The following is a 288,358-nucleotide window of genomic DNA, read 5'->3' on the forward strand; positions in this document are numbered from 1 at the left end:
TGATACTAAAATCTCAACAGTGCACCTGGCAAGCACAGAGGGCGCACAATGTTTTGCTCTCCGGTTTTAGGCCCACAAATGTGCTCTGTATATGGAGGCATGAAGAGGGCACGTGCTTTTTCTTCTTTGGAATCCACCAATGGGCTTCGGTCCTTCACAGTTCTACCGTATCCAACAATGGTCAGCTTACCAGTGGAATGGATGCAGAACATTAGAGCATTGACCAGACTGGACCGTGTTTAGTCGATACCTGAATAAAGCAAGCATACAGGAAAAAAAGATGATTGACCAGCATGCAGGTGCCTCTCGTGAAGCAGTAGGAAATGGGATGGAGTCATGATACAAGCGAAACAATGTCGCAGGCACTAACTAGCCAGTTAGCAAACCAGCAGCATTACAATTGGATAATAGAGTGTTAGGTGCGCGCAGGTGGTGTCTCCTATAGGAATGAGGGATGAGTCAGATATGAGTCAAAGAAAAAGACACCAGAAACACCACGTAGATTACCACTTTCCAAGTCACAATGAACACATCACAGCTGCAAAGTTTACCTGTCTTAATTTTTCAAACTGCAAGTCGTACATTTTATTTGGGTAAAAAAATGCTTCTTGTTTTTTTTACAATTTGGTATGAAAAGTAAAAATTGTTCATGATAACAACTCAATCGACTGTTCTCGTCCTTGGTCCCGCTCTCCACCTGTATATATTGCACTAATGCATTCTGGCCCCTTTTTCCAACAGGGCTGTAATGTTTCTGAATAGCACGGCTGAGCAGACATTTCCTACATACAGTAAAGTGATGGGATAAACTTTAAAGTCTTTCAGAGTTCCGTTTTCAAGTAAACAAATAAAAACAATTCAAATACATTGGACAAGGTATGCACTCCCTTAGACATGTTGATTTTAGTAATACTGCTGCTTTTAAGGGCGGTGAACTCCAGACCCTAAAAGTCAGTTCCTTTTGAAAGAAAATACTTCTGCGAGCTATCGCGAATTTAAGACACTTCCTGTGCACGCACTCACACCCATTAAGATGGCTGCCCACTTGCTTGGCTGCATGTTGAGGAGTTCCTGGGTGTACTGTCTGCACTATGTGTGGTGACCTTGGATTGAGTTTGGAGGAATGAAGAAATTGTAGCGCACTAGTATCATATTTCACAACACACACACCTGTCCAGACTGAAGGGTCTGCCTGTACTTCACGGAACAGCCCCAAGACAGAGCTGTAGAATAGCTGTCGCAACAGACAAGACCCATAATACCACTGGGAGCTAACTCAAGAAGGTGTGCAGCAGTTTACTTCCTGGTTTCTAAAAAAAGCCTGTTAAACGAAACATAGCTTTTATATGGTCTTTAGTCTGGAATATCTATCCAGGTGTACCATGCATGCTAGCAATAGTAGCATCCCTTTCTCATTACAAGTGCAATGCTCTAAGCAGTAAAACCAAGATTGGCTGAAGGTTTCACATTTAATATGGGGCAACTGCGAAGCTATGAAGGAAGACAGATGAATCCTCTATTTTAAGTATAATGAAATGGGTCTGGGTTGCGCCAGAGGGTGAAGCCAGAACACTTCCTTAAAGGCCAGCAGGGATTGACATCGTCTGTCACAGACTGTGCCTTTTAAAGGTCAGTGGGGTTGGAGTAGAGTTGGCCTCATGTGAGATTACATAAAATCAGCTCTGCTCTAACTCGGTTTTAGACACGCACAGAATATTTACAAATTTCCCATCAGTTGACCTGACCTCTTGATAAGGTTAAGCCAGTTACTCCCAACCGGCATAAATAATTTTCCTTTACCCTTCGGCAGGAGAGGGTAATGCGCTTCACACACTGATACGTATAAATCTGCATGGGTTAGGCTTGGCACACTAGGGTTGTTGGGCCTGAAGGGAGTATTGAGCATAGCTGTACATTCCTAACTAGCCATGTTTCTCTATCGCTCTCACTGAAAGTTACCCTTGGAGGGACTTTTCAGGCTTGTCCCTGCCTGACTCTTCATGGCTCCGCCGTGGACTGCGTGGGGAGGTGGCAGCCAGGATCCGACCGGTCACCAGTAGTGCCAAAGCTAGCAGGTGGACTGAAAAGTAGATGGAGTGCCAATAACGCATGGTGTCAGAATAAGTGAGCAGCACAAAACCCATGCACATGTAGTCGTACGACCGCATCTTCAGGAACCAATGGACCCAATCGAATGCAAGCTTTCCAGAGTCTGACAGACGGTGCCGCAGCCCAGCCTCCATGGCGCCTTCAGCAGCTAGGCAGAGAGGGATGGTCAGGAAGCTCAGGTAGTAGCCGGGATGGATGCCGTGCCAGTAAGCACTGATCAGCATGGTCCAGGCACTCCTGCAATGGAAGGAAGGACGCACAAAGTCAGAGACTGTAAATTAAAATACTGGGAAAGCCTCAAGAAATGGAGTATACCCCTAGCCTGCTTGGAGAGTCTTAGTAAATGTAGCATGTCCAAGCCAGAGAAGCTGGTCTTAACATTTATTGAAAAGTGAAGTCGGGATCACATACAAACAATAATTAAAATGTAAGAAAAGCAAACAGGAATTCCAATTCCCGCAATTATTCATAAACACAGTAATTTGAATCAAAATTAAAGCATGCGTCCAAACAAAAATAGAAGCATCAAGAAGCAAACAAGCAAAAAACAGATAACACATGTGAGAAACTGAAATCAGCGGATAGGCAGAGGTGGCTCCTCAACTAAGGTGGAAGAGGATCGCCCACTGCTCTGTGAGCAGTTTAAAAAGGGAAACTAAAATGATAATAACCAATGTAATTATCATTTTAGTTTTCTTTTCCTGCTTAGGTGCGGGGCTGGGCAGGTCAGAGCAGGGGCCAGGGGTAGAAGAGGTGAGCACACTCTAAAGTGCGCATGACGGTTTGGCCAGCCTTCTTGGCTCAGCCAAACAGTCATGCGCACTTTTCATGTTCTCCACTGCCTGTAATGCACAGCCTGGGTGGAGAGCATGCAGTCTCTCAGTCCCTCTCCAAGTACCGAATGACGGTGCTCAGACCAATCACAATACCGCTGTAAGGCAGCATTGTGATTGGTTAGGCGTCTGGGAGCCTGTGTGCTTACTAGTTCCTGCTTCCTGCTGTCGATGGAGTAGCCAAAGTAGATCAAGAGAAGGGGGCCGGCCGGCCAGCAGGTAAGTGTTTTTGTTTTTTTCCTTCATTTCTTTAGTGCCCACTCAAGCATAAGCCACTGTTTCTCTAATCAAGAAGTGCCTCGGGAGCACTAAAAGCAGGCTTGAATGGTCCACTGTACAACCTAGTAACTTTGTTAACGGGGCCCATGTTCTAAAGTGAGTGGTGCACACCATGTCCCCAAGATGTTTCTGTCAATCAATTTTGTCTGTATAGTGCGAGAATGCTGGCTTTTGGCTACTTCAGAGCACATTTAAGGTACGGTCAGTATGGAGAACTCTTGGGGCGTCTCCAATAGTATGTAACATTTCAGTGGCACATCATTCTAATGTGAGAGTTTTGAGACAGCTGAAATGCCTAAAATAAGTGCCTGCAAAAGCTGTTCAGAGGACACTGAAGTAGTACAGCTGTGCCTAACACAGAGGTTTGGTATCTGTATTAGAAACAAGGATTGCTTTTCATTTAGTATAAAAAAGCATTCCTCAACCATGCTTGATGACTGAGCAACATTTTGCCATTCGTTAGTGCGCTACAGTGCTTAGCTTTTTTAGCTCTGGCTAAAATAGCTTTAGGTGTTGAATGCCTTTATAATTTCTTTAAAATATACAGATTTAGCCAGAGGAGTAGTTCGCACCTGCCACATGCCAGAAGCTGTTTCTGATGGATTATTTTAATTCCAGATTCCTCAATTGTTGTATATCCCTTGGTGACAAACTGGATCCTGTTATTTTTCGTATCTCTTTAGTGCCAGTAGGGGAAGACATGCTCTGTCTGAGCACCAGAGACAATGCCTTGGTGATGTCACTGGAGCTATCAAGCTCCCACCCCAGCACACTAATGTCTGTTACTTTTTTTTTGCACCCTTCGACGTCAATCTCCTTCATTTTTCAGTACCTTCATCTTTTCTTAAAGTACTACAAAAAGTGAAGTGCTTGAGGATGGCTCCCTCTAATGAGTCAAGGTAAAGGCCCATTTAGAACTGTAACAAACAAATCTCCATTTCAGACACACATGCAGCGGGTTTGGGGTGTTTGGGGTCAACCCACGACTCAAACCTGTACGATATGTGCGGCTTCATGTACCCCAGAGCCATTAAGGAGCACATAGCCAAGCTTTTCATGGTCTTGCCCCGCAATGAGCCTTTGACTCCTCGCCATTCATGTTCTGGGTCTAGATATCAATCCAAGCCATCTCCTTCACTGACACCATCAAAGGTCTCAATTGTTATCAAAAGGCAAGTAACCCTGATGTTTTCTACCCACTGTGGAGTCCCCTTCTTAGTCCGAACTGGTGGAGATTTTTCCCCTTAGGACCCGAAGCGTGCCCCTTAGTCCTATCCTGCTCTTCATTCACCGGCACCAGTCATGGCTCCACCTCTGGCCAATCCAGAATTCCCAGAACAGGGGGCTTCTCCAGTTTTCTTTTTACATGCCATGATGGAAATATTTGCATAAGAGTCAATCCTCTCTGGCACACTTGCGGGCCCCACTGGAATTGTTGGACTCCATTCAAATCCTACTGACTTGTCCTTCGCCGGTGGCTTATGTCTCAGATAGAACCCCTGCGCGTTCTGGAAACATCCTGGCCTTGAGGCCTTTGACAGATGACCTCACCCCAGTGCGGTCTCATGAGCCACCAATGCCAATTCTGGCACCACCAGTCCAGCAGTGGTTTTACCCAAAATACTGGGGGCCCCTCCCCTGCAGAATGTGATGAGCCCCCCTTGCCCCCGCAGAATGTGATAAACCACCCCCACCCCCCGAAGTTGCACATATCTCAGATATTCATTGGCCATGGGCTGAATGAGGGTCCCTGAATGGTTGTTGCTCTTTGAAGAGTTGAGAGGGGGCGGGGGGCGACATACACCACAAGATCTGCAGGGGCCTGTGTTTCTCCCCCTGGTGCCAGCATCACCAGCACCTCCTTTGGGGCCGCTGGTGTTAAAATCTTAAACTATCCTGCAAAGATCGAGTAGGAAAGCCCAGAGGATAGTGGACTAAGAAAGATAAAGGGAGGGGTAGCAGGGATATTCCTGCTAGTGTTACTGGCACACAATATTTGAGCTATTTGGCTTGAATGATATTATATTGACCATATTCAGAAGCCTGATGCCATTAAACATGACTCAGAAGATAGCAGTGAAGCAGACAACTGGCTCCCATCATCTGACATAGCAGATAATTTAGCTCTATAGCTTGCTAGTGGTTTAGCCATTTCTCACAATGTAGATATGAACTGTCCCTTAGAGCGGGAACCCAATGAGATAGTTTCATCTTGAGCAGTCCTGAGTAAGGCTGCAAACATGGCCGGCTTTAGGGTGGTGCGACTGCACGGGCGCCAAGCTTGGGGAGGCACCAATTGTGCTCCTAAATCAGCACTGTTCACAGCAGCCAAAAGCTGGCAGTGGGCACCGTTGTCCTTCTTTTATTTCCATGATGTGAGTGAGCAGCGTTAGGAAGTGCATTAAAGGCCAGTTTGGTCACAACTGGAAGCCAGCTCTTAAATAGCAATATAGAAATTAAAATTTTACTTGGAGCAGTGTTTAAAAGCAATATAAAAAGTAACATTTAACTTAGTAAAGTGTTTTAGAATTGCTGCATGCTGTAAAAGGTTTAACGTGTGAATTAAAGCCAAATTGAACAGGAAGATTGCAATTGCATACGTGAAGGAAAATGTTACTTAGCCAGTATGCACCTGTTTGAGGCATGTGAGCTGTAGATCACATGCTGTGCATAGACTATAAAGCAGTTATCTCCCAAAGTGGTGGCTAACCTGTAGCTGTTGCAGTTGTCTGAAATAGTGTACGTAAAACTGCTTGGCCCACACTAGCTTGCAGTCTTGCTAACACATCTACACAATAGTGTTTTGTGAATGTGTGAGGTATAGACCATGATGCAGCTTTGCAAATATCAGCTATGGGTACATTTCCTGAGAAAGCCATAAAAGCCCCTAGTTTGCGTGTGGAGTGCGCTTTAGGGGGGCCTTGTTAGTGTTCTTTTCGTTTTTGCATAGCATATTTAAATGCACTCGACTATCCACCTTGCAATGTCTGATTTTGATATAGGATTGCCTTTATGTGGTGGAGCATAAGCGACAAACAGTTGTTTTGTCTTGCAGAAAGGTTTCGTCCTTTCTATATAGTAAAGAATTGCTCTTTTCACATCTAAAGTGTGTAACACATGTTCTACCACAGAATCCAGTTGAGGGAAAAACACAGGCACCTAAACAGATTGGTTGATATGAAAGGCAGAAATGACCTTTGGTAGAAATATAGGGGTTGTCTGAAGAACCACTTTGTTTTGGTGTATTTGTAAGAATGGTTCTCCTATGGTTAGTGCCTGAAGCTCTCCCACTCTTCTTAGAGATGTGATAGCTATGAGGAAAGCTACCTTCCAAGTGAGAAATTGTATTTCACATCCATGCAATGGCTCAAAGGGTGGACCCATTAGCCTGGTGAGGACAATGTGGAGATTCCACACAGGATCAGGTGGAAGTTCTTGGAGGAATGATTCTTTTAAGCCCCTCCATAAATGATTTAATGACAGGTACTCTAAAAAGAGACAGATGTCTGTTCTGGAGATATGCAGCTATTGCAGCAAGATGTTAATGTAGGGAAGAGTACGCTAAATTGGAACACTGCAGATATAGTAAATAGCAAATTATGTTTTGACCTGAAGCGTCCAGTGGATCTATTTGATTGCTATTGCGGTATATCACAAATGGCTTTCACTTTGCTGCATAGCATGCCCCTGTGGTAGGATGTCTAGCCTCTTTGATAATATTTATGCTGTCTGGAGAAAGATTAAGGTAGCCAAACTCGAAGATTTGAGGTGTCAGATCGCAAGATTGAGATGGCTGGGATCGGAATGTCTTATCTCTCCATGGCTCTGAGGGAGACGATTGGGAGTGAGGTGTAGTTTTTGGTGAGCAACTACTGAAAGCTCCAACAGGGTTGTGAACCAGGGTTGTCGGGGTCATGTGGGAGCAACTAGGATGAATGTCAGGTACACCTGTCTGAGCGTAGGGAAATATCCCTGACCAATTCCTCCATTGTGCATTGCCCTTGGACAATGGGTGTGGATGTCTGGATGCAAAGCTTGGGTATTTTGTGTTTAGGTTTGTGGCGAACAGATCTATGTCCGGAACACCCCCCATTTGAAAGAATGGGAGGAGAACTTGAGGGTGGAGTTCCCATTCATGGATCTGTTTTCTTTAACGACTGAGCAGATCTGCAATCCAATTGTTTACTCCTGGTAGGTGTTCTGCAAGAAGAAACGTGTTGTGACGTATTGCCCATCTCCAGATGGTCTGTGCTAGTTGTGACATCTGGAGAGTGTGTGCCCTCCTGTTTTTATATGTAGTACATTGCTTTCATGTGGTCTGCACGGATCAGGACAGCTTTGTCTACTAGATGAACTTGAAATGCTTTGAGCGCTAGAAAAATCGTTAGCAGCTCTAGATGATGTATGTAAAGCTGCTTTTGCTGCATGCTCCACATGCCCTGAATTGTATGCGTCTGTAGATGAGCTCCCCAACCAGTGAGCAATGCGCCTGCTGTTAGCACTATCTGAGGAACCGGGTCTATGAAGGGCCTCCCTCTTGAAAGGTTTTATGTATTCCACCACTGCAGAGAGCAATGGGTGCGGCCGTCCAACAACACTAGATCTGATAAAAGACCCTGAGCCTGGTTCCACTGACGTGCTAAGCACTCCTGAAGGGGGCGCATGGGAAGCATTGCAGACACCATCATCCCTAGTAACTGCATGAACACTCGAGCTGGCAAGGAGTGTTGTGGCCGAAACTGGCAGAGTAGAGTCTGCATGTTGCGGATTCTGGTCGGATTGGGGGTAGGCCAAAGCTTTTTGTGTGTCTATTGTGACTCCCAGATATGCCTGTGTGTTAAGTTGGCTGTAGATGGGACTTGGACAGGTTCACTGTGAATCCAAGATCATGGAGCAACTGCACTGTTTTGTGAGTGTGACGGAGACAGCTTTGTTGCGAACTGGCTTTCATGAGCCAGTCATCCAGATATGTGAAGACGTGAATGTGTGGTCTTCGGAGATGACCTGACACTACTGCCAAGCACTTGGTGAAAACTCTGGGTGCAGTAGTTACTCTGAATGGGAGCACCTTGAACTGATCGTGCTGGCCCGCTACTATGGGAAACACCCATTACAGCGAATGTATCGCATCGCGCTGCCATCGCAACGCGACTATTACATCGCGGCCGTCATCACAACGCTTGTTATACAGACGCATGGCACTACATCGCAATAACATTTACATCGCTAGCGATGCCAAGGGGTGTTAGAGAAGGGGTGTAAACACTGGATTAGCTGCGCAGAGGTTAATATTTAAGCGAAACAAGAGCTTAAATAAACATAAGCGTTCATAGCTTTCATATACAGTGACTAGCAAGAGGCGCACGTGATAATATTTCATAATCCCTGTATGAGAATCACTAATCTTTCATAAACAGTGGCAACAGCTTCAGCGCAGATGGTAATATTCAATACACAGTGTATTAACACCCCTCAATGCCAGGAAGAGCATGTGGTCTGACGGATAGCTCTGCCGACTTTGGTGCTATCAAACAAGGTTCGAGCCTCCTATGAACCCCTCATATCAAGTCATTACAGCGCACAATTTCATATTTAATAAACAGTGACTATGTCCTTTTATGTATTTATAATTTCATTACAGCGCAGAAGTTAATATTTAATCAGCAGTGGCTACATTTTTCTTAATATTTTGTAATCTTTCATAAACAGTGGCTAGCAACAGCGCGCACATGATAATATTTAATAATCACTGTATTAGTAATCACTAATCTTTCATAACCAGTGGCTATTAACAGTGGCTAGTGTATTAACAGCGACTGTATTAACAGCGACAACAACAGCGCGCACATGTTAATATTTTATAATTACTGTATGAGGAATATTTCATAAACAGTGGCTATACAGCGCACATGATAATATTTGGATATACAGCGCACATTATAATATTTGGCTATTCAGCGCACATGATAATATTTGTCTATATGCGCACATGATGATATTTAATAAACACTGGATTAACATCGACAACAAGAGCGCGCACATGATATTTAATAAAATAAACATGCACATGATAATATTTAATAAACAGTGTATTAACAGCGCAGAGGTTAATACTTAATCAGCATAGGGGTTACAGCGCAGATGATAATATTTAATAAATAGTGTATTAACACCGCCTCAATGACAGGAAGAGGATGTGGTGTGACTGATAGCTCTGTCGACTTTGGTGCTATCAAACAAGGTTCGAGCCTCATATCAAGTCATTTACAGTGCACAATTTCATATTTAATAAACAGTGGCTATGTTCTTTTATGTATTTATTATTTCATTACAGCGCAGATGTTAATATTTACTAACCACTGTATTAACAGCGCACATGATCATATTTAATAAACACTGGATTAGCTGCACAGAGGTTAATATTTAATCAGCAGTGGCTATATATTTTTTAATTCATAAACAGTGGCTATTGATGCCAAGGTGTGTACCAATGTTTTTTGGGGGGTTACAGCGCAGATGATAAGATTTAATAAACAGTGTATTAACACCACCTCGATGACAGGAAGAGGATGTGGTCTGATGGATGGATCCATGATGGGTGGATGGATGGGAGGCTGGATGGGAGGCTGGATGGCGTGCTGGATGGATAGGTGGATGGGTGGATGGATAGGTGGATGGGTGGCCGGATGGTGCATGGGTGGGTGGGTGGGTGGATGGGTGGATAGATGCATGAATGAATGATGGGTGGATAGATGCATGAATGAATGATGGGTGGATGGATGAATGATGGGTGGATGGATGAATGATGGGTGGATGCATGAATGAATGAATGAATGATGGATGGATGGATGCATGATGGGTGGGTGGGTAGATGGATAGATGCATGATGGGTTGGCAGATGGATGGGTGGCTGGATGGTGGACTGTGTAAGTGGTGGGTGAGCAGTATCAGACTGCCTGTACAATGTCAGGGTGACTGTGCACAGTAAATGGTGGGTGAGTGTGCAGGGTGAGCGGTGTTTCAGAATAGGTGAAAGGTATGCAAGTGTTATGCAGCAGAATAAAATTTCATAATACGGAAAGATGACCTCTTTCAAGAAAATCTAATCAAAACAATGCACCATTTTTCCCTCCAACTCACCCTATCGAATTTCCAAGCTTATAAAATTGTGAAACGTGCACTTTATTAAAAGCAAAAAACTGGGAGGATTCTTTGCTTCTGTTTGGTGAATATTGAACCAGGTGCGAGACGTTCTCCTTTGTTGTTGTAGAACATCAATTATTTTCATTAATTTTGATATTTCAGGAAATCTTTTCTTTTGGGAAACAATATACAGTCTATCATATCTCTAACCAAGCTGAAACATCTGAGAAGATGTTCTCGATCATTCTACGGGTAGCGCGAAGGCAATAATTGTGAAGTGCACAATTATTTCTCAACACCAAAGATATGTAACAGGCCCCTTTACGGTAACTCGTACCCTGAGACTTAAGGCATAATCATCATATAACAGGCAAAGTGCCAGCTGCGGGGATGAGGAACGAACATACCGCTGAACTAGGTTAATAGAATCATTTATGCCGCCACACTCACGTTAGAATAGTAGCCTGACTTCTGCTTACGTGCAGTATTTAGTGTAAAAAAATGAAAATGTGAGGAAATAGAAATACAAGATTTAGCGTCGTGGGGAGGAAGGGAGGGGGCAATGGGGGCCAAGGGTTAGGGGCGGGTACATGTATTAGATTCTAATACATGTACATGCGTTGTGGTGACATGCGATGTAGGCGTCTACGATATTGCAGCCTTGCCAATAGGAATGCACGCATTCGCGTTGTAAAGGCGTGCGATATAACAGAGGGCAGAGTGTTGCCCTGTGCGATGTCTTAGCCGCGGTGTTAAATCCCGCGATGTGTTGGTGCGCGATGTAGCATCATACATCCGCTACTATAAACCTGAGTTATTTGTGGTGAGCAGGATGTATTGGGACATGGAAATAGGCATCCTTGAAGTCCATAGTGGACAGAAAGTCCCCTTGTTGAACGAGCGGGAGAACTTGGTGGAGAGTGACCATGTGGAAGTGGTCCGACTGAATGTATAGATTTAGTTCTCTGAGGTCTAGTATAGGCCTGAGAGAGCTGTCCTTTTTGGGAATTAAGAAGTACAGGGAGTATACCCCGGTCCTTTGATGTCTTAGTGGGACTGATTTTATCCCTTCTTTCTCCAACAAAGAGAACCTTTTTTGTTATTTTTTAGAAGGGTAAGAGGTTCCTGTGATAATGTGTGTGATCTTGGAAGAATGTTTGGGGGAGTGTCTGTAAGTTCCAGGCATTAACCATATTGGATACTTTGTAAAACTCATCTGTCTGAAGGGATGGTGCTCCAGACAGGGAAAAAATTGAGAGAGACGTCCCCCTACAGGAGTGGAATGATAGGGGGTAGCGGAAGGAAGTCACTGTTCGTTATTTACGGTGGAAGTGCCTGTGGAGTTGCCTCTGCCTCTTCCCTTACCTTTGTTTCCTTTTAAAACCTCCTCTAAAATAGCCTCTTGATAAGGGCGATTGGTTGTTGCCCTTGTAAGAGGAGGAGGGATTTTCTGCGGTAATATTTTTTGGAGCCACCTTGTAAAAGGAGTGCCAAAAGGAACCCCTACTCGTAGGTAACTGTAAAGCCCCCATGGACTTTGCGACCTCAGTGTCCTTTTCCATTTTTTCCAGCGAGGTGTCAACTGCTGGACCAAGGAGGTGTTCCTTATCAAAAGGCTGATTGAGAATGGAGGTCTACACCTCAGGTTTGAAACCTGAAATGCTCAACCATGCGTGTCTACGTAGCAGTACGCTGGTGTTTATTGTGCACTCTGATGAGTCTGCTGCATCGAATGCGCACTTGATGGAGGTATTGGTGACAAGTTTGGCCTCCTGGATGAGATCATTTACCTTAGATTTGTGCACATCAGGCAGAAATTACATAACATTTTCTAGCTCATCGTAATGAGCCCCATCATATCTGGCTAGCAAAGCCTGAGCATTAACAATGCGCCAGTGATTAGCTGCTTGTGAGGCTACCCTTTTGCCGGAGACATCAATTAACTTGGACTCTTTATCAGGAGGAGGGGCCTCACCTGTGGTCTGTGAGTTAGCTCTCTTGCGAGCATTAGAAACCACAAGAGAGTCTAGGGGCAGCTGACCCTCGATGTAGACTGGGTCAGAAGGTGCTGGCTTACATTTCTTTTCAATCCTGGGCATGATGATTCTTGCCCTTACAGGATCTTTAAAAACCTAATTTGCATGCTTAAGCATCCCTCATCCCTTTAAGCATTGGTAGGGTATGTGTACGTTAAGATCTCAAACAAGAAGTCCTTCTCTAAAGTCTCCTTATGTAGTTCCACGCCATGGTAATGGGCAGCCCTATTAAGAAACTCAATGTAGCCTACATTGTCGTCAGGTGGTAATGGCCTAGACGGATATAAGTCAGGGTCAGTATCTGTGTGTGGATCAGTATCATAATCCTCACATGTGCAAACATCTTGTGGCTTATCCTCATCTCCATCCCCATCCCCTTCATCCTGTGGGTCAGGTGATCGTGGTGGGGGTGAATTTGTGGGTGTGATGAGTAATTGAGGATTAGTAAGCGAAGGAGGTGGCACATAAGGTGGTAAAGGGTTTGTACCCACATTCCTTTTCTTCAGGGGCATGTGGTGCTCATCCTGTTGGACCAATTTCCTTTTTTCAGGCAATTTGGCATGAAAATGTCCAGTATCTGGGTGAATAACCAGTTCATTTTTTTTTCGGATCGGAAGGTGGAACATTGGACCGAGGTTCTTTTGTCGGAGTCTTTTTATCTTTACTTGCAGTTTTCGGCATCAAAATGTTCAGCTCCGAACTCTTCCGTACCGAAGATTTAGGCTTTGACAAAGATGGAACATGGACGAGGACGTGCTTGGATTTCGGCTCAGCGCCTGCATAGGGCTGACTCGAGCCAGAGCCGGAAGGCTTTTCTTGGTCTTTCAGTGAGGGCAGACAGAGGAAGGACCGGAGCCTTTTTTGTTTTTGGTTGTTGGGGCAAGGGGGTTTCTGTACTCACTGTACGCTAACCCGTTGTAACTTGCTCCTTTTCTGCCATGTCGGAGTTGGCCTCAGACACGGAGATATGTTCCTCTTCTACAGCTCGTTGAGGGTGTGTTTTTTCTCGGTTGGAATCATGGCCGAAGATGTCACATACGGAGCCGCCTTGGTGTTGCATCTTGTGTCGTCAAGCCCAACGGTCACAAAGCGTCTTCTTTGATCTAAACAAATACCATGTGTCGCAGTCTTTCTCGCCGTGTTATGGAGACAGAGATTGCACACTTCGTGCAGGTTCGTGCGCGGAAACTTGGAACGACACCCGGGACAGAGCTTGAATTGATCCGTTCCATGGACTGCTAGTGAGCCCAGAGCGGGTAGGCCCAACGGCCCACCACGAGTTTTCTGATCGAAGATATTTGATTGTAAACAATAGGCGGAGAATGAGAATTGCGATCAAAACGATACCGTCGAGCGTAGTGGATTGCATGTCAAAGGGAACCCGAGAAACGGTGCCGAACCGGAGCGCAGCAATTCACATCCGAACCAGATGGTGGAAATAAAACAATCTAACAATGGAGTCGATGCCCATGCGCACTATCACAGAAAGGTGGAATCACCTACCTCGTGACTGGAAAAGACTTCTTCGAACAAAAACAAAGTGCAATCATCCAGACCCAACACTGATAGCAGGCTATGCACAGCATGTGATCTACAGCTTACATGCCTCGAACATAACTTTTCTGTCTTGATGAATGACGTGTAAATGTGACATCATGCTTTGCCTCCCTTCCTTTCAAAAGCATTTCAATAAATGTGACCTTCCAAACGCCAATAAAAATGCGCTTCCTAAAGCTTATTTTTGCTAGCCTAAAGACAGGAAAATAAGCCTGCTGCAAAGAACTGTAGCATGCAGATTACTGAACTGTATTTAAGGTGGATAGTTCAGGAGGTCATTGCATCTGTCACAGAGATCCTATTGTTACTTGCAGTTCATAAATTACAAGCCTAATATAACATAGTGACCAATGAACTATCATTTAAGAGCTGCATGTTATAGGTCAGAATATGGTTTTACCCCAGTGCTTCATTATTCTAAGGTTGCTAAAAAGGGTTATTTTGGGTAGAAATATATTCTTATTAGTAAAGCCAACCATCAACCACTGTAGTACCTTTAAATCCGGACTCTGTGCTTCTTTAGACCAAACTATCTTAAAATATACTGCCTACTGGTATGGACGACATGCGATTCCTACGCAGTGTAATCCTCATTGCATTGTGCTATGTAACGTTTCCCATAGACTGATTTACAAGCACATGATTCATTGTCTCTATATAATGTGTGTGTGATGTAAAGTGCTCTGAAACACTGTACACTGGTATGAGTAATGCTAGCAAACAAATCAAATGTATCTGAGAGAGGGGCTATGGAAAGATGAAGGGCACTGTTGAAGGGAGGTGGTGAAGAAAATCATGAAGCAGGAGATCATTGAGTTGGGAGGTGGGGGCAAAAAAGACTGTTGTACCGGGCAACACCAGTGCTAAAGCCGGCCCTGCCCGCAGAGTGTTCTAGAGCTTCCCTTACCCACTGTCAAGGCAAAGTCAAATACCCTAACCATTGGTACACCAACCCTTGAGTTCCTAATGCCTTTAAATGAGGCCTTCACGGACACAGTAATAATTAATAATAATGATAATAACGGTAAGATTTGTAGAGCGCATAGCTACTTCATATGAAGTGTCCCAGCGCTAAGATCCTGACTCCCGTGAGAGAAGAATGCACTAAAAGCTGTAGAAATTGTCAACCAGACCTAAAAAAAACTGCTTTTAACTTCTTACTGAGAAGAGCTTCACAAGGAGCCTGACGGACTATAAGGGGCAAGAGAATTCCATATTTTGGGTGCCAGGTAGCTGAAGGAGCTGCCACCAATTCAGACTCTTTTGTCTTTAGGAACAGTGGCGAACTTGGTATCAGCAAATCTAGGATTCCTACATGGAACGAGAGGCTTGATCAAAGATCCGCAGATAGTGTTGTCCATTGTTGAATAAGGCCTTGTAGCAGTAGGCTTTAAATGCAATTCTCTGCCTCATCGGGAGCCAGTGCAACTTGCTAAGTGCAGCCCCGATAGAAGCACATTTTGGAAGATTCTGCAGCAATCGTGCCGCAGCATTCTGTATACCATGAAGTCTGCTCATTCGTGATTGAGACACAACTAGGTAGAGTGCATTACAGTAGTCCAGCCTGGTAATAATCACATCTTGGACTACTTTTTTTGAGCAGACCCTGGTGGAGCGTAATATATTTTCTTAACGGTTTTTAGTAGCCCAAAAGATTTCCCTTCAAGTGCAGTGATTTGGCTATCAAAAGAAAATTTATCATCGAACCAGATGCCCATATTTATGAAGTTAGGAATGGAAAATTACATGGGAAAAGCACACATCAGCCACTGCAGTAAATAATTTGATCCCAGGCATTCTAGACCAGATGCTGGGAATCCAGCTTTTTCGTACATTCATCTTTCTCCAGAAAACCTGATTCTACAGGACTCCACTGCAAGACAAAACCCTGGTTCTTTCTTGGTGGTCCCTACTGGACAGAGTCAAGGAAGCTCGAGGTAGTAAGAAAGAAGATCTTTCCTGCAGCCAGTTTGGCACTCCACTCTAAAATGCAGTATGTTTGTTGGGGAGGTGTAGCCCAGCTTGACGTAATATGTCACAATTATTGGTACCGAATTTACCAGATCACCAGGCGGACTACTTTGTGGAGGTTGTTTGTGATGGGAAGGATGCTTTCAGACAGGTTACTAGAGCTGGTCTGGATACTGGAGACTCAGTGATCAGAGCTGGGGGCTCTGATGTGGCCATTAGAAGGAATGCCTGGCTCATATCAACTGGCTTCTCCAGGGACGTACAAGCAGCGGATATGGACAAGCTGCTCGATGGAGCAAGACATTTTGGTGCCAAAGTGGATTCTGCTATTTAAGCAGTGGCCATTTCCTTTGACTATCAGTCTCTAACAAAAGACTACTGCCAATTCCAAACATTTTGAGGCTTCTTGAAGGGCTTCAATTTTCCTCAACGCCATCCCTTCAGCAACAGAACCAGCTTCTTAAGCAATACACAGGCAGTAGCAAAGGTAGGAGCAGTCAGACAACAATTCTTCTCCTCTTCCCCTTCACCACTTGTAAAGCTGCTTTAGCTTCCCCTGCCTGAAGAAGCATATGCAGCCTTTGGGAGCATGGGTGTTCTCCTTTCTACAGGCCTGGAGGGCCATAGCACTGGACCAATAGGTCATCCAGATTGTAGAATAAGGTATGCTGTTCTCGTGCAACACACTCCTAACCAGACTCATTCACTGCGGTTCTTTCAGACAGAAGCCAATCTTTGAATATTGCAAACTCTAGCTTCTGGTAGCATTGGTGTTAAATCAGCAGCCTAGGGTTGGTGTCTGGCTGTTTAACAATTAATTGCGCCTTTGTGATGTTTTAGTGCAACAGAGCCGTGAAGCAGTTTGGGGTTCCAGATCGGTATTGGAATCAAATCTCAGAATGGCGCCACTACAGAAGGTATCAGCACTGGCATGTAAAGAAATGGTGTACACCGTGGTGCTAGTGTACAAGTTAAACAGGCATTGGTACAAGCCCGGAAACACGTTTTGAGTAGTCAGTTAGGGGCTAACTCACCGGTGAAGTCTGAGTGTATGCCCTAAGGCAATCTAGAGGGGACTGAAATAGCCTGAAATATTTATGGTATGGCTTCTTTGCAAATGAAGTAACAACTTTGCCATGTGCCTACACTGCACAGCAAATGCAGGAACAAGGGCAAAGATGTCCTTGAGGAATTTGCTAATTGTGCACAGTTCGCTAATCACCCTTCCCCACAAGGACATTTTAGGAAAGAGCAATAGCAGTACTAAGATTCCTGCCCTCAAGAAGGGCCAATTGCAAAGACAATGACAGAGTAGCATGACTGCATTGTCACTATCGCTATATGCGTACCTGCCACTATGGCTACTAAAGGAGGCCCTGGAAGACCTGGAAGAGTGAGAACAGTCTATGACTAGACTCACCCTCATCGATAATAAGAACATAAACAGTGTTTTTTGGAAGGAGCAATAATAGACTGAGGCCAGTGGTTGACTTGGAGACAATCCTAAATAATTTCTTAGAACTGTTTGGTGACATGTGATTTGACATAGGTTAAACACATTTTAGAAGTACCGGAGGTGTTGTAATATGTTAGTTTAGTAGTAATTGTATAAAAGTGGAACAGTAGCCATTTCTTCAGAATCTTTTAAGTTGGTGGACGTCCACGTTTGCACTTCTTCATGTAAGAAGAACACCATTTGTTATTAGTAGATATCTCATATACACTCACTGTCTGGTTTAAGGGAAGAATTAGTTTGAGGTTATTAATAATGTCCTGATGATTGAAACGGACCGTTTGAGCAGTTTGGCCACAAAACATACTGTTTACATGTGGTGCGAGGAGCGGAACTGGATTATTAATATTACCAGTTACAGTGGTCTACAGTTTCCATCTTGTTTTAGGAATGTGTCGCTATTAGAGAGAGGTTGCATTGATACTTTAAGATTAAAAGGCACCACACTATAATCTATTCACTCTAAAGATGCAGGATCCTCTACCTGAACAGAATCTCAAGATGAACAAAATAGGATCTGGTAGGTTGTGTGTCAATATTCAGTAATTTAAGTTTGAAGATTGCTATATATCTCGAAAATTGAGTCCAGTTCCTCTAGGGAATTCATTTGGTACAAAAATATTGTTTTTCAAGAATATTAAAAGCTTGATTTGTTCAAAAGTTCTGATCATTTGATCATTTACAACAGGCAGAGAGGTCTGTCACAACATACACTGAGTTGAGTTTTGCAGGTAAACGTGCATTTTGAGTTGTCCAAGTAACTGTTGTATTGTAAATTATTTTAGAAGTGCAATTGTAATCTAGATCGTGGTTCGGTGCTGTTCAAGGTAGATACTCTGTTATTCTGTAGGTACTCTGTTATTCTGTAGAGTGCCTTCCAACTTTAGGCGCAACTACAGGTAAACTACAAACACTGCCGGATGGTGCAATCTTTTATTAAGTGTTAATGCATGCTGAGGCAGAGTACATATATAGGAGAGTTTTCGGCCTTTTGAGAGAAGTAAAATAAAACCCATTTGCTGGGACTGTCTGTATTAAGTAGACCACACCTTATTTAGAGAAACAAAATCCAGTTTGTAGAGCACCCAGTGACGGCTGGTATTTGAAGGCGGTGCGGCGGTGGAGGAGGGAAAGGAATTAAACTCAAAATACACACTTACTTGTCTTCTGCTGCCGCTGCCACCTGCCACTGCCTCCTCCTGTTCCTCCTTTCTACCCCCACTTCCAGGGCAGGTAGCAGAATGCACCCAGCTCCATGTCTCCAGATAGCCAATCACAACACTGCAGTCTTGTGATTGGTCTGAGTGCTGTGTATCCGCGCTCAGCCAGGAAACGGGAGGCTGGGCATGTTCTCCATGAAGGCTGTAATATAGCCTGCATGGAGAACATGCAAAGTGCACATGAATGTTTGGCCGGCCCCAGAGGTCCGGCCAAATATTCATGCGCACTTTAGGGAATGCAAACCACTCCTCCCCTCCCAGCAGCAGAGAAGACCAGCCCTGCCCTGTTTCACCAGCAAAGCTGCCACAACAATAGGAAAAAATTAAATGATAATAACTTAAAGCTATTATCATTTTATTTTTTCTTTAGTCACACTGCTTAAAAGCCTTAACTGAGGAGCCGCCACTTAGAGCACACCCTGCCTGCGGGGATAGTCTGATACCTAGAGTATCCGCTTCTCACCCAAATATGAAGGACTTGACGGGCGAGTTCTTGTAGATGTACTGCGAGAGCCACCATTGGACGCTCATGTTCCAGTACCGCATGCCATCCTTCACCTTCACACAAAAGTCAGCACCATAGCAGTCGATATTCTTCACAGTCTCGTAGTCATATAGCACAGTCATGCGTTCGCCATCAGGGGACCTGTGGGAAGCATGCATTGGAAATTGATTAGAGCTGAAACAATACGTGCTATTTTACAGCAGCACACACAAGCAGAGAAACAGAGTTGGACTGGTGAGGCTGAAGATCCAGTCTTATTTTGCCTCTAAACTAGGCTTCCAAGTGGGTATGTTGCTCCTATTTCCCCCTATGATCTGTCACAACAACAATTTGCACTGATTGCCTCTTTAGGATGACACAGCAATAGGTCACAATTCAGCATCATCTCTTTCTTTTTTGCTGCGTACTAAGATCCACCCATGACCACTGCATCCAATCAATAACAGGACCCCAGATCTAAACTGACAAGAAAACTGAAAACTACAAGTCTCCAAAGCCTCTGTATGGACCAGTCCCAACTGAATAGAGACCACTGTCATGGCAGGGCTGAATATTGACCAGTCCATGCTTAAGTTATTTGCCACTGTATGCTATAGGGGGCACTTCTTCTACATGTACTATTTTTCTATGACTGTCAGTTTAAGATTCTATGTCAGGACCCGAGGCCAGGATTATTCTTTATAATCTTTACTTCACTGATTATAAAATCCACAGCAACCATATTAACATTAGCTTAGTGTGAAGAAAATGAACATTCCCAAATGTTCATGGGAGACTACAACACCCAATCACGTAATAGCAGTCATAACATAGTCCATAGTCTCTGTCCATGCGGTCTCTTTACTTCGCTGCTCAGCAGATGCAGATGAGTGCTGCTTTCTTTACTCTTCCTCTTACTTGAGATTTGCCAATATTTTTATTACATGCATTTGATTTTGTGACTCTTTTTGGTCTTAATTGCGGTTTCTTTGTTATTCTGGCCGCAGGAGTTTCCCTGCGTTTCTTACACGGCAGTGTTGTATTCTATTTGCCCTGGGACCGGCTGACGAACTGTTGGACTGCAATAAATCAGTTTCTGCAGATGTTGGGGACGTGGACTATTCACACAGGGACTCAAATGAGGAGCCAGGCCCCTCGCGGCCTTGGTGCTCTACTGCTTCCAATGACACATCCGACCAACCCCATACTAACAAGATGTCGGACATGTTGGACCCTGAAGATATAGTACACCCGCACTCTCTGGAATTGACTCCAGTGACTAAGTGGCGTTACAGGCCAGCTATGTAAGCCTCTGGAAAAGGAGACATGCAGTCACCTCCGTGTGGAATGTAACAGACCATCATTGGAGGGGAAGGTAGCCCTTACCCCCGAAATTAATACGAGGATGGCCACTATCTTTGCCAAATTTGTCAAAGAACCCAAGAAAGGGCTCATGCCAGGGAAAACTCCTGGACATGGTAGGGCCATTAACCAAAATCTTGGACATAGTGGAGGATGCCAAGGTTTCCGGTTCTCCGATTTCCCCCAAGGTCCTCTCGGCTGGCCCAAAGATCCATAATCTTTTCAAGGAACTCCCACTGTGCCATATCCACAGAGCGTTGTCGCTCCCTGCTCATCAAGGTGGACCTCAAGTTTGGGGACCTGGCTTTCTCGGAGGGGGGGGTCTCTTTGAAAAAGGAGCTTGGGGGGGGGTTGGGGGGGGGGTAGATGCTGGCCACCTTTTCATCCACTGTCAAGGCCCAAACATCTATTAAGCGTATCTTTCACCCTTGGTTTTCCAGGGGGTGGCCGTGGCAGGGGCTTCTTGGCTGGCCGCTTTTCCTCTCAACCCCTCTCCCAGGGGAAAGGCTCTGGACGCAGACAGAACCAGGATAAAGCCTGGTTTGCAAACTTTTATCCTACCAGAGTCCAGCAGCTCCAGGGCAGAGGTGGTTACAGAGGACAGGCCTCCAGCTCTTTCAATAACCTCAAGTGTGCACCCTTCTTCCTATCTAAGGGTAGGGGCTGTCTTGCACAATTTTCTCACAGGTTGGTGTCTCTCACAATGGATGCATAGGTCTTTCAGATCGTTCATGGTTTACAGATAGAGTTCTGTGGGTTCTCAAGACAGGAGACCACTCCTCATCTGCTATGGTTTTCCATGACGGAGAGCACTCTCAGACGCACAGGTCCAGGCCCTTCTCGACAAAGGGGCCACATACCATACCCTTCTGGTTTCACTCTCAGACGCACAGGTCCAGGACCTTCTCAACAAAGGGGCCACATACCATACCCCTCTGGTTTCATAAGCAAACTCTTCTTGGTCGACAAGCGTGGCGGGGGCCAAAGGCCAGTGATCAACCTCAGAGTTCAATAAAGAATCGTGTACTGCCACTTCAAGATGGAGGAGTCCAACTTCTGCAGGATGTACTCCAACCATTCGATGGATGGTGCGTCCAGACCCGAAGAAAACCTACCTGACCATCCCAATCTTTCAGCCCCATTGCAGATTCCTCCACTGTGTCTGAAAGGACCAAACGTATGAATTCATCACACTTCCATTCGGCCGGTCGTCACCACCTTGGTGTGTGTTGGAAAATGGCCCTCTCTGAAGGGTCACCCCAAACATTTTGCCTTCTTCCTCTTCTTTGTGCTGAACTCTTTGTTGGCTTTAGGACTCTGAGCCCTTTAACACTGCTAACCAGTGCTAAAGTGCATGTGCTTCTCCCCTGAACATGATGACATTGGTGTACACCGGATTGGCATATTTGATTTACTAGTAAGTCCCATGTAAAGGGGCATACCATATACCCAGGGAATATAATCTAATTGCTACTAGTGGCTGCGGCACTGGTTGTGCCACCCAGAGAAGTAGCCTTTCAAACCGGTCTCAGGCCTGCCATTGCAATGCCTCGGTGTGCAGCTTACGGCCTCTTCGACTTGGCATTTAAACTACTTGCCAAGCCTTATGCTCCCCTTTATTACATATAGGTCACTCCAAAGGTAGGACCCAAGTCACCCTAAGTTCAGGGTGCTGTGTAAGTAAAAGGTACGACATGTACTTTTATATTTTGCATGACCTGGTTGTGACAAACTGCTTATTTCGTTTTTCACTACTGTACGGCCTACCCCTCTCATACAGCATTGGGAATTCCTTAATAAACGTTTAAGCTGTAATTCCTAATCAGAGAGGAGAAGCTTTTTCCCATTTTTCATATCTTTGGAATGGTAATGATAAATCCTCCCGACTGGTCAAGTTGAACTTAACATTACTGTTTTACGAAAGCCAATTTTAGAAAGTGGATATTTCTCTGCACTTACTGCTGTATGTTCCTGACAGCCTGTCTCCAAAACACGTCTGGGTGGGTGGCGGCTACACTTTGTACATTTGACAGCCACAAACCCAGGCAAGTGAGGCACATCTACATTCAGAGAACCCATCTGCATTCATCTGCATTCTGATGGATCTTCCTAGGCAGGGAGCAATGGGAGGGGCTGGCACACTTCAATAGGTAGTGTCCTGTCCACACACAAAGCACCAACGTTCCTACAACAGATAGCCTAACAGACAGGACTGGTTTGAAAAGGATCCTTGAGCACTTCAGAGAGCTGCTTTGAAATCAAACCCTACATCAAAGGCAATTTTGGGTAGATGTACTGGGTCTCTGACCCCCCTAAAATCAGGCACTTCTGGATCTTTGAACTGAACCTCTGTTAGAAGGACTGTTGTGCTGCTTAAAGGACTGCTTTTCTGCTTGTTGCCCTGCTGCTCCTTGACTCTGCTGAAGGACAGCTGGCCTCTGCCTTCCCCTCCAAGTGATCGCCAAGGGCTTGCCTCCTGTTTTCAGAAATCTCAGGGATACAAAAGACTTCCGGCAATTCTACTGGTGCTGCTGGACTCTGCCATCTGGGAGTCCTACCCTTGCCTGAGGTGCCCTCTCCACGTTCTGGGCCTCAGAAGTGGGTTCTGCAGCCGTTGTCTACAAAACTGGCGCATCATCACCCCTGCACTGATCAGAACAAATGCACTGCCGTTTGACATGGACACAAAGGTTGTTTGACGACAGTGGTTCTACAGCATGTGCAGCCAGGGGTGATGCTATGCGCGGCTCAACAAAGTATTGCCTTCACTTCAGCAAAGCTACCCGACTGCATGGAAAAGATCGACACATCAAGCCCTCAGTGTCGACGCTTTGCTACATCCAAGGTACTTCTCGGCGGGCTTGCATGGGTCCTGTAGCCGGCCTTCCCTACATTGCTGTTGGCCGAAACTTGGCTTTGGTCCCCGAGGACCTCAAGTTACCTTCTTTTGACCGCTAGTGACTTCTAAGCACTATTTTTGCATTTCATCTTTAAAGAAATCAAATCTCAACTTCTACGGATTGGACTTTTGTTGTTTTGGTCTGATTTTGCTCAGATACATATTCTCTATTTTTCTAAATCTGTGTGGAATCTTTCTGTGGTGCATTCATTGTGTTACTCTAGATATGCCTGAAGGCTATGTGCAAAACTACCAGAGGGTGAGCACAGGTTCTCTTTTAGTGTGTATCTAACTTACACTTACTAGAGTGGTGGTTCATGTGTGGTCTAGGTGCATACCTCAGCCAACGAGGAGTCCCACTTTTAACGGTGCTTTACGAAGGTCCTCAACCGGTGGTAGAGCACCTGCATGCGCAAGGGACGAGACTCTTATTTGGACGAGATGCTCATTATGAATCAATGCGCCAAAACATTCTTGCAACTGAAGACAGCAGTCAATCTCTTGGAGGGACTGGGGTTCGTGGTCTACGAGAACAAGTCACTTTTGCACCCTCACAGATGACGAAGGTTCAGCGGTGTCTTTACGCCTCCCTTCTCAGAAGATAGCATTGTTTCATCACAAATTCAGACAGATCCTTTCCAGGCCATACACTTCTTTAAGCCAGATAGCATAGCAAGGTTAGTGGACCTCCCGTCAAAATCAATTCAGGTGATCTTTTTGGGCCCCTATACTATTAAGCACTAAAATACCTCAAGGCTCATCATCTCCAGAGGGGACTCACGTATTCCCAGTTGGTGCCTTTGTCAGAGGGGGGACGTGAAGATATCCAACTGTGGTTATCCCACATTGAGGCCCGGAACAGACGAGCCAGCTTCGGTTCCAGCCCAACTTGATTATAGAATCAGACGCTAGCGGGTTCCTTCGCAGTTTGTTGCTGGATCAAGGGCAGCATTAAGTCTGGTGTCCTTCTCAAAATTCGCATTTTATTGCTGTGCTACATCAACCACCTGGGAGTGATCAAGTCGAAAGCACTGTTGGATCTGGTGAAGGCCTTTTGGTAATATTGCATGGACCATCATAGATCGGTCACAGCAGAGTATCTTTCCGACCAGGCAAACAAAGTGGCAGATAGGCACTCTCGCCATTGCCACAATTCCAGTCTCTAGAAACTGGATGCGGAAGTCTAAAGCATGATTTTGGACAGGTCGGGCAGTTTTCGATGGACCTTTTACACTCTCACCTAGATCATCAGCTTCCAAGATTCTTCAGTTGGTGGCCAGACCCCCCTTGTGGTGGTGATGGATGCATTCCTCCGAGATTGGAGGCAGCAGAAGAGGTTTGCTTTTCCCCCCGTTCTCAATGATAACAAGAGAGGCAGCCAAGGTTCACAGGCAGTTATCAGAGGTGGTCTTGGTGACTCCCTTTTGGAGGTCGCAAGCTTTGTTCCCAGTTCTGATGGAACTTTCTTGGGATTCTCCGATCCTACACCCCCTTTCCGAATCTTTTCCTCGATCCGAACCTTCTGCCGCACCAGATGGTGATGAACGGTTCGTTTCGCTTCATTGTGTGGCTGGTTACGGGCATAGATGGAAAATCCAGGGACTTTCAAGGCAGGCTGACATCCTCTTGTCCAAGGCCTGGGCAGATAGCATGGTCAAGCGATACAGATCAGCCTGGACAAGATGGATGAGTTGGTGTATACAACAAGTCCTGGATCCTGTGGAAGCAGATATAGTCCAAATACTCATTTTTGGATAGAGCTCTCCTCAGAGGGTTTAGCATATCAGACTATTAACGCCTTTCAATCTGCCATATCGGCGGGTCATGTGTCGACAGATGGATCCCCTGAGGGACAACATCTTTTTGTACAAACAGTGCTGAGGGGTATGCCGTTATCCATGCAGCCTGAGCCGCTGTATTCTCTTTGGAACGTCAACTAAGTTCTTAAACTCTTTCTTTCATGGCAGCCCAATCGTTTTCTTGTCCCATAAGGAGCTTCCTGCCAAGTTGGCTATGTTACTATGCCTGGTGTCATGTCGTAAGGTCTTGGCTATAAGAGCCCTGGTTATTACAGCTACATTATTTTTCTCGCAAAGACTATCCTTTACAGTTAGGAAAAGGACTAAATCTTACACTGAATTATCTCTTACCCTACTTTTGGAGGATTCTCCTAAATTAAAATGTGTTGTCAGGTGCTTTAAAGCATATGAAGAGATGATGGAGGAGTTACATCCACCAGGTGAGCGGCAACCTTTGCTTGCCCTGAGAAATTCACATAGAGCTATCTCTTCCTCACGATTGCTGGATGGGTACGTTGGGTCATGACTGAAGCCGGCATCAATATGGGGATGTTTGCGGTGCATTCTGGCAGAGAGGCAATGGCATCTAAAGCATTTCAGCTTGCTGCCCGCTTGGAAGAGATCATGAATGAGGCGGATTAGACCATTGGTTCCACTTCTAAGATGTTCTACTACATGCTGGTGATCAATATAGCCCAGTTGGTAGTAGACAAGCTTTAAATTAGCATAATCCTCACCTCTATTCCAGACGTAGAATGACAAATTCCCTAGCTATTGTAAAGGAAAGTTTCAATTCTATTAAGGACTCAGAAGTGAAGATTATCCAACCCATAGAGATATGTCTCGGATGTTTTTTCCTTACAGTGATCAGTAAGTTGAGGGTTATTCGGCTTGTATCTGGATAGCTTTGATTCTTAATTGTATCGGGATTGTCTCGATTGATTGTTTACACCTGTTATTGATATGGAAAATGTGTCAATTTTGAGGAAATAGTTACAATGGTTTGTTCCTTTTCATGGTTCTTCCTAGGACTTTATGGCTCCAAATAGGATTCGTGAGCATATGAGGAATGGGTGATTTGTGTGCAGAAAAGAGACAGCATGGGCAGTGACAATGGACTATGTTGTGACTGCCATTACGTGATTGGTTGTTTTTATTTTGTCATCTCCCATGGGCTTTAGAGTATGTTCGTTTTTTAATACTAAGCTAATGTTGATATGGTTGTTGTGAATTTTATAATCAGCAAAGTAAAGATTATAAAGCATGATCCTCACCTCAGAGTTCTTAATAGAACTGAAACATTCCGTTATGATAGGTAGGAAATTTTTCATTGTTTAGTCTTATCAAAAGGGGCAGTCAAACCTTCCTAGTGAAAGCCGACCTTAGTAATTTTTATACTGTTTTGATTAAGGTTTCCAGCTTTTATTTTTCAGTGCCTGTCTTACCCATGGATTTCATTACCTTACATTCGGTAAGCCTTTTTAAGGACCACACATCATCTTATGATGGTAAGCAAGGCCATATGAGTGCATCAACCTTCTCTGTACACTGTACTGCTACATTTATGTCATGAGATTGTTCTTTTACATCCAGTTTACAACCTCCTCCACTACTAGATCTACTCTATTTCCTGCTTCCTGCTAGTCTCTAGGAGGCGTTTGGGAGGATCATGCAACAGATCTAGGAGAACAAGGTCCTTACCTCTCAACAGGAGCATACTCCACAGTCGGTCCACCTCCTGAGCGAGACTTGGCTGCTACTGGATAGGCACCAAACGCAGCAGACATGCATCCGCACTCTGCAAAAATCCATGCCACATAGAAGCGCATGCGGAAGACGAAGAACACAGTTGTCATGTAGAAGAGACGGTACAAGAAGGCCCGGTCGAGGAACTCCTCAGATCGCACATATTCCAGTGGAAACTGCTGAGAGACTAGGAGGAAGAGGGCACCAAATACAGGAACTGGCTTCAGACGCAACAGCAGGGGCCACAAACTTGGTATGGACTGAGAGTCCAGCTGGTACAGCCAGTCATGATATGTTTTGTAGCGGTAGAAGGGGCCTAGAAGAGAGTCATAAAAGTGAGTGAGGCTACCAAAAATGACCCCAAGTGGATATATTGCAACTCTCGTTTTCCATCAAGGATCATCATACATTGAAAGGGCTACTCAGTCTACCATTTGAAACCAGAAGCCTGAAAGAGATTTGTTTTTAGAAATATGCTTTAAAAAAACTACTTCTTTAGGAGGATAGTCCATCCCAAATTTACAAATGTAGGAGTAGAGCATCCACTTAAGCAAAAAGGAGCACCAGCCCATTATCCATACCAATTGACTTTACATTTACAGGTTTTAGAGGGAAATTTGAGAAACATCACTCTTGCAGGAACAGACTGAACAATTCACATTTAATCCAACAGACAACTAGATGTTTTACCCCAATCGACATGTGAAAATAAATGGGTCAAACTACTTTTCCCAATTTCTGGCTTTACAACTAATGAGGTTTTCTCTTTTAATGACCAATAATGCAACTTTTTTAAAGAAGAGATTACCTGCTCAGTATCCCTGTTTCCCTGATGAAACGGCTACTTTATTTTATTAAATTTGAAGATTGAAAGGCCAATGTGGAAACGAGGACACTGTAAGACGGCTGATCCCGAGAAACATTGAAGCAAATTCAGTCATATCTAAGGCATGCATTGCAGATGCTATACAAGGGTGCCATCCAACTGTAAATTATTATTATTTAGAACTAAAATTGTGCCACATGCCATACAAGACTGCTTTGGGGGGAAGAAAAAAATAAAATTACCTGTAATGAGATTCACATGCTTGAATCAGAGTGGTCAGGCTGGGAATCCTATGGTAACATTGTAACAGCAGGTCTATGTTAAATAAAGCCCAAAGGATAAAAGCAATGGCTCTTTAGTAGCCTTGTCAAATCAATTAAAATGAACCAAACTTCAACCAATAAGGGACAATCAACCTGAAGCCCACACCCAAAAAAGCCATCCTCCTTCAGATTACATGTAGCACTTGGGTGAAGGAATAAGAGAAGCCAACGAGCCTCCTGCCGGAAGGAGGGTCAGTCGCACTTGAATCTATAAAAGAATACCAATACTGAAGAGTAACCTTTATAAGCAAGAATGTTTTTCTCCTCCGATATAAGACCTTTCAAAGTTTAACATGTTTAAATCAGAAGAACAAGTAGTTCATCTGTTTTTTTCAGAAATCCCAAAATATCAGTCAGTGTCGCAGGCTTGAATTAAGCTACACTGGCTTCCAGGGGCAAAGAGAACAACATTTAAAGCTCTTTAGATAGCTTTTAAGGCACTGCACAGTATTGGTCCATATTGTCTTCAGGAGAGATTAGTCTGGTACAACCCACCCGGAAACTCAGATCCTGAGAAGCCAAGCACTTAGTACTACCTAAGGTCAAGCAAGCATCGTGGCGAAGCAGGATTTCTCGACAGCAAAACTATGGTACCCTTGATTTAAAAAAAACTTCCCAGAGCTCCTGTCCTTCCGAAAGTCTCAGAAGACCGGTCTATTTAGTCATTAGTGCAGCAGTAATCTTTAACTGTCTTTTCTCTCTCATGAAAGCAGCAGCGCCAAGATCCCTCAGGGCTTTAGAGTGCTATATAAAATTATAAATCAAATCATATTAATAGAAGTTAGAAGATGTAGGGAAAAATCATTGAGTGGCTCGCCTTATCAAAACAGATGACATAACACTGCTTGGCCCATTGCTACATCTTTCTGTATGGTCTCTCCTAGACAGTAATGTCTTAAGAGTGTACACACATTTTCATGTTGCTGCTCAGCATATTTCTGTCAACGATACTGTAGTTAACAGCACCAGCGTAGATACACCTCTAGTCGAATGAGCTGTTCCTCTGATGTGTTACTGCTTTTATGTGGCATGATACAATTGTGGCTGCAGCCCATCAAGTAATGCTGTGTGGAAATGTGTTTTCTCTTACTTGGGTTTACAAAAGGAGGTGCCAAAAGCTGATGAGACTTCCTAAAACTCTTTGTTCTATCCACAAAGACTTATAGAAATCTCATATCTAGAGAAAGCAAAGATCTCTCTGGAGCATACGCTGGATTTGGAAACTCCTTCAATACCATGGTTTTATTCAGGTCTGAAGTCTGAATGTACTTTAGGTATACATGTTGGGTTAGTTCTCAAACTTACTTTTGTCAGAGTGAAACTGAAGAAATGGTTCTTAAACTGTGAGGTCTAGCATCTCACTGGTTCTCCGAGCTGATGGTAATGCCAAGAGTAGTACTACCTTATAAGAGAGGAACTTCATTCATGCCTTATGAATTGGTTCAAATGGTGTGTGTGTATAAGCTGTGAGAAGACTATACTGAGTTGCCAAACTGGGGCAGGGTGGAGATTGCAGCTATATAAACTTTGCTCGAGGGATGTGCTTACCCTGATCGAGAGTATCTGATGCAGCACCGAAGATCACACTAAAACTACAAAACCTTTGCCATTTAGTACAGTAAGACTTATTTGTTGATATATATATAAATCGTGCCTGTGCCAGGATTTCTCTGTAGTCTTGTGGGAAGAGTGAAGCTTCAGGGAAGTTGGATCTGGTCACTGGCTCTCATCAGGAGGTCTTGCCATGGCATCCATGCAATTTTCAGAGCTTCAGAGTAGAAGTTATATCTTGGGCTCACTGGTGTGATTAGTATTAACCGGCATGGTTACAGTTGCATTTTCGCTTGCACCTGTGAAATCCTGGGAAGAGGGAAAACCTTTTGGGCTTTATTTATTTGCCATTCATGGCACTTGAGTTTATTGCGACGGAGCACCTCAGCCAACTTGCTGTCCTGCCCTGGAAGGTGCTCTGCTGTTAAAGACGCATTGTGCTCAACGTCCCAGTTCCACAGGGTCTTTGCTTCCTTTGATATCTCTTTTGATCTGGCGTCTTTATGTTCAGTTATATAAAACATGCCTATAAACACCGATGATGCTTTCGGTCTTAGTAGGAAGAACTGAAGTCCTAAACACACTGCTCCGAACTTCAGCAGGTTTACTTCTTGAATCCATTTGCCAATGATAGCCAATTCCGGGAAATTCGCTCTTTTCATCCTTCCTTGCATGTGCCTGTTGTCCTAATAGATTCTGCAGGCTTCATCAGGAAACAGATTTGATAGACCCTACCTCAACCACACAAATCAACTTATATCTTTGCAGTTTTATCTATTTTTCCATCAACACGTCCTTCTATTGTATCGGACGATCCAATACTTTCTGAAGTGGCCTCCTGTGCAACCAACAGAATGGAATCAATAGATTACAGGAGATCATGACCAAAAAGGCATTTGGAATGTTGAACCATAAACGGTTTCTTGGATCAGATTCAGATCGCTAGGTCCTGCAATTTTACCAACATTTACGCTGAAGGGGAATGCTTTTCCTTTTCTTGCATTCAAAACTGCATGTGGAATTATTACATAAATCAAAAAGTGAGAGAGCTAGAGGGCGGTTCATTTAACCTCCCATCATCATGACTTCTGGATGACCAAAAGACTACGGAGGGGAGAGACGGAAAAGCGGCGCATTTGGTGGGGGTTTACATCCTCTACTTAGCCCTCTCCCCTGGGCTGCTTACTCAGTTTTTAGGAACTTCTCCATATCTCAATATTGTGAATGTGACCATTTTGCCTTGGATAACTTCATTTAGCCCTGAACCCCGATTCAGCTGAAGACTACTTAGGTGGTTAGTAATTTAAATTCATCCACTTGAAAATGGCCACCGCGTTGGAACACCCAATTGAAGCTCCGGGGGCTAGCATCACTATTGGGTGAAAAGCCCAGATTAAAAATTGACTTCACCACTCCCGAAACGGTAGTCTACATGGCAGCTGTATAGTACTATACAAATGGTACACCCTGCGCTGAAGAATCTTTTTCACTGAGCAACTCTTAAACGGCGGGTCTACCAATTGTGAGGCTCATCCTTCGTTAATTCTTCAGTGTACCCAACACCGAAACATCTGGCTCTCATGCTTCGAAAACATTGCACACTGTTGTAATAGCAAATCAAGAATAATAATGAGGCTTTAGCGCCATCTACTGGCCCTTTTTCATACATCTGACAGTAAAACAATCTTAAACCAAGTTAACCATGATTTAACCACCTTCCTGCTCTACGCCCATAATTCTGTCTAGATACTACTCCCAGTTAAGCTACATGAAGGCATTTGTAACAGAGAGATTAAGCCCTCCGAGCCAGACCTGTGGTAACTCCCCTGGACATCAAAAAAGCCCCACATTGACCAGCAGTCATCCCCTTGACGATCGCGGGGCCGGCGGAGGCCCGCTCCAAGGAGGCCCTCCCACGTCGGTCCCGTCTTCTCCACTACTCGGAGGTCCCGGTGAGGCGCGTCCCGCCATTTTGACTGCACCGAGCTGCCGTCTTCCCGGGCAGAGTCCCGACCCCTGCAATCCACGCAGCGGCACCATAATCTGAGGGGGCACCTGATCGTGATGACCAAGACCTGGAAGGCCGCCACCGCTCATTGTTTCATCGCCATCCTCCTGGGGGACTCGGCAAACTCGGCCCGCCTGACCCCAAGATGGCACCCGTGGAGCGCCGCGAGTGAGGAGGCAGACACAGCAGCCCCCCTGGAAGCGCTCACAACACCATGGATATCAGGTGAGCCGAGGCCCCCCATATATCTCCTGCAGCGGCGCTTCCCTGGCTGAGGGGTCCGGTGAGGCCTCATTGTTGAACTGAATACCTCCTGAACATACTCTCAGGGCATACTGCTTTGGAGGACCTGGGTGCTGCGGCGAACATACACTGAGCAGTGCACTGACGACCCGAGCCGCAAGATAGACTGGTGTGCACCGGTCAACCCCTCACTCCTCTTCCCCTGGGCAGGACACCCGCTGAGCAACACACTCCTCACTGACTCGGACGCCGCGCAGTGTCCCGGGTGATTGCAGCAACTGTTGTAAAGCCCCAGCGAAGGGGCCGCCTGACCCCAAAATGGCCACCAATAAAGACACAAACTTAGAAACAAAGGTCTCGCTTACGCCAGCTTTTTCACCCATCGGAGATGAACAGAGTCTCACTGCCCGCATTCTCCAACAAGACAATACAGCCCCCAGGCAGGAGATACGTGCCTCTGTCTGTTCAAACCTTATGCAACCTTCCCCCCTCTCCGCTCCGACTCTTTCCAGCTTCTGTCCTCTGCCCTCCCATGCCCTTGCCCTTTGTCCCCACCCTGTTTTTCTGTGAACCTTAGACAGACTCCCTTTCGTCTCTATGGTTGTCTCTTCCCTTATCCACACTCCCTCTCCTCCCCACCCCCCACTACTTTCCCTCACCTTTCACTCCTCCCCTAATTGTATTGCTGATTGTTTGATTTAATGTTTACTTGTTGATCTTCTTCTAGTATATTGTTGAACCACATTGTTGCACTTCCCGTCGTCTCTCCTTTCGTCTCCTACCACATCCTCACTCTATTTAGGTCTCTCCCTCCCTCCTCTCTCAATGTTTTGAGACTGAACTATTTTGTCTGATGCCCGATGGAGCTACTTGGTTTAGCTATAGGGGAGATGGGCCTTGGATTCCCTCCTTGGTCGTCACCTACCCAGTCGGTCTTTAGGCAGACTTCTTTTCGTCTCTCCTTATTTGTCTCTTCCCTAGCTCCTATCCTCTCTCCCCTGAATCTCTCCCCTTGCCTCCTACTCTGCCTACCCCCTGTCCGTTGTGCCCTTTGACTAAGCACTCCTTCTCCCCTTGTTGGGGAAAGATCCAATATTTAGTGGAGTCTCAGCGAACCCGCTGAGTGAGTCCACTGTGCAAAGGGAGCCACTCACACTTGAGGTATGGTATGGCACCCCTTGCCAAAGCACTCCCTCTCCCCTTGTTGGGGAAGGATCCAGTTTATAGGCCTTAAAGTCTCAGAGACCTCTCTGAGAGAGTCCACTGCGTAAAGGGAGCCTCTCGCAATAGAGATAGGGAAGGGATACCACTTCCCTTGGGATCACAGCTTACTGGACTTTGGACGTTGCCTTGACTCGTCTACCGGTTTGTGTCCCCGTCACCCTTCCCCTCTTCTCCCCAGGCTATGTCTCTCACCCTCCCCTCCCCTCCTCTCCTCTTTCCCACCTTCTTTATCGGTCTACTTTCCCCACTCCAACCCCCCCTGAATCTCTCACCTTGCCTTCTTTTCCCCTTACGTATTTTGTGCTTATTGTTTTTCTCGACCTTACAAGTAACTATGTTGCCATGCTCTTAGAACTGTGTAACCTTTGTAACGATGTAACCTGTAACTATGATCTGATGCTCATGTAAAGCGCTCTGATACCTCCGGGTCTAGCCAGCGCTATATAAAACTTTTAAATAAATAAATAAAATAAAATAAATCAGTACCATTTATCAAATAATAAAATAGAAGATGATCAGTCCAATATCCCCAAGCTACCCTAATGACATTTCTGCTCTCATTTTGTTTCGTAGGGTAACTACCACCTGGACACGGCATTCGTAACTGCACTTATAGGGGTTACCTCAAAATTTAAGGTAAACTAATCACTTGATCCTGACAAAAGACTTAGACCTTGAGGGACCCTACGTGGCTGAAACACGTAGACCTCATCACCAGAGGTGTAGGACCAGTAATTCTTCCTTACAATATCGCCTCTTCTTTTAGCCTTATCCCTATCCCCTTTTTTAAAATAATTTTTACTGATAAATACTCCCTCTGAGATTGGAGATAATTTTAATACACTCACTTACCAACACTGTCTTCACTTGAGAAGTTCTCCTCCAGGAAGAAGGATGGTTTTTCACTTGGAGAAAGAGACACAAGTGAATGAGACCCTATGATGATGCCATCCATGACATCATCCCAGCGGAGATAACATGCCATGTTGGGACTAAATACGTGAAAGAGGGTCTTCAAGAGAATCCTCTATGACTCTATGGAGTACTGACATTGCTTTTCACTCTTTTTGATAAATGTGGAATTATTAAACACTTTTGTATGTGGACTGTCAGTCAAAAGATGCAGAATAAGCTCAGAAATTCTTTTTGCTGACTTTCTGAGGTGAACAATGGGACTTTTTATCAGCCCGTCGTACAAAAATGGAAACACTGAATGGCCGTTTTTCCTTATGTGCACTGTGGCTGATCACATGCACTTCATAAATATCATTGCCACGAATTTCAGCATAAAAGGTAGCACTTTAAACTGTTAGCTGCAACCAGCCACTTGGAATTTCGAACATTTCAGGAAGCCAATGGAAATGGCGATACAACCTGTGCAATTGATTCAGTCATTTGAGGGCTAGCAGTCGCCCTTTACAGAGTCGGACTTGGGACACCTTCCCGTAGGTTCTTTTTCCGGAAACCATATGTAATAGTCTGCTCTCATTAATCTTGCATATCTTACATCTGTCACCAGTGCAATTGGCATTTATCTGGTCTGGTTTCTTGACTAGTGTAGTTAGGTCATCATAGTAGGGTGCATACTCTTGACATGATTGCCTATCATTTGGTTGCGTCTCTTCACCGAAGGATTCATAAAGCTTGGTCTGGTATGGCTCCTCACGAGATCCCTTGAGGCTCCACAATAGAATACTCATAATCTCAGTCATATTCTTGGCACTTAGCCTTTAATTGGCCAGGACTTTATGCAGGACCAAATGGCACTTCTTTAGTCTCATTAGAATCTAGTATCCTGGACAGTGGAAGCTTTATTCGCTTTTTTGGAGATGTGTGACATGACACGACTTCCTTTTGCACCCCAGTTTCAGAAATAAAAGTTTTAGCTGGAAAGCATTCTTTAGCCACAGACTTTGGAGTTTTTACTGGCATTGACGGGGTTGTGGTCAACAGAGAGGTCATTGACATGTGACTCATAGGCAAAGTGGGGAGCCGACACAAGGATTGCCACAGATGTGTTATCGATTAGTGTCTCATTGACGGTGAAAGCATTTGCGTTGTAAGTGATGGTGTTGTCGATGACAGTCCCGGCATAAATGTGGTCGCTTACAAAGATTTTTCTGTGCTCTAGTCTTCAAGATGCTTCATCGACACCACTACAGTAAACAGAGATTTCAAGGAGGCTGACAAAGGGGGAGCTTTTTGGTGGTCAATAGCACAGTCACTGGTAACAGAACATTTGTCAGCGTTATCCTTCTCAATGAATGTGAGAGAAAAGATGAACGTCTGAGGGCCTGGGGATACCGTCTTTGAGTGAGGAGTTTCTTTAGGAGATTCAATGAATTATTTGGATTGCTTCACAGTTTTTTTTTTAGCTAGAAGGCTTTTTCGCTATTGGAGTAGTTTAGGAGGCCTTTTTTTCTTCTTTAGCGGGAGACCTCTTATAGGTCTTTTCTGATGTCTTTTAAGATTAGATTTATTTATCATCATCCTTCTTTGACATTTTAAGCCACAAAAAGAGCCATTCCTACCTACCCATTAAGTTTTGTAGAAGTACAGTTCTTACGAGGATAATATAATTTTAGCCTTTTCCCGCTACAGGAGCCAGTGTCTAAAAATACTCTTTTTAATAGTATCGGACATGTTAAAATAAAAGGTGAAAACCTTATTCAGTCACTATAGCAAACAAGTCAAAACACAAAGGGTGTGGGTGGTGTGTTAAACAGCAAGGTTATGGCCGACCACGAACCAAAGCAGCTCCTAAACAGCTTGCTTCTGCTACAAAATCCGAGGAACATTGAAGAAAAAGGACTTATCTGTGAAAAGTTAGCAGACCGCAAGGGGACTCCCTTCACGCACAGCATGAAGGATGGTGGTGGTGCAAAGTGAGGGCTTCAGGTTGATGGTCTCTAATTGATTGAGGTTTGGTTCATTTTAAATGATGTGAATAGGCCACTAAAAAGACACTTTATTTTAGCCTTTGTGTAACATAGAACTGATGTTACTCCAGAATAATTCATGCATGTGAATCTATAAAAGGTCCAAAACTAGAGAAGCTTTGCCTCCACCCTGAGCATAAAATCAAACAATATTGGTTTGATTTGCTGCACCTCTTCACTTATAAATCATTGCAGCCCATACCACATGTAAAAGACCCTCCCAGAAGTATAAATGACAGCCCCCTATTAATATCTGTTGTGAGAGCAGTCACTATGCACTGGTAATACCAGTACAACCACTACGTATCTGTTCACAGATAACCTGTCCTCAATTAAATCTTACAGCAAATTATACGGATTCCTTGTCAGCTTACCCATGCCTATTAACTTATGCTGTAGTGTGATGTATTTCCTATGGGAACTGTATCAATATTCCTGCTTCTGACCCTTGTCCGGTTAATAAATCAATAGTGGCCATACAACGGCACAGAAACCCGCTTTCTGATTAGGTCATAGCGCATGCTACCACATTAAGCAAGCACTATTCCTCCAGCCCCCATAGAAAGCATACAGAGTTCTCAAAACAAATCAAACCTCCAGCAACCTGGGAAATCCCCCGCAGCTATTGTTTTGATTTAGCCAAGAACTCCAGTAAAGAATGTAAGAACGACCAGTTCTTATGACATCCTTATTGACGTATTTATGTCCATCCTTACGTCAATCTCGGCACCTTTCAGGTATAAATATTACCGACATTGCCCTAAGCAACACACGGTGGTGGTGACGAGATTGGAGCAGCGCGACTTGCCGAGGAGCCCAGCTGATGCAGAAAAAGCCCACGGACGCTGCCCCTCCCTTTTGACGCGCTGAGAGAGAGACGCTGCCTTTTCTCCTGCCGAGAAATAGAGCTCCGGCGTTTCCAGCCGCCCTCGCAGGCAGCTGGGATATCAAGTCCTGAGATTGAGATACCAGCCCTCCAGCCTTCTAAATCCCAGGTACTGAACTGAATAACCCCTTACAGAGAATTCTTGAGTCAGACCCTTGGCAAAGCAAACTTAACTTAAACTGCTACTTATCTACTCCCGCCCACGTATTAGGCTTAGGTCAGGTACACCGGGGTAGGCGTACTTAGAAGCACCAGTTGAGTACGATTAGTCAATGTATATATGTATGTATCTATTTTATCCATTTTAAAGTATCATATGGCTAAGAAACCATATCAATGCTTTTACAGTATTATTTTATAATTCTGCTTTTACTGTATGCACTGTACTTAACTATAAGTATTGCAATAATAGCGATTCATTTCTCTTGTATGAGAAAAGAGACTGATCAATAAATAACACCTTTTTATTGAACACGCCCGTCTCTTCCTTTTCTCTACAATCTGGTGAAACTAAGAATGCACGTACTGACTGAGTAAAATAAGTTGTCTTTTGTTTTCACACGACTCTAGAGATATACTCTTGATTAGGGGAGAGCAAAGTTGTCATGTTCTATGGTTGTCAGAAACTAAATCCCTTCTTGTCTATCCAGGGAGGTTAAACTCCTCCTTGCCTATTCGAGAAAGTTTCTAGTGAACTCTGAGCTAGCTGGCACACATAAACTTTAAGTCTAATATCGTCAGTAGAAGACCTAGTTAACCCCAGTCCTACGTCTATACTATTGAAGATATTATTCCAATGCGCAGAGCCTATTGGGATAATAGGAACTACACTACAGTAGGATATGTTGTAATGTAATGGTTATGGATTCCAGCCACACTGCACCGGTTTACTGATATCCTGTGGTTAAAGATCTCTCCTTAAGTATAAGACAGGTTCCCTGCACCGATCTATGCATTCAGAGTCTAGAATAGTTATAAATGATTGTCTCATCTTTTGCCCTGTAATGCACAAGACAAATCTGTGTTTTCTCCTTCACCTGGTAAAAGTACACAAGGGGCAGGGGTGAAACAGGTCTGCACTGCTCACTATATCTAGCACATTTCAGCTTTCATAAGGTTGTAGATATTAGCCACAATGTACCTTCAATGTTTATAATTTCTTCTTTTATAACAGAAGTTATTTTCAGATATAAGAAAAATAAATCCTTTTAACACATGCACACCTACATACTACTAGCGCTCCCTCTTCACGAATAGCACTCATGGTAGAAAGTGACAGGTTCCCTACCACTACTGACTCGTAATCAGCACACAATGCCATCTCTTACAATATAAGGATAGCTTTATATTTTATATTATGAGTTTGTAACTAATGCAAAATAAATCGATTGCTGTCAATATTTTAGAGTGGAGAGGAGTATCTCACAGTGAGGCGCTAGGAGGTGCAGAACAAATTATCAACGTGGAGGGGTACACTACATTATTCATACACAATAGGATATAGTGAGGGGTGCAATTAGAAAGCAGCCTAATATAAAAGTGTTATTCTTATTTCTTGTTCACATGCAACTCAGCTAGCTGTATCTTTCGGAGTCAATATGCTCCCCAATCAAAGAGGAGCTTTGTATTGGGATCCGACTTTCAGCTTCCTAAAGTAGCTGAGCAAGTCTGTGGGTTCTAACAGAGCCCAGCTACAAGAATAGTGCTTTGAGTGAGCAATACCTGCCAGTTTTTTTTACGTTTCACCTGCACCGCGCTTGCGCTGTGCAAGTGAAATCTATTGTATTCAATATAAATCTAAAAAGGAGCTTACATCCTGCCCCCTTGCATCCTTGCCTTTTATCGGTTCGTATGCATTGCCACATGGCTTCTCCTACCTATGATTTTTCTAACACTCGACTATGACCGTGCTACAAACATCACCTAAATCCACGACTCAACCCGTAACTAGTGTACAAGAGGCAGCTCAAACATCACACATCCAACACACTTTCAGTATGTCATAATCAGCCACTAATAAGTACATTCCACCCAACAATATTTACTACACACCACCTTTCAAAATGTACTTATAATTTGCCTTGCTCAAACAGAACACAGCAGACAAAATCACTAACACAGTTGCATAGATCCCCTACACCCACCCCTAATCGTCTCCGTATTCAAACCTGCTTTTCACAATTTTATTTTGGGGTCAGTTTTATATAGCGCCAACATTACCCAATAGTACACGAGCGCTTTATATTACCACCAGTTACTTCATACAAGCACACAGGTATCTAATCTCCTACCCATTTAAACCAGATTATCCCAATTTTATTTCAGGGTCAGTTTTATGTAGCGCCAACATCACCCAAAGGTACAGGACCACTTTATAAGATGAGCCCATACTGTACAATATATTATATTTTTAAACAAACAAAGTCATAACACTTTTACAGAGTTTATTTAACTTATATTGCACAACCGCTCACCAAATTAAAATGTATCCCCCCCCAAAAAAATACTATAAATCACATAGGTGAAACCAAATGCATTTGCCAATGCTCGTTTGTTTTTGGCTCCAATGTTACTCCTAGTTTACTAAATCAAGAAAGGTGGGTGAGCTCCCATTGTGAGCCAGGCACTGTGTAGAACCACATTCCCTCACATGACCACATCCCAATTATCAACTTGAGCTTATAGAAAGAGGTGGCTAACCAGATACTGAACCTCTTGCTCTGTGCTTTCTTACCAGTCATTAGCCCGACGTAGCAGTAACTATAACAGAACATCTCCCACAGTCTTGGGATGTTAGGAATCACACCAATCAAGGAAGACTTGGTGAACGTGGTCATTTCCTGTTTCTTCGACCGGCAGAATTCTTGCACCTCATTGGCCAAGCTCACCAGCTGGAAGGACAAGAAAGAATTCTTTGTATCACAGAGGAAGATGGCAGGGATTAGGTGCAACTAAGTACGGTTGAATTTCTAATGTGTGTTTAATCACACACGTCCTTGGGATGGAGATCAATCATCGCCAAGTCCCAATCAATCATAGCCCTCTCAATCAGTTCACACTGCGGCACTCTGCATATCAAATGGGAGCTACAGATTCAAGAATCTATTCCAGCACTTAATGGTCTAAAACGCCCACAAATCCCATAGTCCCATGCATCATTCATCTTTTATTTCGCAGTAGGTCTACAGATAGTACTCGCACCTGTGCTGGAAAATGTGTCTTGGGGTAAGCTGAGCATTACTACTAAGAGGCAGAAGGAGATGCAAAGTGAACAGTAATAAGGAACTGGGGACAACGTACCTTCAGTGTCAAAAGTAGCTGAACAGCATTTGTGAATGGAGTTGGGGTAGGAAGCCCAAAATAGGTCACAGTCCGAAAAAACAACAGGTAGCCAAAGGTCCAGCCCAGAGTCAGGAAGTGACAGGACCTGAGAAAGAGGAGAAAAAGAAGACTCACATGGTTTCATCTCAGTGGATCAGAAAAACACAGATCTCACAAAAGAAGTACAGTCTATCAACCACTATCCAAAAAAACCCAGGTCAAGCCTCTGGCCTCCATGGTCGTGCAGCTATAAAAGTTATGTAATTTCATTTTCAGTATGTTGTAAGACACAAGTACGATCACTTTTATCACAAACTCTACAATTCTGACAAATGACTGCCAGATTGTTCACCTGATTGATTTCCATAACTCAGGACAAATAAGATCAGTATGTTTTGTTTTTACCTTACCAGTGTTTGCTTGTACTGTGTTCTATGGAGTAGACCAGGATTAATACTATTAAATTACTGTACAAATGTGGTGAAAAAAAACATAGGCTCAATATACAAAACATACAAACAAAAAAGAAAACACAAGAGGGTGTACGAGAAAGGGGCAAAAACAGTTAATATTATTGGGTACTGCAGGCTTTAGAGGAACGAATAACTGTCTGGTGGAGCTCCTGCTACACAAGGCGACTCTTAATTATGCTTCATTATGTCTTGCAATCTACGCTTCTCTTTACATTGCGCTTTCTTCATGTGGTGCGTGCCTTTCTGTTGCGAGACAACAATCAGTAGTCCTGTCGCACCATCTTCCCTCTGGTAGTGACCAGCTCATAGAGGGCTAGTGACCAGAGACTGGCTGGTGACAACAGATGGGTACAATAATGGTGTTTAGGGAATGTTTTCTGATAAGGTCTACAGGTGAAAGCTTGCTGGTGCACTCGGTGATGATGCAAGATGCTGCTCTTGTGGCCACACAATGTAGACACAAATCAGTGGTAAGGCAAGAGGGAGACTGTTTGCTTCAGCAAACAAAGCTATGCAATAAGGCCAGCATGCCACCAGGTAAAACGTGAGTATCAGAAGAGACATTGAGTAACTGAAATTTGCTGAATAGCTAGAAAAACACTTGTGGAGGGGAGGAAGGATTTCAAGCATAATAAATTGTGCCAAAATAAGTTGTACCGCCGGGGAGACAAGTCGTTTGATATAATGAGGGAACCCCACAGTGAAAAGCCTATGATTTCCAGTGGCTAGATGGCATTGCCTGGATGCTGGATGCCTGCTGATGGTTAGCCCAACATGGAGGATACTGCAGGGGGGTAAGTGGGTCTTGTTTCTCTATCCATCAACTGGTCTCTGTGCTTTGCACCAATATTTGAATAGTGCAGTCTGATTTATATAGTGTGTTGTCTGCATTAGACTTGTGTATATTTCTTGCTCCTATTATTTAAGGCTTTAGACAGAGGTGGGCTCTCATTTACCATTTGCTCATCTGGTTTTCCTTCTCTTAGGTGCGAGTTAGCATCATGAAAAAGTCTTTGTGGAAAAACTGGTCTAGTAGTAGTAACGTACGGCCAACTCTTGAGAGTGTGAGATACATATGAGGTCTTGCTTGTTGTTGAAATTTGGTGGGAGTGTCACTTTTCTTACTCTCTGGATGGCACTGTGTAACCTAGCCTCACGGCAGGATATCTGAGAGCTTCAAGCTCAGGTTCACTAGTTCCCAAGTATAAGGACTGAATCGTGTAGAACCAGTGTCAGTCTATGCCCGGGAGGCAACAGGGGCAAGTAGACAGTGTATTGCTTCTTCTCCCCAATTGAAAGGTTGAAAGCAGGATGAGCTATTGGGCATCTTGATTTGAAGGTCCTCTGCTTTCCTCGAGAACTAAAGAATGAATTTGCTGTAAAATAACTTTGTGTTAATAGGCTGCACGACTCTTAACAGTGCAGTACATAAGAAAGATGGCACAATGACAGCTCTGTCTCTTGGATAAACACACCAATAACAGTCCACCCGAAAAGAATCATTCTTTTTAGGTCTCGCCTCTCAATGCGCATGCACATTGAGCGGAGCGAGACTATAGGGGTTTAAACAGACTTTACCTAGACTGGCGATTTGGTGCTGTGCCCGTGCGCTTTTAGGTCAATGCGCAAGCGCATTGACCTAAAATGCGCGTGCACAGCATCAAATCGCCAGCCATCTGTTCCCCAGCAGCTCTTCCCGCTCCGCCCAACAAGCTTCCCCCAGCGTGCGCTCAGCCGCACTCCTCCCACACCTTTGAAGTGAAGCTTAGCTTCACTGCAAAGGCCCCTGCTGCTTCACACTATTCACGGCCGCAGACTTCTTTTGAAACCCGATCCCTGGCTCTCGTGGTCTTCCCTTCCACTCTTCCTTTAGTTCACTTGCCTCCTCGTTTCATCTGTCTCTACCGTCTTTTTCTGAACTTTTTCCACTGCTGTTTTCTTTCCTCTGTGTGGTCTTTCTCTGTTCCCTGCTCTCAGTTTATGGCCATCGATGTAGAGAAAAGTCTACAGCAGCTCGAAAAGTTGTACTTCTCTTTGTTTCTTCCTGTTTTTCATTTTTACATTTTGCTCACGTTTTCAATTCTTTTTATGGAACAAATTATCAAAGGTGCATGTGTGTGGTTTCGATTTTAGATTGGTCCTTAGCAAAATTCGTAGTCTGATTCCAACCCCATGGTGAGGTTTTCTTTTTCAACCTTTGGCAACATTGCTTTCCACTAAAAATCATTCTGAGGTTTGCTTTCACCTATTTGATTTTCACCAAATCGATCTTTCTCCATAATGCTAGATTGAGACGAGAGCTACGAATAGACGAATAAACCTCTACAGCCACTTGGAAATATTTAGTTGACTTGTTTTGTCTTTTTTTTCTTCCATTTTTACGCCCCTCTCCTGCCCTCTCGTACATCCCTCCTTGTATTGTTGCTGGCAGAGGAACGGGCCGGCTGAATGGGCGCAGCCCTCTGTGCCTGTCGCCGGACTGATAAACCCCGGCGCATTGGGACAATATCATGAGAATGGAAACATTACTCGTGCTAAAACCAAAGCAGGCTGAAGTTAGCAAGCCCACAAGGTGAAAGGGTTGAGCCGTCTTTTTCTATAAAAATGTTATCAAACCGTCCTATATTTAGTGCTCCTCCTTCCCACTGATTGAAAAGCGCCTTGTTGCTCTAAAGTGCCTTGCTGATCTAAAGCGCCTTGCTGCTCTGTGTTGTTCGTAACAAATGGGTCAATCCGTTCTTGTCTTTAACATTCTGTTAGCATGGGTGCCACCATTCTGTTTACTCTTACTAAGGGAATAGGATGCTGCCTTCCTAAGGACTGAATCTCAAAGGGGCAATTCTACCTTCACAGCCAAGCGCGGCTCCGCTTATGCAGATAGGTGTCCACAGAAAGATGGTTGGCAGGTGGATATTTTTTTTTGGTAGGCGCGGTCAGATTAAGTTTTTTGCCCAGAATCACATGAAAGCCACACACACTTCAAAGGCTCCGCTCCCCGCCCCCGCCCCCGCTTGCACTTCACACTCTCCGACTTCCCCTCCCACCTCCCACGGCCGCTCTTCTCATTCACGCGCTCGTTACCATTTGCTCCCGAGCCGCATTTTTCCTCCCCCCCCTAATCACAGCAATGCCAAGAGCTTGTTTATATGGCAAGGAAAACACTTGCAGGTATAGGGAGTTCTTACGTGACATGGAGAATAGTGTATCTATGGGGAATTGTTAAATGGCAAGAAGAATGCCAGTATGTATAGGGAGTTCTTATACTGCACAATGAGCGCGTGTATGGTATGGAGAATTCTTCTATGAGAGCGCACTTGTGAGGCTCAGGCTCTTCCGATGAGCGGAGACGATGTCTACATCGCATGGATGCTTCTTATGTGGTAAAGAGAGTTTTTATATGGTGTAAACAGTGCTGGGGAAGGCGTTGCTATATGGCGGGGCCAGCTCATATACGTCGAGGGCAGTTCTTATAAGAGACGAGTTCTGAAATAGCTGGCACAGTTCGGATACGGCATGGCACCTTCGTGTATTCCAATGACGTTTCGTTTTTGGCAAAGCCGTTCTTAAATTATACCGCCCGTTCTTGTAGGACTATAAGGCGTTCTTCAATGGTATGGGCAGTTCATGTATGGTATGTCCAGTTCTTATATGATGTGAACATTTCGTATGTGGCATGGTCAGGTCTTATAGGATGTGAACAGTTTATATGCGGCACCGTCTGTTCCATATGCTGCGGGCAGTTCTATCACATATTCGGTTCATATATGATACATGAATGAGAGTAAGAGGGCTCCGAGAGTTGAACCCTTGGCCTTGCAATGATCTCAGTTTCACCGGTTAAAATACCGACACAGTAGACTCAGCCGCCCATCCTTCTAGAGTCGGTAATTCCATTGAGCAATAGTTCTAGCCCTTCTCACCCATTTCCCTCTCCCATATCGTCCTCATGTGAAAAGGGTTTCGTTTTCGGAGCGGTTGTCAAGTCTCTCCTCCTTGTCTGTCACGTCTGAGTGTAACTCGTGCCTTGCCTGGCTCACTCCGGAAGTCTCCCTGTCACCGGGCCACTCCGTGACTTATAGCTTTCGGTCGCCTCATAGATACTAGCACTGGCGACCCTCACACACCCCACGTCCCTTCTTCAATGGCAATCACTGATGGAGGAAAATAAGTCCCAGCGCCCCAGAAAAGAGTGCCGGTGGGCCCCACCTGCAAGTAAGCACTGCCTCTTCCACCAGTTATGCAATAAAATGTTCCCTGTTTTCGTTGTAAGTACATTTTGGGTTTTGTGTGAGATGTAATGTGTCAGTTTTGGACTGGTCACTCGGCCATGCTGGCTTTTGCCCAGTGAAATGCAGGTTCAGGAGCTTCTGAGAGCAGGACTGGCTACCATGACCCATCCATGCCACTGGAGCCCCCTTTAGTGGCTGCCTCCTAGAGTGTGGGGCTGGTTTTAACATTTTGCCTGGGCTGTTTCTAGAATCTATTCTAGCCCTCTGTTCTTTGTGTGCAAAGTGGGGCGGACGTAAGGGAAGCCAGAAGAGAAATAAACTTCTTCCAGTGACATTATGCACATTATTTTCATATTTTTGGTGCAATGACAAGTTTTACCCTTTCACCTCCCCTTTCTACCTTCTTTTACCAAATGCTAAGGAATGGAATCACTGCATTACAAGGGAGACAGGTGACTGAGCATTCCCCCCACCCCTATTGCGGCACAAACACCTTTCATTTAAAAAATCAGTGTAATGGTGGTTGATTATTAGAGGGGGATTAATACCCAGACATGCTAAGCACACCCAAGGGGCCAGGCTGAGATCACCAAACTCACTTTACATCCTATCAGAGAAAAATCGAGGGTTGCGTTTGAACCTGCATCCAAAGAGATGACAATTTATCAAGAGCTGCTTAGGTTAATAGGGTCCCTACCTGTGTACAAACCCGGATTTAAGAGTGTGCACGCTAAAAGTTACATCACAGGTAGAGTCCATCACATGTACAATACCCCGTTACACTCTCTTAGGGAGTGAATAGCCGTTAAACACAATATTGTCCTAAGGAGGGAATACACCCTCACCCTCACACACTCCCTCACACCCCCTCAACCTCACACCCCTTCACCCTTACACCCCCTCACCCTCACACCCCTCACCCCCCCACACCCTCACCCCGACACACCCTCACCCTCCTCACCCTCACACCCCCTCACCCTCATACTCCCTCACCCTCACACCCCCTCACCCTCACACCCCCTCACCCTCACACCCCCTCACCCCCTCTCACACTCACAGACCCTCACCAGCATAGCATAACAAAGCACAGCATAGCATAACAAAACACAGAATAGCATAACAAAAAAAGCATAGGATAGCAAAACATAGCATAACAAAACAAAGCATAGGATAGCAACACAAAAAGTAGAATAACAAAACAAAACATAGCAAAACACAACAAAGCATAGCATAGCATAACAAATCACAACAAAACATAGCATAGCATAACAAAACATAGCATAACATAACAAAACATAGCATAACAAAGCATAGCAAAACAAACCATAGCATAGTATAACACATAGCACAGAATAACAAAACACAACAAAACATAGCAGAACAAAACATAGCATAAGATAACAAAACATAGCATAACGAAACACAACAAAACATAGCATAGCAAAACAAAACATATAATAGCATAGCAAAACATAGCACTGCATACCAAACACAACAAAACATAGCATAGCATAAAAAACATAGCATAGCAAAACAAAGCATAGCATAATAAAACACAACAAAACATAGCATATCATAACAAAACATAGCATAGCATAAAGCATTTCATAGCAAAGCATAGCATAACAAAACACAGCATAGCATAACAAATCAAAGCGTAGGATAGCAAAACATAGCATAGCATAACAAAGCAAAACATAGGATAGCAGAACAAAACATAGCATACAGCATCACTTAGCACCACTCAGGGGCACCACAACATCACTATGTGCTACCACAGCATCTCTGGACGCCACAGCATCACTCGTTCGACATCACGACATCACTCAGCGCCACCACAGCATCAATCTGTGCAACCATTCAACAACAACTGGTTCAAATATGTTCTCTCATTGTTTCAAGCTTTATTACAAATGTAACAAAAACATGTTAATATTTCACTCCTGTTCTTGGATTTTCGTCACAATAAAATACACTGAACATAATCGTCACATAATTTATTTACAAAAGTTTAGGCTATTGCCATTATAAATTACAATAACTTTTATTTAAGTATTCATTATTAAAAAAAAATAAAAGCCATTGTTATTTGTAATATCAATACATGTAAGTGACGTAAATACAACACATATTGCATTACAAATGCTATAGGTGTCACATTTGCGAAAGTTATAACTATTGGCATTGTAAATGACAAAGCTATTAATTTCGCTATTTTCAACAAAAAAAACATAAATAAAAAAAATGTCATTTACAATACCAATAGCTCAAACTTTCCTAATGCGAGACCTATTGCATTGCAAATGCTTGTTGTTCTTCAGGGATTGATGATCAATCTCCAGGTAAGGTGTTTTATAAATGGGGCTCTCTGCCCAGTAAACTCCAAACTAGTGATAATAAAGGGCATAAATAACCTCACAGTTTTTCTCTGAACACCTGCTGTGTGCAGATGGGTGACAACTTGGTGAGAAGGCATAGTAGTTGCAGACCAGTTGGGTAGGCAAAATAGCATCTCAGTTCCCAGCTAAAAAGGTGTGCGGGGGAGAGCTGGTCCCTTCCGAAGCACCTTTCAGCAAAGTGGAACTACACAGAGAAACCTACAGCTGAAAGATCTTCAATGTAACATAACAGAACGTAACATACAGGACACCAGCAATAGCTCCCTCTGTATCGTTTAACTCCTCAGAAGGAGTCTGTTCCAAACAGCTAGAAGACAACAGAGCAAACTCACAATAGTGGATGAAAGGATTTTTCCAAGGACCACCCTACCTTTCCGGAAAGGTTCTGCCTCTGTGTGAGGAACTTACAGAAGACTGTGTGCATTTAATGATGAAAGAAATGTTCCTCAACCTGCCAGTCAGTGTTCCTGAACGCTGCGCTCAGAGCATAGCAAAGCATCCGCACAGCTTGGGTCTCTCTAATGCCCCTATGCTCACAGTTACAGGAGGGCAGTTTCGACAGTTGCCTGGAGCACCGGACCTAAAGGCCAGTGGTGGCATTCTCAAAACTCAGTGCAGAACGAAGGAAGTTAAACCTTTTTGTTTCAACAAACTAAGGCCATTATTTTCTGGAAAGGGGTATAGACAGGACTAATAACCAACCCTTGCCAAGATGGTCACCGTCCATAGGACGGTATGTGCAGCTCTCATTTTAAGATGAGGTATAATCTTTCCCTGAGGTGTCAGTTCCGGTTTGAATCATATATGACAAGTATTTGCAATGCAATAGGTCTCGCATTAGGAAAGTTTGAGCTATTGGCATTGTAAATGACAAATTTTGTATTTATGTGTTGGTTTTAAAAATAGTCAAATTAATAGCTTTGTGATTTACAATCCCAATAGTTTTAACTTTCGTAAATGTGACACCTATAGCATTTGTAATGCAAGATGTGTTGTATTTACGTGACTTAGATGTATTGATATTACAAATAACAATGGCTTTTTATTTTTTGAAATAATTAATACTTAAATAAAAGTTATTGTAATTTATAATGGCAATAGCTTAAACTTTTGTAAATAACTTTTGTGAAGATTATGTTCAGTGTATTTTATTGTGATGAAAATCCAAGAACAGAAGTGAAATATTAAAATCTTTTTGTGACATTTGTAATAAAGCTTGAAACATTTTGAGAACATATTTGAACCAGTTGTTATTGAATGGTTGCACAGATTGATGCTGTGGTGGCGTTCAGTGATGCTGTGGTGGCGTTCAGTGATGCTGTGGTGGCGTTCAGTGATGCTGTGGTGGCGTTCAGTGATGCTGTGGTGGCGTTCAGTGATGCTGTGGCGTTCAGTGATGCTGTGGCGTTCAGTGATGCTGTGGCGTTCAGTGATGCTGTGGCGTTCAGTGATGTTGTGGTAGCGCTGAGTGATGTTGTGGTGATGCGATAGATAGAGTGAGTGCGACAGATAGATAGAGAGGGCGACCGAGAGAGAGAGGGCGACAGAGAGAGAGAGGGCGACCGAGAGAGAGAGGGCGACCGAGAGAGAGAGGGCGACCGAGAGAGAGAGGGCGACCGAGAGAGAGAGGGCGACCGAGAGAGAGAGGGCGACCGAGAGAGAGAGGGCGACCGAGAGAGAGAGGGCGACAGAGAGAGAGAGGGCGACAGAGAGAGAGAGGGCGACAGAGAGAGAGAGGGCGACAGAGAGAGAGAGGGCGACAGAGAGAGTGAGGGCGACAGAGAGAGTGAGGGCGACAGAGAGAGTGAGGGCGACAGAGAGAGTGAGGGCGACAGAGAGAGTGAGGGCGACAGAGAGAGTGAGGGCGACAGAGAGAGTGAGGGCGACAGAGAGAGTGAGGGCGACAGAGAGAGTGAGGGCGACAGAGAGAGTGAGGGCGACAGAGAGAGTGAGGGCGACAGAGAGAGTGAGGGCGACAGAGAGAGTGAGGGCGACAGAGAGAGTGAGGGCGACAGAGAGAGTGAGGGCGACAGAGAGAGTGAGGGCGACAGAGAGAGTGAGGGCGACAGAGAGAGTGAGGGCGACAGAGAGAGTGAGGGCGACAGAGAGAGTGAGGGCGACAGAGAGAGTGAGGGCGACAGAGAGAGTGAGGGCGACAGAGAGAGTGAGGGCGACAGAGAGAGTGAGGGCGACAGAGAGAGTGAGGGAGACAGAGAGAGTGAGGGCGACAGAGAGAGTGAGGGCGACAGAGAGAGTGAGGGCGACAGAGAGAGTGAGGGCGACAGAGAGAGTGAGGGCGACAGAGAGAGTGAGGGCGACAGAGAGAGTGAGGGCGACAGAGAGAGTGAGGGCGACAGAGAGAGTGTGGGCGACAGAGAGAGTGTGGGCGACAGAGAGAGTGTGGGCGACAGAGAGAGTGTGGGCGACAGAGAGAGTGTGGGCGACAGAGAGAGTGTGGGCGACAGAGAGAGTGTGGGCGACAGAGAGAGTGTGGGCGACAGAGAGAGTGTGGGCGACAGAGAGAGTGTGGGCGACAGAGAGAGTGTGGGCGACAGAGAGAGTGTGGGCGACAGAGAGAGTGTGGGCGACAGAGAGAGTGTGGGCGACAGAGAGAGTGTGGGCGACAGAGAGAGTGTGGGCGACAGAGAGAGTGTGGGCGACAGAGAGAGTGTGGGCGACAGAGAGAGTGTGGGCGACAGAGAGAGTGTGGGCGACAGAGAGAGTGTGGGCGACAGAGAGAGTGAAGGCGACAGAGAGAGTGAAGGCGACAGAGAGAGTGAAGGCGACAGAGAGAGTGAAGGCGACAGAGAGAGTGAGGGCAACAGAGAGAGTGAGGGCAACAGAGAGAGTGAGGGCAACAGGTGAGTGAGGCGGTAGAGGGGTAGGGTGAGGGCGGTAGAGGGGTAGAGTGAGGGCGGTAGAGGGGTAGAGTGAGGGCGGTAGAGGGGTAGGGTGAGGGCGGTAGAGGGGTAGGGTGAGGGCGGTAGAGGGGTAGGGTGAGGGCGGTAGAGGGGTAGAGTGAGGGCGGTAGAGGGGTAGAGTGAGGGCGGTAGAGGGGTAGAGTGAGGGCGGTAGAGGGGTAGAGTGAGGGCGGTAGAGGGGTAGAGTGAGGGTGGTAGAGTGAGGGCGGTAGAGGGGTAGAGTGAGGGCGGTAGAGTGAGGGCATGAGGGCGGTAGAGTGGTAGAGTGAGTGCGGTAGAGTGAGGCTGTGAGGGCGGTAGAGTGGGTGCGGTAGAGTGAGGGCATGAGGGCAGTAGAGTGGTAGAGTGAGTGCGGTAGAGTGAGGCTGTGAGGGCGGTAGAGTGGTAGAGTGGGTGCGGTAGAGTGAGGGCATGAGGGCAGTAGAGTGGTAGAGTGAGGGCGGTAGAGTGAGGGTGGTAGAGTGAGGTCGGGAGGGCGGTAGAGTGGGGGCGCGAGGGTGGTAGAGAGAGGGCGGTGGAGTGGTAGAGTGAGGGCGGTAGAGTGGTAGATTGAGGGCGGTAGAGTGAGGGCGGTAGAGTGGTAGATTGAGGGCGGTAGAGTGAGGGCGGTAGAGTGAGGGCGGTAGAGTATTAGAGTGAGGGCGGTAGAGTGAGGGTGGTAGAGTGAGGGCAGTAGAGTGAGGGCGGTAGAGTGAGGGTGGTAGAGTGAGGTCGGGAGGGCGGTAGAGTGGGGGCGCGAGGGTGGTAGAGAGAGGTCGGTGGAGTGGTAGAGTGAGGGCGGTAGAGTGGTAGATTGAGGGCGGTAGAGTGAGGGCGGTAGAGTGGTAGATTGAGGGCGGTAGAGTGAGGGCGGTAGAGTGGTAGATTGAGGGCGGTAGAGTGAGGGCGGTAGAGTATTAGAGTGAGGGCGGTAGAGTGGTAGAGTGAGGGTGGTAGAGTGAGGGCGGTAGAGTGCTACTGTTAAACTGTTAAATGTTGTAAGAAACCATGGAGAAGAAATCTAGAGTCGAAGCCTAACCACCTCCCTTCTCACAGAAATTAATTAACAAAGAGAAATGCCAATACTGATACCTCATTCAAAATCCCAATCTAACAAAAAATGCATAGACAACTGTACAATGCACTTGGTGCTATTTAATAGCCGTTTTATTCGCAAAATTAGTTTTACAAATTCTTTAGAATTTCAAAAACATTTAGGAAAATATATACAAACAATGTAAGTGGACACAAGAAAAAATGCACAGAAATCACACTTATACTGTCATTCAAACTGATTCAGTCGTTTCACAAACACACCTCAAACATTCATCCTGCACAGTCCTAAAACAAAAGGGGATTGAATACACCAGTTGGAAAAACACTGGGTCTGCCTACAAATATTATTTAAACCATTGATTGTTTTGAATGTTTTAAATACACCTTATCCACAAACATATGCAAATTTGGATTGATTAAATGGTATGGTGTAATGTTGCCTTCAAAATTGCAAGACAAATAATTGGCAATAAAAGCAACCTGGCAGACCCGATGGTCTACGCGTTTCGAATCCCTTAAATTAGAGGGATTCTCCTCAGGACCAACCACACTGTGGAAAGAAAAGAAAGAAACTATGTCTCAAACCAGTCTTATGTACATTAACCAAAAAACCTGAACACCTAAAACACCAGAGTATGGCTTCAGCTTACCAAAGAACGGAATATTTGACTTTTTAATGCTTTAGTCACATTAAGGAATGACCCAACCGTGGTAATCAAACAGGCAGACAAAGGGGGTTTGATAGTGGTATGGGGTACCACTGACTATACTATGGAGATTATGAAACAACTTAATGATGTCACCTGTTATAGAAAAATCTCAAAAGATCCTACACTGGACCTACAGAATGAGTTTTTTGCTATTTTGAAGGAAGGTTTCGACCAAGGATTTCTAGGCCCCAAGGAATTTGACTTTTTACAAAATAAGCATCCAAGGTTCCCGGTGTTTTATATTCTGCCAAAGATTCATAAAAATGCCACAAATCCTCCAGGGAGACCTATAGTATCCGGGTGCGAATCTTTGACAGAACCCATTGCTAAGTACGAGGACTGCTTTCTAAAGGAATTCATGAGTCATGTGGTGTCTTATCTCCAGGACACCACAGATTTCATAAACAAATTAGAGTATGTGAGTTTTAATAGAGAGAAAGATCTGATGGTCACATTGGACGTCACTTCCCTCTAAACTCAAATTCCCCAGGATGAAGCAGTGGCAGTGCTCTCCTATTACCTAGAGAAAAGAGTAAGACCAGTACAAGTACCAACTAAATTTATTGTGGACCTGGCCTCCTTTGCCTTTAAGAAAAACTATTTTACATTTGGAAAGGACTTCTTCCAAATTAAAGGAGTCGCAATGGGGTGTCCATTTGCGCCAGAGCTGGCAGTACTTTTTATGTCATTATACGAAGACACCTTTATCCACAACAATAATCCATTTTTTCAGTACATCAGAACGTGGCTACGTTTTATAGATCACATCTTTATGGTTTGGACAGGAGGAGAGGAACAACGGACTCTTTTTTACAATAGGTTAAATGCAAAAACATCAGATATACAGTTTAGCATCTCAAGATCATCAGACAAAATCCCTTTTTTAGATGTTGAAGTATATCCGGCTGAGGGAAGGTTGGTGACAACGTTATACACCACGTTATACACCAAGCCAACGGCTAGGAATAAGGCTTTGCTGTTCTCTAGCAACCATCCAAGAAGCTTGCGTGAGAATCTACCTTACAGACAGTTTTTAAGAATCCGGAGAAATTGCTTTTTCAATGAGGATTACAACTTACAAGCTGGCAATTCGGCAACAAAATTGCGCGAGCGCGGCTACCCAAAAAAATTGGTAAAGAACGCAATGAAACGCGCAAGATGGACACCTCCTGGAAAGAAAGACCAAATCGCAGGTACAAAGACAAGTATGTGTAACCACATTTTGCCCTAACTCTAATAAATTGAAGAAAGTGATTTCACAAAACTGGCATCTAGTGAAGAACTCGGAAGCCAGTCTAAAATCACCACCGCTGTTCGCATTAAAAAAAGAGAAGAGTATTTCCAACTATATCGTGAGAGCTTCCATCCAAAAAGATCCGCAACCCTCACTGAGACAAATGATGGGTCTCGCCCAAATTGTGGGACATTACAAATGCAGCACGTGTGTCTGTTGTGATCTCACAATGGAAGGCTCAGTTTTTACACACAGAGGAATCTCTTGGAAACATGACTCCTACAGTAACTGTAAAACCAAATATGTGATCTACGGAATAACATGCCCATGTGGACAACTCTATATTGGCAAAACCAATCAAAAAGTACACAAGAGAATTATCCAACACAGATCGCGTCTCAAAAATAGGTAGAGACAGCGCCATTGGTGAACCATTGGACAAGAAAAGGACATGCGATAAAAGATTTAAAATGGACAGTAATATCAAAGCTGGAATGAGATCCCGGGGGGGGGGGGGGGGGGGGGGTTTAGGGACTTGGAGGCGAAATTATCCCAGAGAGAGGCTTTTCTGATCGTTAAATTCGACACGGCTGTGTCAGGCTATAACGAAATTTCTGAAATATACAAATTATAAATACTGAAGTTGCTTTATGTTCACTTGTTGGTTCTGGGTATGGTTTTTCCATCAGCAATGCTTATTATTCTGATTCAGTGAAACCCTCCGAGCCACTGCTCTTACATAACTGTGGCTTTTCATTCATATATTTTTATTCACATCATCAAACTATGGCTTACACATCATGCTATGGGCAACCATCATATAAATAAATAATTTCCATCATATTCTATCCCTGTTACCATCCTTTGGCCTTTTTTACCATCAATAAATAAAAAAACTTTTTCTAGCAGGATATACCATCTACCTAAATACGCCAGTTGGAAGGAGGGACTACAATTCCCAGTTTCCTTTGTGTAATGCACAGTCCTATTGCGACCGCTCTGGACGGCACGAAACATTATCCAAGCCATAATCAATGTTGCATATATTATTTGAAATATCAGGGCCCTTTTTGGATGCCTAGGACAATGCACGGTCATTTTTTATGCACAAATTGGAGCATTCTCCGTGACCGACAGAGCGTAATGCTACCGCGCATGCATGCACAGGTCGCATGCTACATTCGTATTTACTACGTACCACGGTTGAACCAGACAGCGGCTGCCGATACATTTCGAGGCTTTTTCCAAAATCGGTAAGTCACTACTGGATATGCACCGGAGGGTGGTTTTGCCAATCAGCGAAGAGAGACATAGATTTTAACAACATCCTCTCCTCCCTGTTCTCTTCCAGACTGGTAATTGTATCTCCGTTAACGCTAAAGAGGAAAGATCCAGGCTTCCCTGCGCCCTTTGGCGCCTGGAGGTAAGCCAGCGCGTCGAGCCTTTTGCTATACTCTGGCCACACGTCTTTACGTGAATGAAGGACTTTGCTTTTTCTCATGACATAGGGACTGGTATATTTATAATAATGGTTTCTTCTCATGCCCATAGGGTACATTACTCCGCGCAGAGGGAAGCGCGCTGTTTAAAGTTAGAATCTCAGCCTGCACAGAACACTGCGGGTTCATAATAGGTAAGCCGTTTGTTTGCCCACATGATTCATAACGCTAGTGACAAAGATATAATACGGTCACGCTCATTGGGTTTCCCTACTCTGTTTGTCTTTCCTCTTTAAGAATCCTTTGGACAAAGTTAATGAGACTACTTGTATGGATTGTAAAAAGTCAAATATTCCGTTCTTCGGTAAGCTGAAGCCATACTCTGGTGTTTTAGGTGTTCAGGTTTTTTGGTTAATGTACATAAGACTGGTTTGAGACATAGTGTCTTTCTTTTCTTTCCACAGTGTGGTTGGTCCTGAGGAGAATCCCACTTATTTTAGGGATTCGAAACGCGTAGACCATCGGATCTGCCAAGTTGCTCTTATTGCCAATTATTTGTCTTGCAATTTTTGTGACAACATTACACCATACCATTTAATCAATCCAAATTTGCAAATGTTTGTGGATAAGGTGTATTTAAAACATTCAAAACAATCAATGGTTTAAATATTATTTGTTGGCAGACCCAGTGTTTTTCCAACTGGTGTATTCAATCCCCTTTTGTTTTAGCACTGTGCAGGATGAATGTTTGACGTGTGAAATGACTGAATCAGTTTGAATGACAGTATAAGTGTGATTTCTGTGCATTTTTGCTTCTGTCTACTTACATTATTTGTATATATTGTCTTAAATGTTTTTGAAATTCTAAAGAATTTGTAAAAATAATTTTGCGAATAAAACAGCTATTAAATAGCACCAAATGCATTGTACAGTTGTCTATGCATTTTTTGTTAGATTGGGATTTTGAATGAGGTATCAGTATTGGCATTTCTCTTTGTTACTTAATTTGAGTAGGCTCAGCCTTACTGATTAGAGATTAGAGCCAAACCCTGTTTTGCTTCTCACAGAAATAGCATGTTTTACGTAATTTCCAACTCACGTGGATAGCAGGAACACATATTTGAAAGGTTGCTTCTGCAATAAAAGAGATTTGTTTCCCACTCAGCCACGTTAAAACATGCAAACAAGTCCCCTAAAAAAAAAAAACCTTCAGCATAGATAACTAGGTTTTAATAAGACGATTCCGGAGTTGGGAGCACACCGCTGACCTCTTCCGCCGTATCGCCCCACTGCATCATGGTCTGTGCAGTTCAAGTATTTATAAGAACAGTTCAAAGTTCAATTTTCAAAGTATTTCACCTCAATCGGTGCAAGTAAATACTTGTATTATGATCATCTCTAGACACGAGCCTAGCTCGTGTTTCGGGATTGATTCCCTCATCAGTAGAGATAGTATTCGGGGTTGCAGGACAGGTCGCCAAACATCCATCACGGGCCTCGTTGCCCCTCTGGCGCGCAGGTGCATCTCCAACAAGCTCGTCAGCTTACATGGCTACCGGGAGCCAAGAAAAAGGGGATTCCGGAGTTGGGAGCACACCGCTGACCTCTTCCGCCGTATCGCCCCACTGCATCATGGTCTGTGCAGTTCAAGTATTTATAAGAACAGTTCAAAGTTCAATTTTCAAAGTATTTCACCTCAATCGGTGCAAGTAAATACTTGTATTATGATCAACTCCGGAATCCCCTTTTTCTTGGCTCCCGGTAGCCCGGTAGCTGACGAGCTTGTTGGAGATGCACCTGCGCGCCAGAGGGGCAACGAGGCCCGTGACGGATGTTTGGCGACCTGTCCTGCAACCCCGAATACTATCTCTACTGATGAGGGAATCAATCCCGAAACACGAGCTAGGCTCGTGTCTAGAGATGATCATAATACAAGTATTTACTTGCACCGATTGAGGTGAAATACTTTGAAAATTTAACTTTGAACTGTTCTTATAAATACTTGAACTGCACAGACCATGATGCAGTGGGGCGATACGGCGGAAGAGGTCAGCGGTGTCCTCCCAACTCCGGAATCCCCTTTTTCTTGGCTCCCGGTAGCCATGTAAGCTGACGAGCTTGTTGGAGATGCACCTGCGCGCCAGAGGGGCAACGAGGCCCGTGACGGATGTTTGGCGACCTGTCCTGCAACCACGAATACTATCTCTACTGATGAGGGAATCAATCCCGAAACACGAGCTAGGCTCGTGTCTAGAGATGATCATAATACAATTATTTACTTGCACCGATTGAGGTGAAATACTTTGAAAATTGAACTTTGAACTGTTCTTATAAATACTTGAACTGCACAGAACAGGATGCAGTGGGGCAATACGGCGGAAGAGGTCAGCGGTGTGCTCCCAACTCCGGAATCCCCAGGTTTTAATAAGACGTATTGGAAACCATAGAATGGAGGAAAGGCAGCGCTGGGAGGGGGGCTGGGCAACCATGCTAGCATTCAGATTCACGAGCAGATGGTCCTGTTTATGACCTGCGGAGCGCGTGAAGTGGCTGGTGGCAAATGGAATCAGAGCGGCCGCGGTCCCTTTGATATTCTTGTCTAGTCTTGCTTTGTGGGAGGGGGAGGGGGAGCGAATTCCTGTGTACGGGCCTGGCTCATATGAACTGTACGCGATGCGCAGTTGGGAAAACCTTTCGGAAGCCTTACTATAAATCTTGCCCACCATCCCTACGGGGTGCAATAGACGAGACCTAAAAAGGAAGCCATCCGAGACAAAGAAACACTGCAATGCATTTGTGCCCTTATTTCTCATCGAATACTGCACCTCCTTACTACTATTTTCCCCCAGTTTTTTTAGATTCAGCACCTAGAACGTTTAATTATTTTCTCCTTTCTAGTATCAAAGGGAATTTGGTGCCTCTTGGATTTCTTCAGTATTAATGTTCATCTTAAATCGAGAGCTATAAGATTGCCAAGGAGGAATTTTTCCACTTTGTGGAACCCGTTAAAGAGACACTCCTTTCTTGTACTCTGTTGTGCAGGTTGACATCTTGGCTACTGGGAACAATCTCTATTTCTTCAAACAATCAAGCAGGGGCTAAAAGGCCTTTGGAGCCTTCTTTGCCTCCAGTCCTCAACAATACCATTACGATGATGGGTACCACCTGTTCTAGGAAAGCAATAATGACTCAACTTTCAGTGCCTTGCTAAAATCCTCACCTCACATTTTCTTATTCTAGTTTTCTAGGGGTCATCTCGCTTCCTCATGTATTTTATCAATTAGCACCACCCATCCCAGGACCTCGAGTTTTTTTTAGGGGAAAAATCAGTTTTGTGGACTGAGGGTCGAATGGGACAAAGCCATGACCCAGAAATGAAGAGCTGATCCTCTTCCCCAGCCGTTCTCTGTTTTGTGGGTTGGTTTCTTGTTAGTTTTCTTCTTTACCCCAGTATCCATGCTTTCATTTTTTTCCTTTTATTACAAATCCTTGCATACCCCGCATCAAACCTCTACTTTTTTGTTTCCCTGTCTTCAATGTGTAATCTTGCGATGTGGTGCTGGTTGACCTTTTTGCTGTCACAGTGTTCATTCAATTTAATCTAAATGCACATTGCTGTAATGCAAACAAGTCTATCCAGATTTCAGTAACCATTGGGAAATGGACTAAATTAAAGAGGCAATCCGCCCAGGAGTCCACCCTCTTGGGCTACAGGACTCCCTGGTTTCAAAGAAGGCACTAAAGCCGAGAATATACCTTTGCAACCTAAGGAATAGGCTCTACCATTACAAATGTGAAGTAAACCATCTTCTGTGAGTTCTCTTGACCTAAAAGGGAGCAAGAGGGAGAGAAGGCCCTTGCCTTTCAGTCGGTTAGTGGTGGTCTGGAGGCTCCGTGACTAAGTTGGGGGGAGGGGTCTTTGCAGATGGCGTGCACACATTCACGCCGCTATTAGCAACAAGCATTTGCAGTGCAATAGGTCTCACATTTATGTGAGTTTAAGCTATTGCCATTGTAAATGACAACATCTTTTATTTATGTTTTATAAACCAAAACCAAAATAAAAGGCATAGCCATTTACAATGACAATAGCTCAAATTCGCATACCTGAAAGACCTATTGCATTGCAAATGCCTGTTGTTTTTTGGGAGGGGTGGGGAGTTTAGCCAGGGTCAGAGTGCCCTCTTGGGTAGCTCTCGGCACCAGGCATCGCCACCTCCTCACGGTGAAGGTATTTTGTACATTCGAACATATGCAACCGAATATTGCCAAGCCATAAAATGTGACGTGACCTAGAGCACCCAAACCCCTACCCGCCCAGCGTCTTGATTTCTGTGCACATTTTATCACACTGATAAAACCCAGGCCGCGCATCTTGCCTCCAGCCGCGAGGACATCCCCGGAGATTCCTTATCAGACAGTGCCCGTGGCTCTGGAGACACCACTTACAGGGCCATCCAAGACCTGAAATCGATGCATAATATCTAGAGAAATCTCAGATCGTCTCTATCTTGCAAGTATCTATTTGGCTCACAATCGCGAGGAAGGGAAAAGGCAAGTTACCACTTGCCTAGTTATACCCCTGGGACGCTCAACGTGATGGTTATGAGAGATCGCTGGTTTCCCGGGGAAGGAGCCGCTGTTTAATCTGCGTCTCTGCCAGGAGCCCGCACTGCAGCACAACACGACAAAACCGAATGAAATTTGTCAGCGGGACACTTCCCTGGAGAGAGCTGATAAGATTTAATGACATTTCTCGAAGGGTGGTCCTCTGGTTATTTAAATGATAAAAAAAGATGGTAACCTCACAGGCTGCTACTTTATTAAAAGGAATGTTCGTAGCTGCAGTTTAAAAGTGCGCCTGGTGAAGTAAAATTACTTCTGGGCTCCGTATACGTCGCACAGTTTTTATTTCCATCTCTTATTAAGCAGGGTTATGAGGTTGTTACTGCTCGCCCAGCTTCGGCAGCAGGGGCGAAAAATCTAGGGGAATAATCTATACTAATATTATAAAGAGAGAGCCCTAACCTTTGAGGTGGGTAATCTCAGTAACCACAGCACCAATCACAACACCCAATACAGCATTGGAAAGGGCAGTTGCAGCTGAAGGGCATAGGCTATACAGATAGCCAGCATATACATTTGAAAGGTAAAAGAACCTTGCCAGCAAAGTAGTCCCTTGTGGGCGTGTGCGTTGGCGGGGCGCGGCATGACGATAAAAAAAAAGTGTTCCTTAAACGTGTGCGTTGTGCTGGGGGCGTGTGCTGGGGGGCGTCACAAAGGCTGGGGGCGTGTGCTGGGGGCGTGACAAACGACAATGCTGGCGGAAATTGCGCAATTGCGCGGGAGCAAGGGGCAAGACAAACGACAATAGGCGCGGCAATTGCGGAATTGCACGGGAGCAAGGGGCGTGACCAATGGGCGCGGAAATGCACGGGAGCAAGAGCGTTCAATGGGCGTCTGAGTTCAGCTGGAGGCGCGCCAATTGCGCAATTGTGCGGGAGCAAGGGCCGTGGCCAATTGGCGTGGCAATTGGCCACCAACAATCGCGCCACATTCCTAAATTATGATGCCAATAACGCACCTGAGCGTATGCGTTCAATGGGCGTCTGCGTTCAGCTGGAGGCGTGGTAAGTAACCGTTCGCTCTACTCACTTGTGGGCCTGCACGTTGTGCTGGGGGCGTGTCACACATACTGGGGCCGAATGCAGTGTGTGCCTTGTGCTGGGTGCGTGTCAAACAGACTGGGGACCAATGCCGTCGGTGCTTTACTAAATTGCCGTTACGTTTCTGCCTTCACGCCATGTGGGTCCTAAAAAAATAATAATACCGGGAAATAACTTTCAAGGGTCACATAATTCGCATTGTAATACGGTCGCCACTGGAGACGGACCTCAAGCGGGGGCACACGTCACTGAGCGTGTCTGCGGGGACAATGACTGCAGCGTCTCCTGCACGCTGTCACTCAACTCTCTGCATAAACGAATTTACACACGGCGCCCAACATCAACCAGGGCTGAAGCCGGCCTCAAACGGCGGCTGACGCGACTAAGCGGCCCTGCTGGCACACTAACCTTGAAACTGACTGCACCTTCCCACACGCGCAGCGTCTCTAGCGCGACCTGTCACCCACTCAACTCTTCATACCCGGACAACGTCGGGACGGGCTGCTAGTTATCAATAAAACGCAAGCCTGTTTCTTGAAACATGCAAGTGCGATAGCCAGTATGGACTAAACTGGAAAATAAAAAGTGCAACGACGAACCCGAGGGAAGTCACGCTGAAAAGGAGTTGCACAGTTCATTGTGGATTCCGCGATACCTCACTCAAAGATTCCTGGATGAAAAGGGCTATTTACTGCCTGTGGTTATAATTGCTAAGAAATTCAACTCACAATATTGGAAACAGTCCACGAAGCTCCCTTTGCGAAGTGAAGTAGGTGTTTTTATTTAGTATATGGTTTACCTCACCGTGCAGGGGTTCGTCAACATTCTTGTCAGCGAACTTGCAGCTTTTTCATTTACGTTGGGTTCGGGTTTAGTGTTTATGCCTGCCTAAAACCTCTTCTAAGCGCTGAACGCCTGGCGGGGACATGCCATGTACAGGAGCCTTCCTCTCTGGGGGTTGCAGGCCCACGGTATCAGACCTCAATTTAGCTACTATGTGGTATAGGGAGGCCTCTAAGGACTTTAAACTGAGATTCTCCTATACAAGGGTGATGGTACCTCATCTATGTGTCCACACCTCCTGAAACAAGCTGGACGAGAGCGCAGGATCGCTCCAACATTGAAAGGTTTGGTGATACAATGGCAGCGAGCGAAAAACAAGCATTGGAAATGCAATAGGTCTCGCATTAGAAAAGTTGGAGCTATTGGTCTTGTAAATGATTTTTTTTTATTTATGTGTTGTTTTTGAAAATAGCTAAATTAATAGCTTTGTCATTTACAATGCCAATAGTTATAACTTTTGCAAATGTGACACCTATAGCATTTGTAATGCAACATGTTTTGTATTTACGTGACTTAGATGTATTGATATTACAAATAACAATGGCTTTTAATTTTTGTAAATAATTAATACTTAAATAATTTATTTAATTTATAATGGCAATAGCTTAAACGTTTGTAAATAACTTTTGTGAAGATTATGTTCAGTGTATTTTATTGTGACAAAAATCCAAGAACATTGCATTTGCACCTACACACACACACACACAGAGCCACACACATATAGATGTGGTGGTGGTGGATCTGGGGGATATGGTGGTGGTGGATGTGGTGGTGGTGGTGATGGTGGATGTGGTGGTGGATGTGGTGGTGGATGTGGTGGTGGATGTGGTGGTGGATGTGGTGGTGGATGTGGTGGTTGTGGATGTGGTGAAAGTGGTGGTGGATGTGGTGGTGGAAGTGCTGGTGGTGGGTGTGGTGGATGTGGTGGTGGTGGATGTGGTGGTGGTGGATGCGGTGGTGGATGAGGTGGCGGATGTGCTGGTGGATGTGGTGGTGGTGGATGCGGTGGTGGATGTGGTGGTGGTGGTGGATGCGGTGGTGGATGCGGTGGTGGATGCGGTGGTGGATGTGGTGGTGGATGTGGTGGTGGATGTGGATGCGGTGGTGGATGCGGTGGTGGATGTGATGGTGGATGTGGATGCGGTGGATGTGGTGGTGGTGGATGCGGTGGTGGATGAGGTGGCGGATGTGCTGGTGGATGTGGTGGTGGTGGATGCGGTGGTGGTGGTGGATGCGGTGGTGGATGCGGATGCGGTGGATGTGGTGGTGGTGGTGGATGTGGTGGTGGTGGATGTGGTGGTGGATGTGGCGGTGGTGGATGTGGTGGTGGATGTGGTGGATGTGGCGGTGGTGGATGTGGTGGTGGTGGATGTGGTGGTGGTGGATGTGGCGGTGGATATCATGGTGGATGTGGATGTGATGGTGGATGTGGTGGTGGTGGATGCGGTGGTGAAGTGGTGTTGGATGTGGTGGTGATGGTGGATGTGGTGGTGGTGGTGGATGTGGTGGTGGTGGTGGATGTGGTGGTGGTGGATGTGGCGGTGGTGGATGTGGTGGTGGTGGATGTGGTGGATGTGGCGGTGGTGGATGTGGTGGTGGATGCGGTGGTGGTGGATGTGGTGGTGGTGGTGGTGGTGGTGGATGTGGTGGATGTGGTGGTGGGGAGAGAGTGGGCAGGGCTTCAAGTCCATACTCCAATACAGCACACCTTGCATAGCAGTGCATGGGCTGACCAGGCTCGACCTATTAAATGAAATTAGAAGAGAGAAGTACGTTGGGAGTAGATAACAAAGGAGTAAAGGGAAGAAAAGTCGGGAGAAAGAATGAGTTACGGAGAAGGAGGGCAACATAATGATTCAAAATTAAAAGTACGGAGGATATGGAATGTGGAGGTGACAGCTGGCAGGAACGAGAGGAAAGTGAGAGATGTCTCTTTCTTTATAAATAACTTTTCGAGCTGTGGATAGAAGCATCACAGAATTTGAGTGAACGCGAACGTTGTCTATTTTTTCAGCTCTTAGAGCGTGCACTCTTTCTCGACATTAAAGCCTTGCGGACCCTAGTGAGAGTGACTTGTTTTGAGTTTCGTTCAAAGCCACTTTGCCACTTTGCCGCTGTCTGCATTGGCTTCACAGTACATATAGCTCAACTTTAACAACTCTGGCTAGTCCCCCAAAAATATGGCTGGTGTGCTGAAGAGTGAAGAAGGTGACGTTGTTCGTGTGCCAGCAAGAGAGGTCCGCAGTTGTGCGTCTCCTCCCTCATCATCTAGCTCCTGGAGGAGGGTTAGCGGCTCTCGTGATGTCCTCGGGCAAAGGGAGGAGGGTGGGAAGAAGCCGGGGGGAGGGAAGGAAGGGGGAGGAGAGGCGGGATGTATTTTCAAGCTTTAAACAAGGGGCAGAGCGAGGGGGAGGTGTGCTGGGAGAGAGAGTGGGGAGGGGGAAGAGCTGCTGGCGGAGCATCGTTGTTATGGGCGATGTGTTGCTGTAAAGTGGATTATAGGCTGATCGACTAAGAGTCGGCAGGCTGGGGAACAGATGCTGCTGGGGAACGGATATGGGGAGGTGCTGGCGGCTGGGGAGGCAGGGGGCGGAGAGCAAGGGGCGGAGCGTGAAGAGCTGCAGAACAAAATAGTGTGTAACTTTCTTTCTTTACCGAGCAGTTTATGCAATCTCTACAAGTTGCGCTATAAGAATCAGGGAAATTTTCCGCATGTCCAGCTGATGCCTGAATTCCGTGCTGTATGCTAGAGTGCTGGGGGGGAGGTGGCGGAGCGGGAAGAGCGTCGTGAGGGGAGAGAGAGTGGGGAGAGGGCGGAGCAGGAAGAGCTGCTCTCGGCAGGCTGTGTCAGTGTGGAATGCTGGCGGCTGGGGAGGCAGGGGGCGGAGCGAGGGGGAGGTGTGCTGGGAGAGAGAGTGGGGAGGAGAAGAGCTTCTGGCGGAGCATCCTTGTTTTGGGCGCCCTCGGAAACATGCCCCGTTCTGTGAGAGGAATCGGTGTGGAGAGCAGAGGCTTCCGCCAACAGATGGGTAGGAGAGACTGAAAGCTATCGGGCAGGGGCTGTGCTGGAGGCGACTTGCAACCAAAGAAGCCGCACTGTAAGCGGTGATGCATAGGTGTATGACACAAGAGGCAAGCTGCGTCTTGAGCCTCCTTCCGCTCGAGGCAGAACAGACAGTTTCACGGAAGACAAGCAGTAAAGTGGATTATAGGCTGATCGACTAAGAGTCGGCAGGCTGGGGAACAGATGCTGCTGGGGAACGGATGAGGGGAGGTGCTGGCGGCTGGGGAGGCAGGAGGCGGAGAGCAAGGGGCGGAGCGGGAAGAGCTGCAGAACAAAATAGTGTGTAACTTTCTTTCTTTAGCGAGCAGTTTATGCAATCTCTACAAGTTGCGCTATAAGAATCTGGGGAATTTTCCGCATGTCCAGCTGATGCCTGACTTCCGTGCTGTATGCTGGAGGGGGAGGTGTGCTGGGAGAGAGAGTGGGGAGAGGGCGGAGCAGGAAGAGCTGCTCTCGGCAGGCTGGGGAACAGATGCTGCTGGGGAACTGATGAGGGGAGGTGCCCTGAAGAAATGCGACACGGCAGGCAGGGGAGGGGGCGGAGCGGGGGTGTGGGAGGAGTGCGGCTGAGGGAAAAGACATGCAAGGCAGGCGGCTGGGGGCATGTGCACGCGCTTTTAATGTCAATGCGCATGCGCATTGAGCTTGAATTTCACGGGCACTGCAAGGAATCGCCATCGATTCCTTGCAAGTTGGTTAAAGTCTGTTTAAGCCCCCATAGTCTCGCAAGCTCAATGCGCATGCGTATTGACAGGCGAGACCTAACCAGTGGTGCCGGGAATCGAAAGTAGTGGTGCGCGCGCACCATAGAGGAGCGGGGGCGAGGGAGCGGGCAGCGAGGCAAACGTGCGCTGCTGCGCGTGCTGGCCACCAACGGGAATGGGAGGAGCAAAGGCGGGACATGCGCCCTCCATTTCCCAATTGCGTGCTGGCTAAAGAACGCGAAAGCCAATGGCAGCCGCAGAAAGCTGCTCACACGCGTGTGAGCAGCTTTCAAAAGCCCATACAAAAGGGCTCTTGCTGCGCACTGCAACGCAGGTGCAAGCCCTAAAAATCTTTCTCCAGCCATGAGCACACCCACACAAACGGAAGCTGCACTGGTAAAAGGTCCTGACTGGTCTCAGGGATGAAGGTACGGTGAATAGCGAAGAATGCAATTAACACATACATCCCTTTAAAAGGCACACAAATCACCACAGTCCCAGTTTCAGGAGGTGCCCCTACCGTAAAACGGTCGGCAGGGAAAGAACAGTATAGAATGATCAGCAGTTAGCTTTTGAGTGAGGGTATATTTATAGATCTGAATGCAGTTGACTGCAAAATACATTCTAACGTCTGTTCAGGAGTGGGAATAAGGAAGACATGGTTTTGTAACAATCTGCAAACTTTTTAGTGTTAACATTTTATACTGTGCAAACAATAAACTGTTCAAGCACAATGATTCATTAATGTAGTCTTTACTATTAGGGAGAGTGCTCTAAGGAAATACAGTGAGCTCACCTTCCATTACCGACTGTGTTTCCAGTAAACAAAAAAAAAACGTGAGCAAGCATGCTAAATTTTATAAGTTGATGCGTCTTGCCATGCTCCTAGATCACTCCAAGACTACATATAAATATAAACAGAAGCCTAAAAAGCAAGACTTGTAGCTATATAAAAAGAAATGTACACAAAAAAATATCAACTTGAAATAAATGTCTTGCAAAACTATTGTACAGCTTGATGCTGTTTCTCTGAGCCATAGTTTACTATGAAGTGAAGAATCAATGCAAAAACACAATTGGGAACATGAAAATAAATTAGGGGTTAACTCTTAAGGAACGTGACAAAAGTGTACACATAGGTATAGGCGCTTGCCTTGGTGCAGATGTAGGACTTCAAGGTATTCCCCACAGGTTACAGACGTAGCCCTGAAAGTCCTATGCCTAGCAAACGTTTGTGAAATTCCCTACTCTGCTCATCTCACTCTTGACATTTTCTTACATAAATAAGGCGGTGCTTACTATTTTATCTGCAACTCGGAGAGGATTCTCTGAACTTGAACTACTGCTTGGCCGGAAGTGATCAGATGACTTCTTTAAATGCATAGAGATCTGATCTACCATAGGCAGACTAATCTGTTGGAGCACCACATGTGTGATGAAACAGCTTAATACTCTAAATATTGGGCCATAAGCACATCAGTAAAATGCTGATGTGCCTAGATGTTTCAGTCTATTGTTGTTCTACAAAAACTATTTAAAGCTTTGAATCAAAAGCCCCAATATTACATTATAAAATGTATAACTTATAATTTTTCAGTCCAGATCAGGTATGTAACAACGTTGTTGTAATGAACTGAAGATAGCATGAAGGAAATAAACTCCTTACTAAACAAGGATAACAAAATAAAAAAATGTAAGAAAAAAAAACCCACATATATCCAACTCCACATAGGAAACTGTCAAAACGTGGCTGAGACAAGACTGTGCGATACAAAAGTTTTGAAAGGCTCATCGTTTAATGTAAAGTCCATATCGTCTCCAACTAAATGACGGCTCTTGAAATTCTACACATACATGGTTAACAAGTAGGGTAAGAAGCAGACATGGTTAATGTAAGATCAACAAAAGGCAGTAAAGATGATGTAGGGTAGTTTTATTAAGTTCTACATTCCACTTAAAGTGACAGAACAAGAAATAGGTTAATAATAATAGAATAGGACATTACATTATCTTCCCCCTAACAAACAATCTAAAGGGTGAAAAAGAGTTGGCAAGTAAATTTACACGAACAGAAATGGCAGGTACAATTACACAAAGTCTTGTAACTTTTGAGGGCGTTTGGCGTTTGCTAAGGAAAAGGCAGGTAAAATTACACAAAGTCTTGTACCTTTTGAGGGCCTTTGGTTGCCCTATGTGGTCTCACATGTACATCCACCAAAGGCATTGCTGAATAAATGGAAGGAGTTAATGTTTCCAAGGGATGATATTTAGAAACCCTATTAAGATTCCAAATCCTGTGGTCATTGGTCTTTATAGCATTCTTAAAAACCTTAATTACTCTAAACGGTTTGCTGAACTTTGAACAGCCTGAATCAAGACGGGGTGATTTTATCTTTACCCAGTCTCCCACCGACACCACTGTTTCCTTCACCGCATTACGACTATCAAACCAAACTTTATGTTTATCCATCACTTATCTCTCTTTCTCTCTTCACCCTTCAATACAGCCAGCCTTATCATCAATCAAAGTTCTTTTCGCTAAAACCCACGAAGGACAAACTTCCACATTGGGCATTCTTCCTTTGAAAAGTCTAAATGGGGAAACACCTGTTGAAGAATGTGGTGTAAATCTATATTCCCTTACTTTCTTCCTCATGGCTTGTTCCCAATTGTTTCCAGAAACAACAGCTTGCTGCAAACAGCCCTTTAGAACTTTCATAAACCTCTCAACCAAACCATTACTTTCGGGATGGTAAAGTGCTGCCTTTTTAGGTTTCGCCTGTCGAAAGCTGCGCAAGCAGCATTTCGCGCCGGCGAAAACTTTTGTTTAGAGTATGCTGTGTGTAGTCCCGCCCTTCTGTTCCATTGGCTAGCTCCATAAATGGAGGCTAGCCATTGGAACAGAGATCTTTCCGTCAATGCCGGAGCAGATTCGTGGGCGTTCCCGCGATTTTTACTCATCCCGCCCCTTTGCAATCGTCATGCGGCGGTGCTTTATTATTTTTTTTTAAAGCTTTGTTTTCGCCACACTTCCAAAAATGTCGTTTTCAGGGGTGGGTTGCGCGATATCCCGCTGTCCGTTCCCGCCCCCCCTCCCGCTGTCCGTGTGCCCGTTCCTGCCCCCCTCCCGCTGTCCGTGTGCCCGTTCCCGCCCCCCTCCCGCTGTCCGTTCCCACCCCCCCCTCCCGCTGTCCGTGTGCCCGTAGGTGCTTGTTTACTTCTGGCATCCTTCCAGATGCGCGGATGTGCTCGCTGCTGACAGCCTCAGATGGGTGGGATCCACTACACCACTGATAGTGGTAGCTTGGGAGGATAAGTAGCTCTTAGTACTGAAGAGGTTGGAGCCCCCTGTATTAGAGGGTCCTGAAAGGACCGACCCCCTGGGTGATGGATGTCCGAGAAGCCCAAAAGGGTGCCGTGGGAGCAGCAGTCGTGTAGGGGCAGTACGTTAGGTGGTCCCAGATGGAAGGATGGGCAGCACAGATGCCCCAGTCTGTCTGAAGGAGTCACAGCCTGGTGTTGCACGTGCGCTTCCGGTGCCCTCGGTTTGTAAACAGACTCAGTGTCACTTTCCCTAGCTCGGACATCACAGGGACTCCCCCGCTGCGGGCTCTGCTAATAGACTCCTTCCTGCTCTGTATCCACTTCTGCAAAGCCCCGGGAGGGGGGAGGAAGGGGCCTCTCTCCACTCTGGTGCAACAGGCCACCTTACCTCTGGTCTACACTGAGCCCCCATCGGCTGCTTTGTCAGCTTTGTTTGCAGTTGCTGTTTTGCGCATGTTTTTAGTACACAGCCCACGGCCTCCATTGTGCGCGGCCTGTGGCTGCGTTTTGTTTTCCTCCATGGGGGCTGAGTGGGTGTACAAAGCGGCAGCAGCACGAGGAGTTTATGGTCTAAAACGGGCCTGTTCCTAAAGTAAGGGCAGTGTTTGGAATGCGTCGAGCCCCGTGCCTCTGCTGCTCGCAGAAGCGGTACCTGCAATGTACAACGTTGAAAGGCCGCCCTGCGAAAGTATACATGTTATTTTCCCTGTAAAGAGTTAAATGACCCTCTCACCACCCGTGTTTGCCAGTGCAGTTGCATAAGACTTTGGGGAAGGGTATCTCATTCAAAAATCCCTCTGTTCCCATACACAGGGGTCTACTGGAAGTGTCAAAACAAATATAATGTTGCAAACAATCAAGGGTCTTCGGGGAGCTGGCCAGTTTGGTATACATTTTAGTCATTTTCTTCCCTCTGTGTCTTTAGTTCTAGACATATCTACTAACGAGTAATAAACGTCGCAGCCTTGTAAAGCGCCGTGTAAGGCACCCGATGGCTCCTCTTGGCCCTGAAACGGTTAACTGTGAAATGCATCACGAGTATGTGGACTGGTGAAGAAACAGGCGGGGCTCAGGGGTCTTCCGAAAGGTCAGATCTAATTCAAGAGCTTTCAGACCCGGACCTGGCGCTTAAATAGCGCCAAGAGGAGGCGTACCGCTTAAACCATGCCAGGCTGGCTTGCATTGGACTCAATCTTGCAGACTTCGCCTGCACCCGGGCCCGTGTCTAGAGATGGCCCCGAGGCCTTAGACTTGGCAGACAAGTGCAGAACCCTGCCCTGGCCCGGGGTGGCTTGTTTCGCAGGGCCCAGGACACTGCACGAGCAGGAAGACCCCTCATCCGAGCTCCGCAGAGTGGGCAGGACCTGGGGCCCTAGTGCATTTCAGAGTCCGTGGGGTGTAGGCCTGGCCGCAGAGGACGGGAGACCACTATGTTGTCTTAGCTGAGACAGCTTGGTTCAAAGGCGGCACTGCCTGCCACGTGCATCACTATCTCCATTCATCTGTCATCGCTGCCCCTTCTCTGCCCTCTGTCTCTACAACCGCGATCTGCCCGCTTTTCCTCTCTCACCCGCTTTAGTTATTTTACTTCGTCCTTGCCTTCTCTTTATTGCCTTTTTCTCTCCCACTCCTTCTTTTCCCTCTTTGTTTGCCTGCAATCATTCTGTTCTCTTCTCTCTCCTGCCTCCCCTCTCGCGCTTTTCTTTGCCTCCTACTTTATTCCTCTCTTTCTCCCTCTCTCACTGCCACACGGGCCTGTGCCTCCTTGTAAGGCCCTGCTTGACACACGGCTCTTCCGGTTGCAACACACAAAACCTCCCCCTTTCAGTGGAAAAGACTACGGTTTTGTTCCTGAAGCAGAAGGGGGGTCTCAAATCTATGATTTTGCTTTTATTTTTTGCAAGCTTAAGATAGTCAGCGGGGTGGGATGACAACGGCCTCCTAAAAACGGGCCCTGAAATTATAGCTCTGTTCTGTGGCCGAGGCCTCCTGATTTGCATGAAAACGCCTTGTGGGTTTTAATGAGTGTCTGGGCTCGCGGGCCTCAGCCCTGGAAACCCCACAGTGCACATACATCTTGTAAGGGGGGGGTCTGTTCTCTTCTCCGTGGAGCTGCCATAAACCAGAACGTGTGTCAGCGACGCCTTATCTTCCTTTATAGCGCCATGTCATCGTCACATGATGCGTTCAATGACATAATGTTTGTATCTTGCGATGGGGCTTCAAGCGCTATATCCCGTTTCAGAGCAGGGCTTCCGGAGTGGGAAGTACCGGACATGCACTGTGTGGTCACCCAGCAGTGATGGCGTGTACTTCCGGTTAAGGACGTCACAGCCCGAGCCAGCCTTTACTGTAGCATTTATATAGTGTTTAATGTAAAGCTGACAAGGGCGGCGAAGCGCTTAAATTCCCATCATCTGCAGTGAACAAGTACCTGCGTGGAATCATGAGGTTCTACAGAACAATGTGAGTAGGGGCAGGGGCGTATCTACCTGGAGCTGACCATACGACTTGCATCAGCCCTGCCAAGTACCACGCATCAGCCGTTAGAATAACACATTTCAGTGTGGTGGTCTGCATCATTGCACTGAAATACAAAGTCACGCGTTCTAGCGTCGCCTCAGCTGTCCAGCCGAGTGCTGCTATAATGCACCCTATTGAGTAAAAGCTGTGGCAGCGCGCTACTCCCAGCTGGCCAAGGGGGCTCGCCCCCCCCTCCTCCTGTCCGTGTGCCGTTAACCCGCCCCCCTCCCACTGTCCGTGAGCCCGTCCCTCCTCCCGCTGTCTGTGTGCACGTGCTTCTTGTTTTAAAGTGCAATTGCATAACAGAGATTAAGCGGCCATTACTTGAACGCACATGCCTCTAGGGAGACAGATGTGCACCAAGAAGTTGAGATGATGTGTCAGATTACCATTCTGAGAAATATCGTCTGTAATAAATATAGTTTCCCAATTATCGTTTGTAGCTGTTCTCTTGTTACCTCCAGTACAGTGATATTTTAGTAAACGGTTTCAGGAGACGATATTCATGTCAGTTTGTCAGTTGATATTCTGACAATGTATTCTAGTGCTACCATGCCTGTGTGTCTAAGCACTAACTTTTAGGCGCATGCTTGGTTGTGCTCTGTTTATGCCGGAATCTTGCTGTTGTGCAGTTGCGCCCTGAACCTCAAACTTGTATGCCATTTCCAGGGGCCGATGTCTGGAGCAGCCAAGGATACCAGCTGCTGTGGTATAAATTGAGGGCAGGGGCCTGGATATTTATACCCAGAGGCAGTCCCAGTTTTTGCTTCTCAAAATCTGGCCACCATACTTAGCTGTGTTCCAAGTTTATACCACTGTGTTCACCCTCATTCTTTCTCTATTCACGTCTCCTCTTTTTATTCTTCCCTGACCCTTTCTTCCTTCCCTCGCTTCAATCTTCATCCTGCCATTTCCTCTCTTCCTTTCCTCTTCCATTACTTCCCAGGAAACTTTGCGCCTGTCTACCCTTCAGAGGACATTTATGAGTGCCTGTGAGCCATAAAGCACATTTCTTGTGCTTCATGCAAAACGGTCAACCACCAACCAGCCCTTTGATAAAGCTCTTGTTGAGCGTAGGTGCTTGTATTGCCCACATTTGGATAATTACTTTATATATATATATATATATATATATATATATATATATATATATATATATATATATATATATATATATATATATATATATATATATAGCTCTGGGTGTGTGTGTGTATGAGGCTCTGGGTGTGTGTGTGCGGCTCTGGGTGTGCGTGTGCGGCTCTGGGTGTGTGTGTGTGTGTGTGTGTGTGGCTCTGGGTGTGTGTGGCTCTGGGTGTGTGTGGCTCTGGGTGTGTGTGTGTGTGTGTGTGTGTGTGTGTGTGTGTGTGGCTCTGGGTGTGTGTGTGTGTGTGTGGCTCTGGGTGTGTGTGTGTGGTAGTAATTGCTGTCTGCTGAGCTCGTCCGTAGGGTACAATAGGTCTCACATTTGCGAGAGATTAAGCTAATGGCAATGTAAATGACAATGCCATTTATTTATCTGTTTTCAAAACCAACACTTAAATACAAATTTTGTCATTTACAATGCCAATAGCTCTAACTTTTCCAAAGGCGAAACCATTGCATTGTAAATGCTTGTTATGTTTGATTCCTCTTGTGGAAAGAAAATCTTCAAATAACTTTGAGGTAAATTGGACTCCATTGTCCGACAATAATGAAGAAGGGAAGCCTTCCCTTTCAAATAATTCATCAAGGAAATCTATCACAACTTTTGACTCAATTGAGTTAACTATCTTAATCTCAGGCCAACGTGAGTGCATGTCCATGCAAACTAACACATACCGATCAGAGGCATTTCTTCTAACCGGACCTAAAATGTCAATATAGATATCACACCATGGCCCTTGAGAGTGTTCCCTCTTTACCATGGGATGAGTTCTACATTTCAAAACGTTATCACTGCCAGCACAATCTAAACAATTTCTAACAACCCTTTCAACATGTGGCGAGACCACCAATACGCTTCCCTCACTCTTTCCTTAGTTTTCACAATACCCAAATGACTTGAATGAGCTCGTTCAAGCAGACTTTCCTTAAGTTCCTGAGGAGGAACTAACTTACTGCCTCTCAAGAGAATGCCATCCACAACAGCCAATTCCTCCTTAACATCACAGAAACCTTTAATTTCATCGCTACCATTTTTTTTATCACACCAAAGACCCAAAACCATTGAAATGACTTTCTGTAAAAATCCTTGACAACTGAATCTTTCTCAGAAATTGTGCCTTCACTAATGAGACAGACATCAACTTCTTCCTTAAGTTCATCGCCATCAAACCAATCACCTTCATCCCCAACCGAAGTGTTGTCTACACTTTCAGACACACAAGCTAATCTGGACAAACCATCTGCTAATTTATTGCTGGCACCAGGAAGATAATTGACAGAAAAGTTAAACTCCTGTAAAGCCACCACCCATTTTCTAATGCGGTGGGACACTAAGTCAATACCTTTCTTTGAAAAACTTTCCTTCAAAGGCTTGTGATCAGTTAAGACCGAAAACTGACAACCCCATAAGAACTTGAGTAACTTGCATATAGCCCAAAATATCGCCAGCGCTTCTCTCTCAATTACAGAATAATTGAATTTTGTATCCCTCAATGGCCTTGACAAAAACAAAATTGTCTTATCTTCCGCTTCTCCTTTCAGTAAAAGTACTGCCCCAAGGCCATTTGAGCTGGCATCAGTCATCAGATATGATGCTTTCTTGGGATCAAAGCTCCTCAAGTCCGGTGCTTTATTCAAAAAGCTTTTGAGATTCACAAACTCTTTATCACACTCCTTGCACCAGACAAACTCCCACCCTTTCTTTAAAAGATTTCTCAAGTGTTCTGTAATACTTGCAAAATTAGGGATACATTTGTGATATAATTCAGTCATTCCTAGAAACTTTACCAGTTCATCCTTATCGTGAGGGGTTTTTAGAGTCAACTAGGGCACGTTTTGGTTGAATTCCATCGGGAGACAGGAGATGACCCAGATACTCTATCTCAGCCACATCAAAACGACATTTGTCTGCTCTCAAAGTGAGACCAGCATCACGCACTCTCCTCAAAACTGCTCTCAACCTATTGTCATGCTCATTTATGTCTGTTCCAAACACCAGCACATCGTCCTGGTAAATCCTTACACCCTCTATGCCCTTCAAAATACGTTCCATCACGCTCTGAAAAACAGGCGGCGGAAATAAGGCCTAACGGCATCCTCAAAAATGTGAAAGTACCAAAAGGTGTTACAAATGCCGTAAGGTCTTGGGACAAAGGATGTAATGTAATTTGACCTGATGGTAAGCAGAGGTCAAATCGAGGGATTCCCTTTCAGGCGGCGCCGACGGGAATGCGGTCTGGGAATTTGAGGCCTGTATCACCAGGCTCTCAGGGGTGGGGTGGGTGGACAGGAAACAAGGGTCGCCCGGTGCCGGGCGGTGGCGTCTGGCCACGTTCCTATCTACAGGCGAACCTGTAGCGGGCCTGGACCAAGTGCCCAAAAGAACGTCGGTTAAGGCCTCGTTAAACGGCAGCAGAGGCTCGGCTGAGCATGACTGCGGCTTAAGGACCTCAGTGAGGAGGTTAGTCCTCACGGCCGCGACGGGGAGCTCAAGGCCCAAGGCCTTGGCCGCCCTCATCAACACCACACTATACGTTGCCCCCTCCTCCGTAGCCACGGTAGGAGGTGAGACAAAGCCAGTGTCCGGCAAAGTGTCTATACCACTGGCCTCCCCAAGTTCACCTGCCCAGTTCTCCTGAGACTGGCATTCACGTGCCAGAGGGTCCTCAGACCCCTCCCAATCCTCCTCAGCACCCATCTCCTGGTACTCAGGGTTAGCAAATGATGGGGCCGGTTCATGGAAAGTGAACTCTCCGAACGGCGTCTGAAGCGGCGCCCAGCGGCGCCGCTCCGGCGCCGGAACCGGGTCGTGGGAGGCATCGGGGACGGCGCCGCCCGAGGACAGCGCCGGGGGTGACACCTGAAGGGCCGGCGTTGGGGAGGTCGTTAAGTCCACCGGCGACGACCCGGATCTGGAACCGGATCCAGCGGGGCCCTGCGGCGCCGGGCCCGAAGGCGCCGGCGGCGTGGGAGCCGAAGCACTCGACGGCGTCAGGGCCGAAGCCCCCGACCCGCCAGGACCCCCAGCCGGGTCCGCTGGGCCCGAAGGCGCCGCAGAGCCCGTCGGAGGAGAGAGGGACCTCATGGCCATGAGGAACCGCTTGATCTCCTCCGGCGCCGCGTTAGGCCCAGGGACCGTAGGGTATGGGGCCGGACGCGGCACCAGCGACTCAGACGGAGCCGCGTGGGCGGTGGCACCTGAACCCCCGGCCGCGTCGCGCGAGCGTCGGGGGGAGTCGGAAGAGCGATGACGTCTCTTCGACTTCTTGTGCTTACATGACGACTTCGACCCTGAGGAGTGATGTCGACTCCCGGAGCTCCGATGGCTCCTCTCCCGCGACCGGTCCCTCGACCTCCGTCCAGACCAGGACCTTTCTCGGCGCAGGGCCGACTGCCGGAGTTCGAGCCGCTTACGGGACCACTCTCGTCTAGCCTTCGAAGTCAGGGCCCGGCAGTCGGAACAGGTCTTGTCGTCGTGGTCGACGCCAAGACAGTGGAGACACCGACGGTGAGGGTCGGTGACGGACATCAGCCGGTCGCAATCCTCACAGGGCTTAAAACCTGGCATCCCTACCGGCACCGTTCGGAGTCGAAGACTTCGAAAAAGGATGATCAAAAGATCAAAAAAGTTTAGTCAAAAAGTGACTAAGGTACCACTTTTTCCGGATCTGCGCTGCTGGCGCGGAAAAAAGAAGAACTGACGTCAGCACGCGGAGGCGGCGTCTAAGTACTCCGACGACGTCATCACGGCGCCAACGACGGACGCGGAGCCGCAGACGACGCCTATCGACGCGTAAGGGTACTGCTACACAAAGAATTTCTGGATCCAGTGTGACGCCTGGGGATATTCTAAGGTAAGGAATCTATCACTAACGTGTCTCTTTCAGATGTGGCAATTTGCAAGTAGGAGTGGGCTTACTCTTGTGGGTATGTGCGAGTCCCTCACTATATTCTTCTCTAGACTTTCATTAACCCATCCTTAGCCCTCAATAAACCCCCTACCTTTAGTCATAAAAAATTTCCATTCTCCAGCCACTCACACTGAACCCTCCCACATTTACTATTAAAATATACGTGTGCAAGGACTCCGCAGAGGGGAGTATATCTCTGCACAGAAAAGATAGAACAGATGGTGGTGAACAAAGTTGCAAGTTGGCATCCAAAACACGTTGATATTTCTTTGAATTAAACCACTGAGAGATCTTTGACATTGGAGTGCTGCTTTTTTCTTCATAAGAGAAACAAGTTACATTGGATTTTCTTTTAGCTGCAAAAAAGAGATTAAGCACGCTGATTGAAATTGAGCCCAGATGTCATCAGTGATGTCATCAGTGATGTCACTGACCATGTCATGAATGATGTAATATGTGACATCATCAGCAGTGGATTGCGGGTGCGCGATATATAGTTAGCGCAACTAACTATATATGCGAATTTCAATGGTTTTGTGCGAGTAAAATAAGGTTTTGTAAATGCTAATCCCTAACTATATATGGTCTATAACCTATGGTTTTTTCAGTGAATTTCAATGTTTTTTTAATAGCAAATATCATAAGCTGTTGAATGTCAAGTACGTGGTAAGTAAAAACATTTTCGTGTTTATGCACACTGATCTGCTTTGAATGCTGCCCCCCCCCCTCATTTCTATTAGGAGTACTCTCTCTTTGCAGATAGTGAAGGGTAGTTAACGCAGGCCTTTGCCCCCGTTGTAATCCGTCGTGCCTGCTTCTCTCTCCATTTGATTGATTGTTATCCAAGCATTTACTGTTTTAGAATTGGTTCTCTTTGGTTCATTCTCTATTTACAAACAAGCACAGAGTCGCAATACTCTGTTTAGTCTTTGCAGATAGTGAAAAATCGTGTAAAAAAACAAAAGGAATCGAGCAAAATCAGGCCACTAATGGGATCTCTTTTTGACCTCGCTAAAATAGAAACATTAGGAACAACCCCTCATGAGAAATACGAAACTAGTGAGATGAACTGAGCTCCACACCATGATGGCTGCAAGACAGCTCGGCTCCGCCACCCACCCCGCCCAAAATAACGATAAACTCTATGCAAATATTACAAATATATACAACACACCAGCAAAGTAACAGGGTAAAACATTTTATTAAATAACTATTTACATAACTATTTTATACTTTTTGTTGCCCGTTCCAGCTAGCTCAATCGATCGAGCATGAAACTCATGCACTCTGATAGTTCAAAGTTTTGAGGAGTGCTTGTTAGACTGTCTGAAGCTTATTTGCACCTGCTACAGCTTCACTATTCTCAATGTAAGTGGGGGCTGTTTGAGGACGTGACTGCATTTGAAAACAATGTGATGCGGTGCCTCCCTGAACCGCTTGACGGAGGCCCCCGAGGGACGGTGTGATGGCGCGGACTCGGAGGGGGCGCTTGGCTCCGGCCCCCTCCCCAAGTCGTGTTGCCCTGGTGTGGCCTGAGATCGCCCCCGACATAGGTGGCCGGCTCCCGGGGTCAAGCGGAACTTTTTGCCTTTTGGTGACTCTTCCATTCTTGACCTTGTCCCACAATCCGTTTGACCTAAAGACACGCTGTAGTGGGGGCCCCTTTACCGTTTCAGTTGCCATTCCGCCCGCTTTTGCTACACTGTGCCTCTTCCGCTATTCAGCTGTTTACCGCCCGCTCTTGCGACTACAGCGTCTCGCTCACCATGTAGTTGGGTTGCTCCCGCTCTTGCGGTGCAGCGATAGGCGGCTGCCACAGGACTCTCAAAATGGCGGCCGGCTCTTCAGATTTGGGCGTGGTCCACTAAAATGGCCCTGCGACACCTTGGAACTCGGACGCTTGTCTGCTAGGGATTGGGCTCCATTCTCGAAGGCGTCCCCTCAGCCTTGAAGATTCTACAAAAGTCTTGGGGGCCCCCGACTCCCGCCGGCTTCTGGTGGGGAGCGGCTGCCATGATTGCTCATGGAATGGCCACGACGGAGCTACGAGATGGTGGTGCTCTCATGCTGACGCCAGCTTCAGTCTGAAACATCCAGAAACACTGTAGACTACCAATTCGATCAGTTCCGGTAGCGCCCCAACGTGACCCGGTAGAGAAGAACTTGCCCTCCCCTCTTTGACTGATGGTTCTTGTTGCCTGTCCCTTCTGTTGTCATTTAACAGAACTATTTAGCCTGCTGAAAGGGGTTGTGTTCCGACCGCTGGTTGGTGGAGACATTTTGACTATATTCTGGACCTGCGTTGTCGCGTAATGCGTCATATGACGCGCCGCGTTAGCGCATCCGGAAGTGCTCCGGTGCGCGAAGCGCAGATTCCCGGAAGCGATCCGGGGCGCGGCGCGCAGCGCGTAACGTAAGCATAACAGGTCATGTGACTTGTTAATAAAACTTTTCATTGGTTCATTTTACTTTTCTTATTCTAATGATGAAAGGCTTGGTCATATGACCTAAAAATTACACTTTTTATTACTTTCGAACATTATTTTTTCTTAAACATATATGTTATAATGTTCCAGGCTAATGTACTTTCCCGGAAAATTTACAACTGTCCTGCAAGTAAAATATATTCCTTTTTCGAGAAAAAGGGCGTTTCTTCGTCCCATGACGGAGCCGTTGAGCAAAAGAGGCTCGGCCTGCTGTCTTAGTCGCCGATACGCCTGAATATCAGATTCTTATCGATCACTTTATGTTGGAGGAGTAGAAAACACAACAGCCCTTGACCATTTATCTTTACTGCGTTCCTGCGTATTATACCTTTTACCCTTCATGTAATTGGACTGCTTTATTTCACTTGCCTTTTACTGATTCGAAAACAGTGACTATTATTAAAAACTTTGCCAATGTAAATACTACTACCATGTTTTCTTTTAAAAACCTTTATTGTGAAAATGTCAGTATACAAATACGGGCCTATAACCACGTGGGCCGGCCACGGAGCAAACTGTAATCGTATATGATGAGGAGACATTTACACTGTAGAGGAACGTAACGGGCGGGCCATTAGGTTGCAAGAACTAAGGTGTCTAACAGTTGCGGAATCGGTGGACGTACATTTTATAATTAAAATACGACAGGGCCAGTTACAATAAAATTATCTAGATATACATTTGTGGGCAAGTACCATGGGTGACGTTAATTCGAACTTTCAATAGTACAGTAATCAATAACACATCAGAACTTAATATCAATAGGGATGTCGAAATATTCAATCAATTCTCGTCCCCGCCCGCCATGTGCTTCAAAACTGCATACGTATCTCGTGATATCAAGGTTGTGCAACCAGTACACAACAAGGAGTTACGAGTCCCATTTATTCCGGCGCCATTTTGGGCGAGGACGGGCAGGTCCAGGATATAGTCAAAATGTCTCCACCAACCATCGACTATGATGATGTTCATATGCTGTATTTATTAGAGTAACACTCATCTGTCCACATGAAATTAATTTGCCACAATCTAAACATGTCATTTTAATCTTTCCAAAGTTCTTCTGAATATTTGGGACCGTTTCCCTTGCCTCTGATGCTGTCAGTGCCACTTCTTTGGTGAATGTACTGGCAGGTCGGGGGTTGTCCTCCAAATCTCTCTTTTGTGCAGCACTATAATTAATCGGTGCCACCTCTCCATATGACGATGCATGGTATAATTACCATAACTATATTTTTTTCGGTTCCTCTGGAGAGTACATCGTGGCAGATGAGGCAGGTAACGTACCGGGCATTTACCTTTTTTGCATGTAGAGGAAAGGAAAAAAAATTCGAGCGTCCGAGTTCTAAGGTGTCCCAGGGCCATTTTAGTGGACCAGGCCCAAATCCAAAGAACAGGCCGCCATTTTGAGAGTCCTGTTGCAGCCGCCTGTCGCTGTAGCAGCAAGAGCGGGCGAAACTCAGCTAGACGGCGCTCCACTGCAGATAAAGTGCCTCAACCTGGAGAGGCGGGAGAGGCTCGTTTGCGCCGCCTCACCCCCCCCCCCCTTCGGGCACCCCACGCCGTCTTTCGGCGCAGCATTGTAGGATGGCCACACCAGTGCGGCAACTTGCTAGACACCACCTCAGTGCCATCCGGATCTCGGCGCCCCACTGCAGATGAAGTGCCTCCACATGGAGAAGCGGGAGAGGCTCGTTTGCGCCGCCTCCCCCCCCCCCCTTCGGGCACACCACGCCGACTTTCGGCGCAGCATTGTAGGATGGCCACAACAGTGCGGCAACTTGCTGGACACCACCTCGATGCCAACCGAATCTCAGCGCCTTGTGGTGTCTTCCATTCCGAAAATATTGTTGGCAGCATTTTGAAAGGAAAGATAAACAGCCGTTTGTGGCCCTCACTACACCGTTCTCCTAGTGAGTCTCACATTGTTACATTTAGGAAGAATGTTGAAGAGTAGTATGTTGAAAATCCGAAGCCATTGTTCTACAAACTCTTAACCAGCCTTGGATGGAAAAATCCTGAAGAATGTACAAACTGAAAACCAGTTTTTGTCTGTATAGCATCAGCAGCAACGCTTGAGTCAGCTTTTTGTGAAGCCGCCATTTTGATTCAATCAATAGCGTCCCCCTGCACACATTCAGGGACCTGGTCGTGTCTTCAGGTCAAACGGATTGTGGGACAAGATGCACAAAGGAAAAGGAAAAAAGTTCCGCCGGACCCCGGGAGGCGGCCGCCTATGTCATGGGCGATCTTAGGCCACACCAGGGCAATAGTGAAGCTGCAGCAGGTGCAAATAAGCTTCAGACAGTGTTACAAGCGCTGCTCAGAACTCTCAACTATGACACCACCCCGGTGCCATCCGGATCTTGGCGTCTTGTGCTGGTTCCGGCCTATTCACACTTCGGTCCGCTACTGACGCCACCTCACAGGCCAACGGGGCACCCCACGCCGACTTTCGGCGCAGCATTGTAGGATGGCCACACCAGTGCGGCAACTTGCTGGACACCACCTCGGTGCCATCCAGATCTCGGCACGTTGTGCTGCCTTCGGCCTATTCGCCGCAAGTGCGCACGCAACTCAGCTGCATAGCGAGTGAAACACCAAGGGGCGCCCCACTGCAGCCGAGGAACCTCCATCTTGGGGGCGACACACAGCATCACATTGCTTTCCAATGCAGTCAGATCCTCAAACAGCCCCCACTGACTGACGCGAACTCACAGGCCAACGGGGCGCCCCACGCCGACTTTCGGCGCAGCATTGTAGGATGGCCACACCAGTGCGGCAACTTGCTGGACACCACCTCGGTGCCATCCGGATCTTGGCGCGTTGTGCTGCCTTCGGCCTATTCACACATCGGTCCGCTACTGACGCCGCCTCACGTGCCAACGGATTTTCTACGCTTTTTATAGCCCTATGCCGCATAACAGGTCATGTGACTTGTTTATAAAACTTTTCATTGGTTCATTTTACTTTTGGTTTCCTAATGATGGAAGGCTTGATCATATGACCTAAAAATAACACTTTTCATTGGATTAAAACATTTTTTTTCCCCAAACGATGAAAGCCCCACCTTGTTTCTGGATGTTTCAGACTGAAGCTGGCGTCAGCTTGAAAGCACCACCATCTCGTGGCTCCGTCGTGGTCATTCCGCGAGCAATCATGGCAGCCGCTCCCCACCGGAAGCCTGCAGGAGTCGGGGACCCCAAGACTTTTGTAGAATCTTCAAGGCTGAGGGGACGCTTTCGAGAATGGGGTCCAAGACCTAGCAGACAAGCGTCCGAGTTCCAAGGTGTCCCAGGGCCATTTCAGTGGACCAGGCCCAAAAAGGAAAGAGCCTGCCGCCATTTTGAGAGTCCTGTGGCAGCCGCCTATCGCTGCACCGCAAGAGTGGGCGCAACTCAGCTGAATGGCGGATTTTGGCACAGTGTACCAAAAGCGGGCGGAATGGCAACTGAAACGGTAAAGGGGCGCCCCACTACAGCAGACGAGCCTCCACCTGGGGAGGCCCGTTCATGCCGCCTCACCCCCCCCTCCCCCCGGGGCGCCCCACGCCGTTATTCGGAGCAGCATTGTAGGATACCAAAACCAGTGCGGCAACTTACTGGACATCACCTGGGTGCCATCCACATCTCAGCGCGTTCTGCTGCCTTGGGACTATTCGCCCAACAGACCGCTACTGACGAGGCCTCCCCCCGCACCCCCCGGGACGCCCCACGCCGTTTTTCGGAGCTGCATTGTAGGATACCAAAAACCAGTGCGGCACCCAGGTAACATCACCTGGGTGCCGTCCAGAACTCAGCACGTTGTGCTGCCTTGGGACTATTCGCACAAAACACAGCTACTGACCATTGTTGCTTCTTTTTTCAAAAATTTTTTTAAATGTATTTACTGTTTTTGTTGTGTTGTATATATTTATAAGTTATTAAAGTTTTATAATCCTACTACTTTGTTGGAGTGCTATATATTTTTAATGTGACACATAATTGTAAAAACTTTGATGTACAAAGAGGCATCCCTGGAATCTTCCGCTTCAGGCTCGGTCCCCTCCCCAATCACAATACAGGATGGTTTTCAGATAGTAGGAACGCGTGTGGTGTGACGGATCTCATCGGGTGGGGGCCTTGATCTACTGTAACTCCTTTGAAGAGGGGTGATTCTTTACAGCTGGGGCCATAAACTACATCTGCAGGGCTAGGTGATAGCCTGGGACCAGCCTGGACAATCGGACACAGAGGAAGAGGAGTGTCAGAGGGTGCGGTAGTGAATAGGGCGAAAGGGAGGTGTCGGGCGGGCACAGGGTGTGATTCTCAAGGAAGAGCAGCGCAGATGGGGGGAGGTTTATTGCCCATGCATAAGACAGAGAGCGGGGGTGACCAGTGCCTGGGGGAGATGCTTGCGAGGGTGGGAAGCCATGCTAAGGATCGACAGCGTGCAGAGAGTGGGTCTGGTCAAGGCATCTAAAATGGCTGCCGTGCACGACAAAAGTGTGACATTTGAAAAAAGGCAAGATGGCGCAGACAATGTTTATCAACACTTCCTGATTTCCTTCGAATCGAACGTTAACAGACGTTATCTCTCCCACACTACCGGTCCCCCTGGGCTTAAACGCCGAGATGGTAGGGACTGCATCCCGTGGAGATAGGCCGAGACGTCACTCAGCAGAAAAAAAAAAAAAAGTCTATAAACATACAATAAGTTAAAAGTCAATCATTCTTGTTTCCTTGTAGTACGCTCCCCAGTCCGCTTTCCGTTACGCGTACCGGGCGCACCCCACGAAAAAAAACGTTTTTGGTTTTTTTGTTTTTTTGCCCCGCGGGGCCCTTTTAAAGCCTACACATCAAACCTAGGGGGTCAGGGAGGATCTACTATGCCCCCTTATGGTCATTTCCCCCTTTGTTTTGGCCTCCTCTTGTCTCTCGATCCTACCGAGAGACAAGATGGCAGCCGCTCCGGACTGTTTAGAATGTTGACAGACACCGGAGAGCCAATCAGCTTCGCTTCGCGAAGTTCCGTTACGCGTCAAGTACGCGAACCGGAGCGCTAACCGGAGCGCTGTTACAGATATATATCTTTTTTTGAACGTTAATTTCTCAAAATCAACTGGAGCACATATATTGAGACCTAGCAAAGGCACATCGGGCTAACAGTCCCTACAATTTTGCCAAGTTTCGTGCAAATCCATTCAGCCGTTCAGGCTAAAAGTGAGGCCAACCGCCCTATGGAAATTAACATTGGAAAAACGCGTTTTGGGACCCCCCTTTTTTCTCGGCCCCCCCTTGACGAACCCCCCCCAAATTTTCAGGGGCTGCTCAGAAACAAAATTTTCCATTTTCCTGAAAATTTCAGCCAATTCCGTCCACAAACGCCAAAGTTATTAGACATAGAATTTTCAAAAATCCCATAGAGAAAAAATCCTAACTATATATACCTACTGGCGACCGCCAGTAGGTAATATATATATATATATATATATATATATATATATATATATATATATATATATATATATATATATACATGCACACACACACACCCGCCTTCGGTCAACCCTCTGCATTCGTTTGCCTCTTTGATTGAATCCATGAGATCTCTATGACCATCAATTCTGCTGCATACAGGATGTGGCAATGGCTCAGTCCAGTTCATCCACTAGCTGTCTTGCATTGAGAGTTCCCTCATTTTCCTTATCACATATTCACAGTTGTCTGAAAAGGAGTCCACTTCAGTATCGGGGATGGTGTGTCTGAGCTGCTAGACCACTCCTTAATTTGAAGGCTGTTAGTACAGGTGGCGATGGAAGGTGGCAGCATCCCATGGTTTTCTTTATATTGGGTGAAGGGATGGTGTTGCTCTAATGGACTGGGAGGCTTTTGGAAATGAGCAAGGATATGGAAGGCCATGCTATGCATAGTAGCCCAAATACTTCTGAACGCAGAACTTTAGATAAAGCTACCAGAACTGGACAAAGTACTAAAGTTCAAGCATTCAGAACAGAGCGCAGTATTCAACATGGGAACCTAATGATTCGTCAACCGTTAATTAACCGTTAAGATTACATCTCCTAAATTGAGTTAAAAGTATAATCAGTGTTATATGATCAACCAGAAGAGAACAATAAATATATATTGAATTGGTCAGTTCAGAAAGGTAAGGAGACAAAAAAAGAATATAAAATCGATGTTGCAAAAAAAAAAAAAAAAAATCCGAACAAACGAGCAACAGTGTGAATGTATGAGAGGATGTAGCATAAAGGCAAGAGCTGCAGACAGTGGAACTGGGGAATCAGGTTCGAGTTTCTTAGTCAGATCAACATCCTGTGATTCTGGACAAATCACGTGATCTCCCTGTGCCTAAAAACAAACAAACAAAATAAAGTGTCCATGTGTAATGTAACTGGCGTTCACGTAATGCGTTACGATACCTTCAGCCAGGTCTGTGCTAATTAAAACTGCAAAAAAGGAACATTTACACAGAAAGCTCGAGCTAAAGGTGACATTCTTTCTCAACTCTGGAATGCGAGTGAGCAGTAGGATCGATAGCCAGAGAGATCTCATCCAGCCACCAGCAGCAGTGTGTACACAGTGTGAGATAAGCCATTCCCATACTATATACGTAATACTCTAGAAAGTGCATTCACTCCTATATACTGCCTGTATATGTGAGGGGGTGAGAGGCCATTCGGACGCATATACGGAGCACATTATGATGATTTTCAACACTCCAGATAAAATAAAATTCTGCCAGCTGTTTGGCTTCCCATACGATGGAATCAAACCATTTTCAAACCTTTTTTAACTCGAGCAGTCACAAAAAATGGAGATACACAGGAATATAGTGAGAAGGGCTTTGGCTCTGTGCCTCTGCATACCTGTCAATTCAGTCACATTTGGCAGGCGTCACACCCTCTGTTTACTTCTGTTCACAACTAAAATACCTCAATAGACTTTGATGGAGTCACCTGCTTTCCAATTCTATATCAACCTCCAAACAAGCATTTGAAATGCAATAGGTCTCGTATTAGGAAAGTTTGAGCTATTGGTATTGTAAATGACAAATTTTTTATTTCGGTTTTGTTTTTGAAAATAGCGAAATTAATAGCTTTGTCATTTACCATGCCAATAGTTATAACTTTCGCAAATGTGACACCTATAGCATTTGTAATGCAATAGGTGTTGTATTTACGTGACTTACATGTATTGATATTAGAAATAACAATGGTTTTTAATTTTTTTTAATAATTAATACTTAAATAAAAGTTATTGTAATTTATAATGGCAATAGCTTAAACTTTTGTAAATAACATTTGTGAAGATTATGTTCAGTGTATTTTATTGTGACGAAAATCCAAGAACATATGTCAAATATTAACATCTTTTTGTTACATTTGTAATAAAGCTTGAAACATTGAGATAACATATTTGAACCAGTTGTTGTTAAATGGTTGCACAGAGTGATGCTGTGGTGGTGCTGAGTGATGCTGTATGCTATGCTATGTTTTGTTTTGCTATCCTATGTTTTGTTTGGTTATGCTATGCTATGCCGTTTTGTTATGCTATGCTATGTTTTGTTATGCTATGATATGCTATGTTTTGCTATACTATGCTATGCTATGCCATGCTTTGTTATGCTATGCTATGCTTTGTTTTGCTATGCTATGTTTTGTTATGCTATGCTATGATGTGTTTTGCTATGCTATTATATGTTTTGTTATGTTTTGTTAAGCCATGCTATGTTTTGTTATGTTTTGTTAAGCCATGCTATGTTTTGTTATGTTTTGTTATGTTTTGTTAAGCCATGCTATGTTTTGTTGTGTTTTGTTATGCTATGCTTTGTTATGCTATGCTTTGTTTTGGTATGCTTTGTTTTGGTATGCTTTGTTTTGGTATGCTATGCATTGTTATGCTATGTTTTGTTATGCTATGTTTTGTTATGCTATATTTTGTTATGCTATATTTTGTTATGCTATGTTTTGTTATGCTATGCTAAGCTTTGTTTTGTTATGCTATGCTATGTTGTGTTATGCTATGCTTTGTTGTGTTATGCTATGCTATGTTTTGTTATGTATGCTATGTTTTGTTATGTATGCTATGGTTTGTTGTGTTTTGCTATGTTTTGTTTTGCTATGTTTTGTTATGCTATGCTTTGTTATGTTTTGCAATGCTATGCTTTGTTATACTATTCTATGTTTTGTTTTGCTATGCTTTGTTTTGTTATGCTATGTTTTGTTTTGTTGTGTTTTGTTATGCTATGCTTTATTATGCTATGCTATGTTTTCCTATCCTATGCTTTGTTTTGTTATGCTATGCTATGTTTTGTTATGCTATGCTGGTGAGGGTGAGTGAGGGTGAGTGAGGGTGGGCGAGTGAGTGAGGGTGAGTGAGTGAGTGAGTGAGGGTGGGTGGGTGAGGCTGGGTGAGGCTGGGTGGGTGAGTGAGGGTGAGTGTGTTAGAGCGAGGGTGAGGGTGAGAGGGTGAGAGGGTGAGAGGGTTGTGAGGTTGTGTATCCTATGCTTTTTTTGTTATGCCATGCTGTTTTGTTATGCTATGCTGATGAGGGTGTATGAGGGTGAGTGAGAGGGTGTGTGAGGGGGTGAGAGGGTGAGGGGGTGTGAGGGTGTGAGGGTGTGTGAGGGTGGGTGAGGGTGTGTGCGGGTGAGGGGGGGTGAGGGTGAGGGTGAGTGAGGGTGTGTGAGGGTGAGGGTGTGTGCAGGTGAGGGGGTGTGAGGGTGAGGGGGTGTGAGGGTGAGGGTGTGAGGGTAAGGGTGTGTGAGGGTGTGAGAGGGGGTGTGGGGGTGTGAGGGTGAGGGTGTGAGGTTGAGTGAGGGTGCGTGAGGGTGTGAGTGAGGGTGTGAGGATGTGAGGGTGTGTGATGGTGAGGAGGTGTGAGGGTGAGTGAGGGGGTGAGGGTGTGTTAGGGTGGGTGGGGGTGTGTGAGGGTGTGAGGATGTGTGAGGGTGAGAGGGTGAGTGAGAGTGAGTGAGGGTGGGTGAGAGTGAGTGAGGGTGGGTGAGAGTGAGTGAGAGTGGGTGAGGGTGAGGGAGAGTGAGGGTGTGTGAGGGGTGAAGGAGAGTGAGGGTGTGTGAGGGGTGAAGGTGAGTGAGAGTGTGAGGGTGAGTGAGGGTGTGTGAGGGTGAGTGAGGGTGTGTGAGGGTGAAAGGGTGTGTGAGGTGAGAGGGTGTGTGAGGTGAGAGGGTGTGTGAGGTGAGAGGGTGTGTGAGGTGAGAGGGTGTGTGAGGTGAGAGGGTGTGTGAGGTGAGAGGGTGTGTGATGGTGAGTGAGGGTGTGTGAGGGGGTGTGATGGTGTGTGAGGTGTGAGGGGTGAGGGTTGTGAGGGTTGTGAGGGTGGTGCGGGTGGGAGGGTGTGTGAGGATGAGGGTGTGAGGGTGTGAGGGTGAGGGGGTGTGAAGGTGGGTGAGGGGCTGTGAAGGTGAGTGAGGGTGTGAGGGTGGGTGAGGGTGAGGGTGTGAGTGAGGGTGTGAGGATGTGTGATGGTGAGGGTGGGTGAGGGTGGGTGAGGGTGGGTGAGGGTGTAAGAGGGTGAGAGGGTGTAAGAGGGTGAGAGGGTGTGAGGATGTGTGAGGGTGAGTGAGGGTGGGTGAGGGGGTGAGGGTGGGTGAAGGTGTGTGGGGGTGAGGGTGGGTGAGGGTGTGAGGGTGTGTGAGGGGTGAAGATGAGTGAGGGTGTGAGGGTGAGTGATGGTGTGTGAGGGGGTGAGAGGGTTTGAGGGTGTGTGAGGGTGAGGAGGTGTGAGGGTACCAAGTAAATAGTGGCAGGGCAGACATCGTAAGAGAGAGAAACACAAATGTTAAGATAACAGTGCTCGAAGGGGTTGTGAGAAGGTGCATGCTGAAGTCAGACAATGAATCCTATACATGGAACCCATTTCTAGAAACCACAGATGCGGCCTTTGCTGTGTTAGAGGGGGCACGGGTTCCTGCTAAGCCTGACGTCCTTGTGAAGACTTAACCCAGCATGAAACAAGGATGGGGTAAAACAGGTCTATCTATGGTCGTCTTTCTAGACAGGCAAAAATACTTGGCGTGAAGCTGCTGCATGTCCAAAGCCACAGCACATTTCCGTCTCAAAATAAACAAAGATCTCGCAATGCTACATATAAACTGGTGGGTTGTGGCGCTCAGCAGCAGCAGACAGTTGCCCTCTGATAATAGCCCTCGCACAGGTTTCCTTTCAAATTACGCAGTAGAAAAAACACTGCAATTAATATAGTATTTATTTATTTATTTATTTATTCAAAGTTTTATATAGCGCGAACAAGATCCTTACAGATATCAGAGCGCTTCAACAATGACAGGGTAGGGGCAGTAGGAATGAACAGAGGTAATGGGAGCAATGTAGTAGTCACTAACATGAAAGGATAATAATAACATACATAAAACATATCAATATACAGTCAGGTAAACAAGTAATATAAGACGGCATAAGTCATTGATCCCACTACAGAGGTGTTCAGGTACACTTTGGGTGTGTGGAAGGCTTATAACAGTGTTTTAGTATAGAGAGAGCACAGAGTGGGGGCAGCGGGAGGGTGAATCAGTGACCCAACGTGTATCATATATTGGTCGGTAGTAAGAAAGTAGCGTAATAGTGTCTCCCTCAAGTAGAGGTATAGTGCCAAAGGACAAGGTGAGCATTGACACAAGGCAATGCAGAGTCTCTGATCCAACACCTATAGCGTTCAGGAGATCTTGGCCAGAAGGATGGTTTTCACCTCTTTCTTGAAGAGTGCAGTGGAGGAGATAAGCCTGGTTTCAGGAGGGAGCGCATTCCAGATCCTGGGTGCCATTCCTGAGAAGGAGCGCTTGTAAGTTTTCTCTTTCCGGAATCTACGGGGTTTCAGGAGTAGATTTTTTGAGCTTCTATTGGATCTCGAACCTCCTGATATAGACAACTTTTGAGCGAGGTAGTTGGGTGCATTCTGGTGCACTGCCGCGTGTGTCATAACTGCAATTTTTAGTTGTATTCTGGCTTCAAAAGGCAGCCATTTTAGGGACTTTAAGTCTGGGGAAATATGCGAATGTTTTCTTGAGCCAGTAATGAGTCTTGCGGCAGCGTTCAGGGAGGCTCTTAAGGGTGCTGTTGTGGATAGCGGGAGTCCGCTGAGGGCCACAATTCCGTAGTCTATTCGAGGGATGACTAACGCTTGTACAGCAGTTCGGAAGTCTTCGGCAGGGAGGAAGGGTTTAATTTTCCTCAGTGTGTTGATTTGGAAATTAGCTGCTTTTGTGGCTTTGCTGACGTGCTGCTGCATGTTGAGCTTGGCGTCCAGTGTGATGCCTAGGGATTTCGCTGAGTCCACGATGGTGGGTTGGACATTGAGTGCTGTTAGGTTGTTGAGCCATGTTTGGGTGGTTGAAATGTTCGCCGGGGGTGAGATGAGAAGGAACTCAGTTTTCAGAGCATTTAGTTTGAGGTGATTATCGGCTAGCCAAGATTGAGTGTTAATAAGCGTGGAATTCAGATGTTTGATATCTTCCGGGGATTGAAGCTTTAGGTACAGTTGTGTGTCGTCGGCGTACATATGGAATTGGACATTAGAAGCTTGGAGCAAGGTGGCGAGCGGTTCCATGACGAGGTTGAACAATGTGGGGGAGAGGGAGGATCCTTGTGGAACACCTAGATCTGCAGGCACAGGTGAAGATAGCACATTGTCGATCTTGAACTTCTGAGTCCGGTTGTGAAGGAAGGACGAAAACCATTTGAGAACCGTTCCCGATAGTCCCATTCTAGTGCTTAGCAGCTCCAGCAAGTTCTCATGTTTGACCGTGTCAAATGCTGACGAGAGGTCCAGAAGGATGAGGAGGCAGGACTCATTGCGATCAAGAATTTGGAGGGCGTCATCAATTATGTGTGTCATAGCTGTTTCCGTGCTATGTTTCGCTCGGAAGCCTGATTGATGAGAGTTGAGGAGGTCAAATTGGTCAATGTGCCTTGTTAGTTGGAGTTGGACACATTTCTCCAGCAGTTTGGCCAGGGTTGGGATATTGGTGATGGGCCGGTAATTGTTTAGGTCAGACGGATCAGCTGTAGGTTTCTTGAGTATAGGCGTCACTTGCCCCACCTTGAGGGAGTCCGGAATGAGGCCTTGTTGCAGGGAGCTGTTGAGGATTTTGGTCCAGAGAGGGAGGAGCAAGGGGATGAAGTCTTTTACCGCATTAGCAGGTAGAGGGTCTGTGAGGTGATTAGAGGGCTTCAAGGTGCAGAGCAGTTTGCGGATTGCTTCTTCCGAGTAGGTATCGAAGTACAGCCAAGATGCCTTGTTTTTAGGTTGAGTGTAAGACATTCTGGTGTTGTTGGGGAATCGACTTACATCCAAGATGAGGTCATTTCTTATGTTGTCAGTCTTTAGCTTAAAGAAAGCAGAGAAGGCTTCACAGTGTGGGGTGTCGCTTGTTGTGCTGTTTGATTGTAGGGGTTGAGTCTTTGTTTGGGTCTTGATTAGTTCGAACAGCTTTCTTGGCCTGTTTTTTGCTTGATCCAACTGACAGCTGAAAAAGTCCGCCTTTGTGCGCTTTATTTTCCTGAAGTAGGCGTTTCTTTTGTTCTTAAGCCTTTTGAGGTGCAGTGCTGAAGGGTCCGATCTCCAGGTGCGCTCTGCCATTCGCATAGTACGCCTGTCGTCATTGAGTCTATCATCATACCAGGGGTTAGAAGTTTTGGTGGAGACTCTCTTCAGTTGAAGTGGGGCGACTTCATTGACTACTGTGTTAATAGAGTCAAGGTAGTGGTCCATCAGTGTTTGAACATGCGAGGCACCTGAAGGGGGAAGGAGGAGATTGCCGATGTGGGGAGGCAGGGTAGAGGGGTTAAGGTTCTTCATGTCCCTTTTCCAAGTTTTGGATTTGGTTGGTTGAGCTGGGATAGGTTTCACTTTTTCATTGATAAAGAAGGTGATAATGTGGTGGTCAGACCAGTCGCAGGGTTCGATCGCCTCCAGTTGTGTTGAGTTCTCTTTGGCAATGATGAGATCGAGTATCGAGCCTTTGTCATGTGTTGGTCTATCGCATATTTGGGTAAGGTCAAGCGCATTAAGGAAAGTTTTGAGACTATTCACCACTGTGTCTTTCTGATCGTTCCAGTGAAGATTGAAGTCACCCAGGTAGACTTGGGTTGTCTGCCGACCGGCATTGGAAGTGATCATGTCCATGAGTTGTTGGGTGAATATGAGGTTGTCACCAGGCGGGTGATAGAAGAGATGTAAAGCACAAGCTTGTTTGCCCTCGCTGGTGATGTCGAGGCAGAGGAGTTCACTGGAGGGGAAGGCGGGAGGGGTGATTTTAGTAACGGAGAGGTTGCTCCTAAACATGCAAGCAATTCCCCCGCCCGTCTTGCCAGGGGACCTGTCCAGCCTAATGATGTTATAATTGGGGGGGACTAGTATGTCCATAATCGGGGTAGAGGCTTCAGTAAGCCACGTTTCCGTTAGAATGGCTAGGTCCAGATCCCTAGCTAAGACGAGCTCAGCGATGTCGGAGGAGTGTCTCTGGGCCGATCTGCAATTGAGTAGGATGCATTTGAGTTTGGGAGAGAGAAGGGAGGTCGAGCCTTCTAGTGTGAGGGGCACTTTTCTGAGGTTGTTATGGACGGAGCCTCTATTATTGAGTGTTGGGAGCCTCAGAGGGTTTGTAAGAATTGTGGGTATGGGGATGTGTACGTTGGATATGTGTTTTTCCGGACCTGGGCCATAAGAGTGCAGTAGAGAGCATAATTCACGGTCCGACAATGGGTTGAGGGCACGCCGGGGGCGGTGGGCGTTAGTGCGAACGGGGATAGTCGGCCAGCGCGGGTGTCGTTGGAGGCGAGGGTATGTAGGGAGGGTGCGTCGTTTGTAGGGTAGAGGGATGGTGGGAGGTAGACTGAGCTGGGAGGAGAGAAGCTCTTTGATTGCGTGGACATCTTTTTGATTTGTAGCATGTCCTCTTTGACTTGCCGGAGGGTGGATAGCGTCTGGTCAGGGGGTATATTGGGGATGGGGTTAGTGATGGGAGCTATTGGAGAATCGTTGAGTAGTGAGTTGGAGAGCAGGCAGGGTATCGAGGGGGTGGATATGCTAGCGTTGTCGGAGTGTTCTGCAGTGCTAAAGAGTGGGATGGCATTCAACGTGGGGGCCTTTTTGTGGGCGAGGGGTGTGGGTGAAGTAGGAGAAATGGGCGGTAGGTGGGAGGCATAGGTAGTGCCGTCAGTGGGAGACGGTGTCGGTGGGTAAAAGAGTGAGTGAAGGCTGGAGACAGTGGGGGAGATAGGAGGGTAGTGGGGCTGAGAATAGGAGGTGGGAGAGAGGGGGATGCTAAGGTAGAGGAGACGGTATGTTCTGTATCTTTTGTTGGGAGAGTGAGAGTGTCTTTGGCAGGAGTGGGGAGGGAGCTGGGGAGGGAGAGGTGTCCGCCGTGGGGGGGATGGGAGTGGGGGGTGGATAAACTCCAAATGGTGGTGTGTTCAGATGGCGGCGTGTGGGTGAGTGTCATTGTGTCAGGTGTAAGAGGCTCGTGGGTGGGAGTGGGGAGGGAGTTGGGGAGGGAGAGGGGTCTGCCGTGGGGGGGAAGGGAGGAGGGGGTGGATACGGCCCGGGCGATGGTGTGTTCAGATGGTGGCGTGTTGTGAGTGGGAGTTGTTAAGTCAAGTGGGAGAGGTATGGAGGGGGTGTGAGAGGGGGTACGAGGGGTCATGTTAGAGGGGCGGCTAGTATATGATGTGGAGACGTTTGTAACTGCTCTTGGGGAGTGCGGGGCGTTAACCGCAGGTGGGTCGTTTACTGGGGTGCTAGGGGTATAGGTGTTGTAGGTGGGGGCTGCGACGTCAGGGGTGGTAGTGCTGGTGGAGTTGTGGGTGGGGGTCCGCAGCTTGGAGAGGTGTTCTTTGAACTTGGGGAACATGTTGTCTAGCCGTTCCAGGTTCTTATCCGTGGATTGAATTAGGACAATCCCGTTATTGTAGATAGTAATGGTAGTCCTGCCAGGGAAGAGGCGGGAAGGTGTGGTAGAGAGAGTTAGGCCATGAGTTGTTTTCCTGGTGGTGGAGACGGTGAGTAGGGATAGGAACACTTTTCTCCATTGGGCTCTGCGTGGGGTGTGGAAGATGATGTCAGTATTCAGGGCTCCATTGCCCGGAGAGAAGTAGGTGTCGGCAAAGGGTGTTTCAGGGTGCGATCTCAAGAAGTTATGTTTAAAACGTTTAGTGGCTTTTTTGGTGAGTGTGGGAGGGTAGATAATTCTAAAAGTGTGCGTGCCGTTGGGCTCCATTATAGAAAGGCTGTGATGTTAGGTATAGGAGAGTGGACGACAATAAAACTGTCAGCCGCTAATTCCAGTGTAAAGGAGTGATACTTGAGGGTGACCAATATGTAAGAGGTAGAAGTCAGTGCAATCCAGGGACAGCAGTGCCTAAGGTGCAGCTTACACAATGTGTCCCGTATGCGAGGTAGCAGTCAGCTTACTCCATGTACATAATATGTGAGGTAGAACCGGTTAGGTGGAGTCACATTTACACATCAGGATGTCCGAGGTAATAGTGGTGTAGTCGGGGTGTAGAAGGTGGCTGGGTGCAGCTTACATGACTAGCAGCATCGTGAGGTATCTTACATCGAAGAACCCACACATAAATGAGGTAGCGAACAGTGAGTGATAGGGATAAGGGAGATATAGGTGCAGCTTACCGCATATATAGTATGAGAATAGCGCTAGATTATTAATGAATTACTGAGTCCGATAAATGTGCAAGCAATTTACAGCAATAGCAAATACGACAGTAGAATATGAGAATATGAGGTAGCAATCAGTGCACTGTCAGCGAGTAATAGTGAAGATGGGTGTATATTGCCCAAGATGTAGGGTACCAGTGGTAGTATAGTACTGCACTAGAAGGCGGATCCTTATGCACATCAGGAGCTCTAGGTTACATAAAATGTAAAAATGTAAAATACAATAGTAATAAATGCCGCAGCAAAAGACAAACATTTAAAAACACAAAATAAAATCCGCAGTAAAATACAGACACTAAGGGACACATAGGTTTAGATATAGGGCTAAGTGAGGCTACATAGAGTGGTACATAGGTTACATAAAATGTAAAAATGTAAAATACAGTAGTAATAAGTGCCGCAGTGAAAGACAGACACTTAAAAACACAAAATCAAAGCCGCAGTAAAATACAGACACTTAGGAGCACATAGGTTTAAATATAGGGCTAAGTGAGGACCTTGGTACCGATAGTGAGTAATAGTCGGCAGGACTAGACCATGATGGCCGTCAGAGAGAGCAAGAATAGTGTTTAAAGATGGCCACCAAGTAGGGAGGATGTAGTCATTAGTCCTCTTTTAGTTGTTGCTGTTTAGGTAGCCGGGCAGAGCAGTTTCACATTCCGTTCCGGCTGTCTCAGGGTCCTGCATACCAAGGGAGTCTTATCTCTAGATTGTTATCTGAAGAAGGGTTGCTGAGGGGCCTCGTGTGTTCAGGCGGGGGTAGAGTGTTCAGTTCAGTTTAGTTTATGGCCCCGGCCATTTTGAAGACAGTAAGTTTTATTTTATATAAGATGTATCAATAAGAGGGGCGGCACACGTAACTTATCCAACAAAAGTATTGGGGCACAAACAATACCTTAGTCAACCTTCACTTAGGCGTGTTCTCTGCCCGTCCAGCCGCCGGGGCAAATACGTCCTTAATTGCCAGCGTTTGCGAAACACCAGCAGTGGAGCCCAGATCGACAGGCTCACCGGCCGTCACTGCTCCAGAGTATTGCATCCACGCAGCCCTTCCCAAAGATAAGCGTGAGCGTGCACAGGTTCCGGCAGTTCAGGGCAGACCTTAAGGGCATATTCTTCCTCCATGCCTGGCTCGCCCTTAGACGCTTGATGACCGGTGTGTTAGGGGGTGTGTGAGGGAGAGCCGTGTCAGATCCCTACATCCTCACCCCCACTCCTAGGACGAGGGCGGTTGCAGACAGAGGACGAGCTCCCCTTCCCCTTGCCGGGACACGCCGCTCACAACCCGCGGGGATCCGTCAGGTGAGCCCAGCCTCTCGCCCGCTCTCCGCCAGTCCGCCCGTCCTGCAGCTCCCCGACCAGGTGTCGATGCAGAGAGGCGCCGGGGACAGACCAGCCGAGCTGGATTTTGGCAAGCAGATGCTCAAACGCAGACAGTGTTACTCTTGCCGTACTCAACAAACCAATCAAGCACAGCAATCAATTTAGAGTTATTTCAAAGAAATGTTGAACACTGTACATAAATCATCTCCTTTAAGCCCCTCAATGCCTGCAGGGGTGGAAGCGTGGCGGAGACACTCTTCTCGGGTCTGCCAGGACCCTGGTGTGCCCTCGGGTCCGTTTCAGCCACGGGCGTCCCTCTCGTGAGCAGCTCAGCGTTCGGCAGGCGGTGCGGGACCCCAGCGATGCCGCCACAGCCTCCTCAGCTCCGGCGGAGATGGACCTGGTCACGGCGATCTCAGCGGTGGAGTCCTCACCGGTCCGTGCGGTCACGGGAGCCAAGCGACGCCTCCACGGGAACCCGGACTCCAGCTGCTCCGATGTCCAGCGTCGAGCAGCAGCCCTCTCCACAGCTCGCTACACCATCCAGGGCTCCGCTGCGGTTTCTGGTGAGTATTTTTCAATCCAGTTACTTGCAGTAAAGCCTGTTACTTGCATTAGATCCAGTTACTTGTTTTAGCCCTGCGCAGATGGGTGCTGTCCGGGATAAATCCATAAAGGGATCCCAGGCACTAGGAGCTCCGGACTGGAGCTCTTACCAGGCGGCCATCTTGGCTGTCATTGGCAGTTTACATTTTTAGCTTATATGTCCTTCGTTCTGCTAATTAAAAAATAAATACAGTGTAAAGGTGCTGCCTCATAAAAGCACCGGCCTTTTATTTCTTGCAAGTTATGTACTAGGACAGCGGCTGTAGCCGAGTGTATGTGGGTACACATACATTGAATTGGTATTGTGGCTCCACTAAAGGCGATATTTTTGGATCATGTGCATTTTTTACTAAGTACTGCTATTCCCTTAAAGTAAGAAGCACACAAAAAACCTTTTTATTTAAGAAACAAAACAACAAATGTAGAGTTACATGCATGTTTGTAGTAAAATACATATACAATGTAAAGCTGCTGTCTATTTACAACACCAGCACTTCTTTTCTTAAAAGGAAAGCTGAAGCTACGTGTTTGCAACTAAACTCAAATTGTTTGGGGGAAAAACGCAGACTGAAAGTCTACTGGAGTGTGACTTTATGTGTAAATCCCTACACTTGAGAAAGGAAACCAGGCAGGCTAATTAAGGGTGAAGTAGCTGAGCGAGAAAGATTGTAATCTTTCGTCTACAGCATCTGTGGCATGCAAATGAAGGACAGCAGGACGCTGAGGTTGTTAAAGTAACAAAAGGCACCACTAAAGTATGCAATGCAATAGGTCTTGCATTTACGCCTTTGAGCTATTGGCATTTTAAATGACAATGCCTTTTATTCATGTTTTGATTTTAAAAACATAAATAAAAAGCCTTGTCATTTAACAATGCCAATAGCTCAAAGTGCAACACCGTGAAAAGTGGCACGTGTAATTTAAAAGACTGGCCATTCAATTAAGAAATCTAAAAACGGAGATGGGAGTAAATTACAGCATAATACCCGATCTGATGTAAGCTCACTGTTAAAGCACGAGGGCGCACAATCTAAGAGAAAAAGAGGAAAGGAAGCATCACTCTTCCATCCCGATATTCAGCAAGGTATGGTATATACATTACAAAAGTGAAACAGTAACTCAACGCTCCTCTGCGGTCCCGTTATATTCAGGCTGGCAGCCCCGTGCATGAATCTAAAATGTTATCATTGAAACAAAAGGGCGCGTTACCTATTTGTCATCAGAAACATGATGGCACTATTGAAAAGTTTAAACAAATGCACAGCCTAACGTGCGCTATATATGGGCTTACCGCGAGGAAGGTGCTGCCAGTCACTGAATAAATCGTAGGAACAGAAGCCGGTCCCGAAACTCTGCTTATGAGGGCGTGCGTGTGACACGCAAATGCTTGCAGCTGCTAAGTGCTGGCGAGGAACCGCGTCACGGCGGGCCGATTCTCATGGCCCGGGACAATAGACTAAGTTAAATGATCTGGGAACCACTCAAGTTTCAAAGTTCAAAGATGCACCTAGAGGCACTGTGTGTAGAGTAAGACAATTGTCAGTGTATGTAAAGTCGGGTGAAGAGTCCCAACTGAGTTGAATTCACCATACCATTTAAAATAATATACAGTATGTGACAATTCTATTACGGGGGAAATGGAATGTATAGTTTAATGGGTCTCACTCCTATGAACTCCGTAAGCGTCCAAAAAATAGAGCAGTCAGGAACGAGCATCAGTGAGCTCAAAAAGGAAACGCTCGTAACTGGACTAATTACCATAGGGAGTACAGAGTCATAATAACAATTCAACTAAACCATGCCTGCACGCACCGCACATTAGCATTGAAAAAGTTTATATCGTATTATGTGATTACCGAATCCAACTATGCATTCGTGACATATAAAGTACATAGTCATAATAAACGGCGCCACAGACTGGAATAGAACAAGTTTACATCATATCATATGTGGCTAACAGATACAAATATGCATTCATTAGGACATTGTGAAGGCCGTGTCTATAGGTCATATATTAGTCCATTCGTTGTGAACCTGCAGTGGGACAAAAACATTACAAACAAGCACTGGGGGAAGAGAGCAGGGGAAGGCACGGCCTGCGGCCGTGAATAAGTGATGGCGGGGGCGGGGCAGCGGAAGCCTTTGATGTGGCAAATGCTGCTGGCTGGGGGAAGCTCGTGCACGAGGAGCTTGTCACGTGACTCGCTTCTCGTGAACTGTTGAGAATCCTCATCATAAAAAAGTGGATCGATCGGAAAAGGTCTCTCTACGAGACCTAAAAAGGTGTTTATTCCCTATTGACCTTACTGGAATCACCCAGTTAAACGTCTATCTTTACCCGCTGTTTTGAGGCAAGAGGTTCATAAGTACGTCTTTGTTGATCTTCTTTGCAGGCATTTGAGTGGGAAGCAGTTGTGAAGCAGTTACATTGTAGTGTATAGACAGTGAGGAGTTCATGCACTTCAGTGGAGATGCATTGTTTCAATATACATTTCCTAACCTCAGCATTAGGAAACCATTCTCATTGCTTACAGACTGGTACTCATGCATGTGAGCCAGTAGCACAGGGTGGACAATTTCCACAATCAAGGCACAGGATACACTGCACACGTGAAGACACACTGCGCACATGGAGACATCAAAAGACGACTGCTGTGGAGCAGGGAACTAGTAGCCGTATATCGTATTCATTCTAAATCCCCCTTCTCCAAACTAGTCCCGCTTAAAAGATATAACTCATACTGTATTTGAGTCTTAAACTGTTTGCCACCTTGTGGAATAAGCCTCAACTACGAGAGACTGCACATTTTGCAAGGCAAGTTTAGAAAATGAACAACTATGGTATCCAAAAGTAATGAAACAGTTGCTAAGACATGGATCTCGTGCTCACTGTGTCACAGGACTCAGACTGAGATTGCTCGTGTTCCTGTTCAGAGAGGATCTGGCCAGGAAGTTTTGGAAGAAAGACCAAGACAGATTTGTATCTAGCTCGTCTCCGTCTGACATGGAACACTGGGTGAAAAACAAGGGAGCCTACTGTACCAGGCAGCAGTACCAGGCAGCAGTACCTTGGGCTATTACTAGTTCCACTGCCAACTCAAGCTCAAGAAACTTATTTTTTATGTGCAGAGCAGACCACCATATCAATGGCAAAAAACGTGACTATACTTTTGTTTAGTGCATGGCTGATCATAGAGATGGCAGTGCTTCAACATATACATTTTCATATTCACGTTTCCTAGTATAACGATTTGTTCTTATTTCCTACGAGCTAAATAAATAGGCCTTAGCTGGCTATCATGTTATTAGTCATTAATACAGCTCTGAGGGAATCACCTTTATTTTCTGGAAGAAGCAAGTAACAGAAGCCTAAAATTTATATGCATTACCTGTCACTGGTACATATATAATACCTTCATTTTGTACACCGTAACAGCTTTTTAGCTGCTTGTCGAGAAGGTGTTTGCCTGAAGGAGGTATAGCCCATTCGGCGGCTCTGCCTGCATAAAATTAACTAAGAGTCATCCCAAAGTAACCATGAGAGATCATGTTGATATTAACATTGGTCAACTGTTTGCCACAGTATGGTTGGGTAGAGGCGCACTGGCTGTTATCAATACTGATTAAATGTTTATAAATCATAGGGCTAGCAGTGGTGGGTTCAGTCTCTGTCCCTGGGACACCTAACCTAATTATGGCCAACCTAACGTGGAAGAGAAACACACTTGTCCATCTGCATCCTGGCCCAAAGATATATGAAAACATGTGTGGCCGTGCAAAAAAAAGAAAAGGGGGTGGGGGGGGTTTGCTTTCTCTACGAGTATCAATAATTGATTTGAACATGGCAAAAAGTGTGATGATTCAGTGCATTTCCATGTATATAATACAGCCTATATTGAATTGCAAATGAACTACTTCCTAGTAGGCTTAATAGTCTCAAAGCAATGGTCGAAGGGGGTCAGATCCAAATAAGGCACTGGCTGAATGGGGCTCAGCAAGAGTCCACACTGTTTATTGGAAACAATAAGTCTTGCAAAAAGAAAAAGAAAAAAATAGTTTTTTCCCCAATGAGTAAAAGACACTATTGCTGCTTCCACAGCTCCAAGGGTCCATACAACGTTGCGCCCTGTAACATGAATCATTCCCAAAGCCCTTAAACAGAACAGTTAGGATGGATCTGTCAAATGTTCATGTACTTTAATAAAAAAGTGTTTTAAAAAGTAGACTCAAGACAACTTTGGCAGTTTAGGAGCTTTGGAAAAATATGCTCCTATTAAACTCGCATCAAATTGGGGATGAGCGATAGGAGGAAGCATGCATGGCCTTACCTTGGGGTGGCCCTCAGGATCACCCACGTCCCGAGAATGGAGACAACAGAGTGAAGGATATGGATATGGCAGGTTAGTAGCATTAGGAGGACACCAAGGGCACCCCCGCCAACCTGCTTCACCCAGGGGCCTGCACAAAAAAAAGTGAAGACACATTAATAAGAAAGCAGGATTGTGTGCACGTGGCCTAAATATAGCAGGGAAAGGTGTAATCATGGACAAAGAAAGAAACACAGAAGCAAGACCAAGAGCTAAAAAAAAAATGCAGAAATCAAAAAGTATAAAACACAACATCGAACAGAGTTCAGGAACACGTGAATAAACCATAGACATAAATATATAAAATGGAGTATAGGGATTGTACATGTGTATGGCAAAGGGCAGGCTCTAGAACCCTGGAAAGGAACGCAAGTATAATGCAGAAGACAAGATGAATACATCAGAAGTATAAATCAGGATTAAAGTAAAAGTCGCACACAAAAGAACAGAGACCTGAGACGTGCACAATGCAGTGATTTAGATGCACACTCAAGACCTATACACAGAATAGGAACAGAGATAATGCATAAAAGCAACAAGTGTATAGCAGACGTCGAACTGATGACATGTGTACTATTCTGCTAGCAGTAGGCATTCACTGGACTGGACTGCATCAACGGAGAAGGACTGATTATAGGACATAGCCACCATGCTCAAAACCCACGTACATCAACAAAAAAAAGGTTACATCTTTAGTACCTGCAACAGCATCATTTGCCGTCTACTCTGCAAAAAAGGACACACTACCTAATGAGTTCTACGCCCATTCATCAATAAGACCAGGAAGATTGAATTAGAATTGCAACTAGCCTAACCCGTCCAGTCTCCTCCTGGTGAGGTACCTGGTCAGCTCCCCTCCTACTGGATATACTACAAAAAATAAGGCTACTTGGTCCTTCTTCAAAATCCATGACGAAATTGACATACTCACAATAATGACTCAAACAAAATCCTCTACCATTTTAATGATCCTCTGCCTGCTAAACTTGTCAAAGAGATTAGATCTTCCATACTCCTTATATGGACAAAGATTATGAAAGCATCTCTCTCGGGGCATAGTCCCCAATAGCCTAAAGATAGGAGAGGTACCCCTGTTTAAAAAAAAGAACTATGCTGACCAGTCTGACCCCCGAAAATTTTCGCCCAATCTCCAACATCCAGATGCTAGCAAAATTTCTGGAGAAATCTTTACATTTGCAGCTCTGCCAACCACATTGAACAATTCCAACGTCTAGATCAGTAACAATCTGGTTTCAGAACTGGTCATAGCACTGAAACGGCTCAGACTCATACTGTCGAGGGTGTCCTGAGCGAACTTGATCAGAATGATTCCAGTCTACTTATACTTCTTTATCTCTCATTGTGTTTGATACCGTCAAACATGACAGAACGATTAACCTCTTAGTAAATAGGATGGGGTTATCTGATCCAGTTTTAAACTGGTTTGCTTCATTCCTTCAAAAAAGAACTGAGAGAACCTGAATAAACCATACCTTAGCAGACATTACCCAGACAGAAATTAGAGTACCCCAAGTGACCACACACTCACCCACACTATTCAAATTGTTAATGGAACCTCGTACGGACATTTTAAAGAACTCAAACAGTCATTACCACATCTATGCTGATAATACACATTTGCATCTGAAAATATCCTCACCTGAACATATCAAAACACTCAAATTGCACTTTGTTGAAAACCCAACAATGGCTGACCCACGATCAATTCATGTTCAACACCCTTAAAACTGAATTCCTTTTGATCGCCCCCCACAATCTCTTGGCCCCCATAGAAGATTGGATCAACCACCTCTCTACTGCTCCCCCCACATTGCCTCTACTCTATGTCTAGGCATTACTCTAGACAAACATCTTAATATGCAAGATCACATTAGTGCAACCATCAGAAGAGCCAACCACCAAATTACCATTCTAAGGAAATTCAGACCCGCCCTGCCTGCCCCCCCATGGATTTTCAATTAGCAGTACAATATGTGGTAATCTCCCAATTAGACTGCAAGAGTGCCACTCTTGCTGACCTTCCCAAAGTAAAGTTGGCCTTGTTAAAGGCCAAACTAAACTCAGCTGACAGACTCATAACAGTTTTCAGGAGAATAGATCACATTATTCCAGACTTAAAGCATCTAAATTGGCTACCGTATGAAGCTAGAATCTAATTAAATATTGCATGCATGATGCACAAAGCCTCCACCAGAATACTTCTGTGTACTTGGCCAAAAAACTTGAGTTGTCCGGGAGCAGTTGCACCGTAAGAAGCACTGAATTCCTTTTATTGGAACCACAGAGGGTAAAAAAAAAAAAAAAAAAGAAAGAAACATGAAAACCTACAACTGCTCCTTCTCCAGTCTAGCCCCCAGAATTCAGAACACGTTAACTCCTGAAATAAGGACAAACCCCTCAACTACCTACTTCAAAAAAGTAGCAATAAAGCTCTTGACACATAATTTCTTCTCTAGGAGCTCGGATCCTTCTTCAGCTCAGCTAGCATTGTATGGACTCCTGAGGATCTTTGAGTTGATATACTTAATAATATACTGTAAATATGTAACTCCATGATTATTCCTTCTCCGATTGTCGTTTGTTTTTCTCTTTTCCCTTTTGTAGGACTGGATTGCTATATGACCAGCGCTCGGATACCGGGACTGGTCATGTATGCGCTATATAAAACTCCATAAATAAACAAATAAAAAAAGAATGCATGTAGTTTAAAAAGTATTTTGAACCCAGGACATATGCACATGTATAAGAATAAGTAGACACAACTTAGAAGTGGGAAAGAAAACTGAATATGTCCACAATGCAGAGAGCAACCAGTATTCACCCAGCCCAGAACCCATGCAGAAGGTAGACAGCAGCATGTAAACACATCACTGATGTCCAGAGACAGGACGTAAGGTGCCTTAACAGAGTTTCTAACATGTTACATAGGCTATAGGTTACTAGACAGAGAGAAAGGTGCACATTCTTTTCATGCAACTAGAGCATAAGCGGTTTGTACTGAATGTAAGTCAACTAGTCCATAAAATGTGATGCCAAGACTCGAACCCAGATCAAGTGCACTACAAAGGGAGAAAGCTCAGCATACCCAGCTTACAACTTTGACCAGTGGCGGCTCGCCGAAGGAGTGCTGCAGGACAGTGGGGTGGGGCTGAGGCGGGGCAGGGTTGGGGGGTAGTGGACTCGGACAAACAAAGGACAGAACTCACAGTAAGGCTTACTCTGGGTCCTGTCCGTCATATGTTGGAGTCCGCTAACCTCCCACCCTGCCCCTCCCCGCACCCCCCCACAGCACTCCCTCGGTGAGCCACCACAGACTGACACCGTAGTTGAATTTAGAGGGTGTGTTAGCCTTTCGGTTCTTCAGTGTGCAAAGCCCTTATTGCTAGAGGTACAGGCCTTAAAACCCAGTTAATATGTTACAAAAGATGCATGTATACAAGACCACATGCTTCCCATCTACACTGAGCTTGTTCTAAACTGGTCAGAGACCAATTGGTTTAAAAGCTAATCACATGATTTCCTATTCAACCAGTACCTGAGGAAGGATGCGGCTATCACATAGAGCAGGCAAGTGTACAATACTGCTGATCTACCAGAGGCAATACCTGCCGATAAATTTAGTCTGATCCTTCTATGTTAGGACGTGTACTTAGTCATTCTTTAATGCATGGCCCCTTACTGTCAAGTTCTAAGATATTTAAGCTATATCTGCACTATCAAAGAAAGATGAAAACCCCAACCCCAAACAAAACCTTTTTGCAATCCCATATAGTCCCAAATAGTTGATGTTTGACATTTTCTAAAATAAAAGATCTGAATATTGTATAACAAAGACATTTTACTGTAGTAATAGTTGCTGTCCTACCTATGAGGTCCCATTTACAGTTGTACAGATACAAACAGACTATTACTAACCATTTCTAAAAGAAGCCGAGACCAGACCACATAAGGCTTCTGTTGAAATCTTACAAGATTGGGATATACCCAGGACAGCCTTGAAAAGGCCCTGGGCTTAATAGCATTGGCAAAACACAGGTAAGATATTTTTTTTGCTCTTACAAAACTGTTTAACAATGAATGTAAACTGAACTATGTGCACAGAATAACAAATTCCAGCCAAATAAAATATCTAATTTCATACTGCATGTGGTTCCTTTATTTGTTTGAAAAAATGTCTATAGAGTCATTTGGGCTCTATACGATTACAAGAAGGATTTGAATGGGTGCTAAGGGTCTCACACTTCTTCCAACTCTACAAAAACTTTAATAAAGGTTATCCACCTCAACTACGGTACTCACACAACAAGTGAAAATTTTGTCTGTTTTCCTTGATCTTCAACCCTTTATTTCCCAAAAAATATATATGTATCAAATTTACTGGAAACCATTGGGCCAATACATAAATAAAGTATTATGATGGGGAGTGTATGGTCCGAACAAGGACTCTACATGGAAAATACCTGTAGAGATTGAAGCTGCCTTACAACAGTCATGCTAAAAAGATCACAACAAAATCCCTTCCCTCCTAAAGCAGAACATCTAGTTCTGCATTAATAGGCCCTTAATGAGGATTGTGCTGTTCCACATTTAAACCCAACTATGATGTCATATTCCCAGCAACACTGCATTGTCTTGGGAAACCATTGCTCTGTAACTTTGTGCCCTGGAGCCTGACTAGGAGTTTGGAAGGCGGCAGCTGGCGGGGCTTATGATCCGGGGGTGAGACACGCACCCTCCCTGCACCTTCACTGCTACAAACGCTCGCACCTGTGAGCAGTCAGTTCGGGTTCGGTGAGAGACTACAACGCCCAGAGGTCAGTGGGCCACGGCTACACTCGCCCAGACCAGGTGCTTCAAATAATCTGCGGACCCGCGCATCGCGGGACGCGCGCGGGACAAGCCGGGCGAAGCCAGGGCAAAGGGCAGGCCCTCAGAGGCTAGAGGAGGCTGGGCAACTGACTTTGGACTTGTATCCAAGGAACTATATACCCAAGGGAGACTTTTATTGTTGTGAACAGGATAAAGTGCATTTGGAGCCTATTTTCTTATCCCAAAATCGGACTATGTCTAAACCCAAAACTGACAAGACTGCTTCCGGGTTGGGCACTATGGACAATTATTTGGTAAAAAAGGTGAATCAAATTAATAGCGAACGTAGGGCCTCGCTAGGACGAGGGAGTCATCTGGTGCTAGACGATGATATGCCGTCCCCAGTTGTAGATTAAGCTGTAGCTGATATCCCTGATGTGGGCAATAGGGCTGTCATAGCGGCTGAAGCGCCGGTCCATGCTGAGTTCCAGGAATATTCACTCGATATACCTATTGAGGCATTGGAACAACCATTACCTACCCCTAGACCAGTGAGATCCTGCAGAAAGTCACAGACTAAACGCGCGGGGGAAGTATGGTAAAAAAGAAAAAAAACAACAAAAAAAAAGAGTAGAAATGGCGAAATCGGTCCCAAATAGCCATGCTAGTGGAACTGATCTACATTAAGGTAAAAACGTAGTTGCCGTAAATATAAATCCGGAGCAATTTGCCTTATTGATTAGCACCTTTGAAGCAAAAATGGAGGCAAAGATAGAAGAGTTAATGAAACCCCTAACATCTAAATTGGATACGGTGGCCCTAGAAGTTAACAGACTAGGTGGACTGTTAGCAACACAGCTGGCCTCGGTCTCAGCCTTAAGATCCAAGGCTGTGGACAAGGGCCATAATGGAGATGGGCAGGGTACTGGCAGAATGAACTCAAAGCAAACTGGCCAGCAAATAACTGTAACCTGCCCAACTTGATCTTGCACCGCCAATCAGTCAGAATAAACAGGCTACAGTAGCTTTAGAAGGTAACCCACATATTAGACAAGTAAAGAAAAGTCGCTACATCAACCTTCCTCCTGACTGTGCACCTTATGTGGCTGTCCTAACAAATGTCCCGCCCATTGAATGTCAATCTGCTCAGCCTTATGAGGAATCCCATGAATCATTAAAAAACAAAACGGTTTCATGGTTGAATAACAAGTGTGGTTTTCCAATCACATACTCTGACCAAATTTTGTCAACTAGAAGCGTGAACGGGATCGGCCCGTCCAGGAAAACATCTAGTGGGAATTGTATTATTGTCAACTTTAAACATCCCCAACACGTGGCAACAGTTTTATTAAGAGCAGCCTCCTTAGTTTACAATGTGAACAGTGTATGTGTACGCCCACTTGGTTACTTTTATACCCATTTAATTAAAGCCCATCCTAATCCAAGGGAACCTAGACCATTTATTCCAATTCAGCCTCCTGTTCATGAAGCAGCATATCTGTATAATGTTGATAGCCATTGTATGAATGGGTTCAATGTCGTAACGCAGAATAGATTTGATTCACTCTCAGGCCTGGTGGTGTGCGATTGACGCGAGGAATCTGAGGGACAGGAAACAGAGACATTGGCTGAAGTGGGTCATACGGAAATCACACTCGTAAAACTGAGTGGTTATGTTATGTTAAAAATGTTTATAACGCGCACGTTCACCAATTGGTTTCATGGCGCTCAGGACAGGACAGCGGGGGGAGGGCACAGGAGTGAGCGGTTAGTCATAGGCAAGGCGAAAGAGGTGGGTTTTCAGAAGTTTGCGGAAGGAGGTGTAGTCCGGGGCAAGGCGGATGGGGAGAGGAAAAGAGTTCCAAGTGGAAGGGGCAAGAAAAGAGAAACTGGAGCCGCCATGTTTCTTGCGTTTGAACCTGGGGGTGGTGAGGATGTTTAGGGCAGATGACCTTAAGAGTCGCGACGGAACGTGAGGGTGGAGACTGAGGGAAATGAAAGCAGGAACTAGAGTAGACAAAGTCTTGGAGACAGTGCAGCCCATTTTAAAAATGCAACGGTATGCTACCGGGAGCCAGTGGAGTCTTTCCAACAAAGGTGTAACGTGTTGGTATTTCGGCTGCTGGAAGACTAGTCTGGCAGCCTGGTTTTACACCAGTTGGAGCCGATGAAGGTGGTATGCGGGGATCCCCACGTATAGACAGTTGGCATAATCGATACGTGAGGTAACCAGGGCCATAATAACTAGAATGAGAGCCTCCGGGGAAAGATATCTTCGGATTTTCCCAATTCTTCGAAGATGGTAAAAACAGGCCGAGGTAACCGCGTTGATTTGGGGCCTCATTGAGAGGTCGCGGGAGATGATAACACCAAGACTTTTCACAGTGTTAACAGGACGAGGGGAGGGGCCGAGGGCCGAAGGCCAAAAGTTGGAACTCCAGGAATTCGAAGATCCCTCGATCAATACCAGCTCGGTCTTGCTAGGATTAAGTTTCAACTGGCTGAGATTCATCCACTCGTAGATGGTGAGCATTATGGTTTGGAAGTTGGAACAAGAGGAGGGAGAGGAATCGATGGGGAAAATGAGTTGGAGATCATCTGCATAGTTGAAAACAGTAACGGGGGAGTGACGAAGAGAGACAAGGAGAGGCTGCATATATAAGTTGAATAAGAGGGGGGACAGGGCAGAGCCCTGAGGGACACCACAGGAAAGTGAAACAGAGGGGGCAGAGAAGGAGGACAGGTGGACTGATTGAGAGCGATGTTGGAGAAAGGATCCGATCCAGGACAGGGCAAGGCCCTGGACGCCAGCATTTCTGACACGGTCGATCAGGATGTCGTGATCGACCGTGTCGAAAGCGGCCGAGAGATCTAGCAATACCAGGGCCTGGTTCAAGTTCTTATCCGCCCCCTGTCTAAGAGCGTCCATCACTGCCACTACCACTGCCTCCGTAGAATGGGCAGGTCTGAAGCCTGCCTGCTGGTCATCAAGAAAATGAGATTTCTCGATGAATGCGCTAAGGCAGCGGGTGACGCAGGTCTCCAGTACCTTGCCCAAGTAGGGAAGAAGAGAAATGGGACGAAAGTTCCCCAAGACCGTGGGATCAGATCCAGGTTTTTTTAAGATGGGTACTACCACCGCTTTTTTAAAAGCATCGGGGACAGAGCCGGTGGCAAGGGAACGATTGAGCAGATCAAGGGGAGGACCTGGGCATGCCATGAAAGCATCTCTTAAGATTAGGGGAGGGCAGCAGTCATAGGGGGAGCCGGAACTGACTGTCTGAAGGAGGGAAAAAAATTCATCTAGGGAAATGGGAGGGAATTTGTGCAGGCTACACAAATTCGACGGAGGAAGAGTGCTGACGTGAGGGAGGGAGGGGGAGGGGATATTATTTTTAATGGTGCAGATCTTATCAATAAAAAAAGTGTTAAGGGAGTCACACAAAGCCTGCGAGGGTTGGGGCTGAGCCGTGACGCGGTCAGGGAGAGAGAGTTCAGCAACAATCGAGAAGATCTCCTTGGTTTTAGATGCAGAGCAGAGGATTTTATGAGAAAAGTAAACAGATTTAGCCAGGATAATTGATTTCTTATAGGATTTTAATAAGTCAGTAAATGTGGTTTTAAGTGCAGGATCATAATTTCGCCTCCAGCGGCGCTCAGCTTGTCTGAGGGATAGCTTATCTGCCTTAAGTTGGTCAGTAAACCAGCGCTGGGCATCGTGTGGGCGTTTGGTTTTGATGGTTTTCACCGGGCCAACCACATCGCTGGCTTGAGACAGCCATTGATCTACTATGGTGGTTTGAAAGTTTAAATCAGGATAATCATTAGGAAGAGTGGTAACTAAGGTAGAGTGGAAGAGGGAGATATCAGCACGTTTCCAATTGCGAGCCGAGAAATTGGAGGGTAGTGGAGGGCGAGGGGGTAGCAACAACTGCAACGAAAATGAGATAAAGAAATGGTCCGACCAAGTGCAAGGGTAGACCAGGGGGGGAGAAATATCCAGATTGATTGTCCAAAGTTGGTCCAGAATGTGGCCCTTATTATGGGTAGCAGTGAAAACATGTTGGGAGAAATTAAGACCAAGGAGTAAATTTGTGAATTCGGTTGAGAGGGCAGTTTCGTGAGGGTCAAGTGGCCAATAGTTAAAATCGCCTATGATCAGGATCCTGGCTGAGTTAATGGCCAACTGGGAAATAAGATCACCAAATAAGGAGGAAAAAGAGGGCATATTAGAAGGGGGACGATAAACTAAAACACAGGTAAAAGAAATTTTAGGAGACATAAATTTTAAAATTAATAGATCAGAATCTAATATGGGAATAGTAGTGAGGGAGGTGAAGAGTAGTTTAGAACGGATGATGGCTGCCACGCCACCACCCGGTCTACCAGAAGTCCTGTTCGATTGAAGTATGTAGAATCCTGTAGGGATGGAGGCCAGGATGTCTGGGGAGGAATCCTCATGGAGCCATGTTTCTGACAAAAGGAGGATGTCAATATTATCACTGTCAAGTAATTGAAATACTTCTAACTGGTGTTTAGGAAGTGAACGGGTATTGAGGTAGACAATCGACAGGGGACGGGCAGCTGCGGGGCTAGACCTGGTGACAGTGGGAACCGAGCTACAATGAGGGGGGGAAACAAGGATGGGAGCAGGGGGAATGTAGGAAGGGAGGGGAGACAAAATATCACAGGACAGGGCAATAGTAGCCACGTGAGGGTCGAGAGGGGCAGAATAGTGTAGAGAACGGAGAGCCTGAGAGGAGTAAACAGTGCGGTGGGCAGCATGCATGGCCCCGGGCCTCGATCGGCCGCGGACGGGCTTGACTTGTGCGCGACTTCGGCGCGAAGTCGGCGCTCCCGCTGCGCTCGTCCGCTGCGCTTACTCCAGGTCGCCATTTATGCTGTACGCCGTTAACCACTGGACCGCGAAGTCGGCGCTCCCGCTGCGCTCGTCCGCTGCGCTTACTCCAGGTCGCCATTTATGCTGTACGCCGTTAACCACTGGACCGCTCACCTGCACGGTGTAGAGGCAGGGCGGAAGTGGTGCAAAGCCAAACAGGAAGTGCCGCTCGTGAGAAAGACCCTCCGCTCAAACGGCACACAGCCGGGGCGGACCGGGGTCGAGAGCGAGGATGAAGAGGTAAGGCTAATTAGTTAGCAGCATGTAGTAAAACAGGCGTATTCAACAAAATAACATAACAGTTTTAAAAGCGCACTTAAATGCACAGAATGCGCAACACAGCTCGTAGTCAGCTAGGCTGCGAGTTTAAATAAAATGACAGCGGCGCTGGAACACGCCCGTAGCCTGCCCGCCACAGTAGTCTACCAGCACTGCCAAACAGGAAGCAAGATATAGAAATGCTTCAGCAACCACTGGACCGCTCACCTGCACGGTGTAGAGGCAGGGCGGAAGTGGTGTAAAGCCAAACAGGAAGTGCCGCTCGTGAGAAAGACCCTCCGCTCAAACGGCACACAGCCGGGGCGGACCGGGGTCGAGAGCGAGGATGAAGAGGTAAGGCTAATTAGTTAGCAGCATGTAGTAAGACAGGCGTATTCAACAAAATAACATAACAGTTTTAAAAGCGCACTTAAATGCACAGAATGCGCAACACAGCTCGTAGTCAGCTGGGTTGCGAGTTTAAATAAAATGACAGCGGCGCTGGAACACGCCCGTAGCCTGCCCGCCACAGTAGTCTACCAGCACTGCCAAACAGGAAGCAAGATATAGAAATGCTTCAGCAACCACTGGACCGCTCACCTGCACGGTGTAGAGGCAGGGCGGAAGTGGTGCAAAGCCAAACAGGAAGTGCCGCTCGTGAGAAAGACCCTCCGCTCAAACGGCACACAGCCGGGGCGGACCGGGGTCAAGAGCGAGGATGAAGAGGTAAGGCTAATTAGTTAGCAGCATGTAGTAAAACAGGCGTATTCAACAAAATAACATAACAGTTTTAAAAGCGCACTTAAATGCACAGAATGCGCAACACAGCTCGTAGTCAGCTGGGTTGCGAGTTTAAATAAAATGACAGCGGTGCTGGAACACGCCCGTAGCCTGCCCGCCACAGTAGTCAGTAATTTCCTGGAACATTGCTGGACTGGGTGCTATGATGGAGGATTGCAATTGGACTAGGTATATCAAGCAGTTTCAGATCATTTGTTTGCAGGAGACTTGGTCAGTTGAATGTGACTATTTTCTTGAAGGGTACAAGGCATTTTATGTCCCTGCAATAGCAACAACTAGGGGAAGACCAAAGGGGGGAATGGTTACGTTCATTTCTGTTGCATTATCTTGTAAAATTCGTAGAGTCCTAACAAGCAACTCTGGTATTTTTGGTTTAATTTTAACAGGAGAAAACTGTATGGCTGGTATGGTCAATTTTTATAATGCTGTCAACTCATGCCCAGTTATTAGTCAGATATCAGCACTGAATGATTTCATTAGTAATTCAATGAGGGATTGCATCCATAATCTTATGATCATGGGTGATTTTAATGTTCACCCTTGTGGTGATCCCCTTCTGAAAAGTATCTCGGATTTGCATTGTTCACGTTCCGAGGGTATGCATTTGGAACACACGACAGAGGGGGAACTTTTTAACGACCTACTGAATGATTTGGATCTATCGCTGACTATGGCACTGACGGATCCTACGAAGTGTTTTGAGATCCCGACTTTCAAGGGGCATGGTAGGGGAACTTTTATTGATTATGTATTACTAACATCCTCAATGCAGTCCTTTGTGGACTCTTTCGCTATCGAAGACAGTGAATTCAGTGACCACAACCCGCTCACTGCTCATCTGAGGGGTCCCTGAATAGTTAATGAAGGCCCAAATCCTATTTCCGGTAGGGTGTGCACAACTGATGGGAGACGTCGTCTTAGATGGTCTAAGATCACCCCAGATTTGGTGTATAAAGATAATAAAGCCATTTGCCCAGATGAAATCATGGTTTGCATGCAAGAAGGGACACAGCCGAGGAAGGTTCTTAAAGCCTTCAAAAGTCTATCAGACAAGGTGACACGCGTGTTGTCGGTCCCAGCAAAGAACCTAGAGACTGTGGGACCAAAGTGGTTCAACCGAGATTGCTCTAAAGCAGCTAGAAATCTAAGGTTGGCACTAGCAGCCAAACCTAGAATTAAGGCGACAGTTCAATTGTGCCGTAAAGATTACAAATCTACCATTGCTAAACACAAGGAATTCCTAAGAGAGGAGGCTTGGAGAGATATTCTTGATCCTACTACTTTGCGGTGTAGCTCCAGATTCTGGGCGGTAATGAAGAAACCTTTCCTGGTCCAGGTACCGAGTGACGGTCTGGAATGCTACATATCAAAGGAGGAGTGGGAAGTACACTTTAAGCAATTATATTGCGGCTTGATGGATGGCATGCCCAACCCTGCCCCTTGCAACAATGGACAAATGATTAGTTTTGATAGAGGGGAGGTCATTGAGGGTATTGAGGGACTAACAGCTGGGAAAGCGCCCGGTCCCGATGGGATCCCTCCAGACCTATTCAAGTCTGAACCAAGTTTCTGGGCACCTATATTAGAGTCTGTTTTTAACGCTGCGGTGAAATATGGCTGTCCACAATCATGGGGTGTCTCTACGATTGTCCCGGTCTTTAAGAAGGGGAACAAAGGCAGCCCACATTGTTATAGGCCTATTTCATTAATAGACTCCATGGTTAAAATCGTAGGAAGAATCTTACTACAGAGACTTTCTGACTGGGCGTTGGTAAATAATATTATGTCCATCTCGCAGTATGGTTTTTGCAGTGGCCGCTCAACAGTAACGCAGTGCCTTAACCTTTTTTTAATATTAAGCAAATACACTGTGGCTCAAAGGGGCACCATCCACCTCGCCTTCATGGACTTGTCCTCAGCTTTCGACTGTGTAAACAGGGGAAAGCTATGGCAGTCCATGAGGGCCAAAGGGTTAGATAGTGGAATTGTCAATTTTCTTGTTGATTTACATAGTAATACTAGCGCAAATGTGAGATATTCCCAAGATCTGAGCACAAAAAATAATTTTGACATCAGAAAGGGTGTTCGCCAAGGTTGTATCTTGGCCACCTTCCTTTTTAATTTTTATATCAATGATTTAGATAGTGTATTGCAGAATGTACCGGCTGATTGCCCTAGAGTCGGCAGGCGGGGAATTCCTGTACTTTTATACGCAGATGATGCGGTTTTAATTTCTTGAACTGAAAGGGATCTGCAAGCTTTACTTAATGCATTTAAACTGTTCATGACGGATAGAGACCTTATGGTCAACAATTCGAAATCTTTTGTCATGCAAGTTGGCCAACAACCAAGAAGGAACTTTTTATTTAAAATTGATGATGTAGTAATCCCCATATCAAAACGATTCTCGTATCTTGGGGTCCTTTTTGATTCTTAACTTAACTGGGGTCCTCATCTTGGAAAAAAGAAGGGTGAATTGGTCAGGGTTAATGCCTCCATTTTTAACTTTGCAACGAAACTGGGGAAAAAACCAACCAGTGCCATGTTGAAACTTTATAATGAAAATCGGTGGCAACTGCTACATACGGCAGTGAAATCTGGGGGTATGTTGCCGGTGAGCAGCTACAGATTGCTGAAAACTTTTTCCTGAAGCGTATCCTGTGCGTTCCTGCAGGTACGCCCAATCTTGCAGTACACGAAGAATTAGGGACGCAATACTTAAGTGATATTTTCTCCTTACGCCCGTTGACCTGCTGGTTAAAACTGTGGTTGAACCAGGATATACCACTGACACATCTGATTATGATCCAGGATAAGGCAATGGGCTCCCCTTGGATAAAATATGTGAAATCTAGCTTTGCTAGGCTTGGTCATTTGGAATTGTTTGAACACCCAAGTCAGATTGTAAAGGGGGATCTGGAGGTAATTAAATGGGACTTCCTTTTGGATAGGAAGATCGAGAGGGAAGAAGTGGAGCTCCAGAAACAAAGTGTGAGAAAATTTGTCATGCTGAAAACATGTGAAACTGCAGAGCCGTACCTGTTGGGCTCACTGACCTCTCATGAAAAGTTCCTGTTAACAAGGTTTAGGTTAAATCTTTTTCATCATCTGCTGATTAGGCCAAAAACTGATGTTTTTAATAAACTGGCAGCACCCTGCGGCTGCGACGGAAAGTCTCCGCAGGATATGCTGCATTTTATATTTTTATGTAGATTTTATGAATACCCACGCAAGCGCTATCTGGCAACTCTTTTAAAAAAACTCAATTTTACTCAGATCAGACCGGCTTTAATGTACTTACAACTTTTGCACAATGACAGTATTCTCCATATCACAGAATTTTTAAAATTGACTGTTAGGCTGAGAAATTGTATGAACAAGTAATGGTTTCTTTCTTTTTCCCTTTTTTTTGTGACTAATGTATTAGTCCTTTTTTCCCCATTGTAAAGATGATACCGTACTTTTGCACCTCTGGCACTTTATCTGATATGTGTTTACAATTAATGTGTTTTTAAATTGTTTATCTGTACTTTTATGGTTTGTGCAAAAAAACGAAATAACGTCTTTATTGAATTGAATTGGTAAACATGAATTTATATACAAATTTCCCAGGCATCCTCTAACTTGTCCCAACGTCCCAAGGTGCAACAGGCTTAACACTCACTAGCATTCTTGAAGAGGAAGCCCACTGGTATGGCAGAGATTAGGATGGCTAGGTACTGGAGCTCTTCGGGTGACATTATGACACTGTGACAAAAAGAAGAAACATAAAAATTAGAATCCAATTAGAAAAACTAAACAGAAGTCTCCAAAGTGAGAGAGCTATTGCAGCTCACAAGAGGAAAACGTGAAGAAGAAAGCTACTGAATCTAACAAAACTATGCTAAGCCAGTTAACTCCTTCAAAAGACACGCTGGAAAACAAGGAAACTTTTTTTTTATTTCACTACTGCAGTGTGTTTCTACTGCTGGATGGAACAGTCATAAAATACAATTTGTGCTTAATGCAACATTGAGAGTATCATCGATTTCTTCTTAGGTACAGCATGGACATCAATGGTACAAGCTTCCCTCAAGCACAAGTCTAAGCACAAAACGCAGCTGTGTGACTTTACACAAACAAAAAGTACAGCATATTGGGTAAACATATGAACTTCCTAGACAAATAAAATGTAGTTACTGAATAGGGAGCAGCAAAGAAAGTCTCACACACAAAGACCCATATTTCATAGTTATGGATATAAGGAGACCACCACCCCCATTTAAGTTTACAAATAATATAAGAGGAATAACCATTTTTCCAAGATATTCAACATACGGGTACTGCAGTCAGTAGCAATCTTGTGTTTATACACAAAAATAAATTAAGACAATAGTCAAAGGGGTCTTGACTATCTGTTGGCAGACCTATTGTTCCCAATACAGAATATATTCTTGGAGTGGGTTTTGGGTCAGTCCCTTGCTCATTTTTGGATAACCTTATTGCCTATCTCAGTTGTCTGCTCCTGATTTGACCTCTGCATTTTTCTAGTGTTGCCAGATTGGGCTATTTCCTGCACAAATGGGCAATACTTTTCCAATTTGTGCAGGGAAATTACTTTCCTGGTGGGGTGCATACATTTGGGTATTATGACCTATACAGGTTAAGAACAAAGTAAAAAATGTGCCTCCAAATCAGAGTGCTGTTTAACAACTTGTGAAGCCATCCTCCATTGTACGTGTGCTTCCCCCCAGCACTCCTGCCCACCCTCAGTTGTCTGTGTACTTCCCCAAGCCCCTCTTGCCTACTCTCCGTTGCCTGGGTGCTTGTCCGTGTGCTTCCCCTGCTACCCACCCTCCATTGTCCATGTGCTTGCTCCAGGCCCTCCTCCCCACGTTGTGTTGTCCGTGTGCTTGCCCCAGTCCTTCCCAACCACCCTTTGTTGTTCATATGCGCCTCTCTTATCTGTCCTCTTCCACCTCCCACTGGGTTCTCTCCCTCCCTCTGTGTTACCTCGTCCCCCCAACCGACTCCCTCGTAAGTTTGTTACCAAAAACTGGGAGTAGGTTGCTAAACAAGGCAACATGAAGCAAGGTAGAACAGGAAAGAAGGAAGCCATGGTGGGGAAAGGAAAGACAAGGGCTGTTGGGGAGGACCACATAGCTAAAAATGCATTTTAGTAATTTATTTTTATAAAATACTCGTTTTAAAATCAACGTATACATTTTTTTAATCTATTTTTATAAAAGACTTTTTTTTAGATCACCTTCGGCCGCACCGCTGTACAGCATGGCTATAAATCAGCGTGAAAGCCATTGGGTCTTACAGTTGAGACCTAGTGGCTTTGTTAATGCTGGTTTTATTTTTTACTCCGCAATTCATGGGACTGCATATAATTGTGCTCTTTCTGCCTGCTTGCTATTCTGCCTCCTCCTGCGTGCCAGCCATGCATGCGTGTTGATGCATGTGAATGTCAAAAAGCACTGGCAAATCGAATACACTTGCCTATTAGAGCCAGGGCCTATTGGCTTTGCCACTGCTTTTTTGTTATATCAGTGCCTATTCATATAGAACCATCAGCGAAAGAATGAAAAATGCATCACTTTCCATGGCACCACAATATGCCCAGAGACATATTGTATTAATCTTCAAGGTCGAAATTATACAAGGGACTTTGATACTACAGGACGGAATCTCAGTGCTTTATGACAAAGTCAATTTGCTGAACCTTAGAGACATGTTGCTTCTGAACCGCGGGTTGCTTTAGCAGCAGCATTCTCTATAAACATCCAAAATTAGGATCACACGGACAAGCAAACAAAAAACATAAGCATTACCCCTGCCAGTTATCGGCAGAAACTATTTGGATCGAAATGTCAGCTGTACAATCTTTACAGCATTAAAGACCAAAGTAACAAAGGGGGCAAATGTGAATGTGGCAGCAATGTGTGTGAGTCTGAAACACGTGGCCGCAGGTTTACATACCAGTGAGCAGGCTCACTCATTCATTTAAGGTTAACAACATACAAATAAGCATTGGTCAAGCCAATAGATCTCTCCTTTTAAACGTATTGGCTTTGTCAATAGTTTTTAGCTATGCTGTACAGCATCCCTTTGCTGTGCAAGATGGCAAAATAGGGAGGATAAAAGCCTATGACACAGCTGGCTGCACCCTTTTGTAGACGCGTATCACACATGCACACTCCTACAAAATGATGCGAACACTTTTTTTTCCTTATTTATTTGCCAATCCGAGTAGGACTGGTATATAAAATGATAAAACGATAAAACGCACAAAAGCACTTTTTGAAGTGTGGGTTGGGGGAGCAAGATGGGGAAACACATGTACTCTTGAGGTGTGCTTAAACAAAAAGAAAATAGTGGTCCTTGAAAAGCAAGAAGTAGACATAGAAGTCAGCAAATCAAAGGAGATGATAAATACACTATGCTCCATGGGAGAGACAAACACAACATTGACAAGTTGGACACAAATAAAAAGAGGGCAAATAAAGCGACAGGAAAGCCAAACAATGGTAAGCAAAATGAGGGCTCCAAGCCGCTGTATGTTCTTGATAAGTCCTCAAAATGTAATTCCCAATCAGACAGATGTGCTATTTAGTGGGCTCAACCCAACTAGTTTATTGATCTTAGGAACTGCTGAACCACTAAACTATGACAGCAGGTTTTTGATAAATACAAACGAAACAAAGTAGAATGGCACATGGAAACAGGTGTATTTCTAAATTTCTCAACTTGATTTCGCAGTTCTCTGTTATTAGTAATTCATATCTGCTCTCTAGAGCAGCTCCCTTTGCTCTACACCTTTTCGCACACTTTTAGGTCTAGCCTGGGCAGTGCAGGCGCCGCTGCGAGGCATGCTTTAGTGGAGTATGGCTCTGACGCTCCACCCACTCTCAGGCTATATTTTTATTTGGCATGCGGCATTTAGCTTCGTAAAGGCTCTTTTAAGAGTCGTTTTTCAGCTTGTTAGTCTCTACTTGGTACCACCTTGTCTGCATTTGTTACCTCCCATAACGACTGGACCTTTTACTGGTGTTGTTGCATGGTTTGCTTTATGAGTCAGAGAGCAGTATTTTCTTCAATGGTCTACCCCTATTCTACCCATGACTTCGCAGCAGCCGACCGCTTTTGTTTTAATAATAATACTTTATTTCAAATTACAGCGTGGTCCTCTTTAAACTTTCAGACACTTACCCCCAGTCACAGATCTGGGTTGAATCCATCATCGTACTTTAGCTCACTTCCCACCTCAGTTCAGACCCATCTATATGCAAATCAGTCTTGACCCTGTGCCTCATGGGAACAGTCCAGCCCGAACTGCCAAGCCAGGTCTTCCCCGAACCGGAAATAAGCATCCTGGGACCGGTTTCTGGGTAACACCCTTCATCAGCCAGGCACAGGGTCAAGACTGATTGGCATATAGCTGTGTCTGAACTGGGGTGGCGAAGTGAGCTAAAGAATGATGATAGATTCAACCCAGGTCTGTGAAAGGGGTGTCTGAAAAGTTACAGCGCTCCGTCCATCATCTCCTCGTGTTTGCTTTGTTCGCTCTAAGTTGTCGGGGTATGCCCAGATGTGGGTCCCTTGCTCACTTTGCCACTGGATTCAAGCTAGCCTGGCTGATGAGGGCTGTTAGACCGAAACTGGTCCCAGAATGCTTGTTTCCGGTCCAGTGAAGACATGACTTTGCAGTTCGGGCTGGACTGTTCCAATGAGGCATAGGGTCAAGACGGATTTACATATAGCTGTGTCTGAACGGGGTGGCAAAGTGAGCTAAAGAATGATGATGGATTCAACCCAGATCTGTGACTGGGGGTGAGTGTCTGAAAAGTTTCAGCGCTCAGTCTATCACTTCCTTGTGTTCGCATTGTTGCATAAATAACCATCTAATAATAATGGCCTAAGCAACTGATGGGCCAGCATCTTGGACCCCAATAGACACAAACGGTTGGTCAGTATAGCATAGGTTCACAGTTCCAGAGGATAAAAGTGCACCTGAGGTCAAAATTCTTCAGTGCATCCTCAGCCAATTTACTACCAGGAAGACGAAAATGTTACTATGTTTTTCCTTTCAAAAATAGTAGCCCTGATCTTGCACCTGGTCGGTGAGTGTCAGACTGCAACTATTTACAAAAAAATTATGTCAGTCCCAATTTCTGGGAATCCTCATATTCACCATTGACCAAAGGGTTAATACATTTTTGTCATACTTACTGTGATCCTCCATGGCTGCCCTTTTTAAATGCCAACTGTTTTCATTCATACAGCGGTATCACAATCTGTTCTTGGCCTGAGACCTTGTTAAGCAACTCTGAAGGTCTGAACGTCATCGACAATACACCACTCAAACTTGGTATTTGATTCCCATTTACCTAGTCTTAGCTGGGGAATTTTACATTCCGTTTCAAAAATTTACAGTACTCAGACCACAGTTGTGTGTTTTACTGTATACACGCACAGATTTGTATTTGTAAGTATTTGTTCAATGTGTATCACTAAAACACTGTGCACTTCCCTTCGGTCACCTTGCTATTTGATTAAAAAAAATCAATTGGTACAAATAATCATTCAATCAAATTGGTGTCGGCATATACAGCGGCTGAGGCAGTAGTTTTCTCATTTAATAGGTAACAACTGTTTACCGTAGTTTATTTACTATTCATTGTGCAGTCTCCTGATGAATTAGCCCTTGGTGAACCACTATTTTACATATTCATATTTACCCAAGCTCCCCTGGGCATAATGGATTGCTCTAGTCTGTTATGAGTGATCATAAGTCTGTGCCAGCACAGCCAGTCATGACTCAGGAACAGCAAGCCAAAACAGTAGGTCGCAAAATTGCTTTCTGCAACAGCATTTCTTAACGAATATCCTAGCTTGTACGAGTCTCCAGCACAAAGCCTTGGCAGTGCAAGCAGCTATTAACTCCTGCATGGGCTATGCCAATACTCTTTATATAGGCCTACCTAATATACATTTAGATACACCGCAATTCGTGCAAAATACCGCTATTATATTGACTCTATGATGAGGTCACTAGTGGTGTGGTTTTTGTGAAAGAGACCACACCACCAGAGCGAGGATGGAGATGCACAGCATGCGGTCATAGCCTGGATCACTTTTAAGAATACCAGCCTAGCACCCCCAGGCTAAAACGGAAATTTTAATAGGCACTCCCAAATTCAATTTGGCTGTCAGCGGGAAAGGCTGCCTCGATGTAAAACTACCCTCATACAAATACCAACTAAAGGCACATTTGTTTTAAGGTACAATTAACTCTCCGGAGCGTAAAGATCACGCAGGTTAACAGTGTGCCGTGTAAGTGTAACTAGTTAGTCAGTAAGGAAGAAATTCTCAGATAGCAAGGTGCATATCGATTTTTTGCCTGCAGTGTCTCCTTGAAGTGAAGAGGTCTGCTCCATCTGCCTATTCATCCATTAACTTGTGGCTAGGTCAGCTTTCCGGTCCAGAAATTGCCAACTTAAGAGGAAGGAAGGGAGGGATCGAGGCTTCAATCATTCATTGTATGCGTGCACACATGTCTTTTCCCTTACCATGGGTTGTCTCTGAAACATCAGCGTGTGTGTGGTTGTGTGTGTGCACCCTGGCAAATATGCCTAGCAAGTTCCCCACTATGAAGATAGAGCGCAGGGCATCCTCAGCAACTTAGGGTCTAGAGGAAGGGTGGAGGAAGTCAACAGTGACTGTCTAACCAATTACACAACCAACTGTTGAGTGTTCCTTTCTGCTGCTAAGATTAATACATTTGCCCTTCATTCCTGCACGTTTTTCTTGAGCTTGTTGTAGACCTTCGGGTCCCACAATTGTTACAGGCACAGCTTGTGCCACGATAAGCAATTATATTTATTTTTAGTCTTGTATAGAGTGAGCTAGAAGGATATCGGAGCACTTTATGTGTAGTCAAAAAGGCAGAAGAGTTGCAGATGGGTTGACAATAGAATGATTACTTACTGGAAAGTACAGTGTTCTTTCAATTACAAACCCAAATTCCTTCTCTGCAGTGGCTGTGTACAGTGGAATCCATACCATGGGCCTCACGGACTAGAAATAGACCATTTAGCTGCATTCAGTTAGTTAGAGCATCATCAATATGTTCCTATTTGAAAGTGGTATGGGAATAATAGGAATTGTTATCTCTTTGTTAAGGTGACAAAAGGGTAACTGTTCTGATCGATGGGGAAATGGAATTCTAGACTCTTGGTTCCTTCCCAGATTAGGCTTCTGAGAATCTTTATTTTCTTGAGTTTAGGAGTTTCCAGGCAGAGAAAGTCTGCACTTCAAAGTGCCTGTGGGCCACCGCAAATTGTTAGTTAGTTGGCATGATAATATCAAGATAGAGTTGCAGTATCAGACAATTGGTCCATTAAGTCCAGAAACGCAGACCAAGTATTTCGAGACAAGAATGTGGTAAAAATGCATTCCTTTATTGTTCTTTAATTTTCTTCATGAAATAAACCAACAAAGTCGACATGCTTTGCCAACACACCAGGAGCTTACTCAAAGATTGGATTGTCCACAGATTAACCAAAAAACAAGCGATATTATTCAGCGATCAATTCAAAGCACATTACTTAGTACAGCCTCTATTGGTGTCGCAAATATTCCAAAAGACTGAATAGAGTATACGGCTAACGGAATGGTGTTGTGAGACTTGTATGTCGAACACAGCACAATTTTGTACAGAATTGAAGTACATTTTATTGGAATATTTGCAGAGCCAATAGAAACTGCACCAAGTAACGTGCTTTCAATTGATCTGTGAGTAATATGGCAAGTTTTTTGGTCTAATCTGTTGAGAATATAAATCCGGAGGAAGCTTGAGTTGTATGGGTAAAACGCGTTCGCTGCGTAGTATTATTTCATGAAGAAAATTAAAGAACAAAAATGGAATTAATTTTTACCACAATCTTGTCTCAAGATAAGTGAAGCCTGTGTATATGGACTTAATGGAGTAACTTTGGGACATTGTCTCTTTATCTTGATGTGTTATTGCGTTTTTGACGGGGCTGACCCTGTGAGGTAGACAACTTGTTGGTTACATGAGGGGAACTTGCTGGTTGATGTTATTAAGTAGTCATCAGAAGTCATTAGATTAGTCAGCAAGATACCTGGGCGAGATTTCATGTACAGCCTTGTACACAATGCAAACTAGTTGAAATAAACTCCTAAGGGGAACCAGTTTAGTGAGAGCAGAATAGTAATTAAGCAAGCAATATTGCAGAAGGCTGTCTTTAAAAGGGTCCGGAGAATTTTCAGTACTCAGTCAGTAGTAGGAAACTGACATATTTGATTTGAGAGTCTGACCGCTTGTACCACCCTTTTAAAAGTAGTGCGGTGGACTAACCAGCTTCAACCCTCAAAGGAGTCGGATTTGGCAACGCCTTTTCCTAGGTTGTTGAAGTGGTCCTGAAACTGAGGTTTTTGTGGAGTATGAAATCTAGGGATTATGCATTGTTCATAATTTACATCTTACAGTTGAGCGTGTTTTTGAATTTTGAATTTACGCAGGCTTGACATGGCGTGGATAATTTCAGAGGAGGAACTCAGATTTTGAGGGTTTAGTTTGTGATGATAATGTGACATCCAGGATTGTAGGATTTTTAGGGTGCTGGATAGTTCAAGGATGTGTACTGGAGAAGATATTTTCATGTAGAGTGGAGTGTAATTTTCGTAGAGCTTGAGGGAGATGTCTTAATGGTTCAAGAAGAAAAGGAGTTTTTCCAGGTACACATTAAAGAGAGTCTGGGAAAGAACTGAGTCCAGAGGAACTCCTTGTTGAATGGAATAAGGGTTTGACAATACATTTGCAATTATTATCTGTTGGAAGCAGTTGTTCAGGTAGTATTCAAGCCACTTCAGTACAATGACGCCATATGTAGTTCCAGGATTTTCAAGGCCAGTGTGTCTAACTATATGAAATTAACAGAACAGGTCCAGGAAGATAAGGATGCGAGAGCTGACCATTTCTCTTATTTATAGCATAGCACTTTTTGTTCTGCAGCAGAACGGAAGCCAGAGTGAAGATCGTCTAGTGGGTAGTTTTCATTGAAAAGAGATTGTTTCCTTGCAACACAGCTCTCAAGCACTATTGCTAGGACGAAGAAATTGGTTATTGGCCAGAAGTTAATCAGGCCTTCAGGTCTGCGCCCTGTCCTTTGAACATAAGAGTAGTTTGGCTGATTTTTAGGAACTAGGTAATGCTACAGAAAAGTATTGATTAGATTTGTGATATAGGGAATGAGGTGAGGGTCAATATCTTTCACCAATTTGATCGAGATAGAGATTGAGAAATGTGAAGGAGATCTTATAGCTATGATGGTCTTTGCCACATCTGTTCGTATAATCATTTGGAATGATGACCAGTGAATGAAAGAAACAGGCATCTGTTGCACTGGTGAGCTCAATTTTTCTGATTTTGTCCTTGAAGAAGATCAAGAGCTGTTCAAAGATTTTTTTCCAGTTAATATTCCTACGGGAGATAGTGTGCATGTATTATTGATAATTACAAAAATGTTATGGATGACTGTTTGCCGTAATAATATTGGATTTGATATGCGGCACCATGGCTTCAAATATATTTCTTTCATACGCTTTTCTCTGGTCTCGGCGATATGCAAGGTTTAGAACAGACTTGTTTCTTCACCATTCTATCTCTGTAGCTCAGAGACATTTCCTCTTGTGTAATTCTCTGAGGAAATATTGCAAGGAAGGGTTGCTATTCTGGCTCATTCGTTTTAACATGGCTACTTCATCTGCTGTCTTCTTCAGCTTGGTATTATACTGGTCTGCCAAAGAGGGTGATTCCATGTGATTTCTGGGAAGCAATAGTTTGGCGGCAATTTCATTTCCCAATTCCAATTTGTCTATATAACTCATGGTCCTCCTGCTCCTGAAAATGATTGAGTCAAAACTGAATTGTGATACAAATGCAAAACCTGATGCGAACTGCAATTATGAAAAATCAATAAACAACAAGCATTTACAATGCAATGGTCTCGCCTTAGACCAATTTGCATTGTAAATGACATTTTTATTTATGTGTTGGTTTTGCAAACAGGTAAATAAATGGCATTGTCATTTACAATGTCAATAGCTTAATCTCTCTCAAATGCGAGACCTATTGCATTTGCACCCACACACACACACACACACAGAGACTCACACACACAGACTCTCACACACAGACACACACACACACACACAGACACACACACACAGACTCACACACACAGAGCCCCCCACACAGAGCCACACACACACACAGAGCCACCCACACACACAGAGCCACCCACACACACAGAGCCACCCACACACACAGAGCCACCCACACACACAGAGCCACCCACACACACAGAGCCACCCACACACACATACAGAGCCAACCACACAGAGTCATTCACATAGAGCCACCACACACAGAGCCACCCACACATAGAGACACTTACAAAAAAAGCTACCCACAGAGCCCCCCACACACACACAGAGCCCCCCCCACACACACAGAGCCTCCCTCACACACACACAGAGCCTCCCTCACACACACACAGAGCCCTCCACACACACAGAGCCCCCCCCCACAGTCAACTAGCTCAGCGTGTACTGTAAAATTACGACATGTACATTGAAAAACAGTTGAGAAGTCTCTTGTCCTAGCACGCAACGTGCCACCCACAACGCAGCTTATCGACAATGAAATATTTCCAATCGAGAGCTTTAAAATCCAAAGGCTGGCACGAGGATCGTCTTATGGGGCTATACAATAAAACGAAGAGGTAGTAAATCTGTAGTACGGTCTCCTTTTATTACCCTCAACGTACCCGTTCTTCATGTCTACCTCCAGGAGCCTGCCATAGCCGCCGAAGAAGTGCTGGATGTCCTTATCCCGAACCTGGTAGCTTAATCTGCCAATGTAGACGCGCAGCATCCTGGATTCAAGAAAAGCTTCGAGCTCTATGTATAACCTAGCTCGTCCAGGCAGCTCGTCAGCTTCCCAGCCTGCGCAGCCTGTAAGAAGATGACACAATAGCCTTGCAGCTTGTTTTACTGCGACGTATGACGTCACACCTAGACTGAAGTAACGTATCACGCAGTGAGCCCTAACTAGAGACGTGAAAATAGGACGGTCTTCGTGATTATGCCGCGTACCCATTCCAATCTACATATTAAAAATGTACCGTGTTTTGTTCGTTTCCACGTAGCTAGTCGCTGAACCCAAAATGTATTAAAGCGTCAAAAAGAGAATATAGGGTGCCAGCTTTATCATAGTTTTTCAGAAAAATATTTTGTATTGTCTTCAGAGGTACTGTTACTATAGGCTATTATGCATCTGAAAAATAAAGAATCGCAGTACCTAGTGAAGTCTGAAGATATCCTTTTTTGTTTGTTCTTAATTTCCTTTTGCACAGTGGCGTTTTCACTATTTGATACGAGGCCGCATTCTAATCGGCTGTTTCCTTGGCGTATCTTTTCATTTTCAATAGCCGTCGAACTGAACTGGAATTTGGTACATGCGTATCTACCTTCGCAAATCCCGGTTCGGACGAGACACCCATGTGTGAACTATTTACGCGTAGGTTAGAATTACGAGTTTAAATGTTTATTTATTTATGCGTTTTCATATTGCGCAAACTTTACCCGAAGGTGACAGAGCTTTAAAATAGAACCAGATACATTACATAAGGACTTCACATGAAACCCTGCGCCAGACGAAAAAAACAACACAATTACAAAAATGTTTGCTTGTGAAAGCCTCAAGATAAAATGCGTGTGCATTTACAAAAAGCAAGAGAGGAGCCTCCACACGACCACATTTCTCCGAGGCGAGGCAGAAATGCCTCGGAGAAATGCAGCCTCATTTTAGAATTCGGGGGCGTGTTTTCTTTCTCTCCTCTTCCCATTGGCTGGAAGGTAAAATTCCAGCCAATGGGAAGAGGAGAGAAAGAAAAGAGAAAGAAAGTTAAAAACACCCCCCCGAATCCCAAAAAAAAGACGGGGCTTGAACGGAGTGATGCCCCTCTCGTCCAATGGCTGGCCTCCGTTTAGGAAGCCAGCCAATGGAGAAGAGGGGCGGGTTCAAGCCCCACTCTCCAAGACATCAGTTTCTCCCAGCGAGACTGCGCAAGCGCAGCCTTCGCTAGGCGAAACCTAAAAAGGGGGCTCGGTCTCTTCGGTTTATTCTAACTGTATGCCAATATTCCCATTTTAGACGTTTGGGCAAATTCATAAAAGACATGTTAATAATTCATAAAAGAGTACAACTTAGGTGCTCCAAAATCCATTTGTGAATAGGGCTTTAAGTCTCCAGTAAAAGCCTCACTTCCCCGGTAACATTACTCCTTGCAGCCACCACCCCTGCTAAGCTAATGGATGCTCCCAGGCGCCTAATGCAAGCTCTTGAATGCAGCTCGGGGCATTAGGAGAAGTACCTACCCACCTTTAGCTCCACCACAAAGCAGGTGTTCCTGCTCTAGTAGCACCGGTAATGTTGACATTTTAACTCGTGGTTGGTTGCATGTGCAGCTCCTTCTTCCTTCTGCTGCCCCATGGAATTTTTAAGGCCAGGGGTATGTGTTGTTCCACATTAAATGAGCTGTACTGGGGGGAGGGGGGAACCTACGAAAACACAAAACCTGCACTAGCGGTTATTAGGACTTGCACTGCTCCGAAATTCTCCATACAATACCTTCTAGATACAAGATGTCCTTTATTGTTTTTTTTTCCTATTTAGACTAACCAGCACTTAAGTATGATGCAAATTATGTAGTTGCCCACTTTTGCCAGGAGGTCCCTGTTAGCAATCAGGGCACTTTGAGACCAGACTCCCACAGTGAGCCCTATTACAAGTCCGAGTTAATTCAGAAGAGCTATCATTTGATTATTTTCATACTGTGTACTCAGTAAATACATGTCTTTTCTATCCAGGCATCTCTCCCTCCCTCCTACTGGAATCTACTATATAGCACAGAGGGTTGTCCAGTGCACCTGCACCCAGATACCTTGTCCCGCCAAAGGAATTCATGGTCTTAGGCACTGCAATCACTCTGCAGAGTTGTAGGATAACCCAAATAAAATGACACAAATAGAAGAAAAGATGAGACAGACACAGCTGCTTTGGAAATAAAACGTATGTTCATCAATTAGAATTAAAAATATCTTTTGCGGCAGTTTGGTTTTTAAACAGCACAACATCTGATTATGCTATCAGGAAAAAACCTTTCAGACTCCACTGCTCTCTTGGGATGGTGACAGGAAGATGCTGTTCATTTCTAAACCTAATATAATTCACAATACTTCTCTTCCCCAAGAATAACAGTATTTTTTAGTACATCAAAATATCTAAAGCCTATTTTATTAATTTGGCATGGATAAAAATAAGCATTGTAATTTCCTGTTTCAGGCTAGGATCTGTATGGTTAGCTTACCTTTTGAGGGGTGACCCGTGGAGGGGCCTCTCTTTTTTTTTTGTTGTTTCAAAAACGGTTTATTCAAATTAGAAACAGAGTAGTGTGACAAACATTTTATCGTAAAAGTAGAGAATATTATATGACAGTAAAAATGTGAAAAATGCAGCAAAAAACAAGTTATAAAGTGATACAACTTACTAATATTGAATAAATACATAGCATTCCCATTTTTTTAAACATTTAAAATTTTAAGTATGGGAAAGGAAACGGGAAGGAGAGAGAGCGAAAAAAGGGGAGGAGTTGGAGGGACCTCTCTACCCATGCAAGTTCCACCCCGCACCTTTCCATTAGGTTCTCACGCTTCCTCCCGGCACCAGAGCGCTCAATGCAAAGCAGCAGCCAGGAAGTTCCATTTAACTTAAAGGTCTTTGGGCGGACTAGGTGGTGAGCGGAGGATAGGAAAAGAGGCAGGGAACAACACCACAGCTGTGTCCTAAGTCTCCCCAAACACAGGACTGACATGGAGGCCAAATGTCCCCCACTTCTCGTCACACATAAGGCCAAAAAGATGACAGAGGTCACCAACATGCAAGAGAAGGTCAACTTCCGGCAAAAGGGAACCAACCTGTCAGAGTCGCTCTCTCGTGGGCAGGATTTCTAATTGAGGTCTTGGACTCAGAAATGCCTGCTGCCTGGCAGCCAATCTGGGGACGAGAGGACAAACGAATCCCTCCAGGAAACAAAGGGATTAACTGACATGCTCGCCTAAAAAGACGCGATATTCAATAATGCATTGTTTTAATCCATGTGCGCATTCCCACTTAAACCCAAAATGATCAATTAACAGAACGGACTCTTACATGAAAAGCCGTCCCTTTCCGTAAACTGCCCGAAGTGCAATGGTGCGAAAATTAAATAGAAGAGGGAGGAAAAATAAACTGTGCCCATTGTCGTTTTGTGATTCCGCGCAGTTACGAGAGTTTCTTTGCAAGAGGCGCGCCTTGGAAGAAACGTGGAGGACAGGAGCGTGACGCCGTGAGCGTGCACGTTGGTGTTCCCTGTAGCTCGCGCATTCACGGACCGGTGTCTGCTCGTGCACCGGTCTGTGCCACTTAGGAGGCCTTCGCAACGACAATAAGGCTCGGCAGCGCGCTTCGCGCTGCAACGCAGGCGAGCCCTAAAAATGACTCATGTTCCTCACCCACACTTTTTGCTTCTTTACATGCCCCATAGTAGAGTGCTTTCTACATCACAGAATGAAAGAAATTATACATTGATGAAACCAGACTACAGGGATTAGAGGTGTATAATCTGGGTGTGACACCAACTTGTATCCTCATCTTTTTTTTTTTTTTTTTTTTTTAGAGGAGTGGAAACGAAACCAAGTATTTTTAGGAAAGAGAAGCTTAATTTTTTGTAACTAGAAGGGTGTGCGAACTTTGACTTCTGCAGCTCAACTTTTGCTCCCAATCCACTCATTCAGTTAGAAGAATCCAGAGTAAAAGGCAGGCACTTCACAATAGACAGGAAAATGCATCCATCCTGTAGTTCACAAGACAAAGTAAACAAAACCAGGCACCGTTGTCCTTGGTCATGGCAAAACACTCGCTATCTATAACAAGATACAAAATTGGAGGGAAAGATTTTGCTAAACTTTAGCCTGTCTCTCAAGTGGAGGAGCAGCTTTTCTGAAACCTAATCAGTATGCAGTGCCTCTGAAAGTAAAAGGGTGCGACACTACAAGACTATCAAGGAGCAATTGTTGGGGTGAGAAGGAAGAGCGCCTCCTAAACTGAATGACAGATATAACAGTGTTGCTGGTCTGTTTGCTCATGGAGACTTCGGTCGATTGTCTAACCACGATGCATCATACCAGTGAAGACTTAACTACATTCTTGTATGATGATGTCAATAGTTACCTGGTGAGGCTCTTACATCTAAAAATAAAGGGTGCAGCTGTGTCAGATATTTGCATCTAGCTAATAAATAACTCTTCATGGTTGGAGCTGCTGACCCCGACTGAATTCCACCCAAGTGAGTATATCCCCACTATGAGCTTACGCTAATTTTCATTTGCTGACCCTGGCTATTATTATAGGAACAATAATCCACTGCTTCCTCATAGGACAATATGGGCTAACGCAATGTATGTTTGCAAGACTATTCATCCTGCTCAGCATGCGGAGGGGGCACTGGCCAGAGTGCTCTCATAGGCTGAGGTTGGAAGGTGGGAACTTTAGCCAAGCCTCAGTCACAACTCCATCTGTCTCCCTAGCTAATGTCGGCATATCCCAGTAACCTCACACCTTAGTAGTTTGGGGTGCGAACGCTGTCCTTTAATTACTCCCACCTGTCGCCAAACATGATGTAAGCATCACAGTATCCTTCAAATTGAATCATGAAGTGAGCTTATTCCATAAATCCCCAAGGACAGCTTAACAACCACTGTCATCCATCTCCTCCGTTACAACTTCCCCCAACTGCCCCACAAGAACGTATTTACAGAACACAGATTAAAGAATGCATAGATGACGTGGTACATTCCAATCTTACCATATTACCCTAACACAGAATACCACAGGTGCGCCACTCCTAATCTTCTTGACATACTTTATGGCAGTGAGCTTGCTTGAGGTAGGTTGCTTGATTATAATTATTAATAATGAGCTTCTTGTTTCCTACATAGCACTTCATATGACACTTCTGCTGGTCTAATCACGGTTTACTCTTCATCAATGTAGTTGTACCCAACTAATTGACCTTGCAAGGATGGAGGGTGAGTTTGCCTACCTGGGAATTCAAGCTATTGCCTATAGATGCCAACAGGTGCCATCTGTTGACATTTAACTATGAGCTATTTTGCAGACTTTTAATTACTGCAAATAGTTCTACGTCTATAAACAAATGTGAGAGATTACTTAACAGTTTACAATGCAATGCGACTGTCTGTGGGTAAATAATATATGGAATAAAGTAGCCTCTTTCATACATTATAAGGATCTTGCAAGTCACTGAGGAGTTCTGTCACCATACAGAGGAACAAGGCGATGGCTGAGTGCATTTATACAGCAATGGAACTCATGTACCCTATGAAATCCCTTCAAAGTATGGCATAGTGTATTTTATTCTTTGTAACACATGGACATACTGTATTCCTTCCCTAAAACTGGTTAAATCCTCCGCGTCTTGCTCTCGAAAGATTCTGTATATCCTGTAATGACCTGTAATATGGAAACAAAATAATCATATTCCCATAAATTCTCCTTTTTTACGATCGTTGCTCCTTTAAGAAAGAAAGTAGGCCGACAAGATAATCGACTATTTTCGGGTTAATGCCTTCATATTTATAGGACTTGGCGTAATCGTTAATTCTCTCTAAGTCGGTAAAAGCCCGGAAGCGCAGTTGAACCCTTGGCAATTGGCCCCCGGACCTGCCCTGTCCCAGTGCGACGGGAGGCCCAGCTAAGAACCTGGGGGTCTGGTTCGGTCAGGATCTAAAGTTTGCGGATCACATAAAAAAATTGACCGGCATCTGCTTTGGCACCTTGCGTGCCCTGAGGAAATTTTTTCCTCTTTTGCCTAGGGCAGCCAAGGAGTCTGTCCTTCGAGCTCTGATCCTTTCCCAGCTCGACTACGCCAATGCCTTATTCAGTGGTCTTCCTGCGTACATGGTTCACCGCCTGCAGGTGATACAAAACGCTGCAGTACGTCTGCTTTTCTCTCTCCCAAGGAGGTCAAGCGTGCGCAGCCACTTACGCAGTCTGCACTGGCTACCAGTACCACATCGAATTCTGTTTAAAATCCTTGTGTTGGCTTTTAGAGCAGTCCATGGCCAGGGACCAACATATCTGCAGAAAAGGTTTTCATTTTACACTCCCAACCGTGCCCTTCGATCGGCCAATCTATGTTTATTAACCACCCCTAAATTCAAATATGCACGTATGGGAGGTCAATCCATTTCAGTTAAAGCAGCCTCTGCCTGGAATGCCCTCCCCCTTCCCCTCAGAGCCTCACCAACCATTTCTGTGTTTAAGAAAGATCTCAAGACCCACTTGTTCAATGCCCCTCTCTTGTAGTTCATCCAGGCTTTGCTCCAGCACTTATGTTCTCAATTCACTCACCGCGCCAGGATACCCGTGGTAACAGAGCGCGCTATAAAAGTTTTAATAAACCCCTCCGGAGAGTTGGCAGTAGAACTGGAGGAGAGATTTAGTTGTGCAAGTCAGAGACCTGTCAATACCTACCTGGGCTCTGCAATAAGGCTATGCTACCTGGCGACAACGAGCTCGTGGGATGCTTCATTCCAGAGGTTTCTGAATCGAACTGGCAGGTTATATTTTTAGGGCGAATAGATGCGAACGCATCACACTGATGCTAGTTAAACTGCAAAGCAGTTAATAGGTATGTTGTCCACCATGTCCCTACCAAACTTTCTGGGACAATGATTCCATGTAACTAAAGCGGTCATTCATTTATGACAGTGCATTTGGGATCTGTGTGTCAAACACTCTCAATAAACTGATTAAACCCACATTTAAGAAACCACACAATCAACACAACTCTTTTGTTGCCCCCCCCCCTTCAAGTCCCTCCTTCGGACGTCACCTCCAGGTTTGACATTAATCCCTGCAACACGCACGTTAACACATTGCTATCCCAAAGGAAGCACTACACAATGCGGTCTACATGAGCAATGTGTACATGGATGTACAAAAATGAGACTCAGCAGGAGAACCCCCCCCCCCAGATAGGGCGGCGCCGCTCACCTTCCTCGCGTCTCCACTCCAACGTTATCAACGGTACATGCTGTTTCACTCTAGGCTGGCTGCTTATCTGTCCCGACTCCGAGAAAATGGGAAGTTGCTGCTGTGGGTGCAGCACCGACGCTGCCTAGAATCACTTCCTGGTGGTCGCCGTCCCGCCTACTTCCCACACACTGTGTCACGATTGGCTGAACTAAGCCCTCGAGCTACATTCAATTGGACACGCAGGACGTCGAGGAAGAAGCTGCTCCTCCTTTCATACCAGAGCGTCCCCAGTCCATTCTGTGCCTATTTCTTATCGGCTGTACTGAACAACTGAAAGCGATTGATATTTACATTTTCTTAATCACTGTTAATGCTTCTTCACGCCGGATTCAAATTCTGGCAGGACTTAGCAGGCACAATGTTTGCTCATAGCGAGGTTGAATTGAAATTGCATTTATCTAGCGCTTACTAACCTAACTAATTTACTGAGGACGTGTTGAAACACTTTACAGCGAGTAGCAACGGAGCCCAAAGTTAGCTAGTGGTCAGTCCATTGGTTATAGATATAGTTTTGCATGCTAAAGGTTCCATGCATTTCGTAGTTATGGTACGAGTGACTTGGGTGTGATTATTAGAAGAGCATATGTGAGAAACAAATGCATAAAAAAACAAGCATTTGCAATGCAATCGGTCTCGCCTTTGGGACCTTATATGTATTTAGCTATGCAGCACATTAGCCTGGGTGCTGAAACATTTACTGTTCTTTAACACGGATGCAAAGTAAGCACCAAACAACATGACACACCAGGTATGGGAACACATGGAGAGAAATATTGCCTTTCAGATAGGGGCGTAGGAGACACTAACATTCTGGGGGGGGGACAGGGACAACCTTGTGTACTTTCCAGTAGCCCTATACAAATCACCTGTTGTGTGAGACCGTAAACCTGTTAAACAAATACAATTGCATAGTTTTGAAGTGAAATATTGAGAAAAGCAGGCATGTAGTCACAGTTTGAAAGCATGTTTTATTGTTTTTACATTCATAGTAATTAGACCAAATATGAAAAAAATGCACATGAATCTTGCTTGTTCATGTATCAAGCAAACAAAGGTCGTGACTTCGGTTGGGGGTATGGTGTTTGCAACTGCATTATGGTTTGAAAAGTACCTGCTTCTGCATTCCTGCTGTCCAGCAATGTTCAGGCAACAATAAAAATGCCAAGATAACTCCAGTGGTTAATGTTCCTCATTGCAAGAGATCGGAGGTTTGTGTAGTGGACGTTTTGACTCATAGTAAGGTAGCCACAGTGGATTAATATGCCAGCTACAAAGAACGTGTACCATGAAGGTCACAAAGTACATATAATGTAAATAGGTCAGTGGGTTACTGCTTTTGTCTGAGAGATTCTTTTGTTACTTGCAGTTTATAAGTTAAAATCCTAACATGGAACAATGTCATCTGGTACCTTTACTAGGCTTCATTTGTGAAGTAAGAAGGCACAGGGAAAGTGCTCTATGCAGTCCGGGATTCCTAATCTCAAGCCCCAGCTCCCACCTGAGCCAACTGTGATCTGCAACTTCTGTGATTAACCCCACAATCAGGCTACGATAATAGTTCAGTTCATGAGGCCTCGACATTCAAAACACAATAAACAGGAAGCAGGGGTTGAAGTGGGGGAAAAAGTAGGAAATCTGTGGGCAGAGAATCAGAAGGCGATAATAACCTGAGATTTCGGTCTGTGGGCGCAGTCAGAGGTGTGGCCAAAAAGAGGAAAACTTTCCTATTTTTAGTATTTGTTTGGCACTTCACTCACGAATGTATGACGTTATAACGAATTCCGTTGCAACGCATGCCTTTACCACGCATGCGTTACAACGGAATTCGTTTACCACGCATAACATTTACCTCGATTGCTTGCGTGGTGACGTCATACGTCGTTAAGAGAAAGCGGAAGTTTATTTTCCGTTTTCTCTTAAACGACGCTGATTAAATACATAACCCGACGTGACTTCAGGTGAGTTTTTTTTGGGGGGGGGAGACCCCCCCCAAGCCCCCCTCTTTTTACTTTTTACCTTTACCACATATACTTTTACTACAAACCTCGTAGTAAAGGTATGCGTGGTAAAGGCTTTCGTGGTAACCACGCATGCGTTGTACTGCATGCGTGGTTAACGATTTCGTGGAAACGGCTTCGTTGTAATGGCCGTTTCCCTTCACTCACCAGTTACAGCGTATTACGTTATTTAATTCAACCAATACGCATGTTTATTCAAGGTTTAATATGAGTTATTGACATTAAAATACATTAACAAAGTGAGATATGCTTCCGATCATAGAATATGACAAATATGCTTAAAAGTGGAATCACAAGCCATCTGTCTCCGAGCCATGCAGTTTCTGTCATCTGCACTTCTCGCTTTTTCCACAAGAGCAGCTCAAACATAAATATCAAAATATCTTAGTTTACAAATGTTTTCCACTTAATTATGGCTGTATCATATTTGCCACAAAATACATAATCTGCTGCATAATATAACGATTTCAACAAAATAATTGTTTGTAGCTCAAACGGATCAAAAATTACAAAAACAATTGTGATTTATGTTGCTGCAAAGTGGAGGGCTCTTTGCAAAGGTTAACTGGTCATTTTTGTCACTGCTGCATTTGTATATTACACCGATACTAATGGGGCAAAATCTTTGCAGAGGCTGTTAGTATATATAGGAATGTAAAAATAATAAAGTATCATAAAATGTACTGCATTATGCTGCAGTCTTGTTTTTTGCTGCATATTTTAGTCAACACTGACATAATTTTGTCCTCCATTGCAGCATAATTCCAGTTGCCCCAGAGCAGGCAGCAGATGTTTAAAGTGCTTATGCATGAAGCAGAGAAATCGGTGCTTATGCATGAAGCAGAGAAATCGGCAATCAAGGATTTGCACACACACCAAAATAAGTTTGCAAATTTAGGGGCTCATTAGGATGGCGGACGGAAGAGCCACCGCGGCCCTGGAGTAGGCGGAAAAAGCCTTTTCCGTGTCCGCCTGCCGCGGATACTTCGTCCGCCATATCAGGATAGGAAAACGTGTCAAATTTCCGTCCGCGACCGAAAAGCACGCACCGCCGTCGAACTACACACGACCACGCGGCGGACGGAACACATCCGGAGGCTCCGCTGTGGTTCTGAAATTCTGGACCCTACTGTCATCCCAGTATCGAGATCCAATGCCCGTGCCACAAAATATCAACATCCCATGACAAATTTGGTGTCAACGGACCGGTAATGATTATGACATCATCCCTGTATATTTGCGTCATGATCGAGGAATGCCAACACCCCTAAATCGTAGTTTCCGTTCCGACCCCTCAGACTCCATTTTGTAAACGGCATCCATCTTGTGTCTTGCCCTCATGATAAGTCAATTGAGTAAGGTCAAGCTTGATCTAAAAGGACACGTCCACCTCTCCCTGACCCCCCCCTGACCTGTCCCAACTGACTCCCTTGCCTCCAGCCAAACCTGTTTGGGCAGCTCCTCGCCCAGTGGCCGAATACGATAGCATCAATGCATAACATACCACAAACCATTCACCGCGTACAGATCATGTTTTCTACACACACACACACACCTGTCCGCGTTCCTTGTTTATGGCCAGTTTTATGACTAAGAGGTGCCCTTCTTTATTGGGGTTTCATCGATATCTGATGGGAGTTCCGGGACTGGCTGGGTAATCTATCACGAACGGGACGTCCAAAATATGGGCTTGCCTACATGACTTCGCTCTTTGTATTATTGTAGAAATATGTGTACAGCCATATCATAAACTCAAGAATTCTTGCTTGCAGCTATTATTTCTGTATATAAGGAGAAGGCTTGTTCTGTAAAAACGAACAGTCTCCTGAGAACACACGATCCGCGTTGTCGTGCTTCTAGGACACATGTTACTTGGTAGCTGCCAATAAAACTTGATCTCTGACTGCGACTAGAAGACTCCGTGTTTCTGTGGTCCGGAACAAGGGAGAACTCAGAGGTCTTCGGGTGTTATTCCCTGGCACCACCGGGTTCTTAAAAACCCGGCACCTCAGTTGGCGCCCAACTCGGGGCGGTATCAAGCGGCAACTGTCCAAGCCAGATGTTCGTGAGGAGCTTCGTGTGAAAATTCCAGAGGACGGCCAGCCACTTCAGCGACCCCTGTATGTCGACGTGGTTCCGAAGGTCTTTGCTGCGAGGTTCCCCGCGTCCCGATGGCTACGAAGGACTGCTGCCCTGACTATCGCCTTGTTTTGAACCCAGTGATCCTTGGTAGAGTGAAACGATAGACGAGTCTTCTAGCGACGTCATCGATCTTCAAATACTTCAGTTAAGTATAAGTGGAGCGTCTCCCAGTCCTTAGTTTGATCCTTAGTTTTTGGTATCCATGAGATACGCTTTGATTTGGTACTTGCAAGCCCCAAAGCCGAAGGACTCGTGTTTTCACGAGAAATATCGTAATCGATAATCCTTTGAAGTTTGAAGCTAAACGAGTGAGCAAAGATGCCTTGCTTTAGCGGACTTGGAAACTTGTTTTGTCTTGGTTGTAGTAAGGACTCCCGATTAGAGGATTCTTGTCCGGTTCCTCCGATTGGAACTCCTACATATGAGCTTTATGTGAAGCATGGCGTAGGTCCTATCACATATAATGAAGTGTGGATAAAATACACCCGCAAGGATGGTGTTTTAAAGTGGCCCCAATATGGTAGTTTTGACCCAGAAATCTTAGACAACTTAGAGGTCAAATTGTTCAAGAAAAAAGCCCGGCCGGCGATGTTTGACTCTTTTTGCTTATGGCGCAAAGAAGCCAAACAGAAAGAAATAAAATTAGCAAAAAGGAATAAAAGAGGTATGTCAATGGTGCAAGCTGCCGTTGCATACAGGGATAACGAGGAAGTGCAAGAAAGCGAACAAATACTTAGGAGCAAGAAACTAGCAGTAGATAAATGCTACCCGATGTTACCAAATGAGGGACGAGGTCAAGAGGAAAGATCCGAGAAAGATCCGTTAATGTCCCAATTATTGAGCTCACCTCCACCGTATGCGTTAGACGCTACCGCACCACCAAAGCATTTTACTATACCGCGCCCCGGCGCACGTAACCCAGCTCTTGCACGAACGCCAGCTCCTCTTCAGCTGGTTTCTACTTCTCCGGCGCAGCCTTCTCAAGGGCCGCCATCTTTGCTACATACTCCATCTACTTCTACCACTTTGCCTACAGCTCCAACTGTTCCCTATGATACTACGTCTGCCACTGTTTCAACTTCCTCTGCTATGGCCTCGATTTCTTCTTCGCCTCAGCCTGTCTTTTCTGATGCATTTGCCCCTCCGCAAGCTTCTCCTTCTATTAGACAAAGAGTGACAGGTACCGTCACTGGTCTGCTTTCACCTTTCTTCGGGTCGCCTAAAACGACCCCTAAAACAGAACATAGACAGTTACGTAGTCAACTGCCTGATTACGAGGAAAGAAAAGTGCTGAATGAACTAGCACGCCAATGGATTGCGGATACTGTTAGATATGATGTTCAGTCTCTTATGGAAGTTTTCCGTCAATGGAATGCACCCACTCAGAGATACGTATTCGAAGAGATGTGTGTATATCTGTGTGAAGATTTGGAGACGAATGATCCCAAATACACAATGGACGAACTATGGCGTATGCGTTTTAAGTTCCATGAAGGTATGATTACAGGTGCAGATGTTGAGAAAGCGATAGAGTTGTTGTTCTCTTATAGGAGTAAGGGAAACGTCTCTAGATCATTGTACCAAGACGACGTATCAGGTAGGAAAAGAGCGAGACAGTACCCCATGAGAGAGGTTCCTCCGGTTTGGAGGGAAGGCGATGCGAATGTAGTACCGCCAATTCTGCCACATTTCCAGCGTGTATGGGTACATGTCCCCTGGAAAAGATCAGAAGTTTTAGCGCTCAAGCAGACACTACCTGATCCCCGTAAAAACCCGACTGGATATTATAAGGAGTTATCGCAGACTGCAAACTCATGCATAATGAATTTAGCAGATGTAGACATGTTGTTTGGGAATGTTGTCCCACATCCTTTATGGAGTAAAATTCGTGATACGGACCATGACCAAGAACTAGGTGATTCATGGGCTAATATTACCGCTATAGATGCTAGACAAATTGGTGGTTCTAAACCTGAGCCGTTAATAGCCGAACTTCCCGGTAGAATTATCACGTACGTGAAAACATTAATGCCTGAGTTACGGGTAAACTGGGACAAGCTATCTGCGTGCAAGCAGAAGAAGGATGAGAATGTGTCTGACTTTTTCACGAGATTTGAGGAGACTCACCGATCATAGTGGTCAAGATATGGCTACCGAGGGTGGTCAAAGATTGTTTGTAGACAAATTCGTACATAATTTGCTTCCTGAACTGTGTACTAAACTAAAAGATTCAGAGAGTGCTTGGGCTGTCTCTACGTCAGCGCAGATTTTAGCTACAGCCCAGTACTATGAAAATAGGCGCAAAGACGAGCTAGATAAGGTAGACAAAAAGACTAAAGATTTGAAAACTAAGGTTCTTCTCCAGCAGGCCTATCCGCCTCGCACGGCTAGTCCGCCCAATTATCAACCACAACAGCAGTATTCGAGAAACGCGCAAGGAAACGAGTTTTCCCATCAGCGTCTTCCGTATGGCCCGAATCAATGTGCGTATTGCAAGGAAGAGGGTCATTTTAAAGGTAATTGTCCGGCTCTTGCGCGACGTTTAAACGGTGTTTCAGGTATAAGGGGTAGAGGTGTTCAAAATGTTCATAAGGGTAGGGGCCGTGGAAATTTCTCCCAGAACACAGCTTCTTTTCCGCCTCAGAATTCCATGAACAGCTTTGACCAACAGAATAATGCATCGTCTAGGTCAGCTCAGTACTATGCTGACGACTATTACACCGAACACGAAAATGAGGGTAATGATTGCTAGGACAGCCATGGACAAAGAGAGGGAGTCGTTTCAGTTCCAGTAGATCAGAATGGACCTTATGTCGAGGTGATTGCCTCAGGAGTGTCAGAGCCATTTCTGCTGGATACTGGTGCTACAAAAAGTTCTATTATGCACTCAAAACTTCCTGGCGCACCTTTGTCTGGTGAAATGAATGTCTCAGTAGGTTTCTCTGGCGCCCCTGTTAGAAACCCGATCTCTAGTCCCATGTCCCTTTCTGTTGGCCCATGCGAATTAGAAGCACCCCTCATTTTGACAACAGGTTGCGGTGAAAATTTGTTAGGTTTGGATTTACTAAAGAGGTTGTATGCGACTTTGTACTGTTGTCCCTTGGGAGTACAGCTTACTTTAGGTAAGAAAGTCATTTCTCCAATGTATTTGTCAAAGGAAAATATTCCAACTGAATTGTCATCACTTCCTGATATACTTTGGGCTAATGGTTCTAATGATGTAGGTCGTTTGGAGATAGCACCGTATGTCATAACATTGAAAGCCAACGTTAGGTTGCCACGTATTCCCCAATATAAAATATCCAGCGAATGTGAAAAGGCGTTATTGACGATTGTTTATGACCTGATTGATAAAGACGTCATCGAAGAAACAACAGGAAATGTTTGTAACAGTCCAGTTTTACCGGTCTTAAAGCGTACCGATCCTTCACAGCCCCCTGTGTACAGGTTCGTGATCGACCTCAGAGAAGTGAACAAGGTAGTTATCCCACAGTTTCCAGTTGTCCCCGACATTACTGCCTTGTTGACGATGGTTCCAGCTTCAGCAAATTGGTTCTCGGTGATCGACCTGAAGAACGCTTTCTTCAGCATCCCGATTGCTGAGGAGAGTAGAGATATTTTTGGATTCAATTTAGGAGGGCGAAGCTTCCGCTTCAAGTGCGCTCCTCAAGGCTACTGCGAAAGCCCATCAATATTCAGTCAGGCCCTGAAAACACAACTGGACACAATTGTTCTACCAGATGGGTCAACTCTGATTCAGTATGTAGATGATCTGCTGATCGCTGCAGACACTGAAGAAATTTGCAAACAAGCTACGCTGTCATTATTGCATCACTTATGTGACATGAAGCACAAAGTCTCTCTCTCCAAACTACAATTTTGTCGACAAGAAGTTACCTACCTAGGTCACATCTTGTCGAAGGAGGGAAGGAGACTGACACCAGAAAGAATACAGGCAATAGCAGAGCTGAGTGCCCCAAGGACACAGAGAGAGGTTCGAGCCTTCTTGGGCATTACATCGTACTGTAGACAATGGATACCGAATTTCTCACTACTAGCCAAACCCTTGCTGGCACTACTCTGTAAAGACACGCCCAATCCTATGCCCTGGTCTGAAGATTGTCAGACGAGTTTCCACGAGTTGCGTGATGCATTGTGTTCGGCTCCTGTGTTGGGAAACCCCAACTACAGTAAGCCTTTTACATTATACGTCCATGAGAAGGAAGGTTGTGCATTATCAGTCCTAACACAACACTTTGGGGACAAACAGCGCCCATGCGCGTATTTTTCGGCAACTCTAGACCCTGTGGCTAAAGCCCTACCAAGTTGTCTGAGGGCTACCGCCGCAGCAGCTGTCTGCATTCGACAGTCTGCTGGATTAGTCATGAATAATACTCTGATCGTTATGGTCCCGCATGCAGTAGACATTTTGCTAAACAGGACGAGGACACAACATCTTACTAGCGCTCGACTATCCAGTTACGAACTTACACTGTTAGCAAGTCACATCCACATAAAGAGGTGTGATACACTCAACCCCGCTACGCTATTACCCATCCCGACAGAAACAGACAAGATTGATAACCATGACTGCTGCTTTAGGACAGAAGAAGAGACAAAAGGGAGAGTAGACTTACAGGACACTCCCCTTCCTGAATGCAACGATACTTTATGGGTTGATGGTTCATGTTTCAAGTTGCCAAATGGTGATACGACTGCAGCCTATGCCGTAACAACATTACACACCATTATAGAGACCGCGCACATTTCCCACAATTCTGCACAAGCTGCAGAGCTAATTGCACTTACAAGAGCATGTGTGTTGGCGAAAGGAAAGCGAGTGAATGTGTACACTGACAGCCAATACGCCTTTGGTGTGGCTCACAGTTTTGGGAGATTGTGGCGTGAACGTGGATTCCTGACGTCACATGGTGCAAAGATACAGCATGGTCAGCTAGTTAATGAGCTCCTCGAGTCACTGACCTTGCCACTACAAGTTGCCATTGTGAAATGCAGTGCACACAAAAAGATTCAAGACGATGTTGGCCGCGGGAATGCATTTGCAGACGAGGTTGCGAAAGAGACTGCAAGGAACACAATGAGTCGGATGTATGTTGTAGGTCCCGCTAGATGGATTACTGATGTGGGAATGTGTGAGGACACCATCGAAAGCGTGAAATCTATACAAGCCGAGGCAACTGAGAAAGAGGTGAATGAATGGAGAGAAAGTAAGGGTAGGTTAGATGCGAATGGTTGTTGGGTCGAATTGTCAGAACACCAGCGATGGCTATTACCTAACGCCTATGTACTTGCAGTAGTAACAATGGCTCATGGATTTGCGCACATCAGTTCGAAAGGAATATGTAAGCTATTGGCCCCAGTATGGCAGAATAGCAATGTCCCAAAATATGCAGAGAATGTGGTCAGAAACTGTATGGTGTGTTTGAAGTACAATCCCGGTAAGGGAACCCCAACTCCTGCTGGTCATTTTGCGCCTCCAACGTATCCGTTCGAGGTTTTGCAGCTCGATTTCATCCACATGGAGAGGTGCAACAATCTGAAGTATGTGCTCGTTGTTGTTTGCGCTTTTTCAGGGTGGGTGGAAGCATACCCCCTTAAGGACAATACCGCCTTGTCAACTGCCAAAACCCTTGTCAAAGAATTCTTCCCTAGATTCGGCATGCCTAGAATGATCTGGAGTGATAATGGAAGTGAATTCGTAGGACGTGTGATGAGGAGAGTGTGTGAGTGTCTAGGCATACGCCAAAAGTTCCACGCTGCAAACCACCCCCAATCAGCTGGATTAGTGGAGTGCTACAATGGCACATTGAAACTCAAACTAGCCAAGGTCCAAGCCAGCACAGGTCTTAAATGGCCTGACGCCTTGCCTCTAGCACTCCTGTCGACCAGAATGACCGTCCATTCTAGATTAGGACTTAGCCCCCATGAAATAGTGTTTGGCCGCCCAGCCAACGTCTGGGGCGTGCCAAGGCCAAAGAAACTCAGCGAAATAGAACACCCCGTACTGCTTGACTATTTGTGCGAATTGACAACTAAATTGCGTGTTTTACACCAACAGGTTCACAGTTCCTCTCCGCCAGCCTTTGATGATCCAGGTCACTCCATCGAACCCGGCACTTGGGTTCTGGTGCGGAATTTTCGGCGCACAAACAACGAACAACCCAGGTGGACCGGACCGTACCTTGTGCTTCTTTCCACGAGATCAGCCGTTCGGGTGGAAGGAAAGAAAAGTTGGATACACGGGACCCACTGCAAACGGGTCCCTCTGCCCCTTCCATACGACCGGTGGGTCAACGAAGGAATTGCCGACTCCGAGACAGAATCCATACCTCGCTTCATCCCTTTCAGCGATGCACGTTTAAAAGAAACTGGTACCGAAAAGGAGAGTGATCATATTTTACAAGGATTTGTGCCACCGTCAATGCAGTTGGACACTTCAGAACCTAAGACATTGTTTGAAGACCACACCGTACCTGGGAAACAACAATATAATCTAAGGTCAAGACAAAGAGACTAATAAAAAGCAAATTAATGTGATTTCCCTTCCCCCAAGAACTATTTTTGATTTTTCAGCTCTCTCACTCTCAGGGAACTTGCTCATTTTTGATTTTCGAACCGCCATCCGGTTCTGCTGCTAGGGTCGCGGTTGAAGTCTGGGGAGTGCAGCTGGGGATGTTTAGGTCAACGGTTCTGGTTGGTCCAAGGGAGTTACCCCGGACTGAACAGAGTGCACTCCCTGGCAGAATCAATCTACCACCGCGGGCAGCAACTAGAAGATGGAGTTTCCTAGGGTAAAGAGACCTACCAGATTCACGAACATTGAAAGACAACTATGCACTGTACTGGCCAAAAGAAGGTTTTTGATAACATGTATTTTAATGTTGTGTAGCATAACGATGTTTTTGACTGGTTATACTCTATTCGTATTCCAAGTTACTTTTTCAAATGACACCCGGCCACCACCTCCTCCTACTATCTCTCCACACTACTTTTACCCTCTACCTGAACACGAGTCTGCCAGAAGACTCGAATTTGTAAACAACTCATTTATTGAACTCCTACACCAACACCAGTCCATAATGAACACATCGAACTGTTGGATATGTGGACTCATGCCACACACAACGGATAAGGGTATCCCATACTTATTTATTTATTTTATTTATTTTATTTATTTAAGTAGCTTACACAGCGCGCAGCTACCCCCGAAGGGGTGTCCCGGCGCTAAAACAGGAACTCACGACTAAAGAGGGGAAGCAGGAGGAATGGAGGACAGGATCATATTCTAGAGAAGAGCCACGTTTTTAATTTACTGCGGAAAAGGGATTCTGAAGGGCAAAACCTGAGGTCAGGTGGGAGACAGTTCCATAGTTTAGCAGTCGTCACGCTAAACCCTCTGCCGCCCATTCTGGATCGTCGAAAGCGAGGTGCAGTCAGGAGACGTAGATTATTGGATCTCAGAGTTCTCACTGATTGAGATATTACCACTCGCTTTTTCAGATATCCTGGCCCTAGACCGTTGATGGCACGAAAGGCGAGGGTGAGAATCTTGAATTGAATGCGGCTTGCAATGGGGAGCCAGTGAAGCTCTTTGCAATAAAAAGCAACCGACTGACGGTAAGGGATATTTCCAATCAGTCTAGCTGCCGCGTTCTGCACGATCTGGAGGCGATCAATCAAGTATTGAGGGGCACCAGCGTATAGACTGTTGGCGTAATCTAAATGAGATGTGATGAGGGCCTGAGTGATAGTTCTACGGACATCTAAAGGGAGGTAAGGAAAAATCTTTTTAATCATGCGAAGTTTCGCGAAGCAGGCTGAGGTGACCTTGTTAATTTGCGTTTTACAGGAGAGTGAGTCATCAAACTGAAAGCCAAGGTTACGTGCTGATTGGACCGGGGAGGGCGGGGGGTTAAGCGCGGTGGGCCACCACAGGCTAGGGGATATTGGAACTTTCTGGTTAAAGAAGAAGACCTCTGTCTTATCAGTATTAAGCCTAAGGTGGTTGATGGTCATCCAGGCACAGATGTTATCCAAACAGTGGCGGAAGTTGGCAAAGGTGGAGTCCGAGTGGTCTCTAAAAGAGAATATCAGCTGAGTATTGTCAGCATAAGAGACCACCCTGACCCCACAGGACTCCACCACTGTAGCCAAGGGAGCGAGATATACATTAAAAAGCAGAGGGCTCAGGGCAGAGCCCTGCGGAACACCACACAGCAGGGGTTTACCCTCTGATTTAAAAGGTCCGAGCGCCACCCTCTGCGTTCTGCCAGTAAGGAATGACTCAACCCAGGCTAATACAGAGCCGCTAATTCCAGCCTGCCTTAGACGGTTAAGTAGGATTATATGTGAAACCGTATCAAAAGCGGCGGACAGGTCGAGGAGGACCAACATGGCCTCCTCGCCCCTATCCACACACTCACGGACGGTCTCAGCTACTTCCAAGAGAGCAGTTTCGGTGCTTAAGCCCGCTCTAAAGCCAGATTGAGAGTTGTGTAGAAAAGAGTTGTTTTCAAGATATTCTGTCAGTTGCAGCTGAACGGCTTTTTCCAGAATTTTTGCGGGTTTGGGAAGGAGGGAGATGGGGCGAAAGTTGCTAAATTTTGTAGGGTCGGCATCAGGCGTTTTCAGAATGGGGACTAAGAGAGCTTCCTTCCAAATGGATGGAAATATGCCATGATGGAGGGAGGCATTCCAAATAGAAAGAAAGGGGCAAACCAGTAAAGGAGCTAGGTCGCCCAGGACCTTGGCAGGGATAAGGTCAGAAGGCGAACCTGATCTGCACTGGGTGAATAACCTGAGTGCGGTCTCGTGAGACAGCTCGTTGAAAGACTGTAGGGAAGCCGATTCTGGGGCCAGGTCAGGAGGAACCGGGAGATGTTCCTCAACAGGGAAAGAGGTACTAATTTTATCGATTTTCTCTAGAAAATAATCAGACAGTCCATCACATAGATCCTGCCATTCAGTTATTATGGTTCTCTGTGGGCTTTCCAGACCATGTTCCTGTTCGCCCTAGAACCATACCCAACCCGTTCCATTGAAAGCGATTCCAACAACAAGGCACTAGTGGCAGGGATAAGAAATATGAGTAGGGAGTTCGACACATATCAAACGATCCCCAAAGATGAACTCACTCCATACAGTCGTTGGAACATAACTAAGAATGGGATTTCCCTGAGTAAGGGACAGACAGCAAAGAAATCCCGCCCAGTTTGGATAGTGCCCCACAAAGGTCGCTCATGTCTACAAGGTATCGGCAGGGATCGAAAAGCACAATTAGGAAAGAGCATATGCACGGAAACATATGTATTCGCTTCCCGAACTTCCCCCCTATTCTTAGCAGCCAAAGGCACGTATTTCGTCTGCCACGACCAAGCCTATACATGGTTGCCCCCTGACTTCTCAGGCACGCGTTTCATCTCATTTCTGCTGCCTCCCACCTACACGGCCAGAGCAGATTACCATCGGACAAGGACAGCTAGAGGTGTCGTGAGTAAAGACGACACCGCGGGTCAGGAATTTGCAGACTCCGCAAAGGGTTTTCTGCCATTTTGGGGGCCTATGGTGAACAGCAGGAATATTCGCCAGTTATCGAGGATAGTTGAATCCGCCGTGATTACAACGGCCGGAGCCCTTGACAACTTGACAACCGAGCTTCAGTCGGATCGACTTATGACCCTTCAGAACCGAGTTGCCCTAGATATCATACTCGCCGATCGTGGTGGTGTATGCAGAGTGATCCAATCTAGTTGCTGTATTTTCATCCCTGATAATGCACCGACAGTGTACCAGGCCATCTCCAAACTACACGAAATATCTGGTTCCCTTCACGTGGAAAAAGGAGATTGGTCCCTTCTAGGGTGGTTCTGGGGCCTGATCACTGCCTGGGGATGGAAAACACTGATCTTCGTTGGGATGATCTTAGCGCTTCTGTTTATGTTCTGCCTGTGTGTACAGTGCGCTCCTGCACTATGTGGCCTCTGTGCTACCCCATGTGTAAGGAAGCCTGTGTCAAGGGACGAACTGAGCAACAGAATGATGCTACAGCAACATCTCCACGAATTCATTAATACAGATTTGGACTCAGATTAACATGAGTTATTGCCTTATATGAGGGCAAAAGGAAGGTCTGTGGTTCTGAAATTCTGGACCCTACTGTCATCCCAGTATCGAGATCCAATGCCCGTGCTACAAAATATCAACATCCCATGACGAATTTGGTGTCAACGGACCGGTAATGATTATGACATCATCCCTGTATATTTGCGTCATGATCGAGGAATGCCAACACCCCTAAATCGTAGTTTCCGTTCCGACCCCTCAGACTCCATTATGTAAACGGCATCCATCTTGTGTCTTGCCCTCATGATAAGTCAATTGAGTAAGGTCGAGCTTGATCTAAAAGGACACGTCCGCCTCTCCCTGACCCCCCCCTGACCTGTCCCAACTGACTCCCTTGCCTCCAGCCAAACCTGTTTGGGCAGCTCCTCGCCCAGTGGCCGAATACGATAGCATCAATGCATAACATACCACAAACCATTCACCGCGTACAGATAATGTTTTCTACACACACACACACCTGTCCGCGTTCCTTGTTTATGGCCAGTTTTATGACTAGGAGGTGCCCTTCTTTATTGGGGTTTCATCGATATCTGATGGGAGTTCCGGGACTGGCTGGGTAATCTATCACGAACGGGACGTCCAAAATATGGGCTTGCCTACATGACTTCGCTCTTTGTATTATTGTTGAAATATGTGTACAGCCATATCATAAACTCAAGAATTCTTGCTTGCAGCTATTATTTCTGTATATAAGGAGAAGGCTTGTTCTGTAAAAACGAACAGTCTCCTGAGAACACACGATCCGCGTTGTCGTGCTTCTAGGACACATGTTACTTGGTAGCTGCCAATAAAACTTGATCTCTGACTGCGACTAGAAGACTCCGTGTTTCTGTGGTCCGGAACAAGGGAGAACTCAGAGGTCTTCGGGTGTTATTCCCTGGCACCACCGGGTTCTTAAAAACCCGGCACCTCACCGCCGTACGTACTGACGTCTAAGACCGTCCCCCAAATCAAGATGGCGGAAAATACACATAAAACCACAGCGGAAATACAACCTGTCTGATCACGGCGGATTCCCCACAGCGAAGAAAAGAGACATAGCAGAGAGACCCACCACAAGCTGCTCGCCACCATGGACCCAGCGCTACACGCTTTCCCGATGCTCTTCGCGATCCACCACGTCCTAGTCATGGCCCACCATCGACGCCGACGCAGGTAAGGCACAAACCATTGGCTGCATGGAGGGGAATACCTGCAAGGGTCGTGACGTAGGGAGGGGGAGTGTCATGTTACCGAAACCACTGATGAGAAGCAAATAGAAATACACATTTGTAGTACGCAAGCATGAATGACAACGACAAACCACGAGACATGATTGACCACCTTTATTGCACATAATAGGGGTATAATCACAGTGTATGCGTGAGCATGGGCAAAGTGGGCACCAGAGCTTGAACATCAGAGGCAGCACGTGAGAGGGCAGAATGCAGTATCACAGCATCAACAGGGCATTGTGCCCAACAGAGCAGGTACATCATTGGCAGTAAACGAGAGGGCAGAATGCAGTATCAGAACAGCAACAGGGCATTGCGGAGTACAGAGCAGGTACATCAGAGGCAGCACGTGAGAGGGGCCAAGTGCATCAACAGTCCATAGCACTGAACAGGTCCATCAGAGGCAGCACGTGGGAGGGCAGAATGCAGTATCACAGCATCAACAGGGCATTGTGCCCAACAGAGCAGGTACATCATTGGCAGTAAACGAGAGGGCAGAATGCAGTATCAGAACAGCAACAGGGCATTGTGCCCAACAGAGCAGGTACATCATTGGCAGTAAATGAGAGGGCAGAATGCAGTATCAGAACAGCAACAGGGCATTGTGGAGTACAGAGCAGGTACATCAGAGGCAGCATGTGAGAGGGCAGAATGCAGTATCAGAACAGCAACAGGGCATTGTGGAGTACAGAGCAGGTACATCAGAGGCAGCATGTGAGAGGGCAGAATGCAGTATCAGAACAGCAACAGGGCATTGTGGAGTACAGAGCAGCTACATCAGAGGCAGCACATCAGAGGGCAGAATGCAGCATCAGAACAGCAACAGGGCATTGCGGAGTACAGAGCAGGTACATCAGAGGCAGCACGTGAGAGGGGCCAAGTGCATCAACAGTCCATAGCACTGAACAGGTCCATCAGAGGCAGCACGTGAGAGGGCAGAATGCAGTATCACAGCATCAACAGGGCATTGTGCCCAACAGAGCAGGTACATCATTGGCAGTAAACGAGAGGGCAGAATGCAGTATCAGAACAGCAACAGGGCATTGTGCCCAACAGAGCAGGTACATCATTGGCAGTAAACGAGAGGGCAGAATGCAGTATCAGAACAGCAACAGGGCATTGTGGAGTACAGAGCAGGTACATCAGAGGCAGCATGTGAGAGGGCAGAATGCAGTATCAGAACAGCAACAGGGCATTGTGGAGTACAGAGCAGGTACATCAGAGGCAGCATGTGAGAGGGCAGAATGCAGTATCAGAACAGCAACAGGGCATTGTGGAGTACAGAGCAGCTACATCAGAGGCAGCACATCAGAGGGCAGAATGCAGTATCAGAACAGCAACAGGGCATTGCGGAGTACAGAGCAGGTACATCAGAGGCAGCACGTGAGAGGGGCCAAGTGCATCAACAGTCCATAGCACTGAACAGGTCCATCAGAGGCAGCACGTGAGAGGGCAGAATGCAGTATCACAGCATCAACAGGGCATTGTGCCCAACAGAGCAGGTACATCATTGGCAGTAAACGAGAGGGCAGAATGCAGTATCAGAACAGCAACAGGGCATTGTGCCCAACAGAGCAGGTACATCATTGGCAGTAAACGAGAGGGCAGAATGCAGTATCAGAACAGCAACAGGGCATTGTGGAGTACAGAGCAGGTACATCAGAGGCAGCATGTGAGAGGGCAGAATGCAGTATCAGAACAGCAACAGGGCATTGTGGAGTACAGAGCAGGTACATCAGAGGCAGCATGTGAGAGGGCGAATGCAGTATCAGAACAGCAACAGGGCATTGTGGAGTACAGAGCAGCTACATCAGAGGCAGCACATCAGAGGGCAGAATGCAGTATCAGAACAGCAACAGGGCATTGCGGAGTACAGAGCAGGTACATCAGAGGCAGCACGTGAGAGGGGCCAAGTGCATCAACAGTCCATAGCACTGAACAGGTCCATCAGAGGCAGCACGTGAGAGGGCAGAATGCAGTATCACAGCATCAATAGGGCATTGTGCCCAACAGAGCAGGTACATCATTGGCAGTAAACGAGAGGGCAGAATGCAGTATCAGAACAGCAACAGGGCATTGTGGAGTACAGAGCAGCTACATCAGAGGCAGCACAAGTACGTGTCCCAACCAACCCGTCCCAGGGACCACAAGAGTGCAACGCAGTTCTCAATGGACACACCATGTGAAATAACATTTGAGTGAAGTGATCAGCACCTCACATCACAGAATCAGGGGGACTGCGTGAACTACCTGCCTCGGACACACTGCCAGCACCAGCAACAGGAGTGTGACACACAGCCACAGCCCGAGTGACACACACATGGGCCACGGACCCAGACACACTGCCAGCACCAGCAACAGGAGTGTGAGACACAGCCACAGCCCGAGTGACACACACATGGGCCACGGACCCAGACACACTGCCAGCACCAGCAACAGGAGTGTGAGACACAGCCACAGCCCGAGTGACACACACATGGGCCACGGACCCAGACACACTGCCAGCACCAGCAACAGGAGTGTGCAACACAGCCACAGATGTAGTCACTGACACGTGACCCACTGACCCAGACAGACTGCCAGCACCAGAAACAGGAGTGTGCAACACAGCCACAGATCTACTCACTGACACGTGAGCCATAGACCCAGATACACTGCCAGGACCTGCAACAGGAGAGGGCACAACAGAGACTGTGCCACTACATGATGCATGACAGCCAACAACAGACACAGTGTCACTATCTAATACATGAGAGTCAACTGCACCTGCGCCACTGGGACCACTGAAATGATGAGCCACAGGGCTGTATGGGCCAGGAGGCAGGGTGGGCCTGGGAGCTGGGGATAGCTGACCTTGAGCCACATCGGGGTGTGCAGGTGTCAATGGTGTGTGTCTGCGTTTCTTAGGGATGTGTGAGTGCACCCTGGACAGGACAGGACTGCCAAGTGGTGGGGACTCTAAAGAATCATCACCCACCATAGGTGGAGCATCTGCAGCCGGGGATCGGGTTTCTGGGGACGTGCTGGAGCCTGCTTGTCGTTTGCTGTGTGCCTGCCGCCTGGACTCAGATTCATGTGTAATGGGGGATGCAACAACAGGGGACTCCCTCCTCTGCTTCTGACTGTGCTGGATGGGAGTGGAGGTATGGGGGGACTTCGCCGCGGAGACATCTGTTTGGCGTTCAGTTGAAAACATCAGCCTCAGTGCAGCCAGGGGTGAAGTATGCCTGTCCTTGATTGCGCCATTGTCCATGCTAGAAGCCTTGTCCGTAGGATGTGCCTTATCCTTAGGTGGAGTGTTGTCTCTGGATTTTGCCTGTGCCCTGGTCGCCGCCCTGTTCCTGCCAGCAGACTTGTCGTCTGTGGTGTACCTGTCTCCAGTAGACACCTGCTCTCTGTGTGTGTCCCTGCCCTTGGGAGATGGACCTTGCTCTGTTGTGTGCCTGTCCTTGGGAGTCTCCCTGCTCTTAGGAGGTGCCTTTGTCTTCTGACTGTCCTTGTCCTTGGGAGGGTCCCTTTCCTCTGTTGTGGGCCTGCCCTTGGGAGTCTCCCTGCTCTTAGGAGGTGCCTTTGTCTTTTGACTGTCCTTGTCCTTGGGAGGGTCCCTTTCCTCTGTTGTGGGCCTGCCCTTGGGAGTCTCCCTGCTCTTAGGAGGTGCCTTAGTCTTTTGACTGTCCTTGGGAGGGTCCCTTTCCTCTGTTGTGGGCCTGCCCTTGGGAGTCTCCCTGCTCTTAGGAGGTGCCTTTGTCTTTTGACTGTCCTTGTCCTTGGGAGGGTCCCTTTCCTCTGTTGTGGGCCTGCCCTTGGGAGTCTCCCTGCTCTTAGGAGGTGCCTTTGTCTTTTGACTGTCCTTGTCCTTTGGAGGGTCCCTTTCCTCTGTTGTGGGCCTGCCCTTGGGAGTCTCCCTGCTCTTAGGAGGTGCCTTTGTCTTCTGAGTGGCCTTGTCCAAGGGACTATCCATGGACTTGTGAGTATCCCTTGCCTTGGGAGTACCTTTTGTGTTGAATGCCTGTGTAGCTCCTGAAGGCATGTCCCCCAACAACACTTGTGGATCGTGTGTGTGTACTCCAGTGTATCTGACGTTGTCTTCGTGAACAGATTTAGCTGATCTAGGGGATGGGGTCTGTGCCCTGCGTGCCCTGACGTGCTGTCTGACGCTGCTTCTAGTGCAATAATCTGTATTTGAGTCCTGCTCAGAATACTCACTACCCCCTGAGACATCCAGTGGTGTAGATGGGGAAACAGAAGTAGCACCCTGTCCATGCGACTGTACTATTGCAGACGACACACTGCTTGCCAATGACTGCACTGTCCTGTGTAGACCAGCAAGATCGCCATGCATCCCTTCCATGAATGCCACCACCTGCCCCAACTTCCTATCATGGTCCTGGAAAGCATTTGTCATATTGGTCTGCCCCACACACAGCTGTCGCAGCAGATCAACGGCCTCAGCACACAGTGCATTTTGGCTCACCGTGGCAGGGGCAGCGGTGCCTGCACCGAACGCCACTCTGCTCCCCCTACTCCTGCGGCCACGAACAGTACATGGTGCAGTTGGCGGAAGTGTGGGCCCTGTGTGCTGTCTTCCGACAGAAGGTGATGATTGCCCACTCCCAGTCTGTGACAACAGTGCAGGCTCACCAAGAGTTTCCGAAGATGAGGACGATGGTGTCTCCACATGCGAGTCCTCAGGGACGGTCCTGTCCCCCTCTCCGGCGCTGCCCTCCTCTGTGTCAGTCTGCGTGTGTGCGAAGTCTGACCCGGACTCATTTCCTCGACTAATCTCCTCCGTCTGTGGCTGAGTGTCCTCTGTCATAGCTGAAATGCACATAAAAGAGGTGTAAGTCATGGGCACACTCACGTACAGAAGGACCAGGATTGCCAAATTCCATAGCTGACAAAGTTATTGTAGCCCCCATCCTGCACACGGCCCACCTCTACCAGTCATCCTCACATTACATGAGCGTTTGTGGACGTGACACATGTACAGCATGCGGACAGGGCAGGAGCACGTACATCTGCACACATTTCCTGCCATGGGGCCATGGACCACTAGGGGATGTGCTTCAACACTCAACTACTAAGCAAGTGGCATGTCTACATGGCGGACCTGGATGTCAAATGACAGCCACCCAATGGGACCAACATGGCATCACAGAGATACATACGCAACACGGAACTCAATACTGTGTCTGTGCACCAATACATGCATTGCACTCCCAAGTATCCTACACAGACAGTATGCTCACCGCTAGTGTGCTGTTGATCGACACTCAGACGTTCGGACAGTTCAGGATGCGTCACTGCAATGATACGGTGCATGAGAGGGGTCATGGAGCGTCGGGCCAGACGGGGCGTCCTTGGAATCATCCCCAGTGTCACTTCCGCTACATTCTTGCTCAGCCTGGGAATGTCGTCCCAGCGTTTGTGGCAGTGTGTATGTCGTCTGTTGCACACCCCCAATGCCCGTACTTCCCGTGCAATGCTCCTCCACAGGTCCTTGCGAAGGTGCAGCTTGACCTACCATGATGGGAGACAAAAGGGTGTAAGTCAGTGGACAGTTGGCCTGTCACACACATAGGGGCAACACGTATCTGTCAGCAGCCATGCACAATCCGGAACATATGTCGAGCCCACACTACACAGCTAAGATTGCAGTAGGCATGATTATTTGGCCCCCTCATGCACACCAACATGTCCCACACTGCACTTACCACCCGTCCGGGTGCGCCGTAGAGGCGTCCATAGTTGCGGAGCACACCGTCAACGAGGACATCAAGCTCCGCGGCGGTGAAGGGACAAGACCGGATCTCTTTGCCTCTCGACATGGCAAGATCACGGAGTATGGCACTAGAGCAGCAGTCGGTGGTCAGCTCAGCAGCAGCAGCAGGTCGAGGTGAATAGGCAGCACTGGTCCCCAGGGTAGGAAGTGTGATTTTGGCCAACACACATATATAGGGCCCTCAGCACGTGTCAGTGGCATACGTCGCCAGCAATTGGTCAGCCCTGGAAGCGTGTCCGTGAAATGGGCCAATGACTGGCCCTGTTGTTGCGGTGCACTGCTTCCGCTACTTGCGATTGGCCATATGCGCCCAGCGTCCCTCTTCCCATTGGCTGCATGTGCACGGACCGTCACGGGCACACATCGGCAACCGCACGTGCAAGCTTCAGGCACGGATGCTTAAGTTGCAACAATGTTCTATCACTGGCGCCACCATGGCGGTGCACGTACTCAGCGGGGGAGGTGCAGGCCTATACACCCTTTAGATGTACTCAATGGACATGCCAGTTCATGTCCCCTCTTACAGTCACATTGCATCATCCACCGTACACCGGCCGGAGCGGCCGGGCCAAGGACGGCCGTGCCGGCCATGTACACAACCGCCGTGCCCGGCCATGTACACAACCGCCGTGCCCGGCCATGTACACAACCGCCGTGCCCGGCCATGTACACAACCATGTGAATAAACATGGAGGCAAAACATCATTGAGTGTGTAAGTGAAATTTATTTACAGGTTGTGCTTTTGTGCTGGTGAATATTTACAAGTAAGTGGGGGGGAGGGAGTTGGAGTTGAAGGTAATGGCAGATGAAATGTCCGTGCTGACACCACATTGGGGGGTGTCAGGCTAGTCCAGCAGACCAGTGGCAATGATTGTCTATGTGGGACAGGATACTTTGCAGGGTGAATGTCTGGCACAGGCAGTGACAAAGTCATTGGCGGCCCCTCTTGGAGCGTGTGGATGGCGCTCCAACACTGCTCTCACCCACTTCCAGCCTCGGGCGGCCCCTCCGTCTCTGAGGTGGAACAGAGTCAGCTGGGGGTGCAGGTTGTTCATGGGCCACATCCGTCGCCAGGGGCACAGGTGGTGGTGGCGGCGGTGGAGGCGGAGGTGACGGTGGCGGTGGAGGTGGAGGTGACGGTGGCGGTGGAGGTGGAGGTGACGGTGACGGTGGCGGTGGCGCTACGACAATTGGTGGAGGGGGGGGTTGTTCCGGGCAATCCATTCCCTCCACATTGTTGTCTGCTGGCCCATGATGTGCACTATCTGGCCAAGGTACCCCGAGATTTCGCGCAACATGTTGGTGTTGTCCACTGAGTCCTGGTGTGCACGATCTGCATGTTCCTGGGAACGGTCGTATGACGCCTGGCACCTGGCAAGGGCTTGTAGGGACTCTGCCACAGGATGGGGTAGCTGTCCTTCCTCTGTACGGCGGTGTGTGGGTCGCCTGATTGCCTGATGTCCCGTCGCCTCTCTCCTTTGTGGCCCACTCACCCTGCTTGGGTGTGAGGCCGATGGACCTGCGTCGTGCGCTGGGTTAGGCTGGGTGGCACAGGCAGGAGTCGTGGTACTGGTGGTACTGGTGGTACTGGTGGTGGTGGTGGTGGTGGTGGTGGTGGTGGTGGTGGGGACTCTGCAGATCACAGAGGCAAGTGTCGCTGGAGTCACACATGCGACGGTTGTCGGGCCCGGGAGTCCCTGTGAGCCAGATGGCCCTGGCTGTGTGCTTGGTCCCGCTCCATCCTCCGCACCGGAGCTGCCTGTGTCATCGTCACCAGAGAGTCCGGTCCGGTATGTGTGGGAGGCGAGGCTTGCGGCCGGGTACTGGTTTCCCCAGTCAGTTCACGATCACCTGAGGGACAAGATAGAGCTGGTCAGTAATGTAGACATTACATGTTCATATAGATTTGTAGACATTTCTGTTTCCTGTCGCACACACCCCACACACCCCACCCTCCACCACCACCACCCTCCCCGTGAACATGGGGGCCTGTTGGGAGTTGTAGTTTGGACCTCTCACACACCCCACCCTCCACCACCACCACCCTCCCCGTGAACATGGGGGCCTGTTGGGAGTTGTAGTTTGGACCTCTCACACACCCCACCCTCCACCTCCACCACCCTCCCCGTGAACATGGGTGCCTGTTGGGAGTTGTAGTTTGGACCTCTCACACACCCCACCCTCCACCTCCACCACCCTCCCCGTGAACATGGGGGCCTGTTGGGAGTTGTAGTTTGGACCTCTCACACACCCCACCCTCCACCTCCACCACCCTCCCTGTGAACATGGGGGCCTGTTGGGAGTTGTAGTTTGGACCTCTCACACACCCCACCCTCCACCACCACCACCCTCCCCGTGAACATGGGGGCCTGTTGGTAGCCATGTACATGTTTGTGAGTAGGTGTCCGACGTGCAGGGGTTGGGGCGTAGGTGATGTGTCTTCTCAGTTGTGTGAGCCTGACCATGTCGTACTGATCGTGGGGCTTGGTTTGTACTTACCAGCCTCTTCTCCTTCATCAAGTCCGTCTAGACTCTCTGGGTGAAGTATCACCAGCACCTTCTCCTCCCAATCGGTGAAGGGTATTGGCTCTGGGGGTGTTCCTCCGCCAGTATGATTGGCTCTTGCATAGTTTTTTTGCGCGGATGCCTTCCACCCGGGTCTTCAGGTCATGCCACCGCCTCTGAATGTCATGCTTCGTCCTCGGCATGGTCCCTGACGCATTCACCCGAGTGACGATCCTGTCCCACATGTGGTTCTTTTGCGCCACGGACGTCTGCTGGACTTGGGCCCCGAAGATGTGGGGCTCAACACGGATGATTTCATCTACCATTACCTTCAACTCGGTCTCCGTGAATTTAGGTTTTGTTTTGGGTGCCATGGTGTGTGGTGCTCAGTGTGTGGGTTGAGTGATTTGGGGGGTGCAAGTGTGTGGTGTGTGATGTGTAGGAATTGTGTGGTGGGTGTTTGTGTGGTGGGTGTGGTAGGGTGGTGGTTGTGTGTCTTCTATGTGAGTTAGCTGTATCTCGATTAGGGCCTCTTGCTAGCAGCAATGCTGTGATGCAAAGGATTGTGGTAGTGTGTGGGTGTCATTTTATAGTAGTGTCTCAATGGTTGTTGGCAGTCAGGTGGTAGGTGGGCGTGTTGACTAGTGTGCATTATTGGGTACTTGGGGCGTGTCATGGTGGCTTGTGCTTGGTGTTGGTGTATCGGGGGGGGCCTTGTCAATGTTCGTATGTTTGTTTTGGACTTGCGGTACACTTTCTAACATTTGTTTGACGTTAGGGATGTTGTGCGTGTTGGCCTTCCGCAGTGATGCAGTGTTTATCATTGCATTCTTTCCGCCGCGGACGTGGATGGCTGTGCGTTCCGTGGTACAGGCGGATTTATCCTAATTGCGGACACGGAGTATTCACAGGTATGGCGGTACATGTGTTTTTTTTCCGCGGTCATTTCCGTCCGCGGCGGTGGTTGTTCATTGGGCTCCGTTCGCCGCGGACGGAGTTAGATGTGTTCCGTCCACCGTGGACGGTGTTTGTTATGATCCGTCCACCGCGGTCGGAGTTTCGTGACATGATTATCCTAATCCCAACCGCGGAATCTCCGCGGCGCAGCCGGGAGTTAAATTTCCCCAACCATGGCGGACAGTACCCATTTCCGTCCGCCATCCTAATCGACCCCTTAGTTTGGTGTGTGTGCAAATCCTTGATTGCCGATCCCCAGTAAATTGCTCTACTACTGCTGAAAAAGGCCAATGGAGATACCAATGGGTGAGGTGGACTGGCCTCAAGCGTCTTGTGACCGCAGTGACAGAGTCTCATTTAATTTCATAAGTCTTTATTGCGATTCTTCATCATAAAAAGACATTATTAAAAAAGAGGAACAGTATTACAGATGTCGTCCGTTAATCATGATCCAAAAATATAAAAAGATATAAAAATGCAATACTACACGATCACATTACTAAATACATAAATATACAACAATTTTAACATTATTAAGATCGATTAAAAATGTATTAAATTTAACCCAGCAAAAAGACTTAGGAAGTACATTAATATTATAACTATAAAACCTATTTAGAAATCTCATTGTGTTGTACAATGTAAATGAGAGATCAGGGACCTTTCATGGCTATTACAATACCCACCCTTTTTTGCCAGCAGGACCCATGCCCAACTCAAAAATTTCGCAACGCCTATGACTACGAAGTGAGAGGTGTCAGATTTCAACAATCTCTTTGCCACCATAGCTGAACCAGTGCCCATTAGCTTACACACAGGTTTCAACCATGTACTTCTTGGCTTGTGATAGCCGGGCAGACGAATAAAAGGTGGTCTATGTCTTCAATCTGGTCTTTACAGAACTGACACTTGTTGCTAGTGGCTGTATCCCACCTACTTGTGAGCAACCGCAAAAGCAGGGTATCAACCCTGAACTGATGGTATAATTTACGATCCAGTCATTTCGTTACAAGATCCCAGTAGGCCTCCAAGCGTGGTTCGTCCCTGATATCAAGGTAATCTCTCGAGAGGGGGTAACATGGGTGGAACATCTCCTCACTTTGATCAACTCCCAATAAGCTGCTTTGAAAAGCTTTTTAGATGGAAAATCTGCTGTCTCGGGGTGATCCCAGAGATTCCTCATCCCCATGTCAATTAGAAGGGATTTGACACCAGTAAACCATGGAATTCTATGAGAACGGCTTAGCCCCCTTACTTCCAACATGGCCCTGGCATACATATGGAGCTCTGGAGTTGTCCAGAGGCGTCTCCAGAATGCCAATGGTCTGTATCGGGCAACATCTTCCAGTGCATGGCAACCAAGATCATAAAGCAGTGGGATTCTGGGAGAGGATTGGGGCAGACCCACTAAAGATCTCATACATTTATTCTGGGCTGAAGAGAGGGGGGATGTGTTACTAAAACCCCACAGTTCGGCTCCATAGAGAATTGCTGGACATATTTTGCCTGTATAAATATCAATAATCGGAGCCATCGGTCTGGAAAGGGACAAACTATGTTCCTTGAGCAAGGCACCAGCTAACTGTGCAAGTTTTAATGCCAATGTATCTATTTGGGGCTTCCAGCTCTATTTGTCATTGAAAGTAACACCCAAATAGGTGAAAACATCGGTCTGCACCAGTGGTTCACCATCCATGAGGACACGTGCTTTTACTGGCTTGGCCCCATAGAGCACCATGAACTTAGTTTTCCCTACATTGACAACCAACTCATGCTCGTGGCAGAACACCTTGAATCGTGACAGGGCCAATTGAAGACCCGGTCTTGTTTTTGATAGTATCAAGGTGTCGTCCGCAAACATGAGGAGGGGCACTTTCATGCCAGCCAATATCGGCGCATCCATTGGGTAGTTGGTAAAGTACTGGTCCACCCCGTTAATAAATATGGAGAACAGGGTTGGGGCCAGCACACACCCCTGACAGATGCCTTTGTTCACCTTAAATTTTTCAGTGACCTCACCAGGTTTGCCCCATCGTACCTGTGCATTCGTGTGTTCGTGCAATTTAACTAATATGGCAACCATCTCTTTAGGCATCCCAATTTTTTCATAAAACCTCCCACAGCCTAGACCTTAGGACAAGGTCAAAGGCGGATTTTAGGTCCACAAATGCAGCATAGATCAAACCCCCGCCTAAAAACACCTCCTTCCAGAAGATTAAGACAAATCTAAAAGCTTGGTCGAGGGTGCCTGTGTGAGACCTAAATCCCGCCTGTAAAGGTGACAAAATATCCTCATCCAACAGCCATCCCTGAATCCTACCCAGGATCAATCGTGCAACGATCTTTTGCATGGCATCAATTAAGCTAATGGGCCTATAATTGGCTGGAGCAGCACGGTCTTCCTTCTTAAATATTGGTATAATTTCTGCTCCGGACCAAGATGGGGGATCGGGGCACCTTGGGCTATAGCGTTAGCTAAAAGCTTGATGTATGGGACCCATAACTCTAAATCCTGCTTGAATAAATCAGCAGGTATACAGTCAGGGCCTGGTGCCTTTCCACTCGGAATTAATTTCAGGGCCGATTCCACCTCTCCATTTGTGAACTCCAATGGACTGTCTACTTGGAGAGACAGGGCAGTTTCACTAGTACAAAGCGGTGCCCTAAACTGTGCTTCGAAGAAGAATACCCAGAGCTAGGGCTCGACATGATTACCCGGTGTTTTGTCCTGGGGTCATTCCCCCACCTGAGTAATTCCCAGAATTTGATTATGTTCCTCCCCTGGCATGCGTTTAACAAATCCCTCCACCGGTCCTCATCCCATTCTCTCTTAGATTGTCTTAACACCGATTTGTAGTGTGATCTACACTGCTTTATTGAAGCTTGAGACCTTGATTTTATGGCGTCAACCAGATCTTTATGAGCGGTTCTGCACAGGTTATTATACCATGATCTTGGTTTCGGCGGGTTGATCTTTTTACGAAGATTATTTTTCATAAAAAACCCTTTCAGGCCACTAAATAAGTCAGTGTGAACTCCCAAGATGGTGGCATTGAGCACTTGCCGAGTCTCACAGGCCGCGAGTTTGTCAGGGACTTTATAACCATAGCCCTTATCTGTGCAACATCCTTATCGTTGGCAGCTATCCGCGGCCAACGAACCCTTCTCAGATCTTTAGAAGTAGTTAGAATGTTGGGGCAGCCAACTTCTTCCAATGTAGGGGAACAAGAAAAACTTTTATCATCAATTTTGCAAACCAGAGGATTGTGATCACTCTCTGGTCTGCTCTGTACTGCCATGTCTAGGAGGAGCGGCCATAAGTCCACTTTGACCAGAATATAATCTATGCGGCTTTTTGACCTACCGTTGTCAAAGGTCATAGCACCATGTCTATCGGACTTAGTTCTACCATTCACCGCCCTTAGACTCCGTTCCAGGCACAACCCCTTCAATTGGAGGGCGGCCTCGGAGCATTTCCTTATAGGTGTAAGGTCCAGAGAGGGGATCCCCCATACTGCATCAACGTCCTCACTAAGCCTTCCATCTTCATTGCCCAGTGGCTCGAAGGTGGTATTCAAATCGCCAGCAATAATCTGTCTACTGGTGTTGACATCCTGAATCATATGATTTTCTAGGGTTGTGATGACAGTCTAACTCCTTCCACTAGATTGTCCCCTCAAATACACATTATAGATGGCTATATCAAGACCTTTTGCAGAGCTAACCCTTGGGGCCAGGATATCAGGGCTGTCAATGTGAATCTTATCTATCCTTACACCCTCAGATTGTCGAACCCAGCACGTCAGACCTCCAACGGGTCTTCATCTTTCACCCCTTATAGCAGCTTTAAAGAAGTTTAAGTAGCCTACATGGTATACTCCTTCTACGGCCCATGTCTCCTGGAATGCCCAAACATCCATTTCCTCTATGAACTTGCACCATTCGGGAGACACGATTTTTGCTTCGAGACCTGCAATATTCCAAGAGGATAATGACATAGCCTTCCTCAAGGGGATTGAGTCCGTATTCCCAGTAGGGGTCTGTATCTCATTTGTGGTATGTTCCCTAATTAAGGGGTTGGGTACTAAGGTGCGTGTATTTGTGTGAGGTTGGATCTCAGGAATAAAAAGATCGGCCCTCTGTACCCTTCCTATGCTGGCACTCCCTACACCACCTGTGATTGTATTCTGGGGGGGATGACTCCTACTTCCCTGTGGACTAGCGATATTGCTTGTAGGATTCTCTACTACCGTCATGCTGGCCTCTCTATCTATTGCCTGGTTTCCAATGGCACTCCCTCCCAGTCAATCTAAATCTTCAAGAGTTGACAACAATTCGAAGCGGTTGCTAGTCTGAATGGGGAGATCTAACCTACTAAAGGGCCTAGATTGGGCCTGTACCACCCTGTTACTAGGTATAGACCAACGATTGTAAAGAAACCAGAGTGGGAGTAGTCTAATTTCTTCAGCAGCAGGTGAGGAATACCCAGCCAACTCAAGGATGTGCCTAACTAAAAGGGGGGACCTAAAGCTTAGTACCACACAGTCCCCAACCAGCGATTTATAGGAGTGGCCTACCCAATTAACGCGGCGAACCATTTTAAATTCATCAAAGAATTCTTGTCGAATCCCAGTCTTCTTGCTTAGACAATGTAGTGCCGTATTTTTAAGTGTTGACCAGTGCTCATGTGTACCTAACGCGAGTGGAGGAACATTCGCCAAGATGACCGTGTAGAGGGTTGCTTCTGGCGGAAGATGGAGGCTTGGTAACATTGTAGCGTAGTTCCTATATTCCCAATAGGCTCTGCGCATTGGAATAACATAAACAGCAGTTTAGACGTAGGACTGAGGTCATCTAGATCTCTACTGACTATGTTAGACTTAATTAGGTTTGCCAGCTAGCTCAGAGGTCACTAGAAACTTTCTCGAGTGAACAGGAAGGGGTTAACTTTCCTGAATAGACAAGAAGGGATTAGTTTGTGACAACCGCATAAACATGACAATTTTGCTCCCTCAGAATAAAGAGTATATCTCTAGAGTCGTGTGAAAACAATAGACAGTTATTTCACTCAGTCAATCGTGCATACTTAGTTTCACCAGAGTGCAGAGAAATAGAGAGACGGGCGTTTTCAATAAAAGGTGTTATTTATTGAGCAGTCTTCTTTCTCATGCAAGAGAAATGAGTTGCCACAATTGCAATACTTATCATAAAGTAAAGTGCGTACAGTAAAAGGACTATTATAAAATAATACTGTAAAAGCATTGATATGGTTTCTTAGCCATATGATACTTTAAAACGGATAAAATATATACATACATAAAAATATTGACTAACGTACTCAACTGGTGCTTCTAAGATACGCCTACCCCGGTGTACCTGACCTAAGCCTAATACGTGGGAAGGAGTAAGTAAGTTGCAGTTTAAGTTAAGTTGTTTTTGCCAAGAATCTGAATCAAGAATTCTCTTAAGGGTTTAGTCAGCTCCGTACCTTGGTAATCGAATGTAGGAGGTCTTGTATCTCTCTCTCAGGACTCGATCTCCCAGCAACGCGCAAGGGTGACTGGAAACACCGGAGCTGGATTTCTCGGCAGGAGAAAAGACAGCGTCTCACTCAGTGCGTCAAATGGGAGGGTCGGCTTCCTTCGGCACTCACATCAGCTGGGCATCGGGCAAGTAGATAGCCGCTCTGCTCCAACCCACCGTGCGTTTGCTTAAGGCAACTGTTGGTATATTTATACCTGAAAGGTGCCGAGTTTGACGTATGGTTGGACATAAGACGTCACTAAGAACTAACAGTTCTTTCTGGACTCCAGGAGTTCTTGTGCAAATCAAAACAAAAGCAGGGGGATTTCCCGGGCTGCTGGAGGCTTGGTTTGTTTAAAGAATGTGTTGTACTTTCTAGGAGTCTTTGGGAGTAGCCTTGCCGTATTTGGACTGCATGGGCTATGACTAGATATGGACATGATTCCTATGCCTTTATAAGGATATGTTTTGTTATAACCATATAAGGGCATGAATCGGGGATATCTTGATTAGGGTCCTAGATAGATTCACAACACCCACTCCACGTTTAATGTCCATCATTACTAAATATTAAGCAATACTAAACATATAACGATGCATGTGTTTTCCAACCCACCCCAAAATACATAAATTGCATTTGAAATGGTGTATGGTATATACACGACAATGAGTATTTATACTGTACATTTTTTAAGCAGTGTTATCATTCAGGAAATGCATATATAAATATTGGCTGAATGAATTGCGAAAATTACATTTATGAAATGGCTCTGAATACAGAAAAGAAGGTCGAGACCATCCCATCACATATTTATACAATACTGTACATGTGCTAGAGGTTGAGGTAAACTATTGTCTCTAGTATCTCTAAAAATTGAAACTCTGTTCTCTAAGAATAGTTCTACTTTAAGCAGAGTACCATGTGCCTGAAAAAAAGGTAAATATTTTGGTAGTGGAAAAAATAATTTCGCTTTCAGGGGAAAAAATAGTTCCAAATGTTTTCAGTAGTTTTGTTTATCAAAAACTGAAGGCCGAATTCAGAGTTCAGGGAATGCTGTGTGCTCGTTGTTTTAAAAGTTATTCTCGTTGTTCAGGGGAGAACATCATATCAGACAGGCTTGCAAAAATTGGTCTACAACATCAGGTGAAAGTTCGACCAAGTTTGAAAAAGTTGAAAGTGTGCATATGTGAGAATGGTTGCTATCATCGATGTTTGGATCAGCAATGCTCACAGAAGGTTGTACCTGTTTGGTGCTGCTTTCCTCTCGTACTTCACCGCCACCTACTCGTAATGGTGAAGTCTCAATGAATGCCGTCATCAGAATAGGTAGCCGCTGGGGACAACACGTTGCATGAGTCGTTACCGGACCTAGCAAAGTATCGATATCCATTGGTACTGCTGATGGTAGTGTAAGACAGACGTCCAACACGCATTCTTCTCCGCATAGCAGACATCGAAGCACAGGTAAGATGCAATCTTGCCAGATTGGTCTGAATGAAAGAAACCATGTTGTATTCAGATCTCTTAGCCGCGCTAATCCGAGGACTTTAGTGATTCGGTCTCGGTGGCGTATTGCTAGGATCGTCTCTTCCATTGTAGCTGGGGCTTTGTCTGTGGCTTAGCTTGCCATATCGGAGCAGAAGGATCAAAAATAAAAATCCTGCTACGAGTCCCAAAAGAAGAGGCAGGCCGCCGAAAAAGGAATGGACAAAATTCGGACAAATGCCCAGAACTGTTTCAAAGGGTGCTAACAGTCCCGAAAAAATTGTCTTAAATACAAGTGCGATGCCACTGGTATCAGACATGTTTAAAATTTGACCTAACATTTCTACAAAATGCACGGGGAAATTGTAAGGAGCCAAGGCAGTTTCCGCAGGAGTGCCAGGAACCGAAGTCCAACCCAACCCGTCCCCCCTACACCAATTGCGGCTATCAAACACTAGAACGCAATGGTGATTAGGAGGGAAAGGAGGGAACAAAACAAGGTAAGAAGGGAAGAGACACTGGACTTCTTGGACGGCTCTCTCTCTCTGGGTGAAGCTGGTGCTAAAAGGAATGGTTAATTAGTACAACAACAAACAACAATAGTTCTTATATTACTCTGCATATATTTTTTTTTATTTATTTAAAGGATTTCTAAAGCGCGTAGTCACCCAAGGGGTATCCCAGCGCTGAACCTATTACTCACCAAGGGTAGAAAGTCGAGAGCGAGAAATGCCTCAGGGGAAGAGTAGGGTTTTGAGGGACTTCCTGAACCGTAGGAGGTTTGGTTCTGTTCTAAGGTTCAGGGGGAGTGCGTTCCATTTTTTTCCCGTATTGACCGAGAAGCGACGGCCACCTATCCGGGCTTTCTTCACCTTGGGGATCGTGATGAAGTTTCCATGTTCGGAACGGAGCGCTCTCGTGGGTCTGTACGGTGTAATCCAATTCCCAAGGATTGGGGGGCCGGTCTTGTGCAGCACCTTGTGGGCCAGGCAAAGGGCCTTGAACGTTACTCTTTCCCTAATGGGGAGCCAGTGCAGCGTCCTCAGTGCGGGCTTGGCTGATGATCTGGCCGGGGTATTCGTTAGGAGTCGGGCTGCGGCATTTTGGGCTTTTTGAAGAGTTTGGAGAGTGGATTCTGGAGACCCTAGGTAAATGGCGTTGCTGTAATCCAGCCTGGATAGAATTAGGCCTTGGATCAGCAGGAGACGCGATTGAAAAGGCAGTAGAGGGAGTACCTTCCTGCAAGATCTCAGTAGTCCGTAGCAAATGCCGGCAGTCTTTCTTGCCTGTGTCCTGAAGGTGAGATCAGTCTCCAGCCACACACCAAGGCTCTTGACCTCTGTCTTAGGGGTGGGGGGTTCACCCATGCAGGCGGGCCAGATATTAGGGGGAAGATTCGTGGCGTTATGTCCTAGTAGAAGGATCTCCGTTTTAGAGCTGTTTAATTTCAAGGCAGAGTCACTCATCCACTGATGTACATGGGATAGGCAGTCGTGGAGGTTGGAGGGCTCTAGCTTGGGGTGGGAGAGCGTAACCACCAGCTGTGTGTCGTCGGCATAACTAACTATAGAGATTCCAAAGGGTGACACCAGTTCCTCCAGTGGGGCATATATATTGCCTATTACCTGGTAAAGACAAGGTGTGACCTGGGATTCTAGGGATCAATCTGTATTCCTAAACGTTCACAGTTTCTAAGTACCACGGGATGTCTATCATGGACGAAAGCATGTAACTATGGGGTATGCTACACGCCAATAAGGAATGATATAGCACTGTACTTATCTTACCCCGGGAAAGCAACGGGCTGAACTGCGTGGTTGAACAACAGAGCTATCTAGGATCACAGCAATAGTGTGTCTGGAAGAGTAGTGAGCGTATGCATAAGAATCAATAGAAACCTCACAAAGGAAATGTTTCAATGATAAGAGTGCGCTACAAGCGCGTTACCAGGTCGTCTTTTCCCAGCACTGTGATGAATGCCAGCATCCAGGAAGTTCAGCAGACTCAATATAGGAACGGGAATCAAACAACAAAAAGGAATGTACCACCAGGCGGACGACAACTCCCAGAATCCAGTAGTAGGCACCTTCAACCCACACCCCGCAAGGCCGGCCGTTTGACGGAGCCGTAGTCCGGCCAAAGAGCGGATCCGCAAGAGTATAGGTAGGGGGCCCCCACAAGAACTCGGAGAGGAGACAGCCGGCACAGGGGACAATGACTGTATCCAGCAAAAGGGGAGACTCTGTAATATACCGCAAAAGTGGCAAAGCGGAATACCGAAGGTTAACCTCTAAACATCGAGGTTCAGGGAAGCACAGCAGCGCTTCATCAAAAGTCTACTAAGAGGACTTCTAGCAGCGAATGCCAACTTGGTAATCAGGCTACGATGTGGGTCCGAACAATCAGGTACCACGACAGGAAACAAGGTGAGCGAGACGGGGCGAGGCGGAAGTGACGCGCCGCAAGGAGTGATGAGAAACTAGAGCGTGAAGCTCAGAGTAGCGGGGAGGTCAGGCTTTAGCATCCTGCCTGATCTCCTCGCACATGCGCAGTATAGCGCGGCCATCCTGGATTGGCCTCGTGTTGTCTGCGTGTTCTCTGAAGAGCTGGCAGGCGTGACAGCAATTTGTCAATAATAGGGAATGTATCTCTGCCGCTGTCCTTGCAACTTGCCTATCATTCCTCTCTTTGGACGAGGTTAAAGGCACAGTTGTCTTTAAAAGAATAGACTTCATTCTGCTTAAAGTATCAATTCGAATAGAAGAGATATTCAAAGAAGGCCATATTGCCACCTCCATGTCTGGATTGCTGTTTGGATACAATACTTGCATACAGCAAGTGACCATGGAAGTAACGCTCACGAGATAGGCTTTTCCTGGCACCATGCCACAACAGCTGTGGTCACTTATTAGAACGTTGGAAAGCTGTCTGAAAAATGGCTCTATCTGTGTCGCAGGAGGTCCATGCAGGTGCCATGAAAGGTTATTTGATGAACCTTCGCAGGCTCCATGTAAGTTAATACCTCGACACAGAAGTGTACCGCTTAGTGATTTTTTACAATTGTTACCACTAAGGAATACCTCTTTTTTCCCTTTACTATAACATTTGTGTGTATAAGGTAAATTCCATGTTGACTTGATGTATCCTTTGCCCAACCTTTCATACAGGCCTGCTGGTATATATTTTTGGCAATACTTAAACTGGAAAGTTGTTATCGGAATTGTAATTGTTCAGTGTATTATCCATTCAATGACAGGTCTCTCTGACATTGTCAATGGTAATCTCTCAAGTTTTTCAATGCTCAGAATCGTATAGTCTGCTCCTTTTTGTGCCAAACTGATTTGTTTTTCAGTAAGGTTAAAGATAGAAAATAATGACGTTATGTTGATTCGATGCCATGGCACGTAGCCTGAACGCAGGTTTTGCAACGTCCAGCCAAGTTGTACAATAGAACGCAATTGGGGCTGACCATGTTGTAACATTAGTAAGTCCTGCTCTATTATATCAATAGCAGATGATACAATGCTGGCCAGTGAATATATTCTGAAGGACAGAGTCGTTAACCCATTGTCCACTACAGAAAGTGATTTTTCCAAATTTATACGATCAATTTCTCGTATTTTTTCTGCAGTTTCAATTTGTGTTACTTTCCAAGCTTCGTTGTAAGCAGCGTATATACCGGCGTAAATGAAACATTTTTGACGCTGTTTGCGTGGTCCCAGTAGGAAATCACGCAAGTCAGCACCGTCTTTAAGTAAAGATAAGTGTTGCTTAATTTCAGCCAGTGTGGATTTCTGTAGCCATTCGAGGCATAGTTTCCCTACACTGTATGTTGTAACTATCCCTGGTTGTTGTCTCTGGGAGTATCTTGGGTCTGGCCTGTTCTGTTTTAACCCCTGTAATTTGTTCGGAATCTATCTTGACAGTTATTTGTGTCTGAGGGCCAGATCAACCATTTTTTCCAATCAGGATTTGTTCTGTTTTGGTGTAAAATATGGGATACGTCTATCTCCACATCTGTAGTGCTATTACTATCAGGTATGGGCTTCGGAATAGACGGTTTATTTAAATCTTTTATCTTGGCTAAACCAAGACAGGTTGTTTGCTGAATGGTGTCATTCAGGAATATTATCTGTTCTGGGATCATGCAGGCTCTAAATAATGCTTCTAGACCTTGTACCTCGCAGTCTTTTGAACCCCATATGGTTTTTGTTTCAATGTTGTTTTTCCAAAATTCAAAACCAAATGTAGACATTTTGTCATAAAAATTTTCAGAATAAATCAATTTAGTATTTGTCAACATTGTTTTCATTCCTGTCTTATTTGACATTTCAAAATAAAACATTTCTGGATCACTGTTGTTAAACCCTGAGAAGTATTGGAATTTCTCATAAAATGTTTTCGAGCTGCCTTTTGGCAGAGTTGGACAATGTTCCCATTGATTATAATTAAAAACATTTTTAGGTTGAGCAGATTTATTCAAATAGTGATAACCAAAATGATTATAGCAATACAATTCTTCATAATTTGATGAACCCTGTAAATAATCATCTTCTGTGAATTTAGCTGACATTACTAAATCTGACATCATATTATTAATATTTTCAAAGTCCCAATCATCAGAGAAAGTACTTGGTGTCACAAAGTCACTTAATGAAACCTTGAACTGATGTGGATATTTCAAGAGCTCAATCGGGCCATAGATTTCATAATCAGTTTTGTCCCATGCTACCCCACCGGGTATTGGATTGGCTGTGATGTTCACTGATGACAGTTCTCTTTTCTCGATGTGAGAGGATCTGTGAGGCTTTAGGACCAAGTTGATGTTCTGACTTGCTGTGTCCATTGCACTATATTTTCCTTCAATGAATTTTCCCAAACATAGAACCATGATGAACCAAAGTAGGAGGAAAAGTACACATAACACAATCCAAAATTCAATCCATGGTGAAATCAGATATGTTTCTTTTAGTTGATGAAAAAGTTCAGTCATTTTTTCTTTGAAAGTTTTTGTTGCTGGCGTTTCTTCGTGCTCACTTGGATCATCCGAAAAGTCATAGAAATTGATGAAGTAGCCAGATGCAGTTCTGTCAATTGTTGGAATTGCTTCCGGATTCTCATTTGTCTTTGCATTTTTCTTTGTTTCATTAGCATAGTCTGAGGCTACATCGTTGTAGACAGGTGTTTCTTGACAAACTGTTGCAATTTGGGTTTCAAGAGGCACAAGTTCCATGGCTTTGTTGCATAGTCCTTTTTTATTCACTGCAGGTTTATCAAAAGTGATTAGTCTTTCAGTTTGAACCTCTTGGATTGTAGCAAGATTTGGTCTTCTGCTATTTCTTGGGAGTCCACTGGGCCTACTACTTATTATTGGACACATGATTGTGGTTTTACCAGGTCGATTGATACAACTCTGTTCTCCTATTTACCAGCAAGGGGCGGTAATACTACTGATCTTGTTCCGCGGACTGCTAAGACAGGTACTGCTTTTCTGTAAGAAGGCCCAAATTCCTTCTTCACCGCGATCTTTTCTCTGACCAGATCCCCAATCTTTGGAATCCAGACAGGTCTTGCTGGGACAGGTGGTTTCTCTTCAGTGGCTGTTGGCTTTAACTTTATGTTACTTAGACTTCTTCTTGTTTCATTTAAGTCCTGTAAAACAGCCAAACGGTCTTTGATCTCAAAGGATTTTTCATTCACCACTGAAGTTTGACAATCTAAGTCCTGGATGTGCATTCTAGTACCGAACAATAGTTCGTATGGAGTGATACCTTTTAGAGAATTTCTTGGCAGATTGTTCTAATGTTTGACCCACCCATCCCCCGAACCTAATACCCTCGCGTTATAGTTTGCTTTATGTCACGGTTTTTTCTTTCCACTACCGCATTTCCCTCAGGATGGAAGGGAGAAGAGTACCGCAATGCAATGCCCATGCTGGCCATGGCCTCTTTGTAAGCTTGAGAGCTAAACGCAGGACCTTGGTCAGAATGTAGCATGCCAATTGCGTATGTGCCGATAAAGACTCGCAAATCTTTTATAACAGTTCTGGCATCAGCCCAGCGCTAGGGTCTACATCTTAAGTGAATCTAGTCTTAATAATTATGGGACCGCCTTTTTCCTTCTGGATTTTTGCGTATAGATAGCCTGATGCTTTCTAATAAGGGTATCTGGGCTGGTGTCTCGTCTGGTTCCCCACTGCAATCTCTATTGCAGTTCTGACAATTAGTTGCAAAGTTGTAAATTTGCACGCACATTCCCGGCCACCAGTATTGTGATTGTAATTCTATTACAGATGTCAAGATCTCTTGGTGCCTCAGACCCTGTCCCATATGTGCTTCTTGAATCAAGTAAGCCCTCCGGTTCGTGTTTGGAATTACTCTATCCCCCACTCCAGGGATTTGAGCAAAAGGAATGGAGTTTGCATCAATTATGTATTTATTTCCGAGTGGATAATTTAGAGGTAACGGCGCGTAGTTGCCTTTCATTGAGGCTTTTACTGCTAGTAATGTTTCGCCGTCTATTTGTTTTTTAGTACGCTTTTTTGTGACTACGGAAGCCGGTTGAACCGCTGTGGCTGTGTTAGCCAATGAATTCCCTGCAACGTGAACGCCATCACGTTGATGACTCAGTGTATGTATCACGTGAGTCTTTCGTAGTTCTTTCTGCAAAAGAACTACTTGTTCCCATAGCTTTTTATGCTTTATTGTGGCACCTGTGTCATCTTTGTAACCGTTTTGAATCCATGTCTGCATGCTCTTATTGTAAGACTTCGCGCAGTAATGCGAATCGCACACTATTAGTGTGGGGAATTCGCGATCGGCATTTTCAAGCGCCATCTTTAAAGGTCTTATTTCAGCTCGCTGAGCTGTACAGTTTCTGAGTGATTCAGTTTTGGTGATTATCGGTCTGAATTTACCAAAGCGCCAGAGACCTTTAACAATCGCGCACGCTGCATTGTAGGATTTTTTATCCACATCGTAGTGTTGTGCAAATCTGTCCATGTAGATTACACAGCTCTACTGTTCTAGAGGCAGAATTTCGATTGACAGAGGGTATTCTCGTTAGTATTCTAGATTTTCTAGTTTTTTCATTTTCGGGTCAAAATAGTGTTTCACGTCTTCTGCAGCAAGAGAATATTCCCATTGTATCCATTTTGGATCTAATGCCACAGTTTTCAGATTGCGTGGACTTGTTAATGCCTCAAGCGCTGATTCTGCTGTTGAAACAGATATCCTTTTGCCTTGGGTTAGGGCTCTTTCTTTTGCTACAGCAGTTTGAACCGCAGTTAGAATTTTTTCAGTAGAACTGAATTTCATTTCAGCTTGTGTGTACAAATGTGATTTGTAAGCTATTGGTACAGTTTCTCCCTCATTAGAGGTCAGGTACGTGAATCCGCATCTTCCTGGGATGACTCGGATTACAAAGTTGCGTTCGTTTACGCTTGTTTGCAGTTTTGTATAAGCTAACATGTCTTTTTGTAATGATCTTAAAATTTCTGTGTGTTTCTGAGTCCAATTGATTGGTTTGAACTCGGGTTTTATTAATTCATAGAGAGGTTTAACCCTCTCTGCATAATTTAGAATGTATGTTCTTCCGAAATTCAGGAAACCTTGTATTGATTGTAAGTTCTTCAGCGTTTTTGGTGCTTGGAGTACAGCACATTTCTCTAAGAAATTGTCTGCTAGGCTTTTGCCTTCACTTGATAATTCATATCCTAAAAACAGGACAGTTAGGTGAGCAATTCGTGACTTTTTAAAGTTGAATTTGTACCCTTCAGCTGCGAACCCAAGTATTATGGTGTTACAAAAAAAGTGGTCGGTTACATAACATATTCACAGCGTTCATTTCATCAGTTAATGGTTAAAAGGTACACATAAAACAAGTAAATACGAAACTGAATTTAATTCAGCTATAAACAGTGATATCCAGTACTTTCACAGGTATTATATTTTAGTTCATACAATACATGGCAATGGATGAAGTCATTTTTCAAAATAGTGCTCGGTGGGTGTCAAAAAGAAGGGTTCCAGATTCAGTAGGGTAGGGTGTGGTTGGAATAGATGGAGGGACAAAGAAAAGGAATTGTGTCCTGTAGACAATTCAAAATCAATCTTAAAACATTTCCAGTCTATAATAGATCACACTGTTCCCTATATAAACAATACACGGGGGCCATGTATGGCAAATTCTATTGTGGCGTGTATGTTGGAAAATAATGTTGTCGATGTTTCGACCCCGATAGTAAGGGTGGGTGGTTCCTCAGTTTGGGGTCTTCATCAGGACAGTAAAGATAGTGTTAGTGAGCACATTGATTCTGGCGTGTAATCCCACCTCAGTTGGAGACTTGCGCCGTTGGTGGTGTTTAGATTCTTTTATGGATGAGAATCTTAGATGGATGTATGGAGTCCAAGATGAGTTGAGAAATGGCGTGGCACGTAAGAATTTGGAGAACTCTTTTAATCGTATCCATTAGTAGGTGTGGTATCAATCAAACACCAACTAGAAGGGTTAGTCTGGGAGAGGTTCTCTCACACCATCTTTGGCTCTGCTGGAGTTAATCCTCGGCGGGAAGGTAACTCCAGCCGAGCCAAAGATGGTGTGAGAGAACCTCTCCCAGACTAACCCTTCTAGTTGGTGTTTGATTGATACCACACCTACTAATGGATACGATTGAAAGAGTTCTCCAAATTCTAACGTGCCACGCCATTTCTCAACTCATCTGGGACTCCATACATCCATCTAAGATTCTCATCCATAAAAGAATCTAAACACCACCAACGGCGCAAGTCTCCAACTGAGGTGGGATTACACGCCAGAATCAATGTGCTCACTAACACTATCTTTACTGTCCTGATGAAGACCCCAAACTGAGGAACCACCCGCCCTTACTATCGGGGTCGAAACGTCGACAACATTATTTTCCAACATACACGCCACAATAGAATTTGCCATACATGGCCCCCGTGTATTGTTTATATAGGGAACAGTGTGATCTATTATAGACTGGAAATGTTTTAAGATTGATTTTGAATTGTCTACAGGACACAATTCCTTTTCTTTGTCCCTCCATCTATTCCAACCACACGTTCCCGCCGAGGATTAACTCCAGCAGAGCCAAAGATGGTGTGAGAGAACCTCTCCCAGACTAACCCTTCTAGTTTGTGTTTGATTGATACCACACCTACTAATGGATACGATTAAAAGAGTTCTCCAAATTCTTACGTGCCACGCCATTTCTCAACTCATCTGGGACTCCATACATCCATCTAAGATTCTCATCCATAAAAGAATCTAAACACCACCAACGGCGCAAGTCTCCAACTGAGGTGGGATTACACGCCAGAATCAATGTGCTCACTAACACTATCTTTACTGTCCTGATGAAGACCCCAAACTGAGGAACCACCCGCCCTTACTATCGGGGTCGAAACGTCGACAACATTATTTTCCAACATACACGCCACAATAGAATTTGCCATACATGGCCCCCGTGTATTGTTTATATAGGGAACAGTGTGATCTATTATAGACTGGAAATGTTTTAAGATTGATTTTGAATTGTCTACAGGACACAATTCCTTTTCTTTGTCCCTCCATCTATTCCAACCACACCCTACCCTACTGAATCTGGAACCCTTCTTTTTGACACCCACCGAGCACTATTTTGAAAAAAGACTTCATCCATTGCCATGTATTGTATGAACTAAAATATAATACCTGTGAAAGTACTGGATATCACTGTTTATAGCTGAATTAAATTCAGTTTCGTATTTACTTGGTTTATGTGTACCTTTTAACCATTAACTGATGAAATGAACGCTGTGAATATGTTATGTAACCGACCACTTTTTTTGTAACTACATGCTGACCCAGGTCGGTGAGCAAAGGGTTTACCCCGTTATCACCTACCACAAGTATTATGGTGTTCACTCTTTTCAAGTGAGTCTCCAGGTCATCATCTGTTAGGTAGATGTCATCGACATGAGACAATGCCTCATCATCATATATTTGTAGTAACTCTGTTACCCTTGCTGAGAATAATCCTGGGCTATTCTTGAATCCCTGTGGGAGTCAACAGAATTGTTTTTGCGACCCCATTGTTGAGAAAGCTGTCAAATACCTGCTTTCAGGTGCAATGTTTTGACAAAAGAATCCATTAGAGATATCTAATGTCGTTTTATAGTTTTTTGCGCACGATGTTATTCATTAGTGCTGCACTGTGTGAGTTTTGTACTGCAAATGTTTTGCAACAGGAGTTTAAGTGTCTGTAGTCCAAAACTAGATGATATGAATTCTCTAGTTTGGAGACAGGAAACAAAGGATTGTTTATTTGTGAGGTGCATGTTTCAATCACCCCCTGATATTCAAGTTGATCTAAGATCTCCCTGACTTGCTTTTTAGCTTCTTGCTTAACAGGATACTGCCTTTGTGCAGTCGGTTGACTTTTTAACTGGATTTTGTGGGGAGGAGAATCCTCATCCCATCCTACATGATTTTTATATAATGCAGGGGCTTGAGCCACTGCCCATTTTCTTGCAAATGTGTATTTTTTATGAATTGGAATGTGATTTGAGAAGGCAGGCATAATCATTTCTTCGCCATGAGGGCACTCCCTGACAAACTCTGGTGGCCAGTCTTTTTCAGCTAACAGGATATCATAGCCTTTAGTTAAGTTATCCCAAAAGAGACCCCTTATTTTCCTAGTTTTGTCCCCCTCTATACGCAATGTTATCTCGTATAATTTATGGGGTTTGCTAACTCTGGTGTTTGCAGTTTCCACCTGAATGTATTCCTTCGTGTCCACTGTCTCCAGAAGATTCATCAGGATCTTGCGAACTATGGTTACTTCTGCTGCGCTGTCTAGCACTGTCTGGGCCCACTCTCTGTTTTTCAGTTGTGTCCTCAGTATCCTCAGCATGTTTTATTTTAATACTGGCTACCTTCTTTCTTGGAAATTGTAAATTTTTACTTTGATGAGCAGGTTCCTTGTCTTTGGACTTGACGTGCTCTTCCTTGTGTTCTGACCGTCCTCTTCTTTCCGATTTCTGTGAGGAAGTCTGAAAAGATCGAGAGGGACGTGTATCAATATCTTGATATCTGTCAGGTTTTCTCAATTTATCCCTATCTCTAAGGTTGTATCTTTTCTCAGAGGGCTCCCTTTGGGAAGACTTGCTTCCTCATTCTAGAGATCTATCTCTCCGTTGAGGAGACCTTCCTCTGGACTGAAAACATTTTTCTCTGGGAGTGGATTGTTTATTACCATCCCAACTCTTTTTTGGAGTATTCAGATTATTTTTAATAAAAGTTTTTTCAGGATTTTCAATTAGTTGTGGTTTTAGTGGTTTCCCACCCAAACTATCTCTTCCTAGTTCTTCATAGGATTTTTCTATGATTCTGGCAAGTTCAAAAGGTTGTTCTGCTATATCTGTTTCTTTCAATTTCTGGCGGATCGCCGCAGATGCTGCTTCTCCTTTTATGTTGGCTAATAATATAACCGAGACCTGCTTGAAGTCTTTCAGTAATTTCATACCCAGAGTTAAAGCAGGTTCTGGACCGTATTCATTTTGAATCTGTCTTAGTACATCTGGTATAACCGCCATATACAGGACACCATGTGTTTTTGTGTAAATTGAAGCAAAGACTGTGCCCCAAGTGTCACAGTTCTCCACATGTGGTGCCATCCCCATTGGAAGACAGATAGTCAGAATTCTGTGTTTCTCATGAGGTGTAGTATCAGGAAATACTGCCTCTATTTGAGTGATTTTTTGTGCTAACCAGAATGGAATTTGTTCCCGTTTTGCGGGTATTTTGCCAATGGCTAATTGTATATTCTGTGGTGTGATTTTATTTGTGTTCCCCTGGTGAGGGGTGTGCTGTGGAATTTTTATTGCTGATTGGACTGTAGAAGAAGCCACGTGGCTCCTAGTCTACCTAGTGGACCGGGCCTGGTAATGTGATTTTGATGTTTTAGGGCGCCATTAAACCAGAGCAGGTGCTCTTGGTAAGTTAGTGGGATTTCAACATCCTTGAAAGGAGCGTATTCATCCGGAGGTTCCTCTATTTTGTAATAGTGGAAGTCTTGTGTTACAGCGTTTGCTGCTGGAAAATGTATCCATGAATAGAATACCTCTGTCTGCCGATATTCATGGGCCTCTACCACGAATATGACTGTACCACCTCTCGGTGATAGTCCATTTTCTATAAGTTTAAGAGTTATAGTTCTTTTTACATTAACCGGAATGATTATAGCATTCGGGTCATTCTGTAGGAGAGTTGTGTCATCTAACAACAGTTGAGATGCTAAAACATCTCTTTCTTCGTCACCGTCCGGCATTTTACTGACAGAAAGTTTTTTGTTGCAGAGCAAGTTTCAAGGAAACAAAGATTAGGTGCACAATATTTTGGAACACTGTATCTTTCAACGTTGACTAATCCAAAAACTAATACATAGGAATCTCTTCCTACTAAGTTCCGGCGGATATTAACTTTTTACCCACTCCAGGCGTCTTTTGGAGTTTTTACGGGAAAAAGGGGTCTGTGTGAAAGCACGACTGAGTTACTCTAATGTCTTGCGTTAGATTTATCGCCTTACCAAACATTGGGCGCCATGTTGTGTAGTTCCTATATTCCCAATAGGCTCTGCGCATTGGAATAACATAAACAGCAGTTTAGACGTAGGACTGAGGTCATCTAGGTCTCTACTGACTATGTTAGACTTAATTAGGTTTGCCAGCTAGCTCAGAGGTCACTAGAAACTTTCTCGAGTGAACAGGAAGGGGTTAACTTTCCTGAATAGACAAGAAGGGATTAGTTTGTGACAACCGCATAAACATGACAACTTTGCTCCCTCAGAATAAAGAGTATATCTCTAAAGTCATGTGAAAACAATAGACAGTTATTTCACTCAGTCAATCGTGCATACTTAGTTTCACCAGAGTGCAGAGAAATAGAGAGACGGGCGTTTTCAATAAAAGGTGTTATTTATTGAGCAGTCTTCTTTCTAATGCAAGAGAAATGAGTTGCCACAATTGCAATACTTATCATAAAGTAAAGTGCGTACAGTAAAAGGAGTATTATGAAATAATACTGTAAAAGCATTGATATGGTTTCTTAGCCATATGATACTTTAAAACGGATAAAATATATACATATTATTGACTAACGTACTCAACTGGTGCTTCTAGGATACGCCTACCCGGGTGTACCTGACCTAAGCCTAATACGTGGGAAGGAGTAAGTAAGTTGCAGTTTAAGTTAAGTTGTTTTTGCCAAGAATCTGAATCAAGAATTCTCTTAAGGGTTTAGTCAGCTCCGTACCTTGGTAATAGAATGTAGGAGGTCTTGTATCTCTCTCTCAGGACTCAATCTCCCAGCAACCCACAAGGGTGACTGGAAACACCGGAGCTGGATTTCTCGGCAGGAGAAAAGACAGCGTCTCTCTCATTGCGTCAAATGGGAGGGTCGGCTTCCTTCGGCACTCGCATCAGCTGGGCGTCGGGCAAGTAGATAGCCGCTCTGCTCCAAACCACTGTGTGTTTGCTTAAGGCAACTGTTGGTATATTTATACCTGAAAGGTGCCGAGTTTGACGTAAGGTTGGACATAAGACATCACTAAGAACTAACAGTTCTTTCTGGACTCCAGGAGTTCTTGTGCAAATCAAAACAAAAGCAGGGGGATTTCCCGAGCTGCTGGAGGCTTGGTTTGTTTAAAGAACGCGTTGTACTTTCTAGGAGTCTATGGGAGTAGCCTTGCTGTATTTGGACTGCATGGGCTATGACTAGATATGGACATGATTCCTATGCCTTTAAAAGGATATGTTTTGTTAAAACCATATAAGGGTATGAATCGGGGATATCTTGATTAGGGTCCTAGATAGATTCACAACAACATAGCCAATTCCCCCTCTGAGCCTCGCTCATCTTGTCGTCTGTAATCGTTAGCCGTAACCCCTTGCTGCTGTTCCATGGAGGTATATTACCCTTGTTAGCACTAATATAAGAAGGACAGGCTAAGCTCGTCAGTGGGATTACCCGCTCATTGTCTCGTTGAACATTTTGGGGATCTGTCCGCAGTGCGTCGTGTACTACACCAGATGGCCTATGTTGTACCTCCACATTTGCATGAGCGGAGGATTGCTCACTATCACTTTGGGCACTACGGGTCAAACATTGCTCAATCTTGGTTAGCCTAGCATCCACTGGGTCAAGGCACTTGAGTATAGGGTCGATAAGAGTGGCCAGTTGCTTCCCCAGTAAGGTGCATAGATCTTCTTGATTGAATGTAGTTTTTGACTGTCCGGCGGAGAAAGAGCCCAAGGTTGTTGTACCCTGGTTTCCAAACACAAAAGCCGCACTGGATTCGGTAATAGCAGACAGAGGCGTTTGTTTAGAAGTACCCCGGCCTTTCCTTTTTTTGGTGGGTGGTTCAGAACCTGTCCCCCCGTAGCTTTTCTTCCCCTAGTTATTACCCTGGCGGGGCTATTTGGGCTGTGCTGAATTAACGAGGGGCCCGGGGACGTGGGCGTAGTGCTTATTAAGTTTGGTGGAATTGTGTCACTGGTATTTCCTAGTTCTACAGTCGTCTGTAACAGGGGCACCTGAGCGCTAGGCAAGGAACCACCCCTCGAAAGTATGGGTTCAAGGGACAGGCTACGCTCCGTAGCCTGTATCTCGTGTAGCAGGACAGACTCAGCCCTGTTAAGGAAAGCGTCTAAAGTACCCACCACCCTGTCCCCCACATTTCTTTTGCTCATAGTATTAACCTATATGCCCCAGCCTGATCAGAGCAGGCTCCCCTAACACCTTTGAGCCCCAAATGTGGCAGTCCACAACTTACAGTTCGCAGTGGGCGGAAAAAAAAGTCAATGGTATAGCCCGGCCCGGCCTCCTCCGTGCTGTGACGGGCGTGGACGGGCCCGCCCTTGGCCCGGGCTTCGCCTGCGCGCGTCCCGCGCCGCGGGAGGGCTGAGGTGTTCTTATGCACCTCCCCGCGCAGGCAGTGACGCGGAAACCTCGTGCCCGGGTACTCTAGGAATTGTGGTCCCGGAGCTAAGAGTGCTGATGGCAAACGATGCAGTCCTCTGGACTGTTACTGTGAGGTCGGCGCTCCGGCAGGGCAACGAAGGCAGCGGTAAACAGTAAGTGTCCCCTCCAAGAGTGGTCGCGTCCCGCGCCGCGGGAGGGCCGAGGTGTTCTTATGTACTTCCCGGCGCAGGCAGTGATGCGGAAACCTCGCTCCCGGGGACTCTGGGAATTGTGGTCCCGGCGCTAAGAGTGCTGATGGCAAACGATGCAGTCCCCTGGACTGTTACTGTGAAGTCGGCGCTCCGGCAGCGCAATGAAGGCAGCGGTAAATAGTAAGTGTCCCCTCCAAGAGTGGTCGCGTCCCACAGAGTCATTATCGCTCTAGGGTGACCTGCTTTAAATGCCTGCCCGCAACACTGGCGGTGAACTTCAGTATGGATTGCGGTGGACAGGCCTTCAAGGTCAACACACATTTGCCACCGCAAGGGTCCACCTACTGGTGCTAAGACACCGGGGCTTCAAAGGTCTGTAGGGCCTTCTAAGGTGTAGCATGTGAATGTGTTCCATCAGGAGAGTGTTCTGGTGGACTGGTCATGAAGGCTGAACCTGGTTCTCTTGTTCCAAATTTGGCAGCTCTGGCCAGAGTGCCACATCCTCTCCCCCACTGAACATCACACTGCCACACTGAGAAAAACTTGCACTACCTTCAGCTACAATCCAATTATGCCGCGACTCAATTCAAAATATGTACGTGACAAGAGTAATATCCTGCCTGAAGAAAAAAAGTACTAACATTTTGGAAAGAGCAAACACTCATAGGGAATGCAAGAATAAGTAAAGCATGTGAAATCTAAGCAGGAAGAACATGGTTACCTTAACGCTTTTACACTCATTATTCAGAAATCAGTGAGTGCTTTTGCCTCAAAAGTGCAAGACATGACTTAAGGGCCCGGAAGGGACCTGTTCCAATGTCCATTGCATATATCCTTACAAAACGTAAGGAGTTTGGTTTAAAAAGACCACATCCATGAACACAGAGCTACCGTACACAGTTTAGGAGCTAAAATAATTTAAACAGTTGAAAAGGATAACATTAAACGTTTTCTACTTTCCCATCAACCAGGTATTGCAGTCCCTCTAGGAATGGTGCACTTACCCACTCTGGGAAAACAATGTAATTCAAAGAAAGAAGATTAAAAGAAAATAGCACTTCACTGGCAAGCTATGTAAAGTGGCACTAATGTGTGCGTGAATAACACCAATCTGGCCTGTCTGCGAGCACTCTGTATTGCTTTATTAAGTTATTTTTTTCTTTGTCTTTTGATCCTTTTTTTTCTCTTGGTCTGGAGGCTGCACTTTGGAATAGAATAAGGTCAGAAAATGACATTTCCACCCAAGGTGTTTCATTCTTCTTCTGGATCCATTTCACAGTGTCTTTTCTTCCTTGTCTGCCCATCTCAGAGCGGCCGAGCCTTATCCATAGGGGTTGGCTATTTCTGTGGAGGGTGCAGCATAACAAAGGGCAGGTGGTCTCTGCGAGTGGAGGAAGGTCACAGGGCAAATGCAGGGCCATTATAGGATGCGCTTTTGTGCGCTAATGGCCCTGCTAATCTCAGAAGGGAGAAGGGAAATTACTTTGTTTCCTAGTCCCCCCATCCTTGTCCCCCATGTCCCCCCCACTCCAAAATTTTGGGGGGACATATACCCCGCATCCCCCACACTTCCTATGCCCATGCTTTCAGCAGAAAATGGTATAGTCCAAAACTCTACTTTTAATTAAAATCAGGGCCTTTGGTGGTCATATCACTGAAAATACAAGATTTGAAATAATATTATTGTCTACGGGTGCTTGTGGAAGATAATTTCTATGGACTGGAATCTAGAGCATGCTGAAGTGAGTCTGGTATTTTACTGACCTCTGCTGGTTGTTTTCTATCAAGACAGTTAAATAGCGGCAATTGAACAGGAAAAGAAAGTCCCTAAACAGAAACAGACAGTCTTAGGGCTGATCTCCAGAACCCACAAAGTACATACACATATAAGTACATAATAAGTATATACTAAAGTATATACAAGAGGTCTCGAATGCTCAACCTAAAAACTTGTAGACAGAGGCTTGCGATTTAAGAGAGTTTATATATAGAAGAGGTATATAAGGTAAGCAGAGAGGCATTACAAAAATAAAGAAGGGAAACAGTAATTTAAGGTCATGCAGAGTTTTAAGGAATGTAGCAAGTAGGGTTTTTTTTTGCAACAGCATGCAATTTGTGGGAGATAGTGGCAATACTCACCTCAGTGCAAAAAGCAAGCCCAATACTTGCTTAGACCTCTTTACCACCAATCATGAAGAAGTGAGACTATGAACATCCCAATACCCATAATAACAATTTGACAACACCACTATCGGGTTACTGTATCCAATGCAATCAATACTTTCAAACCTAGTACCTACAACAGCAGTATATTCAATACCGCAAAGTATTGTTCCGGTTTAAGTAAATAATTTTTACACTGTACATAAACCGCACATATAATATATACATGTTATGGGAGCTGCCGTTCCCTCAAAAAACAAAATAAATAAATAAAAGGGTGTGCAAAGGAGAATTTGCAGGGGATAAAAATAAAGCCAGATGGGGTAGAAGGGCTAAAGGAGGGACAAAGCAGCATACAGGATGGGAAGAGAGCAACCCAGAGCACAGAGTATTTTGCATTGGATTTAGGCACATGAGGAAGAAAGCTAAAAACACATGGACCCTGAGTACCTAACAAAAACAGAAAAGCCCACTGCAAGTTCTTGATAGAACCCATAACAGGCTTTCTCCTACAGCTAAAAGCTGTTGTTGGATCTGACCCTCTCAGTGGGGTCACAACCAAACTTTTTGCCTTCACTCCTCCTGTTTTTGTACCCCATCATTTCTAGGCTTTAGTACTCTGCACACCTTACCACTGCTAACCAATGCTGAAGTGCTAGTGCTCTCTCCTTCAAACATAGTGACACTGACTTACAGACATTTTGGCACATTTAATTTACTTATATGTCCCTAGTACAGTGGTACTACATGCCCCCATGGCCTGTAAATTCAAAACTACTAGTGGGCTTGCAGCACCTATTGCACTACTTAAATGTCCCATAAAACATGCCTCAGCCCTGTCATTGCAGCCTGGGTGTTCAGTTCTAAACTGCCATTTCAACTTTCCAAAATAAACCTTTTGCCAGGCTTGAACCTTTCTTTTTAATACATATAAGACACCCCTAAGGTAGACCCTAAACAAACCATAGAACGGGGTGCAATGTATTTGAAAAATTGGACATGTACTTTTAAGTTTTACATGTCCAGGTAGAGAAAAACTCAGAATTTGTGTTTCCCTACTGTGAGATCTACCTCTCCCATAGAATAATATTGAGTTACCTTATTATGTTTAATAAGTGATAACTGTTGTTTGGGAGCAGGTAGGAATGTCATATTTGGAGTCTGAGGAATTGTATTTTTAAACCATCTTTAACGGTAAGGTCACATTTAAAGTCACAATTATGAAAATGATACTTTTAGAAAGCTTCCATTTACTTGTTCTAACCCTTTGATGCCTACATCTTGTATCTTAGGTCACATGACTAGATGTAGTTGGCAGATGGCCTTTGTAAATTCCTCCCATAAATTGACACATTAGAGACGTGAGTGTTGGTTGGATGGGCCATAATGATTTGACAAGAGAGAGGGAGCTGCCGTTGGTCACACTTGCACTTTAAAAGACACTGTTCAGCTCACACAGAAAGGAATTCACACTAGCGTATCGTGCCTCCAGAGAGACTGGGACCAGGGCGGGGAGGCATGAAATTCCAGACACTTCTGTGTGGGGAAAACTCCAGAAGCTTCTCACACTTCAAAGGGGGCACCAGGAATTAAAATGGTACCCTCAGACCCACTCTTGGACCTGTGAATACAACAGAGGAAGGATTGCCCTGCTACCAGTGGGCTACCCTGCTGACTGAGGTTGGCCTAGCTGTCTGAGAATGCAGACTGGCAAGCACTCTTCATTCCAGGCTGAAGTGACTCCAGGGGTCAGCTGACTGACTTCCTGGTCTGAGCTACAGAGAAACTCTCTCCAACTGCCCAGACAACCTGCTGCAAATGTACCTGCCTGAGCCCAGCTGGCCTCTGATTAAGTGAGTTCCTGATCCCCAAGAAATGCCTCTCAGGTCCTGTACCCTTGGTGTGGCATTAGTTGAGCTCCTCTTTAAAAAAAGAGAAATCCTAAAGTTTTTGGCTCTCTGTGACTGCAAACAGCTCAGTTTAAGCCAAGAACTTGACACCCATGCCGTCTGCCAATGCGAACCCAACTCTTCACGCTACAGTGACCGCTAGCAATGACTGGCGACGCAATATCTGTGCTTTGCGCTAGAGCATCAACAACCCGTGCTGATCGCCAATGCAAGTCTCCAGTAATGACTGTTCATGACACCTGACAGGATTTTCGCGATACAGCTACGACAGTCCACAACTCCTGGCCTCCTCTGCACAGTACTTCGACAATGATCTGTGACGTTCTCCCTTTTCCTCGTGGCCTTCTCCACCACAAATGTAACTGTTTGCGCAGAACTTTGGAAGGTAAATTTGCAGTGTCTAACCTGGTCCGTGGTATACAGCGGTTAGCACGCATTTTTTACAACGCGGTACTGTTACCACGCTACTTTTACCACGCAAGTCGTTACCACGACTTGCGCTGGGGGGCGCTCCAGGATAGTAAATAGTTTAATTTACTATCCAACTCCTTCCCTAGAGTCCACGGGGACTGGAGTTGGAATAGTAAATTAAAAAATGTACTATCCAGCGCCCCTCCACGCAAGTCGTGGTAACGACTTGCGTGGTAAAAGTAGCGTTGTAACGGTACGCGTTGTAAAAGTACGCGTGGTACCGTCATACATCCCTGGTCCGTGTATCTGGCCCAAGCACCATCCCAACCGACTTAAACTTGTGACTTTCACCCAGTCTTGCACGATCAGATAGATACTGGTATTGTGTGCTTTTCAGAACTATTTATTTATTTATTAGTTCCCAAAAATATTTATGATTGCATATCTCTGTTTCCTCTGATTGGATTTTCTAATTTTGGTGTCAAATAATGTATGGCAATTTACCCTACCTTTCTAAGTTGTGTGGGATTTTGTTGTGCTGTGTTTTCATTGTATTACTGTTTGAGTGCTTTACAATTACTTCACACATCACCTCAAAGTTAAGCCTGACAGCTTATGTACCCAGCTACCAGATAGTCAAGCACAGGTTAATTTATTGACTTTTCAAGGTCACTCTGAAAAGAATTGCGGCTGTTGCTTAAAATGGGCTCACACTCCCTACAACCACTAACTCAATCTCTCACATCTGTCTAGGAGGAGATATCTAAAAACTTTACATTCTTCGCTGCACATTAGGGATTCATGTATGCAATGGGCTAGGACAAAGCAAGAGAGAAAGTGGTGAGCCCAATCAGAGTCAGAGTCAAAAACACTTTATTCGATTAAATTAAAATCATAAAAGTATGCTATACATTCAAAGTTGATCACTGGGATATACAAAAGAATTTTTATATAAACAACGTTAAAACAAGAGACATTATGTGCAAATTTCCAATAGTACCAAGATATATTTACAAGGATTTTACAAAGAATTTACATCATATTTACAATGTCTATAGTTTCCTACAAAATTTCACTTCATTTACACAGGTTGTACTAAGGGGTTTGCAGGATGATCTATTTATAGTAATATTTACAAGCCTATAATACAATCCTTTTATAGTGCTACCCTGACAGGGCGTACGGTTTTTTACAAAAACTAAATCAGGTAGTCGGTGATTGAAGTCTTTTTCGTCTGGACCTAATAGACGTTGTAAGAAAATTTGCTACCCCATACATAATTAAAGGTGTTTCCATTAGCTGTAAGAACAGAAAAGCCGGTTTGACTTGGGTAAACATTTGATCTTTTAGTATAGGCTTAATATATTTCTCTCTAGCATTTCTGAATAATGGACAAAAAAAGAAAAAATGCACAGAATCCTGATCTGAGAAGTCGTCACACTTGCAGGGGGCGTTCTCATGGGGCTTACACCATTTACTATATTCACCCAGCAAAAGGTGAGCCTGATTGAAGCGAAATTTAGTGAGAAGCCACCGGTGGAAAGGTTTATTTACTATCGCCAAATATGGTTCGATAGCTAAAGATGTAATTGTCAGGAAATGTGATCTCACGGTTGGCTTCGTAATTTCACATGATTCTCTTTCAGCTTCTCTTTTCTTTGTATATTCCAATTTTACCCAACTAATGTCATCTTTTTTTTAGGCCTTCAGGGTTAGTATATAGATCAGGGCGGCCCAGATATCCTGCTATTTTTTTAATGTGTGAAAGCCACTCAATCTCTGCCACACGATCCCGCCCCATGCAGTCTTTGATAATCTTGTGATTAAGTGTTAAGTTGGGATTAAGCCAAGTTTTAATCCATGCCCTTAATGGTGCCAGGGACAACATATCTTCAATATAACCCATCCCTAGTTCCATATGGATTGAAAAAGCAGGTGTGGATTTTGATGAGCCCAGAACGGATCGCAGGAATATATTCTCTGCTCTTTGAATGTGGGTTGTGTTCTTATAACCCCAAATAGAGGCTCCATATCTGGCTATTGCCAGGGTTTTAGCTTTATATATGGATAGTATAGCCTCTGGAGGTTTGCCGCCAAGGCGTTTTGCGAACCCCAGTATAGCAGCAGATGATCATTTTACTGCAGCGGTCTTGTTCTGGATTTGTGGTGCCCATGTCCCTTTCTCGTCGAACACCACTCCTAGGTATGTAAAGGCTTTAACTTTGGTAAGTGCAGAACCATTACAGGACAGGGTTCTGGAATTACTCTTGCAATTACCCACAGCCATAACATGTGATTTCCCTGCATTAACCACTAATTCCAGATCTTGCATGAAAGCCCCAAATGTATTTAATAGATGTTGAAGACCCCTAGGGGTCCTTGACATCAGTACCGTGTCGTCGGCATATAGAAGTACCGGCATCACGGAACCACCCATGCGAGGCACATCTGTAGAGGCAATTTTTAGGGACTCACCCAGTGAGTTAATATAAAGAGAGAAGAGCATAGGTGCCAAAATGCACCCTTGGCACACTCCCCTTCCCGATTTAAAAAAAGCGGTGCAGTTCCCTTCTTGAGACATGCGGATAGTTGCCCTTAAATCACTGTGGAGACGCGCCAAAAAATCCACAAGTGCACGGTCCAGTCCCTTTTCAAGGAGTATTGTCCACAGCTTTGACCTATTGACTAGGTCAAAAGCTGTGGACAAGTCCATGAAGGCCAAATACATCATCCCCCTTGATGCTACAGTATATTTGCTCAGTATAAGGTGTAAATTAAGGCATTGATCTTCTGTACCTCTGGCAGATCTGAAGCCATACTGAGCTTCACACAAGATGTTTTTATTAGTAGCCCAAGCTGAGATTCTTTCTAGTATTATTTTACCAAGGATTTTAAATGAGGAATCTAGCAGAGATATGGGTCTGTAGCATCTAGGGTCCCCCCTTTGCCCTTCTTAAATATGGGGATGATGACTGACTGTGACCAGGTAGTTGGAGGTCTTATCTTGTCTATACCAACTACATTGAAAACGTTAGTAAGTACAACTGACCACATTTCTGAGTTTATTTTAAACATATCGGCGGGTACGCCATCTGGACCGGGAGCCTTCTGTGATGACATATCCTCAATTGCACTCTGTACTTCTTTAATGGTAAAACTTGGGAGGGGGTCTTGTGTGTCAATCGATGTTAGGTCTGATTGTCCTAAATCGAGGTTGCTGCCATATATTGTTTGAAAATGGTCCAGCCATTCCTTCTCAGGGATATTTACCTCCAGTGGTGCGTTTTCTTTCCCATTGAACAGAGGGGTATTAACAATGGTCCAGAATTTTGCGCTATCCCTCAGGGTTGCTTTCTCATACAGATCCTCCCAGGCCTGTTTCTTAATTTCCCTTTTCCTCATTAGAATATCCAAATTATACTGTTTCCTAAGCCTAGCCACCTCCAATCTATCACGGGGTACCTTTTTCAGTGCTTTATGTAATTCTCGATGTGATTTGGAGCAAGCGTTGTTAAACCACCCCTCTACCTTTTTCTCTCTCTTTGTGGATTTACATTTTAGGTCATCTGCCACCTGACGACAGATTGCTTCAAAGGACCCAATAATATTCCCTTTGAACTTCAGTGGCTCCCTGCAGACATTAATGTCACTGCCCACTTTCTCATTAAGGGAGTAAAGGAAATCCTCAGGAATAATTTTACTCCATTTCACACGTCTCCCTTGATCCTTTAAGGTTATATCTACGGTGATGTCTACTTCAGAGTTTTTATTAAATAAAAATAAAATATTATCCTCCATGTTCAACACAACTGGGTTGTGATCACTGTGTGTGGTGTGTATAGCATTATAAAAAATAACATTCTGCAACATAACCGGTGAGATAAATATGTAATCAATGATAGTGTTGCAATCCCTAGCTCTGTAGGTTGGGACCCTTTCATTGCTATCATAGAACTCTGGTTCATAAAGATCGTTCTGAAGGAGAAGATCTTCTAAAGCTGTCCCTTTACCAGAATGTTCAAAATGTGGGGGTTGAAACATATCTAAATTCAAAGTATCTTTTAAATGACAGTTTTGTTGACATAAATGTACATTAAAATCTCCCAACAATATAAAATATATCGGCGTGGTTTGACTCTCTTTAAGATTATACATGAACTCATTCAGGGAATTGAGATTTTCGATATCACCAGTACTTTGGGTGGCATTATAAAAATTAATATAAACACATTTGGATTTATTAATCAATGTGACTTCCAAAACAAGAAAGTTTTGGGATAGTGTATTTAATACCTTCGCAGATCCATTCATTTTGACTGATAATAAGAACTGCAACCCTCCTTTGTTACGACCAGAGTTAGAAGGTTGTGCTGCTAAGAAATAGGATGTATACCCATCTAACCAAAAATCACAAGCCATATCCCATGTCTCCTGCAGGGCTATTACATCATACTTTTTCAATAGATTCAACCATTTTATATCATCCCTTTTCGAGCGGAGTCCTGCGATATTCCAGCTCATTAGGTTAGCAGTAATACCTCTTTCGTTTCTAATGTTAGTTGTGAGCAATGGGTCACTGATGCTATCACAAGTAGCTAGTCAATCAATTTCCTCTAAATTAGAAAGTGCCGAGTACCTGTTTGTTAGCTCCAGACCATTTCTTATTTCGCCTCCCTGTATTACATGGGTTTTAGGTAACATACCAGTTGTTTGGGTCGCCCAAGGGCTAATAGAGTGTGTTTTAGTTGGTAAAACATTGCAAGTAGCCCTTTCAGGGAGCTTTTTCGGAGGTACTGGTGGGGGGTAGAAGAAACCTAAGGGGACTGCTCTTATCCCATCCTCTCTGACCTCTGTTGCATCCCAGAATAGACGGGAGGCCTCATGGGGTCTATTAAAGTTAACAATCAGACAATCCCCAGAGAATTTCTTCTTAGAATACCCCACCCAATCCACACGTCTACCTGTGTGGATATATTCAGAGATATTATTAGGGCCAGTACAGTTAGCATCACACCATGTTTTTATATTGGCCAACTGTGAGTCATTAGACTCAATTTACCCCGGTTTTAATACTGGTATATTCACCAAAATCGCAACAAAAGGTGTAGCTTCTGGTGGAAGGTGAACTGGCGGTCTCGGGCGATGTCTTCTGGGTCCTCCTGGGTTAAGCCCATCTTGGATGGGTACCATAGGTACCATGGGCACCGCCAGCGGTGGACAAGATTTAGGGGCCAAAGGTAGCTTAGTGATAAGTGTGCTGTCCCCTAGCCCAGAGCCACGACCATTTGACACTTGTGGTGGTGCAGGTGGAATCTGGAGGTAGGTTAGTACAGTATTCCCCTGCTCCACAGGGGATTGGGGTTGTCCCTGAGCGTTAGAAAGAGACTGTGGGGTGATTTTGGGTAGTGGGCACCGAGGATCCTTCTCGAAGGATGTTATAAATTTATTTATCCTATCACATTTCTTTAGAATATCGGAAACACATTCCCTTAGAGTGTCTATAATGTCTGTGGAGATTTGTATGAGTACCCCTTCAAGCTTGTCAACAAGGACCTTCTCCACCATGTCCTTGATAGAGATTTCCAGGGCACTCAATGAAATATTTCGTTGCTTACAACGCGGTGCATCATGTATCTTTTGTTTATTAGTGCGCTTGTTAATCTGGGGTCCAGGCTCAGGCTCCTGGGTGCAATCATGAGAAGAGTGTTGTAGAACTTGGTTATTGTTCACTTGTCCCTCTTGGCCCTCTTGTACCAGTGCATTATCTGTATCTGGTTGCCTAGTAATGGGTGCTTTTTCAATCAAAATTACCGGGTCCAAAGGGATTGGTTGTCTGGTCAGTGTGGGCAAAGTTTGGCTATCCGCCAATATAGGGTCCAAGCCTAGTTCACGTTCTTTATCAGCAATTTCCTGGTTTAGCTTGCCGACAGCTGAGGTCAGGAAAGTCAATATGTTAGATGAAGCTGTAGTTTTTCGCGCAATTTTAGCCTTAGATGTGCCCCCATTGACAGATGTTTGAAGTTATGCTTACCCATTATCCGGCGTGCAGATCGAATGGGGGGTGCCCGTCCCGTCCCCTGTAGTCCCCTGACGGCCACAGACGGCCCGCCCTCTGCCCGGGCTCCGCCCGGCGACGCCCGCGCGCGTCCGCGAGGCGGAGGGGGCTGTCGCCTTTTGTTGCGCCTCCTGGCGCTTGTGCAGGAAGTGGGCGGTGGATTTAGCAAGGCACGCTGGGAGTTGTGGTCCGCTCCGCTCCGCGGCCGTGCGATGGCGCTGCACAGCGGCGGGGGCGGCCACAACGTCAGGGACCCAGTGGCGCTGAGCAGTGCTGGTGGTGAAAAACGACCCCTCCTGGAGCCGGTAAGTGGCAGAAATGACCCCCGCTCCTCTACGGGTGCTGCCGCCTTTTGTTGCGCCTCCTGGAGCTTGTGCAGGAAGTGGGCGGTGGATTTAGCAAGGCACGCTGGGAGTTGTGGTCCGCTCCGCTCCGCGGCCGTGCGATGGCGCTGCACAGCGGCGGGGGCGGCCACAACGTCAGGGACCCAGTGGCGCTGAGCAGTGCTGGTGGTGAAAAACGACCCCTCCTGGAGCCGGTAAGTGGCAGAAATGACCCCCGCTCCTCTCAGGGTGCTGCCGCCTTTTGTTGCGCCTCCTGGCGCTTGTGCAGGAAGTGGGCGGTGGATTTAGCAAGGCACGCTGGGAGTTGTGGTCCGCTCCGCTCCGCGGCCGTGCGATGGCGCTGCACAGCGGCGGGGGCGGCCACAACGTCAGGGACCCAGTGGCGCTGAGCAGTGCTGGTGGTGAAAAACGACCCCTCCTGGAGCCGGTAAGTGGCAGAAATGACCCCCGCTCCTCTCCGGGTGCTGCCGCCTTTTGTTGCGCCTCCTGGCGCTTGTGCAGGAAGTGGGCGGTGGATTTAGCAAGGCACGCTGGGAGTTGTGGTCCGCTCCGCTCCGCGGCCGTGCGATGGCGCTGCACAGCGGCGGGGGCGGCCACAACGTCAGGGACCCAGTGGCGCTGAGCAGTGCTGGTGGTGAAAAACGACCCCTCCTGGAGCCGGTAAGTGGCAGAAATGACCCCCGCTCCTCTCCGGGTGCTGCCGCCTTTTGTTGCGCCTCCTGGCGCTTGTGCAGGAAGTGGGCGGTGGATTTAGCAAGGCACGCTGGGAGTTGTGGTCCGCTCCGCTCCGCTCCGCTCCGCTCCGCTCCGCGGCCGTGCGATGGCGCTGCACAGCGGCGGGGGCGGCCACAACGTCAGGGACCCAGTGGCGCTGAGCAGTGCTGGTGGTGAAAAACGACCCCTCCTGGAGCCGGTAAGTGGCAGAAATGACCCCCGCTCCTCTCCGGGTGCTGCCGCCTTTTGTTGCGCCTCCTGGCGCTTGTGCAGGAAGTGGGCGGTGGATTTAGCAAGGCACGCTGGGAGTTGTGGTCCGCTCCGCTCCGCGGCCGTGCGATGGCGCTGCACAGCGGCGGGGGCGGCCACAACGTCAGGGACCCAGTGGCGCTGAGCAGTGCTGGTGGTGAAAAACGACCCCTCCTGGAGCCGGTAAGTGGCAGAAATGACCCCCGCTCCTCTCCGGGTGCTGCCGCCTTTTGTTGCGCCTCCTGGCGCTTGTGCAGGAAGTGGGCGGTGGATTTAGCAAGGCACGCTGGGAGTTGTGGTCCGCTCCGCTCCGCGGCCGTGCGATGGCGCTGCACAGCGGCGGGGGCGGCCACAACGTCAGGGACCCAGTGGCGCTGAGCAGTGCTGGTGGTGAAAAACGACCCCTCCTGGAGCCGGTAAGTGGCAGAAATGACCCCCGCTCCTCTCCGGGTGCTGCCGCCTTTTGTTGCGCCTCCTGGCGCTTGTGCAGGAAGTGGGCGGTGGATTTAGCAAGGCACGCTGGGAGTTGTGGTCCGCTCCGCTCCGCGGCCGTGCGATGGCGCTGCACAGCGGCGGGGGCGGCCACAACGTCAGGGACCCAGTGGCGCTGAGCAGTGCTGGTGGTGAAAAACGACCCCTCCTGGAGCCGGTAAGTGGCAGAAATGAGCCCAATCAGTTTAGGGGAAAATGTGGATGGTGAGGGGGGACAAAGAGAAAGAAAGGGGTGGGTCAAGCCAGTTTAGGGGAAATTAGGGAAGATGAGGAGAGAAAACCACAGTGAGGGCCATGGAAGAGAGGGAAGGTTCACTATTATAGGATGGAATAGGAATGAGAAATAGAGGAGAACAAGATGGGGGAAGAGAAAAGAGGAAGCGAGAGTGTATTTGTTATGTTACATTATGTTATGTTACAGGTACTTACTGAAGTACAAACTTACTCACTTTAACAGGAGTATCCTGGCACAAGACCCTTAAGCTTACAGTTCAGAATAACTGTCATGCCAGTAGACAAATTATTTTAAATAACCGGATTGTTAACACATTTTTAAAGGTCTGTATGACAGTCATACATAATAACATGCATTTTAAACACCTATTACTCTGTATTAAATATGATTACTGCTTCCCCCCCTCCAGGATGGCAAACAGCAGCAGTAGGGTTTACGAATGCATATAACAGCTTTACTGTTTCAGTTTAGAGTTCTTGCTGTTATGCACTCCTATATTTGACTGTTGATCCAGATGTTGGGACGTGTTAGGATGCGACGCTCACGTTGCCTAAAGAAAGATGTGTGAATACTTGTCATGAGAGATACTGGACTTTCAGCATCGACCTTCAGCAGTTGATGGGAGCAGTCATTAGTCGTTGGAAGTGCATTTCATAATTATTTTTTCCTTTCCTTATCCTGTGGTTCCGATTGTGCTATTTACTTTTACATGTAACAAAGGGATATAATGAGGAGTGTTGTTATATTCTATGGTTCTTTATATGTAGAGTGTTGATTGTTCTGTATTCTCCTGGCACTCTTTGGTATTGGAATGTTTGGAAGGAGATTCCTAGTTGGAAATTCCAGGCTTGGCAGTTGCGCTGTGTATATGATTCAAGCTGGAGTGTAGGACCGTTGCAGTGAAGATTATTGAATAAAGAAGACTTCATCTGCCTTCCTGTCTCCTCTACTTATTTGGAAAGAACCATTTAACATTTGGCGACGATCGGGATTTTTCTTTACTTTCCCGCAACGTCCTGGACCCCTGGGAGATATTTCAAGGATTTTGCTGTTGGATTAACTGGAAGATTCCTGGAGAATGAACTGTATAGTATCTTTTAACATTCTATTTACCTTTTCCACCATTACATTTCCTTGAGGGCTGTACAAAGCCACTGTCATGTGTTTAATATCAAACTTGGATAAAAATGTACGCTTGGCATGAGATTTAAATTGAACGCCATTGTCTGAAACTATGAATTTAGGTCAACCTTCTATATAAAATAATTCATTCAAAAAATTGATTACGGACTCAGTAGAGGGTTCCGGAAGAAATTTACACTCCACCCATTTTGAGAAAAAGTCAACAATGACTAACGCAAACCTCAAGTTTTGCTTCAAATGGTACATAGGCCCAATAAAATCTATGCCTAATTTTTCCCAGGGTTTTTCTGGAAATTCCACAGGATGAAGAGGAGTCATACGAAGTTTCAAGGATTTATCAGACTCAGAACAACTAGTGCAACGCTCAACAACATTTTCTACATCAGTATCCATCCCTGGCCACCAATAACACAAACTTAACCTTTTCTTAGTACTAGTCATACCAATATGACCTTGATGTGCCAAATTTAACAACTGTGATCTTAATTTACTTGGAGGAATCAATAATGTTCCTCTCATCACAAAATCCTTTTCAACTGTAAGTTCGTCCTTAACCTTGTAAAATTGACTTATGAAGCTAAGAATGGGTAAAATGTGTTAGGTTGGTTCAGATATGTACTTCCAAAATTATCAGAGCTCGACTTCTTCTTCTTCTTCAAGTATTTCTGCTCAACTTTGTGGTGGCGGGGATAATCAACAGAGCTTCGCTGCTCTAATTTTTATGGAGAACAATAATATCAATGGAAATACTGTTTCCAATAGCTCTACTAATTCTTTTTGTCATAGTCATACTCAGGAAAATTCTGGAACTGTTTCAACTAAATTTCAGGGTGGTGGTACTCAAGGAAGTTCTATGTCTTCAATTTTTACACCTTTTTAGAATAATCTCGCCTTTGAAGAAGATACTGTCTAGAAGAAGCAAACGGAAAACTCAGGCTCCATCCTATCTTAAGGATTACATAAAAAAAATTGTTTTTTTGTTTTGTTTTGTTTTTGTTGAGAAAAGGGAAGATGTGTTATATTCTATGGGTCTTTATATGTAGAGTGTTGATAGTTCTGTATTCTCCTGGCACTCTTTGGTATTGGAATGTTTGGAAGGAGATTCTTATTTAGAAATTCCAGGCTTGGCAGTTGCGCTGTGTATCTGATTCAAGCTGGAGTGTAGGACCGTTGCAGTGAAGATTATTTAATAAAGAAGACTTCATCTGCCTTCCTGTCTCCTCTACTTATTTGGAAAGAACCATTCAACAAGTGTGTCTCTGTAGTGAAAGTTGAATGATGAAGGTCCAGTAGGTGCTTGTAGATGTAGTTTATTAGAAGTAAGGTGGTACGAGGTACATAGATATTGAGCAGAAGTTAAGTAGATAATGAAGTAATGAGATTCAACCCCACCAGGAGCAGGTCATCTTAGCTCAGCACCCAGGTCTCCACTCACCAGGATTCTATTACATCACACATGTTAACATTCTAATAGGTGAAGACATGAGAGATTGCTGTAAAGAGAAATGCAGAAGTCACTACACATCTTCTCTCTTTACAAAATGAACAAAAAAGCAAAGGCTTAAAGAATGTAGTAAGAAGGTAAGATTAAAGGAGAAATAACCAATTCTAAGCCAGAGGAAGAGAGTAGTTTAATAGAAAGAAAGTACCAAAGCTTGAATATTAAAAGAACACACATATTCTCCCTTTAATGGTGAAAGAACAAGTAAAACACGTACACAGAATAGAGAAAATGAGTAAAAAAAAACACAAGGATAAGAAAAAAAAAGTGGAAAGTTAGTGAAAAGTTCTCGGACACATCGACACACACCAGTTGGTCGGACCGGAGTGGAGAGTAACCAACGAACCAAAGCACTAAGAAGAAAAGAGCAAGAGAAGTACTCCCAACAGGAGAATTCGAACGAAAACTCCAACACAAAGTGAGAGAAAAGGTGAGAGAAAATTAGAATTAACTGGAGTACAACCAAGCAATACAATATCATGGATTAAATTTGCCAGTAATAAGAAATTATGCGCATGAAGAATAAAAATCTGGCATCAACTTTAAATACAGGGTTCCGTGCACTGAACCACTGTGAATGAAAACCTCGAGTTTAGATGAATCATCATTCATGAAAGTGCAGGTGACAAACATCGATGCATATCAATTTCACAAACTTAAGTTAGTGGTAAAAGAACAACATAACCTGTGAAGAAAATTACATGAATACTAATAACATGTAAGAAACAACTCACTGAACGCAATTAAAGAGTCAAAAGTAAGCATTGAAATGTAACATTTCCAAGAAATACTTGCAGAAATAATTTTAGAATTAAGAGCAAGTGTTCATAGAATTAACATACTCAAAGAATTCTATAATATGTATAGGCAACAGTACGAATTAATAGAAATTAATTTCCCTAAGGCAACAACGCGAAATCAATAAACACTTATGCGCAACTCTTAACAAATGAGTTATAGCAAATTAAGCTATGGTAACTTAATACATAAGGAATTAAAAGTAGTAGATTGCAGCAAACAACTAAAGTAATGCACATCAAAAGGTAAGCACAACCATATGCATACATTACATACATAAATAAAATCAAAGTGCAGAGTGACAAATATAAAGCAGAGACCATGCTAGAAATGTAATGCTCGGTAGAAGTAAAGTACATGTCTCAAAAATAATAAACGTAGTCACCGTTGTGAGAAAGGGAATCAATTGAAGTGAAATACGAATAGCTGTGCAAATAAGCGGAAAGGATTGACTTGCAGTGCAGACTCAGTTGAAATACATTTGAAAACTGGATACTGAAGAAATGAAACAGTACTCACGCTAGTGGTGTCTTCATTGCAATGTATTTCCACTAACCGTAAAGGAAATAAAGATCAGTTCGCAAAATCAGTCACCTGCAAAAAAAAACACCTCGCTGTTGCAAACAGGTAAAGACTGGAAGAGTTGATGCCATTTGGAGTAACTAGATGGCTTGATCGAGTGCTCCCATGAATTTTGACTGAAATGAATTAAGGTGCAATAAAACTGAAAACCGCTAGATGGCAATATTGGATTAACAGATCTTGAAGAAAATGCATTTGTCGTAATTCACAAGTACAATTTCAACCAAAAACTTAATAAGACATTTGTTGGGATCAAGGCCCAGATGTAGGTAAAACTTATTTACCGATTCCTAATTACCGAATTTTACCGATTCGGTAATTAAGAATCGGTAAATAAGAAGGGGGGGTATGTAGGAACATCCAGATGTTCCATTTTACCGAATCGTTAAGAATCGGTATTTACCGAATCGGTAAATACCGACCGGTAATGCTCCATTCATTCCTATGGGCTTTGAAGCCCATAGGAATGAATGGGGCATTACCGGTCGGTATTTACCAATTCGGTAAATACCGATTTTGACAAGGGTGCAGGGGGTGTCACTTTGACACCCTCTAGCACCCCCACAAAAGGTTCGGGGGCCATATGGCAGGCAGACCTGCCCTAAGGGCAGGTCTGCCTGTCATATGGCACAGGTGTGCATGCACACATGTGCATGCACACCTGAATCGGTATTTTAACATCAAATACAATTTGATGGTAAAATACCGATTTTGTAGGCCTTGTGGGACTCAGAAGAGTCCCACCTACATATCAATTTTACCGATTCGGTAAATATACCGGTCGGTAAATTTACCGACCGGTATATTTACCGAATCGGTAAAATTACCGATTTTCCCTGTTTACCTGCCCCTACATATCAAATGCCAAATACCGGTCGGTAACGGCCGAATTCGGCCGTTACGACCGGTAAAACCCTACCTACATCTGGCCCCTAGTTCCTAAGAGCTAGGAATCTGGGTGCATGAACGTTCCCTGCGTGGAACATTGTGGGAGAAGTGTTCCTACTTCGGCAGTTGCTGCCGGGGAGTTCCTGTAACTGGTATGATTAAAGTATCCTCCTCTCACCTTCGTGTGGATCTCTGCTTCTTTTCAGTGGCGACAATTGATGCCAGTTCCAGCCTCCCCACCATCGGACTGAAGTGCTGTGACCAGCTGTTCTTTCGATCGATTCCTCATGAAGACTTCCTATGACCACCGTTTCGCCTTCCACCTTTCGATGATTCCAGTCAGTTTAATGCAGTGGTAATGGCCTTCTTTGTTTCCTCGTAATTTGAGAGTCTGTGTGGTCAATATTTCAGGTAATTTCCTTTATTTCCCCTTGCCACACGATAGAGCCGTTCCTGCTCTCGCGTCACCGCGTTGCCTGACCTTGTCCTGCACGTTCTGCCTAAAGCTGGTGCTGCGTGCGGCCATTTTAGGTTGCCATTTCCATAGCAACCTCGCTGATGCACACAGCTTTAATTCAGCGCATTGAGCAGACTAATCAACGACCTAGCAACCTCGCTGATGCGCTCTGCTTCAATTCAGCGCGTTCAGGAAATTCATAAGCAACGTTGGCATTGGCATTGCGTTTCAGTTTCACTGATGCGCTCAGTTTTACTTGCTACAGTTGGGTCCATAACAACCTCGCTGATGCACACAGCTTTACATTCAGTGCATTCAGCCGATAAATCAGCGACAGTAGCACTGGTATTGCGCTCTATTTTCACTGATGCGCACAGTTTTTACTTGCTACATGTATAGTTGGATTGTTATTAATTAGTTTGTTTACATTCATTCTTACTAGATTTGTTTCTCATTATTAGTGTGGGGCAGCAACTCACCCACGTGCCTATATGGATCGCGTTTTAGCACCTCCTCCCTTGTTACAGTCCGCTGGCACGCCTCCTGTGAAGTGGGATGATTGGAAGGACACTTTTGAGGCGTATTTGGAGGCAATTGATGGAGAGACTTTCACTTCTAAAAAAAGAAAGCCTTAATGATTTATAATCTTGGGGCTGAAGCCAGAAGTGTCTTAAAAACTCTACCCATGGAAACTGTGAGTACTTTAGTGACTGGTGGTGATAGTGGTGATTCCTTGTTGGTGGATGATTACGCCACAGTCATCAAAACCTTGGACAAGTGTTTTAGTCCAAAAAGGAACATTGTTCTTGAACGACACAAATTTCTTCAGCGAGCCCAAATACCTGGTGAATTGATTGATGATTTTGTGGCTGCGCTCAGAATTCTTGCGGTCAATTGCAATTACAGGGAATTTAGGGATGAAATCATCCGGGATCAATTGATTGAGAAGACCTCCAACAAAAAAATTCAGGAGAAGCTGCTATCGTCTGATGATCCTGACTTAGAAACTGCTCTAACTTTTGCTAGATCTATTGAACATTCTCAGTTTTGCGTGAAAGAGATGAGCAATCCTACCTCTTCCACCGAGGTTAAACTTTTGAAATCCACTTCCAAACCCACCAAGTTGCCGTCTGTTACTAAGCCTCCTTCTGGGGTTCCACGTTCCTCTGTTGTGACTTCTAACCAAACCAAGGCTATACCAAAGGTTGTAATATGTTTCTGTTGTGGTAGTACTACTCATCTTGGCAATGCTAAGTTTTGTTTTGCACTAAATCAGACTTGTTACAACTGTGGAAAGAAGGGCCATTATTCTAGGATGTGCAAAGTCGCCTCCACCAAGAGAAATCAGGATCAAATTGTAAAAACCATTACTGATGACTCTGATGAAGAGTGCTATGAATTACTTATGCTGTCCTCCTCTGCATTTCTTGGGGATGGTGTGGTAGAATTAGCTGCTTTGGGGGGTGTCCACAAAAGAAAATCACCTTCCTGCAAAATTTCTGTAAATTATACCAGTCTGACCTTTTTAGCTGATTCTGGTTCTCCTTTTACCTTAATTAATGCTGCGGATTATGACATGATAAGTAATGTGCAACTTGGGGAATCTTGTATAAAAATCTTTGCGTATGGTGGCAAACGGGTTGAAGTTTTAGGGAAATTTGTTGCTAATCTCAAATTTCATTCTGATCTTGCTTCTGGTACTGTATTTGTGGTCAAGGAGGGAGCCAATCTTTTAGGGTGGGATGATCAGGGTAATTTAAACATTGTGCTGGATCCCAATCATCCTGATATGGTGATTTCCCGTAGCGAATTTTATAAATCTGTTCCTGCTTCTTCTTCTCATATTGTGACACAATTGTCTGGTGTCAAGTGGGAACATATGTTTCCTAAAGTTTTCGATGGGAAGCTTGGGAAACTTATAGGTTTCCAACACCAGATTGTTCTCAAGGATGATGCTAAGGCTGTTGCACATAAGGTTCGTAAGGTGCCTTTGAGTCTTCGTCCTGAACTAAAAAAAGAACTGGAACGGTTGTGTGCGGCCGGGGTAATTGAGCCCATGGAGGGTTCTGAGTGGCTCGCACCAATTGTTTTGGCACGAAAATCAAACAATTGTCTGAGGATGTGTGTTGATTTGCATGACCTCAACGCTAACATCTGGGTCGACCGTCAACCCCTCCCTAATATCAATGAATTGTTGAACACTTTAGACAGTGCCAGATTTTTTATTTCCCTTGATATTTCTTCTGCGTACCATCATATTGAACTTAGCAAAGAGTCTAGGCATTTGACTTCCTTTGTTACTCCTGAAGGCGCTTACCATCACATTCGTATGCCCTTCGGCCTTGCCTCAGCTTCGGCTGTTTTTCAACGATTAATGAAAAACTTATTTAAGGATATCCCTGGAGTTTTTTTTTTTCAGGATGACATCCTTATACATGGGAAAACTGAACTTGAGCATGATGAGAGAGTTAAACATGTTTTGAGTATCATTAAGGCGAGCGGTTTAACGTTGAGGGCTGACAAATGTACGTTTTTGCAAGATGGTGTTGATTACTTAGGTCACCACATTTCTCACAAAGGTATCGAACCTAAATTTAAGATTATGGATGCTATTCAAAACGCACCCATGCCCACGAATAGGGATCAGCTTCGTTCATATTTGGGGCTAGTGGAATATTATTCGAAATTTGTCAACAACTTTTCCACCAAAACTGCTTCTATGCGCAATTTGCTTAAAAAGAATGTTAAATTTGTATGGGATGAAGATTGTCAGAATAATTTTGTATCGATTAAGAATGAGATTGTACAAGCTAGTCCACTTAAACTGTTCAATATTAATGATTTATGCATTATTTCAACTGATGCTAGCAATGTGGGTCTAGGTGCTGTTCTTCTTCAAAAAAGAAGTGATGGTCGTGAAGAAACAATTGCTTTCGCTTCTAGAACATTGAGGGGTGCAGAAGGCACTTATTCAACTATTGAGAAGGAAGCCTTGGGTTTGTGGTGGGGTGTGCAGCATTTCAAAAACTTTTTATGGGGCAATTAATTCATTTTGAGGACCGACCACAAACCTTTAGTTGACTTATTCACGACAAAGGGGGGTGGTAGGGCCACACCACGAGTTGCCAAATGGCAGTTTAGGTTGCAAGAGTTCCGCTATCGCCCTGAGTACGTGCCTGGTGTTAAAAATCATGTTGCTGATTGCTTGTCTAGATTGCCCCTTTGTTCTGAGAATGATGTTCTTGAGAGTGATGATTTGGAGATGGTGTGTGCTGTGTGTTCTTTAAATGATACTGTTGGTTGTGCTCTTTCTGGGCGAGAGTGGTTGGATGGAGTAACTGAGGATAACGTAGTCTTGAAGGTCATTGACTGTTTAGCTGGTGTGTGGCCATGTGATAAGGATTGTCCTTTCGAATTGGTTCCTTTTGAAAGAGTCAAAGACGAATTGTCTGTCGTGGATGGCATGTTACGTAGGGGTTGTTTACTTGTGGTTCCTTTTTCCATTCAGAACAGAATTCTTGATTTGGCTCACGAAGGCCATCCTGGCATTCGTGCTATGAAGCGTAGGGTTAGACAAGATTTTTGGTGGCCTGCACTGGATAAAGACGTGGAACATTGTGTGCGTGATTGTTGTACATGTGTCACTAGTGACAAGTCTCAAGTGACAAGACCTTCTCCTGTTGAACCTATCGTTGTAAAGAATATACCTTGGTCTAAACTGGCTTTTGATATTGCTGGTCCCTTTGGTCTCATTGGTTGTTCTCCCAAGTATGCTCTAGTTCTTATTGATTACATGTCTGAATGGCCTGAAGTGAGGTTTGTTGATAATGCCAGCTCGTCATCCATCATTGGTTTCTTTCTTGATGTTTTTCTTAGGGAGGGTTTTCTGGAAGAACTGGTCTCTGATAACGGCACTCAGTTAACCTCATTTGAAATGCAGGGATTTTTTAAGGACGCGGGTATTAAGCATGTTTGTACATCACTTTATCACCCACGGAGTAATGGTTTGGTTGAACGTTTCAACCGCGTTGTCAAGGAACACGTGCAACTTGCTTTGGTGAATGGGTTGCATTGGCGCAAGGCACTTTGTGATATGTTGTGGGCTGTGAGAACTACTCCTCATATTAGCACTGGAGTTGCCCCGTTCACTTTGCTTCGGGGAAGAGTTGCGGGTTCCAAACTAAATAAAGAGTGGATGTCTAGGAGAATGGTCGATTCTTGTAAATTGTCTGGGGTGACTGATGTCAGAGCAGCTGTACAGTTGAAATATGATACTAGGCCTGGTGTGCGTCATTCCCTGGATGTTAAGGTGGGTGATTGGGTGAGATTCAAAAAACCCGGTTTTCTCCGCAAAGGTGAGTCTCGTTTTTCGTCTCCGAAAAGGGTGTCTGCTGTGAAAGAACGAGTGGTGGTGTTGATGGATGGTAGGGTGTGGAATAAATCTTGCATTTCCATTGTTCCTAAACCTATGGTTGTTGAGGTCAACAGAAGAATGGGCACTTATTTTCCTTCCGTGTCCTCTGACGTTTTTAGTAGAGATGATATTGTTCTTCCAAGTTGTACTCCTCCCAAGAGAGTGTCAACCAGGACAAAACGTTTACCTGTCAAGTTTCATGATTATTATATGCAGTAAATGAAACATATCTTGTTTAGTTCTTGTTCATAATATGCTGATTCATGTTTATAATATGCTGAAGTCTGAGGTCTTTATATTTCTGTCTTTGCTCCTTTTTTCTTCTTTTCTGTTCTTTTCTTTCTTTGTCTATTTATTGAAGGAGGGGAGGTGTGTTGGGATCTAGTTCCTAAGAGCTAGGAACCTGGGTGCATGAACGTTCCCTGCATGGAACATTGTGGGAGAAGTGTTCCTACTTCGGCAGTTGCTGCCGGGGAGTTCCTGTAACTGGTACGAATAAAGTATCCTCCTCTCACCTTCGTGTGGAGCTCTACTTCTTTTCAACATTGTTCCAATATTGAAAGAGCAACATGACCAGACCGTAAAATAAAGACCTTCAGCACATTTGTTGGCAGAAATTAATAGAAAACAAACTTCCAGGAAGATGCAGGCTCAAGATGGTGGCACGCTTGGTGACGTTGTACCGGGTGGCCCCCGGCCCGCAGAGGCATGCAGGCATAAATAGGCAGCTGAAGAGAGATCGGCTGCATGAAGAATCGAAGAGAGGAGGACGCAACACAGGTGAGGAAGCGCGGGCGTGCTCTGCTCCACTCGTGAATTTTGAAAGTAACTGCCTCTTCCAAACTGCCAAGTATGGCGCATTTTTAACCAAAATTAGGCTTGAACAAAAACTTTCCTGAAGGCAATACAATCTGCTCCTCCACACGGTCAGGGGAACCGGGGGTCCTTTCTCTTCCGAGCAGCAGTTGAACACTTTGACATAGAATTTCATAACGCTGGATAGCAGAGAAAGGGCTGCGTTTTGCCAAAGTCGGAAAGCAAGGCACTCCATTACGAGAGAGCGGGGAGCACATAAAGGGCATTTGCTTCATGACAGCAATGACACTTGCTTTAAGAGTAGCAGGAAAAAATAAAAGGCAATGTAGCAAGCATGTAAAATGCAGGTTTGACGAAAGCTGAATATGAACGCTGCTGTGGAAAACAGTTTAATCACAAGTACTTTTGAACACTGCCAGTTTGGTTTTCCTCTTAAGTGAAATTTTAATTTAGTAATTCTTTCAATTTGGCAGTCTAACTCAGGAATTATTATCAAGAAAGTAAAGCAGGGACTGGACTTATTTAGAAGAAAGACAGGGCGACCGTTGGATTGGTCACTGGTGGGGCTCGCCAGTATGCTTAAATCAGTTGAATGTAGAATATAAGAAATTGTTACCTTGAAGAAGTTTGAGTTGAAAGTCCATCACAGAAGCTCATTTCCTTGTTAAAGGTTGAATTTGAAAGTCCATCACAGTAGTAGGCTGAAGGTCACCCAGATCGTCGCCATAAAAAGTGTAGTGAAGGTTGAATGATGAAGGTCCAGTAGGTGCTTGTAGATGTAGTTTATTAGAAGTAAGGTGGTACGAGAAACATAGAAATTGAGCAGAAGTTAAGTAGATAATGAAGTAATGAGATTCAGCCCCACCAGGAGCAGGTCATCTTAGCACAGCCCCAGGTCTCCACTCACCTGAAGCTTAGCCAGGATTCTATTACATCACACATGTTAACATTCTAATAGGTGAAGAAATGAGAGATTGCTATAAAGAGAAATGCAGAAGTCACTACAGTCTCCCTGCATATTTAAGTGTTTTATGAGAATTGTGATTCTCATATTACCATGACTAGAGAATCTGGATTTCATTAAAGATACGGAGGCTGACATTATGCATTATTCCTTTAATGCAGTACAAGCAGCCGCGTACATCACAATATTAAAAGGTTCCAGAATAGAACAATAGCAACACATCAAAGGCATGAGCCATCAACAATCTGCCTTTTTTAAATGTGGAGGAAAAGAAGTTCATGAAACTTGAAACATCAAAATGATCTTCTCATGAGCAGGATGAAGGAGAAGGAAGAACGAAGGTAAAACCAAAGGCCAGACGACACACAGTTAAGGAGCGTTACCTGAAAAGAGAAAGAAGTAAATATCTCTTGAATGTAAAAAATAGTGTCAAGCTTATCAAGCTAAAATGAACAAGAGATGAAACAAGTATTGTTAATAAAAAGTACAGTTATAAACTGTAATAAAAACAGCATTAAATCATTGTAAGACCTCCAAGGGGGGTGGGGGGAGGGATAATGTCAGCCTCCGTGTCTTTAATGAAATCCAGATTCTCTAGTCATGGTAATATGAGAATCGCAATTTCTTTACAAGAACGGAGGCTACATTATGCATGTTGATAGCTTTGTAAAACAACATCAGACATCTGTTCAATAGGCTTGCAATAATGACGTGCAAAGGTACTAGCATTTGACCAGACAGCAGCTTTGAGAATGTCGTCCAACTTACATCCAGACCAGAGAGATTGACTGGCCATAGCATGCCTCCAAGGGAGTGAGCTTGAAATTAAGCCACACACAAGGGAACTTCAAAATAGAGATAGAAATGAATAATGGTCAGAAGGAAAATGAAGGTATCTGCTTGGAGCCACATTTAAAAGAGGCGATTGTTGATGGCTCATGCCTTTCATGTGTTGCTATTGTTCTATTCTGGAACCTTTTAATATTGTGATGTAAGTGGCTGCTTGGACTGCATTAAAGGAATAATGCATAATGTAGCCTCCGTTCTTGTAATGAAATTGGTGCAAGTACGGTTAGATATCTTAATTTCGCTTCAGACCGCCATTCTGATTACAGTGGCACTTCTAGTGTCTTTACAATGGAAATTGCAGTTCCCAACCAGTATGCTGCTCAGCAACACAAACTGTTTTATTTCTACAGCAAAGTACAATTAGACACTGAAGGCAACCAGATCAGAGCATCGGCACACTGCTCACGGAGCAGTGTAAAAAAATGTAATCATAATAACAGCAGTTATTTCTGTTAATATAAATTTTTTTTTCTGTGCAGGTTGGGCCGGGCTGGGCTCTCATGACGTCCAGGAAGAGGAGTGGTTTCCCAAGTGCTCATGACTGCTTGGATGGCCCTCTCGGGCCGCTCCTAGCAGTCAATCGCACTTTGCATGTTCTGCACCAGGCTGCATTACACAGTCTGGTGAGAAACCTGCAAACCCTCCCAGGTCCCGTCTGAGCGTCGAGCTACGACATTCAGAACAATCACAATGCTGCATGGCAGCATTGTGATTGGTTAGGGAAGGGAGCATGGGAGCTTCCTGGTTCTGGAGAGACCAGGGACGACACAACGTAGTAGAGGCGGCTGCGGATTCGACAAGAATGTAAGTACTTAAAAAAAAAAATTGTGATGCCCCCCGCGTGACATCCACTCCCCCAACCCCTCCACTTTTGTTCCCTGCCAGCCACTACTGAGAAAAACAATGTGCTTCTTTGGGGTAAAATCTTAATCAGATAGGAATTTACACACTTAGTTACTATCTCAGAAATCATGCTCTAAGCCAGAATAAACAGAAAGCCAAGCGGGGTATAAAGATGACTATATTTTTAGGTCCCGCCTGAGAAGCGCATGTGATTTCTGCTTGAAGAGATCTTTTGTTACAAAAAAAAAAACAACTAAAGGGGGCCTAAAGCTCGCACACTGCTTACCATTGGTTGGCTTCATCATCACTCTAATTTCCTTCTTTTTCTTTGGTCAGTACATGTGGGTTTCACTTTTTGTTTATTTCTTTGTTTGTCCATTCAATGGAGCATGGACCAAGTATTGGTTAATTGCTTTATTAGTGTCCTTCCGCTCCTCGTGTTCGAATGCAGGTACATTTTTTTTTCTGTTTGCTTTTTTGTCATTGTTGTTCCTCATTCCCCCATTATTGTTGCATCACCCTTCCCCCATATTGATGCTCGCCCATTCAAGTCTACCCCTGTTTTAGCTTATTGTTGCCACCATCCCTCCTGCGCCCTTCTTTCCACTCCATTGCTTGTTTATTGCAGTGCCTCCCTGGAACTCCTTAACAGTAATTAACATTTCCTGTACTTTGGGGTCTGTTATTTGAGTTCCGTCCTATTTCAGGAATGTGTATTTCTCCAGCCTACTTTGTTGCTATGTTCTTGTGTTGTGGTCGCTCCCATAATTTTCACGGCTTTAGGTGTGATTTGTTGAAATTCCTTTCTCCTTATTCAGATTGAGTTAATCACCGTAGAGCTATTTGCCGACTGAGCAGTAACATTCTAGGGTTTGTTTATCCCTCCTCCCTGGGGGATTTTATGTTTTATCAACCTTCTATATAACAAATATCCTGTGGGTTCTGTTTAATCTTTGTCAGGTATTTCTTTTATATTGCACCCTCTCTTTCCTCCAATGTTTTTTGAGGCCAGGATTTCTGGGCTGCTTTAGTACCACTCAGGTATTGCACTGATCTTGGGGAGCTATCTGACCCCGTTTAGCCTGCCGCCTGCTAGTGGGTCTCTCAACTGGTCGCTGTTTTAGAAGACCCACTACAGCCTGTCATACCTTCATTTCTGTAATCCTTGTATATTTTGCCATTTATAGTGTTTGACATCAATCAGTCTCTGGCTGTATCCAAGTTTCTGTGTCTTTAATATAATGCTTTAGCCTATGGTTTCCTTGGTTCCTTCTCTTGATGGGCCACCTCGTCCTCACTGTGTCGGCATTTAATAAGTTTGTTTTTAGGGCTTTATTATTTTACTAGCTTTAGTTGGGGTACTTAGTTTTGTGTTCCCTTTTGTTCTGATGTTCACCTGGCCCCATATCTTTCCACTTCGGGCCTGTTTTTTCTTGTGTTATTGTCTCCAGGATGGTCAGTAAGAGGGGCGTTAACGTTGATTCATCAAAATTCCAGAGGTAGCGTGGCCTGATAAGATGGCTGGACAGACATGTTAAGGCGGAGCTCTTGCCCCAAACTAACTAATCCTTCCTTTACCCTGGCGGAAACGGCAGATAAACCACCCCAAAGACATCTGGAGGGTACGCTGTACCAGCCGTAATGAAAACAAAAAGATGCCGCTACGAAACAAAGGAAAACGAAGCTTAAGAGGAACTGCGAGGCGAGCGGCGTGCTGGACGCAGTAATAGCACCCCCTGATCCTAACGCCGGAGAAGATTGAAGTGGTTGTAGAAACCCACAAAATAATCCGTGAAAGGGCTGGATCTGCTGCCACTTCTACAATGCAGAAAGAGCACTTGCCCCCGCGGAGACTTCTGGGAGGCCAGAGGAGCACCCAGTGGGTCTTTGAATCGGCACGGAAAGCGAGTGGCCAGTGAGCAGAAGCAGACAGTCCTGGCAGAAAGCAGCCTGCTTGCTACACGCTGCAGTAGAAGACGGGCCGGGAGGAGTATATGGCGCACGATGAACTAGAATATATGCACACGGGGAGTCTCCGCCGCATCGAGCAGCGCTCGACTGACAGGGACCGTTCCTGCGCTTCCTCACCTCTCTCGGACGGTTGTTCCAGACGTCGGAACATATGGGGACTGCTCCTTTCACTTGACAAATCTCAGGGAGGTCTTTTTACATCTTTTAAGCTCCCGTTTTTCGTGGAGCCTCGGCGGCCGCCATTTTAGGTATTTTCATCTGCGCAATTAATCCTTCCTTTGAGTACTGCTGTGGTGCCGCTTTTTTCCCTCTTTTGCCCCATTCTATGCTGAACACTGGCACTTTTTGTGGGGCATTATGGTTTATCTTCATTTCCTCCTGTTCCCAGATTTTACTTTTTGATTTTTGCTGTTGTTATTGAGGGTACATACGTATTTTTCATGGCGCAGTTACCTCTTTTGCTTCTGCCTTCGTGGTGCATATTACTGTACGCTTGCTCCACTGGATATCCTTGCTTTTCCTCATAATTATGTGGAATCTTCTCAATTTTCTTCAGGAACTTCTGCACTGTTGCCCTTTTTTTGGACTTTGCTACAGCACTGCTAGCCTGTTGTTCTACATTTGCTGTTATTATGGAACTTTCACACAAATCCCAGAGCTCTTCAATTGGGGGTAGGAAGGACACTAAGGCTAGCACTAGTAAACGCCTTAAACACGACCCGCCATCTCCCTCCAGGTCACCTCTACCACTCACGCTGGAGGAGATCATGGAAGAATTGCGCCTTCTCAAGCCCTTCATGTCAGATGTCAGATACTGCACCCGCCATTCATCGCATTGAGGAAAAATGGACTGGTCTTCACTCCAGATTATCTGATGTAGAGCAGAGGATCAGTGATGTCCAAGATGTGATGACTACAGTTGAAACCCTTAAAAAGGAGGTTGGTCAGTTGAAAAAGACTTTGGAAAATCAAAATAGGCGCAACAATCTACACTTTTATGGTATTCCAGAGAATTCCGAAGACTATGATTTAATAGCATTCCTGATATCACACATTCTTCGTCTTGTTGGTCTTCCTAAAACTATGGACTTCAACATCCAGAGGGCGCATCGGCTTGGGCCTCGGAATGCCTCTACTCCTTTCAAACCACTCGGCATCATTGCTTACTTTCTCCTTTATTCTGACCTCATGGCTATTCTCAATGCAGCGAAGCAGTATAAACAACTCGTCTGGTCCCGTCATAGAATTTTCCTGAGCCAAGATGTCTCCAAATCCACTGCCAGTCGTCGGAAGGAATTCCTTGATCTGAGACCTGCACTTCGCTCAATGAACGCCCGTTATGGGCTGATCCACCCCTGTTTCTTCAAGGTTACATGTCTTATTTTTCCTTACCATTGCCTTCGTGTTTTTCAGGTATACTTTTTTTTTCTATAGTCCTGCTGCTGGTCTCCCCTTCATTGTTGCCCTCCTACGAGTCCCACATGTGCTGTATTACCTCCTGATCCTGTTCCTTCCTGTTGTATGGTAAGCCCCTTGTACCCCCCCTTTGTACGTATTATCCTTTTTGTTTCTTTATTTTTATTCACCCTATTTCTCTTAATTTCTATTATGTACTTATTCTTCACTCTGTCCCATTTTATCTTTTCCCTTTCTCGGTGTCCAACTCCTGTGTGGCTGTTTTGCCTTTTGCCGCCCCCTCTCCCTTTCTAATGCCTCTCCTTTTACAGTGCTTCTTGACTCGAGTCTGCGGACTCTTGGTCATCTTCTTCTCGATATTCTTTCTGGTGGAGTCCTATCCTCCACTGCCTTCCTTTCTCTCTCTCTCCTTTGTTTCTTGCTTTTCTCTCTTTTCTTTCCACCTCTGGTCTCTTTCTACTTTTTTGTTCCTTCTGCTTCTCATATTGTTGCTCATCTCATAATTCTGGGTACCTTTTCCCTCTTTATCTTCTTTTCATCCTCTCTATGATTTTTTTCTTTCCTTGCAGTTACGCCTTTTTTTCTGATATTCACTCTTATGGTTCACCTTTCCCTTTCACTTTTTATCTCATCTATTTGACTCTATTGGACGGCACACATCATAAAGGAAACTTCACTACTTGGGCAAAGAGGGAAACTAAAAATCATCGAGGACCCTACCTGGGACGCTGTTCTTCTTCAACCCCTTTGCTGCCTGTAGAGCAACGACTTGCCGCACCCGCTTTGCGGGTGACGCTGCGCGGCTCGTGAATTGCCGCGGGTCCACTCCCTGGGACCTCGAGTGTGCCTGGGGTGAGAGGACTCACCGTAACAGGGGTGTTGCGCTGCAGGGACTCTCTCTCCCAGGAGTCCCTGCCTGACCCCTGTCAGCTGGTCTGCGCCCCCTGCTAGCCCCGCCCCCTGGACGGCACAAATCATAAAGGAAACTTCACTGCTTGGGCAAAGAGGGAAACTAAAAATCATCGAGGACCCTACCTGGGACGCTGTTCTTCTTCAACCCCTTTGCTGCCTGTGGAGCAACGACTTGTCGCACCCGCTGTGCGGGTGCCGCTGCGCGGCTCGTGAATTGCCGCGGGTCCACTCCCTGAGACCTCGAGTGTGCCTGGGGTGAGAGGACTCACCGTAACAGGGGTGTTGCGCTGCAGGGACTCTCTCTCCCAGGAGTCCCTGCCTGACCCCTGTCAGCTGGTCTGCGCCCCCTGCTAGCCCCGCCCCTAGGTCGCCTTGAAACACAATATAACTACACCAGCCACAAGCTGCGTGGGAGTGCGCGGGTGCGCCGGGCGAAGCCCGGGCAAAGGGCGGGCCCTCTGAGGCCCTCAGAGGACGAAGAGGTCGGGTCGGGTGCACACCCATAACGACTGTATTTCCCCATCTGCTAGGGTTTGTGACTGCTTATATCGTGCTGGGATATTAGAAGGCTTCTCCCCTTGTACAAAAACGTCCTGTTGTCACCTGCTTCCTGAAACATTTGTTTTGATTAACCCAATTTTATTTGATTCATTTCATTATGTCCACTAGAGGCAGTAGAAGTAAGACAGCCGCTGGAGGATTACCTGTGATAGGACCTATAGACAACTTTATAACAAGGACTAACGAAGCAATTGAACTTAGCATTTCGCTCTTAGAGCATAGGGTCTCGCAAGACTTAGAAACTGCAAAACGATCTTCCCATGGGAGCATTGCCTCGGCAAGAACCCCAGTTAGCTCTAAAAATCCACACACAGACTGCATTCGCGAAACTAGAGTTGACCTTCACACTATACCTAATGAGGTCAATCTATCAGCTTCAAATCCCCTAATTGACTCTGACCTAGATTTAAGCCGAGAACTAGAAAGGACCCCAGAAGTAAACATTGACCCTACACTAGAAAAGATAGTGGAAAACATTGAGAGACACCAAAGAGCCAGGCAAGAGGGTGCAATCCGAAAGCAAACAAAACAAACGGCCCAATCTATCACCCCTGTTGTTAGAAAACGCACTGTTAAAAAAGGACAACCCAGGAAAGGCACAAGTATACACTTAAACTCAAACGGCATAAGCTCATCCATAGAGACAGTAAGCAAAGACTCTCAGGGGACCTCCCATGTGCATGTGGACAAGCCCGATGCAAATATAGCAAATGACCAACTAGTCGAAAGATTTGGCGACCTTTTAAGCATTTTCATGTCGCCAATCGAATCTAGGCTTGCCCGTATTGAAAAGCAGCTAAACGAACTAACAGCCTACAACAAAAAAGTTTTGAGTGTTGGCCCACAAACAAACGTAGGTTCCAAGACAAGCACTAGTAATTTTACATCTTCTAAATCCAAGATCACCCCAGTTTCAGACCCTGTAATAAAACCAAAACCCACTATTTCCTCAAACAAAGAAACCGCTACAAATAAGCCAGCAGCAACTAGTAGCTCTATTCATAATACTGACACAAACACTCACACCTCAAACACTCAGCCAGGGAAAGCGCGCATAACTTCTCAAAGTGAAGGAAAGACATTAAGCCAAACTAGCGACACTGCGCCAACCTCTCATAGGGCCCGAATGACTCATGATGTAGCCTATAACTCAAAGCAGATACCTCCACGCATCAGCCTGCCGCCTGAGTGCGGGGCCTATGTGTTAGTTTTGGTTAACGTCTCCAAACTTAGGTACAATCAAGACGAAACCCCCTCATCACTAAAGAACAAGACTTTACATTGGTTAATAGCTAACTGCAATTTCCCAATGGAAAGCTCTGAACAGATTATACACACCCAGAGAGTAGGGTGGATAGCCCCTTTGAAGAAAAAGTTTGAGGGGGACTGTGTCACCGTTAACTTCAAATATCCGCAATGGGCTGAAAAAACTCTGGCCAGGGCCCCCCCCCCCGTCTACCTGGGAATTTAATACCACCCTTCTCCCTTTGGGTTATTGCTATAGACATCTGAACAGTACATATCCCATCATGGCAAACAATCCGATTACTTTGTTTAACGACCAATATCTGCCAACCAAAAGTAACTCTCCCCTTCTTCACCAGAATTCACAATTTTCTTATCCTAATGGTCCTGCACAGTGGCAACAGGGCCAAAATCATCCACATTTGATAACTCACCCTTATCTGTCTACAACGCCTCATTATGAGCCCAGAGACGCCCGTTGGCGCCAAGTTGCTGCAGCACCAGGTAATTCTTATAGCATCCCCACTTATAATAGATTCACTGCATTGTCCGGTCTGGATTATAACGACTGACTGAATCAGGACCAGCCTATAGGGGAAAACGATTCAGAAAAGGGGGTGGTGATGAACAGAGTGTCTGAATTAAGCAGCCCACTCTTACCCAGTCCAAAGATCAGGGCTTGATCCATCACCGTTATTTAGCTCACTGCTCCATCCCAGCTCAGAACCTGGCTATATGCAAATTAGTCTGTCCCTGGCCCAGTGCATCATGGGAACAGGGCAGACCAAACTACCAAGCCAATTCTTCACCAGAAAGGAGACAAGCTTCCGGGGACCGGTTTCTGGCATTACAGCCGTCGTCGGCCCGGCTTGCTTGAATCCTGATGGAGCAGTGAGCAAGGGACTCATGTCTGAGTATACCCTGCGACACCTATAGTGGCCAAAAACGATTCAGAAAAAGGGGTGGTGATGAACAGAGTGTCTGAATTAAGCAGCCCACTCTTACCCAGTTCAAAGATCAGGGCTTGATCCATCACCGTTATTTAGCTCACTGCCCCATCCCAGCTCAGAACCTGGCTATATGCAAATTAGTCTGTCCCTGGCCCAGTGCATCATAGGAACAGGGCAGACCAAACTACCAAGCCAATTATTCACCAGAAAGGAGACAAGCTTCCGGGGACCGGTTTCTGGCATTACAGCCGTCGTCGGCCCGGCTTGCTTGAATCCTGATGGAGCAGTGAGCAAGGGACTCATGTCTGAGTATACCCTGCCACACCTATAGTGGCCAAAAACGATTCAGAAAAGGGGGTGGTGATGAACAGAGTGTCTGAATTAAGCAGCCCACTCTTACCCAGTCCAAAGATCAGGGCTTGATCCATCACCGTTATTTAGCTCACTGCCCCATCCCAGCTCAGAACCTGGCTATATGCAAATTAGTCTGTCTCTGGCCCAGTGCATCATGGGAACAGGGCAGACCAAACTACCAAGCCAATTCTTCACCAGAAAGGAGACAAGCTTCCGGGGACCGGTTTCTGGCATTACAGCCGTCGTCGGCCCGGCTTGCTTGAATCCTGATGGAGCAGTGAGCAAGGGACTCATGTCTGAGTATACCCTGCCACACCTATAGTGGCCAAAAACGATTCAGAAAAGGGGGTGGTGATGAACAGAGTGTCTGAATTAAGCAGCCCACTCTTACCCAGTCCAAAGATCAGGGCTTGATCCATCACCGTTATTTAGCTCACTGCCCCATCCCAGCTCAGAACCTGGCTATATGCAAATTAGTCTGTCCCTGGCCCAGTGCATCATGTGAACAGGGCAGACCAAACTACCAAGCCAATTCTTCACCAGAAAGGAGACAAGCTTCCGGGGACCGGTTTCTGGCATTACAGCCGTCGTCGGCCCGGCTTGCTTGAATCCTGATGGAGCAGTGAGCAAGGGACTCATGTCTGAGTATACCCTGCCACACCTATAGTGGCCAAAAACGATTCAGAAAAGGGGGTGGTGATGAACAGAGTGTCTGAATTAAGCAGCCCACTCTTACCCAGTCCAAAGATCAGGGCTTGATCCATCACAGTTATTTAGCTCACTGCCCCATCCCAGCTCAGAACCTGGCTATATGCAAATTAGTCTGTCCCTGGCCCAGTGCATCATGGGAACAGGGCAGACCAAACTACCAAGCCAATTCTTCACCAGAAAGGAGACAAGCTTCCGGGGACCGGTTTCTGGCATTACAGCCGTCGTCGGCCCGGCTTGCTTGAATCCTGATGGAGCAGTGAGCAAGGGACTCATGTCTGGGTATACCCTGCCACACCTATAGTGGCCAAAAACGATTCAGAAAAGGGGGTGGTGATGAACAGAGTGTCTGAATTAAGCAGCCCACTCTTACCCAGTCCAAAGATCAGGGCTTGATCCATCACCGTTATTTAGCTCACTGCCCCATCCCAGCTCAGAACCTGGCTATATGCAAATTAGTCTGTCCCTGGCCCAGTGCATCATGGGAACAGGGCAGACCAAACTACCAAGCCAATTCTTCACCAGAAAGGAGACAAGCTTCCGGGGACCGGTTTCTGGCATTACAGCCGTCGTCGGCCCGGCTTGCTTGAATCCTGATGGAGCAGTGAGCAAGGGACTCATGTCTGAGTATACCCTGCCACACCTATAGTGGCCAAAAACGATTCAGAAAAGGGGGTGGTGATGAACAGAGTGTCTGAATTAAGCAGCCCACTCTTACCCAGTCCAAAGATCAGGGCTTGATCCATCACCGTTATTTAGCTCACTGCCCCATCCCAGCTCAGAACCTGGCTATATGCAAATTAGTCTGTCCCTGGCCCAGTGCATCATGGGAACAGGGCAGACCAAACTACCAAGCCAATTCTTCACCAGAAAGGAGACAAGCTTCCGGGGACCGGTTTCTGGCATTACAGCCGTCGTCGGCCCGGCTTGCTTGAATCCTGATGGAGCAGTGAGCAAGGGACTCATGTCTGAGTATACCCTGCCACACCTATAGTGGCCAAAAACGATTCAGAAAAGGGGGTGGTGATGAACAGAGTGTCTGAATTAAGCAGCCCACTCTTACCCAGTCCAAAGATCAGGGCTTGATCCATCACCGTTATTTAGCTCACTGCCCCATCCCAGCTCAGAACCTGGCTATATGCAAATTAGTCTGTCCCTGGCACAGTGCATCATGGGAACAGGGCAGACCAAACTACCAAGCCAATTCTTCACCAGAAAGGAGACAAGCTTCCGGGGACCGGTTTCTGGCATTACAGCCGTCGTCGGCCCGGCTTGCTTGAATCCTGATGGAGCAGTGAGCAAGGGACTCATGTCTGAGTATACCCTGCCACACCTATAGTGGCCAAAAACGATTCAGAAAAGGGGGTGGTGATGAACAGAGTGTCTGAATTAAGCAGCCCACTCTTACCCAGTTCAAAGATCAGGGCTTGATCTATCACCGTTATTTAGCTCACTGCCCCATCCCAGCTCAGAACCTGGCTATATGCAAATTAGTCTGTCCCTGGCCCAGTGCATCATAGGAACAGGGCAGACCAAACTACCAAGCCAATTCTTCACCAGAAAGGAGACAAGCTTCCGGGGACCGGTTTCTGGCATTACAGCCGTCGTCGGCCCGGCTTGCTTGAATCCTGATGGAGCAGTGAGCAAGGGACTCATGTCTGAGTATACCCTGCCACACCTATAGTGGCCAAAAACGATTCAGAAAAGGGGGTGGTGATGAACAGAGTGTCTGAATTAAGCAGCCCACTCTTACCCAGTCTAAAGATCAGGGCTTGATCCATCACCGTTATTTAGCTCACTGCCCCATCCCAGCTCAGAACCTGGCTATATGCAAATTAGTCTGTCTCTGGCCCAGTGCATCATGGGAACAGGGCAGACCAAACTACCAAGCCAATTCTTCACCAGAAAGGAGACAAGCTTCCGGGGACCGGTTTCTGGCATTACAGCCGTCGTCGGCCCGGCTTGCTTGAATCCTGATGGAGCAGTGAGCAAGGGACTCATGTCTGAGTATACCCTGCCACACCTATAGTGGCCAAAAACGATTCAGAAAAGGGGGTGGTGATGAACAGAGTGTCTGAATTAAGCAGCCCACTCTTACCCAGTCCAAAGATCAGGGCTTGATCCATCACCGTTATTTAGCTCACTGCCCCATCCCAGCTCAGAACCTGGCTATATGCAAATTAGTCTGTCCCTGGCCCAGTGCATCATGTGAACAGGGCAGACCAAACTACCAAGCCAATTCTTAACCAGAAAGGAGACAAGCTTCCGGGGACCGGTTTCTGGCATTACAGCCGTCGTCGGCCCGGCTTGCTTGAATCCTGATGGAGCAGTGAGCAAGGGACTCATGTCTGAGTATACCCTGCCACACCTATAGTGGCCAAAAACGATTCAGAAAAGGGGGTGGTGATGAACAGAGTGTCTGAATTAAGCAGCCCACTCTTACCCAGTCCAAAGATCAGGGCTTGATCCATCACCGTTATTTAGCTCACTGCCCCATCCCAGCTCAGAACCTGGCTATATGCAAATTAGTCTGTCCCTGGCCCAGTGCATCATGGGAACAGGGCAGACCAAACTACCAAGCCAATTCTTCACCAGAAAGGAGACAAGCTTCCGGGGACCGGTTTCTGGCATTACAGCCGTCGTCGGCCCGGCTTGCTTGAATCCTGATGGAGCAGTGAGCAAGGGACTCATGTCTGAGTATACCCTGCCACACCTATAGTGACCAAAAACGATTCAGAAAAGGGGGGGTGATGAACAGAGTGTCTGAATTAAGCAGCCCACTCTTACCCAGTCCAAAGATCAGGGCTTGATCCATCACCGTTATTTAGCTCACTGCCCCATGCCAGCTCAGAACCTGGCTATATGCAATTTAGTCTTTCCCTGGCCCAGTGCATCATGGGAACAGGGCAGACCAAACTACCAAGCCAATTCTTCACCATAAAGGAGACAAGCTTCCGGGGACCGGTTTCTGGCATTACAGCCGTCGTCGGCCCGGCTTGCTTGAATCCTGATGGAGCAGTGAGCAAGGGACTCATGTCTGAGTATACCCTGCCACACCTATAGTGGCCAAAAACGATTCAGAAAAGGGGGTGGTGATGAACAGAGTGTCTGAATTAAGCAGCCCACTCTCACCCAGTCCAAAGATCAGGGCTTGATCCATCACCATTATTTAGCTCACTGCCCCATCCCAGCTCAGAACCTGGCTATATGCAAATTAGTCTGTCCCTGGCCCAGTGCATCATGGGAACAGGGCAGACCAAACTACCAAGCCAATTCTTCACCAGAAAGGAGACAAGCTTCCGGGGACCGGTTTCTGGCATTACAGCCGTCGTCGGCCCGGCTTGCTTGAATCCTGATGGAGCAGTGAGCAAGGGACTCATCTCTGAGTATACCCTGCCACACCTATAGTGGCCAAAAACGATTCAGAAAAGGGGGTGGTGATGAACAGAGTGTCTGAATTAAGCAGCCCACTCTTACCCAGTCCAAAGATCAGGGCTTGATCCATCACCGTTATTTAGCTCACTGCCCCATCCCAGCTCAGAACCTGGCTATATGCAAATTAGTCTGTCCCTGGCCCAGTGCATCATGGGAACAGGGCAGACCAAACTACCAAGCCAATTCTTCACCAGAAAGGAGACAAGCTTCCGGGGACCGGTTTCTGGCATTACAGCCGTCGTCGGCCCGGCTTGCTTGAATCCTGATGGAGCAGTGAGCGAGGGACTCATGTCTGAGTATACCCTGCCACACCTATAGTGGCCAAAAACGATTCAGAAAAGGGGGTGGTGATGAACAGAGTGTCTGAATTAAGCAGCCCACTCTTACCCAGTCCAAAGATCAGGGCTTGATCCATCACCGTTATTTAGCTCACTGCCCCATCCCAGCTCAGAACCTGGCTATATGCAAATTAGTCTGTCCCTGGCCCAGTGCATCATGGGAACAGGGCAGACCAAACTACCAAGCCAATTCTTCACCAGAAAGGAGACAAGCTTCCGGGGACCGGTTTCTGGCATTACAGCCGTCGTCGGCCCGGCTTGCTTGAATCCTGATGGAGCAGTGAGCAAGGGACTCATGTCTGAGTATACCCTGCCACACCTATAGTGGCCAAAAACGATTCAGAAAAGGGGGTGGTGATGAACAGAGTGTCTGAATTAAGCAGCCCACTCTTACCCAGTCCAAAGATCACGGCTTGATCCATCACCGTTATTTAGCTCACTGCCCCATCCCAGCTCAGAACCTGGCTATATGAAAATTAGTCTGTCCCTGGCACAGTGCATCATGGGAACAGGGCAGACCAAACTACCAAGCCAATTCTTCACCAGAAAGGAGACAAGCTTCCGGGGACCGGTTTCTGGCATTACAGCCGTCGTCGGCCCGGCTTGCTTGAATCCTGATGGAGCAGTGAGCAAGGGACTCATTTCAGAGTATACCCTGCCACACCTATAGTGGCCAAAAACGATTCAGAAAAGGGGGTGGTGATGAACAGAGTGTCTGAATTAAGCAGCCCACTCTTACCCAGTCCAAAGATCAGGGCTTGATCCAGCACCGTTATTTAGCTCACTGCCCCATCCCAGCTCAGAACCTGGCTATATGCAAATTAGTCTGTCCCTGGCCCAGTGCATCATGGGAACAGGGCAGACCAAACTACCAAGCCAATTCTTCACCAGAAAGGAGACAAGCTTCCGGGGACCGGTTTCTGGCATTACAGGGGAAAACGTGCACACATCCAATATAGGAGAACTCCCTACAGGAAAATTCCCAGGTACAGAGGATAAAAATATAACACTTACTCACGGAAAATATATTTCCATTTCTTCCTTGCAACATCGGCCGGGCGACTTGGACAAATTACCAATAGCCCCTTCCAATCCTAGGCAAACAGACAACTTAATGGTTGCATCATCTGTTCCCAGCCCTAACCCACCTACCTCCCAACTACACTTCATGTATTGGAATATAGCTGGTCTATCTGCCAAACAGACAAACACTAACTTCTTGAACCAGGTAAGGCAGAGTAACATCATCTGCCTTTAGGAAACCTGGGCTATTGACCCCATACACATAACGGGGTATAAGACTTATTTTTCTGCAGCCAAAAAATCAGCTTCTGGAAGAAGCAGTGGAGGTCTAATCACGTACATTGAAAATACTTTACATAGCGAGGATATTCTCCCCCTAAAGTTGGAAGAGAACTACCAGCTAATAGTTCTGAAAAGAACCAAACAAGAGATCTATGTAATACTAAATTTTTACAATAATTTGAATGTAAGTGACTTAATTAATCTTTTATCAGAGATTTCCCTAGTTCTCCAAGATCTTCGAGGTAAGTATATTAAGAAGTCATGCACATTATTGTGGGGTGGTGATTTCAACCTTCATCTATGTAGAAATAATAACATTGATAAGTGTGGAATTAAAGAGGATAATGGCAACAGCATAACACACTTCTTACATTCGATCGAGGGAGAAAAAATGAATGAGACAATGATGGAATTGGAACTAGGTTTTGCTAACGAGATTAAAACCCCCCCAGTAGCCTTTGAGCCAACATTTAATGGAAGGGGACTAGTTAGCTTGATAGACTATGTCCTGATATCATCATGTAAGGGGCAAAACATCGAAGTCTTTGAAGTAATTAAAAACCCATTGAGCGACCATTTCCCAAACATCATCGCTTTACACGAGTCAAAACCTCATAAAGATCCCGAAATAATGAACATTTTAGACCAGCAAGAGCTGGAACTAGGATCATTAAATGGCTACACATTAAAATGGGGAAAAATTGACCAAGGAGCGACTACTGCAAAAATAGTCAAGCAAAGCCAGTCAGACATAATAAACTGTCTTGATCCTAGGACAAAATCTAAAGAGGTTCTGGTTAGTTTCAACACCATTTCTCAAAACATAAAACAAGAACTTACCAGAACACAGAAACGAAAGAGCCAGGAAAAAAAGGCTGGTTTAGCCCGGCTTGTGCTAAAGCGTATTCACGATTAAAGGAAGCCCTAACTAGGGGTAAGAGAAACAGAGGGGAGGTCGTTAGACTAAGAAAGGAATATGCGCTAGCCTTAAAAACTAGAAAGAAAGAGCTGAAAGCTGACCTATGGGACCAACTAACTAGAAGCTCAGAACTAAAAGATAGTGCAGCGTTCTGGCAAATAGTCAGATCTCCTTTTTTAACAGATAGGGAGGACTCACCATCCATCGACGTTGCGATTAGCGACAGAGAATGGTGAATTATTTCTCCAAAGTTTTCAGTAATGGGAACACATGGACCACGGACCATATAGTTCCGCTGACCCAGGTCACTTATCCAATACCATTGCGATTCACACATGACGAGGTACAAAAAGCAATAAAATCCTCAAAGTCAGGCAAAGCCCCAGGCCCGGACGGAGTGCCAGTGGACATTTTTAAACATGAAATAGATCTCTGGTCCCCTCTACTGACAAACGTCTTAAATGCCACTATAGACGAGGGTTTAATAGAATCCTGGACAACTTCGATATTGGTCCCTATATTTAAAAAAGGGGACCGAAACAGCCCATCTTGCTACCGACCTATTTCGCTCCTGGATTCACTCGGGAAGATAGCAGGTCGGATTCTTCTCGACCGACTCCAGGAGTGGACAACTAGTCATAACATCATTTCCGCAATACAGTACGGGTTCCGAGAGGGGCTGGGTACAGTAGACCAAGCATTAAACCTGTCTCTATTGGCTGGAAAATACACAGAAGCCAAGGGCAGTGCGCTGCATATGGTCTGTGTTGATTTATCCGCAGCCTTCGACTGTGTAGTACACTCAAGGCTGTGGAAAATCATTTTAACTATGGGCGTGGACCCCTCGGTAGTGGATTTCCTGCGGGAATTATACACAGGAACAACGGGGAGAGTAAGATTTGGGACAAAGGGGCAACTCACGCAAAGTTTCAGGGTGGAAAAGGGGGTCAGACAGGGATGCATGCTGGCCCCCTTTCTATTCACGCTATACACAAATGGGCTAGAGATAGCTATGCTCAAGGGAACCAAAGATCTCCCTTCAATTAGTCGTCTGCAGATACCAGCTTTGTTATATGCCGACGACGCGGTTATCCTAGCAAGAACTCCTGTTGAGTTGCAGCGAGCACTAGCTAGATACTGTGCCTTTATGAAAAGTCTAAACCTGACCCTGAATGTAAAAAAAACCTTTACAATGCATGTTGGAAGTAAAGAATCTGCAAAGATCAAAAGTATATATGTGAACGGGGAGGCGCTGGACAGAACTGCAACATACCCATACCTAGGAATTGTAATTGACGAACAATTTAAATGGAAGGCAGCGATCAATGCAAGGAAGCTGGCCTTTCTAAGAGCAACTACAGCATTAAAATCGTTCGCACAAAAATTGGGCAAGAGACCTCCATTAGAACTATTGAAAATATACAACGCAAAATGTGTCAGTACTGCCACATACGGCGCTGGGATATGGGGCCTTGCAAATGTGGACGAATTGCAAAAAATTTAAAATTCCTTTGTCAGATACTTACTGGCAGTACCGAAGAGCTCTCCCACATATGGCTGTCACCTAGAGCTGGGCATAGATTATATATCTGACACTATAAAAATGCAACCAGTAATGTTGTGGCGCCGAATTTGGGTAACTGAACAATGCCATTTAACAAGATCAATTGTACAAGATACCAAGACACTCGATCATTGTGGTAAGATAAAATGGCTGGCATATGTCAAGGCTCTACTAACAGATCTAGGCCACGAAAAATTCTTTGCTGAACCATTAACAATAGCAGAGATCTCAAAGGCAGATTTGAAAAAAGCATGCCTGGCACACCTGGGGCAGGTCCGCTTACTAAAAGAGATAGGGAAACCTTCTGCCCAACAGGGTTTATTAGCTCAGACTGTGTTTTCTATTGAACCTTACTTGTTGTACAGATTAAGCCAGTTTGAAAAACTATTGTTAACACGTTTCAGACTCAATATGTTTCATCAAATGGTTTCCTTTCCCTCTCAAAACGACTGGCCATCAAAATTGTTCCCATGCCCTTGTGATTCTGTTTCGACACAATCGACCATACACGTAATACTTTTTTGCAAATTTTATACTATTCCACGAAGGCGTTGGATATTACCCGTATTGAGAAACTGGGGTATGCGCCAATGCCGTCCAGCATTCCTGGCGCTTCAGTACCTTGAAGATGAAATAATAGCAAAAGCGATGGCATGCTTCCTTAAATTTTGTATTCGTCATCGCCTGAATCTTTGATAAAGATAAGTCATCTTGTTTACACATCAGGGAACTGAACAAATCTTTGTAAAAACTGTAAATTACGTTATGGTAATATTTTTATGAATTGTTAAATATATGCAAATTTCGTTTTATTGTATAGCAATAATTAATATCATATTTTAACAGATTTTTAAGTGTATAAAATGTATTTTATGAACTTTTATGGTATTTCTACAATGATGAAAAACCGAATAAAGTTGGTTTTGATTTGACTCTATTCACTTTTTCTTTTCCTTTAAAAAATGTTTCCTCCTTTAATCCACTATCTTTTTCTACTCCTCTCTTATGAAAGGTTTACACATTATCACCTGGAATGTTAAGGGATTGCGTAATCCCATTAAAAGACATTGAGTGCTTTCACATCTTGCTCGATTGAATTGTCAAATTACTATGTTGCAGGAATCTCATCTCACAACCCAAGACATTTCCATGTTACGCAGGTATTGGGTTGGCGAGATCTTCTGTTCATCTGCTGTTAATAATAAGAATGGTGTGCTCATTTTATTTCATAAATCTTTAAATGTTGTTCTGCAAAATGAATTCTCTGATAATAATGGTAGATGGTTATATTTATATGTTATGGTTAACAACACCCTTTTTCGTTATGCAATGTTTACAGCCCCAATGGTGTTGATTTATCCTTCTGGAGTGACTTTTCCACCCTCCTCTACTCCCATTCTGCTGAGCATTTAATCCTTGGTGGAGACTGTAACCAACTAATGGACCCTTTCCTCGACTGTAAATCTCAAACTAGATATGTCCCTAACAGAATGCAGAAAAGTTTCTCCAAGACTATTGCCAATAGAGGACTCATAGACGCGTGGCGTACTTCTCATCCTGACACTCTAGAATTTTCCTTTTTTTTCCCTGTCCATAAATCGCACTCACTGATTGTTTATTTCTTTCTCACACAGCCCGCTTTTCAATTTGTAAACAAAATTGACATTGGTTCTATCCTCATTTCCGATCACGCCCCTGTCATTTTAGATATAGATTATCCTTCTCCCTCCTCTACTTCCAAGAGATGGCGCTTTAATGACTCTCTTCTTCTAGATTCTCAATTCTCTGAACAATTCCTCGCTTTTGCTCAAGAATTCTTTCAACTTAATCTTTCCTCCGTCTCTCAATTTCATGTTCTTTGGGATGCCTTCAACGCCTCTGCTAGAGGCTTTATTATAGATTACGTTTCTCGAAAGAAGAAGAAAGCTCTTTCTCACTCTTTATCTCTTCTTAAACAAATTAAAGCTCTCGAACATAAGTACTTTACCACTTCTTCTCCTGATACATTACCTCTTCTTATTCATACCAAGATGCAATACAATAAACTTTCTTGGGACTCTGCTAGTACTACTCTTCTTAAGTTTCATGCAAAGATGTATGGTGGTCGTAACAAAGCTGGTCGATCTCTAGCGAATTATCTGAAAATTAAAAAACAAAAGTCTATGATAGCAGCTATTAAATATGTTTCTGGCACCTTACACTTCTCTGACTCCTCCATACTGGATTGTTTTTCTAATTATTATTCCTCTTTATATACACCGGAGACTTCCCCCTCTTCTGACCTTTTTGACTCCTTTTTCCAAAAAATTCCTAAGTCTCCTGACAATGTTCCTGACCTCACATCCTTGGATTCACCCATTTCAGCTGTGGAGCTTGTTGAGGCGCTGTCCCTTTTGCCTAAAGATAAAACACCAGGCCCGGATGGTTTCACTGTTTGTTTTTTCTTACACTTTAAAACTCTTCTGGTCCATCATTTACTGTCGTTGTTGGATTCCTTTTTATCTGCTGGTGAGTCGCAGGGTTCCTTCACGCAGGCCATGCTTTGTCGCATTCCAAAAAAGGACATAGGCCCTATTCTGTGCAAGAACTATAGACCAATCTCCCTTATTAATACTGACTGTAAAATCTATGCTAAGCTTCTAGCTCTCCGTATTAATAAGGTTATACCTGAGTTAGTTAACATCTACCAATCTGGGTTTGTTAAGGGTCGCTCAATTACTGACAACTCACGCACCCTGCTTAATATCATTCACCTAGCCTCAAAATCTAATTCTCCTCCTGCAGCTGTCACCCTAGATGCTGAAAAAGCTTTTGATGGGGTTAGCTGGGACTGTTTTTGGCTCCCTGAAATGGCATGGTTTTAGCCCCACTATTATTGATTTCATTAAACTTCTATACTCTGCTCCGACCACTTCAGTTTGGGTTAATGGCTGTCGGTCTGGATATTTCCCTCTCCGTCGTGGTACTAGGCAGGGTTGCCCCCTTTCTCCCCTCCTTTTCATTCTTGCCCTTGAACCCTTTCTTGAAACCATTAGACGTTCCGAATTGTATACCGGTTTTCACTTTCAAAATGTTGATATTAAATTCACGGCCTACGCTGATGACATACTTCTCTTCATTTCCAACCCATCCGTCTCCTTACCAGAATTTTTTCTTTACTAAGTAGTTATTCTACTGTTTCTGGCTATAAGTTAAACGTTGATAAATCTGAAATTTTTCCCCTCAACAAATTCTGTCTTCCCACTATGTTTTCAGATTCCGGCTTTGAATGGTCCTCTTCCCATATCAAATGCTTTGGTGTTCTTTATTGTAATAATCTCAAGGATCTTGTTAAGATTAATCTTGCTGAAATTTGCAAAACAAATCAGCCCTCATTGATAGTTGGTCTCCCCTTTTTCTTTCATGGTGGGGTAGATTGGCCACAATTAAAATGATGCTTCTCCTTATTATTAATTTTGATCTCTTTATGCTTCCCATTTCTCTTCCTAACACTTTCTTTCGTACCATCAATTCTATACTTTTTAAGTTTTTGTGGAACAATCGAAAATCCAGACTGTCAATCGCTAGACTCCAACTCCCTAAAGATTCCGGGGGAGTTAATTTTCACAATCCTAAAAGATACCATTCAGCCTTCACTTTGAAACAAATCTGGACATTTCTTTCAGATTCTACCTCCTTTTCTTGCACTGCTTGGAGCTCTTTAGAACAGGCTCAGTATTCTCCCTTTTCCCTTCTCTCTGCCATCCGGATTACCTTACCTCCAAAACGTTTCTCTTTCCCCACTTTTGCTCATTCTAAGGCGTTAGCTCTTTCTTCACTGCATGCTCATCCCTCTTTTAATTCTAGCTCCACTGACATTCCTCTCTGTTATTATAAACATTTTGTTTTGGAAGGAGTGGATTGATAAGGGTATCTTGACCCCTCAACACTTGATGGAAGATGATGCCTTTATGCCCTTTTCTACTCTTCAATCTCTCTATCACTTTCTCTCACATTATGCTTCTCGTTACACTACACTCACTGATGTCCTCACCTGTTATTACACACCTGCGCCTTCCACTCCTACTACTTCTACTGATTAGTCACTTCAGCCCTCCAACACTATTGATTTTTCCACTCAATTTAAGGCGGCTACTATTTATAAACTATTGTCTCACCCCCAGACTGCAAGAGTTAAATCCCCCTTGGAATTACAATGGGAAAAAGATTTAAGCCTAGATCTTCCTATACATACTTGGGAATTGCTATGGTCTAGGATTCATACTACCTCCCGTTCTGCTAGTAGAACACAGACCTTATATTATTTTTATAATAGACTTTTTTTGATCCCTTGTGACCTTCATCGTTTTCATATGATAGACTCCCCTAATTGTTGGTCTTGCCCTCATGTTAAGGCAGACTTATTACACATGTTTTTCCACTGCCCTTTGACCAACACCTTCTGGACCACTATTTGGAGTAAACTCAATGATATCCTCCAATTAGATGTTCCCTTCCATTTTCACCATGTTTTCTTGGGCAGTCTTTCTCCAGTTTTTGCTGACCTTAAGGAGGTAGCCCCTTTCATTAACCTCTTTTTAGCAATTTCCTTTCAATGCATTACTGTTAATTGGAAGGATACTTCTAAAATTTCTTACCAAGCGGGGTGGAACTTACTATGCCATCATCATAGAATGTAAAGAGACCCCTTAGTGGCCACTAAGGGGTCTCTCTCAATTTTTGAAACATCATCATAGAATGGACAGAGCTTATGCTAGCTCCACCGCCTTGTTAATCAAGAGAGACTTATTATGGTTACCCCTCACTAACTTTTTGTCTAGGAAGTTAACTTAACTTATGCTGATTTTATCTCCTACTTGTTACATATTTCTTATTGTTATTTTTTTACTGATGTTTTTCTTTTTTACTACTCTTCTTTTTCTTTCTTTTCTTTCATCCTCTTCTTTCTTTTCTTTCTCTTTCTTCTTTTTCTTCCTCTATTAAAAATTTCTTTCCAAAATGCTTCTGTTACTAAGTATAGTTCTTTCTTCTAGGACATTGTATTTCTAATCCTGTTATGCATTCCAAGTCGTTATTTTTTCCTATTTCCTGTTAATATTTTGTAATGATGTTTTACATTGCTCTTATCCTTTCAATAAAGAATTTTAAACTAAAAACAAAAGAATATATGCACACAGTGAGTAGGGGACTGAGACCCAGTGAGAAGAAAGCGGCAGGCCCGAGTCCTGAAACAGTTGTGAGGAATGCTAAAATAATGAAACACCGGCCATAACACTGTGCCCTGAGTGCAATCGGCTATGAAGTCATGGAAGCACCACGGCTGCATGCTCGGAGGTGCATAAGCATAGGTCGCGGTGCTGGGGGCAGGGACAGGAAAAATCAGAGGCCCCCCAGAGCAGCAGAGGGAGAGTGCAGGAACTCGGAGGGGAGAAGCTTTGCCTAGAAGAAGGCCTGTGGCTGAACCTGGCCAGCCTAAATAAACACTAATAGCCATGAGCCTGATAGCAATAGCAAGCAGACTCTTACTTGGCTGTTGACATCAATACCGAATACACCCCCTGCTGATAGCTGCTGGGAGCAAGTCAGAGACAGTGTGACACAGTGCTGCTGGGTCTGGAATGAATAGATGTGGCCCGCCGCAGAGGGGTAAAGGTGAACTGACAAGAAGTGATGGTCTGCCCCCCGCCCCTGCTGTCATACACATGAGTGGTCTTGTTGAGCCCAATTGGTCTTGCAAGATAGTACCATATCTTGCGGACTAGCCACATGATAGAGACTACGTAATTGAACTAGAATTGACCTACAACCCCTGTTTTTGAAAAGTTACAGGGGAAGTGTAAGGTAGGAGGAGGGCTGACATCAGGTTTGGGGCAGAGTAACCTGTCCTTAGGCCTTTTGGAGAGCTTGGGGAATGTGGAACTATTGCCTGTGGGTGTTAAAGGGAGGAGTTGAGAATGTTTTAGATGGGATGGGAAGTTACAAACCAGCAAAAAAAAGATGTGTTATGCCATACAGAGGAAGGGATACAGAGATGCAGAGGTTGGGTACAGCTCTAGGCATGAGCCTGATGCAGCGAGATTACCAGCTTGGGTTACTTTAAAACACCATACTCACCTGGGCCCATAAAACACACATATATAAGCTGATAATCACCGCTGGTGATCAGGACTTATATTTACCTTGTGATAAAATTGACCTTTACACCATTTCTTACCAAACCTTATCACCTTAGTTCTCAATTTCCTCTGGTCACGGGTCACAGGTGTGTAGTGCGCTTTACAAATGTCATGATTGATTGATTGATTGATTGTTCTTTATATGACCCAATACTGTCAGCACAACGCTATATTTGTGTATGTCTTACGTGAGTCTCTCGTTTTCTTTCTGCAGTATTTAAAGTTGTTGTGAATGAACTATTTTTAAAGTTTATTTTCCATTCTACTTCATTTGTACTTCAGTATAATAAAATACATTTGTTTATACCCTTAAATTATGGGGCGGTGGTCTTACTGTTTGATTGTGCATTTTAAGCTCGAGAACAGCACTGCTTCTGTATGTTTCCTTTTGGCATAATGCATGCATACTATTATTTACATCATATTGTTAATAATTTGTTGTGATGATTTCATTTTATGCTTTACATATTATTATGTTTTGTTTCGTAGTTACATGTATATACACTTTCTATAATTGACAAGGTGCTGAAGCAGTTGACATGTGTTTTCTATTTTTATGTTGTTTACATCATACTGTTTTCCAGTGGTCACCTCAATTTTGAATGTTTAAAAAAAAAAAATATATAGGAGTAAATTGCAGTTTTCTTAAATTAAATACAGAAAGAAAAAAATCTTCACAAATACACATGGACATTCTTGCCAACATAACACAATGTAAAAAGAAAAGGTTACTCAAAATACAATCCCCAGATCGTTGCAATCTTTTTTATCCCCCCACCCGTTTTGCGTACATCTGTTCATATTTCCTGACCCTTCTCATTTTATCAAACCACGCCTGAAACACGGGAACCTGCGGTGTTCGCCAATTCTGTAATAGCAGAGATCTAGCAACAGCCATTGTGATATATACCAATTTAGCCCAAAATTCTGAGAGTTTACAAACTGGATCAAAGCCAAACAGTATTACATTTATAGTACAAAGTATCGGAATTGCATGATAAGTTTTAAGAAAATTGAAAATGTCTTCCCAGAAAGACTGAATTTTTGGACAATGGGCAATAATATGAGACCAATTAGCTTGATCGCAATGAAGTCATCTAAAGCAATTGGCGGATGTATTGACGTACATTTTGGCAATCATTGCAGGGGTGCGATATAGCAGCCATTTACTAAAAAAAGCATTCTGCGCCAATTAGCTCCCCGTAGTGTACCGAAATTGAACTTATTAATAGTTTTCCATATAACTAAAGGTAACACAAAATTTTCCTGTGTATGCAATTTTCGTATAACTTTGGCACTCAGCTCTTCCTCTCAATTTTGTGCCAAGCAGTGCTTCCATTCCCCAGGTTTCTTTATTGAGACATTAACAAAAAGATCTTCTGCCAGCTGTGATGGGGTACTAATATGACTAAGATCGAGTTGTACCAAAGAATCATAAATCACCCTATAAGACCTGATTAATAATAAATTACCGGGAATTAGGCATGACATTGCATTAACGGGTAGCCAAGACTCATGCCTCATAAAATCGGATAATGATTTAAAGCCAACACGTCCCCATTTGTAATAATTGAGGGATCAATTTTAATCCTTAAAAAAGCCAAGGCGCCTATTAGAGGAGTAGTTAGGTTGAAAAGGGGAAGAGAATACCTCTTAGTCATGGCATCCCGTCGTTTGAAAAACCAATTCAGGAACTTGTATCGAACAAATTTGGGTGATTTAGGGACAAGGAGAGGGGAAGGGATTTGAATTTCTAAAGAAATTAAGTTAAAAAAAAAATGTATGAATAAACGAGTGCATGGAGTTGTATCTTTGAATCTATCTAAATCAAACTCAAAGTATGCATTATAATACTCTTTTAAATTTGGTAAAGAAAGGCCACCATATTCGGTTTCTTCATATAAGGTCCGTATATCGATTCTAGGTTTTTTTTTTTGCGCAGACAAATTTAGAGAACAAGGATTCTATACGCGCAAAAAAGGATCCTGGAAGAAATACTGGAATAAATAAGTTAAAAAGGGGAAGAATTGACATTTTAATCAGAGCGATGCGACCAAGAACGGTTAGGGGTAATGGATCCCAACGAACAAACATAGAGCGGACCTTTTGGAGCAGAGGAACGTAATTAAGTGTATATAGATCCTGGATTGTAGGAGAGAATAAGATCCCCAGGTATCTTTTAGGTTTAGGATTGATACAGCTCTTCAAATCTGGATGTAATACTGGGTCAACACCCCCACAGACGAGGATTTCTGTCTTTTTTTTGTTGATGCGATAACCTCCTAAAGCCTCAAATTCTTCAAAGATCCGAAGAGCCTGTGTCTGTGATTGAAGGTCCGGATTAATAAGTAACATAATGTCATCCTGATAAAGTTTTATCTTGGCCATAGAAATGACCGGTGGAATGATCTGTACACAGTTCCGAATTGCCACAGCTAAAGGTTCAATAAAGTGGGCAAAAAGGATGGGAGACAGGGGACATCCCTGCCTAGTTCCCCGCTGAACTAAAATTGAACGAGCTGATAACTTATTAATAATTATATAAGCTGTGGCACCCGTATACAGATTCTGTATGAAATTGATGATTTGTTGTGGGATCCCAAAATGTTTCAAAATAATAAAAAGTGTATCCCAAACTACTAAATCAAAAGCTTTTTCTGCGTCTAATAATAAAAGCAAAGCTGGAACACCGCGTGACTCAAAATAATCTAATGCCTCAGTTAAAAAATGCGTATTTGTGAGTAATTGGCGGCCTATGATAAACCCATTTTGTTCGGGGTGAATTAAATCAGCTGTGATATTATTGAAACGAGATGATAATAATTTGGTGGTGATTTTATAATCCGAATTTAATAACGTAATCGGTCTGTATGAGTTTGGATCCTTCGGATCTTTCCCCTTTTTTAAAAAACTAACAACGGTGCCTTCATGAAAGGTTGCGGGAACATGCCCGTCATCGAGCATAGAATTTAATAATAGTAAAAAAAGATCAGAAAAAGAACTGAAAAAAGCCTTAAAAAATTCAGCAGGAAAGCCGTCTGGGCCACATGCTTTGCCCAGTGGGAGATCGTTTATAACCACATTAACCTCCTCACTAGTGAATGGGCTTCGCATGGTAACTTGATCATCCAATGATAGACTCGGAAGTACATGTCTACCAAGAAAATAGGCCAATTTATGATGGTCAATAGAATACTGTGTATTATAGATTTTATGATAGTGGGAGAACATTATAGAGCTTAATTCAGCCTGGTCTGATGGCACTATATTAGTTACTGGATTTCTTAACAAATGTATCCTATTAAAAGTAGCTTGTTATTAAACTTGCCAGGCCAAAAATTTCCCCGTAAAATTACTTTCTTCATAAACCTTATGAGTTTGTCTGCGAAAAACCTCTTCACTTTGTGTGTAATAATGGGTACATAGTTCCTGTTTTGCTTCACTGAGTTGTTTCTGAACAACACAAGTAGGGTTCAGATAGCGTTGTTTTGTTAAGTCCTGAATTTTTTGTAATAACGAATTCCTAATCTTTTTAACCACGAGCCATTCAGCTGCATCCTTGCTTATAACGATACCCCGAATAAAAGCCTTCAGGGAGTCTCAAATAATATGTATGGGCGCTGTGCCAGTATTCCGTAAAATAAAGTCCGAAATCTCTAATTTAAGAGCTGTAACCCATTTTGTCTCTTGTAAATATGCTTTATTAAAAATCCATCGTTTAGGAGTACTAATATTGTCTCCCATGACGAACTTAATCACCACCATTGCATGGTCTGAAAACCAGTATGCCAGATTTTCTGAGAGGAGAAGTTTAACTGACTAGAAGCAAAAAAAAAGTCAATTCGAGAGGCTGATTTAAACCTGCCCGACCAACAAGTAAAGTCTGTTTGCCTGGGATTCTTCACGCGCCATGGATCACATAAATCAAAAATTGACATATATTGTAACATAGTCCTTAGAGATTTGGGTTTGGGCTGTCTTTTGAGGGATGAGGTAGAGTCTAAGTTGGGGTTCATAAGTATGTTAAAATCAGCGCCTATAACAATTTCCCCTCCCACTAATAACAAGGATTGGAACATACCATCATAACTCTGGGAATTATCCTCTACAGTAGCATAGAAGCTAACAAAAGTAATAGGCTTTGGTCGATTTTTGAAACTACATGAAACCCAGCACCAACGGCCCAAACTATCCTGTTCCGTCTGAATAATTTCAGCTTCCAAGTTTTTATTCAGAAAAATAGCAACTCCACGTTGTGAACAATTAGCACATGAAAAGCCCCAGAATACAGCCCAGGTTTTAAACATTAAAAACTCCTCGTTTTTAGATGAAGTTAGATGAGTCTCTTGTAACATAATTACAGCGGGGTTTTCAGTTCTAATCCATGACTCTATGGCTCGCATTTTTTTCCTGTTATTAAGACCATTAACATTAAACAAGATCAGTTTCAGCTCCCCCATTTAGAAGAAATAATACATAGTGCTATTTGTAAAAGTTAGACTTTTCAACATCGTAAATAACAAAAAGCATGCATTTCCATAGAATAGCAAGAATCCACGCGAAAATACTATTTTACTGAACAGAAATCTGCTGCAACAAACTTCTCCATTTTCATCCTTTTTTCTGCCCCCCACCCAAACCCCCACCCCAAACTTCACCCGTGGCCATCTTCCTTTAACCCTCCACCACGCCTGCCACTGGGTCTTCTCCCCTACCATAGAGGTGTCTTGGTGTAACACCCCGCTACCTCCCGAGCACCCTCCCCACCCCTCTTCGCCCCTCCTCAAAATATATTCTAAATTTTTACGCCTTCTTACAATGGTCCAAAAAGAAAAAAAAAAGGGTTAGATGATAAGTAAAGGACCAAGAAGAATTAACTTGAACTGATTACCGAGGACATTTTACTAAGCAGGTCTTGGCCCTCCTCTACATCTGTCAGCAAGTGGAATTTGCCGTTAATCAAAACTTTCAGTTTTGACTGCTGTGCGATTGAGGCTTGAGCCCTCTTACCTTTAAACAGATGTAAGATTTTTACAAATTATTTTCTGCGACGGGCCGCTGCGGCAGACATGTCGGAGAAAATCCAGTATTTAGTAGTAGCATTTGCTGCAAATTGACCCTGTTTAATGGCCCTGGAGAGTATGGATTTCTTAATACGAATGTCTGCAAAATTCAACAGAATGGTACGGGGAGAGTGGAATTGGCAAAGGGCTGAGCCGGAACCCGATGAGCACGGGTAATCATCAAATCCCCTTTAAACTCAGGAATAACTTCATGTAACAAAAAAGAGGATACCCACTGAATCATATTAGAACCCTCAATTTTTTCTGGAACCCCAACTATTCTGAGATTTGATCTGTGATTAAAGTTCTCCAGTTCATCCAGTTTATCTACCAAAGCCTTGGATGATTTAGAAACTGTTTTAACGTCTGCCTTAACTTCGGACATCTCGTCCTCTAAAACGGAAATTCTGCCTTCTGCTTCCAGAAGGAGAGGGGGAAATGTAGATACAAGGTCCTCTATTTTGTCCAGACGATTTTGAATCCCTGCCAGTTCGGCCCTCTGGAACTGTTTAACTTCCCGTATTTCGTCTAGTATCAGATTTAACATGTCTTTAACCGTCAATTTTGAATGTTTTTTAATATGAATTATGTTAAGCCTATTAATACCAAGAACTAAGTTTATTTTACTGCAGGATCATTCTAATTGAAACTGCACGTTTTACATCTTCATAGAATAAACTGTAGCATTCATGCGATGCTTTGTTCATCAATTGAAGTCTTTATTACTAAAGCAAAGTGCAACAATTTGTTCTAGTAGCAGAACAGAAATACAGGCTGACTTCACAAGGCATTTTTTAGAATGTGAGGAGTATGAGCTAAAAGCTTAATTAGATACAAGTATATGCAATTTGCAAAGTGATATTGAGACCAGTCATTCCACCTCTTTAAACTGAAAATTATGTGAAACAACCCACTTACAAAAACCATCAACTTGTACTTCAAGATTTTAATGAATACTTGCAACAGCATTTTTAGGTCTCGCCTGAGACAGTGCATGCGGTGCCTTGCATGATATTCTGGTACTTAAAAAAACCTAAAAAGGTCTTAAAGCTCGTCCATTATTTACCATTAGTTGGCTTCATCGTCACTCTCATGTCCTTGCTTCTCTGTGGTCAGTGAGTGCCAGTGTCACTTTTTCTCTTCATGTGCTTGTCTCTTCGATGGATCATGGAGCCGCCCCACCAACAGCAGAGAGCGCTCCTTCTCGTACCTGGCGGCCAAGGCCTGAACATCCTCCTCCTGCCCCTCAGGACCCCACCATCGCTCCAGCAATTCAAAAAGGAACGCAAGACCTGGATGTTCGAATGATCAAACCACCACTCAGCAGCAAACCTTTCCAGCATTTCGAGACTCTCACAGATGATTTGCCACACTTTATAAATGCCCAATTGATTGATGGAGCCTGATCCTCCCACTGCCTTCGATGGAGCAGGTGCCTAGGCCATGTCCTCCTACCTACCCAATTATCTGGGAATGAATGGTCCTCCGACCACTCTAGGGACTTTTGGACCCGGCTTCTTCCACCTGAGGCTCCCACCTCACCCCTGGCTTCAGCTCCTCTTATTTTTCTTCTGCTCCTTGCATCTCTAGTATCTGTTCTAATTTCTCAAGCCTCTTTTCACACCTTTACCTCTTGCTTTTGGGCCTTTATTCTACTACTGTGAACGTCCGCTCTGTCTCACCCTCTGAAACTTTGCTCTTTTCACCTTTTTTTTATGTCTTTTTGTCTCGTCTCCACTTGTTGCACCTTGCTTTTGAGCTTTTCTCCCAATTTCACCACTTTAACCACTTTCTGTACTAATGATTTTAAGCCTCTTTTCAACCTTTGCCTCACAGCCACTCTTTTTCTGAGCCACTGCTCTTTCAGCTTGTACATCCGTTCCTCGGCTCAGTGCCCCCCATCCCCCGCAGCCTTCTTCACACACCCCCTCCCCCTCTAACCCCCCCAGCATTTCCCCCCTCCTGTCCCTCCAGGCTTGGATTGGAAAACAAAAGCAGCCCTGGCAAATTTTGTCAGATCACACCCCATATGGTGTTAAGCGAGTGAGATGAGCGAGCAGGCGGAGTACTGGACCCATGCAAGAGGGGCTTGTGGGAGTTCTCTCCCAACAAAATGTGGAAATAATTTGCAAAAATTGTGAATTCGCAACACATTTGTCAATATATAGTCAAATGTATTAACTTTTAAAGTATAATAAATGATGACCTCCCAGTGCACCAGGTTAACCAGTAAAACCCACAAACATTCTTACAGAGAACAGAAAAATAGACAGTTAGGGTTATTGTTGGTAACACAGTGCAAGTGATCACTTGTTTGTGTAATTGTTTGTTTGATGTTTATGTAATGGGGAGTGTGTTAACATGGTGGTGTGCCTGATGATGGGTGATGCTGTCATGGCACATATTGGCGAAATGCCATTGTCTCTGTGTGCATGTAAGATGGCGTGACATGTATGTGTGTGTGTGTGTGACCGAGAGAGGGAGACAGATGAATGGGTGGATGTGTATTTAAGATGTTTTTGTGTATCAGGATGTGAAACTCAGAGCCAAATAGCAATACTGGATTGTTCAGTACAATTACAGAGGATCTCCCCACTCATCTTCAAAATACAATGGTATGTGACAAAGAAAGCAGGCTCCTTCAAATTTTAGAATAAATCAGGGAAACGCATGGGTTGAATATTTTGAAAAAACCCTTTATGCGAAGTGAAGCATTTATGATGCCAATGTATAAAATTTAAGAGCAAATCAGTACACACAGGATTCAAATAATGTAATATTCACTTTCCGTGCATTTTACACACTCTAAAACAATTTGACACCTGGTTTATGTAGTGCTTGCTGACTTAGTTATGTTGCCTTGCAGCTCAGAAAATAAATCTGTTGTGACCCAATTCAGTGGTGTGAATGACATCAACCCTAGAAGGTTAAAGGGCTGGGAAACTCCTATTAGGAAGTAAACCTTTATCCCACAGATGTCGGCTCGTAAACCTGTAGAGGCACACAGATTCTGCCCTAGAACCTGACAGACTGGCTGTGTTGAACCGAAAACCTGCAGGGAGTGCTGAACTGCATACTGGAATGTGGGGTGCGTGGTATACTTAACAGGATACAGGAAAGGGCAAGCAGTGTGCAAGACAGAGTCAGTGGTCAAGACGGGGAGCGAGAAGGGTCAAGCAGCACTGGAGCAGGGGTCTGGGGCCAGGAACTGTCTGGTACCCGTACCCGGAATGGAACACGAGCTGAGGTATGAATGAGATGCGTGTAGGGGTGAGGGCCACCCGACACAGGCACACGGTATCAGGTGAAGTGGACAGAATGACACAGAGGCTTGAGGGAAGGGTGAGTGCCAAATGGAACACTGGCAGGTGAAGGGGAGAGGGAGGCAGATAATAAGCACTGTGGGACAAGCAGGCAGACTGGAATGCAGGTAGGAAGGTGATAGAGGGGGGAAGGTCATGAGCCAGCTCCTAGATAGCAAGCTCCATTCATCCCACACAGGTGACACGCCAGAAAATCCCTTCGAAGCAGAAGAAGCTATAATTGAAAAACTGCATAATCTATCGTTTACGGTAATAGAAGTGGAACACTTAGATGGTGAAGCAGCTGTTTGCCTAAGAGGTATAAGCGTACCCTCTTCAAGCCCACAGTCTTATCATGCATTCAGATGGAAGTCCTCCTTCTGTAAAACAAGGAAAGGTATTTCAGCCAGTTATCCTGCCCTGTCCTGAGAGACCAGTATTTCTTGGTATTCCATGAGATAACAGTATTAAGTGCTCTAGGACATAACAGTGTTTACCTGTAATAAATCAAAATCTTAGATTGGTGCAGCCACAGCTCATATCTCTGGTCTGGTGCATTCCTTATACAACACATACATTTGGCATGTTACTAATGTAAGCGCTAACCTGTCATAACTGATCATACCAAAGCAAGCCAATGGCTAGGACCAGAAGCGGTGTAGTCCCATTACAGACTTTGCTGCTTTCCGATTGGACCCATCACTTAATATATTTCAGATCAATTTCAATTATCAAGACTGTAACATTCTAAATAAGAATGACAGACTCAAGTTGTAATTTTAGATGTTTATGTAAGTATTAATAGGAACATGCATGTAGAATGGCAACAGTAAGTAAAATCTCTGAGGTACACAAAAAAACATGTCCTTTTATAGAACTTTAGACATATTTTTCATACATTAATGCACAAGTACATTGTTCTTGGGATATGCACCAATGAGGAACAAGCAAAAGGATACACTTTATTACAGAATACAATTGAGGATTCTCTCATAGTAGCATTGCATAGGATTTAGCCGTTCTCACAGTTTATTGAAACATGCTAGTTGATAAATTGGACAACGATAGCCTGGGACAGTTGGAACGTCCTTGGTTATGTTTCGTGGTTATGTCGGGTGCTGGGAGAAGTCTCTGGGAATGCTCCTTATTGGTGTTGTACTTGCAAGTCTTAATTTAGAACAAGAAACAACAGTGCAAGTCATGATGGAGTGTTTTTTGACAGAAATTCAGGATGCCGGACAGTGTAAATATAGTTTATGTTAGCGTGAGCTCAGTTTCTAATGCATTTAAAGCTAGAAAAGGCAAAACAGCTCCCTCCCCCGATGATGTCTGAATCTTCACTTTATCTCTTTAGTACAATGCATCATTCATTAACTTCAGATTCTTCTCCTTGGATTGTCCCAAGTCCTTCAAGGTGTCGTGTAGGTCACTCTGCATTTCTTCAACCTTTATGTCAAGTTTCTTTCTTTTTTTTCCTCTTGTTGCAAAGAGCTTCTTAAACCCATAGTCCATACCTCTGCTTGATGAAATTTTCTTTCTAAAGTTTAATAAAATAAGCTCACATGCAATGCCAATTAGTATGACCAATAGGGGAGTTAAAAGAAGTTTTATAATTCCTCCACCTATCTAGCAAAACTTCTTCCAATAAATCCAAATATAGAACCTAATACTTCCCATGCGCCTGACTCTTCCAGTTCAGGTAGTTCATGCATTGTTTGTAATATTAGTAAGGTAGCTGTCAAGCTGCTTATCTCTGCATGGTATGTATGCACAGCATTCCTGAGCACGGAAGACTTTGCAAAGTCTATCCTCCTTTGCGAGGAGCAAATCTAACGCAAGTGATTTTGCATTATCATAGCTTTCACAGTAAGCAATTCTTTATTTATGGAAGTCAGCACTCCTGAAGTGTAAGTAGCAAGCTGATCTACTTAAGCAGCTAGTCTTCTAATCTTATCGGCATTTGAAGCAATTCTTATTGGTGGTATACATGCTCCAAAAATATTACTAACAATCCGCTTAAAACTATGCTTACTTCGCTTTACATATCACTCAAGAAGAAAGATTTCTTGTTAGTGTAATAGATCCAAACGAAAACCAGAGCTGCATAAAAACCACCTACCCGGTTGTGTAGTAATTGGAAATAAGCTAACTTACCACACACATAAAAGATGCCTTTAATACTTACCTCTAATTCAGAAAAAGAAATGCCTTTTACCAAATAATTATGCTCACAGTCGTTTGTTCCCAATTTCTCGACATTCTCATTTCCTTCTTGCTTCCGTATTATAAACAAGAATCCCTTTTTGGTGATGTCAATGCTCAATTTTGGGGGTGAGTCCTTTAAGGTTTCCTTACCCTTTCCAACAATATGTACAGCACTCGTCTTCTTTTTCCTTTTCTCGTCACCTATTCTTATTCTCTCATTCAGTTCATCTACAAATACTTTTTCATCTCTACTAATTCCTCTGGTTACATCATGTGTGATTTTATTAGTAGGGCTCATGTTAGTTACAGAAGAAAATAATTTTATCATATACTCACGCTTATCCTTTAATTTGAAGGCCTTGTAAGAATGGTGAACATGTTTAGTAGCCCACAAATACGTATTTGCAACGTTGATGACTGGCATATCTTCTAATGGCTTAGCATAATTAGAATAAAACAACTTTGTAGAGTTTTGCTAATAGAAGAGATTTAAGAACATAGAGCAAGAAAACTAGTAAAAGAAAGGGAAATATTCTGCCCCCTCAGGTGCAAAGGCTGGAATGTAAGAAGACACATAACAATTTTTTACATGCATAACTCTCACATATTTAGCTAACATTTGAAAATAGACATAACTATAAACATTCTCATGCTATGGAATGTGTGAAACCTTATTTTGATATTTTAGTTTATTTACAACAAACCTAATTGTGGCATTTACTGGAGCATGATGGATATCACCTCCCAACAGATAAAGATCCAACCACCATCCAAACAAACAATGGCAACTGCTAAGCATACAAGCAAGAATTTGCAAGGTTGTTTCACTATGTTGGCTTAAATCAATCAATGAAATCTCAGAATCTCCGAAGGTGATGGTTAGTCCTTTAAGTTCTACTCTACTGTCACTACCCTATATCAAAAGCTACAAGGATTTATTTTTTTCTGCATTGACTGGTGGCTTAAGGCCCTAATGTCCTCTAGCCATTACACTAGCTATCTAATTATTCATTTCAACATTTGTCAATGATTAACATAATAGAGCTCATTGTGTAACTTTTCTTGGTCTCAGGGAGGTTTGTCAATGTCAGTCAGACAATCATCTGACTCAAAGTTGATTTTGGCAAGGTATGTCCAATCCAGGCCTGAATGCTCTCTCTCTTTTAGGTCATTTGGAAGTAGCCTATGCCACTGGTTCCCAAACTTTTGACTCCTGAGGACCCCCACTGAATCACTACTGGAAGCCGGGGACCCCCAAGCAATTTGTACAATTTAAATTTCTTTTTAAAAACGCCCTTTGAAGTAGAGGCAATTTCTAGAGGGACACAGCCTGAATTGAGTCTATTATTATTATTATTATATTATAGAGGCTTTTATAACGCGCTCTGCTACTAAATAGTATAGTATCCTGGCGCGAAGAGAAAAGAAGGGGACAGATCACAGTAAATGCAAAAGAGGGACAGCTATTAGGCATTGGTGTTGAAGAGGTAGGTTTTTAGGCCTTTCCTGAAAGCCATGATGGTAGGGGCTGTTCTCAGTTGCAGAGGCAGGGTATTCCAAGCTCTCGCTGCTCTGACAGAAATGGATTGTCCACCAAGCCTGCTATATTTGAACTTTGGTACAGTCATTTGATGAAGATTGCTTGATCTGAGAGGGCGGTTGGGGGCATAAAGAGAGAATCTTTTTCTCAAATAGGTTGGGCCTGTTAGGTGGAGTGCTCGGTATGCTAACACAAGGATCTTGAATAAGATCCTTTGAGCCACTGGAAGCCAGTGAAGGTCTCGGAGTGGTTGGCGGACGCTAGATCTTCTGGGGATGTTAAACAGCAGCCGAACCGCAGTGTTTTGGATGACTTGGAGGCGGTGGATCAGATAGGCTGGGAGTCCGCAGTAGAGAGCATTCGCGTAATCCAATCTGGATAATATCAGAGCGCGAATGACCGTCTCCTTAGCTGATCGCGGAAGCAGAGGAAGGAATCTGCGTAGAGTTTTGAGAGTGGAGAAGCAGATTCCGGTGAGTTTTTTCAGGTGATCTTCAAATCTGAGATTATTGCTAAACCAGATTCCTAGGTTTTTTGCAGGTCCACCTGTGGATTTGGGGCTGGGAAAATCGGTGGGCCAGAGAGAATCATAGAAATTATCTGGGAAGGAGCCGTACAGCAGAATCTCAGATTTGCTCTCATTACACTTAAGTTGAGCCAAGGCCAGCCAGCGGAAGACCGATGATAAGCAGAATTGGACTCTCGTTGTGTCCAGGTTGTTTTTGGGCCATGTAAACAAGAGCTGGGTATCATCGGCGTAGGCCATAATTTTGGCCCCTAGCTGTTCCGCAAAATAGATAAGGGGGGTCATATAGACATTAAAAAGCAGGGGGCTTAAGGTGGAGCCCTGAGGTACGCCAGTTGAGAGTTTTTTGGGAGAGGAAGAGAAAGGCGGCATCCACACTTGCTGGGACCTGTCATCTAAGAAAGATCTTAGCCATCCGAGGGCAGGGCCAGTTATGCCTATATCTGCTAGTCTGGTAAGTAGGAGGGAGTGAGGGACCGTATCGAAGGCGGCAGAGAGGTCCAATAAAATCAGCGCCGCTCTGCCACCTCCGTCTAAGCACTCACGAATAGCCTCAGAGACCTCAACTAGGGCCGTCTCTGTGCTGAAAGCAGCTCTAAAGCCTGATTGCGCAGGGTGGAGAGCTTGAGAGTTTTCTACGAATCGGTCCAACTGTGAAAATGCAGCTTTTTCGCATATCTTTGTTAGACCTGGCAGTAAAGAAATGGGCCGGAAGTTAGCGGGAGTTTTTGGATCTAGGCCATTTTTCTTAAGGAGTGGTAGCAGTTTTGCCTGTTTCCAGCAAGCTGGGACTGTGGCGCTGGAAAAAGAGAGGTTCACAATATGCGTCACCTCTTGGCCGACTGTGTTAGCCAGGCCTGCAAGGACTCTGGCTGGGCAGGGGTCCACAGGGGAACCTGATTTTAAGGTAGCCAGAATTTTCACGACCTCAGTTGTATTCACTGGAGTGAAGAGGGCAAACTGGTCCGTAGAAGTGGGCATAGTGGGAATAGGAGTAGTCATGGAGGCTGGAAAATTGTTACATACAGGCATGGACATGTATGGATACAGCAGTGTATTATTTAGTGGTACAAGTCTCCTGCTCTCAGCCATAGCAGCACCTCTACATTCTCATTCCAGAGCCTTGGAGTGGTGACCCTTCCTTACAGCAACAGGTTGAATGATTGTGAATTATTAGCATTTTTACCTATTCACAGTTTAAGAAGGTCTAAAATATTATACAATTATGAAGCATTTTATAATAAAGACATGCCCCAAGGAGCAACGAATATTGGGAAAATTCTAACAAGATAGTGCACAAAGCGATGAGTCCAGTGTACAGAGCAAATTCAAGGTCTATCAGCCAGATTCATCATTGGAAATTGCGCTCACAAAGGGCCAGATTCTGAGAATCTGGCCCTTTGCGAGCGCAATTTTTGCATTTGGGATTCATGATCCCAAATGCAAAAATCGCTAATAGCAAAATCGCAAAATTGCGAGGAATTGCATTTAAGGAATCTCTATTTGAGATTCCTTAAATGCAATTCATTAACAATTTTTAATTTGCGAATTGGCAATTTTTGGCCGCTATTTACCGCGAAGTCTGACTCCGTGGTAAATAGCGAAAACTTAGAAAATGCACTTTGGACATGTGTGTGCGCAACATCAGTCTACATTTTCATTTCAGGGGTGCTACAGGGTGTCCTTTGGACACCCCTGGCACCCTTGAAATCGCATCCTTATTTGCCTTTAGGCCCATAGGAATGAATGGGGAGTTATTCCTTATTTGCGATTTGCAATTTGGGAATCGCAATTTTTTTTGCAATTTCTACATGAATCCCGTTTTGCAAGTCCTTAATAGCGATTCCTTAATAATCCCTATTAAGGACTCGCAAAACGGGACAATGATGAATCTGGCTGTATATTAGGAGTTCATCATGGAAGTGCAAGAGATGGCAGGAAGGTATCTGTACAGGAGGCATATTGTTTCAGCAAGATCATGGAACAATGCTATGCCAATTACCATAAACCCCTGTTAGACATTATCTTTAGCCACAGACAGCAGAACAACATTTTACCACCAAGGGCTGAGCAGTGCAGTTAATGCATATTTCAGAGAGGCCTCGGGTGGCACCTGACATGACCCTCTCCTGTTAGGATGCCCACTACCCCGTCCATTGCCAACAACAAACTGCAAAGGCTACACAATGCAAGAGCTAGATATGTCTGAATATGAAAGCTTGACAGCACACATAATTCACCCAAGGGCGTGTGGAAAGTGAGAAATCAGACAGCAGCATGAAAATTCTACTGCTGATCCTGGCTGCATCTATTTTTACCTGCCTGCCAAGTAACGATAACCTATACACATGTGCCTTTCAACGCTTTATTGCTTTTATTGGATTGCCTGTATTTTCATTGTTGTGTCTGTGACTGCTGTTGTCTGTCTTCCCCCGCTGCCTGTACGTGGTCCGTGCCCCTTTTTCTTCCCTCTGTTCCCCTCGCTGTCCACGTGCTCTCTCTGCTCGGTCTTTCCTTCTGTACCCCTCACTGCCCCGTGTCTCTGCCCGGTTTTCCCTTCTGTTCCCCTCACTGCCCCCGTGCCTCTCTGCCCATTCTGCCTTCTGTTCTTAGCCACCCCTAAATTTCTGTATTCTGTATTTTGCCTCTGTGCCACTCGTATTTTGTGCCCGTCTGCCCTCTGTGGCACTCGTTTTTCCCCTTATTTTTGTGCCCCTTTTGCCTTCTGTTCCACTTGTTTTCCCTTGTTTTTTGTGTCTTTCTGCCCTCTGTTCCCCTCTTTTTTGTGCCATTCTGCCCTCTGTTCCACTCGATTTTTGTGCCATTCTGCCCTCTGTTCCACTCGTTTTCCCCTCGTTTTTTGTGCCTTTCTGCCCTCTGTTCGACTCGTTTTTTGTGCCTTTCTGCCCTCTGTTCCACTCATTTTTGTGCCTTTCTGCCCTCTGTTCCACTCGTTTTTCCCTCGTTTTTTGTGCCTTTCTGCCCTCTGTGCCACTCGTTTTTCCCTCATTTTTTGTGCCTTTCTGCCCTCTGTTCCACTTGTTTTTCCTTCATTTTTTGTGCCCTTCTGCCCTCTGTTCCTCTCGTTTTTGTGCCTTTCTGCCCTCTGTTCCACTTGTTTTCCCCTCGTTTTTTGTGCCCTTCTGCCCTCTGTTCCACTCGTTTTTTGTGCCTTTCTGCCCTCTGTTCCACTCATTTTTTGTGCCTTTCTGCCCTTTGTTCCACTCGTTTTTCCCTCGGTTTTTTGTGCCCTTCTGCCTTCTGTGCCACTCGTTTTTTCCTTGTTTTTGTGCCCCTTTTGCCTTCTGTTCTACTCTTTTCCCCCGCCGCTGTCCCCCTGCGGCTCCGCCACCCTGACTGCCCACGGCCCATTCGCTGCCCCCGCCTCCCGATTGTATTGTTGTGGTCTCGCCGCCCCTGCGCCAACATTCACAGCTCTTGTGTGCTGTGAGGACGCATGGGCGTTTCATTTTTCACTACGACGACAGGCACTCGAGCCCTGTGGAACCCCTGGTAATGTCTCACGGATCCCTCGGGGTCAGCGGACCACAGTTTGGGAAACGCTGGCCTATGCCTTCATCCACAACATCAGCTTCAACAGCTTGCTCTGTTTCTTCTAATTCACTAACTTCCCTTATGGTCTCTGGTCTTTTTCTAGTTGTCAATGGTCTTTTCCGGGTTGTTGTTGCCCTTGACCATCCTTCATCAGACTAGACTTGATCTTCAGAGGTGCTTGAGATCTCTTGCTCTAATGAAGATGATTCACTCTCAGATGTGGAACTTCTTTGTACCATGCTACCCTCTGACTCTTGCAATCTTGGCAGGTTTGTTTCATCTTTCCATGAGTTCTCACTATCGCAATGAATGTGTATTCTTAATCCAGTGTTCAGTATCATAGTGGTTGCTAGAATGACAGCACCTAGTCCTCGCTCTTGTTCACAATGGTGCTCTGCTGATGGAGACCGTGGGCCCTCAGACTGGTCTTCTGAAGAAGCCTCGGAAACCTCAAATCTAGGGTAACTCAAGGAGTTGGTGGATGTTGGCACCACTGGCGTAACGAAAAGTGAGGGGGCCTCCCTGCACGGTACTTAGGGGGGCCCCCTCCGGGCTCAATCAGAAGCTCTCCCAGCCAGAGTTCAGTGCCGAGGGGGCCCCTGAGAGCTAGGGACCCCCCCGCACCGCGTGGGCCCTGTGTTACGCCCCTGGTTGGCACAATGGTACTCTGCTGATGGAGACCGTAGGCCCTCAGACTGGTTTTCTTCAGAAGCCTCAGAAACCTCAAATCTAGGGTGACTCAAGGAGTTGGTGGATGTTGGGTATGCTTCTTCCTCTTCTCACTTTACACTCTTGCTGTGGGGGTGTACCTAGTTCAACAGACCAGCACACTTAACGGCAGTGTTGGTAACGAGATTTACCTGATAAGGGACTCTCCAGAGCACCTCCAGACAGGACTTGCAAACATGTTTGTTTATGTGAATCCAATCACTGGGATTCAAATCATGTCCTGTAGATTCTCTGAAAAAAACGATCTGATGAGAGATAGAAAGCACCACATCAGCCAATTCCTATCAGTACTCTACAACCAGGTCATCTGTGATACTCACAAGAGCAGCTGCAGGTACAGAAGAAATTCACTTGGCTCTCCCCATCAGCACCAAAGGAAGAGTGTTAGGCCATTTAAGTGATGTGGAGGCATAGGTCTTGGCCAATTTAGCTTTGATTGTCCCATTCAATCTCTCTACAATGTGCATTGTGTTGCTTCTACAATGGAATTTCTGGTTGTTCCCTAATGCTGTACATACCAACTGCATCACTTCACTTTTAAGTGGGTTCCTTCATCTGATTCAAGATAAACTGGCATCCAAAATTGTAGTATGAACTCCACCAGCAATAATGTAGCGACTGCTACATCTTCAGGTGGGATATGCCTCAACAAATCGTGTGAATGAACACACAATGACGAGGATATACCGCCACTGACTAGATCAGGGCATGACCACAAAGTCAATTTAGAGACGTTGAAAGGACCAACAGACTTTCAAATGTGGCTCATTGTCACCACAGCCATTCTGCTGACATTCTGTTTCTGACAGATAGGGAAATGTTGACACAAACGTTCTGCCATTGATCGGCAACGGGGTTTATACAAATATAACTTAAAAGTGGACACCATTCCATCTCTACCTACCTGCGTTGCGCAATGCATGTGGCATACCATAGCAGGTAATATAAAATCAGCGAAAACTGGCTTACCATCACTGGACACCAAAATGGCAATAGCATCTTTCACACATCCCATCTTTTCCAATTTGGCCTTCTCTACCTCTGGGCAGTATGTTGCAATTCTCTCAGCTTTTTGAAGGTATGTACAGTATTCAATAGCATATTGGAAATAGTCTCTCCCTCTGCATTACCTGGTTCATCCATGTGAAAGGTGTTGGACTGAAGATCGCAATATTATCTGCATAACAATTGTCTCTGGTGATGAAATTACTGCCACTCTTGTGTGCAGCACATTTCACTGTGGGAATTTCCCTTGGCAATTGTAAAGCATTCACCAGATTGGAAACATAGGGCTAGATGTAGGTAATTGAAATTTACTGATTCTAAAATACCGAATTTTACCGATTCGGTATTTTAGAATCGGTAAATGCAATGTAGGTAAATATTCGGTAAGTATTACTGAATCGGTACGATTCGGTATTTACCGAATCGGTAAATTTCGGTAATTCCCATTCATTCCTTTGGGCCTGGAGGCCCATAGGAAAGAATGTGAATTACCGAATCGGTAAATACCGATTCGGTAAAATAGGGAAACCTGCAAGGGTGGCAGGGTGTCACATTGACACCCTGTTGCACCCCTGAATAGTGCTTGTGCGCACATGTGGCACACATACATGCCCTAATGTATATTGAAAATACACAGATTTGCATTTTCAAAGGTATTCGGTATTTACCACCAACTAACAGTTGGTGGTAAATAACGAACCCTTAAAGCACAACAGCATTTTTAAAAGTGCTTCCTACATGTCATTTACCGATTCGGTAAATACCGAATCATCCCCTACATAGGAAATGGCCCAATACCGCTCGGTAAGCCTGAAATTTACTGAATTTCGGGTTTACCGACCGGTTATGGGCCACCTACATCTGGCCCCAAGTGTCTTTTTTAGGTTGAGGACTCGTCGCACTGCTGTAAGCAGTGTGGGCGGAGCCCAAAGATTTAATGTTTCTTAGAGGGGGCTTGGAACCCGCCCCTCTTCTCCATTGGCTGGCCTAGTAAATGCTGGCCAGCCATTGGAGGAGAGGGGCGTCACTCGGTCCAAGCCCCGTCTTTTTCGGATTCGGGGGCATGTTTTTTGTGTTCTTTCTATTTGTGACGTCATCCGTCACTCAGCAAAAACACGCCCCCGATTCCGAAAAATTCCAGCCATTTTTTTTTTGTCGTCATGAATACACACTTGAGCACTTTATTCTGCTTTCCTGGGCAGAGCGCTGTCGTTTTCCCTCCGAGGGAAGCGCGCCTGCCCTTCGTAGGTCCCAGAGTGCGCAGGTGCCCACCCTGCGTCTTTTGCAATGATTTATAATTCCATACGGGTGCTACCCCGTGTATTGCTCCCTTAGCGGGTGTCCACCCCGCTTGCTGGATTTATTTTTAATCACGAGGGTGCCCACCCCTCATTTTAGCGCTGTCGAAGTAACCGCCGCAGCCCTGAGCCATTGCAAGCCCGAAACCGGAAGTCAGGCAGGCCCGCCATCGGGCGGAAGTGCGGCCAGGCGAGAGGAAGCTGGCTGGAGAAGAATGGCGCCTGCCTGTGCGGGGCTCCCATGCGGAGGGAGAGCCCTGCAGGCACCAGAGAGAGAAGCTTGCAAGGGGTCGCAGGGAGGTAGCGATGGCGGAGGGGGCACGAGGCACATTGTCGGTGCCTGCCCCCGCCGCATGTGGACCGGGAAAGCTGCTCAAGCTCCATCCCGGCTGGAAGACCTACAGAGACCGCAGTAGAGCTGCCGCCGAGTGAGGCGGTAAGAGAGGGCTCATGGGTGTCTCTTTTTGCTGCCCTACGGAGTGGGCCGCTCCCCCCATGTGTCACACCGATCAGCTGTAGAGCCCATACAGGGCTAGGAAGCAAGGATATGTGAGCCTGATCTGTCTGTGTATTAATACGGACGTTGTAAGAAGAGTCAGTCGCGAGGGGGACGGGGGATGGAGTAATCAGGTTTCCGAGATTCATAAAGGGAGACTGAAGTGAAGAATGAGGGAAATTCAAGAGGGGAAGATTAGGTATACGGGTAAGAGTGAGCACAGACGAGTGAATGCATATAACAAAGGGTAAATTGTGTCCTAAGATGTGTTGGCATGTGAGGTGAAAGAAGGTGTGTGGTAGAGAGGTTGTATGGATTGTTCATCCAAGGATGGAGCGCATTGATGCTGGCAAGTGATTTGCTTCCTTTGTAAGCATGGGGCACATTAGGTTAAAGAGTTAATGAACAGGAGTTCCGTTTTTGGTCAAGGCGGAAAAAGTAAGTTGTAAAGGCAGATGGAGTACCCTGGGTGAGATTGGAAAAGGGCGAGTAACCAAAGTATGTTACTTTGAGAAGGAAAGGAAGAGGAGTTCAGAAAATGAGATGTGGGAGCGCATGGTAGTGAAGAGGGTTAAGAGAAGAGTGCAGGACAGTATGAAGAAAGAAGGTATGGTGGTGGTAATAGAAGGATAAACTGTAGAACGGACATATGGCGCTGCCCTCGCTTTCTGCCGCAAGAGATTGTGTGTTCGACCAGCAGCCCGGTGCCGCATTCCTGCACCCCATGCCGCCCTCGGACCCCGTGCTGAAAAAGCTGACGGTCCGGAGTGGACACATCCTGCACCCCGAATACCTGCAGCCCCTGCCCTCCATGCCCGTAAGTCCTATTGAGGTAAGAGCCCTGGCTATTCTTGCTCCCCTGCCCCATTGCTGTGCTTGCTCCCGTGCCCCCTGGCTGTGCGTGCTCTCCTGCCCCCTGGCTGTGCTTGCTCCCCTACCCCCTGGCTGTGCTTGCTCCCCTGCCCCCTCGCTGTGCTTGCTCCCCTGCGCCCTGGCTGTGCTTGCTCCCCTGCCCCCTGGCTGTGCTTGCTCCCCTGCCCCCTGGCTGTGCTTGCTCCCCTGCCCCCTGGCTGTGCTTGCTCTCCTGCCCCCTGGCTGTGCTTGCTCCCCTTCCCCCTGGCTGTGCTTGCTCTCCTGCCCTCTGGCTGTGCTTGCTTCCCTGCCCCCTGGCTGTGCTTGCTCTCCTGCCCCCTGTCTGTGCTTGCTCTCCTGCCCCCTGGCTGTGCTTGCTCTCCTGCCCCCTGGCTGTGCTTGCTTCCCTGCCCCCTGGCTGTGCTTGCTTCCCTGCCCCCTGGCTGTGCTTGCCCCCCTGGCTGTGCTTGCTCTCCTGCCCCCTGGCTGTGCTTGCTTCCCTGCCCCCTCGCTGTGCTTGCTCCCCTGCCCCCTGGCTGTGCTCGCTCCCCTGCCCCCTGGCTGTGCTTGCTCTCCTTCCGCCTGGCTGTGCTTGCTTCCCTGCCCTCTGTCTGTGCTTGCTCTCCTGCCCCCTGGCTGTGCTTGCTCTCCTGCCCCCTGGCTGTGCTTGCTTCCCTGCCCCCTGGCTGTGCTTGCCCCCCTGGCTGTGCTTGCTCTCCTGCCCCCTGGCTGTGCTTGCTTCCCTGCCCCCTCGCTGTGCTTGCTCCCCTGCCCCCTGGCTGTGCTCGCTCCCCTGCCCCCTGGCTGTGCTTGCTCTCCTTCCGCCTGGCTGTGCTTGCTTCCCTGCCCTCTGGCTGTGCTTGCTCTCCTGCCCCCTGGCTGTGCTTGCTCTCCTGCCCCCTGGCTATGCTTGCTCTCCAGCCCCCTGGCTGTGCTTGCTTCCCTGCCCCCTGGCTGTGCTTGCTTCCCTGCCCCCTGGCTGTGCTTGCTTCCCTGCCCCCTGTCTGTGCTTACTCCCCTGGCTGGTCTTGCTTCCCTGCCCCCTGGCTGTGCCTGCTTCCCTGCCCCCTGGCTGTGCATGCCTCCCTGCCCCCTCGCTGTGCTTGCTCCCCTGCCCCCTCTCTGTGCTTGCTCCCCTGCCCCCTCGCTGTGCTTACTCCCCTGCCCCCTTGCTGTGCTTGCTTCCCCTGCCCCCTCGCTGTGCTTGCTTCCCCTGCCCCCTCCCTGTGCTTGCTTTCCCTGCCCCCTCGCTCTGCTTGCTTCCCTGCCCCTCGCTGTGCTTGCTACCCTGCCCCCTGGCTGTTCTTGCTTCCCTGCCCCCTCGCGGTGCTTGCTTCCCTGCCCCCTGGCTGTGCTTGCTTCCCTGCCCCCTGGCTGTGCGTGCTTCCCTGCCCCCTGACTGTGCTTGCTTCCCTGCCCCCTGGCTGTACTTGCTTCCCTGCCCCCTCGCGGTGCTTGCTTCCCTGCCCCCTGGCTGTGCTTGCTTCCCTGCCCCTGGCTGTGGTTGCTTCCCTGTCCCCTGGCTGTGCTTGCTTCCCTGCCCCCTTGCTGTGCTTGCTTCCCTGCCCCCTCGCTGTGCTTGCTCTCCTGTGTGTGTATGTGGCTCTGGGTGTGTGTGTGGCTCTGTGAGTGTGTGGCTATGTGTGTGTGTGGCTTTGTGTGTGTGTGGGGGGCTCTGTGTGTGTGGGGGGGCTCTGTTTGTGTGTGGGGCTTGGTGTGTGTGTGTGTGTGTATGTGGGGCTCTGTGTGTATGTGTGTGGGGCTCTGTGTGTGTGTGGGGCTCTGTGTGTGTGGGGGGGGCTCTGTTTGTGTGTGGGGGGCTCTGTGTGTGTGTGTGTGGCTAGTGTGTGTGTATGTGGGGCTCTGTGTGTGTGTGGGGGGCTCTGTGTGTGTGTGTCGTGCTCTGTGTGTGTGGGAGGCTCTGTGTGTGTGTGGGGGGCACTGTGTGTGTGGGTCTCTGTGTGTGTAGGGGGCTCTGTGTGTGTGTGGGGCTCTGTGTGTGTGTGTGTGGGGCTCTATGTGTGTGTTTGTGGGGGGCTCTGTGTATGTGGGGGGGCTCTGTGTGTGTGTGTGTGTGTGTGTGTGGGGCTCTGTGTATGTGTGTGTGGGGCTCTGTGTGTGTGTGTGTGGGCCTCTGTGTGTGTGGGGGGGCTCTGTGTGTGTGGGGGTGGGGGCTCTGTGTGTGTGTGGGGGGGGCTCTGTGTGTGTGGGGGGGCTCTGTGTGTGTGTGCGGCTCTGTGTGTGTGGGGGGCTCTGTGTGTGTGTGGGGCTCTCTGTGTGTGTGGGGAGGCTATGTGTGTGTGGGGGGCTATGTATGTGTGTGTGGGGGGGCTATGTGTGTGTGGGGGGGCTATGTGTGTGTGTGTGTGTGGGCGGCTATGTGTGTGTGTGTGTGGGGGTGGCTATGTGTGTGTGTGGGGGGCTATGTGTGTGTGGGGGGTTCTGTGTGTGTGTGTGTGTGTGGGACTCTGTGTGTGTTTGGGGCTCTCTGTGTGTGTGTGGGGCTCTCTGTGTGTGTTTATGGGCGGGGGTGGTGTGTGAGTGGGGCTCTGTGTGTAGCTCTGTGTGTGTGTCTGTGGCTCTGTGTGGGTGGCTCTGTATGTGTGTGTGAGTGGCTTTGTGTGTGTGGCTCTGTGTGGGTGTAAATGCAATAGGTCATGCATTTGCGAGCGATTAAGCTATTGGCATTGTAAATGACAATGCCATTTATTTAGCGATTAAGCTATTGGCAATGTAAATGACAATGCCATTTATTTATGATTTTAAAAAAAAGAAAAAAAAGTCATGAGCAATGCCAATAGCTCACGTTTAATAATGCCGAGACCATTGCATTGTAAATGCTTGTTTAAAAGGGGATCCTGCAAGGGTCATGAAACTTTGCTGCGACCACAACTGCCCAAAATAATGTGCAACTCCAAACCCATACTGGATGTCTGTGTAAATGCTCCGGTAAAGGCAGTCAATTCCGCTACTTGTGTAGCCATTCCATGGCACAGGTTGGAAGCTTAAACGACCCCGCTCAGCGTACATAAATCATAAGCATCTCTCAATATACTGCGTCGGTCTCTCAAACAGGACTAATAAACAAAAAGAATATGGTCAGATTCAGGAAAGATTTCATCGGATATGTCGAGTCTCTGTATTGTGCACAATGCTGTAACACTAACACAGTTATGGTCAATATTGCCCTCATCTTAACCCTCTGGAGTTGGAAAAAGAGAAGCAGGGTTTAGTGTGTTACATCTCCTGATGGAAACATTTTCAGCTATCAGAATGAGTCTCTCATAGAGAGTTAAGCGGATGTATGACAGAATATCGAAAGTCAGAATATCGAGATACAAAAATATCGATGTCAACAATATGGACATCCTACCTACAGCAAGGTAAGTACAAAAATATCGAAAAAAATATATAGATGTAAAAAATATCGTTTAAAAAAAATATCGTTATTTTTAATTAAAAACAATATGTAAAATTAATTTAAAAAATATATATATAGTTGAACATATATTATATTATTTAAAATTAATAAGTAATATACATAATTTAACAACAAGAAATATTAAACAAATACATATAATAATATATATACTTACTTAATAATCAGTTTTAATAATTATTGTAATAACTTATACATAATTAAAAATATTATAAATTACAAATTCAACTATAAACATAAAATAATAACATAAGTAAAAATGTAATAATTATACAAAACAAATTTAAAAAAAATATTTTACTTTTAATATTTCTAAAATTAATTATATACTACATTAAGTAAAACAAAACAAAAAATATTAAATAATAGAGGAAATAAAATACTATTCCAACTCCAAAAAAAAACAGTAAGGAAAATGTTGGATAGCGTAGGGGTAAAAATTACTATTCCCACTCCAGAGAGTGCAACAGTAAGGAAAACGTTGGATAGCGTAGGTGTAAAAATTACTATTCCAACTCCAGAGAGCGCAACAGTAGGGAAAGTGTTGGATAGCGTAGGGTTAAAAATTACTATTCCAACTCCCGAGAGTGCAACAGTAGGGAAAGCATTGGATAGCGTAGGGGTAAAAATTACTATTCCCACTCCAGAGAATACAACAGTAGGGAAAGCGTTTGATAGCGCAGAAGTAAAAATTACTATTCCCACTCTAGAGAGTGCAACAGTAGGGAAAGCGTTGGATAGCGTAGAAGTAAAAATTACTATTCCCACTTCAGAGAGTCCAACAGTAGGGAAAGCGTTGGATAGCGTAGGGGCAAAAAATGCTATTCCCACTCCAGAGAGTGCAACAGTAGGGAAAACGTTGGATAGCATAGGGGTCAAAATTACTATTCAATCATGGCCGCCATTTTCGACCAACCCAACCACTGGTACTCTGCCTGCAATGACAGACTGGCGATAGGGGTACATGACGCCACAGATTCCATCTTAGTATATTCTATTATAATAAAATATCTCCTTCCACCCCCATGCTGGGTCGATAAGTACAGTTTGATCTGCCACCATTGATCTTGTTTAGGTATAACCTCACCATTCCATCATGGCCGCCACTGTCGACCATCCCGCTCACGTGATTTGACGTGATTGACCACTTCCTGCCTCCTACGTAACCCTGCTTCCTACTTAACCCTGAGGGAAACGACCGGGTCCTTACTATCCGGACCCGGCGTGAAGGGTAGGCGATGAAGGCTACGGCACAGGCATCAAGAAGTAAGTGTGACGGCTGTTCCACCGTGAGGCAGTCATGAGTGTTCCGTGGCAATTTAATGTGCGGGGGTCCGCCTTATTATTTTAATACTCTCAGAAATGGTGTAGTTTTGTTTTGAACCGGGGCCCCACTGACCACGCTTTGTAAAGTTACACACATGCAGGCAGTGTCCCACATTACCGCGCCCCGCGCACCAGCTCCGCGTCTCCAAAGGGGGCACAGTAACGATACTTGCGCTATGAGACAGGCGCTCATTTAGATTACGCGACATGACCCCTTAGCCTGTAGCAGTGCAGCAAAGATACCTTGACCATGCGACAGGCGACACACTCCAATGGCTTGGCATACTAACCCCAGAGCAAGGGCGAGAGTTGTCACTTTACTCCCGGGGTCATATTGGCTAACCTCAGTACATTCCCTGCCTGAGCGCCTTTAAATAACCGCCTATACAAGCAACGCACATCTTAAGTATCATTACTTGACATACGCTGTAATAGTATTTTCCACACCGACCCTAGCCAGGGCTTACAATGCAGGCGATATATCCCCTTAAATACTATGGCTAATAGATCTCTCTTAGTAACTATCATGCCAGTCTGGATCTCATTATCATTACCAATAGGAACCAGTTTCTACACCCCCTGCTATGATCCACGCTTGGGTCTGACTACCATGCTTTGGACATCAACTAGCCCATTTTTGAGAGTATAATAGGGCACCCACATACCACTCCACCATATGAATGGCTCCCCCTGTGTCATTGATCCTTATTAACTTCCCTTCCCAGCCCAAATACATTGGCTTCATGCCCGATGCCAGATCCGCCGGGTACTGTTGACACCCCTCAATCCTAACCCCTAGGTGAGTGTTATTCACATCATCAAAAGACAATTGTGATGTTTTTACTGATGTTTTTACTGTTCTTTATGGTTCATTTGCTGCATTGTGTGTTTTTAACTTGGTTTTACCACATACTAGTCACCTCCTCACTAGTATGTCACCTTAGCACGGAGTGTTCACAACCACGCACAGTGTTCACAACCGCGCACAGTGTTGTCACGGTCACGATAGTACCATTTGTTGATTCTTACCTTAATACTTTATTTTGTCTCCCACTACTTTAGGTAGGAACAGTGTCAGACAGGTAGTACAACAGATGCGTCTTGGTTAAACTGATACTGATGAATAGATCATGTTTTAGTAGACTGTAGGTTTCTTTTTATATAGGTCCTGAAGAATCGCAGTTAATAAACTAGATGCGAGAAACATGTTGACCACAATTTTTGCACCTTTAGCCCTGGTTCACTCTGGGAAACTTTTGTTCCCATGAATACCGGCTATCTCTGATTTTACTAGTGGCAGGGGACCACCAGAATAAAATTGTCTCCGGTACCCTGAGCTACTTTTTACTTTCACCCGCACATTCTACTTATTACTGGCCCCTCACCTGCACTTCACCATAAGGCAGTTGGATAAAAGATCTCCGATAAAGAGCCCCTCCTTGAGGTGAGCCCGTTGGGCATTGCACCGCCTGCCTGACGAGGAGCAACGCCGATGATGAAGCATGACACTCGCAAGGGTGTGTGAGGCCACTATATCCAACAAATTGGATACCCAGGGGTGTTTGTCCACTTGAGCACATACCCCTCCCTCGTGACCGTCACTTCACTTCCCCTCTTCTCTTCCTTTTACATTATTAGTTCTCTCCCTCCCTCACGTCCTTTAGGAACAGCCCAGTCACCTCCTTGTTGTCTTCACTCTGGGGCTGAGACTGTGGCGGGACCTTCCATTCCTTCTTTTGTGAATGGTAATTTCAGCCCGACTGGATCGCAATTGATCCCATCCTTTCCCCTACTTGTTGCTATACTGTCAAAATTACTATTCCAACTCCAAAGAGCGCAACAGTAGGGAAAGTGTTGGATAGCGTAGAAGTCAAAATTACTATTCCAACTCCAGAGAGTTTAACAGTAAGGCAAGTGTTTGATAGCGTAGGGGTAAAAATTACGATTCCCACTCCAGAGAGTGCAACAGTAGGGAAAGCGTTGGATAGCGGGAGGGTAAAAAGTACTATTCCAACTCCAGAGAGTGCAACAGTAGGGAAAACATTGGATAGCATAGGGGTAAAAATTACTATTACAACTCCAGAGAGAGCAACAGTAGGGAAAGTGTTGGATAGCGTAGAAGTAAAAATTACTATTGCAACTCCAGAGAGTGCAACAGTAGGGAAAGTGTTGGATAGCGTAGGGGTAAAAATGACTATTTCCACTCCAGAGAGTGCAACAGTAGGGAAAGCGTTGGATAGCGGGAGGGTAAAAATTACTATTCCAACTCCAGAGAGTGCAACAGTAGGGAAAGCGTTGGATAGAGTAGGGATAAAAATGAATATTCCAACTCCAGAGAGTTGAACAGTAGGGAAAGTGTTGGCTAGCATAGGGGTAAAAATTACTATTTCAACTCCAGAGAGTGCAACAGTAGGAAAAGCGTTGGATAGCGTAGACATTAAAAATAACATACTTATACATACATTTATATTTTTAAATATTAAAAATATTATTTATTAAATAAATCTAAACTATTTACAAATACCAATAAATAATGATTAAAAAAAGAATTACCAATTAAGAATTAATATCCAATAAATTAATTACCAATACACAAATATAAATTTAATAACTACTTTATTACATATCAATTACTTTACACACTATTTCCCTATGAGCACACAACAAACACCAATAATAAAATAATACACGTAACATAATTATCAATTAATCAATTAATACAAATTAATTACCAATTAATAAATATTAAATACCAATTAATTATTAATTAACAATAATATAATTACCAAAAACAATTAATAAAAAAATGATTACTTAATTACATTTAAATTACTTCCCACCCTATTCCCCTATAAACCCATAACCCGCTACAGAACATAATTATCAATTAATCAATAAATTAAAATAAATTACTAATTAATAAAAATTAATTACCTATTTATTAATAATTAATTTATAATTCCTAATAAATTAATAATTAATTTACTATAATTAAATTACTTCCCATCTTATTCCCCTGTAAACCCATAACCCGCTACAGAACATAATTATCAATCAATTAATTAAAATAAATTACTAATTAATACAAATTAATTACCTATTATTTAAAAATTTATTTATAATTCCTAATAAATAATAATTAATTTAGTATAATTAAATTACTTCCCACCCTATTCCCCTATAAACCCACAACCCGCTACGGTACTAAAATACAAAATGTACTTAAATTACATTAAAATAAAAATTATACATATTAAATATATAATAATATACATAAAAATCATATAAAAATCGATATTAGTAACATCGATATTACTAACATAGATATTAGTAACATCGATGTTACTTACCTTCGATATTACTTACATTCGATATTACTCACCTTCGATATTACTACTTCGATATTATTGTACTTCGATATTAACAATTCAATATTTTGTCTGCCTTCCGAGTTAACCAGCTGTTTGTCAAATGCGTTGTGCTAGTGCAGGTCATAAGAATATCTATTGAGTGAGGGACATTACAATTAGGGGGTCATCCATCCCTCTCCCCTCAGTTTGCTGAATTGAAAGGCTCACCCCTGCAACAGCTTTGTGACAACCAGGCAATGCTGCTGCCACCAGGTCAAGAGTCCCAATGGGATGCATAGTCTCCCCATGGGCTTTTGTTAGTACAGACATTTTACACTTATCTCTCTTTTCCTGGCAAAAGAGTACAAATTATTGCGTACAGTGTGGCATTCCAAGAGCAGGTGTGCTGCAAAGTAAATTTTTGAGCTCCTGGAAAGCTTCCATGCTTTTCTCATCCTTTTGTACCAGGTCACGGACTTCAGTGTCTGTCAACCTCAGTAAAGGCTTCTCCACAAAACAAAAGTTTGGGATTTATTTTGAGCAGTAGCCAACCATGCCCAAGAATATTTGCATTTCTCTTTCTGTGGTTGGGAATTTCATTAAAAAAATTGGTTGTTTGAGACAATGGAACACTTTTTTCACTCCCTTTTAAGGTCGGGCCTAGCACAATGTGCATGCGCTGCACTAGGAGATGGCCTCTTGGAATCACTCCAGACTTATTAGTAAACTCCTGCGTGTGGCTTTGAATTTTTCACACATTGTATTGGCCTTTGCATGTGGCTTTTAAAAATGAAAGCACACAATTGGCCAAAGGCGGGTGCATGCCCCACCTTTTTCAGTAAATGTTTACTCCCACGGCCTCCAGCTTGCGGGAGCAAGCAGCGACGGCAGGGTGCCAGCTGCATTCCTTTGTAGATCATTAAACACAGCGCTGTCATGCGCAGCTGGAACCGGACAACTAGTATTTGCATGCAGGGGATTTAAAATAAAGAGCTTTGGTTTATTATTTATGTGCATTTTTTTTCGACTGCGGAGTTTCTCAGCAGTGTTGTTTTGATGCCTTGTGACATACGTCAATCAACAGGATGCTAGCCCTTGCATATTATTAGTACAGTTTTGGAAACCATGGCAGTTCCTCTTCTTATGATTTATAATGTTGTGGAGTGCTTCTTTCACCTTGCTACCGAATTGATTGGAGCTCCTGGTTCTTTTTGACATTTGTAATATATAATTCGTAATTGACTTTACATGTACTGGGGCGTGAAGTATCAGCTCAGGTGGTCCATGCATGTGGTGAAGAGGTCTGTGTGCGAGTGTGGAATGCACAGCTAGTTCCGTCCCTTTTGACCCTCTGCGTCAAAAATAATTTTACACAAAGATGTAGGAGGCCATGAGCTCAGGTGCTCCAAGCACTTTGTACACAAATCTTGAAAACCTTAAGTCGCTAATCACCCTCCAAATGTCGGAGCGTGATTAGCGCCGAAAGCCGGGAGGCTCTATATAAAGCAACTTCCAGAGTGAAATCCAGGCACCTGCTGCAGAAGTCAATGTGCGACCCGTAAATCTTAAATCCAAATCTCGGATTGGGATTAAAGGAGAAAGGCTATTGTCTCTAGGCACTGCGCCTGCATAGCACTATTTCAAGAAGCGTGATCACGTAATTTATAATTTCTAAAGGTATAGGAAATTGTAATTCAGTATTTCAACATGTTTTTAAGATTGGTACATTATATAACATTTTTGCAGCCAGTATCTTTTGATATAATAACTTCTAATCGTAAATTTAGCTATAGAGACAAGGGTCACAATAGGATTGCCAGACGCAAAGCAAGAGTTTTTTTACTTACGCAGTAATATATTTTGCGATTTACCTCTCTTGGGGCCATATGTATCAAGCCTTTTTCCTGTTTGCAAATGGGCGATTCTCAGAATCGGCCCGTTTGCAAATTGGAAAAAGCCTTTTGGGATGTATCATCCCAAAAGGCCATCACAAAATAGAGAATTGCAAAATATACGATTCTCTATCTTGCAAATGCAACTAAGGAATTTCAAATTGCGATTCCTGAAATGCAATTCTGGAAGCACCAGAAATTTGCTATTTGGCCTTAAGGAATTGCAAATTACCACCAACTTCAAGTTGGTGGTAATTTGTGATTTTCTTAAAAAAAGTACTTTTTGGATTTTTTAAAAGTGCCATATGTCGCACATACATGCCCCAAAGTATGTATATTCTAGCCTAACCATGTAAATGTACATGTAAATGTACATGTATTTATATAGCGCAAATCACCGACACGGTATCTAAGCGCTTGCTTAGGGAACCGGTCCTGGTATTCCCCTGTGAGATACCCCGGCAGGGTATCCACAAGGTGAAAGCCAGGCATCCCACCGCGAGGGGCCGTAGTGGAGATTAAGCAAGCTATTGCCCAGAGGCGCAGAGTGTGACCCCGTGAGTCGAGTAGGCACCGGAGCGAGAATTGTCGAGTCCGTGGAATTTTTGAGCCCGAGACCCGCCAAGGTGGGGAATGGAACCCTGGTCTACGGCCGATCTCAGCTTCCGGGTCTGCCGCCTCTAACCACTGAGCCACGCTTCTCAGTGTGCCTCTGCTAGGTTGCGTATTGACTGCCTGGCTTTGGAGTGACAGGGGCTGGGGATGTGCATTCTGTCCAGACAGCCACTTGGGGGGGTCGGTGTGTCCTGTCTTTCCAATGTGAGTCAGGGCTGGGCTGAATAGACCTGAGCTGCATTCAGAGTAAAGGAAGGAGATTTCTTTCACACCTGAATGGGCCTGATCTGCCTTGGACAATGCTGTCCCGACACCTGCCACGAAGCCTCACCAGAGAGGACAGAACTGGTTTTGACTGAGCAAAGAGCTTCTATGCTACAGAGACCAAATGTTTTTTTATAGTGGAAATGTACCAAAAAGTGAGCGAACTGGTGCAGGGTCACACCCTCGTCCACAGGTCCAAAGACTAACAAAAGAGAGATCGGCACTGGAGCTAAAGTAAAACAACAAGTTTATTAATCACTCATGAGCGGGACCACGTCCACATAACACTCTCAAGTATTGAGGAATGAGGTACCCTGAACTCACAAACCATCGTCCTTATATACAGTTTTGTTGCAATGTAAGCATATGGACAGAAATGGAAAGAGCAAGTTTAAACACAGGAATAGCTATCGGCAAACAAGGGCAGATGGATGACCACTTGGTCAGCAAATAGGGAAGGGGAGAGGAATGCTTATGGCAGCAGTAAACGATCAATAGATAGCCTTTAAGACCATGTGTACCGGCAGCTACAAACCCCCCAGCACAGGCTGGGGTGTGGTCTTGACCCCCACCATGCCTTATACTCCGCTATTGTTTCTGCTTTTGTGCCTTCTAAGAGGCCAGGCCTTTAATGAGGGGCAAGGGTTCTACTAAGTAGTAATGTATGTACAGGAGTGTAACCTGAATGTACCACTATTCATCCTAACCTAACTGTTAATGCCCTTTTTGCTCGACTCCCCAGCAACCATCTTGTAAGCTATGTATGATCTATTGCTCAAGGAAGACATTAACCCCTTCGATACTTGTGACGGAACCATTCCGTCATCAATCACGGCTGAGCTGTGCTGATGACGGAACGGTTCCGTCACGACCGCACCCTGTTCTGGAATGTCCAGCACAGGGGGGGAATCGGCGCCGCACGGAAGCGGTTAAGAAAAGGGGGTGGTGCGTTGTGGCTATGCCCTAACTTGAATATGTGAGATTCAAAAGTAAACTACCATAACCCAATTCCACGAAGCCACACTAACTTCATCATTTTTAAACCTGAAGTATTTTATTCAGTTCAGTTTTAGTTCGGCACTACATGTCTATAAAAGCAATGTGAATACAGAAATATAAAACTTTGTATATAACCATAGACATTGCAGCATTAGTAAAATATTTACACTTATAACCAGTAATTTGCATGTTAAAACACAACATTCAGCTACAATAACTAGCGAATTACAAGGCTAAAAACATATCGGCTTGGATCTTGTAATCCACATCCAGCCGAGGAACTTGGCAACTAAACATGTATATATAAGGGATTGGTCGGAGCACAATATTCTTAGTGCAACGCTGCTGCTTCTGGTGCCCAGGTTCTTGCATATTGGTTTCATCCACTTGTTTTGCAGGCCCAGATATGCTGGGCAAGTGAACCAGACAGTGTTTTGACTCAGTGCAAATGGGGCTTATGTCTGCTTCAGGAGTCCAAATGCATGTAAAATATTTTATTGGGAGATTTACAACCTAGAATGAAATGGTCTTCGGTCAAATGAAGACCATTTAATGCAGTCAATGGTCGGTCAATGCAGCCTACCTGTGCCCCAGATTGCAGTGAGCAGAGTCCAGGAAGTGGTAAGGAGACAGACTAGTGCTGTCTCTTCCCAAGACAAAAAGTTGTTTAAAAAACGATTTTCACTTTCTGTGTTTACTGTCTATGCCTGTGGTTGTTACAGTCAAAATTTGTAGTTTTAGCCTGCTGTAATTGCATATTTTATCACCTGTGTTGTGTTTTAAATTTGTGGTTTTCCATGATTGCCTCCATTTAGTGTGTTGAATTGTGGGATTTGCAGTCCACCCTCTGTTGTTTGTCCCTCTCATTCCTTGGTGACAATTCTGTTTTCCCTCCAAATTTCTCCTTTGCTCTGTGCTAAGACCTGTATGTTAAAACAGTGCACTCCCAGCCACCATTTTGTGTTCACAAGCTAGTGAAACCAGCCCCTCTACCTTCTCCCCCATATCCCCTCCCCCCCCCCAGCAACAGGGATTTTTTCTACATCAGAGGGTGCTTCAGTGAGCTGTTTAAACTGTGTTTTCCTAGGGCCTGTGCACTTCATTTTTTGGCCAGCAGGGGGAATAAAGTTTTATTCAAACTGTATTGTTAGATTTCAAGTTAGTGAGGCCCTTAACTGCTGAAGTCCAAAGTGTGGATTGAGCCTGTCTGTCTCCTAGGAGATTCTGAACAGGAAAATCAGCTGCCCAGCCCCCACCCCCAGGTCAGCAGACCATTGGCTATTCAGCTACCACGCAAGTCTGAGCCCTCCTCTCACACCTGCCCAGGCCCCTTAAGGCCTTGCTGGGTGTACCCCAAATCATTCTCCTCCGTCTTGTGAGTTGCAGCCTACCTGTGCCCCAGATTGCAGTGAGCAGAGTCCAGGAAGTGCTGTCTCTTCACAAGACAAAAAGTTGTTTAAAAACGATTTTCACTTTCTGTGTTTACTGTTTATGCCTGTGGTTGTTACGGTTAAAAATGGTAGTTTTAGCCTGCCTGTAATTGCATATTTTATCACCTGTGTTGTGTTTTAAATGTGTGTTTTTACCTGCCCATTATTGCCTCCATTTAGTGTGTTGAATTGTGGGATTTGCAGTCCAACCACTGTAGTTTGCTCCTCTCATTCCTTCGTGACAATTCTGTTTTCCCTCCAAATTTCTCCTTTGCTCTGTGCTAAGACCTGTATGTTAAAAGAGTACACTCCCAGGCACCATTTTGTGTTCACAAGCCAGTGAAACCAGCCCCCCTGCCTCCCCCTACCCCCCACAGCAACAGGGATTTTTCCTACATCAGAGGGTGCTTCTGTGAGCTGTTTAAACTGTGTTTTACTAGGGCCTGTGCACTTTGTTTTTTGGCTAGCAGGGGGAGTAAAATTGTATTCACCTTATGAGCCCCTGTATAGTGTACCATAGGTACCGAGGGCATAGGTGCACCCCAAGGCCTACCAGGGGCTGCAGCATATCTTTTGCAACCCCTGGCTGGCCCTCCAAACTGACACAACTGGCTGATCACTCAGCTGGGGCAAGGTCGTGTAATCACCCCTTGCTTAGATATAGTATGCCTATATCTACCATTATATATAGACACATATGCACCTATAAGTCACTCCTATGGCAGGCCTTAACAATCCTGAAGGCAGAGTGCTTGGTTTTATGTGAGATGAGGCTCTAGCATGAGCTGAGCCTGTCTGCAGCTTTCGGAACCATGTCTTTATAGCTGTTCTATGATATAGCCAGACCATACACTCTTAAGTGCACTATAATCCTTGTGGTTGAATGCTAACTTTGGTTTGGCTTTATCAAAACATGTTGTGTAAGGTGTCACGCGCTTTGGAATACTACCCCCTCGCCAGTTCTGGCGATGGGGGTAGCATTCCACCCTTCTAGAGGGAGAAGACATGTTGTTCCTACTAATCCCGGTTAAAGTTAACCAGAGCCTCAGCATCACAAAATGGATGCTGCTGCCACAGACACAAGTATGACCTCCTGCTGCTGGGAGTCCTTCCAGCGAGGGAGGCTTGGACAATAGGTTTCCTGTCTTGGGAGGTGCTAGCACCACCTCAGACAGGCCATAGTGTATTGGGGCAGGGAGGGCTGAATGAAATGAGACACTGCCTGGGGCACACAAGGTGTCCCATGCATAGTCCGGTTCAAACCGGTGCCGGGGCATTCTAGCCCCAGCTCTGGCGCGAAACTGGACAAAGGGAAAGGGGTGTAACTCTGGACCTTCGATGTTCTACCTGAAGATAGAAGACTGAAGAATCTCCCTTGTGGTCAAGGAGTGACCACCCTGTGTAAGCAGGCACCATCAAGCGATTAACGGTTTGCTTTGTCGACGCTCCCACCGGAGCCCGAGCACAGAGCCTGACAAGACCCGGACTTCCAGACTTCCTTCAGCCCGATCCACAGCCACAGCAAAGCTAAGACCTGTGGAGGCGACGAGAGACGTGGGACTGGCCATCTTGGAAAGCCAGCGAATTGCTTTCCGTGCAACTTCTGGGGCACCCTCGAAGTTGTGCATTGGGGATTGAGAAGCCCCAGCCCCGAGCACCATCTGCACCGCAGATCAGCCCTCCACACTTCACGAGTACTGCGTGGGGCCCTTCTGCATTTTCCTGCTCGACGCGTCTGTCCGGTCACTTGCCTGTTGGCTAGTGGCCTCTGTGACGGCGAAATTCGCAAATTAAGAAATCGCAAAAACTGGAATCAGCCAATGCAGGAACAGGGTGATGACATCACAGTCAGGAAGTGTGGGTGATTACCTGCACCTGTTTGCCTGAGCCACACCCAGTGGCAGTTGGAAGACTGTTTGGGAGTTAAGCAGACCTGTTTTGCTTGTCATGGAGCCTGAAAACACACAGGAGGGATTGTCAGGAGAGAAGAGGAAGAGGAAGCACAAGTTCTCTGAAAAAGAACAGGAGATTTTAATTGAGGAGATGGCTTGCAACCATGAATTGCTGTTTGGAAAATAAGCACTGAAAATGCCAGAGGCACGTAAGAGGAAAATTTGGTTGGACATCCAGCAGAAGGTAAATTCAGTTGGAGTGACAACACGTACCATCGAGGAGTTGCGCAAAAGATGGTATGATATACGCCTCCGGTCCAAGGAAAAACTAGCAGCAAGATTGAAGGAGTCCAGCAAGACAGGAGGTGGAACATCTACTGCTGAGCAGCCAACTCCACATGATGAGCTTGTTGAGGCCACTCTCTTGCCTGAGAGTGTGAGTGGTGTTGCGCAGATTGACAGCTCTGAGCCCCCACAAACAGCAGTAGGTAAGATGCATGTTTGTTTGTAAGTGAAGTTGTGGGACATGCATGTGCTTTAAGTTAGTACAAGTACACAGTGGGATTTTCTTAAGACCAGGTACACCGAGTCATAGACAGTGAGCAATGCATTATGGGAGTTGTAGTTACATTTCAACATGTCATTTTTTACATAATTGAAAAACAGAATGACATTGTGCTTTTTAAATGTAGATTGAAATACAGTACAAAATATGTTTTATCATATTAGGAACACTTTATTAAGTTCATAAAGTAATTCAGACAACAAACTCATATCTCTCTATCTACATCCACAGCACAGGCAGGACATTCCAGGGAGGAAAGTGATGGCAATCAATCGCCTCTTCAAGAGGTTTGTGCTGTTGAAGACAGTATAAGTGATGACATTGAATCCACTCCCATTGTCAGGAAAAAACGTACACATGTTGCCCCTCTGCCTCCTTTTCAAGATGATGACATTGAAGCTGGTGGTGTGAGTGAGAGTGTACAGGAAACAGTTGTTCCTCCACTACCTGTAGAGCAATCACAGGCACAGAGAAGTTCACGTGCATATACTATGGAAAGGTCAAGGAGCAGCAGAGGTGGACAAGAGGACAATCCAACTGTATTTGCAGGATTAGAACAGGACATGTTACATGTGCAGCGCCAACAGCACAAGGCCCTACGCTCTATAAACAGGCAGCTGTGCAAATTGAACAAGCATAATGCAGGCTTGGGAGATGGTATGAGAGCAATGGCTTCATCAATGGATAGACTATGTTTGGCCCTTGAACGCAATGAGGAATCACGCAACAGGGCAGCTCACCGTGCCCATGTCAGGATGCATGGCTACACCAAAGCCATAAACAGATTGTGCACTGTTACTTCCAATTTTACAAGGCGTAGTATTACTATGCAGAGAGAGGTCAGTGAGTGCACAAAGAGTGTAGCCAAAGGTTTAGACAAAGTAACATCTGCTGTTGAACTACTCCAGACAGCAAACGCTGGCGCAAGTGCACTGTTTGAAGCAGCTGACACAGAGGAAACCTCCAGTAGGAGTAGCAGTAATCCCACTCCTAAATCAGATGTAACACAGCACAGGAGTGGAAGGAATGGCGGACATTCTTCATCCAATAGAAGCATGGAATCTGTTCAGCGCTCTACTCAAAGCCGCCAGCGCAAAAAATGACTTTTTTCATATCTTCATTTTGTTTCTACTCATTTACACTTTTATTTTGCAATGAAAATGTAGCTTTGGCTGTGCATTAACAGGTCATGTAGCACTACATTAGTAGCCTCAATGTTTTTGAATTAAAAACATTCAATACTGGAACCACATACATGTTTGGGATTCATTGTCTTACCTAAAAGTAATTGCGTGTTATCTCACTACGTCTCTGACGTCCAGCAGCAGCTCCTACTCCTGCTGTAGCTCTTCTAGGTGGAGGTATTTCATCATCATCAGATGTATCTGAGTCACTCATTTCAATTTCAGTCCCTTTTCATACATATATTTGCGATTTCTTATTTTGCAATTTCTTGTTTGCGAAATTCGCTAATGTTAAACCATGCAAAATAAGAAATTGCAATGAAATTCGCAGAATTTGTACTTTCGCAAATTAAGTAATCGCAAAAATAGCGATTACTTATTTTGCGATGCGATTTCTTACATACATCTCATATTCCTATTTTTAAGTCGCAAACGCTGTTTTTTTGCGATTCGCAGCGTTTGCGACTAAAAAATAGCTTGATACATCTACCCCTTAGTTTCCAATTCTTTCGTTCCCATTCTAACTCTATGGTAACTGGCGTGTGTGTAAAGACACTGCACACGCATCCCGTGGGCCTCCTGCTCCCTATCCTTTAGTAGTACAGCGTAGCCCCAGCGATTCTCCAGGCCCCAGGCCTATCCTTGGTTCGTGATGTGGTTCTTATACCACTATTTTAGTATATGGTTTGAAGTGCCTCTAGGGCATTACTGTATTTTGTGCAACTTATTGTATGATAATTAAGTATCTTGTTATGTGCTTGTGCCTCTGACCTCATAAAGAGTTCAGAGGATTAATTTAGTAATAAATACATATATATTTTATATACATAACCTGTGTGGTGTCCTTTCATTTGGTATTAAAGGGATTGCATATGGTAAAACAGCTGGCTTCACATGCCCTCTTGAGTTTAGCCTAAGACTGCTTTGTCCTTGCTACCACTAGGATAGCTGGTCTATAAGGTTGACTTTACAACCATCACCATAAGGGTTGTTTGGACTGATACAGGGTGCCCACTAGAATAGTGGACATCACATATCAGGCTAACTTCTCACATTGGTGTGCAGCGGTTGGGATTTGAGCTTGCTGTTGTTTTACCAATTGTAATCTTTGAGATATCATTTGAAAGATCACATTAGGTACCATAGGTACATATAACAAGACATATAATACTTAAGTTCTACTGAACTTAGTTGTTGTAGACCAAAGGGCCTAGCACACCCTGACTACAACTCCTAGATAGGTTTAGTAGTAAACACTTAGTGTAGGTAGGTGCACACACCACACCTCACTAGATCATGTCAACCACAGGTGAACCTAGTGTGTCTCTACCTGTGGGAGGTGACCCTCCAAGGGCACCCTCCAAATTTGACATACTCAGCTTCAGAGTGCCGAGACACTTGTGTACCACAAGGAAGTTGAAACAGGGTTCTAACCCTACCCTTTAGCACCTGATAGAACTCTTAGAAGAATCTGAGGTTCTTAAGGCCTCTAGCACAGGTCCTACGGGGAATGCAGAAGGCATGCCCTCCACAGAAGATGACCCCCCTGCCCTAGAAGATGAGGAAGAGGAGGTTGAAGAAGATTCTGAGGAAGAGGTAGACAGCCAGGTCCCAGTCAGAAGACTTAGCCAGGCTAACCTAAGCCTACATGGGGCTGGAGAAGGGCAAGCCCTTCCCAGACCCAACAGTAGACTTAACCAGAGGTATAGGAGGGATAGATCCCACTCAGGGGGATCTCTCCACTCCAATGCTTCAAGGGGTTCTCAGAGGGGAAGGACTTCCCCTCATGAGGGAAGTCCAAATCAGGATTGAGAGGGAAGAACTTGCCCTAGCCCAAGCATAACTTGCTCTTGCAAGAGAGCATAAGTTAAGTGGACTAGAGTCCACTGGTGGCAGCAATATCCCTAAGGATAAAGACAGGTCCTAAGACAATAGACACCTGAGTAAGATTGTGCCCCCCCCCCTACAAAGATGGGGATGACATCCACAAATGGATAACTCCTTTGGAGAGGGCTTGCAAAGTACAGCAGGTACCCCAAAGTCAGTGGGCAGCAATCTTGTGGCTCTCCTTTTCAGAAAAAGGCAGAGATAAGCTCCTCACATTTAGTGATGAGGATGCTAAAAACTACTCAGCCCTGAAGAGTGCTCTAATTGATGGGTCTGGCTTAACCACTGAGCAATACAGGTTGTTGTTCAGGGATACCCAGAAGACACAGACTCAGGACTGGAGTGATTTTGTAGATTGTGATACTAAAGCTCTGGTGGGCTGGTTATTGGGCAGCAAAGTACAGGACTTTACAGGATTGTATAATTTGATTATGAGGGAGCAGATCCTTAGTAATTGTCAAAACCAGCTTCTACACCAGCACCTGGTGGACTCAGATGGGACCTCTCCACAGGAATTGGGTAAGATAGCTGACAAATGGGTCAGAACCAGGATTAGGCCTAAAAATCAAGGTGGTGGCCAGAAGAAAGATTCTACCAAGCCTCAAGAGAAAGGTGGGGATAAATCAAAAGACAAGTCCTCCACAGGGCCCCAAAACTCCAATGGTGGGGGTGGGTCCCAAAGCACTTCCTCTAACCAAAAGAAACCTTATTGCCATGTCTGTAAACAGCCTGGCCACTGGAAGACTGACAGCAGTTGCCCATGGGCCAACAATAAGGAAAACATTCCCCCAAGTACTACTCCCAGACCTCCTGTTACTATCAGTAGTAATACCCCAGGTAGTGGGAGTGCCCCCAAGAATTTGGCTGGGTTTACTTTGGGGACTCGTGTGGACTCTGGCCTAACCAGGTCCCCTACCATAGCTACTCTTGTCTGTGAAGATGGCATGGGGTTTGCCAACTTTTCCGCTTGTCCCAACACTTTGGGCAAGTACAGATAGGAGCCCATCATCAATGGCCAGAAAGTTGAAGCCTACAGAGACACAGGGGCTATCATCACTATGGTGACTGACAGTCTAGTCCCCTCAGGACAACTTTTACCTGGGTTCACCTATCAGGTGACCAACATTGATGGAGTGCAGAAAGATCATCCCATTGCAGTAGTAAATCTCAGCTGGGGAGGTGTCACTGGCCTAAAGAGAGTGGCAGTGTCTACAAACCTGCCTGTAGATTGTCTACTGGGAAATGATCTAGAGATCTCAGCCTGGACTGGAGTAAAACAAGAACCCCATTCCAAATTGGTAGGCCTTCCAGAAAAGGTTAGTGGGGCTGTGATGGCTAGAACCCCAGCTCAAGCAGAATTCCTTCCTAAAGAGGTTGGAAGGGCTGTGATGGTCACAGCCCAAGCTCAAGCAGACTTCCCTGAAAAGATTGGCAGGGCTGTGATGACCACAGCCCACACACAAAGAGAGTTCCTTCCTGAAAAGGTTGGTAGGGCTGTGATGGTCACAGCCCAAACTCAAACAGATTTAAGTGTTGTGAAGCCTGAAACTATGGATCACTCCACTCAGACAGAGAGTATTGGGGAGGAAGAAAAGTCTCCCTCCCACCAGACATTAGGTGAGAGTCAGCCTCCTCAGGGAACTGACCCTACCCCTTGTGAAGAAACTGCCCCAGAGTTAGCCAGGCCTGGCCTGACAGAGCCTCTTATGTCAGTGGACCCTTCCAAGGTGGGACCCAGTCTGGAGCAGGTAACCTGCCCCTCTCTACCCTGCCTCAGTCAGCCCAGGGCTGTAGAGGTCAGGGAGGCCAGTGGACCCCCAAAGGCCCCCTGTCCACAAGAGCACCCCCATCAGCAGATTAGGGGCACCAAAGCTAGCAGCCCTAGCAAGGTGAAAATATCAGAAACTCCTGAGGGATCTCCCTTACTCTTATTTAGGAACCTCCCCCAGATGGACTCTGTTGGGCACAGCCAAACCTGGGACCCAAAGTCCCCAAACCTGACCTGTCCCTCCAGTAAGCCAACAACAGGGACCCAGCCTCCAGCTATAGGCAGCCAGAGGTTGACCCTGAGAGCACAGTGCAACTCAGTCATTGAAAGAAAGGCATGTGTGGTGGATAGGGATTGGAGGAAGTTGAGCCCTACATTAGTGGAGCCTCACTTCAGTACTCCATCTCAACGCCAGCCTTTTACTTTGCCAAAACACACCAAAGGTAGAGATGGTGGAGACCCTCTGATACCCCTAGGGTGAGGGATTGCTTAGTGGACCATGAGACAGGGGGTAACCATGCTAATGCAGGTACTTCCTTATATGCCCACTTAGGCAATATAGGCTTACCTGGCCAAGGATAGCCTTATCTCCTTTCGTTTGAGGGGGTTGTGTAGGAAGGTGGTACCTGACTATGGTTACCCCAGTTGTTTTGCCTTGTGTTTAGCTGGTTTTCGACTTAGTTGTCCTTGGATCCTGCTAATCAGGGCCCCAGGCTATCTGCTCTCACTGTAAAATGGACTCCATGTACATTAGGTACATACCTAATTGGATGTTGGGTCACCTAATGAGCCCCTGTATAGTGTACCATAGGTACGCAAGGCATAGGTGCACCCAAGGCCTACCAGGGGCTGCAGCATATCTTTTGCCACCCCTGGCTGGCCCTCCAAAATGACACAACTGGCTGATCACTCAGCTGGGGCAAGGTCGTGTAATCACCCATTGCTTAGATATAGTATGCCTATATCTACCATTATATATAGACACATGTGCACCTATAAGTCACTCCTATGGCAGGCCTTAACAATCCTGAAGGCAGAGTACTTGGTTTTATGTGAGATGAGGCTCTAGCATGAGCTGAGCCTGTCAGCAGCTTTCGGAACCATGTCCTTATAGCTGCTCTATGATATAGCCAGACCATATACTCTTAAGTGCACTATAATCCTCGCGGTTGAATGCTAACTTTGGTTTGGCTTTATCAAAACACGTCGTGTAAGGTGTTATACGCTTTGGAATACTACCCCCTCGCCAGTTCTGGTGACGGGGGTAGCATTCCACCCTTCTAGAGGGAGAAGACATGTTGTTCCTACTAATCCCGGTTAAAGTTAACCAGAGCTTCAGCATCACAAAATGGATGCTGCTGCCACGGACACAAGTCTGACCTCCTGCTGCTGGGAGTCCTTCCAGCGAGGGAGGCTTGGACAATAGGTTTCCTGTCTTGGGAGGTGCTAGCACCACCCCAGACAGGCCATAGTGTATTGGGGCATGGAGGACTGAATGAAATGAGACACTGCCTGGGGCACACAAGGTGTCCCATGCATAGTCCGGTTCAAACCAGTGCTGGGGCACTCCAGCCCCAGCTCTGGCATGAAACTGGACAAAGGGAAAGGGGTGTAACCACCCCCTTCCCTGGTCCCACCCATAGGAGGGACCTAGCAGGTAATCCAGCCCCTAATTTTGGTATATAGGTAGGAGCTGAGTCCCAAGACTTTAGATTTATCCTGACTGAAACTTGAAACGAAACTCTGGACCTTCGACGTTATACCTGAAGATAGAAGACTGAAGAATCTCCCCTGTGGTCAAGGAGTGACCACCCTGTGTAGGCAGGCACCATCAAGCGATCAACGGTTTGCTTTGTCGATGCTCCCGCCGGAGCCCGAGCACAGAGCCTGACAAGACCTGGACTTCCAGACTTCCTTCAGCCCGATCCACAGCCACAGCAAAGTTGAGACCCGTGGAGGCGACGAGAGACGTGGGACCGGCCATCTTGGAAAGCCAGCAAATTGCTTTCCGTGCAACTTCTGAGGCACCCTCGAAGTTGTGCATTAGGGATTGAGAAGCCCCAGCCCCGAGCACCATCTGCACCGAAGATCAGCCCTCCACACTCCAGGAGTACCGCGTTGGGCCCTTCTGAATTTTCCTGCTTGATGCGTCTGTCCGGTCACTTGCCCGTTGGCTAATGGCCTCTGTGACGACGAACCTTTGAATTTACACCGCTTGTCTGGTTGCTCCAGACTGGCTCCTGCTTCCCTGAAAAGTAGAAGCCCATCAGACCTTTGCTGGTCTGATCCAGAAGCCATCTTCGATTCCTGCGTGGGTTGCCTTTGCCAAGGCTTTTGACTCTAATCCGGAAGCCGACACAGCCGACAGCGAGAGCCTACGTGGGACAGTCCGTATCCAGCTTCTGGTTTTCGGCGACACTTCCTGGTCCACGTGGCTGCAGAGACAAGCTTCACGACATCACCGGATTCCTTCGTGACATCGCCTGGTTCCTTCCTGGTTCCTTCTGGGTCACTGGCTAGTGACCAAGACTCTGTCCCCTCTGCTTTCAGGTACTCTTCATCCTCGATCCGCCCTTGGATCCACCAGACACTTCCCTCCTGGTCGCCTGCAGCATCTTTCTTCACTGCTCCATAGGATTCAGCGACAAAACCCGACACACTTTGACACCTATGCACCCGCTTCCTGTGGGTGAGGTAACACGAGTACTCCGGTGCTCCTGTGGGTATTCACTATCCTACTGTCCTAGTTTTCAGTGGCTTTCTCCTAGTCCATCCAGAAGTGACCTAAAAGAACTAGTTTCCAATTCTTTCGTTCCCATTCTAACTCTATGGTAACTCGCGTGTGTGTAAAGACACTGCACACGCATCCCGTGGGCCTCCTGCTCCCTATCCTTTGGTAGTAAAGTGTTGCCCCAGCAATTCTCCAGGCCCTAGGCCTATCCTTTGTTCGTGACGTGGTTCTTATACCACTATTTTAGTATATGGTTTGAAGTGCCCCTAGGGCATTACTGTATTTTGTGCAACTTATTGTATGATAATTAAGTATCTTGTTATGTGCTTGTGCCTCTGACCTCATAAAGAGTTCAGAGGATTAATTTAGAAATAAATACATATATATTAACCTCTGTGGTGTCCTTTCATTTGATATTAAAGGGATTGCATATGGTAAAACAGCTTCCTTCACATGCCCTCTTGAGTTTAGCCTAAGACTGCTTTGTATGTATTTATTTACTTGATTAAGCGCAACTGCCACCCAAAGGGTACCCTGGCGCTGAGACTGCGTCCGTGCTGCAACAGGTCTATCATTACATTTTCCTTGGGAACAAGAACGTTTTCAGGTCCTTTTTAAAAGAGGGGAGATCCTGTGTACTCCTCAATGTCAACGGGAGTGAGTTCCAAAGTGTAGCGGCCGTAAAGCCAAACGCCCGGCCGCCCATCCTCACTCTATTTATCCTCGGGACCGTCACTAAGAACGCCGAGGAAGATCTTAATGATCTAGTAGCGCAGTACCAGGAAAACAGGTTTTGGATCGGCGTTGGCCCCTGTCCATGCAGGGCCTTGAAAACAAGACAAGCTGACTTGAACAATATTCTCTGCTGGATAGGTAGCCAATGGAGATCAGCCAGTGCTCCCGTGGAAGAGGCAGATCGAGGACGCGCTAGAGCCAGCTTAGCCGCCATATTTTGTATCCTCTGTAGTTTTAAAATTAGAAGTTTTGGGGCCCCCAGGAGTAGTGCGTTGCAGTAATCTAACCGGCTAAGGATAGAACTGCGCACTACTTCTGTTCTAGCATTTTCAGGGAGAAGAGGTAAAATCTTGCGTAAGGCCCGAAGTAGGCCCATGCAAGTCGCTACTGTTCTGTTCACCGACGCATCAAGCTGCAGGTTGGGTTCAAATAGAACTCCCAGATTCCGGACCGACTTTGCTGCCTCCACCGTGCCAGGAATAGATGCAGGCCAGAAGTCGTCCGGGAGCGGGCGCGGTGTACGATCTAAGGAGCAGTGGACCACTTCCGTTTTTAGGCTATTAAATTGTAGCGAGTTCGCACCCAACCACTCGGCCGTAGCCGACATACAGCGATGAAATGTGTCCATTGATACTGCCTTAGTGCCCTCGAATGAAAAGATCAACTGAGTGTCATCGGCATAGTTGATGACCGATATGCCGAATGACTTTATCAAGGCGACCAGAGGTTGAAGGTACAAGTTAAATAGGATAGGGCTGATCGCCGATCCCTGGGGGACACCTTGTTCCACGCGATGCGTGGCAGATCGGTAAGGTGGAAACGCCACTGCTTGCTGTCTGTCACTAAGATAAGATGTAATCCAACTCAAGGCCAGGCCAGTGACTCCTGCCCTCTGTAGACGGCTCAGCAATACTGCATGGTCCACCGTGTCGAACGCGGCCGACATGTCAAGCAGCACTAAGAATGCTGATTTGCCCATGTCGACCCGCGCCCTTAGATCGTCCAACACGGCGACCAATGCAGTTTCCGTGCCGTGAGCCGGCCTAAAGCCGAACTGAGATACATCCAGGCAAGAGTTATTTTCCAGAAAGCTGGATAAAGTTCTTGTGACCCACTTCTCTACAACCTTTACTATAAAAGGCAAGAGCGAGATAGGTCTATAGTTGGCCGGATTTGAGGGGTCCAGGGAGGCCTTTTTCAGCAATGGTGTAATTATTGCCATTTTCCAGCCTTCCGGGACCACTGCTGTGCTTAGAGATTGACAGCAGATGGTGTGGAGCGGCGGGAACAGTTCGTTTTGGAACGCCTTCCAGAACTTCTGGGGCATGGGATCAAGTGGTGATCCTGATGACACACCATTAGCAAGAAGGCAGAAATCTTCCAAGGAGGGGCACGGGAAACAGGACAGCTGAGCCCCCGTAGCAGATGGTTCTATCGGGGGGAGCAAGGAAGCTGTTACCTGCTCCGAGCTCTGAAGTCCACTTAGGATTTTCCTAATTTTTTCCTCAAATGCGTCAGCCACAGAATCACACAAGTCCTGGGAGATGGGGACGCTCGAGGCAGCACAAGGCGGATGGGCTAAGTTGTTCACCAATTTGAACAACGCCTGCGCTTTGTTAGCGGCCCTAGTCAGAGTGTCCGCCAAGAACTGAGCCTTGGCTTTCCTCAGCTGGATCTTGTATTCCTGCAAGGTCGCTTTATATGCCACCTTGTCTACTTCCCTATAATCTCCTCTCCAAAGTCGTTCCGCCTGCTTGCAGCGGAGCTTTTGCTGGCCCAGATCCTCCGTAAACCAAGCATTGGTTCTTCTAGGCCTGTCCCCTACATTTCTTAGAGGGATCAATTTATCCAGAGATGTTCTAATCTGCTGACATAAAGTCTGATAACTTTTACCCACATCATCCTCTGCCACGAAGGGTTTGGACAGCAAGGTAGGTCTAGTTACAGATTTCAAAAGACGTGACCACCGCCTGCCAGTCCTAGCAGCACCAGTGCCACCCATCCTCCGAGTACCAGGCAAAAGGACAGATAGCAGAACCAATGAATGGTCGGTCCAGCATTGAGCCATGACTTCCCCCACCGAGACAAGGTCACTGTTGGCAAAAACCAAATCTAGAGTGTGTCCTCTAGTATGAGTAGGTGCCTCAACCAGCTGTGTAAGTTGAACATTGTTACACGCTTGGCATAGCTCTCTATACGCCATATCTTGAGGGCCAGAAGGCCAAAGGTTAAAGTCACCTAACACCACTAATCTAGAGTGGGAGTTTGAGAGGTCATAGATCAGGTCAATCAGAGGCTGAACATCCGTGGAGGTTGGGGAGGGAGGTCTATAACAAAGAAGACCCGCCAGCAAGGAACCGCCTTGGGCCGTGATGGAAAAGCCCATAAGCTCAAACCCTGATACCTCCTTCACCTCCAACTGTGTGAGCGCGATGGAATCTCTGAAGATATATCCTACCCCACCACCTCTGCCAGTTGTTCTAGGTAGATGTTTAATGAGGTACCCTGACGGGCAGGCCCATCCCAGCTCTACTTCACAGCTCGTATTGGTCCAGGTCTCTGTTACAAAGAGGACATCCAGATGTAAGGAGTCTATCAACAATGCAATTTCTGCATGATGTTTTACAAGCGAGCGGACATTAAGTAGACCACAGATGAGGGGGGTGGCGGAAGGGCGAGCCATGAAGCGGCCTCTAGCGGGGTCCCAAGACTGTAACAATGGATCCGAATCGCCTAGTATGTCCATAGAGGCTGCACCTAACGCGCCCGAGGCGCGAACGGGCGCAAACGGGCTTACCTCTGGCACACCTCCGGCGCGCACCCGCTGCGCGTCATCGCTGCGCTCTGACCGCCTGCCCATCTTATATAACCCTATACGTGGGAGGAGTGTGAGGGGAGGAAACTATTCCCCACTCAGAGATGGCGCCCGTCAATCGGCTGCCCCAGATGCCCTCTCCAAGATGGTGTCCGCAAGAGTCCCCGGTATGAGTCCCTGGCTGCCCTAATTCCTGCAACTGCAGGGTGAAAACACCTTTAAATGCGGGTAAGAAGCTAGCGCTGTCTTAGGCACAAGGTACACGGCGCAGGGGTAGTGAGCGGCGCAAATTAAAACTCGGAATGAAAGTGAAGGGATTTTAAAATTATGCAAGAAACCAGTGCGCTGCACGCAGCAATCTACCTGAGCGCGATCAGCCTGGCGTTTAAATGCACTTCAGCACGCCCTTTCCAGACGTGGGAGGAGTGTGAGGGGAGGAAACTATTCCCCACTCAGAGATGGCGCCCGTCAATCAGCTGCCCCAGATGCCCTCTCCAAGATGGTGTCCGCAAGAGTCCCCGGTATGAGTCCCTGGCTGCCCTAATTCCTGCAACTGCAGGGTGAAAACACCTTTAAATGCGGGTAAGAAGCTAGCGCTGTCTTAGGCACAAGGTACACGGCGCAGGGGTAGTGAGCGGCGCAAATTAAAACTCGGAATGAAAGTGAAGGGATTTTAAAATTATGCAAGAAACCAGCGCGCTGCACGCAGCAATCTACCTGAGCGCGATCAGCTTGGCGTTTAAATGCACTTCAACACGCCCTTTCCAGACGTGGGAGAAGTGTGAGGGGAGGAAACTATTCCCCACTCAGAGATGGCGCCCGTCAATCGGCTGCCCCAGATGCCCTCTCCAAGATGGTGTTCGCAAGAGTCCCCGGTATGAGTCCCTGGCTGCCCTAATTCCTGCAACTGCAGGGTGAAAACACCTTTAAATGCTGGTAAGAAGCTAGCGCTGTCTTAGGCACAAGGTACACGGCGCAGGGGTAGTGAGCGGCGCAAATTAAAACTCGGAATGAAAGTGAAGGGATTTTAAAATTATGCAAGAAACCAGCGCGCTGCACGCTTTGTCCATGCTACCACTAGGATAGCTGGTCTATAAGGTTGACTTTACAACCATCACCATAAGGGTTGTTTGGACTGATACAGGGTGCCCACTAGCATAGTGGACATCACATATCAGGCTAACTTCTCACACAAAGGAGTTCTAAAGTTCAGGGGCCTGGGCCCCAATATTTATATCCCAAAATCCCTTGATCTCTTAGGCAGAGAGTGTCTATGCCCAGCCAGAAACAGTTTTGACTTCTCTGGTGAGACTTCCTGGCATGAGGTGGAGACGGCATGGTCAGAGGCAGACTAGGCCCTTTGAGGTGCAAGGAAATCTCCACCCTTCCCCAATTGCAGTCCGGGTCTATTCAGACCTTTCCGGACCCACCTGAGCCACTCCTGCTCCCCAGCCTTGTCATCCAAAATCCAGACAGGCAATCCACATTTTGTCTGATGTATGGGCCTGTTTAGGTGATTAGAAACAGTCTTTCTTGCAGGTTGTCTCAGTATTGTAAGTGTTGTGTGGTTTCTAAATGTTGTATATAATAGGTGCTGAGAAGCTTTTAACCTTTTTACTTCTTTATATGTTTTAATAATTCCGAAATAAAATACTTGTATTTTTTTAGGTTTTTCGGCTTTGATGGTGGTGATATTATTTTCTGGTGTTATGATTATGTGTATAAATGTTTGTGTTTTGGTGAATTAGGCTGCCCAAAGGGGATTTCTTTTTGACTTCGGTCTACTTGGTGCCCTACTCCTTCGGTGGCAAGGGGCCCCTCTCATTCTTTTTGAGACATGGCCTACCTTTCACATACACTGCACCCGGCCCACAGGGGTACCTTGGGCCTACCTTAGGGGTGGCTGACATGTACAACAAGCATTTACAATGCAATGGTCTTGGCAATATTATAGGTAGAGCTATTGTATAGCTCATTTAAAAAAAATAAATGGCATTGTCATTTCTATTGGCATTAGCTTAATGTTTTGCATATGTGATACCAATTGCATTAGAAGAGACAGAGTGAGGTAGAGATAGAGAGAGTGAGGTATTGAAATAGAGAGAGAGTGAGGTAGTGAGAGAGTGAGGTAGTGAGAGAGTGAGGTAGTGAGCTAGAGAGAGTGAGGTAGTGAAACAGTGAGTTAGTGAGGGAGAGGGATGTTGTGAGGTAGTGAGATCTAAGCAGAGAGTGATGTGATGTAGTGAGATAGAGAGAGAGGTAGTGAAAGAGAGTGAAAGTGAGTTAGTGAGATAGAAAGAGTGAGGTAGTGAGAGAGGGTGAGTGAGGTAGTGAGTTAGTGAGATAGAAAGAGTGAGGTAGTGAGATAGAGTGAGTGAGGTAGTGAGTTAGAGAGAGAGAGTGAAGTAGTGATGTGAGATAGAGAGTGAGGTAGTGAGGTAGTGATGTTTTGAGAGAGAGAAGTCGTGAGATAGTGAGGTAGTGAGATAGATAGAGTGGAGTAGTGAGGTAAAGAGAGTTATGTAGTGAGATAGAGAGTGAGGTAGTGAGAGACAGATAGTGAGGTAGTGAAAGAGTGAGGTAGTGAGGGAGAGGGATGTTCTGAGGTAGTGAGATAGAAACAGTGAGTGAGGTTGTGAGGTAGTGAGATAGAGAGTGAGGTAGTCAAAGAGAGAGTGAAAGTGACTTATTGAGATAGAAAGAGAGAGTGAGGTAGTGAGATAGAGAGAGAGTGAGGTAGTGAGTTAGAGAGAGAGTGAAGTTGTGAGGTAGTGAGATAGAGAGTTAGTGAGAGTGATATAGTGAACTTTTGAGGGAGTGAGTCGTGATATAGTGAGGTAGTGAGATCGAAATAGATAGAGTGAGGTAGTGAGATAGAGAGAGAGTGATGCTGTGAGGTAGTGTATTAGAGAGTGATGTAGTGAGAGAGTGATGTATGTAGAGATAGTGACGTAATGTGGTATTGAGAGAGATAGTTAGTGAGGTAGTGAGATTGTGATGCTGTGAGATAGAGAGAGTTGAGTAGTGAGGTAGAGAGTGAGTTAGTGAGAGATAGTGAAGTAGTGAGAGAGATAGTGAAGTAGTGAGAGAGATAGTGAAGTAGTGAGAGACATAGTGTGGTAGTGAGAGAGAGAGAGAGTGAGTTAGTGAGAGAGAGCCCCCCCCCCACACACACACACCCAGAGCCCACACACACACACACCCAGAGCCCACACACACACCCAGAGCCCACACACACACCCAGAGCCCACACACACACACCCAGAGCCCACACACACACACACCCAGAGCCCACACACACACACCCAGAGCCCACACACACACACCCAGAGCCCACACACACACACACCCAGAGCTCACACACACACACACACCCAGAGCCCACACACACACACACACACCCAGAGCCCACACACACACAGAATGAAAAAGCGAGGGAAGAAGAGAAAAAATGGAGAGAGAGGAGGAGAGCGACAATGGGAGCAGGGAGAGTGGAGGAGGTAGACAAAAGGAGGCGAGAGGGAAAGAGATAATAAAAAGAATGGGTATGGTTGAGATTGGAGGAGAGAGATGGCCAAAAGCAGAAATGGAAGGGAAAATGCTACGTTCTAATCGAAAGAGGCCCACTTCACCTTTCACCCCAATTAGGCAGACAAGAACAGTTTCAAACATGGTAAATAATAAATTAGCAATAGAGCAACATGCAGGCATGCCAGGACACTACAAAACTTCTGTGAATTACAGTGATTTTTGTACACGACCGGCACCCACTGTGACATCTGCCGATAGTGCGCTCTCTTTTGGAATTACATAATCACACACGCACAGGCTTCATTGCAGCACCCCACGACTCCCACTTACTTCTCAAAGCTGCAGGAGCTCGAGCCACCGCAGCATCACACAGCCTCCTCAGAGAGTCTTCTGGGCCAGGACTATAGGGTCAAGAAGGGCGGTATTTTAGCGCTGGTTTTTAATTTTTACCAGGTCTGCGAATGGCGAGCCCCGCACCTCTTGAAGCCCTGTATAAACTACTACTGCTGCAGCAGCCCTGCTTAGAAGCTTGTTTACACAGTCCCTTTAGAAGACTAGCAGCCCTGCTTATGAGCTTGTTTACACAGTCCCGATAGAAGAGTAGCAGCCCTGCTTAGAATTATGTTTACACTGTCCCATTAGAAGAGAAGCAACCCTGCTTAGAATCTACTTTACATCGTCCATTAGAAGAGCAGCAGTCCTGTTTTGAGAAGTGCTTACGTGCGAAAGAGGGAAAGCAAATGCAATGAGAAGTGCGGCTGCTAGTATGCGAGGTCTGCTGAGAAGTGCTCGTGACAGTACAGCAGATCTGCTGAGAAATGCAGGAGCTAGCATACCAATGAAGCTGAGAAGTGCAGGTACTAGTATGCAAGACCTGCTGAGAAGTGAGGGGTCTAGTGCAGCAGATCTGCTTAGAAGTGCAGGTGCGAAGCTTTTGACAGGAAGTGCCGGGCACTGAAAGCTTGGCAGTATCGGCCCTGCCACTCCCCCTCGATGGAATGAAGGGAACTGCGGGGGGTGAGCTGTAAAAGCTTACTTGCGTCTCTTGAGGCCGCAACAAAAATTGTTTTTGTTCTTTTTTTTCAAGACACAAGTCGTAAATGCGTTAGGAAAACACTACTTCTGAAGTTCCAAGAGTCATCACAGCGCTGGCAAAAAGGAGGCGGACCTGCCTCTACGCCAGGAAGGTGAGACCAGGAGAAAGGATGTGCAAAAGGTGATTTTCACTGAAACTCTGCCCGGGTGACAACTGAGGGCCTCTCACCGCTCCACAGGTCTGCGAGCATTAAACACCTCATACATTAAAGCATGCCTTCCGAGAGACTGCAGACCGAACTAACAGGCGGCAAAGTTTACACCTGCCAAAACGTGCACACTCGAGTAATGGCGCTCACTGCCAGACCTGCACAAATGGGCGCCCGTTTTAAGAAAGCGGTCCTTTACTGTGCTAATGATAGCAACAACCTGGCATTCTTCGAGCGGATTCACTGGGAAAGGTCAGTGCCCATGACTCAACGGGGGGGGGGGAGGGTTACTTGAACTTCTACGAGGCAGACAGACACAAGATTGTCAACTCAGTGCTGCTCCTCGAGGAGCGAAAGTCGGGTAGACGGGTGTGTGGCTGACTCTTCTCCAGCTCGGCCGTCCTGTGATCTCACTAAGTCCCTGATGACTATAACAAGCATTTACAATTCAACGGAGCAGGATTGTGACGAGGTGGTCCTGGCTGCGCTGCTGTCCGGTGCGGAGGGAAATGGTGTATAACGCCGTCGGAAGATGAAGGCTCAACATGGCGGCGCCAGATGAGGGTGGTGAAAGCGCGCTCCCGGGGCGAGCGGACGGGAAGCAAACACCCTTGCGAGCAGTACAAAGATCCCATCCCACCATCTATGTTTGTCCTGTGTATGTTCAGCAAACACGTACAGCCACATTTGAAAAACAAAAGAGCTATTTACTTACAATGTGAAGTTTTGCGTCGCCCCATCCTAACTCTTGGGCACTTTGCTGGCGTGTTGTCTTGTGACTTTCGGGACGTAGACTGTCCGGTTAAAGAGACGGCGGTCGCAGCACATCATTTTTTTTTAGCTCAATCCTTTCCAAATTAAAAGATGCACAGTGCAATGAGATAGTTGGGGCACAAACAGGGGTGCAGGACCACTAAAAACGGCACAAACAGGGGCAGAGGCAGAGGCTCGAGCCTCACCCTCACTGCGGGGAAAAGAAAATGGCTGCCGCAGGGTTCTGAATTTTTCGGAATTGGGGGCGTGGTTTTGCTGTCCTGAGTGACGGACGACGTCACAGGGCTAAAGAATGCAAAAAATCACGCCCCCAAATCCGAAAAGGACGGGGCTACATCGGAGTGACGAATCTCTCCTCCAATGGCTGGCCTCCGTTTAGGAAGCCAGCCAATGAAGTAGAGACAGGGCAGGGAGGCGGGACCTTTTGCGCTACTGAGAGTCATTAAATCTCCGGCCTAAGACTGCGCAAGCGCAGCCTTTTAGGCCTTCGACCTAAAAAGGGAAGGTTAGGGACTGGCAAGTGTGTACACTGGCCAAGTTGACATGGCAGTTACAAACTGCACACAGACTCCGCAATGGCCGGTCTGAGTTACCTTTTCAGGGCTAGTCACGCAGGCACACTAGTAGCATTTAATTCACAGGCCCAGGCACACACAGTGCACTTTACTAGGGACTGACAAGTAAATCAAATATTCAATCATGGAAAACCAATCCATAACACAATTTACCACAGGAGCACTTGCACTTTACCACTGATCAGCAGTGAATAAAGTGCGCTGAAAAATGACGCTAGCAAAAACAGAGTTAAAACCAGGAGGTCAGAAAGCAAAAACTCAGGGGAAACATGCCAAAAGATGCTAAGTCTAACAGTGCCCAGAATGAATCCGTCATGGGTGTGAAAAATAAGTCACAACAATAGACTGAAGGACACATAGTGATGTCTACCCATAGAAAGAAGTTGTTTTTTAGATGTGGATTTTTGTTTTCACACAAAGGTAAATGTCCCGCTCTAGGACCGATGTGCAATGGCTGTGGGAAGGAGAACCATTTTGCAATGGTTTGCAATGCAAAGGAAAAAGTATGTTTGTCATACCGTGAAGACAATATGGCCACCAGAATGTTCCAGAAGCAATGTTCGATGCACACCCACAAGTCCAAGCGGAGACAACAGTTAGAACAAATCAACACTGAGCTAAGTCAATCGTCAAACAGTTCTTTTGTATCAGTGTCACGGGAAAGTGATGAAAATTATTGTGCCATCGTGATGTTTACCTCAGAAAAGCGTGTGCATGTTGGTTTGGATGCTTGTGAAGAAAAATGTCAGTCAAACAAAAAGCAACATGCCAAAGCACCAAAGCCTTTCAAACATTATCCGAAGATTACACTGAAAGTAAATGGTTGTTCGATACCTTTCATTATTGAGAGAGCCAAATCAAAGAAAAATCTAGAAGTGCACCATATTTACAAGCACGTTGCAACAGTTTAGTAAAGATTATATAGGAGTGTCGAATTTATAGAGTGCAAATGTATAAGAGTGTTTAATTAAATTAGAATGCATATATCTGTGTGAGAAGCTAATGTAGAATTGTGTAGAAATGTTAGAATGATGTTGGAATCCTATGTTATGTGGCTGTTGGAGGGGAAAATGTAATTCTGCTAAACGTACAGAGGTGTAGGCCACATGGCAGTTCACAGAGAATACAAGAAGCTGATGCATTTCCACATAATATGAATTTTAATGTTATTATAGTTCAAAGTATTGTTGATCATAGAACTGAAATATGTTTTATATAGGTTTATATATTCATTGTGTGTAATAAGATAGAATACCGTTTAGACTAAGAAATTAAAGGTTTGCAGAGTGCATAGGCCCGTTTCATGTAATTCTAATAGGCCTGAATAGACAAAAATCGTTTCCTTTTGATCTGCATGTGCTCGTTAGAGAAAGGTCGTGTTAGGCACAAACTGTGGAGCCTGCTCGATGGTTTACGACTTAGAAGATACGGTGGAGGCCGGAATTTGGGGCCCACAGTACAAGTGTCTGTTTGCAGGTGCGAGGGGGTTTTAATCAAGAGAGTGATGAATAGACTCTTGTCTCGGGAACCAGGCACAGGCCTGGAGGAGGCTTCAGGAATTTCCTGGGGGGTACCGTCCTGCCGGAGAGGAGCCTGGGAAGCAAGGTCAACTCTAATGAAGGGTCCAGAGGAGTATCAGCCTGGAACATACCAGAACCAACACCACGTGAGGGGCGTCTCTAAGAGGCGTTTCTATTGTAAATGTGATTTTGTATTAGGGACAGCACCCCTGGGTGGAGTTAAGGCAGATGGTCTGAGGAACCTAAGAGAGCGGATGGGTAGGCAGATAGGTTAACTGCGAAACCTCGATTCATAACGAAGACTAAGGGAAGTGTGTGATCTTCTTTGGAAGTCACCACGGCTGACACCTTTTTAGGTTAAGAACTTGTTAAGTAGGGATGTCACTTAGTCTAGTGTAGGGACAGTCTAACCTAAATTGTCCTTTCTGTAAATGACTCCCAAGCTACAGCTTGTGTCTATTCTTGCAACTTTGGTGATTCTTGAATTGGCTTTGGTGATATTCTTCTGCCGACTAAGAACATTTAGAAAATTCATGTTTGTATTGATACCCGTATATCTTTTGAACCTTATTTTGAGATGTTTGTATCTCCAGTTAACTTTGGCTTTGAAATAAACTTTTAAAACTTATTCTTAGTAAGTGGTTCTTTAGAGTGGTGTAAGTCATTAACTGATTGACCTAGTAGTGGATTGTCTTTTACTCAATGACAGGTACCAACGGTTCAGTCGACCTGAGTTGGGATCTAGATCTATAACTATAGACCAGAAATCCCGCGTTAACATTATCCACAATGCCTTGATAAACATTATGACTGATTTTCGTTGGGTTAGGGAGCACTCCGTTCTCCTGTTTTTCCTCTGTTGTACACAATGGTGCTGCGGTTACTGGGTTTGTCAGTCCCTTATGAATATAGCCTGTTTATGTTGGGTGGTTGGCCCAACTAACCGTGCACTGTTCACTCGGTGCTACGCACCTAAACTTATTTAATTTTTTCAACAAATAATAAACGTTATGTAGTCTCTCTTTTTTCTTTTTATTTACACCTTTTTATGTATCTTTTTCATGTGTATCAATAACCACATAATTTTTGTTTCTGCAGTTATTCACATTTCATATATTTTCAAAATGACAGTCAAAATAACATTAACATTGATATTCATGTAATAATTTACAGTGCCATTAGATGTACAATTTGTAAAAAAAGGCCCAATGCATTTCGGCACTACCAATGTGCCTTCATCAGGGGCGAACCTGTAAAAAATAAACAAAATAACCATGTAATTGCGATCATTGGGTGCCCATGTATATGTTGAAGTGTGTACTATGATTATTCTCATACCTTGATGCGTTGTGCTCAATGCTCTAACCTGTATAAACAAAATGTAATATTTATTAAGCACTCCCTATCATACTTGTTCCCAAGTATTGGTACCTACTATCAAAAAAAAAAAAAACTCATCCAATAAGAATATAATCAATCGGCTTACCGCTGATATTGTGGCTTCAAACAAAACTCCCTAAGTGATAAACGAGAAACGTAGTGAATGTCCTGCTTACTTTTACTCCTTTAGTTGCTGGCATTACAAACGCTTTTAAGAAATATGCATACCTGATTATCCAGCACTATTTCTTTCTGTAAAATAAACAAACCGCAAATCCAATATTAAACACTCTGACCTTATGAACTGCAGAACAAGACTTGCCATCTTTAGTAATGCGCTCCCGCATACCTGTTTACTCCAACTGTCACGCTATTCTCTCTGCAAAGTTCACATTCTAGCATCATAGAGTATAACCTATCTTTGTGAGGACAAGTGGCAGTTACGTGAGATACTGAAGGTGTTTTTGTCTTTGTGAACTTTGCAGAGAGAATAGCGTGACAGTTGGAGTAAACAGGTATGCGGGAGCGCATTACTAAAGATGGCAAGTCTTGCTTCAATCTGAACGCAAAGTTCATGGAAAAATGGTACAGCATTTTGAACAAGTGCTCATTAGACCTTATATTGCTTATTATTGAAGAACTGGCTAAGACGATCCGCGAGTTGGAGGAGGAAATCTTCAATCTTAAAACAGAACTAGAGATGAGATTGGAGGCGGATACTTGGAAAATTAACTTAGAAGGGATTAACCAGAAACTAGATAAGTATGAAAAGGAATTACAGGAGGGCAAACTGCGCAAGTATAAAAGGGACACTATAGATTATAAGCTGAATGAAGTTTATACTTGGGCCGACATCTATGCCCGACGACAATTTGTCCCTAAAAAAACAACATTAACAACACATTCATCTGAGGAGAGCATAGTTACGGACAAAGAAACATCAATACGGAGAGGCCCGGTCCGAGTCTCCACAGAAGGAGCATCAGTCACACTGGAGATAGCGGAACAATCTACAAGCAGTGTTAGTACACCTTTTTTGTTACAGGTACCACACCAAGATCGACCGCCCACCCAGCAGTCAATATCAGCAAATGCAAAACCAGGAGAGGAAGAGGCAGGAAAGGCCTTAAGGAGCGGACGGAAACTGATCTGATTATCAACATATCATCAATTGAGCTCAATAATCAACAAGTAAAAGTGCTCAACAAAGGTCTTACATATGTACCTACCACACAGACCAACGAAAGGGAAACGGAGGGAGCTTTTTTTAGATTCATGAGGACACTTAGGTTACGACATTATTTCACTAATGTAGTGGAGACACTTGAACCGAACGATACAACTGTAACAGGACAACTAGAGAAGTTCAAACCAAAAAGTGTGTTTCAACCTCCTATTACGCACAAGATGTTAGACACTTTTGAAGTAATGGTTAAAAAGGACCTGCAAAAACTGGACTACAACAAACCTAAGCACTGTAATATGACAAAAAAAGAACGAATTACTTTGCAGAACTTATCCACCAATAGAGAATTAATGATTCAACCAGCAGACAAAGGGGGAGCCCTAGTGGTGATGGATGCACAGTTTTATGAGTCCAAAGTAGATCAACATGTTTCAGATCAAGGGACATACTTACGTTTGACATCTGATCCCATCCTCAAATTACAGAAAATGCTAGAGGAGATTTTACAAACAGCAGAAGATAACCAATGGATTGACCAGAGAGTGAGAGCATACTTGACAACCAAGCATCCGAGGACACCGAGGTTATATATGATTCCCAAAGTGCATAAACATCTCACTAATCCATCGTTTAGACCAATCGTGTCGGGGTGTGGGTCATTATTTGATCCCCTCGGCAGGTTTCTAGACCACTTTTTACAACAATTTGTACAAAACTGGGGTTCATACATACGTGACACGACGGATTTTCTAAACAAATTAACATGGACAGAACAGGGCTTTCAGCCAGAATGGATTTTATGCACTATAGACGTAGTGGCTCTTTACACGTTGATCCCCCATGAAGCGGGGCTAGAATCAACTGAATGGGCCCTCTTGAAAATGGGAGAACTGGCAACACATAAGGTGTTTTTGTTACAACTGTTAAAGTTTTGTTTACATAACAGTTATTTTTTGTGGAAAGAACATCACTATGCCCAGTTGACTGGCACGTCAACGGGTTTTGCGGGAGCACCAGCTTACGCCAATATATTTATGGCCCAATTTGAAGCGGAAAACATCATGAGCAGAGCAGATTGGAAACATGTGAAAATGTATTGTCGTTTTATTGACGATATTTTTTTGATCTGGGACAGCACCAAGGAACATTTGGAAATATTAATTCAGGAGTTGAATACAATCAATGCTAGGATCAAATTTACACACAAGATAGAGTCACAGACAATAGATTTCTTGGACGTTACAATAGTTAAACAAGCATCAGGCTTCTCAACTCAACTGTACACAAAACCTACAGACAAAAACAATGCCCTGGAATACACCAGCTTTCATCCAAGGAGCCTGATTAAAAATCTTCCAAAATCCCAATTTATAAGGATCAGAAGAATATGTTCAGACAACCAAGCATGCATAAACACGATCCAGCAACATGCCACCAAATATGAAGCTAGAGGATATCCTCACAAGGAACTTGAGGAGAATATGGAGAAAGTGATGGCATTAGATAGAACAAGTCTATTGAAACCCAAAGAGAGAACCACTGAAGAAAAAATAGTGTTTGTGACAAAATATACCACCCAATCTAAAGAAATTAAAAGGATAATCAACACCAGGTGGGAACTTTTAATGAGCGAACCAGACTTCCATGGAATATTTAGAGAATTACCGAAGCATGCATATACCAGAGGGCAAAATTTGAGCGAAAGATTGAAGCAGAAAACACTAACACCATCAACGGTAACATACAAAGGAATGAGCAAATGTATGAACTGCACAAACTGCAATAATGTGATAACAGGCAACACCATCACTCATCCTACCACAGGAAAAGTCATAAACATGAGACACAACAGTGACTGCAACACAACAAATGTAGTATATGGCATAAAATGCCCATGCGGGAAACTTTACATAGGCAAGACGGAACGCAAGATCAAGGTTCGAATTACAGAATATAAGAGCAGGATTCGTAACCAGAACATGACATCACCATTAGCAGCACACTGGAAGGATAATTCGCAGACCATTTCTCAACTACGATTTTATGTGATAGAACAAGCACAAATTAAGCAAGGAATCAACAATCAACAAAGACTATTGCAGAGAGAATTATTCTGGATCAAATACCTGCAAACACTAATTCCAACTGGCCTCAACGATAAATACGACTTATCGTGTTACTTATGAGCATAATTCTAAGAATCTCACAATGGGCAGTACAACTAGATACTTAGCTACAAAGACCAAAACAAATATATAATAGTGAGATCAATAATTCACCAAAAAGACACATCCACACGGAGAAGATATAACCATCGAGTCCCAATAGGTACTACTGCACATTGATATGATTAAATAGTAAAGACAAGTTAGCAGCTTCTTGAGTAAATAGTAAAGACAAGTTAGCAGCTTCTTGAGTAAACAGCAATACAATTCACACATCAAGAACATTGGATTTAAAAGGGTAGTTAACAACAAATTATAGGGTGAGCTACAGCATAAAAAACGGTTCTCTATCAGCAGTGCAATATTGTGATTATTTAGCAATCATCAACTGAGAAAATAGATATGATGTTGAATTACATTTAAAATAACGTTCAGATCAGGCTGAAATAAGGTTTTGTGACAAATCAGAATTCTTTATTTTTTGCTATCTACGATATGTTTGAACATCACACAATAACGGGGCATTCACTTATTGTTCTTACATCACACTAAACATCGAAGAACAGTGCCGAACACGCGTTTAGTGTTTGTTTTTACTGATGTGGATGGAGATTGAGAAGGCGGATACCGTTCCAAGATGGTGCTTGTAAAATTGCGGTACAGGGTAGAGCAGTCCGTCTTCAGTGGTAGTGATCTCTAGCTGAAACGCGGGAGCATTGTTTGTTATAGGGGCATCGGCGGTAATGGTTGCGACCTTAACGGGAGTACATGCAGGTTGCAATACGGAGAGGAAGAGTAGCAATCTAGGTAAGCTTGGATTCTAGCATCATAGAGTATAACATATCTTTGTGAGGACAAGTGGCAGTTACGTGAGATACTGAAGGTGTTTTTGTCTTTGTGAACTTTGCAGAGAGAATAGCGTGACAGTTGGAGTAAACAGGTATGCGGGAGCGCATTACTAAAGATGGCAAGTCTTGTTCTGCAGTTCATAAGGTCAGAGTGTTTAATATTGGATTTGCGGTTTGTTTATTTTACAGAAAGAAATAGTGCTGGATAATCAGGTATGCATATTTCTCAAAAGCGTTTGTAATGCCAGCAACTAAAGGAGTAAAAGTAAGCAGGACATTCACTACGTTTCTCGTTTATCACTTAGGGAGTTTTGTTTGAAGCCACAATATCAGCGGTAAGCCGATTGATTATATTCTTATTGGATGAGTTTTTTTGATAGTAGGTACCAATACTTGGGAACAAGTATGATAGGGAGTGCTTAATATATATTACATTTTGTTTATACAGGTTAGAGCATTGAGCACAACGCATCAAGGTATGAGAATAATCATAGTACACACTTCAACATATACATGGGCACCCAATAATCGCAATTACATGGTTATTTTGTTTATTTTTTACAGGTTCGCCCCTGATGAAGGCACATTGGTAGTGCCGAAATGCATTGGGCCTTTTTTTACAAATTGTACATC

At 45.3% G+C, this 288,358-nt stretch overlaps 1 protein-coding gene across 1 annotated transcript; it reads right to left on the reverse strand.

The window, feature by feature from the left end:
• Positions 1-546: 546 nt before the first annotated feature.
• Positions 547-132,533, reverse strand: MBOAT7 (membrane bound acylglycerophosphatidylinositol O-acyltransferase MBOAT7). The gene is made up of 8 exons (XM_078655056.1): positions 132,369-132,533; positions 114,843-114,925; positions 100,351-100,480; positions 40,252-40,378; positions 39,686-39,842; positions 26,907-27,267; positions 19,125-19,307; positions 547-2,346 (listed from the first exon to the last, which is right to left on the reverse strand). The coding sequence occupies exons 2-8, from the start codon at positions 114,916-114,918 to the stop codon at positions 1,956-1,958; spliced, it is 1,425 nt and encodes a 474-aa protein (XP_078511182.1). The 5' UTR covers positions 114,919-114,925; positions 132,369-132,533; the 3' UTR covers positions 547-1,955.
• Positions 132,534-288,358: the final 155,825 nt, after the last annotated feature.

This window comes from Lissotriton helveticus, chromosome 7 (assembly GCF_964261635.1).
Source record: "Lissotriton helveticus chromosome 7, aLisHel1.1, whole genome shotgun sequence".
Taxonomy (NCBI): Eukaryota; Metazoa; Chordata; class Amphibia; order Caudata; family Salamandridae; genus Lissotriton; species Lissotriton helveticus.

Coding starts and splice junctions, on each gene's coding strand:
- MBOAT7 (XM_078655056.1), bottom strand. CDS start 114,918: ATGTCACCCGAAGAGCTCCAGTACCTAGCCATCCTAATCTCTGCCATA. Junction 100,481..114,842: donor CTTCCTCTTCAAGAATGCTA/GTGAGTGTTAAG, acceptor TTTTTTGTGCAG/GCCCCTGGGTGAAGCAGGTT. Junction 27,268..39,685: donor CTACGTCGGGCTAATGACTG/GTAAGAAAGCAC, acceptor ACTCTCTTCTAG/GCCCCTTCTACCGCTACAAA.